At 34.8% G+C, this 254,601-nt stretch overlaps 14 protein-coding genes and 3 pseudogenes across 16 annotated transcripts; 6 read left to right on the forward strand and 11 right to left on the reverse strand.

Annotated features, from left to right (window-relative positions):
• Nucleotides 1-2,664: 2,664 nt before the first annotated feature.
• Nucleotides 2,665-11,043, forward strand: LOC142634672 (protein NRT1/ PTR FAMILY 6.2-like; annotated as a pseudogene).
• A 4,818-nt stretch (nt 11,044-15,861) lies between these two features.
• Nucleotides 15,862-25,647, forward strand: LOC142634681 (protein NRT1/ PTR FAMILY 6.2-like). The gene is made up of 7 exons (XM_075808968.1): nt 15,862-15,964; nt 16,119-16,481; nt 19,744-19,848; nt 20,288-20,505; nt 20,674-21,221; nt 24,203-24,528; nt 25,103-25,647. Exons 1-7 carry the CDS (start codon nt 15,862-15,864, stop codon nt 25,645-25,647), a joined length of 2,208 nt encoding a protein of 735 aa, XP_075665083.1.
• Nucleotides 25,648-28,112: 2,465 nt separating this feature from the next.
• On the reverse strand, nt 28,113-34,782 carry LOC142634690 (eukaryotic translation initiation factor 3 subunit B-like). Its single transcript, XM_075808972.1, has 11 exons — nt 34,728-34,782; nt 32,922-33,032; nt 32,326-32,366; nt 32,080-32,211; nt 31,313-31,438; nt 31,152-31,217; nt 30,946-31,070; nt 30,523-30,721; nt 29,814-30,343; nt 29,400-29,529; nt 28,113-28,561 (listed from the first exon to the last, which is right to left on the reverse strand). Exons 1-11 carry the CDS (start codon nt 34,780-34,782, stop codon nt 28,265-28,267), a joined length of 1,812 nt encoding a protein of 603 aa, XP_075665087.1. The 3' UTR covers nt 28,113-28,264.
• A 5,667-nt stretch (nt 34,783-40,449) lies between these two features.
• On the reverse strand, nt 40,450-42,007 carry LOC142621096 (putative sugar phosphate/phosphate translocator At4g32390). The gene has a single exon (XM_075794413.1). It carries the CDS (start codon nt 41,740-41,742, stop codon nt 40,702-40,704), a length of 1,041 nt encoding a protein of 346 aa, XP_075650528.1. The 5' UTR covers nt 41,743-42,007; the 3' UTR covers nt 40,450-40,701.
• A 9,807-nt stretch (nt 42,008-51,814) lies between these two features.
• LOC142622164 (beta-glucuronosyltransferase GlcAT14B-like) lies at nt 51,815-55,185 on the forward strand. The gene is made up of 4 exons (XM_075795595.1): nt 51,815-52,645; nt 53,295-53,370; nt 53,505-53,620; nt 54,394-55,185. The coding sequence occupies exons 1-4, from the start codon at nt 52,093-52,095 to the stop codon at nt 54,909-54,911; spliced, it is 1,263 nt and encodes a 420-aa protein (XP_075651710.1). The 5' UTR covers nt 51,815-52,092; the 3' UTR covers nt 54,912-55,185.
• Nucleotides 55,186-62,094: 6,909 nt separating this feature from the next.
• Nucleotides 62,095-63,946, reverse strand: LOC142622218 (pentatricopeptide repeat-containing protein At5g66520-like). The gene has a single exon (XM_075795665.1). The coding sequence runs from the start codon at nt 63,775-63,777 to the stop codon at nt 62,191-62,193; it is 1,587 nt and encodes a 528-aa protein (XP_075651780.1). The 5' UTR covers nt 63,778-63,946; the 3' UTR covers nt 62,095-62,190.
• A 3,074-nt stretch (nt 63,947-67,020) lies between these two features.
• LOC142627103 (2-alkenal reductase (NADP(+)-dependent)-like) lies at nt 67,021-68,794 on the forward strand (annotated as a pseudogene).
• A 4,528-nt stretch (nt 68,795-73,322) lies between these two features.
• LOC142634695 (NADPH-dependent oxidoreductase 2-alkenal reductase-like) lies at nt 73,323-77,374 on the reverse strand (annotated as a pseudogene).
• Nucleotides 77,375-78,785: 1,411 nt separating this feature from the next.
• LOC142621544 (nuclear pore complex protein NUP205) lies at nt 78,786-114,653 on the forward strand. Of its 3 annotated transcripts, none has more exons than XM_075794824.1 (45): nt 78,786-79,107; nt 79,277-79,372; nt 79,680-79,754; nt 79,870-79,974; nt 80,069-80,179; nt 83,440-83,599; nt 85,507-85,592; nt 86,223-86,345; nt 86,435-86,662; nt 90,695-90,784; nt 91,766-91,927; nt 92,714-92,830; nt 92,938-93,144; nt 94,899-95,000; nt 95,140-95,271; nt 97,615-97,745; nt 97,844-97,963; nt 98,260-98,383; nt 98,906-99,103; nt 100,483-100,601; nt 100,745-100,895; nt 100,993-101,105; nt 101,195-101,276; nt 101,418-101,504; nt 101,642-101,719; nt 103,346-103,552; nt 105,087-105,176; nt 105,249-105,362; nt 105,488-105,658; nt 105,861-105,916; nt 105,994-106,066; nt 106,161-106,351; nt 106,438-106,564; nt 106,658-106,735; nt 107,495-107,659; nt 109,063-109,227; nt 109,328-109,465; nt 110,151-110,294; nt 110,591-110,698; nt 110,830-110,925; nt 111,053-111,190; nt 111,312-111,412; nt 113,077-113,196; nt 113,303-113,435; nt 114,187-114,653. In XM_075794824.1, exons 1-45 carry the CDS (start codon nt 78,967-78,969, stop codon nt 114,268-114,270), a joined length of 5,637 nt encoding a protein of 1,878 aa, XP_075650939.1. In that variant the 5' UTR covers nt 78,786-78,966; the 3' UTR covers nt 114,271-114,653. The 3 variants fall into 3 exon arrangements, with proteins under 3 accessions (XP_075650939.1, XP_075650941.1, XP_075650940.1); XM_075794826.1 differs by having other exon boundaries at nt 106,263-106,351; XM_075794825.1 differs by having other exon boundaries at nt 92,717-92,830.
• Nucleotides 114,654-118,587: 3,934 nt separating this feature from the next.
• On the reverse strand, nt 118,588-122,802 carry LOC142634706 (polygalacturonase-like). Its single transcript, XM_075808979.1, has 2 exons — nt 122,617-122,802; nt 118,588-118,818 (listed from the first exon to the last, which is right to left on the reverse strand). Exons 1-2 carry the CDS (start codon nt 122,800-122,802, stop codon nt 118,588-118,590), a joined length of 417 nt encoding a protein of 138 aa, XP_075665094.1.
• Nucleotides 122,803-137,441: 14,639 nt separating this feature from the next.
• LOC142634719 (polygalacturonase-like) lies at nt 137,442-159,257 on the reverse strand. Its single transcript, XM_075808991.1, has 14 exons — nt 159,228-159,257; nt 159,051-159,176; nt 156,525-156,687; nt 155,855-155,888; nt 148,204-148,306; nt 147,982-148,107; nt 147,719-147,856; nt 139,514-139,684; nt 139,349-139,375; nt 138,720-138,927; nt 138,499-138,580; nt 137,970-138,078; nt 137,776-137,901; nt 137,442-137,672 (listed from the first exon to the last, which is right to left on the reverse strand). Exons 1-14 carry the CDS (start codon nt 159,255-159,257, stop codon nt 137,442-137,444), a joined length of 1,674 nt encoding a protein of 557 aa, XP_075665106.1.
• Nucleotides 159,258-170,790: 11,533 nt separating this feature from the next.
• On the reverse strand, nt 170,791-177,440 carry LOC142634725 (polygalacturonase-like). The gene is made up of 11 exons (XM_075808998.1): nt 177,295-177,440; nt 174,911-174,974; nt 174,689-174,814; nt 174,426-174,563; nt 172,888-173,058; nt 172,697-172,723; nt 172,033-172,240; nt 171,812-171,893; nt 171,319-171,427; nt 171,125-171,250; nt 170,791-171,021 (listed from the first exon to the last, which is right to left on the reverse strand). The coding sequence occupies exons 1-11, from the start codon at nt 177,438-177,440 to the stop codon at nt 170,791-170,793; spliced, it is 1,428 nt and encodes a 475-aa protein (XP_075665113.1).
• A 7,006-nt stretch (nt 177,441-184,446) lies between these two features.
• LOC142634732 (uncharacterized) lies at nt 184,447-184,935 on the reverse strand. The gene has a single exon (XM_075809003.1). The coding sequence runs from the start codon at nt 184,933-184,935 to the stop codon at nt 184,447-184,449; it is 489 nt and encodes a 162-aa protein (XP_075665118.1).
• Nucleotides 184,936-205,360: 20,425 nt separating this feature from the next.
• On the forward strand, nt 205,361-206,529 carry LOC142622331 (ethylene-responsive transcription factor ERF027-like). Its single transcript, XM_075795780.1, has one exon. It carries the CDS (start codon nt 205,456-205,458, stop codon nt 206,239-206,241), a length of 786 nt encoding a protein of 261 aa, XP_075651895.1. The 5' UTR covers nt 205,361-205,455; the 3' UTR covers nt 206,242-206,529.
• A 7,744-nt stretch (nt 206,530-214,273) lies between these two features.
• LOC142634750 (uncharacterized) lies at nt 214,274-216,468 on the reverse strand. Its single transcript, XM_075809019.1, has 3 exons — nt 216,140-216,468; nt 215,215-215,662; nt 214,274-215,032 (listed from the first exon to the last, which is right to left on the reverse strand). Exons 1-3 carry the CDS (start codon nt 216,466-216,468, stop codon nt 214,274-214,276), a joined length of 1,536 nt encoding a protein of 511 aa, XP_075665134.1.
• Nucleotides 216,469-217,692: 1,224 nt separating this feature from the next.
• Nucleotides 217,693-219,429, reverse strand: LOC142634761 (uncharacterized). Its single transcript, XM_075809030.1, has 2 exons — nt 218,675-219,429; nt 217,693-218,128 (listed from the first exon to the last, which is right to left on the reverse strand). The coding sequence occupies exons 1-2, from the start codon at nt 219,427-219,429 to the stop codon at nt 217,693-217,695; spliced, it is 1,191 nt and encodes a 396-aa protein (XP_075665145.1).
• Nucleotides 219,430-245,092: 25,663 nt separating this feature from the next.
• LOC142634772 (uncharacterized) lies at nt 245,093-245,968 on the reverse strand. Its single transcript, XM_075809040.1, has 2 exons — nt 245,698-245,968; nt 245,093-245,544 (listed from the first exon to the last, which is right to left on the reverse strand). Exons 1-2 carry the CDS (start codon nt 245,966-245,968, stop codon nt 245,093-245,095), a joined length of 723 nt encoding a protein of 240 aa, XP_075665155.1.
• Between the last annotated feature and the right edge of the window lie 8,633 nt (nt 245,969-254,601).

Below are 254,601 nucleotides of genomic sequence, written 5' to 3' on the forward strand. Positions count from 1 at the left end.
CATGTGTTTAGAAAAGAATCTAGTTTATATATATAATTTAGTACATTAATTGGGTTAAGTAACCATATTCATTATATTATTCAATGAATTTGACAAAGCAATACAATATTACTAAAAGAAACACTATCTATGAGATTAAGCAACAAAATACTAGAAATTATTATTGAAAATTTACAAAGGTGAAATTATAATTTAAAAAAACCAAAAAAGAAAAAAGAAAAACAAAAGTGTGGGCTGGATCACATGTATGATATATTACTACTTCTTCCTTTTTCTATAAAACCTATGCTACCCGCCTACTCATCCCCAAATTGTGAATGACCGTCTTGAGTTATGTACAAAATAATTTAATTAAAAAAAGTTGGCCAGAATGTTTTGTTTACCATGTAAAGCTGAAGCAAAGTTCCATAATCCATTTACCTTTGCATAAAAGCATGTTTCTTTCATTTGTGTCCTTTCACTAGCAACTACCAACTGTCATTTGTGGGTATACGTGATGCAGTGTTGAATGTGACTCCAAAATAGTTTCAGATGTGGTATTTGCATTTTTGGTCTTTCCCCTTGGTGAAGAAAAAAAAATTGAACACACTAACGAGTGACACAAAAAACTTTAAAGAGTTTGAATTTAAGGATCCACACTCACTTATTTCGCCAAAGCTGTCGCAAGCCATTAATGTTGATTTGATGCTGATTATTGCAACAAAATGCCGACAAATGTGATGAAAGTGATATAATAAAAACATTAATAGGAATGATGATGATGATGATGATGATAATAATAATAATAATAATAATAATAATAATAATAATAATAATAATAATAATAATAACAATAAATAATTAGAGCAACAACCTAAAAAATTTTAATGTCTATTATCACTGTTAAACCTATTCTAACTGACCTTGGTGAGAATTAATATATAGAATAATTATTAAGAACAAACATATAAAATACAAACTTGCTGTATTTTGAAAGATTCAAAATGATACTATATATAATAAGAAAGAATAAACATATATAATAATTATTATGTATCCATTTGCATACAATTTTGATGATGAACACACAAACATCATTAAAAAGCAAGGTATCACTGCAATTACTATCATAGTAAACAAACATGAATGCAAGAAAAGTTTTAGAGCATGAAAAAGAACACTATGGGGGTGAACTAGTGTTCTATAAGTGGATTTGAGGGGAGATTTTTGTTTGAAGCACTAAAAATGTAACATCCATAGGACAGAATGCTCCAATGCCCACCAAGGGATCTTTGCCAACTCGAAACAAGTGAATCGAAAAGAAAGAGGTATACCTAAAACCCCCAAAATACCACAACACAAACTTACATGCAACAGGCCTTCACTTTTTTTAACACCCCATTCACACAAAAAACATGCCTTCATAGGACAAAGAACACCTTCTCCTTTACTCATCCCTTTCCCTTCCTCCATGGAGTTGTTGCTTACGATTACAGCGATAATTACAGGCATATACTTATCTTTTGTGAATAATGAGTTCTTACCCTTCACTTTAAATTCGTCATGCATTCATTTATTTTTAAATACGACTGTGATCATTTTTATGTTATGTTATATTGTGGAGGCTCCGTTTCAATCGCCAAGTCGTACTCTCAAAACGCGCGTATGAGTCACATGTCAAACTCCACTTTGGGCATCCTACTCAAGACATTAAAATTGAACACACTAACGTGTGACACAAGAAACTTTAAAGAGTTTGAATTTAAGGATCCACACTCACTTATTTGGCCAAAGCTGTCGCAAGCCATTGATGTTGATTCGATGCTAATCATCATTGCAACAAAATGCCGACAAATGTGATGAAAGTGATATAATAATAACAATAATAATAATAATAATAATAATAAAAATAACAATACATAATTAGAACAGCAACCTAAATATTATAATAAATATAAAATTTTAATATCTATTATCACTGTTAAACCTATTCTAATGGACCTTGTTGAGAAATAATATATAGAATAGTTATTAAGAACAAACATATTAGTAATGCTCCATTTTTTTTATTTAAAATATTTTCACATTTTACAGTGTTTATTTTGCAGTAAAATATTTGGTCAAAATTAAACAACCAGGCAAATAACTTGAAATATTGGTAAAACATTTTACATTCTAAATGTAAACCACCCACAGTCCCACACACCCGAATTTGTGGCTTCTTACCTCTTGTCCTAAATTGGTGATTTTAAAAGTCGGACCAAACTAATCGGTCCGACCAGTGGAACCGGGAACAAGCCACCAGTTCGGTTCTCAGAAAACCCCCCAAAAATTGGGTTAAACTAGGAACCAAAAGCAAATCTGGTTTTGCACCGATCCAGTTTTTAAAACCATGCCTAAATCCCCCTCCTCTCTCTTTTCATCTTCTTGGAGGTAACTTTGGGACTTTGACTAACGCTAGTGATAAGGGCGGTCGGCCTTGATGTCTTCGGCGTGTAGATTTTCCTACACTTCCTCTTTTTTCAGGCCATATCTCTTAGATCTAGGTAGTTATTGTTGCGGAAGTCATGGGGGCTAGCTGGGTTTGGTGTTGCTGGTTTTTGTTTTGAGTTTGGTGGCTGGGTATGGTGCTAGGTTTTGGTGGATCGATGGCTGGTGGTGGCAAGGTTTATGGTGGTGACTGTGATGGCTAGCCTTATGGTAGTTAGTGGTGGTGGATGTGTGGCTGGGTTTAAGGTTATTGGTGGTTGTTGGTTTGTACTTGCATTTTCAAGTGCTTAGTCATGCCAAACAATTGAAAATGTCTTATGTTGTAAAAAATTTTGCATGTTAAATATTTTACATTTGAAAATATTTTTGTGGTTGTGGCGGATGAAATTCTAGCCGATTCTAGTGATGCCTTAGCAAACTCTGGACTCTAGATTCAAGCTAATAGAAGTATATATGAATCATCAGATTCAGGAGGAGATTCAAAATCATTAGGACTTGAACCAGATGTATATCTAAGCCCGAAAAATGTGGTGATTGTGATCCCGAGGGGAGGCAATGCTGGTGACCCAAAGCTTCAAGAAGCAATAGTTTGTGAGAGAGATATGGTAGGTAGCTTAGGAATATATAAATGAAGATACGAACAACAAGGGCAATCGCTATTGGAAACAGTGGCGGCTCCAGGAATGTTTCTCAAGGTGTTCCTGGGTGGGTTTGCTCTGTTACAATTTTTTTTTTCTTCAGATTCTTTGTTACAATTTTTTCTTTTTTAGATTTTAGTTCAAATTTTTTTTAGCTTTTTCTTTTTGCTTGAAAGCAATGTTGTGAATAGCATTTTGGACCCTATTTCGGTTTGTTTAGTGGAACGGAATATTTCGGTACCGATCTATTTCGACGTACTGTTTCAGGGTGTTTTGGGGTTTCTAAAAAAATTAAAAATAATATTTATTTATATTTTCTTATACAATATAAAATTATTGATCCAAATAAATAAACCTCAAATAAACAAATCATTTAGTTTTTCTTTTTTGACATTCAAATCATTTAGTTATTACATAACAATTACTGTTTTAGAATATTAAAACATAAATATGTAATTAAATAATGAAAAACAACAATAAAAAATAGTACAATAAGAGTGTATATATGTATATCATATTGGGAAGAGGCAAGACTCAATAAATAAGTTTGAAATCAAAATCTTTTGTTAGCTTTTTGAGTTTTGTCATTTCCAAAGCTTTGTCACGTGGGTGGGGTCAGCAAGCTAAAAGTCTAAAAGGCAAACTAAAGAAAAAACTTGACAAAGCAAAAACTAGAGTAAAAAAAAGAGGCAGACTAGTAGAGGGTTTGAGACGAAGCAAAGAAGAAGAAAAAGAAGAAGGGGCGACATTTGCTATAGCTGGATTTGTTTTTTAGGCGTTCGACGTAGGTAATGACATGCTGTGCTAACAAGTTTATCAGTTCACCCTGACCTGTATGTGGCGCCGCCGCTGATTGGAAATGGAAACCAACTGTAGCAGCTACAAAGTAGTGATGAGTTCTGTTGTGTGGATGCTGCAGATGAATTCTTCTCAGGTTTTGGTTGAGATACAACATCATTAGAACCTGAGCAAAGTGATTCCAAGGAGCCATCCCTCATGGAACTATTGTTGTCATCTCTAATAAGACAAGCCATTTGAAAATATTTTTTTTAGTTGCATGGTGCATTGAGCCGTCCTACTATAGCCAGATCCACTTTTTTGCTTTGTGGATCTTTTATTAATTTATTTTTTACAAGGTGAAGAATTTTATCCAAAAAAAAAAAAAAACAACAACAACAACACTACAGGGCAGCCCGCCTCCCTCTCCCTCCCGATGACATCAACAATGTCAAAAGAACCATAAAAATTAAACTACAAAACAATGACCATTTAGCAAGAGAGTGAGCAACCACATTAGATTCTCTAGGTACCCATCTTAAAGACAGAAAAGGGAACTGGGAGGCCAGAAATTTTTAACTTTGAATGGCATTCTCAATTGTCCAAGGGATGGATATCTCTGCCCTGTTCTGTGATCGATTGGTAGCAGACTTGAGAATCGCCTTCCAAGTTGATTGGTGCTGAGTTTAATGACACAGAAAGTTGTAAAGCCCAAAGAATTGCCTCTGGTTCTGCCGAGAGAGGGAAGGTGTTATTACCTTTCTGGGTCTTTTATGAATCAAAATGAGTACTTCATAAATATATGTATATATATAACCTGCCTGAATTAAATTGGCCGTTCCAGTAACATAAAACACTAGTGATAAATCTCGATCTTAAAGCACAGAGGAAGGGAAAATGAATACCTTTGTCAAAGATGCAGTTGATCACAAGGGTAATACAGCTGATAGGACCAAAACAGGTAGTTGGTTGTCTGCGGCTCAAATCCTAGGTACATTCCACTCTCTCTTATTGTGTGTGTATATATTTATATTTTGTGTATGTTTTTTAGGTACATGAATCTTCCCAAATGTTCTCATTTGAATCTTACGGTAGTTTATATTCTTTGTTCTGGGCCAAAACAGGTGCTTCACATTTCTATTTCCTTTTCTTTCTTTTTTTAATAATTCGATACTCACAGACTCACAATGAGGAGGAGAGATTTGAATCTTAGACGCCTCAACATGCAATGATCTCCATTTCTATTTTTTCTGCACACACACACACACATATATATATATATATAGATTGATTATAACATGTAATTATCATGAAAAAACTGTTAAAGTGATTCAGTTTATTTTCTAATTGGTTTCAGTCTTAACTCTAAACTAAAAATTCAAATATTTTATAATACTTGTATTGATTTCAATCATTTTTCAAGGTATTGAAATGTGCGAGAGACTTTCCTCAATGGCAATAATTGTGAACATGGTGATATATTTAGTTGGCACAATGCATCTTCCTCACGCAAGTGCTTCAAATTTTGCATCAACATCAAGGGGCACATCATATCTTCTATGCTTGGTTGGAGGCATTGTTGCAGATTCTTTCATAGGCCGATATTGGACAATAGCCATTGCTGCTGCAATTCATGCAGGGGTGGGTATTCTTTTAGCATGTCAACTTGCAATCCTATTAGGATATTTATATGCTACAATTTTTCTTCTTTATTTATTTATAAATTTTAATCTAATAAGTATTCTGCTTTCTTGCTTGCCAAGTTCTATATTTGATTATATTTGTACTAATAGATTATTGTCAACCGGGATGATAAACTAGGGAACATGTTTGTAAGCCATATCCACTGCTTTGCCAAATTTAAGCCCACCTCCTTGCAATCTTACTTTATCCAACAAATGTACAGAGGCCAACAGTCTTCAAATGAGCGTTTTCACCATGGATTTGTATTTAACTAATATAGGAATTGGTGGAATAAAGTCAAGTGTAGCAGGGCTTGGAACAGACCAATTTGATCAGAAAGATGACAAGGAAAAGGCTCAAATGGCGCATTTCTTCGATACGTTCTACTTTGTTACCAGCTTGGGTACCTTATTGGCAGTTACAGTATTTGTTTATATACAAGATCAAGTGGGACGAAGCTGGGCATATGGGATTTGCTCTGCCTCAATGACACTTGCTCTCTTGGTCTTTCTGCTGGGACTAAAAGAGTTAGGTACAAGAAACGTTTAGGAACCCCTATACTTCAGATTCTTCAAGTTATAGTGGCCGCTGTAAAGAAAAGGAAGGCAATGTTTCCATCTAATGTTAATGACTAATTCGAGGACCCTTCTCAGGAATCAAGAATATATCATACAAATAAGTTTCGGTATGTGACCATTAGAATTGCTGCTTATTTTTCAAAGTTTGCTGACAATATTGTTTTCTTTCTATAGGAAAATAATCACTTCTCTTAGATTATGCTTTTTCTTTTCTTTTCTTTCTAAACCCCTAGACAAGTTTTCAGAACATTGATCAGAATCGTTATAACTAAAGTATGCATATAGTGCCCTCTCAAAAGGGGAAGAAAAAAAAAAGTATGCAGATAGTGCACTCCTATTAATTTCTAAGTGTAAGTGGTACAAAACATATCCTCTTATGATTTGGAATAGAGGGGCACAATGATTTTGATAAGTTTCTATGATCAAGATTTTCCTATCAAAGATTTTTTTTTTTTTAAGAGGGTAGCAAGTATTTTCCTAAACAATGGATAGAGAATGGGGCTGTAAATTTCTTCTTTCTCTCTATTTAATTAATTGATTCTCTAGTACAATGTGTTTCTAAAAAAAAAAAAAGGTTCTCTACTACACGTCTACACCAATTACATGGATATTTTTTTCAAACATAAATGGTAGCCTTTAAACTTGTTCACCATAACACATATAGTTACATGCAAATAAATTATCCTAATTCCTAAAGAACAGAAGTTTGAAATACATAAGAAACTACCACATGCATAGAAAAAAAAATACAAACTACTTATTTTTACCACCTAAGGGTCTAATTAACAACTATCCTAGAGGATTTGTTAATAAATTATTTTAGAAAAGTTTTGATATCACTTTTATAAAAATGATAAAATATTGTAACAAAAAATTACTTATTGGATCTATTGGTGTACTAAGTGCCATATCATTTAAATTTTAAATGACCATGATAATAAATACATATTTGTTCATCAAAAAATAAAACAAATACATATTTAATTTTGTAACAATAACGTTGCGAGCATAATGATTTCACAACAAAGCATAAGTAGCAAGCTGTAAACGGTAGGTAGAAAATTGACGTTAGTGATAGGCTCAAATGAGGCGAAAATCTTGTATACACCCAACGTATACAACTGCAGGGTCCACATGTCATTTTCACATAGGTTTTAGATGCTGGGCATCAGGAGCAACGCTACATGGCAATGACGGGTTTCAAACGGACCCCCTGACTTTAACCAAAAAACAATTAAAAATATTTTTACATACCCTAACTTAAATCTTGCACACCCTGATCACATTAGCTCAGCCCAAAATCAATCAACAACACATATCACAAATTACAAACCTCTCTCCCTCTTCTCTATTTGACTATCTCAATATCTTTAACTCTAAGAGTAAAGAGCAAATGTTTGTGAGTTGTGAGTGTGTCTCTCTTTATTTTAAATTTATACTATATATGTGTGAGTGTGTGTTGGATACTAATTGTGTGAGTTGTTTATTTTTTACAATGTTATTTGTGTGAATTGTAATGTGTGCATAGTATAAATATAATATAACTTCATATAATTTAATAATTAAGAAATACAGAGAATTTGTTACATTTGTGTGTATTGTTATCATGTTATAATAATTTTTGTTATAAAGTTAGTGATTTAAGAAAAAATAATAATAAAGTTTGTGATTGTTCATGCATTTGATTGGCTAAGTAGAAACTCAATATATTATTTATATATGGATGAGTGTGGTTTATGGTCAATAATTAATATAGTGCTAAGTTTTTGTTATATAGTTTAAAATATTTTTATATAAATTAATAACAAATAGAAAATGACAATTGCATAAAAATAAAAATATTATACAAACTTAACAAAATAAAATGATCACATCTATCTACATTGCACAATAGATAATGATAACAGATAACGAACTAACATATAACTATATAAGGATTTTGAAATATGAAAACTCGTAAAAAGAAATTATAAAACTTCATCTATTTGTGTTCTATGTGTTTTTTCAATTTTTGAACCAATAACTCAATATATTTTTTTGAGTAAACAATAATACTTATTAGAACACACACGATAATAGTATTTTAAACCAAGTTTATGATACATTACATAACCAGAGTACAATTACAAAATGATCTAACCTTTGTAGTTGCAGATTGGGGTTATAAATAGCGGACACTAAACACACACAACCAATGTGGGATAAACATCCTTATTCTTTTTTTTCTTTTTTTTTTTGAGTAAATAGTAATACTTATTAGAACACACACAAAAATAATAATAGTGTTTTAAATTGGGCTTATAATACATTACATAACCAGAGTACAATATATTTAAGTTCTCTTTTTATTAAATCTTATTTAACCTAAGTTTCTTAATAACCTCCCTACAAAAATTCCTAGAGCCACCATAGTCAAGCATATATTGTTAAGTTTTACATTCCTTAAAACTAGATTGTTTAACCTAATTAATTAACCAATTGAATACTTAGGTTTATTATTTAGATCTAGGTTAACACAATAAAGTTATATCATGTAAAACAATGGAATATAAAGAACACAAAGATCTGATGACCCAGGAAAACCAAATCGGTAAAAAACCTGGAGAAGATTTAACCTAGCTATCCTCAAGATAAAAAAACAGATCCACTATGAAAGAATTGAAGTTTGTACAATAAGACTTAGACCACTAACATCCTATTACTACCTCGAGTAGAAAACTTAGCTCCGAGTTCACGAACTACTTCTTTTCTTGATCTACAGCAACCACAAGTTCACCTACTTGTGACTTTGAGACTCCACTCAAAGGTTTAAAATCTTCTTTAAAGTTCTTTATGTAGCAACTGAAACAACCATGAAGTTCTTAACGTGAATCTTGATCTTGATAACTCAATGTGTGTATATGAAAGTAAACACCTCTAGATCTCACAAAAGATTCAACACACAACTCAACAAAGACTCTAAAGAACTTTTGGGTACAAAACCCAAGATCTACAAAAGATGCACACTCTTCTCTCTCTAAAAAACCTTTTAAAAATGTGCTTAAAGTTTTCTTTATATACTACAAGAAGTAGATTTAAATCTTAATCCTTAATGGACTTGAACTGCTGTTTGGGCTGAACTTAAAATTCTGTAGACCCGTATATCGATTGATCTAGCCTTTTTGACCGATCGAACCAGGCAAATTTCGAATTCTTCTTTCTATAGCTTACTTGTTCTTGAATCTTGACTTGAATCACCTTAAGTATTGTCTAATAATAGCTATAGATTCTAGGAATCTATATCTAGACAAATTTGTGTCCACGATTTGTCGATTGTTCTAAATTTTAGAACCTACCATATATCATACTTTCTCTCAAATGAGAGCTTGTAACAATTTGCCACCAACAAATTATTGTAAAATTATTGTAAAAATGCTATGTCCATGGCATTAATTACTTAACTTTTAATTTTAATAGGAACTTTCGGATAGAATACTCCAACTAAAAAGCTGACAATAAAGATTATCAGAATTAGTCGTGTCAAATAGATATTTCACGGTCGATCATTTCAAAAAGCTAACAAGTGATACTTCCATGGCAGTTGCTTGGATAAGGCGGCAATCATAACCAGCAAAGACTTTGAAACTCCAAATCCATGGAGATCGACTTTGCACAGTTACAAAGGTGGAAGAGGTTAAAATGTTAATCAAATTATTGCCAATTTGGGCGACAGCAATTATCTTCTGGACAATACATGCACAGTTAGCTAGCTTCTCAGTGCAGCAAGCTGCTACCATGGATAGATCAATAAGAAATTTCCAAATTCCTGCGGCATCACTCTACGCCTTCTTCGTTGTCGCCATAATGATCACTCTTGCTATATATGACCGCCTGATTATGCCTCTCATGAAAAAATCTAGAAATTGTCAAGGTACGTAAACAGTGAACTCAAAAGATTGATGTTCTTGCATTCCTAAATGAAAAAATTGTATCAATTTGTAATAAAAGTAGTAATAAATAATTAAATATACTTCAGGGTTTAAGAGAAGAGTGACAGAGATACGAGTCTGCCGGTATCTATGAGAAGAGAGATAGAAATATGGGTCCATCAGGATCTGAGAGAAGCGAGCTAGACAGAGAAATATTTTTTTGAATGGGTTTTAATAGGGGTAAAAAAGAAAACGGATAGTGTTAATGACATTTGCTATGTTAAGTAGTTAGACAAGTCACTGAATTTGAAAATGGTACTATATCTAAGTAACTTACTCAATTAAAAATGTAATTCAAAGTCATAAATTACAATTTTTTTTTTTTTTACTGTCAAAATAACAATATTTCGATAATTGAAAATATTTATTTATTTAACTCCTTTTTTTTTTTTTTTTCCTTTTTCAGGTTTAACAAATTTGCAAAAAGTAGGGCTAGGAATGGCAGCGGCAGCACTTGTGGAAAAGAGAAGATTGTCAGTTGTTGGAGCCAATAATAGAGGCACCATCACAAGGTCGATAACCCTACCAATAAGTGCTTTCTTTTTGCTTCCACAGTTCATCTTAGTTGGTATTGGAGAGGCCTTTATATTATCTGGAGAATTGGATTTCTTCACAAACAATGCACCTAATGGGATGAAAGCAATTACCACTGGTCTCTGCCTCACAACCACCTCTTTTGGTATGTTTTTTAGTACAATTCTGGTCACAATAATAACTAATTTTACTGGACGCAATGGTGGGCACAATTGGCTTCCTCCTAGTATTAATGACGGCAGATTGGATTATTTTTATTGGCTTCTAGCACTATTAACTTTGATCGACTTTGGATTTTATATTGTGTGCGCCATAAGGTTTAGACCAATTTCTACTGAAATTGTTCCAGAGATGAATGGTGCTATTGATACTCATCTTGAAGAAGAAAATGTGTAACAGCAGAATTTTTGGTGCATGGTGATAAAATTGCTGCATAGGTTTTTCGTGTGAATTATGAATTATTCACATATGAATTATCAATTTCTCCTTCCCAATTTTTCTGTTTGATCTTCAACGAGAAGCAGCCCTCTTTTGCTTTTCACCTTCCATGAAGTCTAGGTTTATTTTTTTTTTTTTTGAGAAACTGTCTAGGTTTTTTTTTTTTTTTTATACAAGATAGAATTTCTACTCTAGCCTAATCTAAATATATATATATGTGTGAAGCTCCCTCCTGGATACTTGAACCCCGGCTCTTGCCCCCCACACCCCACAAATATTTATACTTGTTGAGTGACCACCACAACAAGGGAAAGCGGTGGTGTCTAAGTCTAATTTTAAATCCTCCATTTACCTCATGAAATATTATTCATATTTATTACGGTTTATTTTTTTATCAGAATATTTATTATAGTTTAGTGTCAATATCATCCATCTTAATCGGATTTTCAGTTTCAGCAAGTGAAAGTATCACTCTATGTTACAAAAATTGTTTAAAAATTGAGATTTAAACATATACACTCTACAATGCATGAGAAATTAATGTTAAAAATGAAAATGTCTAATAGATGAAGTTGATGAACCGTTAAAATTATATAGCGCAAGATACAAACCAAGATAGTGACAAATAAGTCCAAGGGAAGTAGATAGAAATGTTGAAGACTGAAAGATTCAAAAATAAAATAAAATCTATGCTCGGGCATCCAACTTCCAAGTTCCAAGTAACATTTTTTTCGTTTGACCAAAAATAAAAAATCTATGCTAATACATCTCAGTATGTTCCATTTTTATTCATTTTTCTTTTCTATTGTTTATACTCTTGCATATATTAAAAAAAAGATTAAATTATGTAAGGATATGGTGTAAAACTCATGCCCAATCAATTCTAATACTCATATATAAATCCAACCATATTGGGAGTTTATTGAGATGTTATTAAGTATGGTAGGATGTATTGAATCTTAAGTAAAATATTGATGTGACAATCTCTTATTGGATAGTGTAAAACATAAGTTCTACACTCTATCCTTATCAAATTCGGACTCATTAAAAAAATCATCAATATCCAAATCAATATCTATTTAACATTAACAAATATCAATAAAAATGGAAAAGTTGACGAATGTCCTAAGAATACTAGTTTAGAAAATCATTTTAAAATTTTTTTATGGAAAAATAAAAAAGTAATTGATATTTTTATAGCATTTCATCACTACAAAAAACATGACTTGTTTCAACCCATTTTTTCCAAGGGTTCACTGAAAATAGTTGAAACAAATGCTAAAAACTGGCGCGCCTAATTAAAATCTGACTAATCTTCTTACAATGGTCATTAAAACCCTTGAAATAAACTAAAACACTAAAATGGCGCGTAATTGTTTCCTCCAAATTTTTACATTCTTCAACGGAATTCTAACACAACCCTCGGAATAAAGTCTCTCTCTCACACAAGCTCAGAATTCAAAAAACTAATTTTCGAATAAAGTCTTTGCTCACTCTCTTAGAAAACCCATTTTCATTTTGTTCAATGGAGAGAATGAGAACTCTTAGAAAATTCTCTCTCTTGGAGCTCATCTCATCTCCGACAATAGGTTGAGGCGCGGTGGTCGGCGATCCTATCTCCGACGATAGTCAGGGCCCTCCCCTCCGCCCCTTTGTCCGATTACAGGTCTCTCTCTCTCCGTTTGTTTCCCGAGAAAAAAAAAATTGAATTTGGAAATTACCTAGTAGAACTTTGCAAAGAATTTTTGGTATTCTCTCTTGTTTTCTCTCTCTCATTCTCTCCATTGATGTTTCTCGGAAAAGACGATTCTGGTTACCAAAGGAGCCGGTTTCATTGGCTATCACACTGTGGTTCAGCTTCTGAATGAAGGCTTTAGGGTTTCGATCATCGACGATCTTGATAATTCCGTCACCAAAGTTGTTGATAGGGTTAGTGATTTGTTCGGCCCTAAGCGTTCTCAGAATCTTAAATTCCACCTGGTAAATTTCTATTTTGTTTGGTTACCGAGAAAATGAGGGAAAAGAAGGTTAGAAATTAGAGATTTTTTTATTTTAGGGAGATTTGTATTTTCTTTAAAAAAAATTTAACAGTTTCTTGGCAACTAAACGGTGGCGTTTTGAGGTTTTTGGCTTTTGGTTACATTACGTGTTGGTTTTATTGCAGGGTGATCTTAGGAATAAGGACTTGGAGAAGCTCTTTTCTCAAACACAGTATGTTTAATTTCAATTACGTGTTGGTTTTACTGTACTAGACTAATTTCAATTCACGAACAATGAAGTAAAATACAATTAAATGGGAAATTTTTTCATATTTCATTTTAGTCCTGTTATTTTTCTTTTTGTTTGCTTAGACTTATAAGTTTCCTGTGAAACATGGTGATTGAGCTTCTAGAAGATGAGTGGAACAAATAATTAGATCACTTGCACTTGAATTTCAAACAAAGTTTGCACGAAGATCTCCTTTTCATTGGAATTTCACAAACTTGTTACAATTTCCTTTCCTAAATTGGTCTGTAGTAATTTTGTTTTGAGCTGCTGTGGAATTTTATTCTTACAATTGTTTCCATCACATTGTATTCTGAAAATAATGCCATGCAGCTAAGAATATAGGGACTTAAAATCTCAGATTCTTGTGTTAATTTTCTTTGGTTGGCAGGACTGCAGATCGCCCTCAATGGGTTGGCGCATTTCACAAGAAGCAGGATTTTATTGATGTTGTAGAGGTATATGTAGCTCCTCAGAAACTGAATGATTTTAAGGCCGTCAGTTATATAAATTGGTAGTCTTTCCATTGGAGTGAAAAATCATTTTCATTTTTTATGCTTGTGTGAAACTAGTCTGTCTTGTTACTGAAACAATTTTAAGCTGCTTCCAATCTCCTTTAGCACATGCATAAATGTAATTCTTCATAGGTTTTGTTGTGAGTTAGCTTGCCTTGCACTGACATCAATATCTAGAAGACCTTTTCTTTTCACCAATCCTTTGTAGAGTTAATCGCAAGACTAAGTCCTCTGTTCTGAATCATGATTTTGCAGCAAAGTTCATTGAAATAATTTTCTTCTAAGCAGTAGAGGTGGAGTACTTGAAAATTTAAACTACAACTATGATCTTTGAGAAGTACCAAGAGAAGGAAAAATCCTTATTCCTGGATTACTAGCTAGAGGCCCAAAGGACTATTCTTTAGAAAGGTTTCCTACGTTATACACACGCATTTGTTTTGATTCTTGTTTGAAGTGATTTTTGTAAAGTTGATTTGAAGCTAATATATGGGTCCATAATGTAATTATTTCGATTGGATCTTTAAACTCCTTTTTGTGATACTTGTTTGCAAAATAATTCAGAATTACTTGTTATCAGAATTGAAGAAAGAAAGTAGCATATGAAAGATGATATGAATGTTGTCATGTTATATAAACTACTAGTAATCTAATTTCTGTTTTTAAAATTTGTTCTCTTAGTGTGAGTGCATTCGCTCGTGTGTTCTATGATTGTGGGAATTCCACTTATGTCCTGCAATCACAGCTTATACTGTTTTATTGCTATTATTTCCATAATATTGTTGACTTGATTTTTTATGTTTTCAAATGAGTAAGAATCTTAGTATTGATAATGTATTTGTTCATTGCAGCCACCATTATCTGATAAAGTCAAAGAGACTGATGATGACTTTGCAATAGTTCTTGAGCTATCTGAAGATGACCCGCATTTTGATAAAAAGAAGGTAAGAAATGGCATAATTGATTGCCTTCAAGCTCTCTAATTCTTCGCTAATTTTTATTGAATAGTTGGTTAATGTTCAGAAATGTGAGGATGAATATTATGTAATTGAAGGAAATATATAACTTTAGTAAGTCACTATTTATTATTTACTCTATTCTATATACTGAAGTGCAGGGGATTGATACTGGACTCCTGTTGCATACCAACTACTAAATTAAAAAAAAAAATTACATTTATAATTTTTTACATATGATTGTGTCAAATTCTTTTTAATTAAGATATATACAAAAGAAAACGTGACTGTAAATACTGACAATAATTGTTCCATTTTTGTTAGCATGAAAATTATGTTCATAAATTTTCATTAGTACTTTCAGTTTATTACAGTTATGCTTTAATACTATCTAGTTCTTGGTAAGGAAACCTAATTTCTCCTAATTTAATTGAGTTGTTATGTTGCTACCATTATTCTTATTATTTTCACATCTCATTGGCAGAAATTACTTCAGAATAAGGGTTTTAACCCCAAGGAACAGGTTTATCTTATGAGCTCTTCAGGTCCAGATTGGATAAGTACTACCTTGAAAGTAATGCTTCAGATAGCAAGAATCATACAATTAGATGAGGTAAAAATTCCAATTCTTCTCTTTAAACTACTTGGTATTTCAGTGTAGGTACATGCTTGGAGGAAAATGAGAGAGAGATAAATTGATTTCCTGTATTAACAATAGGAAACAAAATAGTTTTTCCACATAGGTTTGATCCCTTTTAGGTTCTTGCAAATTGTAGCTTCAGTGTCTTCCTAGTTTGTTTTGGCACAAAATTCAAAAGTGGAGCATGAATAGCATGATAGCCTGATCCCTGGCATTTTATGGATTATTAACTCATGATGATGTTTATTATAAGGGTTTCATTGGGATGCAGATAGAACTTTATTTTGGCGAGGATGATGCTTGTTCATCAGTGGAATATTACAGCCCCAGGAATGAGGTAAAGGTTCTTAATTCAATCCTTTTGCTTCTTGACATTTCAGTCTCAAGTGGTATATGCATGCAAATGAATGTCCTCCAAGAACTTCCGGAAGCAATTATTGGTATGATCCGTGATTTTGGGGACAAAAACAGCGTGAAGACTACAATTTTAGAAAACCACAGCTGTGGTAAAGAAGAATGTTTGTTGCAATGGGGTGAAAACAATGGCATAAGGACAAGGTTGCAGATAGCTTGTAAGTCTTCACAATTATGACTGCTGTTGTTCTTTTTTTCCTTGCTTATTAGGCATGTAAAGATTTTGCCCCCTTTTCTTGGTGTCAGAGGATTTTTTTTCCTTTTTCTTTGAGCGTCATGGACGAGTTCGTGGCTATGGGGCTGGAGTCACCCCTACCAAGTTATGGGGTTCCTCCTCATCTAGAATGTATGATCTTGAGAAGCGACTCCAAGAATTTGAACAAAAACGCTTAGAATCTGAACACAAACGAATAGAGGCTGATGCAGAATTGAAAGGAGAAGTAAAGCACCTCAAAAGCATGCTCGAACAACAAGCTATTCAAATGGTAGAACAAAGAAGACATTTTGAGGAACAACAAGCTAGTCAAATGGCTGAACAAAGAGCACATTATGACAATATGATGATGCAAATGTTCAGTTATATCACCTCGCAATCAGCCCAATCTAGAAGTGATCACTAAGGTATGAAGATTAACTCAAGCTAGTGACTATTTTAGTACTATTGGATAAATTTGGAATGACTTGCTGAGTTGTTTACATATACAATTTTCCCCCATGAGATGTCGATGCACATGCTTGTGGATATTCTGGGTATTGATTTTCAGCTGGGTTTTGTGTGAAAAAGCTGAGATTTTTGGTTTTGATGTGTGTAGTTGTATGTGTATATAGAATTAGTTGTTTTAAGCTCAGCTGAGTGTTCATATATATATATTAATGGGGATGGTGGAGATTGAGATTTGGGATATGAATTTGTTGTCTTTTGATTGTTGACATTTTCTTGTGTGAACAATTGAAGTTTGTGTAATTTGGGAGTCTGTTTCAATACTGAGAAAATAAAAAGTATTAGTGATCTCAATTTTGCAGTTCTTAGATCTTTTAGGTTTTTCCTGGAAGTAAAGGCCTTGAATTTCAGCTGAGCTTAGTGCAACTAATTGGGTTTCTTTTTTAGTGTCTCAGGAAGCACTAAATCAAGATATATTTTCAGTAAATGGGTAATTTATTTAAATAGGATTTTGCACAGATGCTAAACTTAATGGTGTTGGTGTGTTCTTTTTTTTTTTCTTTTTTTTTTGTACTGTAACTGACAATTTATGGAAAATTTACTCATATTTTTTGGTTGGGGAGGGGGTGCTATAAAGGCTGAAGCTCCAAATTGATAATCACCTTCCTTAAATCTTTTTGTTTTTAAAATATTGTTCATGACCTATCAAGGTGTTTTAGCAGATGCCATGTTAAACTAACTAAAACCTGTTCTGCTTTCTCATTGTGCAGCGAATGTAGCAAAATCTACTGGGAAGGAACAAATAGATGCACAGCCAACCAAGAAGGGAAGGGGAAGAAAATAATAAATTTGTTTACTACTAGACATATAGGTTTTGGACAAATTTTAGTTGATATCATGGATGATATGCAAAATCTACTGTGCAGTCATTAATTTCTTGTGCAAAATCTACTTTGCATATTTGGGTTCTTGTGCAGTCATTTAATTTCTTGTTTTAAGCTTTTCGGTAAGTTTTGGTTCTTACAAACCAACTTGATTCTCACAAGTAATATTAGGATCAAGATATCTTTGTGTAATTCAGGAAATACTAGTTCAAATTGCACTAATATGCTTCTTCAATATGGTAGTTTCAACATGAATATATATATATATATATATATATATATATATATATATATATTTATTGTGTATGATTGTGGTTTTTTTTTTTTAAATAAAATAAAATCTTATTTTGAGGGTCAAGAGATCCCTTAAATAACCTTATTTATCAAGGGTTGTAAATATAAATCTTTTAAACCTTGGTAAAAGGTTATTTAAGGGTCTCTTGACCCTCAAAATAAGATTAGAGCACTTGTTTTGAGGGTCACGAAGGCCCTAAAAATTTCCTTTTCGACGGTATATGTTTCGAAGGTTATCAAGGGTCAATTGGACTCTTAAAATAAATTTTTTCAAGGTTTTTTAATACTTTTTTTAAGGGTTTTGACCCTTGAAAAAAGTCAGATTTGTTGTAGTGCATATTCCCCATAAAGTGTTATAAATTTTTTTTTTCTAAAATAATACATTAGCAAATGCCATAAAGGCACATGCTAACTAGACCCTTAAAATAAAAATAAAAATAAAAAACATTTTGAATTTGTTTTCTTGTAATAGTCAGATATTATAGTTGACTTGTCTATAATCTATTGATCAAATACCTCACAAAGATATTTGGGTGACGACCTCAATTATCAGTTCATATTGTTTCTGTTGTGTCTCATGGACGAGTAATTCTTAAGTACTCCCGGAGCACGGAGAATGGTGCTCCCTCCTCTCACATTCATGGTAGAGTCCGCTCATTAAATTCATAGTGGGGTCCACAATGAATGTGAGAAGAAGGAGCACCATTTCACTATATTCCGAGACTACCTAAGAATTTTCCCTCATGGACAAAGTAAAATAATCTAATAAAAGGCTTGAATATCACTTCCTCTTATTTATATATATATATATATACATATATATATATATATATATATATATATAAAAAACAAACAAACAAACAAAATTTATGAATCAAATAAAAGCCATATTTTTTATTTGACTGTCATGTTGAAACCAAAGATTTAGATGGTTCTTAATTAAATTTGTTGTATTTTATAGATTAGATTCATTTCTACCATTGCCAACTTTCTATGAGGTACTTTCTATGAGGTGTCTTGCATTTGTATTGTATACACGTAAGTGTACGGATACATAGCATGATACTGGAGTAACTAATATAAAACGCAGCAATTAATTAAGCTTCCTTTTTCATGTATAGAGGGAAAATTTAATTAGCAGCCTCATTAATCAGTTACCCGATTTAGAGCATTACCTAGGTTACAGATGCATTTCTAAGAACATAGCTTTTACGAGAAAGGAAAAATCCAAAGATCAAACAGTACCTTATCATTTTCCATTTCCTTTCTTAGGAAACCTCTCAGCCACTTATCTTCTTTTATGGCACGTACCTTCAATCCAGACCGATTCATCAAAAATTGGGTCTTGCCTAAAATGGAGAAATTGCCATGGGTGATTTATTTAACAACATATTAAACCAACAACGATTTTAATTACAAACAGTGTATTCTTTTTTCTTTTCGTTTTTTTTTTATTATTTTTGTTATGGGAAGATTGAGAACTCTTAGTGTAAAGAAAACAGTTCTACATCATGAGAGAGACCAGTAAAATGAATGTGAGGATACTGTTCGATCCAGGTGACAAAATCCTGGATATTCCTTCTTCGTGTTTTTTTAACCCATAATTGTTTGCTTTCTGTGTCTTTATGAGTCAAAATAATTACTATATTATTTAGGGTTGTGTTAATGAGCACTGTAAGGTACCCGTTAACAACAGTTTTTTGTACATCTTTTTTATTTTTGGCAACTTTTTATCTTTTTTGGCAATTTTTTAACTTTTTTTTTATCCTTTTTGTTAATCTTTTTAATAATTTTTTGTCTTTTATTAACACAACATTAAGGAAAATCTTAACAAGCAGCACACGTGCTGTTAACATGTCCTATTATGTATATCGGCAAAAATTGACCCGTTGAAATGTAGCAGGTACAGTGCATTAGACCCAACTGAACCCAAGCCAAACGCCAAGTATATTATAACCTGCCTGAATTATATATAGTGGTCGTGCAAGTAACAAAAAACACTCTAGTGAGAAATCTTCACCTTAAAGCACAGAGGAAGGGAAAATGAATTCCTTCGTCCCAGATGCAGTTGATCACAAGGGTAATCATGCTGATAGGACCAAAACAGGTGGTTGGTTGTCTGCAATTCAAATCCTCGGTAAATTCCATTTTCTTATTGTGCATAATTTTTATTTTTTATGTATGTTTTTTTAAAAATTTTAGCTACTCCAATTTTTCTCAAATTTTCTTAATCGTAAAATATATTCTTTGGCTGGGAACAAAACAAGTGATTCCCTTTATTAAAAAAAAAAATGAAATAAAATAATTTAATAGTTATAATAAGGGAGATGTGAACTCTGAATATCTCTTTTAAAAACCAAGTGATTTATATTTCTCTTTCTTTTTTTCTTTTGGAAAAGGGTCCTATTTCTTTTATTAATGCATATATAAAGATTGATTACAGCCTTTAATTATCATGAAAAAACTAATAACGTGATTCAGTTCATTTTCTAATTGGTTTTAGACTTGACTCTAATCAAAACTGAAATTTTAATTAATTTATATTATACTCGTACTGATTTTGATAATTTTCACAGGAATTGAAATATGCGAGAGATTTGCCACAATGGCAATAATTGTGAACCTCGTGACATATTTAGTTGGCACAATGCATCTTCCTAGCGCAAGTGCTTCCAATTTTGCATCAACATCAGGGGGCACAGCATATCTTCTAAGCTTGTTTGGAGGCATTGTTGCAGATTCTTTCTTAGGCCGATATTGGATGATAGCCATTGCTGCTACAATTCATGCAGGGGTGAGTATACTTTTAGCATGTTAACATGCAATTGTAATGTGATATTTATATGCTACACCTTTTTCTTTTTCCTTTTTAAATTTTAATCCAAGTATTCTGCTTCCTTGCTTGCTAAGTTCTATATTTGATAATTGTACTAATAGATTGTCAACCGGGATAATAAATTAGGGAACGTGTTTGTTAGCCATATCCACTTCTCTTCCAAATTTACGCCCGCCTCCTTGCAATCCTACTTTATCCAACAAATGCGTAGAGGCCAATAGTCTTCAAATGGGCATTTTCACCATGGCTCTGTATTTAACTAATATAGGAGTTGGTGGAATAAAGTCAAGTGTTGCAGGGCTTGGAACAGACCAATTTGATCAAAATGATGATAAGGAAAAGGCTCAAATGGCACATTTCTTCAGTAGGTTCTACTTCGTTATCAGCTCAGGTACCTTATTGGCAGTTACAGTACTTGTGTACTTACAAGATCAAGTTGGAAGAAGCTGGGCATATGGAATTTGCTCGGCCTCAATGACACTTGCTCTCTTGGTCTTTCTACTGGGTACTAAAAGATATAGGTACAAGCAACGTTTAGGAACTCCTATAGTTCAAATTCTTCAAGTTATAGTGGCTGCTGTAAAGAAAAGGAAGGTAGCGTATCCATCTAATGATAGTGCCTTATATGAAGACCTTTCTCAAGAATCAAGAATATATCATACAGATAAGTTTCGGTATGTGACCGTTTAGAATTGCTGCTTAATATTTTAGAAGTTTGCTGTCAATATTGTTTTCTTTCTCTTGGAAAATAATCTGTTCTCTTAGATTATGCTTTTCTTAATTTTTTTTCTAAGCCCATTAACAAGTTTTCTAAACATTGATCAGAATTGTTATAACTAAAGTATGCATATAGTGCCTTTTCAAAATAAAGGGGAGAAAAGTGTGCACATAGTGCGTTCTTATTAATTACTAAGCATATGTGGTAAAAAACATGATCCTTTTGTACGTTGGCTTTTGAATAGAGCACAATGATTTTGATAAGTTTCTCATAAGATGTTGAGTCCATGGTTTTTCCTGTTAATGTTGGCTTAATTCAATGACAAAGTTTTATATATTTTCCTATCATTTTAATGTATTTTCTTTTGGGCAATATTGTATTTGGGGTAGAAAGTACTTAAGCCGCCAATCACCAGCCTTAATGTGACTGACCTAGCCCACGAGTAACACATGCATGGCAGGAGATTCCAGTAGGCAGCTGTCTGGATAGGCCTGTTGCGTTCACTTTGCGACCTGACAAGTCGAGAACCACATGCACACAAAATGTTCTATTTTATCCTGATCTGCATTTTCTGCTTTTCTCCATATAGTCCAACACACACATGCTGTGCATGTTGGATGTGGCTTGTGATTGAATCTGAGTATACACACTTTGAAGCTCTCATTTCACTTAAGCCATCCATCCCACTTTGTAGAGAAAGAGAGAGCCTTTATCTTAGAGCTAAAAAACTCCTAACCTCTCATCTCCATTTCTCTCACCATTGATATACCCTTGAGAGATATTTTTGCCGCCTTCACCATCTACACATTCCATAAGTGTTATAAGAAAGCGTTGAAGCTTAGGAAACCGTAGAAGTCATTACAAAATTCATATTCATCGGTGGCTTTCCATTGGTGACTGAATAGTGGTATCTCCAGCAAGTAGTTGAAGAAAGGATTCGCAAGCATGAGCTTGAAGAGCTCAAGTAAATAGGAGAATATGGGCTTGCAAGTTCATTGTTTTACTTGTACTACAACTATTCATCTAGTGTAAATTTTCCGATAATATGGTAGGTAGAGAGTTTTTTTCGTCTGGGTGCTCTAGTTTTCCTATTCCTAAACACTTTTTGATGTTTGGCTTTGGTTTGATTTATTTATTTTTTTGCATTTTTATATTGCTATTTATGTACTTTGGCTTATATTTGTTTATGTTGGCAATGTGAAACTTGGGTAATAACTTACATTAGATAAATTGTTACTTTTGGTTAAAAGTGATTAAGCCATTAAAATTAATTTGATAATGGGGTTCAACATACATGCTAGGGTATTATTAGCATTTCTCATAAGATTTTGCTATCAAATTTTTTTTTTCTAAGAAGACAAGGGTATTTTCTGAATAAAGGTGAGAGAATGGGGTTGTAAATTTCTTCTTCTCTATTCAATTAATTGATTCTCTACTATACCAATTACATGGATATCTTTTAAAAACATAAATAACAGCACTTATACTTGTCCACCATGCACATACCTGTTAAGCAGATAAATTGAATAAATCAATGCCACCAAAAAAAAATGCAATCAAATACATGATGTATTACAATTTATTTCTACTAACAAAGAGAAAAAGAAATAAAGGACTAATAAGAGATAAAGTGAGAATTGATAATGTTGAAATGAGAGTAAAAATAAAATGAAAGAGAGTTGAAATGATAATACAAAATAGAAAAATTGGGGGATGAGGGAGAGAGAGAAATAAATAATATTTGCTATAACTGTGAGTCGAGCCGCTAAGGAGAGCAAAATTATTGCAACGATAAAGCTAAAGAGAGTATAACTGCTGACACTACCAAGAAGAACTCATGATTACTGTATTTCTTTTGATACTTTTTTAAAGGAACAATGAAATTGGGGATTATATTTATTTTATGGGTTGAATGAAAGAGTTACAAATTTGAATTATTAGGGATTTTTATTTTTTTTGAATAGGTTTTTTGTTGAATAATTTGTTCACTTGTTGTTCTTTGGTCTAGTCTTGTTTTTGTTTGGATTATTTTTTTTTATTGGACTAATTTTTATTGTTGTTATTAATTTAAGGCTTTTTTTAAGGGATTAAGGATTATGTTTGAGGGTTAAAATTATTTTTGGAGTTATGTTACGTCCACAACATTTTCAAAACAAATTTTGTGCAAAAATCTGTTATTAGTGGATTAAAAAGTAATGTTAATATTGAGCTCAAATTAGAATTAGTAACAACTTATCACATAGAATTTGTTATGAAATTATTATGAAAATGTTGTGAATGTAGTATTACTCTTATTTTGTTAAACCTAACTTCTTGTGATTCTCAAGTTAGGGTGTTCAACATTTTATTAGGATGTTCAAAATAGGTTGGTTTAGTTTTTTTTTTTTTCCTTTTTTTTTTTTACAAGTATATATAAACATTTTTTTAGCAAGTCCGGGTGGTCAAGTGACCACCCTGAGTTACACATGGAGCTACCCCTATACATGCAAGTAAATGATCATAAAGAGCATGAGTTTAACATACATAGGAAACTACTACATGCATAGAAAAACTTCAAAGTATTAATTTTTAACACCTCTTAATTTCATACAATGGAGAGAACTTATTTCATGGTTCAAATTTTATTTTTTGGATCTAATGGTGTACAAAGTGTCACATTATTTAAAATTTTAAATGATATGGTAGTATATATATTTTTAAATTTGTAACAATAAAGCTATGTGTATTACTTTTTCACAACAAAGCCTAAGTAACAAGCTGATAATGGTAGGTAAAAAATTAATATCAATGTTGGGCTCATATAAGAGCCAGTACGTAATAGCTTATCAACTAATCTTTGTTGTGAAAGCATTATGGCCATAGTACTGCTTAATTTGTAATTTTAATAGGAACCTTTAAGGATCTTTTCAAAGCTAACAAGTGATACTTCCATGACAGTTGCTTGGACAAAGCGGCAATCATAACCAGCAAAGACTCTGGAATTCCAAACCCATGGAAACTTTGCACAGTTACAAAGGTGGAAAAAGTTAAAATGTTAGTCAAATTATTGCCAATTTGGGCGACAACAATTATCTTCTGGACGATACATACACAATTAGCTGGCTTCTCAGTGCAGCAAGCTGCTACCATGGATAGATCAATTGGAAAATTCCAAATTCCTCCGGCATCACTCTACGCCTTCTTTGTTGTGTCCATAATGACCACTCTTGCTATTTATGACCGCCTGATTATGCCTCTCATGAAAAAATATAAAAGAAGCCAAGGTACGTAAACTTCAAAGTATTAGTTCATAAGATATAAAATTATTACTTGTAAATTATTTATAATATAATTAGGCTAGTTTTTAGTAAAAATTATTTAAAACTTTTAACAATATGATGTTGGTGAATCTAATTTCTATATGTTCATAAATAGAAATCATTCTATCTAATTATTTCAAATAATATAATTTCAACTATAATTTAGCTATCAACTATTAGAATAGATTTGTGAAAGGATAAAATAATTTAGTTCTAATATGTACTAAATATGTATGGGAAGAATAAGTTAATCGAGCAACTTGTGAACAAGTTTAAGCTTGTTCGACAAGAAAATAAATCAAACCTAAACATATAATTTAGTTTGGTGATGAAATCAAACTTTCTTGTGTTCAAAATAAAAATTAAAAGAACAATTTTAAACTTTTAATACAACTCATTCACAACCTTATGTCTATTGTCCTTTCTTGTGAGGTATTAAGAATCCAGATTCAAATTAGTTAATAATATTTTTTTTTTTTAAATGAAAACGTTGCTACTTTTATTTATTTACTTATATTCCTTTTTTTTTCTTTTTCAGGTTTAACAAATTTGCAAAAAGTAGGGCTAGGCCTATTGTTCTCCATATTAGGAATGACAGCGGCAGCACTTGTAGAAAAGAGAAGATTGTCAGTTGTTAGAGCCAATAGAGGCACCATGACAAGGTCAACAACCCTACCAATAAGTGCTTTCTTTTTGCTTCCACAGTTCATCTTGGTTGGTATTGGAGAGGCCTTTATATTATCTGGAGAATTGGCTTTCTTCACAAACAATGCACCCAAAGGAATGAAAGCAATTGCCACTGGTCTCTACCTCACAACCACCTCGTTTGGTATGTATCTGAGTACAATTTTGGTCACCATAATAAGGAATGTTACTGGACGCAATGGTGGGCACGATTGGCTTTCTCCTAGGATTAATGATGGCAGATTGGATTATTTTTATTGGTTTCTAGCACTATTGAGTTTGATCAACTTGGGATTTTATATTGTGTGCGCCATAAGGTTTAGACCAAATTCTATTGAAAATTCTCCAAAAATGAATGGTGTTGTTGTTGATACTCCTCCTAAAGAAGAAACTGTGTAACAGCAGAATCTTTGTTGTATAGTGGTAAAATTGCAGCACAGGTCTTTCATCTGGGTTCTAGTATGAATTATGAACTTTTGCTTTCCAATTTTTCTGTTTGATCTTCAATGGGATTATGGGAAGCAGCCCTTTTCTGCTTTTAGCCTTCCAAGAGGTCTAGGTCTTTTTCAAGAAATATTATTCATTGACTTTCATTATAGTTTAGTGTCAATATCATTCATCTTAATCTGATTTTCAGTTTCAGCAAGTGAAAGTATCACACTACGTTACAAAAATGAGTTAAAATTTGAGATTTAAACCTATGCACTCTACATGAGAAATGAATGTTAAAAACAGAATTACCTAAGATATGAAAATGTCTATTAGATGGACCGTTAAAATTATATAGCGCAAGAAACAAACCAAGACGCTGACAAAAACTTTCTATAAATCCAAGCGAAGTAGATATAAAAGTTGAAGACTAAAGTATTTCAAAAATCAAAAGATAAGAAAAATCTATTCTCAGACATTCAAAATCCAACTTCCAATTAACGGTCTTTGTTTGACCCAAAAATAAAAAATCTATGCTAGTACATCTACTCTGATCCATTTCATTCCTTTTTTTTATATTCTTTATACTCATTTCATTCCTTTAAAATTTATTCTCTCCATACAGACTTTCCTACACAATTTCAGAGTTTTCGCTAAGGCTGCCATCTCCTCCATGTTAAAGAACATGTCAGATATCAAAAATAGGTCAAACTCATCCAACTTGCCACGTTGATTTGATGAATCTTTTAATCCCCAAAAAAGTTTCCTTACTTTTGAGTTTCATTGGGGATATACCCATTTGTTAACGGATCAGTTCAAACTGAATTGGCTCCTAATGGGTTGATTTTTTTTTTTTCTTAATGAGTCAAATTTGATGCCACATCACTCAAAATATGTCAAGTTGTACCTTTGTTAGTTATGTAGGTATTGAGACAAGGTTGTTAACAGAAAAATCAATTGAACTCCCTTTTGAAACTTTGCAGACTAATAGCACTTATTTCAAATTTGAGGGACTAATAACAATAGGCAAACTTGGGAGGGAGGGAGGACACACTGGACATTGTTGACAAGGTCCTCTCGATGGATTAATGATTTCTCCAAAAACACATACCCAATCATCATACAAAATTCAATTTGCTACATCATTTGTCTTATGGCATTGTACGAACAATGTGACTGTCGGTCATTCAGTGCAAGAGGGACCTATCAATTCCCAAAAAGTGCTGCCCCTAAATGTGCAAGTATGTTTAAGTAAGACTGAAAGCATTGAAAGTTTTGAAGAAACACGGTGGAAAACCAAAAAAAAAAGACTGAAAGCATTAGTACGCACAAAAGTAAAAGGAATCCAGACTTCGGTGGAAACTTAGTAATTTCTAGTTACATGGGTCCTAGTAGACTGGGATTCATTGGTATATTTAGTCAGGCAACGGCCGTTAGATCACCTATTCTAAATTATGGACTCACAAGGCCAAAACATATCTGTGGGGTGTGCAAACCATCAACAAGAAAGCAAGAAATTAAATATAAAAAAAATAAAAAGCAAGAAAATATTTTTTAATATTAATCTTATGGTGTTCTACCTTTGCATAATCTCGGCCCACAGTGGAAGGCTCTGCACTCGAGCCTCCTGGGCAATCTTACCAACACTTCCTCTGCTTCATCCTCTTGATACCCTTCTCCACATTCATACTAGATTATCTCAAATTCTGATTTTTGGGTATACTTATGAGAGGTGATTGAATTTGGAGAAATTTTGAGAGAGAGAGAGAGACTTGATTTTAGTGAAATTGGTTTGATTGAAATTTGAAATTTTAGGATGTCAGGCTTTTTTTTAAATTCAAATAGTTGCTCACAATGTTCATGTTGGGTTTACACATGTAAGTGAAGTTCACATTGAATAATGATGAAGAGAATAAGTAGTTAATATAATATAGTTAAGCTCATATCCATTGTGCTTAGGCTTTTTGGCTTAAGTGCTGGTGATCAAAGTGCTTATTCCTAAAGAACAAGAGTTTTCTGTACTTGTTTATGTGTTTGTTTTGTGTTTCTGATGGATTAGTTTCGTGTACTTGTTTTCTGTGTTTTTGATAGATTTGAAGGTTTTAAAGTTTGAGGAAAATGATGTAGATTTTTTCTTAGGTGCCATGGGAAAAGAATCTTTAACAAATAACAAGAGAGAAGATGAAAAGGAACTTATAAGTTCTGCTTCTGATGAACAAGTGACATGATGGAAAATAATGATTGAAATGACAGACAATGTAACAAAGAAAAAATAGGACTTGTTTTTCAAGATTTGGATCCTTGTACAAAGCCTTGTGTCTGAATTCATTGATACAACTAAGATTTTTCTTTTATTTCTTTTTTTTATTAATCTTAATCGTGAATTTCTTTACTTGTGAAATTGTAATCACTGTTACATTACTAAGTCCTCTTAATTGAGACAATTTTGAACCCACTTGGAATAAAAATGATAAATTTGCGCAACATGCTCTTACACTTTCTTTACGATCACTTTAACCAATTCAATCAAAAATCTTGAAAGAAACCAATCATACTGAATGTTTATATATTAGTTGTCAATCAACATCTATCCGTCCAGCTCCTCTTCCTTCCTCTCAAGCTCCTTCAATGCTGCATTCCGTTTTTTATTCATCATACGTCCAATCTCTGTCCACCACTGATCCCAGCCCTCTGGTGCTTTCCAACTGGAAAGCTGCTCTGTAGATAATGTGAAAACTTCTTTGTCCTCGTTGTCAACGTCATCAAAATGGATAAGGTTATCGAGGTCGTTATCAAGGTCAATATCAAGTTCGTTCACAACCTCTAGCACATCTTGCATTTCTTGGGTACTAGAGGAGTGAGAGGGCCTCGGACGCCACCAAAACTGCAAAGTAACATGAGAATGAGGAACAATCATTAGAATTAGAACATTTGCTAGAACTTTAGAAGGGAACTTCTGTTATGCCATTTTATATTGTCTTGCTAGGAGCTTAGGACACAGACTCACAAAGCAACTGTTCAAAAAATATATACAAGTATTGCAGTTTTATTCTCTTTTAACCTCAATAAATTGATTTCTAAAATTATTATAGGGATAATTGGTTTCAATAAATAATTTAACATCACTTAAATTATAACAAAGCATTTGGAAATAAGAGTGTGATGAGTAATTATAGAGTCAGTCTCTCAGTGCAAATGCTAATACTATAAAGCCCTGCACATATTACTTTCATGAGCTTCATGCTATGATAATATTAAGGAAGGGTCACATACAGCAAAGTATAGCAACATAGAAAGGATCAAGGTTTAAAAAAACTACTCAAATTCTAAGTCAAACAAATCATCCAGCTATCTCTGTCTGTAGGGACTGGAACAGTACCATGCCTATACAAACTTTGCTCCCTTTTATAGTAATAAATGCGGGTAGAGCTGTGCTAACTAAGTTGCAACCTCAACCCCAGCCCTACCACATTCCCTCAAAGAAACATTTATCTTAATGATCAAACAAAACTGAATAAAGGATGTTAAATAGCCAGATACAACAGACAACGGTCAATCAATGTTAAACCTAAAAAACATTCAAAAAATTATGGTATCAATAATTTTCATGGACTAAACAATGGAAGAGTTTAACTAAACAGATTATATCTGTATTTGGACTTTTAACTGAAATATGCCTTTTTAATAATTTGGTTCCACTCACATGATATCACTAGCTATACCTGTGTAAAGTGCCTCCTTGGAATCTGATACAATAGCACCCCAAAGAAGGACCAAATCATGACCCCTTCTTGAAATTCCTCTTGCCTGACATCCAATTCATCAGATAAAGTCCTGATAGTTGCAACATACCTGCAGAAAGGGTTGACATGATTAGAACAGTCAAATTAATTGTATATTCATCAATTTTAGCTTACTACCAACCAATAAAAGTCAATTACAGCAAACAAGAATAGGATAAATGAGAAATAACTTACACCCAAATTCGTTAGAAAATAGAGGTGGATAATGTATCCAAGAAAAGAACTATAATGGTGGATAGTAAGGATGCCTTAAGTGAGAAATAACTTACTAGATTGCTAACCATTTAATAACAAACAATATAAAATATTGCTATTGAAATATTTATCACTTACCTTCCAGTAGGAGACCACTCAATGTTTGTTGCCACAAAACGTTCGATAGCTAAGGTTCCCAGAGCATCAACATCATAAAATATCAAGTCTCCACCACAACCTCTCATTGCTGCTAGTAGAATGAAACGCCCAGCAGGTGACCAGTGAAGAGAACCTGCCTGCTCAACTTCCAGAGTTACAAGCTTTGAGAATTGGAATCTGTTGTTAGCTTTTATAACCAAGTAAAAACTCACATTCTGCCTTTGATCTAAAGCATGGATGACTGCAAATCTTTGGCCTTTTGGCTCCCAAGAAAATGCAATAATCATGTCATTCTCATTCTCAAGTTCAAAGTCCTCAACAGGGATACCTGGATCTTTGATACCAAAGATCACAAAACGTTGATAAGTAGTACTCCTTGTTCCATTGAACTGGTTGAACAGAACAGCAAGATATTCCCCATTGCTTTGCCAGAACATTTTGCAATCTCTAACACCATTGAGATTCTTCTTCTTTAATTCCTCTTTATTGGGAACATGTATTAGACTGACCTAAAATAGAAAGGGAAATAAAACATTATATGGTTTTTGTGTGTATACAATTTGTTGAGGCATTATTTTAAGCTTCCCAAAAATATGATTTTTTGAGGGATTGGGATTCTCCATGACTGAATGCATCTAGAGAAGTTGGGGGAGGATTTTTGATATCCATAAGAAAGGTACATACTTACTCTGGCAGGCTGCATCTCATCAGCATCTGTAGGAACAAATAGAGCTATTACAGGATCGGTAGGTGACCAACAGAAATCCATAACATTTTCAGCCTTTAAGGGTTCATTGTCAATGAGACCAAAGGTCTTGGTTTCATATATGTATATTGCATTTTTTTTTATTCTGGCGAAGTACTTGTCATCATTTCTTCCACTCCATCTACAAGAACAGCAACATAATTTATGAAAAAAAAAAAAAAGCTAGCCAACACTGCTTAGTTTTTTTTCTTTAACATAAATTTAACTAAATTTATACATAAAATAGGCCAGGCTACTTGAGATTTGCCTGCAATCCCCCGGTCACATGAATTTATGAAAACAAAAGCTTACCAACAATGCTTAAGAACATAGTTTTTTTAAACATAAATTTAACTAAATTTAAACCTGAAAATAGGCCAGGCTACATGAGATATGCCTCCAATTTCCCCAGTCGCATTCTCACCCTGACTTCTTTCAATAGCCATCTTTACTTCTCCACTTTTTACATCAAAAATTTTAAGCGCAGCCCCCTAATAATGAGTTAACGTTAGAATTGGCTTGTTCATGCTGCTAACATACAACCAAAATAATAAGAGAATAAAGAAACTCACTTTTCTATCATACTCGCTGTAGCTGACCAAATACTTCTCCCCAACTGAGAAATCAATTAGCTTAACCTGCAATTACTTGATTAATGACAAATCATTACAAAAGGTAAGTAAAAAGTTAAAGACAAAATATGAAATTGACTAATTGAGCCCAAGAAGAAAACCATGTTGTGATCACAAAACATTAAGGGTTTGAAAAAAGTTGCGCCTCCCCAAATGACAGTACCCGTCTTGAGAGTGGTGGCCAAGAAAGTCCCAGAAGGGGACCACATAGCAGATTCTAGAAAAATCTGCATTGCAAAAGAAAACTTTGATCACTCTTTAACCATTAGAAAGATTTTTATGTTTCCATTTCCTTTCAAGAGAAAATTTAACTGGAATAAAAAGGAAAAGGATCCAAGGAATAAAATTACTTAAAATTAATAAAAATTATAAGACATTCTGGTTCCAATAGATATTTGAGTTGCTTTTCACCATAAGTTTGCAAATAACAAGGTTCTTTTCTCGTGTTCCTTCTCTTACAGTTATTACTTGTTTATCTATGTATTTATTTATATTTAAAGTGGAAGAGAACCAGTCAGGATATATGATAAAGTAATCAATCCCCACGCCTTTTCCCCTAGTTTGCATCACAAAGTTTGAACTGTAATTTGAAGATCAAGTATGAGGGTGGGGATGGTGAAGAGAATGGGCATGGCAAGCCATACATACTAGTTTTCCCCAAGAAAATTCCTTTACTTTTAGAAACTTCCTTAAATGTCTTTTAAATCTAATCATCATAATACATCAAAAGGTTTACTACTAGAAACAATATATGTATATATGACAAACAAACAGAGAGGATGTAGATTGATAGCTAGAGTTTGAAACTTTCAAGCAAGAGGAATTGGGAGGTGAGAGGTTTCTCCCTTAGATTATGTCTAAAACTTACCGTACGATGATCAAAAAGCTCGGGCTTCAAATGTCCTGCTCCAACATTCCAATAAATCTCAAGGTCCACAGAACATTGAATGAGAAACTGATCTCGAGCTCTTTTGTCAGTAAGCCAATGTTGAAGATGCACCTATGTGATACATGCATGTAAAGAACCACATAAAGCATCATCTTGTGTGTCAATTCGTATATAAGAAAGATAGAGGAAGGATGTAATTATGAAGGGGAAAGGACAAGCCTATACCATCACTATCAATCTATCAAGCATAGCATACATGCCAAAATCTGTAATTCACATTTTCTCAAATTAATAACGCAATACATACTAATAGAAAGATGATTATCAGACTTTACAAATCAATGACAATCAGTCCATGTTGGATAAAAATTCCTTCTCTCTAAAACTCTGTATGAGCAAACGCATACACCAAGCTCCAAAACTACATATTTCTGATAGGAATAAATATTTTTAAATTATCTCGTGCATTTACATAGAGTATGTACTTTCTTTTGGGTATAAAAGATTGTGCTCATTGAGCTCATGATCATACATCAATATCCAACAACGAAGAAGTACTTTTAGTTTGTCTCATGCATATACATGGGTTGTACATTGTTGGATTGTAAAAGATTATGCTCATTAAGCGTGACTATAATCATACATCCATATCCAACAAATAGAAGCAGTCAATGAATGAAAATTTTTAAGCTATCTACATCTAGATTCATATTGAAGGAACTTGAATTGGGGGTAGTTAAAAATTGAATATTTTGCATCCTCTTCTTTCATTATTTTCTTCTCTTTTCTTTTCCCTTCTCTTTAACTATCAGAAGTAATACAATCACTCAAATCCCACATAGCCAATGCTGTAGATGATATCACCCGGGTAACTCTTATGACTGCTTCACCAATAGCACTAGTGACGAAATTAACAGAAAAAAAGTGAAGAACTGTGACATAATTCACAGAACAGAACCAATCCAACTTTCAAATAAACCATTGAATTGAAGTAAGCACACGCTACCATGAGTATTATCATCTAGGACAAGATGAGCTTGGTACACTTATCATCACCATGTGGTGAGTGATATAATTTATCGATTTCAATAGGTGTGGTGACTTATGTTGTAAAAATTGGAAGGCAAATAATATGAAAGTATAGGGAAGAAAATTACCCCAAAAGAGGATGAACTAGAGCCAGTAACAACTTCCATGGTAATCCTGTATTACTCTGCCGAAAAAGAATAAACACTTTATATACGTGTGCGTAAGGCGGGACACTTTATACATACATATGTTAGTGTGTGTTTGGATTTTTTTTTTTTTTTTTTTTTTTTTAAGAAGGGAAGTCAAGGAACGAAATCAAATTAAGTAATATTATTTTGTTTCAATCAAAAAACTAATCTTATTTTGATTTTTTTAAATAAAGAAATTGAAAGTAAGTAATATTATTTAACAGTAACATAAAAGGACATGAATGATATCATTTTACAACAATATTATTATTAAACACTTATTTTAAAATAAATAATTGAATATATATGAGTATTTTTGAAGTTTTAGTAAAAAATAATCATTAAACCTAATTTTATTCTCTTCAATTCCTTCCAATTTTAGGAGGAATGAATATTTGAAGTTTTGAGGGAATAAAGAGGAATGTGTATCCCTTCCATTTAAACTCTCAAACAAATAAATGAATTTTCCATTCTCTATGTTAGAACTCTCAAACAAGGAAAGAGAATGAATATTCTAAAAATATTCTTTCTATTTTATTCATTTTCCTCCTCCCAGATGAACCGTTAAAATCCACAGTATCAGTTTGTTTGAAATTGGGAATATCTTCTCTCATAAGTTGCTCTCAAAAAAATATTTAAAATTATACTTCAACTAAAGTTCTATTTATTTATTAATTACTCTAAATTTAATTTAAGTAAAACTTGATTATGTAAAATTGAAAATTCTACTCCAACTAAAATTCTATTACAAAAATTTTCAAAAATAAAAGCTGAGTCTTATATTCTCCTTTTTTTTTATGAATAATTATTTGTTTAAAGAGATGAAATGACATAATGTCCCATCTACCTCCCACATGGGTTTGGAGAATGGCTATATAGAAGGGCCAAGTACAAGGACAAGGACAAGGACAAAAGAGGGCTCATGTGACAATTTTTAAATAAGCCCACCACTACACTAATAATATTTGTAATTTTTTTTCCCTGTTAAATATAATTTTTAATTAATTTGTGAATCACACAACCAGGCTACAAGCCTACAAGTGTGTGAGTGTGTCTATATGTTTTTTAAAGTTTTGTCAATTTGCGCATTTCTTTAAAAGGAAAGTGATTTTATTCATTTAGCATTCCACTAGCCAAGAATTTGTATTTATGTCAAAGTACAAGTTTAATTACCATTTTGGTCCCTCACCTCTGCCCCTGTTTCAAAATCTTTAATAGTTTGACATTTTGTCAAAATAGTCCCCATCATCTAAGAGTCCAAATCTTCTGTCTCATTTTGTCTGTCTCACTCTATACTCCACCAATAAACACACAACATGTGTCCACCTAGTTAATTAAATTTGATTTTTCTTATTTTAATTATCTAAAATAAAATAATACTCACACCGGCCATCACCACCCACCATCAACCTTCGCCGGCACCTTGACCTGTCCTCCTACCGCCGGCCTTTGACGTCATCATCATTGCCGGGCACCGACGTCGTCAGCATCGCCGGCCACAACCCACCTATTTGATTAAATCCAACTCCATCCCCACTGTTGCTTTCAAACCCACCAACCAGAAACCCATGTTTCAAATCCAAGCCAATATCATCAAATCCTAATAACCAAACTCCAAAGAGAAACTAAATCATTGAATCAACCAAAGACAGCAAAACAAATCAAAGAGAACTAACACATAATGGGTTCGGTAATAGTATAAAAATCAGGAAATAAAAGAGAATGAAAATGATAATTAAAGAGCAAAAACAGAAAGGTAATCCAGGAGGCTAGGAAGAGGAAAAAAAAAAGAGAATGAGGAATGGGTTTGAAACATGGGTTTTAGCTATGGTGATGAAACACGGGTTGGCTTGGATATGAAACATGGGTTTCAGCTATGGCAGTTGGTGGCTTTGAGATTGACGGTGCGGACCAGAGATAATGTTTGGTAGTGACCAGAGATGTTGGTCGCGCCGCTGACCGGTACCGATGAAGGTTGATGGTGGCGGTGGTGGGTTGAAGGTGATGATATTGGCTTGGATTTGAACTTTGAAACATGGGTTTCCCCTGGTTTTGAAACATGGGTTTCTGGTTGGTGGGTTTGAAAGCAACAGTGGGGATGGGGTTGGATTTAATCAAATAGTTGGGTTGGCTGTGGTCGGCGATGTTGACGACGTCGGAGGCCGGCTGTAAGAGGACAGGTCACAGTGCCGGCAAAGGTTGATGGTGAGGGTGGTGATCGCTGGTGTGAGTGTTATTTTATTTTAGATAATTAAAATAAGAAAAGTCAAATTTAATTAACTAGGTGGACACATGTCATGTGTTTATTGGTGGAGTATAGAGTAAGACAGACAAAATGAGACAGAAGATTTGGACTCCATCATCTAATAGTCGATATAAAATCTAAAATGGAACATCAAAAAATATATATATCAAATATGGTAAAAGTAAAAATAAAATTATAATTTTTATGTTGGCTTGATGTCACCTATATTTAAAAAAAATTAAGTGAAAAAAAAATCATGTAATCTCTAATCCAGCCATTCCGTCGAGAAAATGAAGAGGGTTAAGGGTGGGGGAGATCAAAATTGAAGAATAAAGCATGCGATGGTGGAGATCAAAGACAACTTTATGAGGTTTTAAAAAGTAACAAATAAAACTTAGCTCATTTAAGGGAATAACATTGTCTTTGGGGTTTAATTAATATAGGATTAAGGTTTAATTTGTTACTTTTTGAAATTTTGGGATACATTTTGTTACTTTTGACACTATAAGTATAAATATTTGTTACTTTTTGAAACCTTGGTATTTAATTTATTACTTTTAAAATTACAATAGAATTTAATCTGTTACACACCTTCAAATACAAGATTTAAAATCTAATTTTTCCCTAGATTTTTTGAAAGTAGAATAATTTTTACAAATTAAAAACTCATCCTTCTTATTATGTCTCAAAATTTAATACTTATGATTTTGTTTTTCATAAATATACAAATTAAGAAAATGTATCAAACTAAAATGGAAATTGAAAATTCTCATTTTTGGGAAAATATTATTGGAAAAGATCAAAGTCTTTGACCTTATTAACTCATTTAAAAATTATATATAGTAAAATGAGTATTCTTTTGCTAAGAGCCTACAATGTCAATGGCATAGCCTACTTTTCCTTTGCCAATACCCTTGCAGTTTCGTGGCATAGGAGAACTATGGTTCAATTATCTCATCCAACATTATTGTAATCTGGTTTTCTTAGATTTTATCAAATAGATATAGCGTCTATTTTCGGGTTGAACTAACTAGTCTAATCCAGTTTTTAAAATAGTGATTGTAATTATCAAATTATCAACAACAAAAAAACTTCATTTTTTTTTTCTTAATAATGAAAGCCTCTCCAATGTTCTCTTCATGTTATTATCCTTTACCATCATATTTTTCCCTTTAATAGATGTTACTAAAATTAAGATTATATAGGTTTTTTTTTTTTAATGAATGAAAAAGGGAGCTCATGCAACCACTCATGCAATGGCATTGTTCCCTTTAACATGTGTGGTCATTGTTTTCCTTTAACATGTGTGGTCCTTATATAGTTTACTATCATATTGTTCCCTTTAACATGTGTAGTCATTGTTTTCTCCCCACTTAAACCTTACTTATGAATAGTGTGAAATCACTCCTGCAATGGTAGAATAAGAATTTGATGTTAGTGGTAGGGGGGGGGGTGGATTTATAAGCCACAGAAACATTATCAAGAACCGATTTAAATCATAAAATTTTTGATCACTTGGTGATTTAATGTTCTTTTCCAATTGAGAAGTTACTATTAAGAGAGGTAAAATAAATAAATAAAAAACCACTTTACCCGTTAATCCTATTAAAAAAATCAATAACTTGCATTTTCTATATTACCAAATACCATTTATCAAAAAAAAAAACCATGAATATAATAAAATAAAATAAAAAAGAAGAGAAAAGATTATTCAAATTTTTTAAGTTTTAGGTTCGCTAATCGTATTAATATCAGGAATTCAACGCTTTGTTTTACTTATACATTTATACTCGTTTTGATATTGTTTCATTTATTCATGTTTAACTAGCCTATAAGAGGCAAGAAGACAATGATACAAGTGTCACCTACATACAAACTATGCATCTTATGCAAATTTCATAGCTCAACGATAATCGATTTCATTTTGAATCATACTTATACCAAAACATTAACTAGTGTTTTGGCTTGATAATTAAGAGCAATTATCATGAAATGAGCATCAGATGTTCAAATTTTTTTTAATACAACATAACATAATGTAACAGATGCCATTGTTTTTTTTGTTTTTTTTTTTAAATGCATTGTAAATTATGTTTGCATCAGCAACATATAGTATAATTGGTATTTACTTTTTTCTAAATTACAGTCTAATCTAATGATGATAATACCTGGAACATGTATGGTAACCTTCAGTTCAAACTAAAGGTGCCCAACAAACTCACTCTTGGGGACAAGGTCATTGCCCTACAACACACGCAGCCCAAGACTTCAGAGAGATATCGCCGGTCTTGTAAGAGTCAATTGGTTTACAAGTCTCGCCGTAGTGATTATTGCAGTGAAAGCCAACACAGCGTTGTAGATAAGAAAGCTGCATTATTCCAATCCAATTAAAGAATTTATAATTAATTATCAAAAAATTTCAACAGGTTGATACTTTATATATTTTCAATGAAACACTTTTAGGATTCAAATCCCCCACTATTGTAATTATTGAATTAAAAAGAATTAAAAATTATACATATGAAAGACTTGTAACTCCGTGTAACTGCACTTTTTTGGTAATATAACTCCGTGTAACTGCACTTTTTTTAGTTATTACCTTGTATGGTCAATTAGTAATTAAACATGATCTTGTTGCTGGGTTTTTTTTTTTTTTTTTTTTTTTCAACTTGTTTCAATGAAAGCTTCTTGATTATCAAAAAAATAAAACTCATTAGTCATTAACAAGGCTAATCCACACGGCTATACCAAATGACCTCCCAATTGTTGTGCACAAGCTTAACTCCTTATTGGTATGTTTAGTTGGGATGATTTCGGAGATGATGGAAAAAAATGAGAGGGAAAAATATGAGAGAAAATGGTTGGGAGGGGGGAGAGAGAAAATTGGTGGGGACCCGAATGTTTTTCTCCAGCCCGCCAAAACTCAATCCTCCCCCCCCCCCTCCCCAATTGAAGAGATGGAGGGGGGAAAATAGTTGCAATCAAATGATTGAACTACCCTCTCCTCTCTTACGAGAGGAATGTAATTGCTATGTTACTTTTTTTTTCTTTTTTGGGCTTGTGATACAATTAAGTGGGTGCTTCTTCCATTTTGCTCTTCTTCTTTTTCTTTTCTCTTCTTTATTTAAGGTTTAATTGGATATAAAAAAAAATAAATACTTTGTTTTCCTAGACATGATTTTTCTTTTTTAATAAGTTTGAGCAATTACTTATTTCTTGTTTGCCACTTTTTTTTTAAAATGTGCATCATTTTTTAATGAGGCCATATGAGTAAATTTATACAAACAAATTTTTTTTCATTCCTACACTTTTTCACCCTTAACCAAATACAAATAAAGCTAATTAAAATCTCTTCTATCCTCCCACCTTTTTATCCCTCCCTATCTTTTATCCACTCATTTTTCCATCTCCTCAACCAATCGGACCTAAAATAGACTGATAATTCAATCTCTAATCAATGCACACAATTCACATATGGGAAAGATTTCCAACTTTTTCCCAACATGCTCAAGTTGCAGATTGTGACACCCACATTTATATAGATCCACAACTAATATTACTTTTATTTCTTTGGCAAAAAAAAAACCACTTTTATTTGCACCATTCACAAGTTGCTAAGGACCAGCTCCCTCATAACCATATTTTGCGAAGACCAACAAGACTAAAGATACAGGACGTGGGGACAAATAGTCATATAATGAAAACGTATGAGCCTTATGAAAGGAACAAGATCCTCTCCATTTTAAGATTTCTACCAATGTACAAAGTGCCACATCAATTTAAAAAATTTAAATGACCTAACACTAAATAAACCTCTAAATTTGTAATATATAGCCTACACAAAAAAATGAATCCATTTGAGAATGAGAAAATAGAACGTATATAAGGAGAAGAAAATGCAAACACAATGCAATATTTCGAAGTAACAATATAAAGCACATTGCCAATTGACCTTGAAATCAAAATAAACATACAACGGAAAATTCATGGGGAGGGGCAGAGACCAAATCTCCAAAAACAAAACTTGCCACAAATATGACAAAAAGAAAAATGACGTAGTAGGCTTTATGAATCCTTTTTTCCTTCACAAACAAAGCAACATAGCATGGATGAACAGGAAAACGAATAAGAAGAATCCTAAGAGAGGTAACTTAGGTTCTAACCCAAAGACAACAGCATGCAAGGCAGGATTAAAAACAAATTAAAAATCTCTATTAGCTGCAATGAATGTGACTCATTAAAAGCCCCAATATAAAAGCAAGAACAAGATTGAATTGACAGAACTTAGGATGAGAAAATTTTCAACAGAGAAAAGCATTGCCCTTTTCTTATCAAAAAAAAAAAAGCAAACAAAAGAAAACAAAAGCATTGCCCTTTTTACATTACAAACAGTGAATAAATTCTCACTGCGTTGCCATAGAATATATAAAGTAACAAATTCCTTGAAGATGGAAATTGATCACAGCCTAAAGCTGCTAGTTAAACATATATCATACGTGTCCCTGCTAATTCTTTCCTAGTGAAACTAAGAAAGAGAAATCAAGTCTCAATTCTATATCAAAGCATACAGAGCAACTGACTCTCCTTTTGAATGTAAATTGACATAAGATATCACATTCTATCATCACTAGCTTCCTACATATCAGATTATATCTTATTAATAATGCATTTCCTCTCAGAATATGGCACATTGATAAATTTGGAGTATTGCACATTGCTTAGCAAAACAAGCTACAGAATCCACCTAGTTTCTTCAAAAGAATGTATCCGTAAGGCAGTGTAGGTGACATTATCCATGGAATTCTAAGCGATCAAACAACAAGAAGACATTATAAAACTCTCAAAAGTGAATGAAAGGAGTTCAAAGTATCCATAAGCAGTTCAAAGTATCCATAAGGCACTGTAGGTAACATAAATTAACTCTGAAATCCCAATAACACGTAGTAACCCCTACTAAAACTAAAATGAGTGCAAAAAGAAATAGACATAGAACATAAATAAATAGTTCAGAATAAGCCTAATAACACATATCCAATAAACAAAAACCGCCTCTCAAGTCTCATATTTCTCAATCTCTTTGATCCCAATCTGCCTTTTCCTTTCCTTCCTTCTAAGCAAACAAAATAAAACAAATAAGAATCAATCGTGTGTTTCAGTCTTCTTTCCAGTTCCTTCCCCTTCTTTCTCCTCCAACAATCTGCCGGCCTCCTCATCCGCCTGTTGCACCTTTTTCTGCGCCTCGGCCGCCTTAAGAGCCTGCAACTTGGAATGATTGTAATACGCCACACCCAGAAATGCCAATCCATACCCAAACAAATTAATAGGGGTCACAGTGTCCTTAATCACCGACCAAGAGAAAGCGATCAACAGCCAGTCCTTAACAACACCGGCCACATTCATTGTCAAAGCCGAAGTCTTCCCCACCAGCAAAAACACAGCCAAATTGAGAGCAAAAGCGCAAAGCGAATTTGTCCCGAAGATAACAAAATCGAGATGGAAACTCGAGGTGTCTCTCAACAGAGGGTACTCCATGACCAACCAAGGGAAACACAAGAAAACAAGACAACAAGGCGCAACATAGTAAAGCGAAGTGATGGGGTTCAAACTAATACCTCTGGAATTCAACAAAATCTGGATCATCACCAATCGGGTGGCCTCAAAAGCCACGGCCAATAGCTGCAACATAACCCCAAAAGAATCGAACTTGGCCTCCCCATAAGCCGCGATTGCGACACCGAAACTGATTGAGAGCATGTTGACCATGGTGTCTGATTTGAAAGAGTCCTTTTTGAACAAAACCCCGATGGAGTAAACGGCGACGGGCATGAGAGCCTTGAGCATTTGGATGAAGGAGACGGAGAGGTAGATGTAGGTGGAGTTGGAGAACCAGAGGGAAAGGGAGTAGAGAGCTCCAATGGGTACCACAGATTTGAGGTAAAGGTCACGAGTCATGGTGGATGGGAGTTCCACGACCTTGAAAACTTTGACGAGAAGGTAAGCGAGGAAGGAGCAGAAGGACATGTGGATCATGGTGAGTGAGATCGGGAATGGCCAGTTGTAGAGCTTGCGGTCGAGGATGTACTTGTTGTACACGATGACGGAGAAGCTGAGGAAGATCCAGATTGCAACGTAGGTGTAGGAGAGAAGCACCTTTTTCACAACACTTTCGGAAAGTGCCATTTTCTGGGATTTGGGGAAAAATGGGAAGCCCTCCTCACCTTAAAATTGAGATAAAAATTTTGAGGTTTGGGGATATATGGGTTGAGGCTTGCTATTTAAGATGGTTGGTTTGCGGAGATTTGAGAGATTTGGGTTAGGTTTGTGTCTTTGTATGGAAGGGGTGAAGAAGACTTTGAACGAGATGAGATTAGAGAAGAGAAGACTAGTTGGGAGAAGAAAGAGGTGTGAAGGAGAGAAGAGTAAGGAGTAACAGTTTGAGTAGAATATGGGCTTAAAATTTAATGGGCTTTTACTAGGTATTTAAATTTTAGAAAATCTACGTATTTTGTTTTTAATGAATAATAAGACAAATTTAGAAGGAAAAAAAAAATCTATTTAATTGGAAATAACCCTTTTTTTGGGTATGCCATCAAGCGACTGATTTCTTGATAAAAATAATCACTAAGATATAGCTAAGCATGAAGACACATTAAGAAAGAGAAAATCTAGGTGGAATAAAAATATCACAATATCTTTATTTTTAATTATGATAAATTTTAATCTTTTTTCTTTTTAAATGAGAAATTTACACCTTAATTATTGTAAAAATATACCTTATCACTTTCTTTACCGGTTGAATTCATTTGGATCCCAAGTTACAAACAGCAAAGACATTTAGTGGTTTATGACTTTTCTTCGATTACTTTTTATGTGCTTTCAAACTTCTTTTAATGCAAAACGGTGTCGCAATTAAGAAGAAAAGTCGTTTAAGAAGTAGTCACAGACTTAACTGCAAATTGTTTGTGTAATATAATACCATATTTAATAAAGAAGACTAATTTTATTACTACTATAATAGAGAAACAAACATAAAATTAGATGTAAATGCACGAACCAGAAAGTAATTAACAAAACGTATTGGATCTTGCAAATAAAGTCAAAGAAGCGGGCAACTCGATCGTACCAGATTTTTTTGCAAGCCCAATCCAAAATAGCCACCTAAGAGCATCCACACCAGCTCCTCTATTTTACACATTCACTTTTACACTAAAAACCCACTTTTTCTATTTTACACATTTAATTTTACAAAACCTCCACATCAGTTCATCTATCTTACCATCATTTTTAATTAAATAATTAATTTTCTTTAATATTTTATTATTTTACACTAACTAACTCTTAAATTACTGCTCTCTCTCTCCCAGCTCATTTCTCACTTTTGCTCTCTCTCTCCAAACCCATCTCTCAGACTCTCCCTCTCCCTCTCCCTCTCCATCAACTACCTCTCGGATCACCACCTCAGATCAGCGTCCGCGAGTCCGATCGGCGAGCTCCGATCGGCGATTCGAGAGCGATCGGAGCTCGCGGATCGGCGATCGGAGCTCTCGGATCAGCGATCCGCGCTCCGCGATCGGGGCTCTCGGATCGGGGATCCGCGCTCCGCGATCGGGGCTCTCGGATCGGGGATCCGCGCTCCGCGAGCTCCGATCGCGATCCGCGAGCTCCGATCGCCGATCCGCGAGCGGCGATCGCGATCCGCGAGCTCCGATCGGCGATCCGCAAGCTCCGATCGCGATCCACGAGCTCCGATCGCCGATCCTCAAGCTCCGATCGCCGATCCTCAAGCTCCGATCGCCGATCCTCAAGCTCCGATCGCGATCCGCGAGCTCCGATCGCCTGTTCACCAGCTCCGATCGCCGATCCGCCAGCTCCGATCCAGCGTCCGCCAGCTCCGATCCACGGCAAGACCCACGAGCTCCGACCAGTCAAGCACCGATCCATGTTTGTTTGTGTATGTCTGTGTTTTTTTTTTTTTGAGCAAAGTTTATATCTGTATATTCTGTGTTGTGAAAAAGATGAGAGGATGAGTCTGTTGCAAACGGATCAGAGAGAGAAAAAAAGGAGCGAAGGAAAATCATAAAATATTGTATAACCGAGCTACAGTAACCGTGTATATTTACACGGTACTGTAGCTCGTGGTTGGGTTTACACTATTTTAGCCAATTTTAGCTTTACTGATGTAGCTCAAAATGTGTAAAATTGAAAAAAATTTGTATTATACATGATTTTAGATACACTGATGTGGATGCTCTAAGACGTTGACAGATCAACAAAATGGAGGTGAAAAATGGACCACATGTGATAAAAAAAAACCTTTCTGCTGAGAAATGTTATGTCTACCAAATTTTCATAATAATTTCACACCAAATTTTATAAAAACATATTATAACTATATACGTTATTATTTACTGTTATTAGTGAGCATCAAAATGGAGGTGAAAAATGGATCACATATGATAATAAAACCCTTCTGCCGAGAAATGTTATGTCCACAAAATTTTCATAATAATTTCAAAATAAATTTTATAAAAACATGTAATAACTATATATGTTTTTATTTGTTGTTACTAGTGAGTAAGAAAGTGATTTCAATAGTAAATTTAAATTAAAAACATGTAACAACCCGCCAATTAAAATTTGTTGTAAAAATAGTATAGACATAGAACTTCTCTTGTTTTTTTGATGAACAGAAACTTCTCTTGTTATATAGTAAGGAGTGCTATTTTATATTGGGTCCGATAAAGATGCCGGATATTTATTAACGAACAATTTTAGGAAAATCTTGATCTCATTTTTATAGAAAATCTAAAAAAATAATTTAAAAAATCAATTACTTTTTTCATTTTTAATAAAAAGTTTCAAAAAATATATTTTAAAGTAATAAAATCATTTCTTCCTTGCATTTGGCCTCAGGAAAATCCGGGAGTACCATAAATACGTATTTTCCCTCTCATATGAATTGTAAGTCCCACCATAAATTTAATTAATAAGACTCACATTTATGTGAGAGAAAGGAACACACATTTATGATACCCTCAAAGTACCTAATAATTACCTCGAAGTTATTGACAATAAGCCTTTTTTTTAAAGACAAGCCCTTGATAGAACTACACCTGTCCCATATTTTTGTTTGGGGGCCTCAATTAGGGCAAATTAAGACTTTTTTTTCTTTTTCTTTTTTATTTTTTCTTTTTTAGATGAATAAGTTAGGAATGATTGAAAGTGTAAACAAAGCCCGCTTGAAATCTTGCGCGGAGAAAGGTGACAGTTTCATTGCGTGATTGACAGTGTTTCTTCTCACATGAGACTTGCTTTGAATTTCTCGAGTGCAATGTTAATGCCCCTTTGCATATTTTTGCTAAAGTAGTAAATTGCAATTGCTGAAACTGTACATGGAAGAAAATAAAAATTAATTGAAGAAGATCACATATGTTTTGTTTGTGATGACTACAACGTAACGAGTCTTCCTTAGTTTAGTGCGTGTTTAGCGCGCACAGAGGTGTGTCCCACAAGTTCATCTAGCCAATGGTTAAACAATGTGTATATATATCTTGAACTCCACAAATGCATTGACATTTTGCCACACCCAGAACGGGGTGGAAGAGTCTCTCTTTTACCTAAAACGATCTCACTACTTTTCAACTCATCCAATGGCTGTGGATGGGATGCTCATGCCCACCAAAATGGACAACTAAAAATAGTGTGAGAAGCAAGTGTATAAGAAACAAGTAACATGTAGCTTTCTTAGCCAAACTTGTACCAAAAAAATAAAATAAAATAATTGTGGCACTTGTAGCAAATATGTGACCACATAATTAAGAGTCCTAATGGGCGTCTAGGATGTATGGATTGGGGATTTAGATAGGAGGAATTACCATAAGGACTCAATCGGACGAGAATAATAAAGTGTTTGGTCATGACTTACCTACAAGAAATGAAGAACCTACTTTCTAGATTGAGGATCAACTTGTGGGGGTTGGTCTCAGTTCCTCTAAATGCTAAGTTAGAATGTTTTAAATGAAGAAGAAACTAGCTTAGTGATTTTAAGTATTGAGAACATATTGTTTAAAGATTGAGTATATATTTTATAAGCAATTGCGGTGAGGTTCATCTACACTTTCCCACAAAGTGGGGAAGTTTTGACAATCTATCATCCCCGCAAGTTGGGGATGTGAATGTAGGTTAGGCTATTCAATGCTACAAGTGAAAGTTCCCTATCTTATATTTCTAAATTTGAAATTACTAGTAGGTATGTAGAAGTAAAAAGTACATGTGATAGGTTTTCACATTAAAATGTCATTTTGACCAACTTAATATTGAATAAAATATTACATTCAAACACGTTGTAGTCGTAGGGTTGTGCATTAAACTCACGAATCAAATGAAACCGACCCGACCCAACTTGATGTCTCGAGTTGGTTTTCGTGAGTTGATGGATTAAGTTAGGTTGAAATTGTATTTTAAGTCTTGGGTCAAGTCGGATTTGGGTTTATAGTTTTTTTAACACTTGACCCACCATGTAAATTAGTTTATATGAATTATACAGGTGTTTAAATAGTTGATGAAAACCAAGTTTTTACAATGTATAAAACATGTATGCACAATCCTCCAACCTATATGGGTTTGGTTCGATTGGTTTCTATACATGTGATAAGTTTGATTGGATAAAAAATTTCTCAAGACAATGGTAGGTAGGGTTGAAAAAATTTACCAACCAAATCCAACCCATGCACGCCCCTAATTGTGGGTAGCTGTATCCTAATTAGCTCTCGACGATTCATTTATTCATTTGCTACCAATCTCCAAATTTCAGCCCTCATTCTAGGAAGATCTAACTGCTCCTAGCTTCCACTTTCTTGGGCAAAAGAAGGGGAACTGTAAACTTCTTAACCAAATCGGACTATTTGACCATTTTGATAGGATGCTACCTCAATTTTAGCACAAAAAGTTACGATGAAGCAACTGTTCAATTTGTTAGATTTGCATTGCTATAAGAGAAATACATTTGCCACAACCAATTTGGATTGCAAGGGCCTGTAAGTCGTCCTTCCTCCTTGAACTCTCAATATTCTGTCTTTCCTCTTCCACACAATTGATAATGTTATCAGCATGCTAGGAAGTGTGAGATTTGCAAGTAATGAGATGACTAGAGAAGCAAAAATGACTTTATTATACATTTTACTATATAAACCTTAGAAATTAATATATCACCAATCACTAAAAAAAAGACAAATCACGCACACAAAAAAAGAAATAATCATAAAACCAACTACATTCATTGTTATGTCAATTTGTAAGTTGTTTTTATGAATTTTGTATTAGTTTTAGCAATTTCTTATGTAATTTAATTTCTTGCTCATAGAAAAATATTTAGACTATCAATTACCTTGTAATCCATTGGTATAAGCTTGCAATTTAGAGACATAGATTGGAATAGGTGAAGGGTTTTAACAATCTTTTTTTTTTTCTCGCATTTACCCCCCATTTTGTTAGAAATTGAAATGCTCATGTTTTATCTACGAGTTTTGTCACTTTTGTGGCCATTCAGCGGAGCAGCCTGGCCTGGCCCAAAAGCCCCAAATCAAACATGGGGTGGGCTTTGATTAACTTATTGGATCTCTTATTCTATTTTAAGCTCAAAGCCTCAATTGTATGCTCAGACCCTTAAGGCCCAGCTTGGAAGTTGCAACCCCACTTCTTCCCCCTCATTGTTGCTTTTGAGTTTTGACTTGCTTTTGCTACTTTTTTGTAGCCCGTTGAGACTACAAAGGCTAGAAAATAACATTGTTAACAAGAATATTTTACTTTCTTTATTGGAGAGCTTTAATCTGAGTGAGTAAGTGATAGACAGACAGGTGGTTTGGAAGCAAGAAAAAAATGCTGAACATTTAACTTTATGTCATATTTCTGTACAAAACATCTTTGTGACAGTTGCATTAGAATAGCTTATCTTATGCAACCTTTTTCTTTTGTTTTAGTTGTGCCATGTTATTCAACATATTAAAATCTTTTAGTTTATTTGTTTGATGTCACAATTGAATAGAATTGGTGTTTTATCAATTTTCATGCCAAAGTATTGGTAGACTACAATGAAGCCTCAACCATATCACACCAAATTAAGGGTCATACTTCTATCTCAAGCCCCCCCCCCCCCCAAAAAAAATGATTCCTTGCTGTTGGATTCCAAAGTCACTTTTGACAATTTTGGAATCTCAGGCCTAAAAGAATTGAAAAGACCAGGAATGTGCCCAACTCTTTCTCATCATCATCAGGCAGGAAAGAAAAAACAGCGAAACGTTTATAAAATAATTGGTCATATGAAATGTTATATAATATCACCACCCCACTAAGGCACTAACACACATATGAAATGTTATATAATATCACCACCCCACTAAGGCACTAACACAAAGACAAAGACCAATAGCGATTAAAAAAATTACCAATAAGGAAGGAGGCATAATTCACTAATTCAGAAACCAAGACACAAACAACGCGCTTCTCACCTAACAGAGATTGCCATATGCATAAAGTTGACGTCATTTCACGCTAACGTTTTACGTGGTGCACACCTTCTTTATTTGCTCCGTACAGGTGTGTGAGTGTGAGCTAACTTTTGCATTTCCTGTGCGCCGCACCCACCATTTTTTTTTCTTTTTTTAACTTCAGTCCCTCCCTGTAATATTTTGCATATCGTAAAAATGAGTGTAGAATAATTTATGGTCCTCTATTTTTTTTTTTTTTCTTTCTAGAAGAGTGGGTTTATAATTATTGAATTATTGGATAAAAAAATTGTTAGCAAGGAGTACTTGTTTAGGAAACACTTTTAGGTACATTTAATAGACTGCAACAGTAATTATATAGGAATAGGAATGTATATTACAATGAATATAAGATATAACGTAATAATTATTACTATTAATTTGTTTGGTGACAATACAATAATAGAATCCTGAAGAAAATGGAATGAAAGTATTTTAAAACAAACTTAAGATATGTTTTAGGAAATATCTTACTCATATAATTATATTTCATAAAAATAATATTTTTTAAATTTGAAAGAGAGATTAGTTTTTTTTTAAAAAAATTATAATTGTTATGTGCATATGAAAAATTTGTTTATTTGAAAATATATTAATTTTAGAAATTAATATATTACATCCCTTTTAGAGATGAATAGTTATTTTAAAAAATAGCTATTCATAAGGAATGATTATTTCTTATAATAAAAACATAATTAAACTACTAAATAGCTAAACAATAGAAATAACTATTACATTATAATGTCTATTATAATCTATCAAATTTACCCTTAATGATTTTTGAAAAAAATGATTAATTTTCTTAAAATTTCTTTTTTAGATTTTTCATAAAATTAGTATAAAAAATTTATTAAAAAAATATTTTAAGGACACTCATTAACCAGGCTCAAAAAATAAAATAAAATTTCTGCTAGTGAAAAACAAGTCTAATTTACTAGTTATATCTAGGGGCGATTGCACTTGTAATTCAGGAGGTTCAAATTATATATATATATAATATTTTTGAACCCCCTCACTTCAAATATATATATATATATATATAATATTTTTTTTTATCTTCGACTTTAAAGAGTAAAATGTGAATGTTTGTAAGTTTTGAATATCTCTCTTTATTATGAATTTATATTATATTATAGTGTGTTTGTGTGTGTGTGTGAATGTGTGTGTGTTTGTTACATGTGTATATTGATATCATGTTGTAATAACTTTTGTTATAAAACCAGTGATTCAAGAAAAAAAAACGGTAAAGACATTGATTGTTAAATGTATTATTTATGTATGGATGAGTATGGTTATATGGGTCAATAATTTAGAAAAAAAACAGTAACAAATAAATAATGACAATTACATAAAAATAAAAATGTTATAAAAATTTAACAAAATAAAATGGTCAAATCTACATTGACAATAGATAATGACAATTGATAATAAACTATCATGTGACGATTTCAGAATATGAAAATTCATAGAAAGAAATTGTAAAATTTCATGTATTTGTGTTTTTTTTTCAATAACGCAATATATTCAAGTTCTCTTTTTATTAAAATTTGTTTAATTTAAGTTTCTTAATGATCCCCTCAAGAAAATTCCTAATGCTATATCCAACTTTTTTTTTTGAATTATTGTTATCTTTGCTATGTAAATATTAAATTGCATTTTAAGTTTCTAACTCACCGCGGAGCAAGGGGGGAGAAGCATTCAAAATTCAAAGAAGGCGTGGCTAAATTATTTTTGTAATAACGTTAGAATAAAAGAAAAAATTTATAAAAATTTCATAAGACCTTCCCATCACCTACTCATATCTCACTTGAAGCCAGACTACTATCTACAATATATAAATTTGAAATTATTTTAGAATTAATATGAACTTTTTTGTAATCCTATCTTTATTAATGTTTTTTAAACAAAATGACCGGTTGTAATTTAATTATGAATTTAACTTTGAACAATAGATAATTTACTCTTATGTGAAATATTTGTAAAAAAAAAATTAAAGAAAAGTAATATGTCCACAATATTTTCACAATATTTAACATATCATATGTGGTATGTTGTTATTGATTCTAATTTAAATTCACAATTTAAATTTTTTTTTTTCCCACCCGTAACAATAAAAAACAATCTATCATTTAGGATTTTTTTTTATTTTAAAAATGAGCTATCATTTAGGATATTTTTTTTTTAATAAGCTACCACTTAGAATTTATTGTGAAAGTATTGTGAAAATGTTATACATATAATATTTCTCAAGATTAAAAGAATAAAATAAAGCATTTTATTTACTTTACTCTATATCTTATTATAGTTCAAATGGAGTAAAAGAGAGGATGGAGTTAAGTTAATTGTACACCTTCTATAAATAAATAAAAAATTCTTAAAAAATTCTAAATTGTAAATATAGTGCGACTAAAACTGCAAAAATTGATTGGGTTGGTATGGGTTTTGGGCCACTGATTTGATCGCTATATTCAATTAAAATTTAAATAATATTTAAGAATATCAAAAATTAAGATATCAAAAATCAATAACTTAAAACAACTAACGAGCTACCAAACATCAAACATATTTTTTTGGTTTGAATAATCAAACATGTTATATTATTAATTATTAATAATTTAAACGAGATACCAATTACCAAACATGTTAGATTATTTTTTGATAAAGATATGTTAGATACATTGATTCAATCCCCCTTTTTTTTCTATAAATTTCTAGGATGGATTCAAAGAATGGATAATCTTTGAAACAATCTGATATTTTAAGTATCTAATTTAACAAAACAAAGATAATCGTTCCAAATTCAGAAACAATCCTAATTCTTTTTTACTATTCTTTATTACTGTAATTGTACAGCTTCATCAAGAGATAAGTTGATACTTTCAAAACAACCTTCAAGTCAACCAAATTCCACCATAGATTTAGTAAAAGTAATAATAAAAAAATTTATAAAAAAAAAATTCCACCAGCCAAAATATTCCATCAACAAACAAAAATTAATCTCCACGAGCACAAGAACAAAATAATATAAAGTTTTTTTTTCTTATTATAAAGTTAACTCTGGACCCACCAAATAGAATGCTAATAAATAAATAAATAAGAAAAGAGGATGAGGAAAGGGACACCAATATCTGCTTTACAGCTAGTCTAGCACCCCAAGTGGCCACAGATTTATTGGCACCTATACGTACAAAAGATCAATAACATTAAAACAATAAAAGATCAAAACTTTACTTTCTCAAAAAAAAAAAAAATCAAAACTTTAATATATATATTTTTTCATTATTAACTCAAAAAGAAATCAAACTTGACGACCCTCCCTAAACCCAAGCAATAAAATAAAGTTACCTTACAGCAAAAATTCAAAAATGAGTTATTAAATAAATAAATAAAAAGAATTTATGACATTTATTAATAAATTTTTTAAAGAAATTTTTTATACAATTTTTATGAAAAATATAAAAAAATTATTTATTTTTTTAAAATAATTTTTTTAACAATATTTTCCAAACCAAAGTCTATAAGGTATTTATTAATTTTTTTTCTAAAAAAGAATTTAAAATTACAAATAAGGTGGGTCTACTCTAATATGAGGTACTAAATAGATGGAGGGATTATAAAATTATAATTATAAAATTATTTTATTTTATTGTACCAATATCTTTATTGAAACCCAAAAATCTCCAATGAACCTTAAAGTCTTTATAGGAATAGTCACTCAACTTTCACAGTCTCTTTCTCTCTTTTGTTTTCTCCTCTGCACTCTCACCCACTAACACAAATAATTACAGAACTCATTAATTTTGCAATTCAACCCAGATCCACCGTCTCACATTTTCATGCTCTCAACCCCAAACCCCAAACCCCAAACCCAAAAATCTCTCTCTCTCTCTCTCTTTTTCTAAAGCTCAATCATCTTCTTCTTCTACTAGACCTCTACTACTACTACTACTACTACTAGTACTTACAGCCATCACTACTTCTTCTTGGGATGGACACAAATTCTAAGCCACAGAAAAAGAAAAAATGGTTTCTTGCATTGGGTTTCACTCTTCTAGTCTCCACCATCCTCATATACCTCACTGTTTTCACTTCCTCAAACCCCTCCACACAGTTCTACCGCCGAACCCATGTGAAAAAACAGGTTCCACACTTTGTGGAATCGAAGTTAGAGGTGTCAGAGACATCCAAGGATTCAGTCCCAAGATTGGCTTACTTAATCTCAGGCTCAATGGGTGATGGTGAGAGCTTGAAGAGGACGCTAAAGGCTCTGTATCATCCAAGGAATCAGTACGCTGTGCACTTGGACTTGGAGGCCTCAGCAGAGGAGAGGATGGACTTGGCGAGTTTTGTGAGGAACGAGCCGATGTTCAGGGAAGTGGGAAATGTGAGAATGGTTTTGAGAGCCAATTTGGTTACTTATAGAGGCCCTACTATGGTGACTAACACGCTTCACGCGGCGGCGATATTGTTGAAGGAAGGTGGGGATTGGGATTGGTTTATCAACTTGAGTGCTTCGGATTATCCCTTGGTTACACAAGATGGTATGGGAACTTGAACCCCCTGGTGATAACATTTTGGATTTTTGCTTCTTGGTGTTATCAACAAGGTCTTTTTTTTAAAAAAAAATTAAATTATGTTGCTTTGCTTTGGTATTGATGTTTTTAATTTGCGAAATGGGTATTTGAGACTTTGAGTATTTTGGTCTTATTTTTTTGTGGGTCATTCATCGTTGTCTACGTTTTTTTTGTTTTTTTTTTTATTAATGTTTATGGGAGTGGGAGCTGGTGCTTGATTTCATTGGTGTATATAATTTTTCTGGTTCTTCTTCGATTGGTTTGATGAATTCCAAATTTGAGACCATTTATAGCAACTATTGTTACCATTTGTGCTTTTAACTTAACTGCATTAATGCATTCAATTTGGTGTTATATAAGGTGAAAAAGCTGATCCGAATCCTTATCTAAGTATGTTTCACTAGATATGGTACCGTAATTGGGCATGTTATTTCTAATTTGTCGTTTTTTAATTAATATTTCCAAAAAGTAAGCTGATTCTAGTAATTGCATCTCCTCCTTTTTTTTGTACTATTTTTCATTACTTCTATTGATGCATGTGGAATTATAAAAATGTGACACTGATGTATTGCTTTCTGATGCATTCAATTTTGCAAATTTCTTTTCTGTGTCGCAGATCTGCTTCATACATTGTCAGCTATTCCAAGAAACCTTAATTTTATTGAGCATACAAGTGACATTGGCTGGAAGGAGTATTTGGCTATTCCTTTCTCTTTTGTTAGTTATTTTTAGTTTTGCTGGAATTAGTTTGAAAGCAGCACACGAATTGTCTGCAAAATTTGTATACAACTCTGCCTAAAAGGTGCAAATTCTTTAAAATCCACAGGTATCAGAGAGCCAAGCCTGTTATAATTGATCCAGGTCTATATAGCTTGCATAAATCAGATGTATTTTGGGTCTCAGAGCAAAGGAGTGTACCATCTGCATATAGGCTATTTACAGGTGAGGATTTTTGTTTATTGCCTTTCATTACTAAATTTTCATGCCTCCACAACCACCCTCCCACCCCCTCTTTTTCCTGTGGTGGCACCTACCTACCTACCTAATACTTTTATGCTTTTCACATGCTAGAATGTTAAGATAGAACTTCACAAGTGACTGAATAATTAGGACAACGGAAAGGAAAAAGGGGAATCCCATGACATTGATATCAATAAAAGCTAGTTTTGGCTTAAGTCTAAATGATGCTATGATAATGTATGAATCAAAATAATTATCTGCATTTCAAGAGGTTTAAGGACCCATCCACTAGACAATTTAGAGCACCATGTCTTACATTCAAGGCATTTCTAATTTGTTGATAATTTAAATTGAAGATCCCTAGCCACTGTTTATCTCCATAGCCAGTTTTCTTGCATGGGGGGAGATCCCCTCCCATTTAAATCCTTTGATCTCCTCAAAATTTTAGCCAAATTTGTGACACATGGTGTCTATTTAATTTTGTGTGGTTTACATGGGGTTTTTGAGACCACTGGATTTTTAAAATGTCACATTTCTCTCATCTGGTTAAAAAATGGAGGGAACGGGAGGATTAAAGTAGGAGGGGATTCTTAATATTTGTTGCAACTCTCTAGTAGGTTTAGATATACCCTCTTCAAATGTCATTTTTATGTGAAATATTTGAATATTTGTCAGCTGGATTTTAAATATTAATTCTAACATATTACCTTATATCTAATGATGGAAAATGGTCAATTGGTCATTAATTTCCTCAGGTTCTGCTTGGATGATGCTCTCTCGCCCTTTTATAGAATATTGTTTATGGGGCTGGGACAACCTCCCAAGGATAGTCCTTATGTATTATGCCAACTTTCTTTCTTCACCTGAAGGTTATTTCCACACAGTCATCTGCAATGCCCCAGAGTTCCGGAACACTACTGTAAACCATGACCTCCACTTTATATCATGGGACAACCCTCCAAAACAACACCCTCATTTTCTAACTGTTGATGACTATCAGAGGATGGTAGAGAGCAATGCCCCCTTTGCGAGGAAGTTTGGCAGGAATGAGTCAGTACTTGAGAAGATTGATTCTGAGCTGTTGGGCCGCAATGCTGATGGATATGTACCTGGTGGATGGTTTAATTCTCAAGGAAATGCAAACGTAACTGTGCTACCTCAGGTGATAGCGAACACCACTGAACTTAAGCCAGGTCCAGGTGCTGCAAGGCTCGGACGCCTCATCACTGGTTTGTTAAATGCAGAGGATTTTCATGAGACGCATTGCCCTTGACATTTAAAATTCCTGCAAGGCAACTACTGAAAGATGCCTTCTGATACCTTGTAACCACTGGTGGATCATTGCTCCTCATTTTAAATAATAATGGAGGACTTCTAAAAGGACGGATAGCAATGCATTAGGAACCAAGTGGAGAAGGGAAATCATGGCCTTTCCTGAATACACCATTCAGCTTTACCTTCTGTATTTAATACAATATTTTTGTAGGTCAATAGTCCACAGTGTAGGTTCGGATATTAATTCAATGTGACTAAATCATCTTTCTCAATTTGTTGATGAACTATGCTGTATGCATCCATCGATTTCTTGAATATTTCGCATGAGAACCAGCAGTAGTGTAGCCATGGTTGTCAAAATTGTTGCACGATTTTACGTTCCCACTTCACTAAAATGTCTATTTGGTATGCAAGCTCAAATAATTTTTTTTCAGTATTTAAACACTGAAAACTGTGGGTCCCAAAAAGAAAATTATGTAAGAGTTTTTTATCTAGAGTATTTGAGTTACAATTCTCAATTTAGGGTGTTTAAAACATGTATTTTGAAAACTTACCAGTTTTTAATTTTCAAATAACGTTGCTGAGTGGTCCTTCTCTCTTAATTTTTTTTTTCTTTCTTTTTCTCTCTCCTTAAATACAATAGCATTCTTTTCATTATTTTTTTAAAAAAAACACACACATACCAAACACACAATTATATTTTTTTCATATTTTAAAATATGTTATTTAAAACATGTTACCAAACACATTTTTGCATTATGAGTACTTTAAACACATATTTTCACAATACTTCTTAAACTACAGTTTTCACATCATTTTGAACAACAATACTTGGCTACCACTACCAAACAGGCCCTTAGAATCACATAAGGATTGTAAAAATTGTAGAATTATGTAGGATCATATAGGATCGTATGGGATCTTACGGATCTTACCAAAACGTAAAAATCATTTTAAACACATTTTCACAACACTTTTTAAACTACAGTTTTCACATCATTTTGAACAATAATACTTGAGTACTACTACCAAACAGGCCCTTAGAATCACACAAGGATTGTAAAAATTGTAGAATTGTGTAGGATCATATAGGATCGTATGGGATCCTACCGATCTTACCAAAACGTAAAAATAAAAAAATTATGTTCATCTTTATTAGTTGTAAATTGTAATATCAAGACTAAGATATTGTACTTCATAAATGTATCAACTATGTGGTGGAACTCATATGGAGATGACTTAGAATTCTTTATCAAAATTGGTACAACTTTAAGTACACTAAAATAAGGAGAAAATCGTTTAAACCAAAAAAAAATGAACGAGTTGGTATATATTACGTAAAACTTGAAGATAAAAGAAAAAATACATAAAGCAAGTGCAAAAGAAGAAATTGGTTTAAAAAACTTATCTTCGGATAATGAGTGGTTAGTAATGGGTGTCGAACAAAAGATAATGGTACAAATTTTGATAAAGATAATGAAGTTACAATTCTAAAGCCTTCCTTTATAAATTAAAAAAAAAAAAAAAATCACATGTCTATCATGTGAATGTGTGATCATTATTGTATCATTTGGTTATCTATTGACATTTGACAGCATATCTTTAAACTTAAGAATAACCCAGCATAATGAATTTTACAAGTGACGGGATTTTTTCATGTTACATAAACGGCCACCACTTCAGTATTATTGAAACAAGCAAGAAAATGGCGTGTACTTAAAATTATAGACGGTATGTTAAATATCTGAATTTGTTATAAATCTCTATTTAATTGTTGCAAAATTTGAATCGCTCTGCTTTGTTATTCCATTTTCGCTACTTTTTTTTAAAGAAGAAAAGAACATACTTACAAACAAACAACGCTCAACACACCACTTTGTTAAAACCACTGGTAAATTACTTACAAAGAATCAAGAATCAAGCATCTTATATATTTCTTGTGCTTGCCATCCACCTCTACACTGCAACCCGGAATAAGAGATCGTTTTTCTGACTTCTACCTTCATTTCTCTGCCAGCTTCCTTATATATATTACATGAAAGAACATGAGTACCTTGGGTAAAAGAGTGCACAACTTCAATGGAAAGCGTTATAAACATGACAAAATACAATTAGCGGATCTAAAAATTACAAAATGACAAAGTTTGGTTACAATTCTCATTAAAAAATTAACATGGCTACATATTTAGAAAATCTAACTGTTAGATTACATGTTCTTTATGCTATTAACATGCACGTCGTTTCTCTATAAAAAAAAAAAAAAAACATGCATGTCAAATTTTGTGCTAATCGGATGTTATTTACTATTCGATCCATAAACTTTTTTTTATGCCTAATTTTAAACTGCAAAAACTTGAAATTTTAATATTTAATTAATGACATAACTATTAATCTTTGATAAACATGAAGGTCTAAGAAGAAAATATAATTCAATGGTGGATTTTGCAAAATTTACATTCAATAAAAAAAAAAATCAAGTGGAGTTGTAACTATTGTTACAAGCAAGTTTATCTATTACAAAATAATATTTTCTTCATTTTAAATAATGTTTTTCTTTTTCGATAATGTTACATTTCTTTTTTAATATAAGATAGAATTTTTACTCTAACATAATTTAAATGTATGTGTGTGTGAAGTTTCTTCCTGAAGACTTAAACCCCAGCCTTTACCCCTCGCATCCCACAAGCACTAGTGCTTGTGGAGTGACCATCTCACCAAAGATATGCGGTGGTATAATGTTACATTTCTTAATAGTTAATAGATTATTGTAAACATTAATAAAATACCCAATCTACGGGAAGATTATAACTCATTAAATTGTGACTGAAAATTCTCTAATTCACTAGAGCTCTCCCTAAATAGAAATGAACCTGAAAAATCTCTAATTCACTAAAACAATCTCTCTAACTAGAAAGTTTCTTGTCATGTACAATTAAATTACGATTAGTCCTATGTTATGTATACAGTCTAGTAGAGGAGAAAGAGGGAAGTGAGAATGAAATATCTATAACTGCCAAAAAAAAAAAAAACTTAACAAACCTATGTTGACCGGTTACAATGGATTATGGCTATTGACATGGGAATGTAGTGTACTGATATTAATTTCATGTGATGACTGGTTACAATGAATATGGCTATTGATAATTTGATATGTGAATGTAGTGTACTGATATCTTGGTTACAATAAATTAATATAGTGTACTATATTAATTTCACGTGATGATCATGTGCTTAATTTAAGTGACATACTTTTCAATAAAAATGAGACAACATCACATGTATATCCTGAGATGAAAAGACAGTATCTCCATCCGTATATTCAAATATGGTAGAAATTTCATTAACCTATTATTAATTTCCTCAAATACCTCAATAATCTTGCTTGTGCAAATTCAAAAGCATGGTGGGTAGATCCTAACACAAAAAAGCAATCTCTATTTGTATAGACATGTCATTAACAACCTTGTTCTTTTTTATAAAAAAATAAATAAATGAAAAGGCAATAAGAGTGGTGCATTTGATCATATTGTATGTGTATTCAAATTTGAAAATTAGATGACTTGGAAATGCAAATATCTCATAAAAAATGCAAAATAAAAAAAGAAAAATAAAGAAAAAACAAATGCAAATGCAAATATCTTTGTTATCAATTTCACTTTTCTTTTTCTTTTTTTTTGCTCTTTCCCCCATGTATAGTGTGTTTTACTTTGAAAACTCATTATTGGCAACTTTATTTTGGTATGTCATTCATAATTAAACCCCACAGAAATAAAATATGATCTACTTCATTTTTTGCATAAACCACAAACAAGCATGAATCTTATATTTGTAAGAAGAACGCATAACTTGATGCATCCAACTTGAAAACCAAAAAGAATCTTACCAATAACTTGAATCAAACTTTGTACTACTTAATCTTCACCTCAATGACTATATATATGGCCAAGAGTGTGGGTTGTTCCTTTGTTGATGAATTCCTTGAATCCGTGTAGACGCAAGATGGAGAGAGAGAGGAAAAGACTAAAGGTATGTTTGGTAACTGTTTTTTCCCTTTATTTTTTATTTTTAAAAACAATTTTCTATTTTTGAAACTAAAAAACTTGTTTGGCAACCCAAAATGGACAAAAAACAAAAACTGTTTTCAAAACTCAATTTGTGAAAGAAACTGAAAACATGCAAAATGTTGTTTTCAGTTTCTAATTTTCAAAAATCAATGAAAAACGCATTTAATTTAATGAATCTGTCTCATTTAATGAGTTAACATTAAAGTTCAAATCCTAGTAACAACATATTTTAGTATTTTCTATTTTTTTTTCTTCAAAAAACTATTTTTTTTTATTTCAACTAACCAAACATGTTTTTTATTTCAAAAATACAAGAAATTTGTTTTTTCTTTATATTCTTTAAACCAAGTTTTTGAAAATATAAAACAAATACTGTTACCAAATATAATCTAATTTTCTTCTCTCTAGTAGCCACCACTCTATATAAGGTGTCTCCTCTCAACAAACGTGTATTAAGTACTAACAATCAGTTTGTGTTGTTGTAAAATGTTTTAAAACAAAACATTATATTGCAAAACATTTTCAGGTCTTTGGTAATTTTGGTGTGACAAAAAATAGTTCCATGCACAAACAATCAAAATTAGTGCCTCCCAACCAACCTTGGCGGCTCTAGCAGGCTCTAGCAGTGCCTCCCAATTTTTTTTCAAAAAATATTATTATATATATGTGTTATATTTTTAGCAATTTTATTCTTTAAAATTGCATTTTGTTTCTCTTAAACAATATCATTGATTATTTTAAGCATAATGCTATACTCACAAACTTTTTTACAAATTGTATTGGTAGCAAATTCTTATTGGTTCGCATAATGGGCCTACCACTCACCATTTTTTTACTTACTAATAACCACTTATTGTATCAGTAATTTTTTTTTTTTTAAACCTATAGCTCTAGCAAAATTAGAAGCTCAATTAACCAATTTTATTCAAAATAAACAACTATACCCTTAAAAAAAATTATAAACAAAAATACTTTTGTTCTTACCCCCAAAAAAAAAAAATCTCAACAGCTAATTAAGTAATAGCAAAATCAAAGGTTGAAATTGCCGCACATAACAAACAATAAAGTTGCCCCCTAACTTAAAGTTCTAATTCCGTCCCTGCGCTCTAACCATCGAACACAGCCAACCCGACAGATTTGTAGGCCCAAGGTGATAACTTCAAATGGGCCTTCTTATTATCACTTACAATAATATTTAACTATTATTTTACATCATAATTTTTTTATAAAATAAAAATAAAAATCCATTATTCTTACTTTTTAATTTGACTTTTTTTGTTTTTATTTTTTATTTTAAGGAACATGCTAAAGGTATAACAATTTTTAATACAAAAAACTTACAAATAGTTGTAGTAATGGATGTGACTGGTGACATTTCAAGAAATTATTAAACGAGTATTTGAATGGATGATGCTAGGGATCAATACTATAAATTTTACAATATAAGACTTACAAAAATGTATCACCAATCACAAAAAGTAATTCAAATATGCATTTATTAGATTGTTGAAATCTACGAATCATATTCATTGTCATATCAATTTGTAAAGGCTATGTAATGAAATTTATAGATTTCACAACATAGCCTAGGGTCGACCCTACCACTAGATTGGCAACCCAAGCCACTAGATAGGCATACAAGCAGCCCAAGCCACCAAAGGAGGAGAGGAGGAGGGGGGGGGAGTCTGGTTATGTGTTTTTATAAAATATTTTACCAAAAATATTTTCAATTTAAACGAAATTTTAAAATCTGAAAATATTTTCTAGGCATTCTAACCATTTTAGGCTTATATGGCCAGCCCCTATGGGCTATATGTATATAACTTGTAGTTGTAATGGAATCAAAAGAAAAAATAAAAAGCCTAGCTCCAATGGGCCTTGGGCTCTTGTTATCTCATAATTTCACTAGATTTTATTTAATTACACTAAGTATAGTTTGAATATTTAAATTTGCATTCAACAACTCCATGAAATCATTCTTAGTGAAATAAAGTCATAAGGTTATTGTCGCTTTATTAATGCTATATCTTAAGTCTTTGATTCCCCAATTTAATCTCTTGATTATTCTTATATTCTTAGAATTTCCAAGTCTGAAATGCTGAATATGTGCCTGGTGGATGGTTTAATTCTCAAGGAAATGAAAACTTGACTGTGCTACCTCAGGTCATGGCCAACATCACTGAAGGTAAGCCAGGTCTAGGTGCTGAAAGGCTCAAAGCCTCAAACGCCTCATCACTGGTTTTTCATCAGCAGAGGATTTTCATGAGCAGCATTGTGCTTGATATCCAAAAGAAACTTATCTGAAAGATGCCTTCTGATACCTAGTAATCAATGGTGGATCATTGCTCCTCGTTTCATATAATAATGGACTCCTAAAATGGCGGATAACAATAAATTAGGAACTAAGAGGGGAAGTGAAATCACTGCCTTTCCCTGAATACACTATCCAGCTTCGCCTTCTATTCCCAATACAATATTTTAGTAGCTCAATAACCCAGTGTAGGTTCACATATTAATTAAATGTTACTAAATCTGTGAATCATCCTTTCTCAATTTGTTGATGCATTATGCATGCCTTCTATTTCTTGAATATTTCGTAAGTACGTGAACCAGCAATGAACCTAAACCAATACACGCAACGGCCCTGAATTTAGTCCATACTACATAGTAATCAGCTTGTCACTAATCAATTGAGCATATCTTTTAAACTTATGAACAACCCATCGTAATAAATTTAACAAGATGTGATTTTTTTTCATGGCCACCATTTCAGTGATTTTTGAAACAAGCAAGAAAATGGTACATACTTAGAGTCCGTTTGGATAGAACTTATTGCTGAAAACTGAAAACTGAAAACTGAAAATACTGTACAAAAATAATTTTTTAATGTGTAAAAATTACTGTTCATCCCAAAAAGTACTGTTCATTGGCCTAAAATCACTGTTCATGGCCAATGAACAGTGACACATGCGCGTGGAAAAAAAAAAAAAAAAAAAAAAACTGGCCAAACGTGGACGCAGCCTCCTATCCAAACGCATTCTTAAATTCTACACAGCATGTTAAATATTTGAATATGTTATAAATCTCGGTAATAGCTGCAAAAGTGAATTTCTCTGCTTCATTATTCCATTTTTGTTACATCTTGAGAAGAAAAGAATAAACAAACAACATACAAAATGGGTAGCCACTTTGTTAAAACCACCGATAAATTAATTAAAAGAATTCCCTTAACCTCATGATTTTGGAAAATGAATCAAGCATCTTATATATTTCTTGTGCATGAGGATGGCAAAGATCACCTGCAAGGAACTCTTGAACCTTGCCATCCACCTCTATCACACTGCAACCTGGTTTCTTCTTCATTCCCACCTTTGAGATAGTTTTCCTGACTTTCTTTGCCTCCATGTCCCAGCCAGCCTCCTTATATATATTATATGAAAGAACACGAGTACCAAAATCAGCTACCCCCATATCAGTCAGCTTTTTCCATACTCTGTTCCCAATTTCAATGTTCCCATAAATTCTACATGCACCCAGTAGCGCTCCCCAGACATTTGCATCTCCTCTACCAAAGCCCCCCATTTTCTTCTCTATAAACTTCTCAGCCTCCTCTAACATACCAGATCTAGCCAAGAGATCAACAACACATGCATAATGCTCAAGCCGGGGGTCAACCCTATAAATAGTACCCATTTGTTCAAACAATTTAAGACCCTCATCAACCATCTTTGCATGTGTACAAGCTGTAAGCACAGCAACAAACGTTGTGTCAGTAGGTTGAGTTCCAGTTGAAGCCATTTGGTTGAACAATTCAAGCGACTTCCCTGCATCTCCATTCATTGCAACACCAGAAATCATAGCATTCCATGCCCCAGCATCTTTATTAAGAATACTCTCAAAAACTGATAGAGCTGATTCCACACAACCGCATTTTGAGTACATGTCCACTAATGCGGTCGCCAAAATTGGATTCGAGTCAAGTTTATACCGCTTAGCATACGAGTGGACCCACAACCCTTGTGTGACTGCGCCAAGATGAGCACATGCAGTAAGAACACTAACAAGAACCGACTCATTAGGCTTCAAACCTGCTTCTTGCATTTTCCTAAACAAACTAAGAACCTCTTTGAAGTCACTAACCCGAGAATAAGCAGCCATTATCGCACTCCAAGATATCACATTCCTCTGAGGCATTTCATCAAACAATGTCCTCGCATTTTCCAAATCCCCCATCTTGCCATAACCATCAATCATCGCTGTCCACATAACCACATCCTTATTTGGAGTTTTATCAAACAACAATCTTGCAGTCCCCATGTCATGTTTTACGGAGTAAAACTCAATAAGCGCACTAACGACAAAAGGGTCATCACGGAATCCGAATTTAACAACATGGGCATGAACTAAACTACCTAATACGTTCGAAGAAGAAACTAAAATCGTACAAGCTTTAATCAATGGTGGAAACGTATAGTTATTAGCCAAAAGGTCATAATTCAACATGTCAAGATAGCACAAAATGGCGGGTATCGGTGAATTTAATTGAACATGGCCTCTGATCATAGTATTGTACATGAATGTGTTGCGGTGACAAAGATGGTCAAAAATTGAGCTAGCGTAAGAAAGGAAAGAAGGGTTTTTGGAAGTTGCGGCAATGGATAGGAACGGAGCTATGGCGTACGGGTTTTCGGGTAGTTGGGATTTGAGGAGGTGGGCATGGATTTGCTTGAGTTGGTTCAAAGTTTTGCATTTCTGTGCGAGGGAAATGAGGGTGTTTTTTGTAGCGGTTTTTTGAATCATTTGAAATGGCGGGACATTTGTTTGGGGTCCCACAAAGGGCTTATGACTTCAGGGTTTGCCTATATGAATATGATGATAATAGTGTTGAGATTTTGCTTTGTTTGGGAGTCACTGAAAGTCTGTATATTTTCAAGGGCGAAAATTTGTGAGAGCCAAATGGTTGGGATGAACAAAATATCGTTGGTTTAGGGACTCCTATTACCAAATATCACATATATTGGCTTTCTTGACTGAGTTGCAAGTTTCACCTTTAGCAATTTCAAAACACCTCTCCTAAAATTCCTCTATATTAAGGCACTAGGAATATGGTTTTAAAAACTGGTACAGTGAAAGAATCAAAAAAGAGACTGATTATCAATTTTCTGGTCGGATCAGGGTCCAACTAATGGTCGAACCGGTAACGTCATAAATAATTTAATTAATAATTATAAAAATAAATAATTTTATACTTGGTCATTTTAACTTACCAACTTTTAGACACCACTTAACTCAATTCGACCAAAACAAAAACAAAAAAATATATACTAATATACAAGCACCCACAACCCACTATAAAATATTTTAGTTATTTTTTAACCTTTCAAATAACAAAAAGTAAGTGCACCAATGGGTAGTAATATCATTGTCTACTTGATATTTTTTTTCCCTCCACACATTCTACACGTTAATACTTAATATCCCAACTACCACAAATTGATGTTCCTACTTCTTTAATAATAATAATAATAACAACAACAACAATAATATCACAGTCAATAAAGTTTGATAGTAAAAAAACTTTTTTCACTTATTAAAAGTTAAAATGCCGTTTGAAACTTCTTTGGATTAGAAAAAAAAAAACCAATTTGAAATCTCAAAATTTTGTAACAATTCAGGTGGGTGTGTCAGAGGGCACACTTTACTATTAAAAGTCACAACAAAACAAACAAGTGAACAACTAAAGCCTTCAGAAATAAAAACTTAAAAATAAAGAGAGGCAGATGGATGGAGGGATGGGCGTGAAGAAGAAGAAGAATGGCTGGTCACTTTTGGAACAGTGTTGACGATGGCGGTATTATGGGTTACATGGTATTTTCTTTTACTGTTAATCACTTTTTTCTTGTTTTTCTTTTACCATCCGGTATTCTTTTTTTGGCCAGTATCTGATTCTTTTTCTTAGGCTTCACCACTTCATACTTGAGTGAGCATTTTCAAATTCAAAACCTCTCTTCTTAAATCTGAAACAAGATCTCTCTTTTTATTTTATTTTTTTTGGGTTATAAAACACAACAACTGAAGTATTTATTAAGAAGTGCTAAAATTGGTTTAACCGTACCAGTTTTCGGTTATGCCGGTTGAACCGGTGGTTTGTACTGTTTGTCCGGTTTTTCCTTCATTTTTGGTTTTAACCAATAACCGGACCGGATTAAGGTCCGGTTCTTGGTTGAACCGGTCGGTCCGGTCCCTTTTTAAAACCTTGCTAGGGAACACTCAAATTTTTTAGCTTACTTTTTGGCATTCAATAATTTTTTGGTATCTGTGTGTAATTTTGGGAACAAATCACCTCTATAGTTTATTTCATGATTAGATATATGTTTGGATATTACTTATTTTGCTGAAAACAGAAAACTTATTGTTGAAAATACTGTAGCAAAATAATTTTTAAAGCTGAAAACACTGTATAACACTTATTGCTGCGTTTTTCCCTAGGTGGCTGGTCCATACACAGTGTATTAGGGTATATGTGGGCTTTAGGCTCACCTTGTTTACTTGTATAGTACACTTATTTATACTGCACACTCTGCCTCGTATATAAAATTACTCATGTATATTCTATGATAGAGAAATACAAAATAATCATTCAGTATTTCTAACATGGTATCAGAGCCATTGCTCTAACTTTTTTGTGTTTTGCAGTCTTGTCTTTGTTGGTACTTTCTGCTGTCTCGACTTCTTATGTCAGTAAACCTTTTATATGCCCTCTCTTAACTGCTCCACCGCCATCAAAGGTGCCCAAGGTTGAATTTTTACCGCCAGAAGCTCGATAACCGCCACCAAGATCACAACCTCCATTGGATCTTCCACATCGGACCTCCGATCAGGACATAAGACATATTAGAGTGTAGATTTCCAACTGATCTACACAAAGCCACTGGAATCATCATCATCTGACCCTTCACGCGCCGGTCAAAGATTCGGCAGTTTCTTCCACGCACCTTGGCTATTGCTTCGATCATCTCACTGCCACCGCTATCGAGATCAATTGTCATTTTATCCATTATCATCTTGTCCATGGTGCTCTCAAGCTGATCTCCGTCTCCTCTAAAGATCAACTTGCAGATATCTTCACCAAGTCACATCCTAAGGGATGCCTTCGTACTTTGGTTGACAACCTCAAGTTGGTCTCACATCCACCTTGAGTTTGAGGGGGGCTGTTATCGTGTATTAGGGTATATGTGGCCTTTAGGCCCACTTTGTTTACTTGTATAGCACACTTACTTGTAGTGCACACTCTGCCTCCTATATAAAGACACTCATGTATATTCTATGATAGAGAAATACAAAACAATCATTCAGTATTTCTAACAACTGCGTTTTTTCCTAGGCGGCTAGTCCATGAACAGTGTCGTGGGACTCGAGCTCTAAAACGCAAAACGCAGATAATAATCTGCGCAAACGCACACTTAATATTTGATGAAGTTGTACAGTACCAACCACCACTCACCGTTACCAACTTAACATTTTCCACTTTGAAGCTGGTTCTAAAATTGAAAAATAAAATGAAATAAAATTGGCCAATAGTATTAGCACCTGACCGAACGAATCTTTCTTTATAATGAACAAGGTCTTAATTGAGAATCGCCCCTTCTCGCTGGAGAGTTGAAACATTTGATTCCACATTTGTCATATACCGTTTTCCTTAGAGAACTCCTTCCTTTGTCTGTGGTGTTGTACCTATATACCTATATTAATGGTTTGATTTCTCCTACTTTTTTATTCTATTATTGGAAGTAACAATTTCTTTTTATCACGTTGTTATGAGGCCCAACGAGAGATTTTTTTTTTCTTTTTTTGGGATAAAATATTATCCACAAGCTCACACCTATGTATATTTTATCGTAGTTGTACTATGGTCAAGTCCTTTTGTAATTGTATTCTAATTATGTAATGTATTATAAATCCAGTTTAAAATGCTAGTATTATTATTTTCATGTGAAAAAAGCAAGCCACAAAAAAGTTTATAAGTGCTCAATGTCCACCTAGCTAGTACCACATATAGTTGGGCTTTCTTATCTATTATAGTTGGATCTTTAGAACAATCCAAGCAAGTTAGCTTAGGTTGCTGGTTTACTTCTATATAGACCTGAATCACTGAGTTTCTACCACACAAAGAGGGCAAGTTACAATGGAAGTGACCAACAGGTACATAACAACTAAGACTGACATTGATGGTGCACCTAAAGAGTCCCACTTTGAGCTAAAGACTGAAGCTCTTGCTTTATCAGTTGAGCCTGGATCCAATGTTGTCATAGTGAATAATCTCTATGTTTCAATTGATCCATACCAGATAAACCGCATGAAGAGTCAGAGCTCCTCTAAAAAATCCATAGGTTTTGCTTCTGGCATAGCTCCTAGCGACGTAAGCCACCATTTAATTCTTCTTTACCAAGTTAGATGATGGTTAGTTATTAGGCCTGTGATGTTTGAGATGTTTTGTATATGGATAGGTTATTGATACTTATGGGGTGGCAAAAGTTGTGGCTTCTGGGAATCCAAAATTTGAGAAGGATGACTTGGTTGTTGGTCTTATCACTTGGGGATAGTATAGCGTTCTAAAAGAAGGAACCATTTTAAATAAATTGGATCCAATGGGATTTCCACTGACTTACCATGTCGGGATTCTAGGTAATTATTCACAACTTATCATCATCAACTTATGTACTATCAAATTTGGGCTTCTGGGCTCAATTAAGGAACATTTAATCCTTCCATGATAAAATTTGCTGCCACTTTAATTAATAACTCATTACTTGTTTGTTAAAGGGTTTAGTGGGCTAGCAGCCTATGGTGGATTTTTTGAAGTATGCAAGCCCAAGAAGGGGGAGAAAGTGTTTGTATCTGCAGCATCTGGATCGGTAGGAAACATGGTTGGACAGTATGCCAAACAGTTAGGTTGCTATGTCGTTGGTTGTGCTAGAACCAAACAAAAGGTCACACTCATTAATTACACTTTGTTAATAATTTGAAGTAAATTGGATGGTTTGAACCTTACAAAAGGAAAAAAAAAAATGATTTTGATTCTTTCTTGAAAACGTAATTTTCATAATGAACTTGTTATAGGTAGAATTGCTTAAAGAGAAGCTTGGATTTGATGATGCATTCAACTACAGAGAAGAAACAGATTTGCAGTCAGCATTGAAAAGGTTAGAAGTTTCAGATAAATCAGGATTGTAGTCAGAAGTTGATTAACACATCATAAATGAATTAATTTAGTTGATTGTAAGCGCATGCATTTGATTCTACAGGTACTTCCCAGATGGAATTGACATATATTTTGACAATGTGGGGGGTGAGATGCTGGAAGCAACAGTTGATAATGTGAATACTTTTGGTAGAATTGCTGTTTGTGGGGTAATCGCGGAGTACACGGATGCTGGAAAGTGAGCTGCTCTAGATATGCTAAATGCTGTTTACAAGAGAATCAGAATCCAAGGATATTTAGCCACTGATTATTTGAATGTGTACGCAGATTTTATATCAACAACTTCAGATCACCTTCGTACTAGAAATATGCAGGCACTGGAAGACATCACATCTGGTGTGGAGAACATCCCCTCTGCTTTTATTGGACTCTTTCCTGGTGACAATATTGGGAAGAAGATTGTAAAGCTTGCAGATGAGTGAATTAGAAGGAAACCCAAAAGGGAAAAAAGAAAATAAAAGAAACCCTGATTCTGCTTGATTAATAAACTGTAATGAGCAATCCATTAACTCTTAGTTGCTGTTGTGGGCATGGAAATTGTTGTTGCTAGCAATAATTTCAGAAACAATTTAAGAGACAATAATCAAGTAGAGCATTAAAATAAAATAAGAAAAAAAAAAAAAAACCCCAACCGCTTCTTTAGTTGCTTTGTGATAATTTTTATTTTTCATAGTTTGATAGTTACAAGGGAGAGGGAGGATTTCAATTCACCGTTGGAAATATTAAGAAGCGTCAGTTGAGCTACAAAGCTCATGACAATTGCTTTGTGATAAATAAGAACAATAGATAAGATGAAATCCTTTGTCTTTTAACTTGCTCTTGATTAAGCAATAGTATTCCTATTTTTTGGGCAAAACAAGTTACTCAATGGCAAAATATGGAGTTCATTGAGAAGGCAATGGCAAGCTAAGGGTCTGTTTGGATAGAATTTATTGCTGAAAACTGAAAACTAAAAACACTGTAGTAGAATAATTTTTAAATGTATAAATAGTGCCGTGGGACCCATTTTTAATGAAAAAGTTATTGAAAAGTGAAGTTTGTGGGTCCATGAACAGTGCACGAATGCATTGTTCACAGGAGAATTGGTCAACAACTGCGGCTGAAAAAAAAAAAAAACTGAAAATGCGCAAAGAAGAGAAACACAGACTTGAACGCGGATCCAAACACCACCTAAGGCTATTATCATAAGTTTGGTATTCGAAATTTCTTATGGAAAATTATGTATCAAAGAGGGTTGTAACAAGTATGCTTATGTAAAGTTAAAAACAAAATAAAGAGTTGCTTGAAGATGTGCAAGACTAGGAGTTTTGCTCAAGCGAAACTTGGATTTGCTCTATCGACCATTAAAGTAAGGTAGAGAGTTTGCTCGACTCTCACTCAAACGAGATTATAGAAAACAAAATTTGACTCCAACCAGAAAAATAATTCATGTTGAATTTGAATTTTGAATTTGTTTTTGCTTTTGAGATTCAATTAGGGCTCAAAATGAGGTCTCTCAACCCAGTCATGTCACTCTTGATGGAGACAAGTACTCTCTTTGGGCTTAAGTTATGTGTACTTTTCTCAATGTTCATTTGTGATGTGCTAAAATTTTCAGTTATTTGCAATTTTAGCTTCTTTTTGCTAGTATTCACAGGGTCCTAAAAGCTCGGATTTGTGTGATACACAAGAGCTTGTTTAGATCCCAAAAAAAAATTATGGCTAAATCAAGGGAGTCAATTTCATACCGGAGGCTGTATCGGTTTAGCCAATAGAACGATATATTTCGGTATCAGTCAGTACCAGTGTACTGTTTCGGGATTATCGCTAATTATATAATAATTATAATGTCAATAATAAGTATACAATTTATACATTAAAAAAAAACATTACTATTGTACGATTTACATAGTTAGTTAGTTAGTTTTTTTTTTTTTTTGATAGGCATAATTTATAACTAATATATATATATATACACACACAATAATGTAAGTACTTTTTTTGGAGTTAAAGATTGGGATTGTTCTCATATTGTACATATATACACACACACACACACACACACACACACAATAATGTAAGTACTTTTTTTAGAGTTAAAGATTGGAATTGTTCTCATATTGTACAGAGGGCAAACAAGTACTCCCCAAGCCAAGTGTCCATTTGGATGGGTAAAAAGTGAATAAAAAAACTAGTCTCTTTCACTTCCCATCAGACCATAAGTTTCAAAATGTGCATAGATATTCACAGAGGAAAAAACAAGGAAAAGAGGGGGAAGAGCAAAAAGTGAAATAGAAAAACAAAAGAAGAAAGAAGTAAAAGAAGCAGAAGTAGGTGATAAGGCTACAAACTTGAAATTGAGAACTGAGAAACAGCAACAACTTGGTCGATCTGCAATGACTAGTGAGCAAAATTTTCAAAGATTTTAATAAGCGTCAACTGCTTCTTCTCTTGTTATTCTTTTTCTAAGCCCTCCCTTAAAGGTTTTGGTTTCGGCCCATATCAAATTACCGGCCGAAATCCGGAATTTACTCCAGTATGGCTAGAACAACTCCAGTACAGTTGGTATTTTAGTCTGAATGAAATAATAGGTTTTTTGTATTGGCCAAGGTTCCAGCATGGTAAATACCAGCCGTACCGGCCGGTATGTACGAAATTAATTCCACTGAGCTAGATTACTTTTACTTTAACTTATCTAAGTGCGGAACAAAAGTAAATGAGGCGCAATAAACCGATAATTACTCTAGTGTATAAACATGAACAACAAACAATAAAAGTAAAGCACAAGAGTAAGGGAAGAAAGATGCAAACACAAGATAAAACACTAATGTGTTATCGAAGAGGAAACCGAAGAACTCGGTGAAAAATCTCTCCGCCGCCCTCCAAACGGTAAATCAATCCACTAGATAATAAGTTGGGATACATGAATAGCAAGAGACCCTCCAAGCCCAATCTACCCAATGCACCTAAGCTCTCCAAGCTCCTACTCCAACAAGGCTTCTCAGAACCGTGTCTTGTCTAGCTTTCTTGATCCTGCAATACGTCTGATTGCATCCGCTAAGCCTCACCGGCTTCTTTTGACAAATCCCCAAAGCTTCCCAAGCTCGAAAACATTCTCTACACTCTGAAAATGTGTGGGTTGTATTTGGGTACAAATCTCCTTTCAAGGTATGATAATGAGAGAAGGAAGGAGAATAGGCTAAAATGATTTCTCACTAAGGATGGGTAGCTCTCTCTCTAAGAAATGAGTGTATGTGTTGTAAAAAACCTATCTAGGGTTTTTTCTCTCTGAATGGTCTCTCATACTTTTATGGATAATGAGGGTATATATAGTGTGGGTGAAGGGTAAGAAATTCACATTTAAAAATCATTTAGCAAGAATGTTTCACGAGTATTTCGCGGGAAGGCCTTACCCGCAAGACACTCGTGAAATCGACAACCTGACATGACTCTTCAGCTTCTGGCATGTGCTCCTCATGTGACTTTTAGCTGTCTTGATCAAATCACCACCACTTGATACTATACCCATTACAAATAAATCCCACAAAAATACAAGGACATAAAATTAAAACAATTACAACACTTTTTATTGTAGAATAAGCCAACACTAATGTAATGAGCAAAATCATAACTTAACAATATTTGATAGCTGATTTAAATGATTTCTTCACAAAATGCTATATATTTTTGGACTTTTTTATTATTATTTTTATTAATGGTAGTTTACTAATTTATGTGGTAAGAATTTTCTTTTGGCGATTCATAAAATGATCCTTAACAAATTTTTATTACAAATTTTTTTCTTTCAAATAATTAAGCTTAACCACAAAATAACCATTAATAATATTCTCACACATTGCGTGGGTCTGTGACTAGTTAACATAATTTTTCAAACAATTTCATTAGTTAGCAACATTTCAAAACTATTTAGGAAACTAATATCTCGAGTCTTTTAAACTCAAGTTCATTGTGGCAACTCGAGTCTTAGAGACTCGAGTTCCATGTGCTGGAAGAATGGAACTCAAGTTTTATAGGCTCGAGTTATTGGCAAAGTGGAACTCGAGTTTTATAGACTCGAGTTCTCTAAAGTATGATTCACCATTTCAACTTCAACCCAAAGAGAAACGAAACTCACCTTCAACCCAAAGAGAAACGAAATCACTTCAACTTCAACAAACCTAGAGAGAAACGAAATCAATAAACCCAAGCAAACTCAAAGACCCACAACGAAACAAACAAACCCATTTCAACTTCAACTCCAACAACAGAGTTTAGATATACACAGAAACCATGAACCATAAAGATCAAACCCACGAAGGAACGATGATCAAACCCAAATGACGAAGAAGAAACAATAAAGATCAAACCCAAACAACGAAGATCAAACCACGACGGTGAAGGCCACTAAGAAGGCTCCAGGCGGCGAAGACTCCAGCAGCGGCAGCAAAGACTTCATTTTCTTTTATTCTCTAGGTCTTTAGGTTTGTTGATGTTCCTTTGTTTGCTTCTCTAGTCTTAGGGTTTGTTTGAGTTTCGTTGCTTCTCTTTGGGTTTAGGGAACTTGAATCTTAAAGACTTGAGTTCTACAGGGATAATTTTCATGGAACTTGAGTCTCTAAGACTCGAGTTGCTACAATGAACTCGAGTCTAAAAGACTCGAGCTATTAGTTTCCTAAATAGTTTAGAAATCATGCTAATTAACAAAATTGTTTGAAAATTTGTGTTATTTTGCAAATTCGTCCCTTGTTGAAGGGCCATTTGGTTTTTTTTTATTTTTTATAATGAGGGTCATTGAACCTTGTAATTCAGTGGCATAACCTAATGTTTCTAAGTTCTAACAACGGCAAAGAGTTCAATTCTTTCTCCTCCACCACTTGATTCTTGTAAGTTAAATTGCCAAAAGTACCTAGATTCAAAACAAATAAATTGCCAGAAGTATCTTGTACGCATAGGTAAGATGCCCACGTGAAAGGGTATTATATAACAACAATATCCATTACCGCAACAACAAATAACGATAAACGGGGAATTTTCATTCCCATTTATTAATCAAACATAATGAGTTTTATTTATTTTATATATTTTATTTTATTTTTATTCTCATTCACTCGTTTGCAATCTTAACAATCTTCTTTCCAATGTTGTCACCACGACACAGTCCAACAAAAGCTGAGGGAATGTCCTCCAAACCAAGTGTGATGTCTTCAAGTGCCTGCATATTTCTAGTACGAAGGTGTTTTAAAGTTGTAGATACAAAATCCGCACACCCATTCATACAATCAGTGGCTAAACATCCTTGGATTTTGATCCTCGTGTTAACAACATCCAGCATTTTTAAACTTGTTTGCTTTCCAACATCCTTGTACTCGGAGATTGCGCCACAAGCAATAATTATACCAAAAGCATTCATGTTAGCAACTACTGCTTCTAGCGTCTCACCCCCAACGTTGTCGAAATACGTGTCAATTCCACACGGGAAGTGCCTATCGAATCAAATTCAACCACATACAATCAGCTACATTAATTCATATTTAATCAGATTCCAACTATAACCTTTAGCGTAAACTTGATTTTCTAACCTTTTCAAAGCTAACTTCAAATCTTTTTCTTAATTTCTTGGAGTTGAAGGCATCATCAAATCTAAGCTTTTCCTTAAGAAATCCCACCTATATATAACAAGTTCATTATAAAAATTAAGTTTTTATGTAAGATTAAAACCATGCAATTACTACTACAGATAGCCAACAAAGTCAAAAAGTAATGCATGAGTGTGACCTTTTTTGGTCGCTTCCAGCACAACAAACAACATAGTAACCAAACAGTTTGGCATACTGTCCAATAATGATCCAGAAAATGTAGATACAAAGACTTTCTCCCCCTTCTTGGGTTTGTAGACTTCAAAAAACCCACCATATATAGGTTGTCAGTCCATTAAAACCTATAAAAACAAACAAACAAGCAATACCAATTGAAGAAAAGAAGAAGAAGAAGAAGAAAGGGAAACAAATTCCAAGTGCAACACAATGAGATTTCTTAAATTTTTGTGAAGAATTCAGGTGCAACTGTGAAATTGAAAGCAATCACCAGCTTATTTTGTCAGGAGTAAAATTGGATTTTTGAGAAAAAGCTGAGGGTAAATTAAGTAGAAGGCAAAACTTTTTTAACGGTAATATTTTTGCATTTGTTGCATTTTGCAACTGCAGCTCAAAGATGACACATGAAAATGCAAGATTCTTCGTATTGGAAAAAACACTTTTTGATAGCGCATGCTTGTAATAATTTACCAAAAATGAGTTTTGAGCTAGAAAATGTGCATGTTGAGCTCCTTAAAGTGGAACCAAACGTGCACTTAGGAAATTTTAAATATGAATCAATTTTAAATAGAAATGCAATTTAACTGTGCTTGCCAGCCAAAGAGAATTAAATTATGTGGTTGAAACTTCCTGTGTGGCAACCGCACTAGTCATACATTTTGATAAACATAGAAACCCAACCATCAAAGGATTCTCTTCTATTAGAGTAATATTTCTCATTTGGTTGGTGATGTGACTTGACTAACAAGTTCTTTGGTAGAGAAGATGAAAAAATGGGATGATAGAAAATGTTGAGACGATAGAAAAATATATTTGTTTGTCATCATATGTGCTTGGTAGAGGGGATGAAAAAGTGAATAAATAAAGAGTAAATTACTATTATACCCTTAACATTAAAGAATAATGAAAAAGTATGAGTAGTTTTGTAGTTTTTTCCCTCAATGCAGTGTTTTCTCATCTTTGTTCCCTATTTTGGAGAAAAAAATGGTGGGCTCAGGTGAAAAGCTCAATACACTCCATTTTATTTCCTCTCACTTTCATTTCAACCAAAGTAATGGAAAATCGTATTTTCCTCTCTCTTTTCTTTCCCTAATCTTCCATTCTCTCATTTTTTACCTCAAATAAACATAATGTTTATTGAGCTTCAGTTTCATGTGGATTAGCAACTCATTAACTCTAATTTAGTTTAACCACAATTAAAGTTTAAATGAGTTGGTGTAATTAGACTCTAGATTTATTCTACTTTGAATTATGACTTTTAACGGACACTTCCCATTTCCTTTGAAATGAAGAAAATCAAATTTTGTGTACCATACAACTTAACAATATTTTTCTTCAACTCAACAAGGAAGAAGATTTATAAGCCATATTCTTCAATTAAACTTGGTAAACTTCATTGTGTATTGAATGGGCCAGAATTGGTTAAAATTAAATTTGTTAAGATTTATAAGCCATTTGTGTGTACCAAACACCATTTGTTAATAGTGCATTGAACAGGTTACTCACTAGTTTGTAGATGTATAACCCTCCAATATTGGTTTAAAGCAGCCTCTCAAATATTTGAAAATCCACTATATTGCTTGCTAGTGATCTTTGTTAGGATTTGTGAGAAACTTGCCTGACTACTCCAACTGCATGAACAATGTTTAGCCATGACATGCATTACACTTTTAGATAATAGGGTAAATAATTAATGGGTTATACAAATTGTACCGTCTAAGTTTGATTAAAATTCATTTCAATTCTCTAACTTTACTTTCGTTCAATTGAATCCTCTAAGCTTCAACTTTATTCAGTTACGACCTTTTGTCCAATTCCATTAAAACTTGCCGTAAAGTTTGCAATTAAATAATGAGAAAAATGGGAAAAAAAAATTCTCACATAAATAATCTTTAAAATATTTTTATTAACAAAATTGAACAAAAGAACTGAATTAAATAAATTTGAAACTTAAAAGACTCAATTGAATGAAAATAAAGTTAAAATATTGAAAATAATTTCAGTCAAACTTAGGCCTCGTTTGGGAGGAGGGAATAGAATGGAAATGGATGAAAATAATAATTTTAGAATACTCTTCCATTCCCTTGTTTGAGAGTTTTAATGGAGGGAATGGAAAGTCCATTCCCTTATTTGGGAGTTTAAGTGGGAGGAATAGAATGGGTAGGAGGGAACATTCATTACTCTCAATTCCCTTAAAACCTCAAATTTTGATTCCCCCCAAAATTGGGAGGAATGAGAGGGAATAAAATTAAATTTAATGAATTTTTTACTAAAACTCCTAATATACCCCTATATATTCAACATTTTATTTTAAAATAGGGGTCTAATAGTAATATTGTCATAAAATGATTCCATTTCATTCCCTCCATATTACTCCCAAACAAGTTTACTTACATTCCATTTATTTTCATTCATTTCCATTCATTTATTTTAAAACATCCAATCAAGCTTACTTAATTCCATTCCATTTTCCATTCTTTTTCATTCATTTCCTTTACTTAAATACATTTCATTTCATTAAATTCTATTCATTTCCATTCTCTTATGAACTCTCAAATGGAGCCTCAGAGAATGCAATTTGCATTTTACTCTATTCTACTCTACTCCTCTCCACTCCCTCCCTTAACCCAAATGAGCCCTAAACTCTACTTTCAGATGTTGTGAGGGGCTATCTTGTAGATAGGGTACTTCGTTATTGTCAATAAGAACTACTCTAGTATAAGAGTTGTAATATTCACTTAGTTCACTACCATATATGCAACTTAATATATAATATATAGAAATATAATAAATATTTTTTATAAATTCACTTTTTGTCTCATTTATCTTATTAAATATTTCCTTTTTAATTCATCCTCAGAGTAAGGTTTGAATGGCTTACAAATTTGCATCATCATGCTAAATTAACAACTTCTGGAAGTCCTGTTAGGTAAAACACCTAGGGGCGTTCACTAAACCACAAAAATCGCACAAAACGCAAAAATTGCACCAAAATTGCTCGCAAAATGGCATAACCGCACCGCACCACATGGTGCAGTGCAATTTGTAGTTTTATAATAAGAAAACCACACTGCACCACACCCTCACTCTATATTAATATATTTATTTTTTTAAATATTAAATATATTATTAATAGTTTAATACCCTAATTTTTTTTAAAAAAAGTTTAATAACCCTAACAAGTGTTGATTAAAAAAGCCAGCCCAAAATAAAGAAAAATAGCTCAATATTTTAAACTTGGCCCAAAATAATGGGAAAAATCATTTTTGGGTTGGGCAGGAAAAACCCAAATTTTGAAAAATATACCGGCTTCAAATTGTATCTTATACGCCGCACTGTACATGTGATCACAAAAATGAGGTGTGGTGCGGTTATGGTTTTGGTTAAATTCTAAACCTCACCGCACATGTGATCACAAAAATGAAGTGCGGTACGACTATAATTTTGGCTAAACCATACTGCAAAACGCGGTACTAACAATGACCCAAAACAAAACACCCATTAGAAGATGAAAATGTGGATGATCGTTTGGTAAGGTTTGATAATCTTGCAAATAGAGTTTTAATTACATAGCATTAATAATTGAATGTACTCTTCCATCCTAAGAGAATCAATAAGTCTAGATCTATAACATATTTTACTATTTTTATTTTTATAATTACTAAGGCCCTGTTTGGTAGCTTAGTTCTAACACACATTTTTATATTTTAAATAACATTACACACATTTCCACACACATTTTCACCCACACGTATATCAAAAACACCCAAACAACATTACTTAAACTCCTCTACCAAACGGGCCCTAAGTGTCCATTTGAGAATAACTTATTTAGTTGAAACTAATAATTTTTTGCTGAAAATACTATAAATAAAAGTAAAAGTTAGCAGAATAGTACGTTAAGACCCATGAATAGTAGCAAAAATAAATTAAAATTGTAAATAAGCTGAAATTTTCAACTTGTCCCAAACGGACACTAAGTGATTAGTTGTAACTAAAGTATAATAAAGGTAATGTCAATAAGGGACCTGTGTGAAAGTTTTTTTTTAGAAAGTTTCAACCTATAACGTTCGCTCCATGTATGTTAAAGTGATGTTGCACTAATCACAATCTTGCACCTTAGATGTGAAAAAAGTTGTGAAATTTATAGTATTTACAACTTTAATTGTTGTAAGAGAATTACCTCCACCACCATTTGTGATCTCGCTTGTCCATATACTTTCAAATTGTACAAGCTTGCATAAATTTAAACTTATTTATTTATGAAAGTAGAAAAATTTGAAATGCAAATTATATTTTTCTACCTTAAACTATCATCTCGGTTACACCTAACTTTTTAAACTATTGAAATGCACAATTAACCTTAACTTTAAAAATGTATTACACTTAACTCCATATAATTTGTTCTGTGATTAATTTTGACAGAATTTGGTATTTCAATGACAAACTCCATCAAACTTAACACTAAAATAGATGCTCAAGAAAACATTGAAACAAAATTATAATTTTTGGTCAAGCTGATAATTTAGAATAGAAAAATGTAAAAATTTGCCCAAATTTAAACTTGATACAACGACGAGATGCCTTGCAAGCTCTCATTCAGCCAAAAAAAAAAAAAAAAACGGTTCAGACTTAAAAATAATATATAAACTCACACCTTTTTCATTTTGAGAAAAAAAAAAAAAATTTTCATTTTTCACTAATTTGAAATTTCTCAGGGCTTATGTAGGGTTTACTGAAACTCTCTCACTGTCTCTCTCTCTCTCTCTCTCTCGCAATTTTCTCATCTTCAACCTATTTCCCGCCCTTTGGGCCCCCAAAATTTCCATTCTGCACAATTCCAATACACTTCTCCACACTTTTCTCTTTCTCTCTCCTAGGGTTTCGACCTTTTCTCACACTACTACTACTGCTACTACTGCTGCTGCAAACACCATGGTGACGCCGAAGCAACTCCTATCCACAATCGAATCGGCCCTCCTCGGCCCTTCGCCTCCGACTCCCGCTCAGCGCATCGAGCTCATGCACGCCATTCGCAACTCCGTCTCGTCCCTCCAATCCCTCCTCTCATTCCCGGTAACCCTCTCAGTATAATTGAATTTGGTTATTTTGCCATTTCTGCCTTTCTTTTCTTTTACTCTGATTCTTTGTGAAAATTGAAATGTAAACTGCAGCTTATTTACTTACTGGTGTTGCTCTTCTGATTCATTATTTGGTTGTTGTTGTTAATTTTTGTTGTTGTAAGCCTCCGAAACCCTCGGACCGGGCACAAGTGCAGTCAAGGGAAGTTAGGCTTCCGGATTCGCCGCCTATTTCGCTCGATGATCAGGACGTCCGTATTGTAAGTTTGTCTCCTACTCAGTTTCCATTGTGAGAACGTAGGGAAGGAAGAATTATCTCTGGATTTTGGTGCGATTTTCGTGTTCAGTACATGTTTTAGCGTGAATGCTTGTAGTATGACCGATTAATGGATTGTTTTATTTTCCTATATTGATGGAAGTTTTGATTAGCAGTGTTAATCGTTTATGCATTGTAGCAGTTATGAACTTTTATATTTTTTATGGAAGCAGTAATGATTATGGTCCTACAACGCATTTTTTATATTACATAATTTCTATATTTATTTTTGATATCGTGATGGATTACAGGCTCTGAAATTGAGTGATGACCTTCATCTCAATGAAATAGATTGCGTACGTTTGCTTGTTTCAGCGAATCAAGAGGTGAATTTGGGCTTTCATTTTTTTGTATAAACTTTTCGTTTTTGGCACTACTGTCTTGTATCTGTTTTATTGCTTGATTTTTCTTGATGATTTTTATTTTGTTTTGTGTTTCTAGTGGAGTTTAATGGGACGAGACCCATCGGAGATTTTACGCCTTGCTGCAGGACTTTATTATACTGAGAGAAGAGATCTAATAACAGCCCTTTATACGCTATTTAGGGTATGTGTTCCCCTTGTCCATCCCATTCTCCTAGCGCCTTTGGTTGTAAGTTGGCCCTTGTTCTTTGTAATGAATTCTTTAACTGTTGCTGCAGGCTGTTGTGCTGGATCAGGGTCTTGACGCTGATATAGTATCGGATGTTCAGAAATATCTAGAAGATCTTATCAATTCTGGGCTCAGACAGCGTTTAATTTCTCTTATAAAGGTTTGAACCTTAACAATGTTTTCTTTCACATCATGCCTACTCAAATGTGTAGTTATGCCTTTCAATGCAAGCTTGTTCCCTTAGTATTGTTAGTGTTTTAGTCTTAGTTCAGTCAATTGAAAGAAGATTTAATGATCAGAGCATAATTCTTGTAATTCCAGAGAGATGTTGATTATGTTTTTTGGCAGTTAATTTAATCTGACCTGTTCTCTTGATTTTCTTATTCCAATGAATTATTATTAGATATAATTCCTTTTACTTTGACTACTAACCTTGTGGATATAAGAAATGTACTACTTACCAATTTATGTGTGTACAACCTTTTATTAATTTATTTTGATAATGAAGCAGAGATTTTATTATCAAAGAAAACACACAGTACAAAAATCAGAGGGTACAGAACCTCAGGGAGGAACACCCAAAACAAGAACCAAAAATAAGACTCCCTAAGAAATCTGCAACTCAAAAAAAGAAAAAAGTAAAGAGCAGAAAAATCACAGATTTCTCAGAGAGAAGATAGATATTAGTTTTATTGTTCTTCTACTGCACCAGGGTCCTTGTTGCTTGCTTCCAAAGGTTGTGTACCCTAGGAATTGTACTGGATTTTTTTTTTTTTTGGGGGGGGGGGGGTGGGGGAGGAGAATTCGTAATTTCTTCTAGATTACAATCTAGTTGGGTTAACTTAATGTTATCTGGGAGACCCCGTCCAACCAGAGACTAATTGATGTAGGAGTCTAATGCCTTCCAAGGGTGAAGATGATGTGGCATGAGAGACTGACCTGGCACATGGCCACCCAAGCCAAATGGTCCATTTAACATTGGCCATATTTGTTATCCATATGTACCAAGTTTGTTGTAGTACCTGAAAATTGGCGGGAAAATTAGATAAGAGGCACATGCACATGCTAGATTTAATAAAGCGCATGGCTTCTACTTCTAACAACTTCTTGAAATGAATCAAAATCTTTGTGCCACTTTATGTTCTACCAATAAAAACTTGCCTCATGTTTTTTTATTTAATTAAATCCTTCCGTTATACCTTTTAAAAAAATTAATTTCCCAAAATAAATTAAGAAACCAAACACACCACCACCACCAACCTTGGTCAGCGCCGGCCACCGCTGCCCTTGACATCACTGGCCAAGGCAACCATCGTTGCACTTGACATCACTGGTCACGGCAACCAACGTTGCCATGTCTACACCACCTCCTGACGTCCAAGCAAATCCCATAGCCCCTCTCAATCCCACCAATTAACATCACTCCACCAACAAAAAAACTCAACAATGCGAACGCTCTTTGCTGGAGATTAAGTCATTTTTCTTACACACTCTCTTTGAGTGGAGTGTGGTTTTTTCTCATTTTTCTTGTTCTTCCTTTTCTATTTTTCTTGACCGTTGTTCTTTTGTTTCTTGATTTGTGCCCCCATAGTACATCCCCAATGTACTCGGCTTGGCAATTTTTTCTTTATTATTATTAATAATATCCTTACGTTATTTATCAAAAAAAAAAAACAAAAAAACTCAACAAATCTGGAACCACCATCACACAGTGGTTGTTTGCAAATGATATTATGAATTCTGTTTATTATTAATTATAATCCCCTTTTACTGGAGCAATTTTAGTCATTTAAATGGCTTAACAGCCACTTGCAAAAGTTACGTTCAAAGAACTGACCTCCTCAAGCAAATTGGTCTTGAACTGAGTAAATGGGTTTCCTCAAGCAAACTTGAACAAACTTGCTTGAATGTGTGTCAATCTATTTAAACCCAACTAATGAATTATTACCCATCTCGTAGAAGGTTAAAGAAATCAATAATGGATGGTGGTTCTGGATATGTTGGGATTTTTTGGTGGAGTGACGGTGGTTGGTGGGATTGGCTTGGATGTCTGGCAGTGTAGATAGGGCGGAAGTGGTTGCCGTGTTAAGTAACATCAAGGGCAGTGGTGGCCGGTGCTGGAGCCAACCTAGGTTGATGGTGATGGTGTGTTTGGTTTCTTAATTTATTTTGCTTAATTAAATTAAGAAAAGGTACAATGGGAGGATTTAATTAAATAAGGAAACCTGTGGCAAATATTTATTGGTGGAACATAGAGCAGTAGAGGGAAAGTTGGACATAAGATTTCGATTCTTTTGAAATGTAACATGTGCACTTGTCATTAACTATGTTTCCTTTCAATTTTCAAATGCTACAATCAAAGTAGTCTAAAGCGAAAGGCGACCTTAAGGCACCAAGGCCTTGTATCGCCTGAGGTGTGAGGTGACAAAAAGGCGCTAGCCTGAGTAAAGCGAGACGCCAAATTCTTAATATATTTATTATACATATAGAATTTAAATCATATGTACCTAGTGTATATTATAATTAGTTTTTTTTTTTTTTTTTTCTTTCAATGTGGTGCATGAATAAATTAGGTCTATCAAATTATTTCAAAATATGATTACTATGCATTAGGATCTATTAGTTATTCTAACAAGTAGGTTTTACAACAAGCTTCTATATAACAATAATTTTTACAACAAATTTCTGTAAATTAATTTGACTGATTATAGGTTTAAAACATGCCTTTTTAAATCAATAATCTAATAATAGGTTTCGCAACAAAATTATATAGAATCAAATTATATATGTATAATAAATATATACACATATATTTAAATCAAATTATATATAAAAAAAAACCTTGAGGCTCTTGCCTTAGCGCCTTTTTCATGGCTTAAGGCGGTCGCATTGCTCGCCTAGGCTTTGAAGGCGAGTGCCTCACTAAACGCGTCTCTTCTTAGAGCCTTTAAGGCGCCTTAGTGGTGCCTTGCCTTGCCTTGCCTGAGTCTAGGCGAGCTCCTAGCTTGCCTTTGACTACAATGCTACAATAAACTTGGCACATTTGGATTTAGCAACAATAACCATATGGTACATGTGAAATGAACTCTTAGGCTTGATTGGCCTTGTGCCCTGTCACTCAATCATGCCTTGTCATTATTATCCTTGTAATACATCAGACTGTCCTACAACTTAGATAGATATTGGATTCAATAACAAAATCTTAAATCTGAATTTGGTTTGAATTGGTTGGATACTCCGGTTCTGATATTAAAAATCTAGTCAGCTTAGACTCTCTCTTAATTAAGGAAGTTTAGGCATATCCACTCATTGATTACTATATCTTTGATGTTCACTAAGGAAAACTTCTGTTGGATCCTACTTTTTGTGTAGCCACTTTCGTTAATTTTTTGAGCATAATATCTGTCTGTTTAATTACAGGAACTGAATCGGGAAGAACCAGCGGGTTTGGGTGGGCCCCACTGTGAGCACTATGTTCTTGATTCTAGAGGTGCTCTTGTTGAGCGGCAAGCAGTGGTTTGTAGGGAAAGACTCATACTTGGCCATTGCCTTGTCCTTTCTGTTCTGGTTGTGCGGACAAGTAAGATTCAAACCAATTTCAAGTTGAATACACTATTTTATTACTTGCATGTTGAACATTTATTATTATAAGTGACCTACACAAGTGTTGCAGTCACAAAATGGGTTTCTGATGGCAACTTACAGCACATCTTGAGACAAAGTTGGTTAACTTATATTTTATATACCTATTGAAATATTGAAAAAAGAAAACGAAAAGAGGTTATGTATTTGTAACTTTATGTGACTCCCTTTACCCCATGTGCCGGGGAAAGCAAATAAAAAATAAGACTAAAGTACACTTTTGGCAACATTCAAAATTTTGATTCTGGCCTTCCATGTTTGATTCCATTTTCATACTGCCCTTGTCGTCCATTTTCATTAGTAATTTGACCATTCATAATATGTTTTTTTTTTTTTTTGGTCTATAACGATGAAATTCCTAGATTGCATAACATTTAAAGCTAGTATTTTGTGAAATAGTTAAACACGAAGGGAATTGAATGGTTAGATTACTAATGAAATGGATGGCAGGGTCAATATGAAAATGAAATCAAACATGAACCTCTAAAATGAAAACAACCCCAAACTTTAAGGGCCAAAAGTGTACTTTAGTAAAAAAATAAAATCTTTGAACTGCACTTTGTTTGGTTTGTTTGATTCTTAAAGTTAGCCGCTTGAAGTTTTTACCCCACAAGTTTTGTCATGAGCTTGTGATTGGTATCTTATCATTCATGATGTATCCTCTATGGAATTCAATTATGGCAATCTAGCTCTCCATATTCCAATATTCTCATGATTTGTGCTGCCTACCAGTAGGAAAAACACTAAGATAAAATAATTGGAAGATATTAACCATGCACCTTCTTGAGGGTTATCTGTCACATTAAGATAAAATTTGAAGAATTTGATCTTAGAATTCTTTAGAACGTAAAAAAAGTTGTTCTTATACAGAAATCTTCTGATTTCTGTCTCCTGGTATTTGAAATTCTACAAATTCAGAGATACTTAGAATACCTCCATCTACCATGGCTTTTGTGAAGTTAACTGTTGTTTGATTGCATGGGATTTAACTTGTTGAATAGAGTTGTAGGTATACCTCAATTAAATATGCAACTGGGTGCGCATATATCCATAGTTTCTGACTCATTGTAACCATAGTATGTTTGGGTTGGAATTTCCTTATTTTAGCTAGGTTTGACAGTGAGTTGAGAGGCGAGTATTGATTCTTTGAGCTTGACTGCGCTCAGTAGTTCAGCTTGGTTAAGTTGATTTTGTAGTAGCTGAAACTTAATGATCAGGAAAAGTTCCTGAGCCATGCAAGTATTGTTCGATTTTTATGTTGTACTATCAATGCCTAGCAGAAGGATAAGAGATTGATTGAATATATCTTATAAAAAGAAAGAAAGATTGATTGAATATATGCATCAGAATATAAGTCCATTTCCATGAGAATAAGCAATGGCCATGAAGCTGGAGATATGGCATAATGAGGTCAAATCTATTCCTTTTTAAGTGTATGAACATGTGTGATAGATCCCAAGCTAGGTCTTGTGTTTTGGTCCTGGAACCTAGGTTCTTTAGTATATGTTGACATTGCAATGCCCTAATTTTAAAAAATAAATATGACAATTCAGTGTCACTCCCTGTTGGCACATCTAGAAAAAGTTTGTATTTTGCATAATTTTTCTTGCTATATTTTTTTTCATTAATGAATTTCTGTTCTTACTGATCATAAAAAATAGGTTTTTTCCTGAACACATCTACATTTTAGAGCCCATGCTCAATTTTTTTTAAATAAATATATTTTGTTTCTTTGTCCAGTAAAAGCCAAATAAGGATAATCCAAATGTGATGCAATCAATTGTTTGTACTTTTCTCTTAGAAGAGTATTCATATTGCTAGTGCTGTATCATGTCTTGTTTGCAGGCCCAAAGAATGTAAAAGATATTTTTTCCACTTTAAAAGATAGTGCTGCTGAACTTAGTCAGGGTAACACAACCTTAAAACATCAGGTATGTGTTTATATTCTTACGGACTGAAGATTTTTTAGCTTATTGCATTTAGGTTTGGGTTTGAAAATTATTGAGTGTTTGACAAACTTAAGACACACATGGAGTCATGGATAAGAATCCAGTCAGGGCTGAATTGGATGGCTTGAGAAGTTTGAGCTAGTGGAATTGTGGGAAGATTGATATAGAAAATATGGAATTCGTTGTTGCCGTCTATCAGGAAAGTACAGAGATCCCATTATAGGTGGAGGTTTTTCTTGGTGGTGGCAGTAGTCTTTGATTTCTAAATGTGCAAAGCTGTTTAGACTTTGGAGAATGTTTGTTGTGCTCCCATGGATAAAATCTTCATTAGCAACGTGGCAGATTTTATGCCTTTGATTTTTTTGAATTGTTTTAGCCATAAACTGGAGAGAATTCCCCCCCTCCCTGCGAATACAAAAAAAAAAAAAGAAAAAAAAATTCTCCTCAACACAAACGCATTGTATGTATTATTCATGAATTTATTTTACTTATCAATATATATATATATATATATATATATATATATTAATGAAGGTAATTTGATTTACATGTTCTCATTCATTTATATACTTTTACTGTTTTATCACATATTACTATTTGTTGTTGATGCAGATTACGTTTAGCCTTCTTTTTTCTCTTGTCATCGCTTTCGTATCTGATGCTCTGAGTGCAGCACCTGATAAAACATCTGTTCTCTCCCGTGATGCATCTTTTAGGCATGAATTCCATGAAATTGTAAGATGAGAAATCTTGGTGGTTTGTTTTTTACTCAATCTCTATAATTGCAATGATTCAGAAATTACTCATGTTCATGCATGGTTTAGGTGATGGCTGTTGGAAATGATTTAAATGTCGAGGGCTTTGTTGACGGTGTAAGGCTTGCTTGGGCCGTACACTTGATGTTAATCTTAGACGTGATTGCTGCAAGGGAGTCTGTTTCAAATGCTTCATCAAATGATTTAGGTTACCTGCATTCGTGCTTGGAAGTTCTTTTCTCAAACAATGTCTTCCAGTCATTATTGGAAAAAGTTCTTCGAACTGCGGCTTTCCAGGTTTATTTGTAATGTCACTTTGTTCCTTGCTGAATTTTAACAAATTTGACATTTTCTTAAGTGTGGAACTGGTAATATTAAGGCTCTATGTTTCAGAGTTAGTTGTGTTTTCCGAATGAAAACATTTTCAAGGAAAACTGCTTGTGTTTTGGTGTTTGATTGTGTTCTTGAAAATGCTCTAGAAAACGTTTTCCAACATTTGACTCATACAAAAATCACAAATTTTCCTATATTATTTTATATGAATATTAAATAACAACTTTAATTCACCACTATAAGATATTAATACAGAACTACTAAAATCAACCTAAAAAATAAGAAGAATCAAAATAAAATAGCTATATTATTTTATATGGATATAAAATAACAACTTTAACTCACCACTATAAATTATTAGTACAGAACTACTAAAATCAACCTAAAAAATAAGAACAATCTAAATAAAATAGCTGAAAGTTAGACTTATAAATTATTGAAAATTCTACTTATAAGCACAATCAAAATAAGAGTGTGACAACAAAAAGCAAAATACAAAACAAAAAAATTTAATAAAAGTATCAACTAAACAAAAATTATCCATTGTCCATCCAATCCATTAATTTTGGGCAGGATCGAACTTGCCCATGTACCCAATACACATTAATATGCACTTACAAAGTTGTTTTTGTCTGACTTTTAAAAGTTTGGGGCTGATTCTTGAAGTTTTGAGGCATATTGTGATCATTTTCTATGTTTTGGGAGGTATTTTCTTAATTTCAATGGTTTGGGGGTATTTTTATCATTTTGGTAGTTTTAGGGATTATTAAGTCTTGTTGGTGGTTTGGAGGTATTTTGGTGGTTTTGGAGGTTTCAAGATTAGTTTGGTCATTCCAAAGGTTTCCCGAGGTAGGGGTATTTTGTCATTTTTGAGGTTCTGAGGATGTTTCAATCATTTTGAAGGTTTTGAGGGACATTTTTGAGATTTTAAAGGTATTTTGGTCATTTAAGAGATCCAACTGTATTTTATCACTGTAGAGGTTTTTGTGGTATTTTGGAGAGGGAGAGAGAAGGCAAGGTTTTGTTCCTCAAGGCTTAAAACATTTTACGCTCCTTTGATGAGCATCAAAAGGATTAACATCAGGCTCTTATCTCTTGGCACTGGTGATGGATGAGCTCACTAAGCGCATGCTTGGCATTCTGTTAAAACATACCTTTTCAAAATACAACAGTCATACCATTTTTAAAAATTGAAGAATAAGCTGTATCATATCAATTGGACATTGGGGTAATGGAGCTGTTTGGAGTACAGTTACTTTGCGTCTATTGTGGATGGTTTGAAGGTTTAGAGAGGCCTTTTATGGAGCTGAAGCTAGTGTTTTTGTGTGTTCTATATGAGTGGATGGCTGTGTTGTCCACCTTCTGTTCTCCCTCTTAACTTTCACTAATAGTTGTTCTATGGCTTGATTTCTTTCTCTCTTAGTATATTCCTTGGATGCTGGGTTTCAACAATAAATATTATTATTCATTAAAAAAAGGCACTAAATTGATTTAAGAAGAAGTCTCTTGGCTTTGCTTTTTGCAGATTTAGTTTTAGTGGATGAAATTAAAGGTGGATATTAAATTAAAAAATTATTGAGACACTCTAGAATCTAAGGCCTCGTTTGGGAGGAGAAAATTGAATGGAATGAAAAAGAATGAAAAGAATAATTTTAGAATATTCTTTCCTTCCCTTGTTTGGGAGTTTTAATGGAGGGAATGGAAAGTTCATTACTTTGTTTGGGAGTTTAAGTGGGAGGGAATGAAATGAGTAGCAAGGAACACTCATTCCTCTCTATTCTCTTAAAACCTCAAATTTTCATTCCTCTCGAAATTGGGAGGAATGAGAGGAAATAAAATTAGATTTAATGAATTTTTTACTAAAACTCCCAAAATGCTCCTATATATTTAACCTTTTATTTTAAAATAGGGGTCGAATAGTAATATTGTCATAAAATGATTCCATTCAATTCCTTCCACATTGCTCTCAAACAAGATTACTTACATTCTATTCATTTTCATTCTTTTCCATTCCTTTATTTTAAAACATCTAATGAAGGTTACTTAATTCTATTCTATTCCATTCTTTTCCATTTCTTTCCCTTACATAAATACATTCCATTCCCTTCCTTTCCATTTTTTTATGATCTTTCCATTTTATTCCATTCCCTTATGAACTCTCAAATGAAGCCTAAAGGTTCATGTCTCAACTAAGGTATCTTTTTTTACTTGGACTTTTGTGTTGGGTAAGATTCTTACATTGAATAACTTTCGCTGTCGAAGGGTTATCATGATTGATTGATGTTACATGTGCAAGAACGATTGGGAGAGTGTGGATCATTTGTTGCTTCATTGTAAGTTTGCTAAGGAATTGTGGTCTTTTGTATTCTGTTTGTTTGGGGTGCAATGGGTGATGCCAAGGAGCGTGCGTGAAGTGTTGGAGTGTTGGGGGTGGGTGGCATTTGGTGGGCTATTTCATAATGCCTTATGTGGACCGCGTTTAGGAGGAGCGTAATAAGAGAGCTTTTGAAGGTTTAGAAAGGAGCACAACAGAGCTGAAGTCTATTTTTTAGGGGGTTGTGCTTGAGTGGATGGCTGTTCTTCCAGGCCATTTTTTCTCTTCTTTTTTAGAGTTTACTGATTGTTGTAAAGTAGCTTGAGAATGTCCTGTAGAACACAGCTTGTGTATTGCTAGGCATCCCTTTTTTGATATATAATAGACTTTTATTTACTTATCCCTGAGATAGAGATATATGAAATGTCAGTCTAGTAAAAAACGAAACAGAGATGAAGGGGCCGTAACTCATAAGGCTGATATTGAACAGATACAAAAGAGAGAGAGAGCCCATATCTTTATTTATTTTTTGATAAGTAATGAATATTTATTGAGAACCAAGAAAAGCCTTATGTTCATGATGATGAACACAGAGGGAAAGAATTACAAAAGTCTAAAAGGAAAATCTAAGGTAAACTTGAAAATCTAAAATAGAAATACATTGTGTAAAACCCCAAATCCAGGGCCAATCAAAGTGAGTACGAGCAAAAAAAGCTTTTAATTGATTCGATGAGCTTTCTGTGTCTACAAAAGTATGACCATTCCTCTCCTTCCAAGCAAGCCACATCAAACAAGCTGGCACCATTTCCCATATCTCTGAACCAAACTTACCAAGCTAGTTTCTCAAGCTGGCACATTCCCCAGCAAAACCCTCTGAATCCCAAAGATTTGAAGTGCAACTCCCCACAAAGATGGAGAGATTGAAGAGGATGTGAATCTAGGATAAGAACAAGGTGTAAGTATGAAGTGGAGAAACACATGAGGAGCATTGTGTGATCGTAGGATATTTATTTTATAAGACTACTATAAAACAAGTTATGCACTATACCTATCCAAAAAAGAAAAAAAATAAAAAGATGACAAGCTGTGCTCTGTGGTACTAGATGTTGGACTGTTAAGCACCAACATATTCATAAAATGAGTGTAGCTGAACTGCAAATGTTAAGATGAATAAGTGTAAATATATGGAAAGATAAGATTCATCATGATGAAATTTTCTTAAAGATACGGGTGACCTCTATTGATGAAAAGAGTCACTTGGGATGGTTTGGTCATGTTCAGGGTAAAGTGATTAATGCACTGGTTCTTATGCAGCATTTCTTTGGGGGTTACTGTTTGATCTGGTTTCATGTTATATCATAGTTTCCATTATATAGTTGGTCAAAGTTTACAATCATTGTAGCATGCATAGAATGCCATGTTGCAGGTTTATATCTTTTTACCTATCAAAAAAATAATCTTGTTTCTTGTCTTTACTTTGTTCTGATGTTGCACCCATTAATAACTCATATTTTTCCTTCCAGAAAATTGATTGTTATGTTATTTCATGTCCAGATTGCTGTAACATTTTAATTTAACTTGATCTGAAATAAGTAATCAATTGTAAGATTGTACCTTTGTTATTTGTCTTTCATTGGCATGTCATTAAGTCTGCTGTGTTGTTTGCTTTGTAATTTATACAGAATGATGACGAGGATATGATATTTGTGTACAATGGTTATCTGCACAAGCTAATTACCTGCTTCTTGTCTCAGCCACCTGCCAGAGACAAGGTGAGTTTGATATATATATGTGTGTGTGTGTGTATTCTTCTCTCTTAAATATATGGCATTATGATGGAGTGAAAATTGATTGGTTGAGATGTCATTTCTCTACCAAATGATGATTTCAGTGACTAATTTGCCTTCTATATATGTCAGTTCATCTGAATAGTGTAATAGAGTCTATAGAGATTGCAACTTTAGTATGTCCAACTTTTGCTGATTGGAATAGCTTGTGGATGATGATGACGACGACGATGACCAGATCTTTATTGCATGATTGGCTTTATATCGTTTGATGGCTCCCGTTGTTATTATTAGATTCCATGAAGCAGGGTTTTGAGTTGTGCTTGAACTGCAGGTGTTTAGACTATGAAGAACCAATTTTATACATTGGTTTGAAATAGAGAACTGTGAGCTAGGAATAATGTTTTTAATTTTTGTTGTTTACTTGTTTCTTTAATAAGAATTTGTGTATGCAGAAAAAAAGCTTAAAGAGGTGTATGAATCGCATGATTTTTTTTACTGGAAACAGATTAATTTCCATTTCTGGGGAATTGGTGAGACTGGTGGGCAAGCATTATCACTAATTCTTTCAGGACAGCTTGTAGGTTTTGTTGCTTTTGGTCATGGATTTCTTTCTTTTAGTGGTGGGGGTTGCAGTAAATTCCTTTTGAACTTGAGATGATAATCGTTTGCTCCTTGCTTTCTGGCTCTTTTCTCTATCTATTTTAATGGCTGATAGACTTGAATAATTTTAGCCAGGTTTCCTTTGGAATAGAATAATTTTAGGGGGGGTTTAAAAAGATTTAGTCTTTTGCACGAAATAGACCTAAACAAGGGACCTAAATTGTCTTTGTTCAAAATTAACTTGTTGCTGTATCACTCTTTCTTCCTTATAACATGTATTTGATTCCCTAGTTACCATTGGTCTTTCTCTGGCTTCAAGCATGTGTTCTTTCTGTACTTACGGTTCTGTATACTTTTTCACAGGTGAAAGAATCAAAAGAGAAAGCCATGAGCGTGCTTAGTCATTACCGGATGGCTAGCTCACATGATTTTTCACATGATAGCAACTTGAATTCTCAACAAGCCATTGAAACTGGCTCTTTAACATTTGTCTCCCTCTTGGAGTTTGTGAGCCAAATTTATCAGGTTAGTTTGAACTAAATTAAATCACTTTGAATCTTCCAAAATAATTGCTTGTTTAATATACCAAAGTAAATTATATAAATGTGAAATGAATCTCAAGAATCCCAAGTGACATGTTCTAATTGAAAATTGTGGGTTCCAGTTAGCTCAATTGGTAAAGTTTCTGGTTGTCAAATAAGAGAATCATCATGGAGCGGATGCCATAAGTTAAAATTCTATTGTATCTATATTAAAAGGAAAGGGTTCTAATTGGAAATTAAACATTTATAGTTATCTTCTGTGTAGGCAAATATTATTTTGAAAAGGCTGTCTAGATCAAATTTTCTGTGTAGGTAAATCTGTTGTTTTTTTTTTTTCAAATCGCTATTTAGATCAAACCAAATGATATTGCTTGTTAATCAGAATATATAGATGAATAATGTACTCCCTCTGCCTCATTCTGTTCTAGTCTATAACTTTTTGGGATATTCCAAAATTTGTGTCCACTTTCTAAAAAAAGAGTGTGCAGTGTTTTTGACTTTACTCTTTTACCCTTGAATTAAAAAACGGCCATAGTTCATAGACATGAAAAAGAAAGGGAAATCTGGGAAATAGTTCTATTTGAAAGTAAAATCATTAAATGTATCGTCCCCTTAAAAATTTGGAGTTATGAAGGACCAACAAACTGGGATGAAGTGTGTGATTTCATTTTTTGCCCACCTTTGCTAGAAATAAGAATGATATACTTTTTTGCTATGCATTTTTCTGTCGTATAGCTTCTTATGCTTATGTTAATTATATTATTATCAGAAGGAACCAGAGCTGTTGTCTGGCAATGATGTTCTGTGGACATTTGTAAATTTTGCTGGAGAGGATCATACAAATTTTCAAACACTTGTGGGTTTCTTGAATATGCTGAGTACCTTGGTATGTGAAATGAATTTCTTTATTCTTTATAATCCTGTACTTGGAGAATTTTGCACCCTCATTATGGTATATCTGTACTGATTTTCACGTTCTGATGTTACCTCTAGGCTTGTAGTCAGGAAGGAGCTTCAAAGGTTTTTGAGTTACTTCAGGGGAAGGCATTCCGGTCTGTTGGGTGGAGCACTTTGTTTGATTGCTTATCAATCTATGATGAGAAGTTTAAACAGTCCATTCAAACTGCCGGTGCAATGCTACCAGAGTTCCCTGAGGGGGATGCAAAAGCACTAGTTGCATACCTGAATGTTCTTCAAAAGGTTCTTGCTTGTTCGATATTATGATTTTATCACACTTTTGATTTTTTTGCTTTTCTTTGGATGTTTCTTTAAAAGATGTTCCAAAATTTCCAAGCAATTTAACTCTGTAAAGCCATCTTGTGACTAAACTTGGTTTTCTCTACATGAGAATTGGCATTGGAGGTTTGGTGATAAATTCCACTTGAGAAGGTTTGGCCATGTTTAGAGGAGAGAAATTAATGCATTGGTAAGGAGTGAGTTAACCCGCGTTGAGGGAATTAAAAAAGGTGGAGGAAGACCCAAAATAACATTACGCTCTGTTTGTTTCAACAAGGATGTTTTCTAAAAAATGAGTCACTTTCCATAAAACTCTCATTTTCCCATGTTTGTTAGTAACCTTAAATGAGTTGAAAATCAATATCATAACTTCCTTTATTTAGCATGTTGTGAGATAGAGTTGTTTTCTAAAAAATTTAGTGGAAAACAATCTCTTAAAATAAACTACTTTTTATATTGACCAAAGATAGTTTTACTTTGACTCATTTATTTTAATACTACCAAACATTGAAAAATATGGAAAACTATCTTTACACAATTTTTTCTATTGAAACAAATAGAGCTTTAGTAGAAGTAATAAACAAATGGACTTACCGATTAAGGGAAGAACATAGAATATAAGTTTAGATAAAATAGAGTGGAGGAAAAGATACATGTGACTGACTCTATCTAATCTGTTGAGGATTCATAACTGACCCCAAAAATTTGGGGTTGAGGTTGCTTGTTGTGGGGGCTCAATTCCATGTTCTCTTGTTTTTCTTGCTACTTTTGCAGATACTTGAAAAAGTATCTGTTGATGCATTGAAGCTTTTTAATTGCTTGTTTGTGTTTTTATAAAATAATTTTCCATCCACATAAGGTGCGTGATTGCCTCCATTTTGGTGATTTCCTTAGATATTTTACATTACTCTATAAATTTCGTTGTATTGTCTAACATTATCTATATTTTTTGATACATCGATAGTTATTTGTATGGGGATTTGAATTCTGGATGTCTTTGTTAACACCAAGAGGTGTCAATTGAGCTAGGTAGCTCTTAGGAGCATTATGCATATTTATAATCATTAGTTTTCAAGAGAGAAAATTACACTTACCTCCCTAAACTATGACCCCTTTTACACTTACCCCTAAACTATAAAAATGCACACTTACCCCCCTAAACTATACCCCCTTTTACACTTACTTACCCCCTTAAACTATGAGATTGCTCACTTTGCCCCCCTAAAGTATAACCCCTTTTACACTTACCTCCCTAAAGTATGACCCCTTTTACACTTACTCCCCTAGACTATGATGCACACTTCCCTAAACTATTATCCATGGGATGGGGTGCAAAGTATTACATGAGTAATAGTTTAGGGGGGATAAGTGTTACGTGGGTAATAGTTTAGGGGGGGTAAATTGTGCTTTCCCATAGTTTAGGGGGGTAAGTGTAAAAGGGGTATAGTTTAGGGGGTAAAATGTATTTTGAAGAAAAGCACCCAGACCCTGCAAAAGCAGGGGCATTGTACATTGGGTATGGGCTTTTTATTGTTGAGAAAAGCAGTGGAATGGGTAAATGAATCTGAAATATAAGATGAAGAGGTTCTTAAAAATGTTTTACAATATGTTAGGTTCTCAAATGTTAGCCTGTTGGTTAATGAGTCATTACCTTTATCTTCTCCCTTCCAATAGAAAGGAATAACTGCATTTTGATGCTAACTTGTTATGTGATACAGGTTATGGAGAATGGGAGCCCCATTGAAAGGAAGAATTGGTTTCCTGATATTGAACCATTATTCAAGCTGCTTAGTTATGAAAATGTGCCTCCATATCTGAAGGTTGACATCTGTAGTTTTATTTTGCCTTGGTGAAGAGTATCATGGTATTAAATTTGCAGCTTCTTGTCTCTGGAGGTTAGAAGCTGCAAGCGAAATTTTATTCACTGTTTTTGACCCAGAATATCACATGCTATTACAGGGTGCTTTGCGGAATGCAATAGCTACTTTTGTTCGAGTCTCTCCTGTTCTAAAGGATACGATTTGGAGCTATCTTGAGCAGTATGATCTACCAGTGGTGGTTGGGAAGAGTGCACAGCCGATGTCAACACAGGTTAGTATGTTTGAATGGTGTCCATTCTTAAATTTTCATATAGCTAATTGACCACTATGAAACCTAGTGCATTCGGATTGAGAAACTGAGATATTATTCTTAACAGAGGTTTTTATTTGTAAAAGAATTTTATTGAGAATGAAGACTTACCTCGTGTGCACTGTGTCTATATCATTAGGTATCCTAAAGAATTAGAACAGAAGTGAATTACATACGCAATGACAGGGAGTTGATGAAATCTACAAAAGAATGAGTTGCACTAGGACCAATGCATGATACCACACAAACAATGATCTATTGAAAAAATTCTTTGAATGAACCGCCCAATTTTTCACATTATCAAAAGTGCGATAATTACTCTCCCTCCATAAAGTCTGTAACAAGCATAGAGTGGCTAAGGAAGGCAATGGGATGTTCAGTATTCAGTCTTATTATGGGGTGTTGAGAGGTTTAAGGGAGATTTCTTTTCCTTGGAGAGGGATTTGGCGTGCTAAAGCACTGAAGAGGGTAGCTTTGTTTGTGTGGACTGCAACCTGGGGAAGATTCTGATGAATGACAACCTTAGAAAAAGGGGCATCATGTTAGTGTATTGGTGCTGTATGTGTAGGCATAGTGGGGAGTCAGGGGACTATGTCTTACTGCATTTTGATTTTGCTAATGCACTTTGGGGCTATGTCTTTGGTCTCTTTGGAGTTAACTAGGTGATGCCGAGTAGAGTAATAGATCTTCTAGTGGGTTGGTGGAACTGGTTTGGGAAACGCTCCTCTGTTGTGTTTGATATGGCTCTTGTGGTGGGAGCAAACCTTCCACATGTTTGAAAATTTGGAAGCGTTGGAGATGAAGCTGAAGCTTTCATTTCTTAGATTACTCTTTTGAGTGCGCCAGTCATGGGTCTCAATGACAGTGGTACCCCAACAGAATTTACCAATCCAATCCCTTTTTCAGCATAATTTGTTTTTTATAGAAAAATTTTAAGCTATCTCTTCTTTTGTAACTTTTTCAAGGCTGTTCTTTGCAATAAAACTTACTACTTACATATAAACAAAAAAAAAAAGGGGTTGAATTCCACACAAAAGAATTGTCTTTGTCAAACTAATTCCTCCAACCAAATAAAAGATCACCAACACTTCTTGGTATGATCCACTGGATTCCAAATATGGAGAAAACATAAATTCCCATACCATTTGCTATATCACAATCTAGCAATAAGTAGTTCATAGACTCATTGCTGCACCTACACATGCAGCTCCAATTTATTAATGTAATCCCTGTCCTGATGAAATTATCATATGTCAAGATATTACGAATGCAGCTCCAATCTGTTTTTTATAGCAATTCATTAAGCTATCTCGTCTTTTGTAACGTTTTTGAGGCAATTTCTTATAAAATTTATTACTAATAGAAAAAGAAAAATAATAGAGGGGCTGAATTCCACACAAAATAATTGTTTTTGCCAAACCATTCCAACCAAACAAAAGATCATCAACGCTTCTTGGTAGGGCCCACTGGATTTCAGATACGGATAAAACATAAGTTCCCATTATTGTTTCCTATATCACAATGTGACAAGAAGTGGTTCATAGACTGACCTACACTTGCAGCTCCAATTTACTAGTGTGAGCCCTGTTCTGATGAGATTATCATATATCAAGATCTCACCCCAAGCTACTTTCCAATCGAAGAAAGCGACCCTTCTTGGTTTCTTGGAATGTCAAACACTCTTCCATGGGAAACTTACAACACTTGGGCTTCTGAATGTCTCATAATAGGAGCAAAAAGTCATCTTCCTTTCCATACTACATGGCAATGACCTGCCTCCACAAAAAGTCATCTTCCCCTCCAAAGCGCCATGGCCATTTGGCCGAAAGGGCTTAGTTGGCGGTGCCCACTTTTCTTACCCCCGAAGCCTCCACTTGTTGAAATGCATACAATATTCCAATCCACAAGATGGAATTTAACTTCATCACCCTGCTCTCTCTGCAAGTTTCATTGTAAACTTTCTTAGTCTATTCGATAGAGATAAGTAGTACATTGAGGGACGCAATAGCATATTTTTTACATTAACTACGGCCATGGACATGTGTGAGCTATTTTACAAGGAAAAGTTGTGTTGTGATGTTAATTTAAGGGTTTTTAAGACACCTCTTATCTGCTAAAGGCCTTTTAATGTTAAGTTGTATAAGGTTTTTTAAGATATTAAAAGAAGTTAACTTAAGTGGTTTTAAGATGTTATTTACATTGTGCTGTAGAATCCAGTTGGAAGTACATCAACTACTGCCATAGACATGAACTATTTTACAAGGAAATGTGTGTTTGAATTTTTATTTATTTAAGTTTTTACAGGTTTATGATATGCAATTTGAGTTGAACGAAATAGAGGCAAGGAGAGAACAATATCCTTCAACAATATCTTTCCTCAACCTGTTAAATGCTCTTATTGCTGAAGAACGAGATGTAAGCGATAGAGGGCGTAGGTACTGATCGTTGGTTGCTTTTTGTTCTTTCGTATTCTAATATCTTGATCCTTCATATCCACTCTAATATTTGATGATTTCATTTCTTTTTCTGGCAGATTCATTGGCATCTTTAGGTTCATATATGATCATGTCTTTGGGCCATTTCCTCACAGAGCCTATGCAGATCCTTGTGAGAAATGGCAATTGGTTGTCGCGTGCCTTCAGCATTTTCATATGTGAGTATATCTTGTAGTTTCATTTTCAAGTGTTGGCATCTGATTGGGTTTCTCTGTTTCTTATGTATTAGATACTTAAAAAAAAAAAAAAATTTAAAACGCATTCAACCTATTGACCCCATTTTTGTTTTGTAATTGACATTATCTGATTTGTATTTAAGGCCTGTCCTGGTGTTAAATGTGAAGGGTTTATTTTGATTGACCATCTTCATTCAAATTTTGAACTTCATGGGGTATGATCTTGGAGTTGTTTAGATGGTAGAGAAATTTAAATATCAAGCTGAAATTCAATGCAGGATACTGAGTATGTACGATATCAAGGATGAGGATATTGACATTGTTGCTGACCTATCTCAGTTTTCGACGCCAACCCAACAGTCTCCACTTCAGATGCAGCTTCCTGTCTTGGAGTTGCTGAAAGTATGTGTAATATTGTTGTTTGTTTGTAAGCTGGCACTATAGATTGAATTTCAAAGCCACAGTTGCATGAGAAAGGATCAGTGCGTTATATGACAAAGAATGCGTTGATTACATGCTGGAATAAAAATCTGGGATTTGATTCACTTAAAGTAATATTTAATAATGCCTTAATCAACTTGATTATTTTGTCATTACTTGTTTAGAATTTTTAAGATTTAGATTTTTTTAAAGAAATATTTTCAAATATAAGTTATTAGCTTTGCCTTTGTTCTTAATACATACATACATACATACATATATATATATATATGTATGTATGTATGTGTATATGTATTATATATATATATATATATATATATATGTTAGGTATTTAATTCAGTTTCCATCTATTTAAACAATTTAAAAAAAATAAAAATTTATTCTCACTTTGCAATTACATCATCAAATTTTTTGTTGTTGTACATTCGATTGTTGACTTAAATCATACTACAATTTTCATATATATGCACATACACCGTGTAGGATTTCATGAGTGGCAAAACTGTTTTCCGCAACATCATGGGCGTTCTTCTGCCAGGAGTCAATTCCATCATCACTGAGCGGACTAGTCAAATCTATGGGCCACTCTTAGAGAAAGCTGTGCAACTGTCTTTGGAAATTATAACCCTTGTCTTGGAAAAGGATTTATTTCTTTCTGATTACTGGCGCCCTCTATACCAGGTAAAGATTTTTAGTATGCTGGAAAGTTCGCTTTGCTTCTTCATAGTAGTTAGGTTCATTGTATTTTTACTTCCCCCACATTTTAATCCAAGCTGGCCAAACTTCATATTTTCTTGTTCTTGGCTTTCTTTTTTGATACAAGATAGAATTTCTACTCTAACCTAATGTAAGTGTATATGTGTGTGAAGCTCCCTCTTGGAGACTTGAACCTCAGCCCTTGCCCCCCACACCCTACAAACATTTATATTTGTGGAGTGACCACCGCACCAAAGCTGCGCGGTGGTGTTCTTGACTTTCATTTGCCTGTAAGATTGGAAGGTTTCCCTTTTGGGTTAGCAGTTTCATAATGGTCTTTGGTGTGTGTTAAACCTAGTCATCTAGTGTAGGCATGCATGTTTTCATATATGTATTGACAAAACTTGGGTCTTACACGCCATGTGGTTCAATATAAATGTTACATGTTGTATGACGTGCCTTTTCCATACGGTTTACTATAAGTGCGTCATATATTATATAACAAAATTTGTGTTCGAGGCTGTAGTTGTGTTAAGTGGATGCCCACTCCAACTTATCCAAAAAAAAAAGTGGATGCCCTCTCCTTCTGCCATGTGGACAGTTATTTTGTCCTTTTTATTTAACTCACTTAAGATTGTCGTATAACGTGCTTTTACAATTTGGCTTGCTGCAAGTATAGTAAAATTATTAAGATAATTTGCTTCAGCAGAAAATCTATTACTAAAGTTTCAAAAAGCTTAAAATATAACCCCAATTAAAATTGAATTCACATGTTTCAAAAAATTTAAAATAAGTTTGATTATATATTTAAATTATTTTAATGATCTCCAATAATGCTTGTGTGTTTGTTAGTTCTTATTCATATTGTAAAATGCATATCCTCTTACTTCTGTTGTTTTTTGTCTCCAATATTATGTTCTTATTCCTTGTTTGTGTTTCTCATTAAATATTTAATGCGTGAGTGTGCCCCATTTCTAGCATTCATGTCCATGCAACTTTGAGGTGTTTTGTGTGTATAATATCTTGTAACTGAGTTAAATTTTTTTAACTGATGTAGATGGACTTTGGCATGCATTTCTGATGCAGGTTTATGTTTCTTTAGATATTCATGAACTATTATCAACTTCTTAAAGAGTTACAATTTGAACCTGTAATTAGTTACGTACCCTAGCTAGCCTTAATTTTGCTTTGAACTAGTAAACTCCAATAAGTTGCATGAATCTATTCCTCTCCAAGAAGAAGGGCTTAAGCTGAAGCTGGTAGTTGTAATTCTGGCCATCACACTTGTTCTTAGTATGTCTCTGATTACATGGCTAAGCTCCTTTGTTGTTGCCATTCTCATACCTAGTTCATTTTTGCTGCAGCCTTTGGATGTTATACTTGCACAAGATCATAATCAAATTGTAGCTTTGTTGGAGTATGTCAGATATGATTTTCAACTGCAAATTCAACAGAGCTCTATCAAGATCATGAGTATATTGAGGCATTCCTTTTCGCCCTTTTTTACATTTATTGTCTTTAGTACAGCTTAGAGCTTATTGCTTGAAATATTTTGTAGCTATGCCATGTGTTTAAGCAAAAGCTGTTTGCAACTAGCTTAATTATTATGATTATTTTGGGTGACAGTTCTCGCATGGTTGGGCTTGTACAGTTGCTGCTAAAATCCAATGCTGCCAGCAGTTTGATTGAGGATTATGCTGCCTGCCTTGAATTACGATCGGAAGAGTGTCAGATTATTGAGAACAGCAGTGATGATCCAGGTGTTCTTATAATGCAGGTTCGTACTTGTAGTTTGTGTGGGGATCATTCCTGCCCAATTCTGTAGCTAGAGTTTTCTACAACTTTCATGTGTACCCGCTTTACATGTTTTGCAGCTTCTAATTGACAATGTCAGTCGGCCAGCTCCAAATGTTACACATTTGCTACTTAAGTTTGATCTCGACACCACTGTTGAACGGACTGTTTTACAGCCAAAATATCATTACAGGTTTTTCTGTTTATTAATGTATTAAACACGATCATAATTATATGTCTTTGTTTTTGCCACTAATCGTCCCTTTATTATCTGTTTTGCAGTTGCTTGAAGGTTATTCTTGAAATCCTGGATAAGCTTGTCAAGCCTGATGTGAATGCATTAATTCATGAATTTGGATTTCAGGTTAGATAGTTCTCTATCCAGTGTTTCTGGTATAAAAAAATTCCAACTGTGGAGAAAATTTCTTCTTATTTTCAAATTTCTGTTATTTGTTTAGGTTTTTCTCACTTGCTTTATATAATTTTAACTGTTTGTCTTGTGCAGCTTCTTTATGAGTTGTGCGTGGATCCTGTTACATGTGATCCTACCATGGATCTTTTGAGTAATAAAAAGTATCAGTTCTTCATAAAGGTAACAAGTAGTGCTCGCTCCTTTTTAAACATTTAAAGCTTCTTGAGAATTCTCTTTGTCCCATATGTAGTTTTCATTTTCAATTTCCATCCGTGTTCTCACATGTGATTGTCCAAAATTTATCTTTACCGTGACAGCACCTGGACACCATTGGTGTTGCTCCACTTCCTAGACGAAACACCAACCAGGCACTTCGTATTAGTTCCCTTCATCAGGTCTCTTTTTGCTCTAATTCAATTCTAATGGTTTTTTGTTGCATCATGGGTACCTGGTTTGATGGTTTTGGAATGCTGTACCTTTTCGAGTTGTCATCTACAAGGGGCCAGCTAACCATGCGTGGTCATTGTGATTTACAAATAACATTTCTTATTTTCCTTATTTTATTAATTTGAAGTGATACACACACTTCAAACACATTGGCAATGCGAAGATAAAATGCTACTGGGCACTGTTTATTGGACTTTAGGCTAAGCTTTACCTATCACCATAATAGTTGTTAGTATCATATAATACGGAATATGTATTAAATTGGATAAAAAAAAAATACTGTATCGTAAATGCATATTTACCATGCTCATGAATTGTGTAAATCATATTGTATCGTATGTATTGGACAATACATACACACACGTGGTTTGAAATTGGGTTTCTTGTTAAAATTTGTGTTATGAATTGACTTAAACAAGTTGTACTCGTTTTTAACTCAAAATTATTTGGTTACTTGGTTGAGCCCAATAAATAACATGTCCATTTGTTTTTTTTCCCATTCTCTACCCTACAAAATTTATAATGTAGGGAACCTTTTTCAAGAAAAGCCCTTTGGACTACACTCATTGACACTTGCACATTTGTAGATATTTTTTTGTGTGTGTGAATAATGTGTATCAAATAACAATATAAAGATATATATTTTCTTATTATTGTTTTTACTCCAAGAAACATGAGTGCCTAGAAGAAATATATATAAAAAGTTTTTGAAATATAAGAAAAAGAAATATTAAATATTGGAGATGATGAAGATGTCAATGATGAAATTATTTTGCAAGATGATGGTAACATTGACTTGGATTACGGAGAGGAAGGTGATTAGGCAAGATGATCAATATGATGAGAGAAAATATTATTTTAGCTTATACATCATGTATTATCATGTATCATCACTTTCGTGTTTGACTGGTTTGAATGTAAATGTTATATATATGTATTTTAATTTGATTTATTTAGTTAGCTTTGTTAATATTATTGCACTGATTAAATTAGTCATTAGTTCAATATGTTCCAAATGTATAATAATCATACAAGTTTTTCTCAAAATTTAATATAGTTTTTGTATATATTTTCATACATAAAATGGTATGATACAATTCACAGTACAAAATGAAATATCGATATGATTTATGTTTTGACAAATATGATTGCCTTGTTTTCAAACCAATGCATATTATGGTTTTTTAAAATATTTTTTTATGATAGAACATTGTGACTGAGCTGCCTGTTCTCTGTTTTCTGGTTTGCGCTTTAATTCTCTATCCTAATAGATTGAAACACATTAGTTCGTGCTTGTCATATTTTTCACAAGTTAATCTGGAATAGAACATCGTACTGTTGGGCTCTTAAAGCCTCAATTATGTTTGTCCATTAGCAATTACATTTTCAGAACATTTACAGTATAATGGAATTTACGTATATTATCTTTTTCTATGATTCCTGTATTTCTGTCTGATTCAGAAACTAACTATAAACTCCTGAATTGCCAGTCAATGTTATCTATATGGTAAATTTCTGTTAGACAGTTGTTAGACTTCGTTTGCATTGAAGTCTTTCCTTGATTTTTCTTATAGAGAGCGTGGTTGTTGAAACTTTTAGCAATTGAGTTGCATATTGGTGATATGAATAGCTCTAATCACCGTGAGGCATGTCAGAGTATTCTTGCTCATCTTTTGGGGGGAAAAGTTGTTGGAATTGGTACTGATGGTGGCGTATCTCATTCCCCCTCTCTTAAAAATGGTGCAGAATACACTGGAACCAGAACTATCAGTAAGAGTAAGGTATGGTTTGTTACTTCAATGTTTTATGTTTCTTCTAAACGTACTATTAATCTGCCATAGATTTTTGCCTATCATTGGTTTTACATAGCAATATTTTCCATTTTATCATTTTAATCTTGATACAGTTGTTTCTTTGAGGAAGCAAAATGAAACTGAGACTGTTTCATTTCCTTGATATCCTAATAGCACTTTTGAGAGGAGGGTTGGGGGGGGGGGGGGGGCAGGGGCCGGGGGGCTGATTCTATGAGATGGGTTTTAAAAGGTAATTGAAAATTAAGTGCTTGCTCTTGTTATGAATGTTTGAGAGGTTCTACTACAAATCAGTTCCTTTGGAATAATTGTGTGTGGTCATTTGGTGCTGTATGTGCAAGGGTAGCTGCAAATCTGTGGATCACTTATTATTATGTTGTTCTTTTCCTTATGATATGAGGGTTTTTTTTTTAAAAAAAATTTTAATAAAAAAAAAAATTCTATGGGTAATGCCAGGAAGTTGATAGATTTATACTCTTAATGGAAAGGGTGTTTGGTTGGCATAATAATAGGCATAATTTTGGCATGCTGCTCCTCATCACATTATGTGGACAATTTGGAGATAGTGGAGTAACAGAACATTCGAAGGCATTGAGAGTGTTGTTGAGATTAAATATACTTTCTAGCATTTTTTGTTTGAATTTTGAACTATAATTTGGGGCAGGGGGGTTATGTTGTAATTCTTTAGTTGAGTGAATGGATCTCTAAAATCTCTGATTGTAATTCTTTAAGAGACTTACTCTTTTGAGTTCTCCTTTATAATATCAATTTTAGTACTTCTCAAAAATCCTTTTTAGCGTTTTATTTTATATTATTACTTTTTGGTTTATGTCTATTGACACCCTATCACAGTTCTTAAATGGTTGAGATTCTTGTAGGACATTATAGTATTTTACAGACAGGGATCTATGTATCAAATAATAGTATATCACAGGGGTCCAAATTAAGTTTTTCAATTTATTGTTGTCTTGTTTAGTAGCTGATATAAAAAATTGCTATATACTACTAATAATAAGTATATACAATTGGAACATCCCATTGTTTCCAATGGAGACATTCAGGGTTCAAATTCCCCCACCCCCATTGGGACTTATCTATCAAAAAAAGAAGTTTATAGTTATTTTTTTATTGATATTTAATATATACCTTAAAAAAAAGTATATACAATTGGGAGCAAACTAAAATTTGCATGTCTTGAGATCCTCCTCTGTTTGTTTACTGCTTCTTTGATAAGTTTATTTCTTGCATTGTCCAATTACTAAAATTTATTCATTGATGATCACATTAAAGGGCTGAGTGAATGATTTGATAACATTATTAAAATTGTTGTGTTGATCTTGACTTTGTCATATTAGTCTTTTTACTATGTTAAAAGGATTGAGTGAATGATTTGAAAACTGCGCTGTGTGAAACCTGTGTTCTCATTCCTTTTTTTTTTTTTTTTTTGATAAGAGACGTGGGTTCTCATTCTTTTGCTGTTATATCTTTCTTGGATCAACATCAGGTTTTGGAGTTGCTTGAAGTTCTCCAATTTAAATCTCCTGATACCACTATGAAACTTTCTCAGATTGTGTCTAATTTAAAATTGGAGCTGGTAAGATTCTAGTGCTTCATGATTTTCATTATTTTTTTTTATAAGGTGCATTGAATAGTATGTTTTTTACAGGCAGAGGACATACTTGGGAATCCAGCAACTTCTGGAAAGGGTGGTATTTACTATTATTCAGAGCGTGGGGATCGTTTAATTGACCTTGCTTCACTCCGTGACAAGTTTTGGCAGGTTGGTGTCCTATATTAAGTGCCAATGGGTTTCTTTTCTCTTTTAGTGTATTCCTGGTTTGCATATATTCTTTTTTGGAACTTCCTACACAGAATTCTGGTGCTGATTCTAGTTTGCTGTTTCAGAAATTCAATTCTTTTTATCCCCAGTTGAGTAACTTTGGCAGTGAAGTTGAGCTAAATGATGTAAGAGAGACGATTCAACAGTTGTTGAGATGGGGATGGAAGTACAATAAGAACCTTGAGGAACAAGCTGCCCAGCTCCATATGTTAACTGGCTGGTCACAAATTGTTGAGGTCCATTGATTTATTTATTTTATATTTTTCATTATTTTTAGACAAAGATACCCATTTAATATTGTTGATTTATCAACAAAATAATATTGAATATCATTTGAGAACTCTTTAAAGTGAGATTTTAGGTTGTATTGCATTATGATGTACTCAACTTTATATGCTCTTATTATGCTTCATTTGCCTCCACTATATGCTTGTACAGGTCTCTGCTTCTAGGAGAATTTCATCGCTTGAAAATCGATCCGAAATTCTATTTCAGTGGGTTCTCTTATCATCACTGATTCTTTCATTACTCTCTCAGGCTCTCTGTAACTATTTAATCTGGTCAATTACAGAGTTCTTGATGCTACTCTGAGCGCTTCTGCTTCTCCAGACTGTTCGCTGAAGATGGCTTCCATATTATGCCAGGTACATTGATCTCTTTGCCTTGAGCCTATTGTTCCTGCTGTTGCACCTTCATGCCGCTTATCATTTTTTTTTGTCTGATTTGAAATATCCTTAGGTAGCTCTAACATGCATGGCAAAACTACGAGATGAAAGATTTTTATTCCCTGGTGGTTTAAATTCTGATAGTGTTAGTTGTCTTGACATTATCATGGTGAAGCAAATCTCAAATGGTGCCTGTCAATCCATATTATTTAAGCTTGTCATGGCAATTCTTAGACATGAATCTTCTGAAACCTTGAGGAGACGGTATGGTTTCAAATAAGAAATTGGTGCAGTTTCCGTGCTTGTTTACACTTCAATTGGCATCTGACCATTTATCTTTCTTTGTTCAGCCAATATGCCTTGCTTCTAAGCTATTTCCAATACTGTCGGCATATGCTTGACCCAGATGTTCCAACAACAGTTCTGCAAAACGTGATTCTTGATGAGCAAGAGGGTGAAGATCTGGATCTCCAGAAGGTGTGTAGTTTCTAGAAGGCAGAAGGTCTTGAATTGGCATTAGTTATCACTTGCTGGAAGAGTTATTGATGTTGATTTTGTTCTTCTTTATAGATGGACAAAGAAAAGGCTGAATTGGCACGAGCTAATTTTTCAATTTTAAGGAAAGAGGCGCAGTCTATTTTGGAATTGGTGGGTCTCTTATTCCTGCTCTGATTTTTTGGTGTGCAATGTGTGAACTAAATTCATGAATTCTGAAAACATTCATTACTGTGCTATGTCTTAATATGGAAGAACTAGAAGTTATTCAAGGTTTTGTTCGCCAATAGCAGTGGTTCTCTACTGATTGCTAGCTAAGATTGAATATTTGGTCTAAATGTCTGGGTAAGGGGAAAGAGGAAAAGGTTTTCTAATTGAGAATATAAGTTTGGTGTAGACTGTTTTATATTGCTATTGGCTAGAAATAGTGGTGTGCCTTTATTAATAATGCATGCACAAATTTATGCCTTTAGTCTGTTTTCTTTCTTAGATGTGTGTGCGGCTGATTTATCAACTGTTATGTATGTTTGTGTGTAGTGATTGACCACTGCATGCATATATCTTCTTTTGAAGTATATTCATACAAATCAAGAAATGCTTAACTGTTCATGACACACTGATCTTGTATTACTGTTGGCATTATTCTTTTTTGGTATTAAACTTAGCTGTGCCTCTTATTAATTAAAACAGTTGGTGCTTTTGGTATCTCTTTTCATTTTTTTGTCTGGTCTGCTTCAATTACCTTTTCTTTTGGGGTGTGTGTGTTTTAGATTGTGACTGTGTTCTTCAATAGTTTTAACTATTTTTATATATCAGCATTACAATTTTGAATTTTATGTGATTTTAACATTTGATTTTTCCTTTTTCTTTGCTTTTTTTGTATTTTTTTTTCTTTTAAATGTAAATCTTCAGGTATTAAAGGATGCAACTCAAGGCAGTGAACCTGGGAAGACAATCTCACTTTATGTTTTAGATGCGTTGATTTGTATTGATCATGAAAGATTTTTCTTAAGCCAACTTCAAAGCAGGGGATTTTTAAGGTCCTGCTTCATGAGCATCAGCAATGTTTCCTATCAGGTGTTTTTTCTATCCGCTATATTCTCACAATTGATTCATGACATTTTACCATATCATGCATTATAGTGGTGATGTAATTGAGATATTTGGATGCCAAGGCATGATAATATATATATTTTTATATTAAAAACGTAAAATTTACCCACCTGAACATCTCTCTTCAGCATTAGCAGTTGGAACGCCACTTGTGCTGTCTTCTTGCGAAGTACCCTGTCAAAACTATCCATTTGAATATCTGAATCTACATGCTTCGCTTTAGTTCACAGCATCTTTTTATTCCGTAATTCAAAGCATTAATGTTGAAACACTTTGTTAAATAAAATCAAAATTTCCATTCCTGGATGGTCCAATCTTCTGGCTAGATAGATGTTATAGTATAAATAGGATGCCAACAATAGTGTTGGTATTGGACTTCTTTTCGTTTTTCTGAAGCAATTATTTTATATGAGTAATTTTGTTTTTGGAATTGCCCAATTATGATCTGCTGCACTTTAAATTTTTATTGAATTCTTCAATTTTGATAATAATAAAAAAAAAAAAAAATTTCCTTGCGTTTGGAGTAAGTTGGGTTATGCCAAAGTCAATTGTGGGGCTCCTAGCTTGTTGGCAATGCCGGTTTGGTTGTCATTGAAATGGTCATGTATGGATAATTGTTCCCTACTGTTTATTGTGGTGTCTTTGGAGGAAAAGAAATTGTAGGTGTTTTGAAGATAATGAGAGATCCATACCAGACCTAGAGTTATTTTTCTTCAGAAATTTATTGGATTGGTTGTTTGCTTTATGAAACCAATCATTCTTTTTTTTTTTATTTTCTTGATTCTTGTAATTTTTGTACCTGATTTGTTGACCCCTAGACACTCCCTTTTTTGATATCAATAAAACTATTATCTTATCCAAAAAAAAAAAATCTTTGCGTTTGGGAACTTGCTATTGTCTTTCAAAAAACTGCTGATTTATCTCATGTGCTCTGCCTTTTTACCTGTAAATATGTTTCTATTGAATTGAAAGGTTTTATGCATTAAGCATTTCAATTTCCTTTTTCAGAAGTTATAGTTTCACTTAATTGAAAGTTATCAAGATTTATTTGTTAAATTTTACTTTATTTCGTACTTGTTATAAAGCTCTAACTCGATTGAATATCATTTAAATTTCTGAAGAATTACGTACCTTCAAAACCTGCTAAATTCAACCATAAATAGTAAAAAAGAAAGAACTTTTTGACATATTTTTATGGCATTCTAGATCCTTTGAGGGAGTAATACATACGAGTCCTCTCCTAGGTTTACTATGAATATGTATTTGTTTTCCTTTGAAGTTCAGATCAATATTTTAAGTATTTTTTTCAGGGTAGTATTCATTTTTAAGTTTTGATATGATAAATTGATCTGAACTTTTTGTTTTAGGATGGTAGGCATTCACTCAACTCGTTGCAGCGAGCTTGTACGCTTGAGGCTGAGCTTGCATTACTATTAAGAATTAGTCACAAGTATGGGAAATCTGGAGCTCAGGTTCTATATTCTATGGGTGCTTTAGAGCACATTGCTTCTTGCAGGGCTTTCAATTTTCAGGTGAATTGTCACTTTATGTTCTCGTTGGTAATACAGCACCTGTTAGTCATTAGGATTATTTCTTTCAGTTTACTAATATTGAAAATGAACTACCTGCCAGGGAAGTTTGAGGCGGGTTGACATGAAGCTTCAAAGACATGTGGCTCTGGATTTTGACAAACAACGAATGATCATAACGCCAATGTTGAGATTGGTCTTTTCTTTAACGTCATTGATTAATACATCTGAGTTTTTTGAGGTCAGGCTTAATTAATTTGATTTCTTTTCAAAGAGTTGAGTTTATTCCTGGATACATTGGAAATAGGAACTTTGCTGCCAAATTCCTTTAAAATTAGATGATGCATGATGCATCTTCTTTGGAGCCACAATACCATGCTTCACAGTAGAAACTTTTGCAAATTCTGGTTCTCTTTTGACAGAATCCTGATTCTATCCCACCAGGGACCTCATTAACCAATGACAGCTTTTTACTGTCAAGGAATTAAGTTTGTCATTAGATCTGCCTTTATTCAAACTGAACCTGAATCATTCTATTGAGTTTACCATGCAATCTGTTGTGTCTCAGTGGTGTAATTGTAATAGTTCTATCATCCAACTCTACCTTTTTTTAGCCCCATTTCATGAATAGAAAAGTTAGAACAGATCTGAGATCACAATCCAGTCTTGTCTTAAAATAATTATAGTGAGCTTGGTGTGACCTCAAGCTCATGTGAGCTGGTATGTTTGATCAAAATTTACATCTTCACTCAAACTAATAATGATTGAGAAAAAAACTTTCAGTTTATTCTAAACTTCATAACAGGTTGTGACTTTGCCTTTTTTTAATTGAAATATATTTACTAATGTATTTGTGAACAATCAGTGAATGTTTCATTTTACTTAGGATTTTCATGCTATATTTTATCAATTTGTTTGTATAATAGGTGAAGAATAAAATTGTTCGTGAAGTCATAGATTTTGTCAAAGGACATCAACTGCTTATTGATCAAGTTCTTCGGGAAGATGTTTATGAAGCTGATGAATTGACGATGGAGCAGATCAATCTTGTTGTTGGTATACTTAGCAAGGTGAGGGTCTTTGAAGTTGTGTTCTGGACTAGTAAAATTATTTCTCTGGCTTTAAGCTAGCTTTCTTACTTTCAGTAAAGTAAATACTTCCACATAATTTGGGTGATTGGACAGCTTATGAGCACTATGAGACATATAAATCTTTGCTACTTGCATCCTAATGGGCATCCAAATTGCTCCTAAATATCCGTCCCTGCTGTACCTTGTATTTTCCTTGCTATTTCTCTAACAGTTTGTTTGTCTTGATAAGACAAACTCTTGATAATTTGTTAAGGCAAACTCTTGATAATTTGCAGGTTTGGCCTTATGAAGAGAATGATGAATATGGTTTTGTTCAAGGGCTTTTCGGTATGATGCGTGCTCTATTCTCTCATGAGCCGGAGAATCATAGTTTTGCCCAATCAGTACGATCTTTTGAGCTCTGCTCAATGCTCATCTTCTTTCCAGCATAGTTGAGGAATTGGCTCACTGTTTAATGCTTTTCTATTTATACATTATTTTGTCTCATTTTCCCTTTTTTATGGTAAATGATCAGAATAAGAGGAAATCAGAACTAAACTCATTTCGATTATGCTTCAGCCTGAGCACTTATCTGTATTTTCTGGTCACAAAGAAATCCCTGCGACTGGAGGTATGTGTTCAAAGATTTAAGCTAATTAATGTATTGGTTTTATTTTCGTACATGTGTCAATTTGGGGAAAGGTTCTGCCCAATAAATGGGTGGATATTTCTTTGCTTACCAACTTGCCTTTTCACAGGTTTCAGATGCCCCCTCTGATTACCATGCTCCTGTTGGACTTCAACAGCCCACATTAAATTCACTTGGTTCTCTTCTTAATTCTCTGACAACTGCTCTTCAAAGAGCAGCTGAGGAAAAATCATTAATACTTAATAAGGTGCAAGAGGATCCCAGACTAGAATTAATATTTTCTGTGTTTTCCAATGTTTCCTTGTCTTTATCAGTCAGTGTGTTTACTTTGCTAAATTACTGGTAAGATTATGCTTATGCTTCTGCAGATTCGAGACATGAATGAACTATCAAGACAGGAGGTGGATGAAATTATCAATATGTATTCTCGGAAAGATTATGTTTCACCATCTGACGATATACAGAAAAGGTAATTGTCAGTCTTTTTTCCATCACTTTTTTCATTAATCTTTTGAAGTGATAGTTTAGTTTGTAAAATATTTTTATTTACTATTTATATTCTCTGAAGATTTAGTAAAAATGTCCTCAATAAACCTAAATTTTTTATATATTTATTTTTACATTTGTTGGCAACCACCAATATGACATGTATTAGGTATTCAATCCTTAATTAATGTGTAGGGTTGGTTTTTTATAACTCATCATTGTACAAGAATTATCTCTAGTACATATTGTGCCTACTGTCCTTGTGACAGCAAGATAGAGGGTGAGGTTGTTGATTCAAAATTCACTGCATGTGTGTGTAATTTCAATTAATAAATAAATAAAAATTTATCCTTGTGATTGCAGCAAATTGGCTTTTGATGATCCTTTATACGATAGAACTTATTGTAGAGTTTTCAATAATTTTCTTTAAAATGCACACTTTGTTCAACATTTAGGTGTGCACACACGCACACATATATATTTATATTGTTTTGTTTTGTTTTGTTTTTTTGGGTTGAAACTTAAGGTCTAATATATTATCAGTGACCCTCCATAGTTTTTTTTTTTTTTTTGGGGTGGGTGATTAGGGGGTTGCGGTGCTTGATCCCTGTATGGTTTTTGACGATATCAAACTCAGCCACGATCTGTAGGAATTCTTTCTTGCACCACACTTAATTGTGTAACCGTGTACAATCTGCTTGAACAAAGTTGTTTCATTTCCATGTGCTGGAACTTGAAGCATACTTTTGTAGAAAGACAGAACAAGGTATATTGGTCTATGATTTGCAAGTATGCAAGCTTTAGTTACCAATTATTTGTTTAAAGTTAATGCCATATTTTTATTTCAAACTGATAATATATTATGGATAATTAATTTCCCTTGTTCACTTGCTGGTTGTTTAATTTTACTAGTTGTAAAATACAAAGACCATTTAATAGTCTCATACTGTTTCATGATAACTAGAAGAATTTCTTTGAGCATGAAGTGGAAAAAGTAATAATTAGGCTGGGGATGTTCATAGCTAGAGACAGTGGTACAGTCTCCGCCCTTCTTCCAATGGCAATGTACTGATGGCACGCGTTAGTCCTTTTGGTTTATGTTTCATAATTAAATCGTTTCAATAAGTGGGGTAGGGGAATTCAAACACTAGTTCTCCTCATAAGGGATACTAGGTAATTCCATTGAGCTACAAGGCTCTTTGTTTTTTGGCCTATTCTTATGTTAATTTCTTTTAAATGGACAATCTTAATTATAGAACTAATGTGTAATGATTATATTCAGTTGGATGCAGTTAGACATGAATTCGTTTAAGTAATGCAGAAATTTGTTACTTGAACTCAAATGTTCCTAATGCAAGTTACAAATATGCTTCCAGTAATTTCTGTTGGCTACTTGGCTAACCACTTATGCTTTCTAAATGGTATCACATGCGAGCTAGATCATTTGCAATCACATATAACATGCTTGCCAAAAGAAACCTATGTTGTGTAAGTGCTAAAGGTCCATCTGGACCTTCCTTGATTGCTGACCTTAATAAGTGTATCTTGGTGAACTTTTGAATTTTCTAGTCACATTTATTCTTTGTATTCTCCTAGGGCATGTAATGTGTTCTTGTTGATTTTGAAATTGCTTCTTGTACTGTACAGGCGGTATATTGCGATGGTGGAAATGTGTCAGGTTATTGGCAGCAGAGATCGGCTAATTGGTCTATTAGTTCCACTTGCAGAACAAGTGCTAAATGTCATCCTCATCCATTTCCAGGATAGGTGGACCTCAAAGCAAAAATCCATTCTTGTCTTCATTTTTACTTGATGTCATTTTGAGATTGAATGTTGTTTTTTTTCCTCAGTTAATTTTGTATTTTGTTGGCAGTTCTGTCGAATCAGATGCTAGTGGAACCATGAAAACAATTACTTATGGTGACAAGTCTGACTCTGGGGACGACATATCTTTGTTATGTGAAGAGCTAATTCCAACATTAGAACGGCTTGAATTACTAAGTGAGGTATGCTTCTTTTACTGGTTACAACTTAGTAGCCTCAAAACTTCAAGTCATTCCCACTTGAATGAAATCTGTTATGGTCCTCATTGTGGACCTGCCATTCCAGATGCAGGGTAGGTGATTAATAGGATTCAAGTTCTCTTTACTGCTTCTCAAAAAAAGAAAAAAACTCTTCACTCTTAACAAAATTTCAAATCAAGAAAATGAATTTGCAGATAATTTTATATAGTGGTCATCCAATATGTCTGGTTCATTCCTTCCATTACTGTTTGTTTAGTTTTATGAATTAAGATCTCTACAGTGAAGGAAAAAGAATCCTTACCTTCAATGGATTGAGGATCTGATATTGAAAGAGTATCAAGTCTATCACTAGGAACAAAATGTTGGTAGGACTGGAAGCCAGAAGCAAGACTGGTCTTTTCAGTCCAAGATAATAAGATCTTCAGTCTGGTTTTCCTCGGTATGTCAGGATCATCTGTGAGATCCATCCCCCCCTTTTTGGTGACTATTTATTTTTTGTGAAGAAAGCATTTCTGAATCCTTACTCTTTCATTTTAATAGAGGTTTGGTTGTAGCAAGGCCCAAAGGGCCTTGCTGTGGTTTTAGTTTGAGATCATTCTTCAAAAATTAAATGCCAATGCGAAAATCTTTTGGTTTGGTTGTAGTTGTCAGGGTTCACGTCATATAAGTCATTAGTATATGCATTCATGGATTTTAGAATTGGATATTTACATGGTGGTGGTTGTCTTCTCAGGATAAAGTAGGTCACAATCTTAAGGTGTTTCGAAGATTAGTGACTTCACTCAAGGAAATGACAATTCAAAGGTTGGCTTTATGAGAATGTTTCATGAAATAGAGGGAAGATTTATATTGACTCGAGGGAATCACGTCATTGTTGATCTATTCAATATGTTGTATATTTGAATGTATCAAGTATCTGTATTTTGTATCCATTTACTATTTAGTAAAATCTGTAAATTGCCAGTTGATTTTGTTTATATGAATGTAATTCTTAAACATCTCAAAATTTGTTTCGGGCTAGAGCTTGTTTACCTGGTTTGAGCCTAGTGAAAACAAAATCTGGAAAATCAGTTTTTGGATTGTTGTTACTTCTGTTAGGGATTGAGAAGTTGATTCATTTTTTGATTAATTACAGCTATCCACACTAAACTGTAGGGAATGCAAACATCTTAATTTGAGATTATTTTGCATTATTCAATTCACTGTCTAAATTAATTGCTTAGTTCTCAATTATCGTTCCTAAACTGTAAGCGTATTAATAATGTGCACCTTAAATTAATTAATTAATTAATTAATTGAGCTATCCATTAATTTGAGATTGAGCTATTCAAATTTGATAATTTGGATACTAAGTTAGGGATCCTGTTAATCAATCTCAAATTAAGTTATTGGTTGTGAAATTTTGAAATATAAGGCTTTACCTTGTGTCATAATTTATAGCGCTAGCCTCCCGTGATTGTTTTGTAGTTTGTTAAATTATGGACCTTTACATTATCCGGAGAATTGGATTTTCTTCACAATCAATGCATGCACCCAATGAGATGAAAGCAATTACCGCTGGTCCAGGTAACTTTCGTAGGCCCCCTTTATTCTTTCTTCCTCCATTACTTTTTGATAAGCTCCCTTTCGGTGACCCAACTAACATTAAAACTATCTACCTTCGAATCCGCATGCGACAAGGCCACCGCAGAAAGATGGTTATGTATGTTATGATGCACCACAAAAACGATATATATAAAACCTGCCTGAATTAAAGTGGTCGTTCTTCATCTTAATTCTTCTCGTCATCTTTTGGATCAAACTGGTCTGTTCCAAACCTGGAACACTCGACTTTATTCCATCAATTTCTATATTAGTTAAATACACAACCATGGTGAAAGACTATTGGCCTTTAGGCGGATGTAAGTTTGGCAAAGCAGCGGATATTACTAATAAGCATGCTCCCTAATTTGTAACAAGCATGTTCCCTAATTTGTTTGTCGATCTGGATGACAAATTAGGGACATGCTTGTTAGCCATATTCGCTACCTTAAACTTCATTGTTTGAAATGGAGAGATTGGTACCAGAAAGAGATTGATCAGGTTTGAGATTATTTTTTTTTTAAATTTTATTTTATTTTTTTTGTGTTTTTTAATTTCAGAGAGAGATGGAGTGATTTTCGTAACGTTAATTTTTTTTAAAGATTTGGTAAATATTAATTATTTTATGTTAATGGTTTCTATTCATTATTTGGTATTTAATGATCAACATATTATTGGATATAAATGGAAGGATTGGTGTTATAATATTAAATAATGTTAGGGGTATGAATTTGAATTATTAAATACTAGGGGTAATCACATTGTTTAAGAGTGTGATATGTATAGTATAATTTGTCTCAGATCTCATCTTACCTTAAAAGTTATCATAACTTTTGTGTGGAGTTTGTGACGTGTCTTTGTATTAAAACTTCCTTCTTTTTCCCTTGTGTGTGTGTGTGTGTGTGTTTGTTTCTCAAAAAAAAAAAAAAAAAAATACTAGGGGGTAAAATCAAAATGACTCCGAACTTTGGAGTGTTTAGTCTTATGTATATATAATGTAATTGTGATTATGGAAAGAACAATGTTTCTATTGACCAAAAGGCTAATAAGGAATATGTGGCATGATGTGAATATTTCCAAATTGTTTGGCAACAAATTTTAGCTTTTAGCTTTTTATCACACATTTGGTGTAAAATCTACCAGAAGCTATTTGGTGTAAAATCTACCAAAAGCTATATTATTTGTATCATATTTAGCAAATAAGATATATAAAACTACGGAATACCCAAATGGATAATCTAGTATATAGCAGCTGAAGAAATGAACTTGGTAGAGAATAACAATGGGAACTAAATCAGGGATCCTGTCAATACTCAATAGCTTCGGCTCATCGTGGGCCCATAGAGAGACTTCCTCTTCCACATTCCTAGATCACTTAGACTATTGTTTTTCTTTTTCTTTTTCATTGTATTTATTATTATTTTCAATAGTATCACTTTAAATCACCGAAGGAATTCATTTCAAATGAAAGAATTTTTTTTTGGTGTAAATGCACTTTTAGTCCCTACATTTTGACCCGATTTTTATTTTGGTTCCTACATTTTATTTTTACCACTTTTAGTTCCTAAATCAATTAACGTGTGACATTTAAGTCCTTACCATCACCCAATTAACAGAAAATGCTAACGTGGCTGACGGCACAGTAAAATAATAATTAAAAAAATATATTTTTGCATTAAAAAATTCCCACGTCAGCGTTTAAATTAATTTTAATTAAATAAAAAAATTAAAAACAAAAAATTGAACATGAACATGAACATGAACAACAACAAAACCAAAATCAAGAACATGAACATCAAATTCAGAATCAAGAACATGAACAAGAACATCAACATCAACAACAACAAAATAGATCAAACCGAACCACACCCAAACCAACAACAACAAACCACACCCAAACCAACAACAACAAACCCACACCGATCAGACCAACAACAACAACAAACCTTGCAATCCCAACCAATGAACCCAGTCGAACAGAGCTTCAACAATCCCAATCCCAAACGGAGTGACCGGCGGCGAGATCTGGCGGAGGCACACGTCGGCTGTCGGCGCCGAAAACCTCAAGGTGGTGCCGGTGAGAGTGTGAGACGGAGACAGAGACGAGGTGGAACACGACGACGATTTCGATGAAGACGTCGAGTAATTAGGGATTGGAGGAGGAAGAGGAGAAGAGATTGATTTTCTAGTAGGTTTCGGCGGCGAGAGAAACGCTCTGATCTTCAGAGATGAAGGCGGCGACGTGGCCTTGTCGTACTCCTTGATGAGATTCACGAGGTCCTCATTGGAGGTGATCGACACCAGGGCGTCTAGATCCTCCGACGGCAACTGGCAACGAAGGCTCATAGTTGTACCACACAACTCTCCGAGCTTCAACAATAGCTCTGTACCATAAATCGAATTCAATTTCTAGCTAGAAAAAAAAATTTAATTTAAAGAAAAATTAAATTAAAACGGAGTTGGACTAACCGGAAAAGGAAATGGAGCGGTCAACGGTGAGGACATGGGTTTCGCCGTCGAGTTAACGGAGTTTCCTGTCGGGAAAACGGGGGAGGATTTTGCCGCCGTAGCTGCAGAGGAATTTGATGGTAGTAGTGGTGGGTTTGATGGCAGTGTTGAGTGAAGGCCCGACCATGCTTTTTTTGTGTTTGGGTAAATGGGAAGTGGAGTCCAGTTTTTTTTTTTTTTTTTGATTCTGGGTTTGTTGGTTTAGGTGTGGTTCTCTGATCTATTTTGTTGTTGTTGTTTATGTTCTTGATTCTGGGTTTGATGTTCATGTTCTTGATTCTAGGTTTGTTGTTGTTGATGTTCATGTTCAATTTTTTGTTTTTAATTTTGTTTATTTAATTAAAATTAATTTAAACGCTGACGTGACAATTTTTTAATACCAAAATAGAATTTTTAATTATTATTTTACTGTGCCGTCAGCCACGTCAGCATTTTCTGTTAGTTGGGTGACGGTAAGGACTTAAATGTCACGCGTTAATTGGTTTAGGGACTAAAAGTAATAAAAATAAAATGTAGGGACCAAAATAGAAATCGGGTCAAAATGTAGGGACTAAAAGTGCATTTACGCCTTCTTTTTTTTCCTTCACGTAACTTGTATAAGTCATCCTTAAAATTCTTTGCAACTTAGAAATACATTTTCTTTTAGTTCTTTTGTTTTGTAATGACTTCCCTCCCAGTTGCCATTTGGGATATTCATGGCCTTCTGTAAGAGGCAGCAGTGCCCTTTTGTAATGCACGTCTGAATTACTAAGCATTATCCTAGAATCATCTCATATAATTATAGACATTAATTGCCTTTGCATTTCGATGTGAATGTACCGATGGGCAATTGCTTCACTAGGTTTTAATTCACAAAAAAGTACTGAATCTGGCTCAATTACATTGAAATAAAAGTTACAATTCTGCTTCTTTGCTACTTTTTATTTACATTTTCGGCACTTGAGAAATATATCATAGACCGTGCGCCTTGATGTCCCAAATCTATAGTAATAATAATAAAAAACTAATAAGTCATTAATGGAAAATACATAGCCTGATTATCTGGTTAAGATTCTAGACAAGACTTAGGTTGAACCACTCCAGAATTGGTGCCATGGGCATTAGTACACTTAGAGACGACTTGCTGTCCAGATTTATCTGATTTAATCTGTATGCTACTCAAAATTATTCCAGTGCAAGCAATAGATTTACTGCAATTGAGGTTAATTGCTACATATGTGCTTGATGTTCCAACTATGTCATTGTAGGTCATTTGGCTTATCTTAACTCCAGTTGACTGTACGTAGTTAGAAAAGTTAAATTTAATTTGTATTAAATATATAAGATTTACTTACAAGAAATTAATTACCATTATATATATATATATATATATATATATATAAACAAGGTTTTGTTTGATTTACCTTTTGTCCACAGTTACCTCTAGGGCCTTTGATATCGCAGTAATTTTGATCGATATATATTGGGTTTTGTACTAATTTTAAGGTGATGTGCTCGAATGAAATCTTTCGAGCGTAACCCAGTCCAACTTTTTTACAAATATTGTAAAAGTATTAGATATAAGTAATAGAACATTATAATTACCTATAATTATTTCTCTAAAAAAGAAAAGTTAGTCTAGATTTACTACCTGCCATGTCTTGATCTGAGCTCCATTTGTGGTTCCCTTGAAATTAACTCTCTTCACACGAATGTTTTCAACTTTAACAGAATTTCCACTCTTTCCTAAGCTTCCAATGTTGTTTTGAAAAAAAAAAAAAGTGAATATAAGAAATTAATCACTTGTTACAAACATACATGCCTAAGGTGATAAATATGGTAACCAACATGAAGTTAAGAAATTGCATTCTAGCTAGCCTTTTGTTTTATAGTAGCCAAGAAGTTTCAACAAAAAATCTTGGATCCTTTTTCATTCTTAATTTGAATGATTAGCTTATCTAATTAAATGTTAAAAAACATATAATTAGTCCTTGATGCAAAATTGCTTTTTTTATCAGTTTATTTTTTAAATCCTAATTATTAGTAATTAAATTTTCTACATTAAAGTGTGGAGTGAATGTGTCGACAAAGCAGTATTTTATTCTTCTTTTTTCCAAAATCAAAAGAGGATTGGGTTATAGAAATAAAGGATTTCTAGCATTGAAAAAAAACGTTGTAGGTAGATGACCCACACCTTACTAGCTTGTATATGTTGAATGTATCGAGTATCTGTATTTTGTATCCATTTACTATATAGTAACATCTGTAAATTGTCAATTGATTTTTTTTTGATGAATGTAATTCTTTCCAAAGAATCTTGTGTCGATTGAACTTCTCAAAATTTTGTATTGTGCTAGAGCTTGTTTACCTGGTTTGAGCCTAGTGAAAACAAAATCTTCAAATTTAGTTTTTGAATTGTCAATTTGGTCCCTGACTTTTTAATTGTGTCCATTTAATCTCTAACTTTTCGTTGTTTTGACAACTTGATCCTTACTATTAAGTGTTATATGAAAATTGTTAATGTGACTAACGTATCAAATAATAATAATTTTTTTATTTAAATATGGGGCAGATTCAGTAACTCGCGCACGAGTGTCTATTGGGATTAAAGTCCCTCAATCTCTAGATTAGATCTCAAACTGCCAAAACTCCCTTAATATTCTCTTCACATAGCTCATCAGCGGCGACTTCAAGCTCTCTCAGAGTGTACCATCTTCCCCTACCCAAGTGTGAAACTCCGGGTCCCACCATACTCCTCAATTCCCCAACGACTAACAACTAATTAATAATGTCTAAGGTCAAGAAAAATATAAGGGATAAACAAATAGAAGGTAATAGATTATTAATAGGAATACGGCAAATTTTATCCCGCAAAAACTGATTTGTCTATTTGTAATTTGTAAAGATAAGACCCAAAAGAAAAATAATGAAAATAGAACTAATTAAAATGGAACTTACTAATCAAAGAAAATAATTCAGAGTGGTGATGCAAATGTTTAGCTTACGTACAGATTCATTATCTAATTTTCTGGGAAAAGTGGATAACTTGCAAAGTTGATTGAACATGATATCAATATTGAGAACTATTCCATGTGATTGTTATTTTGTATAACAAATAAGTTTGTTAGGCATAAATTTAATTGTTATACAAAACATTGATTTTAATTCGTTGCGGGTTTGATTGACACTTTCTATGTTCGCTATTTTGTTAGAGTGCTTATAAATCATAAACTTGAGTAACCCTTCACTAGTTACAACTCTATATGTTGATAACAAATCTACATATAAGAATGTTAGAAAAGTAGTTTGATTAATATTTAAAAGCGAATAGTTACTACAAAAAAGAAAAAAGAAAAAAAGAAAAAAGAAAAAAAAATGTACACCCTAAGGTGGCATTAGTTCAACTAGTCATTAGTGGAAAATAAATAGTTTGATTATCATGATCAAATTTGGAGAAATGATTCTGGTTGTGTAAGAAATAGAGACTTGTAGCGGAATATAAACAATCGGTTTTTTGCATATCTCTTTTGGCCTAAACCGACGATCACACAGGAGCTTTGAAATTGTTCTACGCTGTCTAGATCCAGCCTCCAAGCAGACCAGCTATTCAAACATGTTCTAAATTCCAATTTGTATAACCCACGAACTAAAAACGTTTCTTCGATGGTGTTGCACACTACTAGAGTGATGCAAACATAACCTACAACCTAAGAGCCTTACAACACTCTGTAAACACTATGAGAAATGCAAAATTCGTTCACTGTTCAATGGGTACCACTCTTGGTGTTTATATACACACCACTCCATTAATATTGAGTGGGATAGTGGACTTAATGGGGTAGTGTAACGGTCCAAACCATTACTCCATAACTCTTGGATGTTACAATTATCCTGAGGTATACAGAAGAACATGCCCACTTTGGGTGTCCATTCATATTCTTTTCAGTTTCTAACATCTCCCACTCATCCATTGTGGGCATGGCCCTATTGTCCATATCTCAATGTGTTTCTCAGTTCATTCATATTGGCAAATAGGTTGTGCAACCGCCAAGCACACTTGAAAAACATATTTGGGAGCACTATACTAAATCTTATACTAAGACCAGCATAGCAACATCCCTAAAGTGTCTTGTTATGCCCTAGACATATATTAACACATCGAATCAAGCATCTCTAACCCTTCTTGAGTTTAATACTTAGACTTATGCTTGATCCATCATAACTATCTAGATGTACTCACGATTATTTCGCTACCATAAGCGTTATAACTTGTCGACAGTGAGTACAAATATAAGGATGTGTTACAAAAATAGTCTTCCCTTTGCACTCATGTCCTTTAACTTTGGTCCAATTGCTTTCCTAGTAATGTCCCTTTAGATCGAATCCAACATGGCCATAGATAACATGCCAAAGTAGCAGACATCAAAACCTCAGCTTCATGACTTAGTCAAAAGTAACAAGGGCATAAGTAGGATCTTAATGAAAGATCCATGGGACTCACACGGTGAAGAAGCAGAGATTTATTCTCTCACCTCCGCTTTAGGTCGAGGAAGCACATGTAGTATGCTATGGTGGAGTTCTCTTAAGTAAGAGAGAATGTCTTAATTTAATACACTGTACAAATCTTAGTCTAGTCGCTACTCAAGCGCCTAACTCGAGTCCATTATTAGCTTGCCACCTCAGGCATCAAATAAGGTCTCGCATCTGGCTAACCACAGGCTACATGGATCATGGGTTATCCATGTACAGTCTAATTAAGATAAATATATTATAGACCTCATCTTAGTTCTAACTAAGGCGACATCTGTTTGTGTCAACCATCTATATATGCTACATAAGCATTGAATGACACAATGTCTCATCTCTGCTCACTACTCAAGCGCCAGAGGCGATTGCTCGTGTGAGTGAGCAGACTTAAGCCTGTCGACATACCTTTCATACCACATAATTCATCATATGGTATATGTGTGTGTAAACATACATATTATTAACTGAATAACATCATATGCATTAAAAAATATATCCCAAAAGAGCAAAATAAATGATAACTAAAAACAACATATCATCATATTCTACGTAGCCTCAAACTCCTAACCTGAGCCTGAAAGGCATCCCTTCCTATAAGCTTTGCAAAAGGATCAACAATCATGAGGCTTTTAGAAATGTGTTTTAGAACCACTTCATTGTGAGCAACCATGTCTCGAATGTAGTAATATTGTATATCAATGTGTTTGGTTTTACCGTGATACTTAGAGTTTTTAGCATAGGCAAGTGCTGCCATGCTATCACAATGTACCGTAATGGGATCTGAGGCATCCTTGACAACCTCAAGATTCTAAAAGAACCTCCTTAACCAAACTGCTTCCTGAATAGCTGCCGAACATGCTACATACTCAGCTTCCATAGTTGATAATGCTATACAGGGTTGTTTCTTGCTACTCCAAGCGATGGCGCCATTATTTAGCAAGAAAGCATATCCAGATGTAGATTTGCATTCATCTAGGTCACTACCCCAATCAGCATCACTATAGCTAATTATACGCAAATATGAACCCTTATAACAAAGGCTGTAGTCTGTTGTCCCTTTAAGATACCTTAATATCCTCTTGACAGCTTTCTAATGAGCAAGTCCTGAATTAGACTGAAATCTACTGACTAATCCAATAGCATTACATATATCAGGCCGAGTACAAATCATTGCATACATCAAGTTTCCAACTGCATTAGCATAGGGAACACGAGCCATCTTTTCTTTTTCATCTTTAGTCTTAGGACACATATCTAGGCTTAAGCTTTCATTTTTGGCAACTAGAGTATCTATGGGCTTGCAATTATTCATTTGGAAACGCTCAAGAACTTTCTTATTGTAGGTTTGTTGTGATAAACATAAAAGTTTCTTTGAGTGATCCTTGAGGATTTTAACCCCCACAATATAATCTGCCTCACCCATGTCCTTCATCTCAAAGTTAGAGGACAACCACCCTTTTGTGGCGATAATCATCTCCATGTCATTACTGGCCAGTAATATGTCATCGACATACAATGACAAAATAATGAAACTTCCTTTGGATCGTTTTACGTAGACACAGTGATCTTCTTCAATTATCGTAAACCCATTCAATAGAACGGCTCGATGAAATCTCAGATACCACTGTTTAGATGACTGCTTTAAACCACATATGGATCGCTTAAGTTTGCACACTTTGTGCTCTTGACCTTTGGTCACAAAGCCAATAGGATGATCCATATAGATTTCTTCATCTAGTTCTCCATTGAAAAAAGCTGTCTTAACGTCCATTTGGTATAATTCCAAATTCAAGTTTGCAACAATGGCTAGAATGAGTCAATTAGAGGCAAACCTCACAACCAGAGAAAAAGTTTCCTCGTAGTCAACACTCTCCTTTTAAGTGTATCCTTTTGCCACTAATTGAGCTTTATACCTTTCTATTGGCCCATCTACCTTGTGTTTTATTTTAAGAACCCATTTGTTCCCAATTGCTTTTCGCCCTAACGGTAAGTCTACCAGATCCCAGACCTGATTAGTCCTTATAGACTCCATTTCATCACTCATTGCTTTCATATACTCATCAGTAACAGAAGATGAGAGAGCCTCTTGCACAGTTTTTGGCTCATCATCATCCTGTGAAGCAATCATGAAAGCTTCCCCTCAATCTCGAAACGACGACAAGGAACATTACCATGATTGCTTCTACGTGGCTGAGGTTGTTGTGGATCAACTTCTAGTGGTGTGCTCCCACTAGGTTATGAGTCGCTTCCATTGTCTCTAGGAGTTTCAGGAATTTTTTCCTTGTCCTTTACTAGTCTACTTAGGGTGCCTACCTCTTGATCCATCATTTCATAAAGAGTCAAGTTCTTTTCAACCTCACCTATGTTAGGGAATTCACTTTCTATGAAATCAACATCATGTGACTCCAATTCAATCACACTTCCATTAGGTTGTTCACCTATCAACACATAGCTTTTGGAATGCCCGGAATATCTTATAAAGATACACTTCTTTCCTCTAAGCCCTAACTTCCCATATCTATGAGAAGTATTGTGAACATAACCTATTGAACCCCATGGCCGCAAGTTATTCAAGTCAGGTTTCTTGTTGGTCCATAGTTCATAAGGTGTGGAAGATACCGATTTAGAGGGCACTCAGTTAAGTATATAGGATGCAGTCAAAAGTGCATCCCTCCAATATGAAATCAGTAGGTTTACTTGCGTCATCATTGACCTAACCATCTCTAGCAGTGTTCGATTTCTCCTTTCTACCACACCATTTTGTTGCGGTGTATAAGACATCGTTAACTGCCTTGCAATTCCATTTTCATCACATAGCTCCTTAAATTGCTCAAGTAGATACTCACGCCCACGATCAGTTCTGAGAGCCTTAATGCTCTTGTCTAATTGATTCTCAACCAATCTCATGTATTGTCTAAAGCAATCTAAAGCCTCAAACTTATAAGAAATCAAATAGACATAACCGTAACATGTATAGTCATCTATAAATGTGATGAGGTAGAAACCTCCATTCCTTGCCCTCACATTCATTGGACCACATATATCAGAGTGGATTGGTTGCACTGGAAAAGATGCCTATGTGGCTTTTCCAAACGGTTTTTTTTTTGACTTTCCCACTAGACAATGTTCACATGTGGATAAAGTGACTTTAGCGAGATTGCCCATAAGGCCTTCTCTAGCTAACCTAGTCATCCTCTCTTGCCCTATATGGTCAAGCCCTAGCATGCCATATAATTGAATTATCGGAAGCATTATCAGATGAAGTCAAAAAAACTGAACTATCATTATTATAATATTCAATATCCAAAATTTTAAAAACCATTTGAAATAAAACCACAACCATAATAAACTGTTCCCAAATGCAATAAAACATAATTATTCTAAAAAATAAACCGGAAACCAAGTCTTAACAAAGTAACTACGGAAAGTAAGTTCCTCCGGATCTCTGGAGCATACAATACGTCATGGAGTAACAGAGTGCGACCGCCTCGCAACTCTAGCTTGTAGGTACCAATTCCAAGTACCTCCACACTAGCTCTGTTTCCCACCTTGATGTCTCTACTCCCAACAGGAATCTGACGGTACTTCACAAATCCCACTCTATCTCTTGCTACATGTTCTGTTGCTGCTGAGTCTACAATCCACATAGGAGCAGAATTAGCAACAAAGACATGACTAGTTACAAAAACATGGTGAGATGTAGGATTAGGTGTTACCTTTTTTGGCTCAGTGCAATCACGAGCAAAATGTCCTTTTTTTCCGCAATTATAACAAGTCAACTTAGACTTGTCCTTCTTTGCGCGCTTTCCTCTAGTATTGCGCCTGACAAAATTAGCCATCTTAGGCGGTGGCCTATTAGGTCTCTCTTGTCCAGGAGCGTAATCAGGTTGCTTGAGTTTAGGCCTAGATGTCTTACGCAAGCTAGTCTCAGCCATGTGCACAGAACTAATTGGCTTGGCTGCTTCAAGGTGCTCAGCTTCAAGTTCCAAGTGACGAGCCACATCATCAAATGTTTTGATGTTCTCATTATGTGTCAAGTTTTGACACATCGTCTCCCATGAACTTGGTAGTGAACGAATCACTGCCTGGACTTGCAGTTCGTCAGTAAGATTGTTTCTAGCTGATTTCTAGCTAATTTGAGCTCTTGAATCATGGAGGACATCGCCCTAAGATGCTGCTTCATCGTATGTTCAGAGCCCATCTTATATGAATCAAATTTCATTGATAAGCCACGCAGTTTAGTGGCTGATGTCCCTCCATATCTTAGCTTTAGAGCTTTCCACATGTTTTGTGCAGTTGTATACTGCTCAAATTCACCAATCAAGTCATTGTGCATGTTACTCAACATTGTAAAGCACGCACACAAATCCTTCTTACGCCAACTTTCATAGGCAGCAAAATCACGTTGGCGTTGCTTAGTGCTTCCCTCATCGGGTTTACTCAACGAATGAGTTAGAGTCTCTAGGACTTCTTGCTCATTCAGCACATATTGGATTTTGCGGTGCCAAATATTGTAATTTTTACCATCTAGTTTCTCTCCTTTATTGAGATCAGTAACTATACCTTTAGAAACCATTTCGCTACAAAATTTCACAAATGGGACATTACACACACATTAAAAAAATTTTGATATGTGATCTAAAATAAACTTAGATAATCAACACACATCGCAAGATCAAAAATTCACTAAGCTTCTTAATCATCTCTTGCGCCACTAGTGTTTATTACTCAGCTTAATTTTAATCTTTGTACAAAATTATGTATGGGAGATAACACAACTCAACCATACTCCCACTATTCCATATTTTAATTCTAAACATATTTACAAAAAATATGTATTAAAAAAAAATTCACCAATTTTATCAATTAACTATTAAGTCAAACATGCTATCACAATTTAAACTCATGAGAACAAATCATATAGACATGTCGTCATTTTACTAACAAATAATTATTGCTTTGTCTTTGTGTAAATATTTTTAATATCATATTTCACTAAAAAATAATATCGGAATTAAATAATTTAAAGAATCAATTAATTCCATATCATTAAATATTTCTTAAAAATATATACACTACCAATAAAGAACCGCATCATCATTAGTAAATTGCAGCAGCCCTTTAAATCTAAGAATAATGAATCGTCACCATATATATTTAAACTAGAAAAACTATTCACGTGTCATGCTACAGGTTTAAGGGCAATTCCCAAAAAAACAAAAAACTTTTAAGCCACAAGAAAATTTATGGCCCCACCATCTTATTTTCAAATGCTTTATAATAAACATACATTCATGTAGGCTGAATGATAGCCAAACAACGTATCTGTTTCTGGCTTTGTGTTTACTGTCCTCAAAAGTTTATTTATTTATTTATTACATTAGACGCGTATATTTCACTCTGCATTTTTGTGTGTTTAACTGTAATACTAACAGTCCGTGTAAACTGTACTAGGCGAGTGGGACTCTATGTAGTGCCTTATGTAGAGGTCAAAACTCTGTAAAGCTAACATGCGCTGTACATTGTTCTAGAGAGAGTGGGTTTTTCTGGAATTGGTTGTCTTCAACCTCCAGCCTTCAAAAATCTTTAGCAAAAAATGGGTTTAAAACAAAAACTTCAAGTGCTTATATCTTTTTCATTTCAAATCCATTTTTGACGTACCATATACTGATTTAAAGCTTATAACATATAAATATATAATATGAAATTATAGTTTGCAAATAGAAATCATATAAGAACAGTTTTGTCCTTAAAGTTTCGGTGTTCTAAATTTTATTAAACTATATCTCATGGCACACTTAGAGATTTGCTACGAAACTTAAGGTAGATATTAATACATATAATATAAACAACATATATTAATTTCAAGGTACGAAATGCTCAGAATCAAGACTTGCCATTGAAGGCCATGTGAGGTGCATAGAAATTCATAGCATATCATAGAAGCATAAAATGCATTAAGAACTAATCATATATACCTATGACATTAAGAACAACTTATAAACACTCTGATACTAATGTAAGAAATAGAGATTTGCAGTAGAATATAAACAATCGGTTTTTTGGCATACTTCTCTTGGTCTAAACCAACGATCACACAAGAGCTTTGAGATTGTTTTACACTGTCTAGAGCCAGCCTCCATGCAGACGAGCTATTCAAACATGTTTTGAATTCCAGTTTGTATAACCCACGAACTAAAAACGTTTCTTTGATGGTGTTGCACACTACTAGAGTGATGCAAACATAACCTACAACTCAAGAGCCTCACAACACTTTGTAAACATTATAAAAAATGCAGAACTCGTTTACTGTTCAATAGGTACCACTCTTGGTATTTATATACACATTTCTCCATTAATATTGAGTGGGATAGTGGATTTAGTAGGGTAGAATAACGGTCCAAATCATTACTCCGTAACTCTTGGATGTTACAATTATCTTGAGGTATATAGAAGGACATGCCCACTTTGGGTGTCCATCCATATTCTTTTCAGTTTCTAACAAGTTGAACCAACTCCAAAAGTATAGCCATGGCCATTACAACTAGAGGGACCTTCCTGTGTCCATCTCTTGCTGATTTAATTACTATAGTCTTCAAAAGAATATTCCAATGCAAGCAACAGAATGACTAAATGCAGTTGAAGTTAATTGCTACATCGATGCTGGATGTTCCAAACATGTTGTTGAAGGCCACTTTATTTATTTGAACTCCAGTTTGCTTTAGCCAGTAAGTTTAGTTTGTGTTATATAACATTTATCAGACAAGTAATTAACAAGGTAATCTGGTTTATCAGGTCTAATTACTAAAAGTTCCGTTTTTGTTCCTAAACTTTAAAAGATTTGTTTTTCATCACTTAACTTTTTGTAAATGTTTTACTTTGTCTTTATGTTTTTTTTCCCTTAAGTTTATATCATTTGTAGCCTAAAGAATGCTAATGCGGTAAATTTTTTTTAGCGTTATTTGATCTAACTTGAATCAAACCATTTCCTATTTAAGAAGCTTGGACACATGGCTTGCTATTATTGATCACATGTAGAAAGAAAATTAGACAAAGAACAAATTACCTTTAGCTCTTGATCAATTTTAGTTGTATTAGGGTTGACTTAGTGCCTCTTGAGACAAAACCCAAATGCCCCATATGTCAAATCAATTTTTGTCTTTCTTTTATGAAATAAGTTCGTTCATCCCTAACCTAGGCAATTCACATACCTGCCCAAGCAAATGAGTCTGATGACAAATTGATTTTAGACATAAGGAATGAATATTTGTATGATGAAAAGATAAGCTTAATGAGGGGAATAAAAAGAACACCAATCTCCTTATCAACCAGAAATAGACATACCCACACAATCATTTCGACAGTTATGGAGCAATAGTTTTGTACCCAACACCATCGATTGGCCACTTCAGCCCCATGGTAGAGCTAGGCAAACTAACAGTCATATAAAAATGAAGTAAATTAATTCGACTCACGAGGCACGTGTGTTTAGTCTCAAGCAGGAAGCACTAACTCAACTCTAATTCAATCAAATTGGGGATTTGGGTTCTATCAAGAGACATAGGGGGTAATTTTGTCTTTGTCTAATGTTATTTCCTGGCCAAAATGGGCATTTGCCCCCTTTAGCCCAAAAGATGTAACAAAATGCACACGTTCTAAAACTATCTAGTAAAATGCCCCTGTTTTGAAACTTGATTTTAAAAAAATCGAGTTTCAATGTAAAACTCGATTTGATGAAAATTGAGTTATTTGGAAAAATTCATATAGAACTCGAGTTCCATAATTTTTTTTTATAAGTTTGATTGCCTATAGCTCGATTTTCTAAAAATCGAGTTTCAATGTAAAACTTGATTTTTAGAGAATCGATTTTCAAAACAGTGGTATTTTGCTAAATAATTTTAGAACAGGGGCATTTTGCTACATCTTTTGAGCGAAAGGGGCAAAAGCCCATTTTTGCCGTTATTTCCATGTGTGATCAATAATTGCATGCCACATGTCCAACATTTTAAAAAGAAAGTGGTTTGGTGCAAATCACATCATATAATGCTAAAAACATTATCACATAAGCATTTTGTTAGGCCAAATAGGATATAGACTAATGCACATAAACAGAAAGATATAAAGTAAAACTTTTATGAAATTAATTTAGGGACAAAAAATGTGTAACAAAATATTTTGGGATGAAAACCAAAATTTTGGTAAAAATTTTAGGAACGAAAATAATATTTTACCTAAAAAATTAGTTGAACAAAAGTATAGTTTTACTAAAAAAATATTAATTTTTAAGAAGTTATATATAGGTCACATAAGCTGAATAAGTTTAAAATCAATTATCCTAGCTAAATGAGAACTTAGAAAAAAAAAATCAATCCAAAAGGTGTGGAACATGAAAATATAACTGAAAATGTTACTAAACTATATTCAATTCCACTATTTTTTGAAGACTAGTTAATCATTTTAATGTGGGATGAGAGATATTTGATTGTTAGTAAATTCATGGACGCTCCTCATTTTGTTCACTATGTTGTCATTTTTTTGGATTCACTGATACATCATGGCACACTTTATCAAGATCTTCACTATTCCTCTCATCCTTCGAGCTTAATGCTTATTCAGATGTAGATTGGGTAGGTGATCCTATTGACCGATACTCCATCACAGGTTTTTGCTTCTTGTTAGGTACTTCTCTTGTCTCATGGCATAGTTAAAAGTAGGACGTTGTTTCTCATTCTAGTATTGAGGCTGAGTATTGTGCTTTTGCTAACACCACTATCAAGCTCGTCTAGCTTCAATGGCTCTTGGTTGACATAAATGCTCCACAACCCACTAGAACTTATCTTTATTGTGATAATCGCAGTGCTATTTACATTGCTGATAATGATGCCTTTCATGGATGCACCAAGTACATTGAAATTGATTGCCACATCACTCATCAATATCTGAGGAATGGGAATCTCCAGTTGTACTACATCTCCTCTGCTGACCAACTTGCTGATATCTTCACCAAGAATCACTAGCTCGGTTGTCTTCAAAATCTTATATACAAACTCCAATTGGGGCTTCCTCCTTGCCACCTTGAGCTTGGCCCAGTGTACTGTGTTTGTAGTACACTCATATTACTTGTACCTCTCACATGCAATGCTTATATAAAGCACTTTATTGTACAGTGTTACACACATCATATATACAGTTTAGTGTCTCTGTATTTATATTATTAACATGTATCCTGGTGAACTTTTGAATTTTCAAGTCACATTTATTCTTTGCATTTTCTCCTAGGTTCTGTAATGTGTTATTGATTTTGAAATTGCTTCTTGTACTGTACAGGCGGTAAATTGCAATGGTGGAAGTGTTTCAGGTTATTGGCAGTAGAGATCAGCTAATTGGTCTATTAGTTCCACTTGCAGAACAAGTGCTAAATGTCATCCTCATCCATTTCCAGGATAGGTGGACCTGAAAGCAATGATCCATTCTTGTCTTCATTTTTTCTTAATGTCATTTTGAGATTGAATGTTGTTTTCCTCGGTCAATCCTTACCTTCAATGGATTGAAGATCTGATATTGACAGAATATTGAGTCTTCCACTAGGACCAAAATGTTGGTAGGGCAAGAAGCCAGAAGCAGGAGGCTGGTCTTTTCAGTCCAAGATAATAAGATCTTCAGTCTGGTTGTCCTCTCCTAATATGTCAAGGATCATCTGTGAGATCCATCCTCACCCCCCCCCCCCCTCCCCCCTTTTTTTTTTCCTTTATTACCCCCTTTTTTGTAGACATTTTTTTTGGTGTGTGTGAAGAGAGCATTTCTGAATACTTAGGCCACTCTTTCATTTTAATGGAGGTTTGGTTGTAGCAAGGATTGGGCCTTGCTGTGGTTTTTAGTTTGAGATCATTCTTCAAAAATTAAATGCCAATGCTAAAATCTTTTGGTTTGGTTGTTGTGTTGTCAGGGTTCATGTCATATAAATCATTAGTATTTGCGCTCATGGATTTTAGAATTGGATATTTACACGGTGGTGGTTGTCTTCTCAGGATAAAGTAAGCCACAATCTTAAGGTGTTTAGAAGATTAGTGACTTGACAATTCAAAAGTTGGCTTTATGAGAATGTTTCATGAAATAGATGGAAGATTTTCATTGACCTGAGTGTATCACGTCATTGTTGATCTATTCAATATTTTGTATAGTTTGAATGTATCAAGTATCTGTATTTTGTATCCATTTACTATTTAGTAAAATCTGCTAATTGTCAGTTGATTTTTTTTATATGAATGTAATTCTTCTCACAGTATCTTGTGTCGGTTAAACATCTCAAAATTTTGTATCGTGCTAGTGCTTGTTTACCTGGTTTTAGCCTAGTGCAAACAAAATCTTCGAATTCAGTTTTTGGGTTGGTATTACTTTCGTTAGGGATTATAAAGTTCATTCATTTTTTGATTAATTACAGCTATCCACACTAAACTATAGGGAATTCAAACATCTTAGTTTGAGACTAATTTGCTTTATTCAATTCACGGTCTTATCCTTCATAAACTGTGAGCGTATTAATAATGTGCAATTTAAATTATATATATGTATTTTTTTTAACATCTAACTTTGAGATTAAGCTATCCATTAATTTAGAGGTAATTGATATTTAGTAGGCAACCCTCACCCATAATTCTTTTTTAGAAAGGTAGATTTTGGGACTAGAACACATGACCAATCGTTTGTGTGGAATACACTTATATCTAATCAATTAGGAGCCAACAAGAAGAAACTATCCCTATCACTCTCAAGTTAAGGAAATCTATCCTCCATATTTGCTTTTGACTTTTCGATCATTGTGCAAGCTGTTTGTAGATTTGGGAACTTGGGCAACTCAGTTGGTAATTATCTTTATCACCAACAAAGTTTCTCTCTAAATTAGGGGTGACAAAATTAGACATGACCTGTGAGTTTGACATAAAATTAGTGGGTTATGGGTTGATACTTAATGAGTTCGTGTCATATTCGAGTTGATATGACTGACCCGTTTAATAAATGGGTTGAGTTAGTGTTCATCACATGAAACCCGTTTAACATGTCTGACCCGTTTAATTAAATGACATTTTACCAATATACTCTTTAAACTCTAGGTATATAAACTTATTAGTTTTTGTGGTTTATTTTCTTTGATATATTATGATTAATTATTTGTAATATTGAGATATACTTTATTTTTTAATTATTATTTTTAATGTAGTTATTTGTTAATTCTGAATTTTATATTAAAAATATTTATTTGTGTGGTTTTTCCTAATTCATATAAATTTGGTTAATACTAAAATTTGTTTTTTTTTGTTTTGTTTTGTTTTGTTTTTGTTTTGTTTTGTTTTTGTTTTTTTGTTTTGATAAAATAAAATAAGCAGGTCAACATGACTGATCTGTTTAATAAATGGGTTGTGTTAGGGTTGAGGAATCCTAACCCGTTTAATAAACATGTCGGGTTAGAATTAACCCATATAGTCGAATATTCATGAGTCGAAACAACACAAATTCGACAAGCGAACATGAATTGCCACCCCTATTCTTTAGGTGTGAATTTTGAAAATCTAACTATTGAATTTTATGTTCCTTATATTCTTAACATGCATATCAAATTTTGTTCAAATTGGATATTATTTATAATTTGATTAATAAACTTATTTTTCATATACAATTTTAAATTACAAAAACTTCAAATTTTAAGATTTTTTTGATAACATAGCAATTGATCTTTAATTTTCTTGAAATTTTACAAGCATGAATGATATAATAAGAATATGTAATTCAATGGTTAGATTTTCAAAATTCATACTAAATATATAGATATATGAGGATCTTAAGGGGTTTTTCTCCAAACTAGTTTGAAGAGAAACTATAATAATCCTACCTTGACTCTCTGCTATGAGAGAGAGAGAGAGAGAGAGAGAGAGAGAGAGAGAGAGATTTTTTCCAGTAAAGCTAATTTTTTTTTAAAATTTTTGATAAATATTAATTATTTTATTAATGGCTTGTATTTTTTAAATGATGTGGCATGTTTTAATTAAATTAACAATAAAGATTATGCAATATTTGGTATTTAATAATCACCTTATTATTGGATATAAATGGAAGGGCTGGTAATATAACTTTAAATATTGTTAGGTGTGTAAATTTGAATTATTGAATATTGGGGAGTAGAGAAATCTACTGAGTTTTTGCAATAGCTATGGAGGGTAGGAGCAGATTGGTTAAATTTTTGATGGAGGTGGCTTGGCAGAAGCCTCCTCAGGGCTGGGTGAAATTGATATTCAATGGTTCTTCTTTGTGGTATCTAAGTAGTGTGATGGGTGAGCTGCGGGTACTTAGAGATGGGCTTGTGTTAACTAGAAACAAAAATGTTTCTGATTTTTCTGTGGAATTGGATGCCATAGCTATTGTTCATCTTGAAAAAATTCTCATGCCAATTACTCATTAGAGCCTTTACTCACTAATTGCAGGTTCAGTTGAAGTCTATCCCCAACCTTCGGATTGAGCACGTTTATAGGGAAGCAAACCGGTGTGCTAATGCTTTTGTAGGATTATGCAATTCTAGCAATGAGGTCTTTGTTATGTTTCATAGCTCACCGCCAGAGGAGGAGCAGTTATGCTCCCTTGATAGAGAGGGAGCCTTTTGTAATAGTCTTATTTCTAGTTAATTGCTTATTATCAATTTTCACAAAAAAATGGAAAAAGAATATTAGGGGGTAACCACATTGCTTAAGAGAGTGTGTTGTATGTACTACAACTTACTTTACCCTCTCTGAAAAGTTATCATGGCTTTTGAATAGAGTTTATGACGAGCATTTGTATTAGAACTCGTTTCTCTCTCCTTTGTGTGTGTGTGTGTTTGGTTTTCCAAAAAAAAAAAAAAAAAAATTTCTAGGTGGTAAAATCAAAATGACTTTGAACATTAGGTGTTTAGTCTTTTATATACATAATGCAATTGTGGTTATGGAAAGAACAATGTATCTAGGGGTGGCAAAATTTGACACTACCTGCGAACCCGACACTACACGACACGAAATTAGCAGGTTATGGGTTGAGGCTTAACGGGTTCGTGTCATATTCGGGTTGACACGGCTAACCCGTTTAATAAATGGTTGAGTTAGTGTTGAACACATAGAACCCGTTTGACCCGTTTAATTAAATGATATTTTACCAATATACCCTTCAAACTCTAGGTATATGAACTTATTAGTTGTTGTGGTTTATATTCTTTGACATATTGTGATTGATTATTTGTGATATTGGGATATGCTTTAATTTTGAATGATTATTTGTGATGCTGTTACTCGTTAGTTCTGAATTTATATTAAAAATATTTATTTGTTTGTTTTTTCATTAATTTTTATTTTTCATTTTGATAAAATCTGATAAACAGGTCGACACAACTGACCCATTTAATAAATGGGTCGTGTTAGGGTTGAGGAATCTTGACCCGTTTAATAAACATGTTGAGTTAATGTTGACCTATGTAGTCAAATACTCATGACTTAACACGACACGAACCCGACACGCGAACATGAATTGCTACCCCTAAATGTATCTATTGACCAAATGGTTAACAAGGAATATGCGGCATGATATGAATTTTTTTTAGCTTTAAGCTTTTTATCACACATTCAGTGTAAAATCTATCAAAAGGTATTTTATTTGTATCATATTTAGCAAATAAGCTATCAAAAACTATAAAATACCCAAATGGATAATCTAGTATAGAGTAGTTGAAGAAGTGAACGAGGATCAGAATAACAACGAGAACTAAATTAGGAAACGTGTCAATAGCTTCAGCTCATCATGGGCCTGTAGGCAGTGGTGTCGTCACCTTATGGCCAGGGTGGTCCCAGGACCACCTTGACCTGAAAAAAATATTTATATATAATAATTTAAAATTTATATTTATTTACCTTTAAAATTTTTTTTAGGACTATCCTGAATTTTTTTTATGCTAATAAAATTAAATTTTGATCCATAATTTGAGTAACTTAACAATATATTGGGGTCTTTCAAGTAAAAAAGAAAAACTAAAAAAAGAAATTGAACTAAAATCTGAAAAAAAAAATTATAATTAAACTACTACAAGCTGGGCAGTGGCTCGATTCCTTCGACTAACTTTGCCCAATACAACACAATTTTCAACTTTTTATTATTTTTTATTACAGTATTATTTTTCCTCACCAGACATATATTACTTACTTTTCATTTTTAATTATTTTTCTTATTTATTCTTAACTATACACGTCTTTTGTCTCCTCGATTTTTACGCTTCATACTTTTAAATTTTATCACATCTTCATCTACACTTTTACATCTACGTTTTGCCTTCCTCCTTATTCATAACTTCTGTGTCTTCTACCAGTACCAGTGCGGTAGTGCCTCTTTTCAACTTCTGTGTTTTCTACCAGTATCTTTGTTTTGGTTTTAAGAACAATTTTTTTTATGCGCAAACTTCATGCCGGCCGAATCTTGAATTTCGGCCGGTATTTACTGAAACACCCCAAAGCATCCAAAATAGTCTGGAATGACTCGAAATTTTTTCTAAAGTGGAATAGAGTGGGTTACTGTTCCGGTTTGTTTATTGGCACGATATTTTCCAGCCGTTACGGCCAGAATGAAATGGAATTAATAACATTGAATCAAATCTAATTACCTAAAGACTAAAAAGAAATAAGATTATGTAATTTATGCTTTCTAAGTAACACCTTGAACAAAATTCCTGGAGCTGTCGCTGCCTATAGGGTGACTTCCTCTTCCACATTCCTAGGCCACTTAGACTATTGTTTTTCTTTTTCTTTGTATTTAATATTTTTTTCGATAGTATCACTTTAAATCACCGAAGGAATTCATTTCAAATGAAAGGATCTTCTTCCTTCACGTTACTTGTATAAGTCACCCTTAAAAATCTTTGGAACTTAGAAATATGTTTTCTTTTTGTTCTTTTAGTTGGGTTAGGGCCAAATGTTCCTTTGATACCAATACTCTTTTGTGTTGTAATAACTCTTCCCTCCCAGTTGCCATTTGGGATGTTCTTGGAGACTTTTGTAAGAGGCAGCAGACAGCAGTGACCTTTTGTAATGCATATATGAGTTACTGAGCATTATCGTAGAATCATCACATACGATTATAAACATTGCCTTTGCATTTCGATATGAATGTGACAATTGCTCCACTTGGTTTTTATTCACGAAAAATTATTGAATATTCTGGCTCAATTACAATGAACTAAAGGTTACAATTCTGCTTCTTTGCTGCTTTTTCTTTACATTTTCGGCACATGAGATATATCATGTACTGCGCGCCTTGATATCCCAAATCCATAATCACAAAAAAAAACTAATAAGTCATTACTGGAAGATACATAGCTGGATTATCTGGTCAAGGTTGTAGACAGGACTTAGGTTGAACCACTCCAGAATTGGTGCCTTGGGCATTAGTACACTTAGAGATGACTTGCTGTCCAGATTTATCTGATTGAATCTTTATGCTACTCAAAGTTATTCCAGTGCAAGCAACAGATTGACTGCAATTGAGGTTAATTGCTACATATGTGCTTGATGTTCCAACTATGTCATTGTAGGTCACTTCACTTATGTGAACTCCAGTTGACTGTGGTTATGAAAGCTAAATTTAATTTGAATTACATATATAACATTTACCTTACAAGAAATTAACTACCATTCTATATATAACAATGTTTTGTTTGATTTACCTTTTGTGCACAGTTACCTCTAGCACCTTTAATATCGCAGTAATATTGATCGATATATATTGGATTTTGTACCGATTGTAAGGTGATGTGCTCAAATGAAATCTTTCGAGCGTAACCCAGTCCAACCTTTTTACAAATATAGTAAAAGCATTAGATATAAATAACAAAACATTGTAATTACTTATAATTATTACCTGCCATGTCTTGATCCGAGCTCCATTTGTGCTTCCCCTGAAATTAACTCTCCTCACATGAATGTTTTCGACTTTAACAGAATTTCCATTCTTGCCTAAGCTTCCAATGCTGTTTTGAAACAAACGTGAATATAAGAAATTAATCATTTGTTACAAATGTACATGCTCAAGGTGATAAATATGGTAACCAACACGAAGTTAAGAAATTGCATTGTAGCTAGCCCTTTTGTTTTATAGTAGCCAAGAAGTTTCAAGAATAATCTTGGACCCTTTTTTGTTCTTAATTTGAATGAATATCTTATTTAATTAAATGTAAAAAAAATTATATTAATCCTTGATGTGGAACTGCTTTTTTATCACATTATTTATTAAATCCTAATTATTAGTATATTTTTTACATTAAGCGTGGAGTGAATGGGTAGACAAAGCAGTATTTTATTATTCTTTTTTCCAAAATCAAGAGGATTGTGTTGAAAAAAATGAAAGGATTTCTAGATTGGAAAAAAAATGTCATAGGTGGATGACCCACCTTACTCCATGACCTGGTCCACAATTAACGAATGATACGTTAATATTAGATGTCATATCTCCAATGGAAACACAATCGTCACCTGTTGATTATGCAATGTTGAGTCAGTTCATATATCCATTATGTTAGTTTATAAATCTTTTATAATAAAATTGAATTATTACTACATATTGGTCTCATATTAATTAGTTTGATTGAACAAAAGTGACAAAATTTCTTACCAGTAGCTATGATAGAGTTGTTGACAAGGACATTTTGAGAGGCTTCAATGTGAATACCATCAGTGTTAGGGCTATTTCCTGGAGCTGTTATATGCATATTCTTAATCAAAATATCATTACTCTGATATATCACTAAATGCTCTTGGGCGCTGTTAATGAAGTAAATGCCGCTAATAGTGCTTTGCTTGCAAGATATGAGAGACAATGACTGCAATTAATACACCGTACAGACAAGTATTATATATAGTAATAATGTTTTAAAGAAACCGCACTTATTTAATTAATCATAAAAACACCATGCATATAACAAAGAGTAATCAAAATATAGCAAAAGTTATAGATTTGAATTCTATCATATTTGTGAGTTTCAATTAGTTCAACTGGTAAAATATTTGATGGTTGAATCAGAGATCTGTGACTCAATTCCTAATTACATCAAAAATCGATTGGTGTCTTAATCTAATGATGGAGCTATCATTATGAACGGACGTCATAGGTTGAAAATATTTCTATAAAAAAAAAAACGATGCATATAGTACAAAAACAAAAGTAAACAATATAGTACAAGAATGTGATATAATCTCAAAAACTCATGTAAAAAATAGACCTCAATGTATACTGATACATACCGTTGGCGCCAATGAAGTGCATCCCTTCTGTGGGGAAGGAAAAAAAAAAAAAAGGAATTAGACACTGAAAGAAAGACATGTGAGATACTGAATTGTAAAAATTAATTATGATTGAACTTTAAAGTTGATATATTATGTTTGTATACCCATATATATATTACGTACCAGGTTAGGGTGATCACTGCAAGACTGGTTCCACCAATTCATGCCATGGCCATTAATGGTCCCAGTGCCAGTGATTCGGAGACCGGTCACACCATTAAATGTTAGCCACTTGCTTGTGTCACGCCCCGACCACACACTTGGTGAGGATGGCGAACTAATTGTCCCCATTAACTGTACAAATTTCAATCAGTATATAATATCACTACAACAAATTAGACTTTTTTCAAGGGTCAAAACCCCTAAAAAAAGTATTAAAAAACCTTGAAAGAAGTTATTTTAAGAGTCCAACCGACCCTTGATAACCTTTGAAACATATACCGTCGAAAAAGAAATTTTGAGAGCCTTCGTGCCCCTCAAAACAAGTGCTCTAATCTTATTTTGAGGGTCAAGAGACCCTTAAATAACCTTTTACCAAGGTTTAAAAGATTTATACTTACAACCCTTGATAAATAAGGTTATTTAAGGGGTCTCTTGACCCTCAAAATAAGATTTTATTTTATTTTTAAAAAAAAAAACCACAATCATGCACTATATATATATATATATATATATATACATTCATGTTGAAACTACCATATTGAAAAAGCATAAATCATAGTAAAAGATAATAGAACAACGGGAAAAAAAGTTAGACATGGTAGCAAGTGGTGGTGAATTATCAGTTTAGCAAACACACAGGTCTAGAACTATCACTTATCAGTTTAGCAAAATAAAAAACAACACAAATCCCTCAATGATTGGAAAGTCCACTATGCAGCAACAATGGAGAACCACAAGAAATCATCACTGGGAACTGAACTCGGGAACTCCGAAAGGCGGATACAATATCATAAGTATGGCCTTGAAAATGAGACCCCTAAATTGTCCCTCATGCAAATTTTGTGGCATAATGCATGGTACAGCATATAAGTGCAAAGAGGAAGCCTTGATGATGCCAGGTCACTACATGCATATGCAAATCGATTCACAATCCTAAAGCATTTGGTAAAGTTGCTAAAAAGCGGATATATTTGCGTACAACTCTATAAAGTAGGAAAACAATGAGAATTTAAAAATACACCATGATTTTGAAACTCTTGTTCAACAAATTCCAAACAGGGAGAACTTTATCAACATAGTCGATAAAAAGTGGAGTAAAATCGCCCACATCTCGCAGAAGATTATAAATGCATCTATGTCAATCAAAGTAAAAAGTCATCCCAAAAAACAAAATTGAAATGAAAAGCTATTCTTCTTCGATTCTATCAACTACGTATGATTAGTTGAAAATACTCGATATCTAATTAGCATCCTATAAGATTATTAAGAAAGCTTTAACGTGCGTAAAGCGGGAATCACATGTGACAAGGAGAACTCACGGTGCACAATTACTTTATCGTGAGCTTCTTTACAACCGCTCTCCCGCATATCTCCAATCCGAGGCAATCGAAAACACCAAAAAAAAAAAAAAAGTTGTATTAGAGTATGTACAAGGTAACTCTTTTGTGGAGCAACTATTATCTAACAACATAATGATCACTTATATGAAAATAAAATCCGAGATGGAAGATTGAGAAGGCCAGGAAAGACAAAAAGATCTCGACTAAGGGCAAGTTAAGTACATTAATGTGTCAAAGATACTTATTAAACAAAGAAGACACAAAAGATGAGATATATGACACAATGACCTTGTAACAAGTAACTCGAGCAATACACATCTCTCGTAAGATAAGATTGCAAAATGGTCAGTCACACATCCCAAACAACACAAGGAAAGCTTCAAGCTTCAAGCTTCAAACTTCAAACTAATCAAAATCTTCTCTCGCCAAGTCTAGTGAGTAATACCGCACCATTTTATTTTAATTCATTTTTCACTGCCACATGTCTGTCTAATGCATTAATGAGACGTGTCAATTCTTTGGAATTTATCTTCCACAGAAATCATTAAATAAATAAATTAATTTATTTTTTTTTTTTTTTTTTCAAAAAAAAATATAATGTATTAATAAAAAATGAAAATTCTCAAATTTGGCCTCTTTCTTTCTTTCTTTTTTTTTTTTTTTTTTTTAATTATTAGATATCAAGTAATGGTACAAGAGATTCAGCAATATGAAAAAACAAAAATACTACAAGAACAGATATAAAACAAGTTAATGAACTATTAAGCCTACCCCCCCCTCCCTCCCAATCGCACTACCCAAACCTCGGAGCCCGGCCAAATTTCAAATTTCAAATCCATAACTAACAATATCCATTTTATGATTCCACAATCCAAATTTATGATTTCAAGGAGCAGCAATAAATAATTTTGCAAAACAGAACTCTTCCTTCTTTTTGGCTTGTTGGTTGCTTAGCATGCTAGCCAGAGAGATCATAACAACTACAAAAGTGAATGGCCAAGTTAATGAGTGGACTTTGGACCCAGCAGCCTCTTGTTACGACGCTTTTCGTCCGACTCACCAACAAATGTCAACTACCGAATAAAGGAAAGCAACAAATGTCAACTAATGTATAGTGGAAAGCTAGCCTATATGTATAAAAATGTCAACAAATGTCAACAAATGTCAATTTCTTTTTTGTTTCTTCTTTGATCGAGCAAGCACCTCCTATTTGTCTATAGTAAAACAAAGTAGCCCACTAACCGACGCTATTGGACCTTAATAGGATTAAGATTATCATAACCGAACCCCACCTCGACGTAGCTAATGTGGCTTCCCATGAATCCCATATATCCTCCCCATCTCTCATTCCCTCTAAACATTTCTCTATGCATAACTATTGCTGTAACTTCTTTTGGCTTCCCCACACCAAACTCTTTGTTTATAGGTAAGATAAAGTTTCATTAGAAAAAAAGACTACTACATGGAAAAAGAACATGAGGTAGCCAAGAAAGTAGGTATCATAACCCGCCACATGGTGTCAAAGTTTTTCATTGGTTCCAAAGCACTTTTGGTGTGAAATAAGTTATCATTGGTTCATTATAAGAACTGATTAGAATGAAAGAAACGAACTTGACTATTCCAATAAGCTATGCTGATCGTACCATTTCATTAGAAATGCCATAGCCTTTTAGTTCGGGACCTCGAATCTCACTATCGCATTTGAATTTATTGAATCAAATTCCATTAATAATTGGGTCTCGCTTGATGGAGAGATCCTACACGTATGCTTGCTTTTTTTCTTATGCCCAATATATCATTTTAGCATTTTACAAATCCAATTCCACCAAAAGGGTATCGAAATGAAAAAAAAAAATTACCTGAATTAGACACGTATTAAAAAACTCAGATTTGGCGTCCGATCGAGTGAGAGTTGAGAAGAAGGTAACAATGGAAGACCTACGAATTAGACAAATTGGAAACAAAAACAAAAAAAACAAAAACAAAACTAGAGCGCAAGAAACTAACAAATCAGCTCAGAAACAAAAACCCTAGTACAGATAAAAACCATAGTGGGAAGTCATCTGATTAGTTTACAAGTCTTTTTTCTTTGTCAAATGAAAGTCGTTTTGGATCGCCAATTTCAAGAATAAGCATGAATTTCAAGTATTGCCCAATAGGACAAGAAGTGAGGGATCAGAACCTCTCTATTTGATTTGAAATGGAGAGGATCCATTTCATGGTATAGATTTAATTTTTCATGCATCTAATGGTGTACATCAGCCCATCATTCAAAATCAATTCCACCAAAAACGGAATGATAATTGGTTTTAAAATGATATGGCACCACATTCACCAATAGATTATGAAAACGAAATCTTCACCTTAAAATGGACTATATCCATTTCAGAATAAAAATGGGAGGATCATTTTCTAGTAGTGAGAATGTTAAACATTGCTCAACAAGACAAGAGTGCAGAAAGGTAAACAAGAGAACTAAGAAGGTAATACATGATACCTATAAAATAAAGAACAGTAGACTTAATTTTATTTGACATGTAACGGGAATACAAATTTTCTTTAGAATAAAAACTTTACATTACACCGAGACACCTTTGTCACTTGAAGTGAGTTCTCATGTGATTACCAATTGACAATTAAGTTAATGAGACAAGCTTGACAGAAAAATAAACATCAGCGAGAGGCTAAATGGCGTATTCTACCTTACAAAGGTAATGCAGTAGTCGTCTTGTTGTTCCGGGCCTGTGTATCACTGAGTTTGAGGAGACTATCCAAACGAAATCCAATTGCAGAACCTAAATCAATAATGTCATAAAATTATTGCAAGAAGAAAGAAAGAGGTATTGGTACTTCAAAAAAATTTGTACCGCAAAGCTAAAGGCAAATTTTGATAGCTCGGTGCATCTAGATAAAAGGTAATACATTAAAGATATAAGACAAATGTTAATGCACAAACACATACACATTAATTTAAAGCAACTTAGAAAGTCTTTAATAAAATAGATAATTCATTCCATATTTAAGCACCCAAATATGAACTTGTTAGTTCAAGCACAAAGCAAGATATCTTGGAATGACCCAAATGGCATCCTTGAGCTTGCACCGATAAAAGCAACATAGCAAGGTTCATCTCAGTATGCGTAGTTTGCCAAAAACACTGATAATTTAGCATAACTTCTTATTTCAAATATCAATTAAGCATGTGAAATAGCAAGGAATATGATATACTGCATTGCTAACCAAAAGCATGCTAAGAAATAATGCTAAAAATGCCAATTATACCTGTGAAGTGAGAAAACTTATCTAAAGGCATTGACATGTTAATAATGATGAATTTCGATGACGTATTTAATCAACATGACACCACAAGGGCCGAAGACTTCCTCAAATCTAAGATGCTTTTGAGAATTCTTGGCGCAGTCGGCATGACCCCTAATATGAGGCTCAGGGGCAGTCAATTGTTTGTTTATGACCGCATGATTTATAACAACGTGAATAGTCATGCCATTGTTGCTTATTACTTTTTAGCCAACCTACTAGAAGATATTGATATTTTAAGCTCCTTTGATTTCACTATCTGTGGTAAGATTGGGAAAAGATTACTTACTGTTTATATTGAACTCACACTTGATTTCTTACACGTGGTGATCCCTATATACAGTTAGAAAAATTTTACATGCCAGACCTAGTGTGAGAGGGGTTTTTCAAGACTAATGTAGCCCAAACTATTAGACAATAAACAGAAAAAAGACAACCATAGGCCAAATGCTTATTCTTGAAATGAGCTGTTTTAAAGAGAGTAAAAAACCATAGTGGGAAGTCATCTGATTAGTTTACAAGTCTTTTTTCTTCTTGTCTTGGCTACTGCTGTATTTTGCCTATGAATAGTCAGAATGTTTAATTGGCTGACGAGCAGTTATTTTTGCATTGGTTTTCCACATTTGTGGTCTGGTATAGCCTTACCAATTAAGTGGATGTCAACTTGCGTAAGTTTTATGTATGACAACCGACAATTATCATAGTGATAATTTTCTCCAGTTGGACTCCTACCACTCTAGACTCTGGCATTGAACATATGGGCAAAGTTGAAAAGGTAACTAGCTAATGTAGTACAAGAAAGGGATTTGAATTTTGAATCTAAGAATTTTTGTTTTTGTTTATGAAACAGAGAAACCCTGTGACCTAAAATTTACTTTCCCCACATTTATCTCAATTTTCTCTGTGTCCAAACAAGTTTTTACACAAGAAATCAAACCATACTTTGTAGAGAAAACATGAAAAACAATAAAATTATCATTTCCGTTTCCATTTTAATTTTCCCTAACTTTCTCACCAACCAAACACCAAAAAAGCCAAAACGTCTACCAAAATGTGTTTGCCGAGTGAGAAACAGCTTTCAATAAACGAAAATATACATTTTCCTTAAATTTTTCCAACGGTTTCGACCTACCAAACACGAAATCACAAAGAACACATTCAAAACGAACAGAGAAAGAACTATACGCCATTATTTAAACAGATTAAGCATTACACATCATCACACTCAAAAAGTTTTAGTGAGAAATGAAACCCTATATAAATCGCATTACTAGTAAAACACTGATTGTATAGAAATGACTTTCGAAAAGCAAAAGCGGCAGTGAGAAACGATTACGTGTACAAGGAGTTTGCCGGAATATCATTACTCCGATGGTGCCGCACAAACTTTCTATAGGGAAATCGATGATGAGCTCCGTTTCCGAGAAATGTGAAACGAAATCATGGGGAAATTGATGAAAAAGTGTGGGTAAACCAAAAAAACAAAAAAATCAAAGACGAAATTAGGGTTTGTGATTCGTACCTAATCGGAAATGCTGAGAAACGGTGATCGTCGAGCAAAATCGATGGAGATGAACTCGGCAAAGAGATGAAGAGTCACAAAATGGAGATGAACTCGTACAAAATCGATGATCGTCGAGCTCTATGAGATCTCCATGATCGACGAGCTATGCTCTGAGAACTTAGCCATTGGAATATCTGCGATTTCTATGCTCTGAGAGCTAAGCTCTTTGTTTTGTTTATTTAATTTGTTTTAAATTTATATAATACGGGTATAGTTTTAAATTTAGTTGTGGGCTTTTTGCAAGGGTTGAAAATTTTGTTGTGGGCTTTTTTTAAGGGCTGAAAAATTTGTAATATTTTACTAAGGGTTGTTGGCTGAAAAAATTGGTGAGTTTTTTTTTTTCCATTTATTTCAAGGGTGCTTTAACTTATTTTGAGGGACCAAATAACATTTGAAATAAAGTTTAGTAATAAAGCTCTCTACATTTTTATTTATAGGTTGTATCGACAGATTTTAGTAAACCCTCGATAAAAAAGGGTTGAAATAACTACACTTTGTTGTAGTGTATTGCTTATCATCTTTTCTTTTCTTTTCTTCTTTACCACTCGTAAATGAAATTTATATTATTTTCTTTAGTGTTTAATTCTTTAAATTATTTTGTGTGCCCAAAACATGTTTCTCTCATTTTGACAATATGATTCTTTCCCATCTCTCCCCCATATTTAAGCAGTGGGTTGAGTTTGAAGCAAAAAACAAAACCCTTTCAAACCAAACATTCTAAATATATATATATATATATATATATATACACACACACACATACCAAATCCTATTAAATTTAGGAATTCTATACCAATTAACTCATCCTTTCATTTATATTTTAAATATTCAAACTCATTTGTTTATGTTACGATGAATTGGAACTGTTAAACATATAACATTTGTTAGAATTAACTTAAAAATGAATATCCGAAATATTGTTTAGCAAAATTTAATTATTAATCAATTAATATGTTTTGATTAAGATTTGAATACATACATACATACATACATACATACATACATACATACATACATACATACATACATACATACATACATACATACATACATACATACATACATACATACATACATACATACATATATATATATATATATATATAGTATAAAAGTCAAACCCTTCAGCCCGAAATCTTAAGAGCATTTACATTAGTCCGTATAAAATAAAAATTGTGTAGAATTTTCACAATTTCGCTTTAAAATGACCCACATTAGTGTGTATAATTGTGTAAATTTATATTGACATTATTTATTTTGCATTTAGTTGTTTATTCTTTTTTTTAAATGTATTCTGAGGATGAAGAAAAAGAGTGAATGATAGTAGTTGTGTGTGAAAAAAGAGAAATAATAGAAAAACTCTAGAAAAATTGGCATTTTAATGAAATGTAGTGTAAAATAGAAAATTTGATATGTGATGTTTTGAAAATTGAATATGTAAAATAAAAAAAGTACAGATTCTTATACTAAAATAGACATAAATTTTTATACGAGTTGATGCAGATGTTTTAAAAATGTGAATTTGTACTCATCTCATACCTATTTAAAAAAAAAAAAACGACAAATTCTTCCTATTTGGGTTGGAAACTCCACTATATATAGCCGATTGCCATCACTATATTTAGACATGTGATTAAAAAAAAAAATTGGAATCAAAATATGAGATTTATTATGGTAAAATGTAAACTTTTTTTGTAAAATATATATAAAAGAAATGAGAAAATTGAAATTCAATATTTTTGGTGCAGTACATTAGATTATTCAATTGAATTTAAGTACTAGATTGTATTAATTTTCTTTTTTAAAAAAAAAAGATAACATTAATTATATTATTGGTCAATATAAATGGTATTTAAATTTAATTAAGAAATATGTATCTAAGTAATTGTATCTAAATTTTATCATAAAGTAATATATATTTGCATTATACATCTTTCTCGTTACCTGAAATGAAATTTGGCTAGATTTGCATGGACCATTAAAAATAAGAGGATAAACCAAAAAATCCCTGCTACTTGGCACCACGACCGTAGGATTTTGAGTTGTTGCACTACATGCAGCCTTCCATGCTGCCGAAAATGCCTATACGTAGTACATAATTTTTAGTAATTAATATATACTAGCCTTACTAGGCTTTACATTTACTAGAAAAGAGAAGGAAAAGAAAAGAAAAATTAAATTCACGAGGGAATTAATAAAAAATGTACATTGGTATCATCTGTTTTCCCATCTGCCTTAGCACCATAATTTAACACACTAAAAATTGTTGCGGCACTTGAGAAAGGCAAATCAGCAGAATACAGCCCAAAAATGAGCATCAAAGCAAAGAAACCCTGCATATAGAAAAGTAAATATTAATGTTTATAGTTTTAACCAAACCTAGTATTATTATCAAAAACCCAAAGAGTACAAGCTTTCTCAGTTCTCACCATGGCATTCATCATCGATTCAGAGCCGTACAGCTCGATTAAAGTTGTAGAATTAGTGGGTGATCTATAAGGAAAAACAAGGAAAGTTGAAGAATAGTCATAACTGGATAAGTTGAAAAAGAAGTATTAGGAGTTAGAAAGTTGCATGCATGCTGTGAAATTACAATCAAAATGTGTATACCAAAGAGATGAAACCTGTACAAAGAAATGAAAGAGGGTTCTGATTTCATTCCTAACTCTCCATTTAAAGAAATGTATCTCTCATCTTGAATGAATAAAATTTTATCATCTTTGAATTGAATTGAATTTAAAAAAAAAAAAATTCATTTATCTTCTTTATATATTTATTTATTAGTATCAGTACTGCATTAAAATTTTAGACGTTGCAATTAAAGAGCTAATAAGGTTTTCATGTCTGATAAGTAAATATAGTCCAATAAATTCAAATTTCCAAATGGCCCAGACTAAAAAGTTTAAGGGGGACAAAAAACAAATGAAATTAGACATAAAAAGAGGGGGGTGGGTTAGACAAAAATAAAATTTGACAAAAAAAAAAGAGAGAAGAGAATTTATAAATAGATATTTCAAATGGATGAAATAATCACTAGAAAAGCAAAGCCATTGAGGTAGCTAGCATTTGGTATGAGAGAATCCACATTATTATAAACATCTAGATTTCAGAAAATGTGAAGTCTAGAATATAATTATTTCTATGTTTACTTGTATTTGGATTCAAATAAAAATCTTGAGAATATAAAATGCTTATATTTGGTTTATTTCAAATAATCTTACAAGACTTTTTTTTTTCCAAAATAACATTTGATTCATAAATACATGACATCAAGTCTTTAAAAAAAACATTTCCCTCCAAATAATTTTGAAGAAACAATTTATAAATATAAATCATGAAATATTCAATGCAACTATAGTATAACATATTTTAAATGACATGTATAATACAAAAAATAACTATTTTAAATGACATGTATAATTTTATTTGTGGGTATCCATATTCTCACAAAAAGGGCATTAAGTGGAAATCTATATTTCTTTGATTACTAATTTGATTGTGTAATTTGAGACCAAATACAAGAGCGTTCAACATTCTCAAAAATCCTAAAGCATTATTGAGGTTTGCATTTTATTTGTTAGAAACTCCCTTGTTACGTTGAGGGGTTTACATTTTATTTTTTATACACTCTCAACAAAAAAGAAAGAGAGAGAGAGAGAGAGAGAGAGAGAGAGAGAGAGAGAGAGAGAGAGAGAGAGAGAGAGAGAGAGAAAGAGAGATGCTTACAACTAAGCTGCCCAAGTTTGGGACTGTATGTGTAGCAAGGAAGATAATCTTCATTGAAACTATTTATACATGAAGGATATCTAAGATACGCAAGTGCTATTTTTTGTAACAAGAAAAAAATAGGTCGAGATAGGTATTATTTTGAGATTAACAGCAAACTAATAACGTCTTAAGGTCTAGAAAAATTTAAGGGAGAACCAAGTAGGAAGTAACAGATTATTACTAGAAATATAGCTAATTTTATCCCGCAAAAACTGATTTGTCTATTTATAATTTGTTAAGATAAGACAAAAAAGGAAAATGATGAAAATAGAACAAACTAAAAAGGAACTTACTAAATAAAGAAAATACTTCATAGTGGTGATGCAAATGTTTAGCTTACAAATTCTTTATCTAATTTTCTGGGATAATTAAATGGATAAGTTGGAAAGTTGACTGAACATGATATCAATATTGAGAACTATTCTGATCCACATGATCATTCTTTTGTATAACAAATAAGTTTATTAGGTATAAATTTAATTGTTATTCAAAATATAATCTACTTCTACATTGATATTAATTCGTTTAGGATTTGACTGACACTCTCTATGTTCTCTATTTCGTTAGAGTGCCTATGTATCATAAACTTGAGTAACCCTTCACTAGTTACAACTTTATTAATGTTGATAACAAATAAAAACCAACATTCGATCTACATATAAGAATGTCAGAGAAGTAGTTTGATCAGTATTTAAAAGCGAAAAGTTTCTACAAAAAAAAAAAAAAAAATGTATACACCCTAATTATATGGTGGCGTTAGTTCAACAAGTCATTAGTGGAAAATAAATAGTTTGATTATCATGATCAAATTAGGAGATAATTCTAGTTGAACCACTCCAAAAGTATAGCCTTGGTCATTACAACAACTAGAGGTAACTTCCTTTGTCCATCTCTTGCTGATTTAATCTGTGTAGTCTTCAAAGAATATTCCAATGCAAGCAACAGAATGACTACATACAGTTGAAGTTAATTTCTACATCGATGCTGGATGTTCCAAGCATGTTTTTGAAGGCCACTTTTCTTATTTGAACTCCAGTTTGCTCTAGCCAATAAGTTTAGTTTGTGTTATATAACATTCATTCGACAAGTAATTAGTACAAGTTAATTTGATTTATCAATTGATCTAATTATAAGAATTTTAAACAAGCAATTTGGTTTATCAAATTTGAAAAATGGATTAAATATTTTTTTTTTCTTTCTTAAACTTTACTAAAAGTTCTGTTTTCATCCTTAAACTTTAAAAGAATTTTTTTTCATCCCTTAACTTTTGTAAAGGTTTTCCTGCGTCTTTATGTAGTTTGCCCTTAGTTTATATCATTTGTAACTTGGATCAAACCATTTTCTTTTTAAAAAGGTTGGACACATGGCTTGTTATTATTGACTACATGTAGAAAGAAAATTAGACAAAGAACAAATTACCCTTTATCTCTTGATTAATTTAGTTGTATTAGGGTTGAGTTAGTGCCTCATGAGACAAAACCCAAATGCCTCGTATGTCAAATCAATTTTTGTCTTTCTATTATGAAATAAGTTCGTTCATCCCTAACCTATGCAATTCACATTCCTGCCCAAGCAAATGAGTCGATGACAAATTGATAACCAGACATAACGATTGAATATTTGTATGATGAAAAGATAAGCATCATGAGTGGCAATAAAAAGAACACCAATGCCCTTATCAACCAGAAACAAACATTCCCACACAAACATTTCAACTGTTATGGAGAGATAGTTTCGTACTCAACACCATCTAATGGCCACTTGAGCCCATTGGTAAAGCTAGGCAAATTAACATTCATAAAAAACTGAAGTAAATTAATTTGACTCACGAGGCACATGTGTATAGTCTCGGGAGACACTAACTCAACTCTAATTCAATCAAATTGGGGATTTGGGTTCTATCAAGACATAGGGCGTAATTTTGTCTTTGTCTAATGTTATTTCCATGTGTGATCAATAATTGCATGCCACATGTTCAACATTATAAAAAGAAAGTGGTTTGGTCCAAATCACATCATATAATGCTAAAAAAAATTAGCACATTAGCATTTTGTTAGGCCAAGTAGGATATAAACTAATGGATATAAACAAAAAGATATAAGATAAAACTCTTACGAAAGTTTAGGGACAAAAAAAGTGTAACTTAAACTTTTGGGATAAAAACCAAAATTTTGGTAAAAAGTTTAGGAACAAAAATAATATTTTACCCTTAAAAATTAGTTGAACAAAAGTATGGTTTTACTAATATATATATATATATATATATATATATATATATATATATATATATATAAATCACTGTAAACACAAAATTTCTCAATTGCAGAAAATCAAATAAATTGAAAAATGTGTCACAAATATATTTTTGTATTAATCAAGTAATGAGTACAATCTCTCTTTCGATTCTTTTACAAAATAAATACTCATCTGATTCTATTTTCTTTGAACTTGATTTGAACAAAAAATCCTCTTGGCTTTGGTTGGAAGATGGATTGAACACTTGAACAAGAAATCCTTTTGGCTTAGTTAGAAGATGGATTGAACGGTCTTTACAACAAATCTCTGGTTTTGAGTTTGTTAGAGATTTGTTGTTCTTCAAGTCCTTTGAATATTCTTCAAGTTCTTCGAAAATTTTTGAATTTTAAGTTGAAATTCTTTGGTGCTTTAGAGGCAAAAATTTTCCAGAACTTTGGCTTCTTGAAAACTTCATGTTGAAAATGAGAGGGAATGTATTCTGTTTATAAGGGTTTCGAGGATAAGCTCAATCTTGAATTGATATGCTTGAAAATATGTAGTAAACTCTAATTAGTCCAAATTTTTCTTAGAGATAATTATCTCTATTTATCTTATTTTGATAAATATCATATTTTGATAAAGATAATAATCAATAAAGATAAGTAATTATCTCTTATTTATTTATTTATTTATTTTAATAAAGATAATTATCCATCAATTTTGAATAAAAAATTTATCTTTATCTTGTGGGCCAAATGACATGTGACAAGTTTCAATATGGCAATGTGATGTCAATTTAGATTACACATGTCATCATTTGACTTAATTATTTTTATGACATATTAATTTGGAATTTGTCACTTAATTTTTGATGTGGCATTTTGTAACTGGCTTGACAAATTTTTGCCTCCTACAGTCACATAAGCTGAATAAGTTTAAAATCAATTATCCTAGCTATATGAGAACTTAGAAAATAAAAAATCAATCCAAAAGGCGTGGAACATGACAATATAACTGAAAATGTTACTGTACTTAACTATATTCAATTCCACTATTTTTTGAAGTCTAACTAATCATTTTAATGTGGGACGAGAGAGAGCTGGTTATTTTTTGGAGAGACCATAAGGTGTCAACTTCCTTAATGAAACTTCAACCCTATTGGAGAGACCATAAGGTGTCAACTTCCTTAATGATCCTTGTTGGTTCTTCAAATTTTCACTGGATTCTTCAATCTTGATATCTAAAAAAAAAAAAAAAACTATTTCCTTGCGTTTCGGTATTGCATGATGCATCTTCTTTGGAGCCACAATTCCATGCTTCACAGTAGAAACTTTTGCAAATTCTGGTTCTCTTTTGACAGAATCCTGATTCTTTCCCCCCATGGACCTCATCTACCAATGACTGCTCTTTTACTGTCAAGGAACTGAGTTCGTCAATTACATCTGCCTTTATTAACTTAACCTGAATGATTCTATGGAGTTTACTAGCCAATCTGTTGTGTCTTAGTGGTGTAATAGTAATAGTTCTATCATCCAACTCTACCTTTTTTTAGCCCCATTTTACGAATAGAAAAGTTAGAACAGATCTAATATTGTCCAGTGTTGTCTTTAAATAATTACAGTGAGCTTGGTGTGATCTTAAGCTCATGTGAGCAGGTGTGTTTGATCAAATTTTATATCTTCACTCAATTTAATAATGCTAGATTGGGAAGAAATAACAACTTTTTATTCTAAACTTCATGACTGGTTGTGACTTTGCAACAATTTTTTTTTTAAACTGAAATATATTTACTAATGTATTTGTGAACAATCAGTGAAGGATTCATTTTACTTTGGATTTTCATGCTCTATTTCTATGAAATTTGAAAAATGCTATATTTTCAATTTTTTTGTATAAATAGGTGAAGAATAAAGGTGTTCTTGAAGTCATATAGCAGTGATGGTGCAAAATAAATCTTTGCTACTTGCATCCTAATGGGTATCCAAATTGCTCCCAAATATCCGTCCCTGCTATACAAGCCTTGCTATTTCTCTATCAGTTTGTTTGTCTTGTGATATATTCTAAGGGTTTCCTATAGTTAAGACAAACTCTTGATAATTTGTAGGTTTCGCCTCATGAAAAGAGTGATGAATATGGTTTTGTTCGAGGGCTTTTGGGTATGATACTCTGTTCTCTCCTGAGTCGGAGAATCATAATTTTGCCCAATCAGTACGATCTCTTGAGGTCTGCTCATTTTCTATTTACGTTCTCTGAAGATTTGTAAAAATGTTCTTAATAAACCTAAAATGTTTCTTTGTTATTTTACTTTTACATTTGTTGGCAACCACTATCAAAATACGACATGTATTAGATATTCACTCCTTAATCACTGTGAAGGGTTTGTTTTTATAACTTATCATTGTACATGAATTATCTCTGGTCCATATTTCACCTACTGTCCTTGTGAGAGCATGGTAGAGGGTGAGGTTGTCGGTTCAAATTCCATAGCATGTGTGTAATTTCAATTGTCGGACTATGAGTTATGCCACTTCATCTCAAAACCAATTGGTGGTGAGAAAGAAACATTCAAATCTTTTATGGTATTTGACATTGTGCACCACGGGCTTGTTTTTAGAGCAGTTGTAGGGAGTTGAATTGTAGTCCTCCCAACAATACCTCCCTCACAATGACACTCTTGCAACATGAATATGTGATGATGATTCTGATACCATTTTTCGGACTGTGAGCTGTGCCACTCTATCTCAAACCCAATTGGTGATTAGAAAAACACACTCAAATCTTTTAAGGCATTTGACATTGTGTTCCGTGAACTTGTTTTTAGAGTAGTTGTAGAGAGTCGACTTGTGATTCCCCTAACATCCATTAATAAATAAATAGAAATTCATCCTATTGACAACACCAAATTGTATTTTGATGACCTGTAGTGAATATACACGAGATTCTCAGATTTGTGAGATGCAAAAATAGAGAAAAAAATATACGTCAAAGAAAATAATCACACAAGACAATATTTATGTGGTTCAATATTTGCCTACATCCCTAGAGTTGTAGTGATATCATTATTCACAGGGGAAAAATACAAGATGTAGCAGTGCAATTTTCTCTCTCAACATAATACACCAAAACCCTAATCTTTAAACAATCGTAGCACTTTTATATCGGATCGGGTCATAATCTATAGCAAACACAACTAGACTCCACAAAATCCAACAAATCTCCCACTTGGAGACTAGTTTATTAATCACCAACATCAGGCGCATACCTCCAAACACAATCCATTATCCCTACAACTCATCCTCTTGTCCTCAAGCTAGAAGACCAACTAAAGCTACGCATAACTTCAACTTTTCAAAGGTGACACCCTTAGTCAACATATCTGCCAGATTCTTCGATCCATAAATCTTCTCAAGTATTAGCAATTCATCTTCAACAAGATAATGGATAAAGTGGTATCTCATTTGTATATGCTTCGACTTTAAATGAAAAATTGAATTTTTAGCAAGAAAAATTGCACTTTGACTATCACTATGTAGAATGCTTATCTCTTACTTTGTACCCAATTCATCCAAGAAACTATGTAACCAAATCATCTCCTATGCAGCTTCAATTGCAGCAACATACTCAGCTTCTATAGATTTGAAGCCTAAGATATAGCTGTACCACCCAGAGTAAATATAAATCAAGTAGTACTCTTCCTACTGTCGATATCACCTATTAAATTAGAATATACATGACCCTGCAATTTTGAACGTGCACATGTGAAGCAATGACATGTATCTGATGAACGTCTCAAATATCTCAGAATCCACTTGACTGCCTCTCAATGCAGCTTTCTTGGCCTACTCATATATCTATTCGCAAGTCTCACATCATTTTAGTTAATCTAAAATAACTACCCAAATGTGTGCACACATCTTCATTCATGTTAAACCCACTAAGAACCTTTTTCACATACTCTATCTATGAAAGCTTCAATGTACCATTAGCCTTGTCTCTAGTGATTCTCATGCCAAGGTTTTTTTTTTTTTTGTTTTTGTAACTTCTAAATCCTTCATTACAAACTGTTTTGACAACTACTCTTTCAAATCATTAATCTCCTCAGTGCTGGACCCTGCAATTAGCATATTGTCCACATATAGTAGTAAAATGATATAGGAGTTGTCAAAGAACTTAACATAGCAACAATGATCAACTTCTAATCTCTTGAACCCAGTTCAACACACGAAACTGTCAAATTTCTTGTACCATTTTCTTGGAGCTTGTTTTAAGCCATATATGCTCTTTCTCAATTTGCAAACTAGATTTTCCTATCCCTGAAAAGTGAACCCCTGTGGCTAACACGTGTAAATGTTGTCCTCCAAATCATCATGAAGGAATACCATCTTCACATCTAATTGCCCAAGATGTAGATTCTTTGCAGCCACCATTCCCAGTACCAGTCTAATTGTTGACATCTTCACAATTGAAGAAAAAATTTCTAAGTAGTCACTGCCTTTCTTCTTATGGAAACCTTTGACAACTAATCTAACACGAAATTCTCATATCTGTGAAATGCAAAACTAGAGAAAAATATATGTGCCAAAGAAAACATTCACACAAAATAATATTTACATGGTTCAGCAATTTGCCTACATCCACGGAGTTGCAGTGATTTCACTATTCACAGGGAAAAAAAAATACAAGATGTGGCATTACAGTTCCCTCAACACAATACACCAAAACCCTAATCTCCAAACAACCATAGTACCTTTACCACGTGCTCTCAAGCCCCAACACCTTCCACTCTGCCACATCAACCCTAATGATGTCAGTATTATGTCATCCCGTGACTTTAGCATATTGACATCAGCATATGCTAACTTTCGTGTTGACTTTGATCGCCGTTGTTGACCATTGACTGCCACCATTGACTTTAGCCAGGATCAAAAATTGTCATCATGATCTATCTTGCTCAGTTTTTCACATAAATTCCAATTTTGAATTTTGTTTCTTCGTTTAATGTCTCTAAATCCCTCTTTGTGGTCATTTTCTTCATTATGGCTCAACAAAATGAGTGAGACATTATACTTCCTATTACTATCATTTTGGATGGTCCTACTAGCTACCATGCATGGTCTCAAAATATAATAGTCTTTCTCAAGGGTCGCAAACTATGGAAGTATGTAACTACTACGATTCCTAAGCCTATGCCAACACTATAGTCCAAGACCGTAGATGTTGTTGATGCCTTAAAGTCTATAGCTGTAATAGAGGATGATTATAAAACATGCCTAGAAGAAAGAGAGAATATTCAGAGTAAGATCTTGTCTTGGTTAATCAATACCTCTATGCCTTCCATCTATAGTCTTCTTCCTCATCTTGGTACTACTTAGGTTACTTGGATATTTCTATCCAATGGCTACAATTGCACTAATGATTCAAACCTAGAGTTTCATATTGAATCGAATCTTTTTATTAGATGCACCAAGAGATAGGCCAGTCAATTTCTGATTATTATACTTTGAATTCTTTTATGTGGGAACAACTCTCTACTATAAATCCTCCACTAAAGTATCCTGAAGACATTGAGCTCTTTGCCAAATATTAGGACCACCATCAATTTATGCATTTCATGATAGATTTACATGAGGATTTTGAGCTTACTAGGAGTTGATGCAAATGTTCTAAAAATATGAATTTGTACTCATCTCATATCTATTAAAAAAAGAAGAAGCCAAATTCTTCCTCTTTGGGTTGGAAACTCCCCTAAATACAACTGATTTCCATCACTGTATTTAGACATGTGATTTTTTTTTTAAAAAAATTTGGAACTAAAGTATGTGATTTATTATGGTAAGAAGTAAACTTTTTTGTAGAATATATGTTAAATTCTAAGACCTTAGGGACTAATGTATTAAAACTTCAATGTGTATTGTGTTGGAAAATCATGATCAAAATATTTAGTTTAGGTTTAGACTTGCTCAAAGTTTGGTTTAATGTAATTTTGGAATCGAGTAATTGTTGGAAATTACTGTTCTATTTCTGCAAGGCTTGATCGATCGATTGAGATTGAAGAATAGACTCGATCGATCGAGAGTCGTATTTGCAGAATTATAATTAAGCTCAAACAGCAGTTCAAGCCCATTAATGATTAGGGTTTCAGGTTTACTTCTTCTAGTACATAAAGGAAACCCTAAGCACGTTTTTAAAAGACTTTCTAAGAGAGAGAAGAGTATTGTGCCTCTTTTTGTACCTAGGGTTTGTACTCAAAAGCTCTCTAGAGTTTTTTTGGTGCTTTTTATGCTGTGTGTGTGAATCCTTTGTGAGATCTAGAGGTGTTTGTCTTCACATACACTTAGGGTTATCAAGATCTAGATTGATGTCAAGAGCTTGGTGATCAATTTAGTTGTAGATTCAAGAGCTTAAAGATATACAAGCGAGAGTGCTTGTGCTTGCTGGGAATCCAAGAAAGAAGTAGTCCGTGGACTCGGAGCTGTCACGTGGTCGTGGTAGTAAGTTTCTTGCTCGAGGTAGCAATAGGATGTTAGTGGTCTAAGTCGCTATTGTGTAAATTTTAATTCTTTCATAGTGGATTCAGTTTTACCTTGAGGATAGCTAGGTTAAATCATCCCTAAGTTTTTTACCGATTTGGTTTTCCTGGGTTATCATATCATTGTGTTCTTTATATTTCCGCTGCTTTGTATGATATGATTTATATGTATTAACTTAGATCTGCATAATTTACCTAAGTTAATCACTTGGCTAAATAACTAGATTAAACTGGTTGTGTTTAAGAGGGTCTAAAAACTTCACAATATATATATAAAGAAATGAGAAATATTGAAGTACAATATTTTAGGTTCAGTACATTAGATTATTCAATTGAATTTAAACATCTGACTGTATTAAATTTAACTGTTTTTTAAAAAGATAACATTACATATATTATTGGTTAATACAAATAATATTTAAATTTAATTAAAGAATATGTATCTAAGTAGTTTTATCTAAATTTTATCGTAAAGTAATATATTCTGCACTATACATCTTTCTCGTTACCTGAAATGAAATTTTGGTAGATTTGCATGGTCCATTAAAAATGAGAGGATAAACCAAAAAATTCCTGTTACTTGGGACCACGACTGTAGGATTTTGAGTTGTTGCGCTCCATGCCGCCGAAAATGCCTGTACGTAATTCATATATACTTGGCTTTACATTTACTAGAAAAGAGAAGGAAAAGAAAAAAAGAAAAGAAAAAACTAAAATTCACAAGGGAATTAATAAAAAATTTACTTTGGAATCATCTGTTTTCCCATCTGCCTTGGCACCATAATTTAACACACTGAAAATCGTTGCGGCACTCGAGAAACGCAAATCAGCACAACACAGGCCAAAAATGAGCATCAAAGCAAAGAAATCCTGCAAATAGAAAAGTAAATATTAATGTTTATAGTTTTAACCAAAGAGTACAAGCTTCTCAGCTCTCACCATGGCATTCATTGTTGATTCAGAGAAAGTACAACTCGACTAAAGTTGTAGAATTAGTGGGTGATCTACAAGGAAAAATAAGGAAAGTTGAAGAATAGTCATAACTGGATAAGTTGAAAAAGAAGTATTAAGAGTTAAAAAGTTGCATGCATGCTGTGAAAATACAATCAAAATGTGTATACCAAAGAGATGGAACCTGTACAAAGAAATGAAAGAGGGTTCTGATTTCATTCTTAACTCTCCATTTAGAGAAATGTATCTCTCATCTTGAATGAATAAAATTGTATCATCTTTGAATTGAGATGAATTTAACCCAAAAAAAAACTTCATTTATCTTCTTTTATTTATTTATTAATTAGTATCAGTACTGCATTACAATTTTTAGACGTTACAATTAAAGAGCTAATTAATAAGGTTTGCATGTCTAATAAGTAAATATAATCAAATAAATTCATTTTAGGTCATGTTCATGCTTTTCAAATTTCCTTATGGGCCAGACCAAAAACTTTAAGGGGGACAAAAAAAGGACATTAAGTGGAAATCCATATTTCTTTCATATTTGATTCCCTTGTGTAATTTGAAATCAAACGTTAGAACTTTTCAATGTTTTCAAAAATCACAAAACATTACTGAGGTTTGGCTTTTATTTGTTAGAAACTCTCTTGTTACGTTGAGGGGTTTACATTTTATTTTTTATCTCAACTAAAAAGAAAGAGAAGCAAAACCCGAGAGAGAGAGAGAGAGAGAGAGAGAGAGAGAGAGAGAGATGCTTACAGCTAAGGTGCTCAAGTTTGGGATTGTATATGTAGGGAGACAATCTTCATTGAAACTATTTATACATGAAGGGTATCTAAGATAAGCAAGTGCTATTTTTTGCAACAAGAAAAAAAAAAAAAAAAAGGTCAAGACGGCTAGACGGGTATTATATATTGTTAGACTAATAACAAATTAATAACGTCTAAAGTCTAGAAAAATTTAAGGGAGAAACAAGTATACTTTAGACTTTATTAACAGATTATTACTAGAAATATAGCAAATTTTATCAAAAACTGATTTGTCTATTTGTAATTTGTAAAGATAAGTCAAAAAAGGAAAATGATGAAAATAGAACAAATTAAAATGGAACTTACTAATCAAAGAAAATAATTCATAGTGGTAATGCAAATCTTTAGCTTACAGATTCATTATCTAATTTTATGGGATACGTGGATAAGTTGCGAAGTATTGAACATAATATTTTTAATTGTTATACAAAATATAATCTACTTCCACATTGATATTAATTCATTTAGGGTTTGATTGACACTTTCTATGTTCTCTATCTTGTTAGAATGTCTATGAATCAAACCCTTTACTAATTACAACTTTATTAATGTTGATAACAAATTAATATTACAACTTTATTAATGTTATTTTTTTTTAGAGGAGCTTTATTAATGTTGATAACAAATAAAAATCAACATTCGATCTACTTATAAAAATGTTAGAAAAGTGGGTTGATTAGTATTTAAAAGTGAATAGTTTCTTAAAAAAAAAATGTACACCCTAAGGTGGCATTAGTTTAACAAGTCATTAGTGAAAATAAATAGCTTGATTATCATGATCAAATCTGGAGAGATGATTCTGGTTGAACCACTCCAAAAGTATAGTCATGGTCATTACAACAACTAGATGTAACTTCCTATGTCCATCTCTTTCTGATTTAATCTGTATAGTCTTCAAAGAATATTCCAATGCAAGCAACAGAATGACTGCATGCAGTTGAAGTTAATTGCTACATAGATGCTGGATGTTCCAAACATGTTGTTGAAGGCCATTTTACTTATTTGAACTCCAGTTTGCTTTAGTCAGTAAAGTTAGTTTGTGGTATATAACATTTATCTGACAAGTAATTAACAACGAATTTCGGTTTGTCATTTGATCTAACTAGCTATTAGAACTTTAAACAAGTAATTTGGTTTATCAGATTTGAAAAATAGACTAAAATATTGTTTTCTTCCTTAACATTTACTAAAAGTTCGACTTTAAAAAATTTGTTTTTCATCACTTTTTGTAAATGTTGGTAGGACTAGAAGCCAGAAGCAAGAGTACTGTGGTCTTTGCAGTCCAAGATAATAAGATCTTCAGTCTTGTTTTCCTCTCTTAGTATGTCAGGATCATCTGTGAGACCATCCTCACCCAGCCCCCCTCCCCCCATTTTTATGGTGACATTTTTTTTTTTTGGTGGGTGTGTGTGTGAAGAAAGCATTTCTGAATTCTTAAACCACTCTTTCATTTTAATGGAGGTTTGGTTGTAGCAAGGCTTGGGTCTTGCTGTGGTTTTTAGCTAGGTTGCACCGACACGCCATTTTTGGCGACGTACCGGTGTCCGACACGTGTCGGACACGGATACCGGCACGACTCGCCGGACTCCGGTGTCCGAGCGGTGTCTCTTTTTTTTTTTTTTTTTTCTCTTCTCCGACACGGCTCCGACACGGTAGACACGCCAGGTGGAAAAAAAAAAACAGAAAATCACAAATTTTGTAACAGTCGCCGGTGAAAGTTGAAACCCAGACAGTCGCCGGTGCTAGATCGGGCCGATCGGCGAGTCGGCGAGCTCCATAGACAGTCGCCGTCGACGCCGTGCCCTCTGTCCCTTCCGATCTCTCTCTCTCTCTCTTTCTCTCTCTCGGCGTGGACAGGGCTGAGTCCGATCTCTTCTCCTTTCTCCCTCTGTTTGTTTTTTTTTTTTTTTTTCTTTCTTTCAGATAACGCGTTTTCTATAGTGTATATATGGTGGCTTTTTTGGGCTAAGTCACTGCTAGCCCAAAAAAAACAGTGACTTAGCCCATATTAGCCCATGATATAAAAAGAAAGTGGCTTAGTAGTGTACTGTTAGTGACTTAGCCCATATTAGTGACTTAGTTTATTGTTAGTGACTTAATAAAATTATATCACTTAAGTTATAATTTTTTTTTTTAAATCCCTCTCACACTACATATATATATATATATATATATATATATATATATATATAATTTTTTTTTTTAATCCCAAAAGTTTAAAGCTTGTTTTCCTTTTATGTTTTTAGTTTTGTGTTGAAGGTAAACTATTTAAACTTTTGGTTTGTACTTTAAACATTTTATGTGTATTATTGTACTACTTTGGATATTAGTTTACTTATTTTTAGTTCTTACATAATTTAAATTCTAGATATAAACGTATTTTATGTCTAAAAATATTTAAAAATATGCCTAAATATAAAATTTAATTAATTATTTAATTGCCGTGTCCACGCCGTGTCGTGTCCTTGTTTTTCTAAAATTGTCGTATCGCCGTGTCCGTGTCCGTGTCGTGTCCGTGTCCGTGTCCGTGTCCGTGCATCATAGGTTTTTAGTTTGAGACCATTCTTCAAAAATTAAATGCCAATGCTAAAATATTTTGGTTTGGCTGTAGTTGTCAGGGTTCATGTCATATAAGTCATTTGTATTTGCGCTCATGGATTTTAGAACTGGATATTTACACGGTGGTGGTTGTCTTCTAAGTATAAAGTAGGCCACAATCTTAATGTGTTTGAAGATTAGTGACTTCACTCAAGGAAGTGACAATTCAAAGGTTGGCTTTATGAGAATGCTTCATCAAATAGAGGGAAGATTTTCATTGGCTCGAGGGAATCAGGTCGTTGTTGATCTATTCAATATCTTGTATATATTGAATGTATCGAGTATCTGTATTTTGTATCCATTTACTATGTAGTAACGTCTGTAAATTGTCAATTGATTTTTTTTTTTATGAATGTAATTCTTCCCAAAGAATCTTGTGTCGATTAAACTTCTCAAAATTTTGTATCGTGCTAGAGCTTGTTTACCTGGTTTGAGCCTAGTGAAAACAAAATCTTCAAATTCAGTTTTTGAATTGTCAATTTGGTCCCTGACTTTTTAATTGTGTTCATTTAATCTCTAATTTTTCGTTGTTTTGTCAACTTGATCCCTACTGTTAATTGTTGGATGAAAATTGTTAATGTGACTATATCAAATAAACTATTTTTTTCTTGCCATATGGGCAGACATCTGAATGCCAGTCATTAATTATTATTATTTTTATTTTAAATATGGGGCAGATTCAGTAACTCGCGCACGAGTGTCTATTGGGATTAAAGTCCCACAATCTCTAGATTAGATCTCAAACTGCCAAAACTCCCTTAATATTCTCTTCACATAGCTCATCAGCGGCGACTTCAAGCTCTCTCAGAGTGTACCATCTTCCCCTACCCAAGTGTGAAACTCCGGGTCCCACCATACTCCCTCAATTCCCCAACGACTAACAACTAATTAATAATGTCTAAGGTCTAGAAAAATTTAAGGGAGAAACAAATAGAAGGTAACAGATTATTAATAGGAATATCGCAAATTTTATCTCGCAAAAACTGATTTGTCTATTTGTAATTTGTAAAGATAAGACAAAAAAGAAAAATAATGAAAATAGAACAAATTAGAATGGAACTTACTAATCAAAGAAAATAATTCATAGTGGTGATGCAAATGTTTAGTCTCAGGCAGGAAGCACTAACTCAACTCTAATTCAATCAAATTGGGGATTTGGGTTCTATCAAGAGACATAGGGGGTAATTTTGGATTTGTCTAATGTTATTTCCAGGCCAAAATGGGCATTTGCCCATTTCGCCCAAAAGATGTAGCAAAGTGCCACTGTTCTGAAACTATCTAGCAAAATGCCCCTGTTTTGAAACTTGATTTTTAGAAAATCGAGTTTTAATGTAAAACTTGATTTGATGAAAATCGAGTTATTTAGAAAAATTCACATGGAACTCGAGTTCCATAATTTTTTTTTTTTTAAAGTTTGATTGCTTATAACTCGATTTTCTAAAAATTGAGTTTCAATGTAAAACTTGATTTTTAGAAAATCGAGTTTCAAAACAGGGGTATTTTCCTAGATAGTTTCTGAACAGTGGCATTTTGCAACATCTTTTGGGCGAGAGGGGCAAAAGCCCATTTTTGCCGTTATTTCCTGTGTGATCAATAATTGCATGCCACATGTCCAAGATTTTAAAAAGAAAGTGGTTTGTTCCAAATCACATCATATAATGCTAAAAACATTATCACACTAGCATTTTGTTAGGCCAAATAGGATATAGACTAATGGACATATACTGAAAGATATAAAGTAAAACTTTTATGAAATTGGTTTAGGGACAAAAAATATGTAACTTAAATTTTGGGATGAAAACCAAAATTTTGGTAAAAATTTTAGGAACAAAAATAATATTTTACCTAAAAAATTAGTTGAACAAAAGTATAGTTTTACTAAAAAAAATATAAAGTTTTAAGAAGTTATATATAATTCACATAAGCTGAGTAAGTTTAAAATCAATTATCCTAGCTAAATGAGAACTTAGAAAAAAAAAATCAATCCAAAAGGTATGGAACATGACAATATAATTGAAAATGTTACTAAACTATATTCAATTCCACTATTTTTGAAGTCTAACTAATCATTTTAACGTGGGACGAGAGATATTTGATTGTTAGCAAATTCATGGATGCTCCTCGTTCTGTTCACTATGTTGCCATTTTTTTGGATTCACTGATACGTCACGCCACACTTTATCAAGATCTTCACTATTCCTCTCAGCCTTCTTTCGAGCTTAATGCTTATTCAGATGTAGATTGGGTAGGTGATCCTACTGATCGATACTCCATCACAGGTTTTTGCTTCTTGTTGGATACTTCTCTTGTCTCATGGCGCAGTAAAAAGTAGGACGTTGTTTCTCGTTCTAGTATTGAGGCTGAGTATTGTGCTCTTGCTAACACCACTATCGAGCTCATCTAGCTTCAATGGCTCTTGGTTGACATAAATGCTTCACAACCCATTGAAACTCATCTTTATTGTGATAATCGCAGTGCTATTTACATTGCTGATAATGATGCCTTTCATGAACGCATCAAGTACATTGAAATCGACTGTCACATCACTCATCAATATTTGAAGAATGTGAATCTCCAGTTGTACTACATCTCCTCTGCTGATATCTTCACCAAGAATCACTTGCCTGGTTGTCTTCAAAATCTTATATACAAACTCCAGCTAGCTTCCCCCTTGCCACTTGGAGCTTGGCCCAGTGTATTGTGCTTTGTAGTATACTCATATTACTTGTACTTCTCACATGCAACGCTTATATAAAGCTCTCTATTGTACAGTGTTACATACATCATATATACAGTTTAGTGTCTCTGTATTTATATTATTAACATGTATCCTGGTGAACTTTTGAATTTTCAAGTCACATTTATTCTTTGCATTTTCTCCTAGGTTCTGTAATGTGTCATTGATTTTGAAATTGCTTCTTGTACTGTACAGGCGGTAAATTGCAATGGTGGAAGTGTTTCAGGTTATTTGCAGTAGAGATCAGCTAATTGGTCTATTAGTTCCACTTGCAGAACAAGTGCTAAATGTCATCCTCATCCATTTCCAGGATAGGTGGACCTGAAAGCAATGATCCATTCTTGTCTTCATTTTTTCTTAATGTCATTTTGAGATTGAATGTTGTTTTCCTCGGTTAATTTTTTATTTTGTTGGCAGTTCCATCAAATCAGATGCGAGTGGAACCATGAAACAATTACTTATGGTGACAAGTCTGACTTAGGGGACGACGTATCTGTGTTATGTGGAGAGCTAATCCCAACCTTAGAACGGCTTGAATTACTAAGTGAAGTATGCTTCTTTTTACTGGTTACAACTTAGTAGCCTCAAATCAAATCAAGGAAATTAATGTGCAGATAATTTTATATAGTGGTCATCTAATATGTTTGTTTAGTTTTATGAATTAGCAATTGTGAAGGAAAAAAGAATCCTTACCTTCAATGGATTGAGGATCTGATATTGAAAGAATATCGAGTCTTCCACTAGGAACAAAATGTTGGTAGGACAAGAAGCCAGAAGCAGGAGGCTGGTCTTTTCAGTCCAAGATAATAAGATCTTCAGTCTGGTTTTCCTCTCCTAGTATGTCAAGGATCATCTGTGAGATCCATCCTCACCCCCCCCCCCCCTCCCCTTTTTTTTTTCCTTTATTACCCCTTTTTTGGAGACATTTTTTTTTGGTGTGTGTGAAGAAAGCATTTCTGAATACTTAAGCCACTCTTTCATTTTAATGGAGGTTTGGTTGTAGCAAGGCTTGGGCCTTGCTGTGGTTTTTAGTTTGAGATCATTCTTCAAAAATTAAATGCCAATGCTAAAATCTTTTGGTTTGGTTGTAGTGTTGTCAGGGTTCATGTCATATAAGTCATTAGTATTTGCGCTCATGGATTTTAGAATTGGATATTTACACGGTGGTGGTTGTCTTCTCAGGATAAAGTAGGCCACAATCTTAAGGTGTTTCGAAGATTAGTGACTTGACAATTCAAAAGTTGGCTTTATGAGAATGTTTCATGAAATAGATGGAAGATTTTCATCTATGAAACACGGGTGCGTTTCGGAATTCGGGTGCGGGTGCGGGAGTGAGTGCAGGACTCGGCAATTTTTGAAAAAGTAGGGTGCGGGTGCGGCGATTAAAAAATTATTAAAAATATTTTTATTTATATTTTTAATATATTGCTAAACATAATTTTTTCACATTATATAAATATATACCAAATTTAAGAACAATAGGATATGGAAGTGGAAAATTGCTCAAATTTAAGATTGACCAAATTTAAGATTGCAAGTTGAAGAAACACTTCCCGCCAATCCAAGTCCAACAACATGGTCTAGAGACATTCAACAGCACCTATTTTCTCTACTACACTTTTTTTTTTTTGAATTTCGGCCGGTACCGGCATATTTCGGCCGGTATCAGCCGATTTCGTCCGATATCGGCATATTTCAGCCGATATCGGCATATTTCGGCCGGTATCGGTTTGCGCCCGATACGGACCGATTCGGGACGAATCGGCGCGCGTCGGCCCGATTTCGCGCGCGTTGGCCCGAATCAGCGCCGTATCGGCACGAATCGGTGCGAATCGCGCCGAAAAAATGATTTTTTTTAATACCCGACGCGGCACGGACGCGCAGGCAGCGGCGTCGCCTGCGCGTCCCCGCTTCGGGCCGCGTCGGACGCGGGTGCGGCGGCCCAAACGCCGCACCCATGCTTCCCAGATTTTCATTGACTTGAGGGAAACGTCATTGTTGATCTATTCAATATCATGTATAGTTTGAATGTATCAAGTATCTGTTAGCCTAGTGCAAACAAAATCTTCAATTTCAGTTTTTGGGTTGGTATTACTTTCGTTAGGGATTGAAAAGTTGATTCATTTTTTGATTAATTACAGCTATCCACACTAAACTATAGGGAATGCAAACACCTTAGTTTGAGACTAATTTACTCTATTCAATTTACGGTCTTATCCTTCGTAAACTGTGAGCGTATTAATAATGTGCAATTTAAATTATATATATATATATATGTATTTTTTTTAACATCTAACTTTGAGATTAAGCTATCCATTAATTTAGAGGTAATTGGTATTTAGTAGGCAACCCTCACCCATAATTCTTTTTTAGAAAGGTAGATTTTGGGACTAGAACGCATGACCTATCGTTTGTGTGGAATACACTTATATCTAATCAATTAGGAGCCAACAAGAAGAAACTATCCCTATCACTCTCAAGTTAAGGTAATCTATCCTCCGTATTTGCTTTTGACTTTTCAATCATTGTGCAAGCTGTTTGTAGATTTGGGAACTTGGGCAATCCAATCTTTGTCGCGGACAAAGTTTCTTTCTAAATTAGGGGTGGTAAAATTAGACACGATCCGTGAGTTCGACAAGAAATTAGTAGGTTATGGGTTGATGCTGAATGAGTTTGTGTCATATTCAGGTTGACATGACTGACTCGTTTAATAAATGAGTTGGGTTAGTGTTCATCACATGGAACCCGTTTGACATGTCTGACCCGTTTAATTAAATGACATTTTACCAATATACTCTTTAAACTCTAGTTATATAAACTTATTAGTTTTTGTGGTTTATTTTCTTTGACATATTATGATTGATTATTTGTGATATTGAGTTATGCTTTATTTTTGAATTATTATTTTTAATGCAGTTACTCGTTAGTTCTGAATTTTATATTAAAAATATTTCTTTGTTTGGTTTTTCATAATTCATATCAATTTGGTTGATACTAAAATTAGTTTTTTTTTCTTCGATTTGATATATATATATATATATATATATATATATATATATTCTTTAGGTGTGAATTTTGAAAATCTAACTATTAAATTTTATGTTCTTTATGTTCTTAATATGCATATCAAATTTTGTTTAAATCGTATATTATTTACAATTTGATCAATAAACTTATTTTTCATATACAATTTTAGATTACAAAAACTTCAAATTTTAAGATTTTTTTTTTATAACATAGCAATTGATCTTTGATTTTCTTGAAATTTTACAAGTATGAATGATATAATAAAAACATGTAATTCAACGGTTAGATTTTCAAAAATTCACACTCAATATATAGATATATGAGGATCTTAAGGGGTTTTTCTCCAAACTAGTTTGAAGAAAAACTATAATCCTACCTTGGCTGTCTGCTATGAGAGAGAGAGAGATTTTTTCTAGTAAAGTTAATTTTTTTAAGTTTTGGTAAATATTAATTATTTTATTTAATGACTTGTATTTTTTAAATGATGTGGCATGTTTTAATTAAATTAACAATAAAGATTATGCAATATTTGGTATTTAATGATCACCTTATTATTGGATTTAAATGGAAAGGCTGGTATTATAACATTAAATATTGTTAGGGGTGTAAATTTGAATTATTGAATATTGGGGAGTAGAGAAATCTGTTGAGTTTTTGCAATAGCTATGGAGGGTAGGAGCAGATTGGTTAAATTTTGGATGGAGGTGGCTTGACAGAAGCCTCCTCAGAGATGGGTGAAACTGATATCAATGGTTCTTTGTGGTATCTAAGTAGTGTGATGGGTGAGCTGTGGGTACTTAGAGATGGGCTTGTGTTAACTAGAAACAAAAATGTTTCTAATTTTTCTGAGGAATTGGATGCCATAGCTATTGTTCATCTTTAAAAAATTCTCATGCCCATTACTCATTAGAGCCTTTACTCACTAATTGCAGGATCAGTTGAAGTCTATCCCCAACCTTCGGATTGATCGCATTTATTGGGAAGCAAACTGGTGTGCTAATGCTTTTGTAGGATTAGGCAATTCTAGCAATGAGGTCTTTGTTATGTTTCATAGCTCACCGCCAGTGGTGGAGCAGTTATGCTCCCTTGATAGAGAGGGAGCCTTTTGTAACAGTCTTATTTCTAGTTAATTGCTTATTATCATTTTTCACAAAAAAAAAAAGAAAAGAAAAAGAATATTAGGGGGTAACTACATTGCTTAAGAGAATGTGTTGTATGTAGTACAATTTACTTTACTTTATCTGAAAAGTTATCATAACTTTTGAGTGGAGTTTACGAAGAGTATTTGAGTTAGAACTCATTTACCTCTCCTTTGTATGTGTATGTGTATGTGTGTTTGGTTTTCCAAAGAAAAAAAAAATACTAGGAGGTAAAATCAAAATGACTCTGAACATTAGGTGTTTAGTCTTTTATATACATAATGTAATTGTGGTTATGGAAAGAACAATGTATCTATTGACCAAATGGTTAACAAGGAATATGCAGCACAATGTGAATTTTTTTAGCTTTTAGCTTTTTATCACACATTTAGTGTAAAATCTATCAAAAGGTATATTGTTTGTATCATATTTAGCAAATAAGCTACCAAAAACTATAGAATACCCAAATAGATAATCTAGTATAGAGTAGTTGAAGAAGTTAACTAGGATGAGAATAACAATGGGAACTGAAGTAGGAAACGTGTCAATAGCTTCGGCTCATCGTGGGCCTGTAGGGTGGCTTCCTCTTCCACTTTCCTAGGCCACTTAGACTATTGTTTTTCTTTTTCTTTGTATTTAATATTTTTTTCGATTGTTCACTTTAAATCACCGAAGGAATTCAGTTCAAATGAAAGGATCTTTTTCCTTCACGTTACTTGTATAAGTCACCCTTAAAAATCATCGGAACTTAGAAATATGTTTTCTTTTTGTTCTTTTAGTTGGGTTAGGGCCAAATGTTCCTTTGATACCAACACTCTTTTGTGTTGTAATAACTCTTCCCTCCCAGTTGCCATTTGGGATGTTCTTGGACTTTTGTAAGAGGCAGCAGACAGCAGTGACCTTTTTTAATGCATATATGAGTTACTGAGCATTATCGTAGAATCATCACATACGACTATAAACATTGCCTTTGCATTTCGATGTGAATGTGACAATTGCTCCACTAGGTTTTTATTCACAAAAAATTATTGAATCTGGCTTAATTACAATGAACTGAAGGTTACAATTCTGCTTCTTTGCTGCTTTTTCTTTACATTTTCGGCACATGAGATATATCATGTACTGCGCACCTTGATATCCCAAATCCATAATCACAAAAATAAATAAATAAATAAAAACTAACAAGTCATTAATGGAAAATATATAGCCGGATTATCTGGTCAAGGTTGTAGACAGGACTTAGGTTGAACCACTCCAGAATTGGTGCCATGGGCATTAGTACACTTAGAGATGACTTGCTGTCCAGATTTATCTGATTGAATCTTTATGCTACTCAAAGTTATTCCAGTGCAAGCAACAGATTGACTGCAATTGAGGTTAATTGCTACATATGTGCTTGATGTTCCAACTATGTCATTGTAGGTCACTTCACTTATGTGAACTCCAGTTGACTGTAGTTAGGAAAGCTAAATTTAATATGTATTACATATATAACATTTACCTTACAAGAAATTAACTAACATTCTATATATAACAAGGTTTTGTTTGCTTTACCTTTTGTGCACAGTTACCTCTAGCACCTTTAATATCGCAGTAATATTGATCGATATATATTGGATTTTGTACTGATTGTAAGGTAATGTGCTCAAATGAAATCTTTCGAGCGTAACCCAGTCCAACCTTTTTACAAATATTGTAAAAGCATTAGATATAAATAACAAAACATTGTAATTACTTATAATTATTACCTGCCATGTCTTGATTCGAGCTCCATTTGTGCTTCCCTTGAAATTGACTCTCTTCACATGAATGTTTTCGACTTTAACAGAATTTCCATTCTTGCCTAAGCTTCCAATGCTGTTTTGAAACAAACGTGAATATAAGAAATTAATCATTTGTTACAAATGTACATGCGTAAGGTGATAAATATGGTAACCAACACGGAGTTAAGAAATTGCACTGTAGCCCTTTTGTCTTACAGTAGCCAAGAAGTTTCAACAATAATCTTGGACCCTTTTTTGTTCTTAATTCGAATGATTATCTTATTTAATTAAACGTAAAAAATTATATTAATCCTTGATGTGGAACTGCTTTTTTATCACATTATTTATTAAATCCTAATTATTAGTAAATTTTTTTACATTAAGCAGGAGTAAATGGGTAGACAAAGCAGTATTTTATTATTCTTTTTTCCAAAATCAGGAGGATTGGGTAAAAAAATGTCATAGGTGGATGACCCACCTTACTCCATGACCTGGTCCACAATTAACGAATGATACGTTAATATTAGATGTCATATCTCCAATGGAAACACAATCGTCACCTGTTGATTATGCAATGTTGAGTCAGTTCATATATCCATTATGTTAGTTTATAAATCTTTTATAATAAAATTGAATTATTACTGCATATTGGTCTCATATTAATTAGTTTGATTGAACAAAAGTGACAAAATTTCTTACCAGTAGCTATGATAGAGTTGTTGACAAGGACATTTTGAGAGGCTTCAATGTGAATGCCATCAGTGTTAGGGCTATTTCCTGGAGCTGTTATATGCATATTCTTAATCAAAATATCATTACTCTGATATATCACTAAATGCTCTTGGGCGCTGTTAATGAAGTAAATGCCGCTAATAGTGCTTTGCTTGCAAGATATGAGCGACAATGACTGCAATTAATACACCGTACAGATAAGTATTAGTAAAAATGTTTTTAAGAAACCGCACTTATTTAATTAATCATCAAAACACCATGCATATAACAAATTAATCAAAATATAGCGAATGTTATAGATTTGAATTCTATTATATCTGTAAGTTCCAACTAGGTTAACTGATAAAATCTTTGAAGGTTGAATAAGAGATCTGTGGCTCAATCTCCACTTACACCAAAAACCGATTGGTGTCTTGGTCTAACGATAAAGCTATAATCCAAAGCGAACGTCATAGGTTGAAAATATTTCTCAAAAAAATAAAAAAGAATTCTATCATATCTAAAAAAAAAAAAAAAAAAAAAAAAACTATGCATATAGTACAAAAATATAAGTAAACAATATAGTACAAAAATATGATATAATCTCAAAAACTCATGTAAAAAATAGACCTCAATGTATGCTGATACTTACCGTTGGCGCCAATGAAGTGCATCCCTTCTGGGGAAGGAAAAAAAAAAAGAAAAAAGTAATTAGACACTGAAAGAAAGACCTGTGAGATACTGAATTGTAAAGATTAATTATGATTGAACTTTAAAGTTGATTAATTATGTTTGTGTATATATATATATATATATATATATATATATATATATATATCGTACCAGGTTAGGGTGATCTCTGCAAGACTGGTTCCACCAATTCATGCCATGGCCATTAATGGTCCCAGTGCCAGTGATTAAGAGACCGGTCACACCATTAAATGTTAGCCACTTGCTTGTGTCACGCCCCGACCATACACTTGGTGAGGATGGCGAACTAATTGTCCCTATCAACTGTACAAATTTCAATCAGTATATAATATTGCTTATCATCTTTTCTTTTCTTTTCTTCTTTACCACTCGTAAATGAAATTTATGTTATTTTCTTTGGTGTTTAATTCTTTAAATTATTTTGTATGCCCAAAACATGTTTCTCTCATTTTGACAATATGATTCTCTCCTATCTCTCCCCTATATTCAAGCAGTGGGTTGAGTTTGAAGCAAAAAACAAAACCCTTTCAAACCAAACACTCTAAATATATATATATATATACATACCAAATCCTATTAAATTTAGGAATTCTATACCAATTAACTCATCCTTTCATTTATATTTTAAAGATGCATTTGTTTATGTTACGATGAATTGGAACTGTTAAACATATAATATTTGTTAGAATTAACTTAAAAGTGAATATCCGAAATATTGTTTAGCAAAATTTAATTATTAATCAATTAATATGTTTTGAATAAGATTTGAATACATACATACATATACATATATATAAATATATATATATATATATATATATATATATATAGTATAAAAGTCAAACCCTTCAGCCCTAAATCTTAAGAGCATTTACATTAGTCCGTATAAAATAAAAATTGTGTAAAATTTTCACAATTTTGCTTTAAAATGATCCACATTAGTGTGTATCATTGTGTAAATTTATATTGACACTATTTATTTTGCATTTAGTTGTTTATTCTTTTTTTTTTTAATGTATTCTGAGGATCAAGAAAAAGAGTGAATGATAGTAGTTGTGTGTGAAAAAAGAGAAACAATAAAAAAACTCTAGAAAAATTGGCATTTTAATGAAATGTAGTGTGAAATAGAAAATTTGATATGTGGTGTTTCAAAAATTGAGTATGTAAAATAAAAAAAGTACAGATTCTTATACTAAAATAGACATAAATTTTTATACGAGTTGATGCAGATGTTCTAAAAATGTGAATTTGCACTCATCTCATACATATTTTTTTTTTTAAAATGACAAATTCTTCCTATTTGGGTTGGAAACTCCACTATATATAGCTGATTGCCATCACTATATTTAGACATGTGATTTAAAAAAAAAAAATTTGGAATCAAAACATGAGATTTATTATGGTAAAATGTAAACTTTTTTTGTAGAATATATATAAAAGAAATGAGAAAATTGAAATTCAATATTTTTGGTGCAGTACATTAGATTATTCAATTGAATTTAAGCACTAGATTGTATTAAATTTTTTTTTTTTTAAAAAGATAACATTAATTATATTATTGGTCAATATAAATGGTATTTAAATTTAATTAAAAAATATGTATCTAAGTAATTGTATCTAAATTTTATCATAAAGTAATATATATTTGCATTTTACATCTTTCTCGTTACCTGAAATGAAATTTGGCTAGATTTGCATGGACCATTAAAAATAAGAGGATAAACCAAAAAATCCCTGCTACTTGGCACCACGACCGTAGGATTTTGAGTTGTTGCACTACATGCAGCCTTCCATGCTGCCGAAAATGCCTATACGTAGTACATAATTTTTAGTAATTAATATATACTAGCCTTACTAGGCTTTACATTTACTAGAAAAGAGAAGGAAAAGAAAAGAATAATTAAATTCACAAGGGAATTAATAAAAAATGTACATTGGTATCATCTGTTTTCCCATCTCCCTTAGCACCATAATTTAACACACTAAAAATTGTTGCGGCACTTGAGAAAGGCAAATCAGCAGAATACAGCCCAAAAATGAGCATCAAAGCAAAGAAACCCTGCAAATAGAAAAGTAAATATTAATGTTTATAGTTTTAACCAAACCTAGTATTATTATCAAAAACCCAAAGAGTACAAGCTTTCTCAGTTCTCACCATGGCATTCATCATCGATTCAGAGCCGTACAGCTCGATTAAAGTTGTAGAATTAGTGGGTGATCTACAAGGAAAAACAAGGAAAGTTGAAGAATAGTCATAACTGGATAAGTTGAAAAAGAAGTATTAGGAGTTAAAAAGTTGCATGCATGCTGTGAAATTACAATCAAAATGTGTATACCAAAGAGATGAAACCTGTACAAAGAAATGAAAGAGGGTTCTGATTTCATTCTTAACTCTCCCTTTAAAGAAATGTATCTCTCATCTTGAATGAATAAAATTTTATCATCTTTGAATTGAATTGAATTTAAAAAAAAAAAAACAATTTCATTTATCTTCTTTATGTATTTATTTATTAGTATCAGTACTGCATTAAAATTTTAGACGTTGCAATTAAAGAGCTAATAAGGTTTTTATGTCTGATAAGTAAATATAGTCCAATAAATTCAAATTTCCAAATGGCCCAGACTAAAAAGTTTAAGGGGGACAAAAAACAAATGAAATTAGACATAAAAAGAGGGGGGTGGGTTAGACAAAAATAAAATTTGACAAAAAAAAAGAGAGAAGAGAATTTAGAAATAGATATTTCAAATGGATGAAATAATCACTAGAAAAGCAAAGCCATTGAGGTAGCTAGCATTTGGTATGAGAGAATCCACATTATTATAAACATCTAGATTTCAGAAAATGTGAAGTCTAGAATGTAATTATATCTATGTTTACTTGTATTTGGATTCAAATAAAAATCTTGAGAATATAAAATGCTTATATTTGGTTTATTTCAAATAATCTTACAAGACTTTTTTTTTTTTCCAAAATAACATTTGATTCATAAATACATGACATCAAGTCTTTAAAAAAAACATTTCCCTCCAAATAATTTTTAAGAAACAATTTATAAATATAAATCATGAAATATTCAATGCAACTATAGTATAACATATTTTAAATGACATGTATAATACAAAAAATAACTATTTTAAATGACATGTATAATTTTATCTGTGGGTATCCATATTCTCACAAAAAGGGACAAAAAGGGCATTAAGTGGAAATCTATATTTCTTTGATTTCTAATTTGATTGTGCAATTTGATTGTATAATTTGAGACCAAATACAAGAACGTTTCAACATTTTCAAAAATCCTAAAGCATTATTGAGGTTGCATTTTATTTGTTAGAAACTCCCTTGTTACGTTGAGGGGTCATGTTGAGGGGTTTACATTTTATTTTTTATACACTCTCAACTAAAAAGAAAGAGAAGCAAAACCCCAGAGAGAGAGAGAGAGAGAGAGAGAGAGAGAGAGAGAGAGAGAGAGAGAGAGAGAGAGAGAGAGAGAGAGAGAGAGAGAGAGAGAGAGAGAGAGAGAGAGAGAGAGAGAGAGAGAGAGGATGCTTACAACTAAGGTGCCCAAGTTTGGGACTGTATGTGTAGCAAGGAAGATAATCTTCATTGAAACTATTTATACACGAAAAATATCTAAGATAAGCAAGTGCTATTTTTTGTAACAAGAAAAAAATAGGTCGAGATAGGTATTATTTTTAGATTAACAGCAAACTAATAACGTCTTAAGGTCTAGAAAAATTTAAGGGAGAAACAAGTAGGAAGTAACAGATTATTACTAGAAATATAGCTAATTTTATCCCGCAAAAATTGATTTGTCTATTTATAATTTGTTAAGATAAGGCAAAAAAGGAAAATGATGAAAATAGAACAAACTAAAAAGGAACTTACTAAATTAAGAAAATAATTCATAGTGGTGATGTAAATGTTTAGCTTACTGATTCATTATATAATTTTCTGGGATAATTAAGTGGATAAGTTGGAAAGTTGACTGAACATGATATATATTGAGAACTATTTTGATCCACATGATTATTCTTTTGTATAACAAATAAGTTTATTAGGTTTAAATTTAATTATAAGAATTTTAAACAAGTAATTTGGTTTATCAAATTTGAAAAATAGATTAAATATTTTTTTTCTTTCTTAAACTTTACTAAAAGTTCTGTATTCATCCCTAAACTTTGGAAGAATTTTTTTTCGTCCCTTAACTTTTGTAAAGGTTTTCCTTGCATCATTTGTATCATTTGTAATAATACTAGGTCGTTATGTAGTTTGCCCTTAGTTTATATCATTTGTAACTTGGATCAAACCATTTTCTTTTTACAAAGGTTGGACACATGGCTTGTTATTATTGATCACATGTAGAAAGAAAATTAGACAAAGAACAAGTTACCCTTTATCTCTTGATTAATTTAGTTGTATTAGGGTTATATTAGTGCCTCATGAGACAAAACCCTAATGCCTCGTATGTCAAATCAATTTTTGTCTTTCTTTTATGAAATAAGTTCGTTCATCCCTAACCTAGGCAATTCACATACCTGCCCAAGCAAATGAGTAGACGACAAATTGATAACCAGACATAACGAATGAATATTTGTCTGATGAAAAGATATGCTTCATGAGTGGCAATAAAAAGAACACCAATCTCCTTATCAACCAGAAACAAACATTCCCACACAAACATTTCAACAGTTATGGAGAGATAGTTTTGTACCCAACACCATCTAATGACCACTTGAGCCCAATATTAAAGCTAGGCAAACTAACATTCATAAAGAAAATGAAGTAAATATATTCGACTCACGAGGCACATGTGTATAGTCTCAGGAGACACTAACTCAACTCTAATTCAATTAAATTGGGGATTTGGGTTCTATCAAGACATAGGGGGTAATTTTGTCTTTGTCTAATGTTATTTTTGCATGGCACGTGTTCAACATTTTAATAGGAAAGTGGTTTGGTCCAAATCACATCATATAATGCAAAAAAAAAAAAAAAAAAAAATTACATTAGCATTTTGTTAGGCCAAGTAGGATATAAACTAATGGACATAAACAAAAAGATATAAACTAAAACTTCTATGAAAGTTCAGGACAAAAAAGTAACTTAAACTTTTGGGATAAAAACTAAAATTTTGGTAAAAAGTTTAAGAACAAAAATAATATTTTATCCTTAAAAATTAGTTGAACAAAAGTAATTTGGTTTCTTGAAAACTTCATGTTGAAAATGAGAGGGGATGTCTTCTGTTTATAGTGGTTTCGAGGATAAGCACAATTTTGAATTGATATGCTTGAAAATATGTAATAAACTCTAATTGGCCCAAATTTTTCTTAGGGATAGTTATTTCTATTTATCTATTTTGATAAATATCATATTTTGATAAAGATAATAATCAACAAAGATAAGTAATTATCTCAATTCTATTTATTTCTTTTAATAAAGATAATTATCCATCAATTTTGAATAAAAAATTTATCTTTATCTTGTGAGCTAAATGACACGTGACAAATTTCAATATGCTTTGGATTGCACATGTCATCATTTGACTTAATTATTTTAATGACATAGTAATTTGGAATTTGTCACTAAAATTTTGATGTGCCATTTTGTAATTGGCTTGACAAATTTTTGCCTCCTATAGTCACATAAGTTGAATAAGTTTAAAATCAATTACCCTAGCTATATGAGAACTTAGAAAATAAAAAATCAATCCAAAAGGTGTGGAACATGACAATATAACTGAAAATGTTACTGTACTTAACTATATTCAATTCCACTATTTTTTGAAGTCTAACTAATCATTTTAATGTGGGACGAGAGATAGCTGATTATTTTTTGGAGAGACCATAGGGTGTCAACTTCCTTAATGAAACTTCAACCCTATTGGAGAGACCATAAGGTGTCAACTTCCTTAATGATCCTTGTTGGTCCTTCAAATTTTCACTGGATTCTTCAATCTTGATATTTAAAAAAAAAAAAAAAAAATTTCCTTGCGTTTCGGTATTGCATGATGCATCTTCTTTGGAGCCACAATTCCATGCTTCACAGTAGAAACTTTTGCAAATTCAGGTTCTCTTTTGACAGAATCCTGATTCTTAATTTCCCCCCCATGGACCTCATCTACCAATGACTGCTTTTTTACTGTCAAGGAACTGAGTTCGTCAATTAGATCTGCCTTTATTCTAACTGAACCTGCATGATTCTATGGAATTTACTAGCCAATCAGTTGTGTCTTAGTGGTGTAATTGTAATAGTTCTATCATCCAACTCTACCTTTTTTTTAGCCCCATTTTACGAATAGAAAAGTTAGAACAGATCTAATATTGTCCAGTGTTGTCTTTAAATAATTACAGTGAGCTTGGTGTGACCTTAAGCTCATGTGAGCAGATGTGTTTGATCAAAATTTATCACTCTGTTTGTTTCAGTAATAACATTTTCATGAAAATGGTTTATTTTTTAGAGAGCATTTTCTGAAAAACTATCTCATTTTTCGGTGTTTGGTAACAACCTTGAAAATGGGCTTGAGAACGTTTTCTGGTGTTTGGTATCCACAAGTTTTAAAGCATTTCTTGTATAATTCAAAACATGTATGTACATTTTTAGACCCCTTAAAACACAAATTGTTTAACCTAGTTATTTAGCCAAGTGATTATTTAGATAAATTATTCAGATTTAGGTTAACACAATCAAATCATATCATATAAAGTAGTGCGGAAAAGTAAATAACACACAATATGATAACCCAAGAAAACCAAACCAGTAAAAGACCTGGAGAGGATTTAATCTAGTTATCCTCAAGGTAAATAAGATCCACTATGAAAGAATTGAAATTTTACAAAAGGACTTAGACCACTAACATCCTAATGCTACCTCGAGTAGAAAACTTACTACCACGACCACGTGACAGCTTTGAGTTCACGGATTACTTCTTTCTTAGATCCACAGCAGTCATAAGTTCTCCTACTTGTGTTTTTCTTTAAGCTCTTGAAAACAGCAACTGAAGAGATCACCAAGTTCTCGACATCAATCTTGATTTTGATAATCCTAAGTGTGTATGAAAATAAACACATCTAGATCTCACAGAAGATTCACATACACAACATATCAACAACCTCTAAAACGTGGTTAGGGTTTTTCTATTTATATGAGACATAAAACATAAAACCCTACACGTCAAACGGGCTTGAGCTGAGTTGGAAAATCTGCAGAAAAATCAATCTGCACGAGGTTCGATCGATTGAGTCTAATTTTCGATCGATCGAGCCTTGCAGATTTAGTCCAATAAATCTTGCAGTACACTCGATTCCAACATTACACATAAACACACTTTGAGCAGCTTAAATCTAGACTCTAAGTTTTGATCATGGTTTGCCAACATTACACATTGAAATTCTAATACATTTAGTTCCTAAAGTCTTAAAACCTAACAATGTATAATATGCGTATTGTGTAAACCCACCTAATGTAATCAATATAAATAAATAATAAAAAAACCAAGAATGAATTTGATTTTCAAACTAAAATTTCGATAACGGATACAATCAAAATTAGCTGTCCAATTTTCACAATCTCAAATACTCATCTTGTTCATGTATATTGATGATGCCGAAAATCGTCAGTAAGCTGCACAACCCTTACGTGCTGAAACAACACCTGCACAACATCGAAAAAGAAGACCTCAAGAGAGTATCGGTGTGGTACCGGCCAAATACCCTCTGAAGGTTAAGTCAGGAAATTATCACAACTCTAGAGTGCCAGAACTAGGATGAATTATACGTACCTCGTTTTCTGAAAGTTTTGGCCTTTTTATAGTAGTGGGGAACTGACATTGGTGCCTTGGCAAAGAGGAATATTTTCTTGTTGCGAAAATCCTCATAAATGTGCGTAATTTAAGGGACCCTTTCCATTTAAAGGTTCTACTGACTAGGGTTAATCGTGGAGCACAAGTTATTGTCGTTTAAAGTTTCTTGGGAACCAAATAAGCCACGTCATTACCACGTGGCTTTTTGCCACTGTCAACCTTAATATCCGTCCGGACCGTTATCCGTCCACTGAAGGTGATCCGTTCTCCCCAGATCATCCGTCCACCTTTGATGCGTCATAGCCGCCTCATCTTTTTTGTCCGTCAAGCCAGTGAAGCTACCCAGGGTAGGTTTTAGTAAATTCTGGCCATCTATTTCAATTTCACCCTCTTTAGTTGCCCCCTCACTCCATGGACCCCTTGCCTTTGTTTGTATGGATCCATGGAGTGATGGTTTGACCCTATCCTTGAGAAGCGTGTGGTGATTGACAGGGTAGCCTAGGGTCTTTAATGCGGTGGGGACACGTGACAAGCTTCTAGTGGTCGATTGCCTGAATTGAAGTGTCCATTCATCTTCCGTGTCGTTCCCTTTATATATACGTTGCTCGTCCCTTTCATTTTTACATTTCAAAAAATTTTTGTTGATCAAAGCACTACCGTCCACTCTTTTTAGGCCGTCGCTCTATTAACTTGGTGCCACCGTTCTCTACACTCTTCCCATCGCCTTTCTTACGCCGTCAAATTGTAAGTATCCTTCCTTTTATCCCTAGTTTTTTTTTTTTTTTTCGCCTACCCATCATCTATGTAGACCTAGAGTCTTAGGGTTTTCACCTATCACGTGTAGGTGTCAAATGTCTAGTGAGGCGTCAAGTGGTCAATCATGTGTTCGCTATGGAGCGGGCTACGATGAGGTGTTTCTGTCAGGTCAGGCAGACCTCGGCACCTCTAGTGAGGAAAGGGTTTTGTCAGCCAACTCACCTTCCATAATGGAGGATGAGGTACAAGATGGGGAAGGGTCAGAGTATGATTCAAATGATGATCTAAACGATGTCGACCCTCCTATTCAATCCATCATAGGTCTTGATGGACTTAGGGAATTTATCTTACTCCCTTTGTGGACGGTTAACGACTTTGTATCCTCCATAAAAAAAATCACTTTAATACACTTAGGGAGAAGTATCAAATACCCGTCCACATACCCATCCGTCTACCCTTCAAGTCCAAAAAATGTTACTATAGGGGCCTTGAAGACGTCGGGGTGTACGAGCAGATGCTGAAAGCAGGCTTTCGATTTCCCTTGAGCATCGTCGTCTTCTCCAATACTTAGGACTGGCCGTCACCCAGATTTCCCCAAATGCCTGGAGGGTCTTCTTGGGTGTAGAAGTTTTATATGGAGTTACGTCCGACGGGGCGCGCCGATTGACAGTGGAGTTCTTCCATTACTACCATCCATCCGAGATCGTCCAATCCAGGGGTATGTATAGTTTCCTACCAAGGAGTCCATTGCTTAGGTTAGTATGCGAGACCCTGGACTCTAACAGGATCTGGAAGAGTCGATACTTCTTCCTCCAAAGGGATGACTGGATGTGTCACCCCGACGACCAGGAATATATGCCTATAGATAAGACTTGGGATATCATGCCCCCGTCTGGTAGGTGTCCATCCTCCTTAGGTTCAATTATGTAATTTGTTTAATCATTCTAACTATCGCTTTTTGCAACTTGGGACCGTCCACAAGTCACCACTGAGCAGTTTGGTTACTTGGAGAAAATCTTCAGGACCACAAAGCTTTCGAAAAGAACATGGGTTAAGTTGGTTACTTTAGGTACTCTCTATTGGTACTGCGATGGCCCCGAACCCACTACTACTGCCCGTCGGTACAACGCATGAATTCGCCAATGTAAGTCCATTGTCTAATATATATCTTTGTGTTCTTAACAGCTCCCTTGACTCTTACCCGTCGAATTATATGCAGAAATGGAAGATAGCAGGAGAAGAGCTTACATCAAGCAGCAGACTGCTGCTAAGAAAAAGCAGGAGGGGGGCTTTCCTCTTAAGACGGGATTGGCTCACCCGTCCACTAAAAGGTAACCGTTCGAGAAGTTGGACCGTCATGCAAAGAAGTAAAAGGTGGTGACAGGGCTAGCTGCCGGGCAAGCTTCCAGCGTGTTCAAGTTGCCCCCCAAAGCTTGGCATAGGGAAGGGTAAGGGCTTGATGGTTAGCCCAAACCCCATCAAGGAGAAACCTCATGTCCTTCTTTGTGAGAATTCTCAGTATGCCCTTAAGCAAATCACTTCCATTATCAAGGACGAGGACTACGAGGACCTGGGCAACCACGCCACTGAAGCTATGGGGAGACGGGTCTATTCAACCTTACACAGGTTTGTATCCATCCCAATATGTTTCCATCATGTTTGTCTATCATTTTCCTTAACTCTTTTTTGTGGTTGGTGCAAGGGGTCCTGTTGATGAAGGGGTTGATGGAGCGCTGCCTTTCTCACGAGAAGACATTAGTGCATATCCGTGCGAAGGTGAACACGACGGAGAAAGAGCTGACGAAGCTGAAAGCCTGAGGGGTTCGTCAAGAGGAGAAGCTCAAGGCGTCAGAGCAACGCAAGGAAAAGCCCTTGAAGACAAAGAGTATAGCCTTCGTCAAGCGAAGATTGACGCTATACGAGAGTATCTAGACTCCAATGCTCTTCTAAGTGAACTGGGCATATCTTTCACTGACGGTTTCGATAATTGCCTCCGTCAAGTCAATGCTTCCTTCCTAGACTTGAACCTTTCGCAGATCACCATAGATCCTAAGGGCCAGACTCCTGCTCACCCCGTTGACTCTAAAGAAATGGATGAGCTCTTTGGTGACAACCCTATTAACGGCGATACTCAAAAAGCTGACACAAAAAATGCTAAGAAGGAGGAGGAGACCCCCGTTGCCCCACAATAGTTATTTTTGTTTTTTATTTTATTATTGTTTAGATTAAAAATGCTTAGGTGAACGCTATCTCTGTCAATTTTAACCGTTGCCTTATCGTTTTGTAGGCTTTTATGTAGACATTCCTATATAATGTTTTGATTGTGTTTTATAATATACACCCGTCTACATTGTGCTTGCCATTCCTATATATGTAGTGGATCCATTTACATCTTTTTATGTTACCCGTCCATTTTGTGAACGAACTATCCTTTTTGAGATGATTCGTCTACTTTATGGATCTAATGGATTTCATCCTCCTTAGGATGACCCGTCTAGTTTATGGACGTACTGAATGAATTTCATCCTTCTTAAAACGACCCGTCCAGTTTATGGACTGCTGAATAAATTTCTTAGGATGACCCGTCAAGTTTATGGACTTACTGAATGAATTTCATCCTTTTTAGGATTATCCGTCCAGCTTATGAATTTCATCCTTCTTATGATGATCCGTTCGTTTTATGGACTTTGTAAATAAAACTCATCCATTTAGGATGAACCCGTCTACTCTTGTGGACTTTATAAAACTCATCTGTTTAGGATGACCCCGTCCACTCTTGTGGACTTAGTACATAAAACTCATCCATTTAGGATGACCCGTCCACTTATGGACTTTGTAAACAAAACTTATCTATTTAGGATGAACCCATCCACTCTTGTGGACTTTGTAAATAAAACTCATCCATTTAGGATGACCTGCCCACTTTATGGACTTAGTAAAATATACACTTCATTTCTGAATAACTCATCTTATTGTGATAGATATAAAGGTGAAAGTTGTTCTTAAAAATTGTCCTTAAAAATGGGGAAATTGCCCCATAGGCTTAAAGAGTACTATAGATAGTAAAAACTAAAAAAGGAATACACTAAAAATAAATTGGAGAACGAGGAGTGTCATTGCTTGCAATCTTTGTCTATTGGTAGTACTTCTTCAGGTGCTCTGCGTTCCATGGGTGGCGTAGCTTTTTTCCGTCCAGTGTCTCAAGGTGGTAGGTGCCTTTCTTATGCCATGATGTTATTCTGTATGGTCCTTCCCAAGTAGGTCCCAACTTCCCTTGAGAGGGATCTTTGGTTGCGCTTGTTACTTTTCCCAAGACGAGGTCTCCTATTTGGAAGTCCCTGCATTTCACTCGGGAGTTGTAGTGTCTAGCCATAAGGTTCTGGTACAGTGCTAACCTTTGTTCAGCCGTTGCTCTCACTTCATCTACCATATCAAGCTGCAGGCGCATTGCCTCATCGTTTTTCCCTTCATCATGGTTCATTACTCTGTAGCTTGTGAGTCCTACCTTAGCTGGGATGACCGCCTCGCTTCCATACGCGAGCTGAAACGATGTCTCTCCTATAGGTGTCCTTGCTGTCATCCTGTACGTCCACAGTACGCTTGGCAATTCTTCCGGCCACATGTCGTTTGCCCCATTGAGCCGAGTCTTGATGATTTTCAGTAAGGATCGGTTTGTGACCTCAACTTGTCCGTTGGCCTACGGGTGTGTAGGCGATGAATAGTGGTTCTTAATACCAAGCTGTGAGCAAAAGTCTCTGAATGCGTTGTTGTCAAACTGCTTCTTGTTATCTAAGATTAGGACTCTAGGTATACCATACCTGCAAATGATGTTCCTCTATATGAAGTTGCGTACGTTTTTCTCCATAATGGTAGCTAGGGCTTCGCCTCTACCTATTTGGTAAAGTAGTCTATACCGACTACTAGAAATTTCAGCTATCGGACTGCTATAAGAAATGGTCCCATGATATCCAGCCCCTATTGGGCAAAAGGCCACTGGGCCGTCATTGGGGTGAGCTCCTCCGTTGGTTGCCTTATTAGGTTACCAAACCTTTGACACTTGTCGCAAGTTCTGACGTACGCTTGAGCATCCTTCTGCATGGTGGGCCAGTAGTATTCGGCCATAATCAGTTTTGAACTAAGGATCGTAACCCTGAGTGGTTCCCACATACTCCTTCGTGGACTTCTCTCATGACATAGTCCGCTTCCTCGGGGATAAGACACCTCAGGTATGGGCGGGAGAAACCCCTTTTGTATAAGACACCTTTGATCAGTACAAATCGTGCAGCGTAGATCTTCAACTTCCTCGCAGCTTCCTTATCATTAGGCAACATGCCGTCCTTCAGGTTGGAGGCAATTGATGTCGTCCAGTTATTCTCAATACCAATTTCCTACACACTGACTGTGTTTATCATAGGTGAGTCTTGAACAAAGAAAAGTACCTGACTGGGAAAAGACATGTGTTCGGCTCACGCTGCCTTGGCAAGACGGTCGGCTTGCTCATTCTCTTCCCTTGGGATTTGAACGAACTTGGTATTGAGGTTGTGCATCTGATTCTTTACTTGTTCGAGGTACTCCTTCATCTGCTCTCCTCTACATTCATATCCACCGTTAATCTGATTGGTAACCGCTTGGGAGTCGCAATGCACAATCACATTCATGGCTCCTGTTGCTTGTGAGAGAACCAGTCCTGTTATCAGTGCTTTGTATTCAGCCTCGTTATTTGTTGTGGGGAAATCAAGTTGGATCATGCACTCGACCTCATCTCCCTCCGGGCTGCGGAGTACCACACCAGCTCCACCTGCATGCTTATTTGACTATCAGTCCGTCCGTGTGGATCATCCATTGAGGATTCTCTCCTGCCCCCTACTGGTCCGTGGGTGTGAACTCTGCAATGAAATCAACAAGAACCTGCCCTTTTATGGCTGTGTGCGGGCGATACTGTACGTCAAACTCACTCAACTCAATTGCCCATAAAGCCATCCGTCCAGCTACGCCTGGACTGCTCATTGCTCTCCGAAGGGGTTTAACAGTTAAGACAACAATAGTGTGAGACTGGAAATATGGTTTTAGCTTTTGTGCTGCAGTTATCAACGCAAAAACGAGCTTCTCTATAGGGGGTACCTTTCTTCTACTCCTTGGAGCGCTTGGCTAGTGAAGTATACCGTCTTCTATACCTCGTCCTCTTCCATAACTAAGGCTGTGCTGACAGCGACTGAAGAGACGACTAGGTAGAGAAATAACTCTTCTCCGGGCTCAAATGGACTAAGCAATGGTGGGAAGAAAGGTAAGCCTTCAGGTCCTCGAATGGGCGCTGACACTCGGTCGTCCGTTCAAAGGCCTTTTTTAGTGTGCGGAAGAAGGGTAAGCACTTATCCGTGGCCTTCAAGATGAACCTGTTCAATGCATCGACCTTACCGGTCAGACTCTATACCTCCTTAACGGTCTTTGGCGTAGCCAATTCCATGATGGCAAGTATCTTGTCTGGGTTGACCTCAAAACCTCTTTGGGATACCATGAATCCCAGGAACTTTCCTGCCGTTACTCCGAAAGCACACTTGTTCGAATTTAACTTCATGTTATAGTGCCAAAAGGCCTCGAAAGTCTCCTTAAGGTCGTCCAGGTGCCCGTCCTCTCATACGCTTTTAATTAGGATGTCGTCCATGTATACTTGGACGTTCCTCCCAATCTGGTGCGCAAACATCTTGTCCATCAACCTCTGGTACATGGCACTTGCGTTCTTAAGTCCGAATGGCATGACTTGATAGCAAAATAGACCCTGGCTAGTGACGAAAGAGGTCTTCTCTTGGTCAGCTTCGCCTAACTTGATCTGGTTGTAACCAGAAAACGCATCAATGAAACTCAACAATTGATGTCTTGCCGTCAAGTCCACCAAGATAACTATGCGGGGGAGCGGGTAGCTGTCTTCAGGGCACGCCCTGTTCAGATCTGTAAAATCTACGCACATCCTCCACTTCCCGTTGGCCTTTTTGACCATCACTATGTTAGCAAGCCAGTCGGGATAGTACACTTCCTGTATAAATTTTGCCTCCTGCAACTTGCAGACCTCCTCCGCTATAGCCCGATCTCGTTCTTGAGCGAATACCCGCTTTTCCAGACGGATGAGAGGGAAAGAGGGTGATACGTTCAGCTTATGGACTATGACCGATGGGTCGATCCCGGGCATGTCTTCGTGGCTCCAGGCGAATACATCCTGGTTCTCCCTTAAGAATGATACTAGGGCTTGACGGACTGGCAGGCTAGCAAGAGTACCAATTTTTGTCGTCCATTCGGGTTTTGAGTCGTCGAGGAGCACTTCTTCCAACCTCTTTAATGGCTCTGCTACCGTTCGACATTTTCCAATGCACATTGTGGATACATGGTCGTTCATTTCTAGCATAGCGATGTAACATTCGCGGACCGCTACTTGATCTCCTCGCACTTCTCCTACCCCATACTCAGTGGGAAACTTCATCATTAAGTGGTAAATTGATGTTACGACCTTCCATGAATTAAAGGTTGGGCAGCCCAGGATGGCGTTGTAAGCTGATGAACAGTCCACAACCAAGAATGTAACGAACCTAGTGATCTGTTGAGGATAATTGCCAATGGTTACAAATAACGTGACTACGCCGAGCGGGTACACTCTCGTCCCCCCAAATCCAACGAGAGGTGCGTTAGTTGGATCCAATCATTCTCTCCCAATACTCATCTACTAGAAAGTCGGGTAGTATAGTATATCGACCGAGCTTTTGTTGTCTACCAAGACCCTGTGAGTGTTTTAGTCCTTGATCTGTATGCTTACGACAGGAGTGTCGTCGTGTGGATGGTGGAGGTGTCGAGTGTCTTCCTCTGAGAGCCCGATTATTAGGTTTTCTATTCGCGCCATCTTCAGGACCAAACCTATCAACTGGATGTGCTGAACCATCCAAAGGTAGGTCTTTGTGCGCCTTCTGTGTTGAAAAAGACATCGTTGTGCCCCCCACGATCTTCCTTATGTCCTTAATGTGTGGTTTAGGACGCTTATTTTCCCTCCGGGGGACCGGCTCTTGAGGTTGGTTCGTCTTCTCCTTACTTACAAACCTTTGCAACTTTCCCTATATGATCAGGGCTTCGATCTGTTGCTTCAATTCATAGCATTCGGACATATCGTGGCCATAGACTCGATGGAAGCGACAATACTTGTCTCTAAACCTCTTGTTAGGGTCACCCTTCAGCTTGCCAGGGAACGTCAGGGATCCTTCGTCTTTGATCAGCATGAGCACTTAATCGATGGGGACGTTAAGTGGGGTGAAGTTTGCAAATCTTCCTGTAGGGGGCTTGGAGCGTCTATCCTCTCGCCTGTCTTCCATCCTCGTGGCCTTTCGTCCCCTTTCCTGTCGTGTTTCTTCTGGCCTCTCTCTCTTCCTAGGCTTCTCCTCCTGTGCAAGCAGCGCGTCTTCCGCATTCATGTATTTCATAGCCCTGTAAAGTACATCCAACATTGTCTTCAGGTCATTCTTATAAAGGGAAAACAAAAACTTCCCCTTCCATAACCCATTGGTGAACGTGGCCACGAGTATTTTGTCGTCAGCTTCATCAATTGAGAGTGCCTCTCTGTTGAAACGGGTGATGTAAGATCTGAGCGTCTCATCCTCCCATTGCTTGATGTTCATCAGGCATGCGATCAACTTCTTGTACCTATGTCCCCTGATAAATTGCGAGGTGAATTGGGCGCTCAATTCCTTGAAGGTACTGATGGAGTTCGACATCAATCTGCTGAACCAAACTCTTGCAAGTCCCCTCAATGTAGTGGGAAAAGCCCTGCACATGATCTCATCCGCCACACCTTACAAGTGCATTAAGGTTTTGAAGTTCTCCAAGTGGTCCAAAGGGTCCCTTGACCTATCGTAGGCTTCTACTTGCGGCATGCGAAATTTCAGTAGGAGAGGGAATGAAGTAACAGGCGCAGTGAAGGGCAAATCTGTCCGGTGCACCAGTTCGTCGAGATCACTTGATACTCGTCCCCTAAGGGCGTTCATCATGAGGTCTATCTATTCCCTCATCATCTGCATATCCGCGACCAAGTTTGGTGGGGCGATATCTGTGGTCGTCGGCCTACTCATAGCATTGCTGCCTTTTGGTCCTTCCCTATCTTGTCTACCATTGGCACACGGAAGGCTGTCGCCCTCTTGCTCTTCTTCTTGATTACGTGCCTATCGTCCCTTTGGCGTAGCTACTCTGCTTGGTGAGACGTTCAACCACCGCAAAGAGTGTCTGAACCTATCTCTCAAGGGTCACGGTACGTGGTTCGTCTCCTTGGTTGTTATTGGTTGCCATCAAGTGAGTAAGCACCATGCAACTCTTTGTCTGGGAAGCAGCAACATGGCTCTCTTACGTTCGCCTTCCTATAGACAACATTAACTGATGATGCCAAAAATCGTCAGTAAGCTGCACAGCCCTTACGTGCCGAAACAACACATGCACAACACCGAAAAAGAAGATCTCAAGAGAGTACCGGTGTGGTACCGGCCAAATACCCTCCGAATGTTAAGTCAAAAAATTTTCACAACTCTAGAGTGCCAGAGCTGGGATGAATTATGCGTACCTCGTTTTCTAAAGGTTTTGGCCTTTTATAGTAGTGGGGAACCGACCTTGGTACCTTGGTGAAGAGGAATATTTCCTTGTAGAGAAAATCCTCATAAATGTGCGTAATTTAAGGGACCATTTCCATATAAAGGTTCTACTAACTAGGGTTAATTGTAGAGCACAAGTTATTGCCGTTTGAAGTTTCTTGGGAGCCAAATAAGCCATGTCATTACCAAGTGGCTTTTTGCCACCGTCAACCTCAATAGCCGTCCGAACCATTATCCATTCACTGAAGGTGATCCGTTCTCCCCAGATCATCCGTCCACCTTCGATGCGTCATTGTCGCCGCATCTTTTTTGTCCGTAAACTAGGTAGGTCTTCGTAAATTCTGGCCGTCTACTTCAATTTCACTCTCTTCATATATGAACAATATTTTTGATAAGTAACGTAAGAAATTTTATTAGAAAAAAAAAAAAAAAAAGTACACTAGAAGTACACTGTAGTGGTACAAATCAAGAGAAAAATAACCATTATACCCATAAGTTCCATTTTAAATAGTTCAAAATGCCACATAGGCCAAATAGTTTTATTGGCAAACTAATCATGTACAAATAGTTTGATAAATACCAAAAATTGTTATAGAACTGTTGACGGATCTGTGAGGAGAAAAACAAAAAAGACTTATTAAAGAACAATGTTATAGAGGGGAGAAGAAATAGGGAGAAAAAAGAAAAGAAAAGAGAGGTAGATAGAGAGAGAAATCTGTGGGAAGAGAAGAGGACAGAGGGGGTGATAGTGAGGGTGTAAGAAGAGAGAAAAAAAAAAAAAGGGAATAGAAGAAATGAGAGATTTTATTGTGAGAAAGGCTGAATAAGCGAAAGAAAATATTGTTTCTTGAGTCAAAAGAAGATAATATTTATAGGAGTTATGTGCCAAGTGAGAGACAGATTGTTTTCCAATTTTTTTTAGAAAACAACCTATAGAAAATAAGCCTTATTTTTAAAAGAGTTTTCCGTTGACTAAAGATAGTTTTCCGTTGACCAATTTTTTTTTTTATGTTACCAAACATTGGAAAACGTAAAAAACTATTTTTATTGAAGGTTTTTCAGCGAAACAAACAGAGCGGGAATTCTTCTCCAACATGGTTATTTCAGCAAAATAAAACTTTCACTAGCTTCTTGGATCTGATCATGATAGTTATATTAAGAAGGATGGAGAAGATCTATGCTAGTTTGATCTATCTAGTACCATAGAACCCAACTTAGGACAAGCTCAAAGGATTAACCGATATCTCAAGTTATTCCTTTACCTACCCAAATTCTAGAAAGTTTTTAATGTAACTCCCACAAGGCATCGATTCATGCTTCTACCCAATCTCCTAATCAGACTTGATAAACCCTAAACCCTAAACTCCTCCAGCCCCCTTATTTAAAGTTAATTTTGATGGAGCAGTGTTCAAAGCTTCAAAATAGATAGGCTTGGGTGTTGTACTTTGGGACAACCAAGGGTTAATTCATGCATCCCTCTTCAAGAAAGTCCCTCTCCCTTGCACATCTGATGATGTTGAAGCTATGGCGAAAGTTTAAGGCATCTTCTTTTTTTTTTTTTCATGACCTTGGTCTCTCTTCCTTAATTCTTGAGGGAGATCCTATGGTGGTTATTAATGCTCTCAACAGCGAAGAGGAGTCTCTGGCATCCTTTATACATCTTGCAGCAATGCAACCTACCATATCGGCTTTCAATCGTACTTCTTTTTTCATACTAGTAAAGTAGGTAATACTATAGCTCACAACTTAGCTAAATATGCTAAACATGTTAGATTTCTATCGGTATGGATGGAGCATATTCTCTCCCACCTTCATGATGTTCTTGCAGCCGATTATGGCTAACTTTTCTTTCAATAAAGTTTCGAGGTCATTCTTCTAAAAAAAAAAAAATTGTTTTTCATTTCTTTTGTTAGAAACATATTTGATGTAATTGACTAATCCTTTGACAAAATGCACTTTACTTGTAATTAGGTAGATCTAAGATGGTTTAAGACTTCAAGAAACATGTTATTTAAGTCAAGTATTAAAGTCATGCAAGTCTGACCAAGAAACAAGTGAAGAAGTTCTGTTCATTAAATCTCGATAGATGTCTCAATAGAATCATTTCTATCGAGGATTAATGTTGAAGCTCGACAAAAGCTGTATCTGTCAAGAATTACGAAATCCGAATTTTTAGATTTGATTACACGCATATCCTTGAATATTTGTGTAGGGTTTCTTTTCTCACAACCCTAGACATATATAAAGATTAAATTTAAGGCCCGTCTCAAGGTTGTTGCACTGGTTGTTGCACGCATATTGTGATCGAAGACAGAAATTACTCTAGTTCATCATTTTCTTTATAGAAGTTACTGCATCTTTGCGCCAAGGGTTTTGTGACCAAGGAGTTTCTTGATCTTCATGTTGATGAACGGAAGAACTTTGCAGCTAACATCTTCTTCAAGTTGGTGTGTTAGTCACGTACTGGGATCCGTGCATCATTAATTAGTCACGTATTGGCGTTATAATACAAGTCCAATTGGGTATTGAAATAAGGGTTCAACTGTAAGTTGGTATTAGGTACTAGGATTCATTTTACTTGTAACCGCTTGTGATTGATAATAGTGAATTTTCGGAAGTAGTGACCTTAAATTCACCCGGTGGGGTTTTGCCTCGGAGGTTTTCTCCATTCGTAAACAAATCTCCGTGTCAAATTTATTTTCCGCTGCATTTAGTTTATTTGGTGATTTGTTTATGCTACCACGCTATTGCAAATTAAATTAACTTAGGTAATTAATTAATTAATTTACCAAATAGGTCAATACATTTTTGGCCTATCATCTTTCTTGACCGTAAAGATAGAAGTATACTCATACGAGGAAAAAAGTTTACAAAAAAATGACTAGTTTGAATACAATGGCCAATTCAGTAGCTGCCAAACACCATAAACCAAAAGAAAAGAAAGAGTAAAAGGCAAAAACAACTATAATTTCACTCTCATTTCAATTAGAACTTACCCAAAGTTGTACTTGGTCAGAACTTATCCAAAGTAAAATGAATCCTTCACTGATTGTTCACAAATACATTAGTAAATATATTTCAATTTAAAAAAAAAAAAAAATTGTTGCAAAGTCACAACCAATCATGAAGTTTAGAATAAAAAGTTGTTTTTTCTTCCCAATTTAGCATTATTAATTTGAGTGAAGCTATATCCAAAATCTAAATAGGCGTGAGGTCTGGGCAAGGCCAAATTGAATGTAAAACAACCTCCGAAGATTATTTACAGTTGTCACACATGTCCTCAAAAGAACTCTACACCGACCCAAATTCTTTTTTACTGAAATAGGTTCCTTACATGCTCTCCATAGAAACTTTTAATGGAAAAATGATTTGTAAATCAGCAACTTGAAGAATGTTTAAAAAAAAAAAAAAACCTATTGCATTTTTTTTTCTTTTTCGTTTCTCGGGATAAAAACCAATAGCATTGATATATAACTTAGTAGGTAAAAAAAAAAAAAAACAAGGAACATATTTGCCTTTTTTGGACGAGTAAAAACGTTGCTGCTTCTTTATTCACTTAAGGTCCTCATACAATACATTTGGTAGAGAGGGTTCAACAACAAAAATCCCCTCTCTATAGTGTCCCGACTCTTATTTATACTATTTGCTCCTTTCATCATGGCCCTACACCTCACAATCTACTATGTTTTTCCCTCTGACACCTGTCCGTCGGTAATGGAGCAGAGTTCTAACTTTGCGTTCAACACTGTTCAGGTCATATCCGTCGGTAATGGAGCAGAGTTCTAACTTTGCGTTCAACACTGTTCAGGTCATATCCACATTAATGCAACGGATTGAACTGGTATCTTCCAATTAATGCGGCCAGAATGGTTGTTGCTGGGCATTTAATGCATCCCTCTAAATTAGCCTACCACCTTCGGATAGGTGTAACCCTTATGTCAGCAATGCCCATGCCACATCATCTTCGGGTATTTTCAGGTAACTTCCCTTACTCCTTTGCTCTATCTTACCTACTGCATGTCGACCTTCCCTTCTTCGGGTCTTCGGGTTCTTGGGTCCTCGGAACCTCACAATAGCCCCTTTAACACTTGAGTTATTAATGATTAATTAATAACCAAGTTTTAACACCTTACACACGCTTTTTACCTTCCCTTTGTTTTCACACGTATAGCCGTCTTTTCGCTGCCCCATGACCCGCGTCTGGCGCCTCGTATCCCACGATGGAGCATTTATGGAACCTGGCGTTTCTTTTTCCCGCGCACGTTCTACGGCTGGATGGGTAATGTACGGTTCAGATCCCGCTTTCAATTATGAGCGGGAAAGTTACCGCTCTTATTTCTTTTACCCCTCCCCTATAAAAGCATACCCTTTGGCTGGATGTGGCTCATTTTGGCATTTTGAAGGATTGAAAGAAGAGTGAGCTCCCGAGGACCATCTTTAAGCGATCTTCAGAGGTGTGTTCCTTTTCCTTTCATTTCTCTCTATTTGCTTGCTTCTTTTCTCTTACCGCGGGGATTAATGGGTAGGTACGCTAAGCTAGTAAACACGGATGAGGCAAAGGCTGCCTTTAAAAGCGTATAGGATCCCCGGATGACGTAAACATCACGTATTGTGAGGAAGAAGAAATTCCACTCGCAACTCGCCCCCCTGAGTCCTTTTTAAGTCCAATGATTGCTTTCATCAAGGGGGGCATTGAAATTCCTATGGGTAGGGTAACCAGAGATTTTTTAATAAACTACAGGCTTACCCCCTCACAATGTTCCCCAAACGTCCTTAGAATCTTAGGATGCGTAGACGCGCTTAACCGAAAGATGGGGACCAATTTGACATGGCAAGATGTAAGCGGGTGTACAAGCACCAAAAAGGGGATAGGACTAAATACTACATGAAATGTAGATTTCCTTCCGTTAGGTTGATCTCCTTTTACGATTCGAGTAAAGGGATGGACGAAGATTACCTTGTCGTCTTGGGCAACGGCATGATGGCTTACATACACCCGAGAAGGGACGCCGGGTAGTACTCCCGAAGAGCCTCGGCACTTAGGAATGACCAAAATTTTCATATGTTCTGCTTTGCTTAACTTATTCATTCTAACCCGTTCATTCCTTATTGCAGACGATGTCCATACTGCTCCGAATTTCTCTGCTGTAAATCAGTGATCTATAAACCGGATTCTTCGGTCGAGATGTTGTCCACGGGACGGACAACTCCGAGCAGCCCACATTATCCTCGGGTACACACCATCCACTAAACGTTTCCAAAGCCCGAAGAACGTAATCAAAGCAAGAGATCTACGCTTAGCTCGGATTGACGTTGCGGCCCCTGGATTCCTACTGCTCGCACCTCCTCCTGCAGGAACTCAAGACGCACAGCTTCCAGCCCCTCTTGCGGCCCAGTTACTTTGTCCTCCCTTGGACCAGGCTACTAACCTTGTGGCCAGGAAAGAGTTGATACGCCGAGCCAAATCCTCCCGAGGTGACCGAGAAGGATTTTGAGGTGTTCTACCGTCCGGACGCTCCTTCCGGCTCAATCCGTCAACCGGCGAAATGGGTTTTCAAGAGAAGGAGCCCGACTTGTTGGCCTTCTTTGCGGCGGCGCACGCGGCCGACTCTTCACCGGCGGTTCCGGTCCCACCTCGTCCGATCACTCCAGCCACTACCCGTGCACTTTCCTCGGAGGCGACGGATAAGAAACGGAAAAGGGGCCAAAGTAGCAAGCATGTGATAGAAATCGAAGAAGGGGAGAATCTCGACCCTTCCGTTAAAGATACCAGGGCTGCGAAAGCCCTTTCCAAGAAAATTGCTCCTACTGGTTCGTCTAAGGACCCCAGTGAGCCTACAAAGAAGGCGTCAGCCTGGCGACCCAACTTCACTCTCAGTTCGGGCAGCCCTGTTATGGATGACGCGAACCTGAGGGACCCCAAGAAGGGAAGCTCGAGCCTGGTGGCCGAGTGTCTAGAGAAGGCTCTATGCCTTCCAGAGGATATGGCAGAATTACGATCCTTCCGTAAGAGGGAGGTTTTCTTGTCTTTGAAGCAGGACTTAGCCAAGGTATTTTTTTTTAAGCCTTTGCACAGTTTATACATGAGTTTAACTCTTCATTATGACTAACTCTTTCTTTTTGTTTTACTCGAATACATCATAGGCGGTCCAAGCTTCATTTATGGCTGAGGAATGGGTAGATCACTCACTGGATCTTGCCCGAAAAGCTGATCAGAATGCCGAGGCGGCAGTGAGGGCACAAAAAGAAGCTGAGTTGAACTTGAAAGAGACCCTCACTCACCTGTCCGAGGTAGAAAAGGCTCACAAGAATGCTGAGTCGGCACGAAAAGCTACGAGTCACAAGCAAACCTTGCTCTTGAGGCTCAAAAACAAGCTCAAAGTAGACTCGCTCTTACGTCGTTGAGCTTAAGCAAACGCAAGAAATCGGCCGCCAAGGAGCAGGAACAGGCCGTAGCGGAACAAGCAGCATACGATGCAGGAATGAAAAAGGCTTCGGATAGCTTGGCCGCCCAACTCAAAGGTGTTGCTAGGGCGTTTTGCTTGGAGGTATGGGGTCATGCCTTGGACGCTGCTGGGGTAGCTGCCGATGCTGAACTTCGAACTCCAGATAGTGTTTACTATCCTACAGCATTACGGCTTGCCCCTGATCCCCCCATGCCACCAAGTGAACCAGCTGAGCACATTCCGTTCCGATCCTTCGATGCGGCAGCCTCGAAAAGGCCCCTTCTCCCCCAGCTCAATCCGTGGAAGGGGTAGTTGAGGGTGATGTGGCTGAAGAGCCAAAAAAGAAGAAAAAAGATAAAGAACCAGAGAAAAGGAAGGACAAGCAGCCTGTTGCCTAGTCATTCTATCATCCTCCTTTTGTTGTTTCCTTACTTCTTTTTTTTTTTTAACGGATGTAAGGGGCTACATGATTGCCCCAATTTTGTAACGGGTATTTGTTAAGAAATTAATATTTAGTTCTTCTCTTTTGTTTCATACATAAGTCTTATTTTAATACGCTACCATCCCCCTGTCACTTATACGCATTCAGAAACTTAAAAAAAAAAAATAATATTACTTTAATTTGTTCGTTATACTTGTGATTTTAAGAAACGCGAAAAGCTTAACCTAAGTTCCATACCTTCATTACTCAACCTTTTGATGTTTGAGCGAGAAGGCATGAAATCCAATATGATAACGAGCCACGAGACTTAATGATTTATTTATGCTACTGCTTTAGATGTTTGAGATTCTTTAGCCGTGATCTTGTTGGATTTATAATTCCTGTGTTATGATCCGAGTAACCAAAAAAGAACGAGAGTCAGTTTAGCACTTATGTTTTCGCAAGCGCTTAATTTTTTAGACTGGTGGTCCGAGAAGCCGAACAAGAGCTAAGGACAGCTTAACACTTGTGTCTTTGCAAGTGATTAATTTCTCTTAGACTTGTGGCCCGAGGAGCCGAACAAGCACTAAGGTCAGTTTAACACTTAGGTTTTTTGCAAGTGATTAATTTCTCTTAGACTTGTGGCCCGAGGAGCCGAACAAGCACTAAGGTCAGTTTAACACTTGTATTTTTTGCAAGTGATTAATTTCTCTTAGACTTGTGGCCCGAGGAGCCGAACAAGCACTAAGGTCAGTTTAACACTTAGGTTTTTTGCAAGTGATTAATTTCTCTTAGACTTGTGGCCCGAGGAGCCGAACAAGCACTAAGGTCAGTTTAACACTTATATTTTTTGCAAGTGATTAATTTCTCTTAGACTTGTGGCCCGAGGAGCCGAACAAGCACTAAGGTCAGTTTAACACTTAGGTTTTTTGCAAGTGATTAATTTCTCTTAGACTTGTGGCCCGAGGAGTCGAACAAGCACTAAGGTCAGTTTAACACTTGTATTTTTGCAAGTGATTAATTTCTCTTAGACTTGTGGCCCGAGGAGCCGAACAAGCACTAAGGTCAGTTTAACACTTGTATTTTTGTTGATGCAGAATTGATACAAATGGGAACCATGCACACACATCTTTAGCACAAAAGGAAACTCTTTTCTTAATAATAATAACGTCGTAAGTTATTTACATTCCAAGGGCGAGGAACCACCCCTCCATCCAGATCTTCCAAACGGTAAGCCCCTATTCCTGCTACTGAGGTGATTCTATATGGCCCCTCCCAATTAGGACCCAACTTTCCCCAAGCCGGATTTCTTGCTACCCCCACTACTTTTCTTAGCACCAAATCACCTGGTACCAAGGGTCTGGATCTAACTCCCTCGTCGTACGCCCGCTTGAGCTTTTGCTGATAACTGCCCATTTTCACACTGGCCACTTCTCTCCTTTCCTCAATAGTATTCAAACAATCATATATCTTCTCATGATTGCTCACTTCGTTATACTGGTCGGACTTCAGAGTGGGAAAGCCCGACTCTAATGGTATTACAGCTTCCATTCCATACGTCATTGAAAAGGGAGTCTCGCCTGTCGATCTTCGGGGTGTAGTGTGATAAGCCCATAGCACATGAGGCAATTCTTCTACCCAGCCTCCTTTGGCATCGTCCAAACGTTTCTTCAAACCTGCCAAGATGACTTTATTTGTTGCTTCGGCCTGACCATTTCCTTGAGGATAGGACGGTGTTGAATATCCATTTCTTATTCCCATTTCTGCGCGATGCCTTCGGAAAGCCTTGCTATCAAATTGGAGCCCATTATCGAAATCAAAGTATGAGGGACTCAAGCGAGTTATGATATTTTTCCAGATGAATTTCCTCGCATCCACATCCCTAATATTGGCTAATGGCTCGGCCTCCACCCACTTCGTAAAATAATCTGTGCCGACAATGAGCCATCTCCTATTACCTGGTGCCCGAGGAAATGGTCCGACGATATCTAAACCCCACTTAGCAAAGGGCCACGGGCTGGATAACGGGTTTAAGTTACCTCCTGGTTGATGTATGCTAGGCGCAAACCTTTGACACTGATCACATTTCTTGGCATAATCTTGAGAGGTTCTCTGCATGCTTGGCCACCAATACCCTTGGGTCATGGCTCTATGAGCTAGTGATCTTCCTCCAGTATGACTCCCACACACACCTTCATGCAACTCCTCCAGCAGAGGTTCCACGGCTTCAGGATGTACGCAGAGCAGATACGGCCCTGTGTAGGAACGTCTATAGAGTTTTTTCTCCTCTGATAGCCAATAACGGGGAGCGCTTCTTCGTACCTTCTCGGCAACTGTTCTATCTTCAGGTAGTATTCCGTGCTGCAAGAAAGTTACAATTGGGTCCATCCAACTTGGACCAACATGAACGCTGTGAACCCGTACTGCCGAAACGTTGGTCAAGCTAGAAGTCAGTAAATCCTCCACCATGACCATACGTGGTAACTCCGAACCCAGTGAAGTGGCCAACATTGCTAATGAGTCAGCATGAGAGTTATGTCCCCTTGGGACTTGTTGTACCTTGAAACTTTCAAACAAACCCAACACCCCTTGAACTCGCTTGAGATATCTTTTCATTCGCTCATCTTTTGCTTCAAATTCCCCATTAACTTGCCCTACTACTAATCGGGAATCACAATACAACCTTACTACTTTTCCTCCCAAGTGTTTAACCATTTGGGAGCCCACCAGGAGAGCTTCGTACTCGGCCTCATTATTAGTGGCTGGGAATCCCAACCTCAATGACTTTTCAATAACTAGTTTCTCGGGAGATATTAACACAACTCCAACCCCGGCTCCCTTTCGATTTGACGCCCCATCCGTGTAGACTTCCCATGGAGTGACATTTTCCAGCCCAATGGACATTACTGTCATCATGATACCTTCATGGTTAATCTGACCTTCCGTGAACTCGGCCACGAAGTCGGCAAGGATTTTCCCTTTGATAGCAGTCCGAGGCATATACTTGATGTCATAAGCTCCCAGTTTGGTTCCCCACTTTGCTACACGACCCGTGTAATCCGACTTCCTCATGATAGCTTGCAAAGGCAACTGTGTGAGTACTACAACGGTGTGAGCTTGGAAGTAATGGGGCAATTTCCTTGTCGTATGCACCACAGCTAGAAGTGCTTTTTCCAAAAGTAGGTATCGCTGTTCTACTTCCTGTAAGGACTTGCTGACATAATATATCGGTTTCTGAACCCCATCATCATTCCGTATTAAGACGAGACTTACGGAGTGATTTGTGATGGCTAGGTAAGCATATAACACTTCTTCCTTCTCGGGCGTTGATAATATCGGTGGTCTAGATAGGTATTGCTTTAAGTCCTCAAAGGCCAAGTTGCATTCATTAGTCCACCGGAAATCCTTCCACTTGTGCAAAAGGCGATAGAATGGGCGGCACCTATCTGCGGACCGAGATATAAACATGTTCAAGGCTGCAATCATACCAGCTAACTTCTGCACTTCTTTCGGATTCTGAGGGGGATGCAAGTCTAAGACAGCTTTAATTTGATCAGGATTAACTTCAATTCCCCGATGAGTAATCATGTACCCCAAAAACTTTCCCGATCCCACGCCGAAGGAACACTTTGATGCATTCAAGCGTAACTTATACTTTCTTAACACCGAGAAGGTTTCCTGCAAATCTATCAAATGATCTCCTGTCCTCTTACTCTTAATGACCATGTCATCGATATAAGCTTCCATATTACGCCCCAACTGCGCATCAAACATTCTGGTCACCATTCGTTGATAAGTAGACCCTGCATTCTTTAGACCAAAGGGCATCACTCGGTAATGGTAGTTACCCTTAGGGGCACGAAAAGCCGTCCTCTCCTAATCATTCAATGACAAAGGGATTTGATGATACCCTTGGAATGCATCCAAGAAGCTCATTCGGGGGTGCCCCACAGTTGCATCCATCAATTGATCAATTCGGGGTATAGGGAAAGGATCCTTGGGACATGCCTTATTCAGATCTGTAAAGTCAACACAGACTCTCCATTTCCCATTCTTCTTTTTTACCACGACAGTATTGGCCAGCCACTCAGGATAGAAGATCTCCTTGATCGCACCAGCTTGCTTTAGCTTACCAACCTCCTCTTTAACTGCCTCGGCGTGTTCTTGAGATGCTCGCCAGGGGAGCATTTCTTGTCTAGGCGTCGCATGGGGGTTAATATTCAAATGGTGGCAGATAACTTCTGGATCAATTCCTGGTACGTCATAAGTCGTCCATGCAAAAACATCCATATTGTCCCGCAAGAATTGAATCAACTCTTCTCTTTCCTGTACCGGCAGCTTGGACCCGACTTGAAAATATTTCTCTTCATCTTCCCCAATAATTACCTTGGTTAGCTGCTCGGCAGAGCCTTCACCCTCACCTAGGCCGACTTCCCAAGCAACCTCCTTTAATTGCTATGATATCCCAAGAACTTCACCTTCCAACAAACCTCGGCCTGTATGAATAGTGGCAGACGTTAGACACTGCCTGGCTACCATTTGACTACCATGTAATACTCCCACGCTTCCTCGTACAGGGTACTTCACCATTACATGTAAAGTAGATGAAACTGCCTCCATTGCATGCAGCCATGGTCTAGCCAAAATGGCCATGTACGGAGAATATGCCATAACAACTATGAAGTTTGCCTGTACTTCGGAACCCTTCACCTGCACGGGCAGCCTAATCATTCCTCGCGGGATCACCTGGTTTCCATCAAAACCGACCAACGGATGGTTGTATTTTTCCAAGTCCTCCTCTTTCAACTTTAATCCATTGAATAGGTCCGGATACATAATCTCGGCACCACTTCCATCATCCACCAAGACTCGTTTCACATCATATCCCCCGATACGAACGGTGACGACCAAGGCATCATCGTGGGGTTGAAACGTTCCCTCTTTATCCTTATCAGAAAAACCCAAAATAGGCGTCGCCGAGGATCTCATTCTTATGTTTGTTTGATGATTTTCTTCCACGTTCTCATTCCCACACTTGTTTTGAACGGTCATGACCCGAGAAGGTTTCCCATAGTCTCCTCTTGGCTGGGTCAAGATGACGTTAATAGTGCCTAGAGATGGTTGAGGGGCCTGACCCCAATATTTCCGAGTATCGAGTTGTTCTTGATTCCCATTCGGCTTTGCCAGTAAGTGATTGATCTTCCCGACCCTAATCAATTGATTCAAATGGTCGCGCAGTGTCCTGCACTTCTCCGTGGTGTGTCCCTTATCCTGATGGTAATGACAGTGAAGGTTTTGGTTTCTCGTGGATGCATCTCCACTCATTTTGTTTGGTGGCCTAAAATATGGCTCATGCCAAATTTTCTCCAGTATGTGATGCACGGGGTCCTTAAATAATGAGTTAACTAGAGGAGACTCGGCGGTCCTCGGATGGCTTGTAAAGTCGCGTCTGGGCCGAATACCTTGAAACCCCCCTACCCGAAGATCCTTCCTCTCCAGATACCCTTTCATTTTGCCTTTGCTTTGCATCTGATCTTCTTCTACCCGTTTATATTTATCTATCCGGTCCATAAGCTGACGCATGTCTATCGTTGTCTTCATTGTCAAAGACTTCCTTAACCCATGCTCCGTGGGAAGACCCACCTTGAAAGTTCTCACGGCTACACTTTCCACATCCCCATCAATCTCATTATACGTTTCCCAGTATCGGTCAGAATAGGTTTTGAGTGTTTCACCTTCCCTCATAGACATAGACAGTAGAGCATCCAAAGGTTTTGGAATCCTAGTACAAGTTATGAACCTTGCTCCAAATGCCCTAGTCAATTCCTCAAAAGACCTCAGGGAACCTTCTGCCAAAGCATTCAAACCACCTCGTAGCCACGGGCCCCAAACTGGAGGGAAAAACTCTACACATCAATGCCTCATTATTCGAATAAACGGCCATCTTCTGACTAAAATGACTAACGTGCTCTACAGGGTCAGTCCTCCCGTTATACATAGTAAAGGTGGGTTGAGAAAACCTACGAGGTAGCTTTGCCCTGTTTATCTTTGCCACAAAAGGGGATTTGGCAATTTGTCTCAGGGCTTTACCCATTGCATCACTCCCGTCATCGCGATATATCCCATCAATATCGGGCATCCTCGTCTCCCTCTGCTGTTTTGCCCTAACGCCCGAAGACACACTGGCATGGGTCACACTTCGAGTAGGCTCAAACATTGGGGGATGAATTCCTCCTGGGTTTTCTTCCGAACTATCACTGGAAGAGCTAGCATTACCCTTACGTCTTCGCTTCTTACTAGTCACGCACTTGCGTAAGTACGCTATCTCAGATTGCATCTGTCGCAATACATCGTCGTGAGACATATGCCCTTCAGTTAACGATCGTTGCTCAGCCCCCTGACCGCCATCATATGCTTTCACCACCCCCGAAGTATGTCCCTTCCCCTTGTCACGCTGGAGACTCACAGCTACGTCCCTGCTTCTTGAACTTACTGATTCCTCCCCTTCTAGATACACCTCCGCCATACACGTCTAAATGGAATGTGTTACGTTGTTGTTGTTCCCACAGACGGCGCCAATTGTAAGGACCAAAAACTCATAAAACTAGCGTAAAAACGTTGCTGCTTCTTTATTCACTTAAGGTCCTCATACAATACATTTGGTAGAGAGGGTTCAACAACAAAAATCCCCTATCTACAGTGTCCCGACTCTTATTTATACTATTTGCTCCTTTCATCATGGCCCTACACCTCACAATCTACTTATGTTTTCCTCTATGACACGTCATTCGGTAATGGAGCGAGTTCTAACTTGCGTTCGATCGTTGTTCGTCATATCCACATTAATGCGACGATTGACCCAGTATCTTCCAATTAATGCGGCCGAGAATGGTTGTTCATTTAATGCATCCCTCTAAATTAGCCTACCACCTTCGGATAGGTGTAACCCTTATGTCAGCAATGCCCATGCCACATCATCTTCGGGTATTTTCAGGTAACTTCCCTTACTCCTTTGCTCTATCTTACCTACTGCATGTCGACCTTCCCTTCTTCGGGTCTTCGGCTTCTTGGGTCCTCGGAACCTCACAGCACCTGCTCTTCCATTCAAAAAAAAAAATTTAAAAAGTAAAGCACTACTGCACTAGAGCTCCGTAAAATGTCACAATGAGTATTCGTACAATCTGCCAAAAAATACAAATAATGGAAAGCGTGACCAAAGATTAATTATTGGTAATTCTTTTTATAAAATTCGATATTATCCTTGATCAACGTCGTTAAGCATAAGTAAAACCAAGATATTTTCAATGCAAGAGAGAGGAATTCAGGAATTGATATGATGGTGGACCCAGTAGATCACGATCACAGCTAATCCCGTCATCGAGTCCACTACGTGTACCCACTTTGAGCCACACAACTTGATGTCGGACCAATAGCTTCAGCCACAAGTTTCCCACCCTTCTGTCCCACCGTTTGATTCCTCTAAAAAAATTTCTTTACCGTATAAAAATTCTACACAGGCTCAATCTAACTCTATATTTAGTTTGAGGAGAGCAAAGAAAAAAAAAAAAAAAGAGAAATTAAGAGAGTATTTAGTACACTATTTCAAACAATAATTTTCAGTTTTTAAACAATATTATACGTATTTTTACACATTTTTTCACACACATATATTTCCACACATGTTTTTCAAACAACAAAACACATGTTTTTAAGTACATGTACCAAACACTCCTAAAGGGCCGTTTGGTACATGTGTTTAAATACATATTTTTCAGTTTTTAAATAATATTATACGTATTTTCACATACTTTTCACCCACACATATTTTCAAAAAATACAAATATTGTTACTAGAACAATATTACCAAACCGCTCTTAAGTTTTTTTGGTTGTTTGATAAGCATGAGAGAAAATAAAATGAGCTAAATTTAATGAAAAACCTATCATTTGGGCCTACAATTTTCTCTCATTCCCTATATATTCTTTTTATCTTCTCTTTCATTTTCCTCCCTCTAATCAAATATAGCAAAGTGTATATATGTGTAAAGTTTTCTTTTTGAAAACTTGAACCTCACCATACCTCCATCACAAGAACTTTGTACTTTTATAATTTATAAACCCTAAAAATTAAAATGAAACACATAATAATGAAATTAATAAATGAAAAATAGTTTTAAAAATTACAAAATTTTTAAGAGTTTTAAAACTTAATTGGTTCACATATTTTGGTATTTTTAACTAAGACATTCACCATATAAAATCACTCCTCCCTAACTATGGAATTATCAACATAAAGATTTTATTATATAAAATTTACAAATTAATATAACAATAATTATAATTGGTGAAATTACTATTATTATTACTATTTTTGGTTGATATTTTGATTGGTAAACTCCAAGAAAATATTTAAACTATTTTTTTGACATTGATTGTACGATAGTTTGACTTAATAAGTAAATATTTGAATTATTTATTGGAGTTGATGGCCCAGTAATTTCTGAACTCTATATAAGAAAAATTGGTGGTATAACCTATCACACATTTTAGTCACTTTTTTTCTAGAATAAAACTTTAGTGAGACATCAATAAACTTTATTTTTGTAATTATTCCTGCGTCCGTACGAAACCCCAAAAATTATATGTAGGCAAGTAAATGGCCAAATGAGCCCAAAAAAGAGAAAAAACCAAACCAAACCAAAAAACGAAGGGGGGTCAATAGTGCAAGGCAAAATGGCCAAGAATCCTTCTAACGTGCACCGAAATAACCCATATAGACTAGCTAATGTGCGCCGGGAGGAAACAACCCTGAACAGTCATACCACAGCAACAATAGCTACTTCAAGTTCTACAATCACCACCGCCACGTCACCGATATCTGTGTCGGAAGTGTTTTCGGGGCAACCCGGATCGTCGTCCAGTACTAGTAGTACTGCTAAGCACAAGAAGTTTCGGGGCGCTCGGAGTCGGAGCGGCAAATGGGTATCAGAGATACGCCAGCCACGTAAAGCCACGCGCATTTGGCTCGGCACGTATCCGACGCGGGACATGGCGGCGACGGCGTATGACGTTGCGGCTTTGGCTTTGAGGGGGCCCGATACGGCGTTGAACTTCCCGGACTTGATTCTTTGGTATCCGATACCGCTTTCAAAGTCGCCTGTTGACATACGCGCCGCGGCGGTGTGTGCGGCTGAGGCGAGGATGGAAAGATCGTCGGAGAGTAGTAGTAGTAGTAGTAGTAGTAGTACTGATCATCAGGAGATGACGTATCTTAAAAGAACTGAGGAAGAGCACTTCACTGACGAAGAAGAGTTACTGAATATGCCGAGTTTGTTGGTGAATATGGCGGAAGGGATGCTCTTAACTCCGCCTAGGATTCAGTCAAAGTCCTCTTCGGATGAATCTGGCGGCGATGGAAATGGAGATGGGTTATGGAGTTATTCATATTAACCAAACCCTATAGTCTATGAAAAGTCGCCGTATTGTGTATTGTATATGTGTTGTTTGTTTTGCTTTGTTTGTTCTTGTTCTTGTTCTTGTTTTTCTTTTTCTTTTTAATACTTACTAGCTATCGGACGAGCTTCCTCCATGTGCTGGGCTTGTAACTATGAACCAGTACAACATTGTCCGTGGCTTTAGCTAGCTAGAAGAATTAGATTGCTGGTTGTGTTGTGTATACTGTGTACTTTGTATCATATGTGAAGGCACTACTTTAATTCTATGTTTTGTTTTGGTAAAGTCCAAAGAGACTTTGGTTTCCAATGTTTTTTGCCCTCTTTGTTTACACGAGGTACCATATTTTCTTTACAGAAGGGTATGGCACTTCAAAGAATTTTCGTTAAGAAAGATAATTTACTAGTATTTTTCATGATTTTCTTTTTTAAGGCCATGGATTCTCAAAGACTTGTCTTGAGATCTGTACCTCGGTGTTTTCTTTGTCTACTTCTGATCATACATTGGCAGTAAGCCTTGCACTCAAAGACCTAAATATTTTAGCAAAGAGCATAAAGATAATCAAAATGGCCTAGTTAACTGAAACACATAAGCGTCTGAATCCTTGAGTTATTATAATCAAAATGTGTTTTGTTGTAGATTGTGGGAGAGAAGAGGGAAAAAAAGAGGGGAGGGGGAGAAACATGCAAAACTTCTGAGAAAAAATTTAAACCATACAAAACGCGGGAGAAATTACTCTGTTAGCTATTTTTTCTTACGTAAGAAGAATGTTCTACAAGTAGGGTCCATCTTACGTCAGATAAAAAGTAGTGCATTGAATGAAAATTTGCACGTCAGAAGAATGAATTTTTTTTTTTTTTTTTTTTTTAAGCTCAAAGGTTGGATTCATAACAAGTATCCAATATCCATTGTAGACACCTATAGAGCCTTGCCAAACTAATTGTTTCATTAGACCTTATAGATTTATCAGAACTGTGCTAAACAAGAAAAGTTAGCTTCTTTAAGCTAAACCAACGCAGAGTAATTGTGTAAAACTGCAAATATAAAGAACTCCATTGCTGAAAAAATAAAGTGTGCTCGATCGTTTTATGAAAAGCTCCAATTGCTAAGTATGAAAATATATGTAACTAGGATTACACCTTCCTATAGTTGTTCATGCGTATATCCTATCATATGCATCCACTTAAACACCACTCCGGGCCCAAAAAAAATAAACCCAGCAGACTTTCTTGTAGTTAGTCAAGCAAATGGGTCCAAAAAAAAAAAGATCCAAAAAAAAAGATCCAGCGTTCACATCTACCCCACATAAAAGAAGGAGGTTGGGGGAGTAGTTAAAAAAAAAGAAATACAAAAACAAAAAAACAAAAAATTTTCCCCTTAAAAAGTTCTTAACTTCTTATCCCAAAAACCAAAAAAAAAAAAAAAATCTTAATCTGTGAATGGTTAAATACCTGAACCTTTCGGCCTTCAGTGGTCAAAATTCCCAGACACAAGGCAAAAATTGTGCCAAATATCAAGGACCAGCATTTTGAGCAAAATTTGTGCCAAATCTGAGTGACTTTTCTTCTTCTTCTTCTTTTAGGACAAGACTGATTTTTCCAAGTTACTCTATGGCGGGGATTTATATATGACTATCTATCAAAGATATTTTGTAAAAGTGGGCACTATTTTAAGTGTTTTTTGGATTAAAGTAAGATTATTTTATGTTACACAGCGGTAATCTCTATAGAAATTAGTAGAAAGTAGTGTTGTTTTATTATTATTATTATTTTTGGTCACATATTTGTATATAGTATTTTAATGGAGATAGGAATATTGAGGCGGAGGAGGTCGGTCCGCCGTGGATAATGACTCAGTCTTAGTTTTGCGGTGGTACCGAGAACGGAGGTGGGTTTGTGTGGTGGCATGGTTCACTCCGGTGGCGGTGGAGTGTCAGGGTGGTTATTGGGGAGTACTTTGTGAGTGGGTTTGGGTTTGGTTTTTCTTTTTCTTTTTTTTTAAAGAAAGGTTTTACTTCTTTTTTTTTGAGAAAAAGAAAGATTTTACTCGGTTGAGATTATTTGCAACTTTTTTCTTTTTCTTTGTAATATTTAAAAGCTACCTACCTGTCTAAGGTTAGAGCAGTTGTAGTGCTCTTGGCTATATTCTCACCATCTTTCTCTCTATTTTTTTTTTTTTTTTTTTCAGAAAAACTCTCTATTAATTTTTGTTTCTTCTTTAAAGATTAAAGATTAAAATAAGACATTGATCAAATTTCATAGATCAAACATATATATTTTTTAATTTAATAAACTCATTTCTTATTTGATACTTATAATAATATATTATAGCTAGTAAGATTAAAAAAAAAAAACTATCCATACATCATTTATCCTCACTTTCTAACACATAATTTAGATGAAAGAAAAAAAAAAAGTTTAGATCAAAATTAAATTTTCCCATGTACTTCGTGTATAATTTTCTTACTTTTAACTTTTTCTTTTATAAAGTTTAGTTACAAAATTGATTGTAACATAAAATTATAACCTTATTTAATAACTTTTTATCGAAGGTGAATTTTAACAAATCTACTATTGGATTACATTTTCTTCTTATATTCTCCAATCTTTCAAAATTTCTAAAAAAATTAAAGATCAATAGCTTTATCATCAATAATTTGTTTATTCTGCAAGTTTTTGTAATTTAAAATTATACATAAAATATAATCTTATAGATTATATAGTAAATAATATCTGATTGGTACAAAATTTGACATGTGAATTAAGAACGTAACAAACATATAATCCAACAGTTAGGTTTTCAAAATATATAGTAATGTTAATGATACTGAGTGTGGTTGTAGTTTTAGGTTACAATCAATTTTGTAGTTAAGATTTGTCTCTCTTTTTTTTTCTTCCTTTTTTATCAAAATGTTGAAGAGGAAAAAAGAAACAAAAAGAAACTTCTAAATTATTATAAACTTGTAATGGTTTTCATGACTTTACTAAGATAATAAACTATTATTATCATGGTTTTAAAAATAGAACTAGTTAAAGAACCGAAAAAGGGACTGGTTCCCGGTTTAACCCGATTCTTGGCCAATTTTTCAGTTTCGATTTTAGGTCTAATTCAACCGGTTGAACTAGCCAATTTGGTTTTTTTTTTTTTTTTTTTAATATGGATTATTATTGACTATTAATTATATAAAAAAGAAGAAGATATTACTGATTTTCATATGAACTTACCTTTAACACATTTTTATTGTTTTCCAATGACACCATTTTTTTTTGTCATCAGCTTTGTGAGAAGTTGTGTATGCCATAATTATGTCAGGGTTTCTATTTCTATTTACCCTAACTAGGGTCAAGTTACGTCTTTTCTACAACATTATATTTAAATAAATCTAAAGGTTAAAAATAAAGTAGTCAATGTTGATTACCAAATCATTTATTGTCCATCATTTACAAATTTCCATATTTGTCTCCACTCCCAAAATGTGCTTAGATTCTCTCTCTTCTCTCTTTGATTTGTATCTTTGAATTGCTTGGCTGGCTCCCAGGTACCATCTAAATGTGCGTTTGGGATAAGCTAAAAATTTCAACTTATTTACAATTTTAATTTATTTTTTCTACTATTTTTAGGTCTTATTATACTTTTTGATACTATTCATGGATCTCATTATACTATTTAATTAACTTTTACCTTTATGTACAGTACTTTCAGCAAAAAGTTTCAATTTTTATTAAATAAACTGTTTTGAAAAGAATACTAAATTAGTAAAAAACTAAGGACAATGGCAGGATTTTTATTTATTTTTATTCTTTTATCAAACAGTTGCAAGATATTATCCAATACTATCAAGTATCAAGCATCTCTGTGGAAATATATTTTTCAACCGTTTGGGACTTTGATATGACCTAATACCATCAAATATCAAGGATATTATCCAATAAAATCATAGTGGTGATTGGCGGCCGAATTTGGGAACTTTGGGTATGATCAACGTCAAAGATGCTCAATATTTGCCAATCAACTAGGGAATAATCACTCCCACCTTCACCAAATCACTAGAATCACCACTATGATTTTATTTATTTCAATAAACACAGAAATTCAAAACAGAAAATGAAAAATTTTCCATATCTTCATAAAAAGAAATTAAAATTGAGTCACTTGATTTACTTCGCCTCTCTCTCTCAGTATGATTGAGTCATTTAAATGAAAATCTATCCAAATCTACAAATCTGCATAAAATTAAAAAAATTTGGTATACGTTTTGCAGAAACAGGAGGATTGGTTATGGTGGGCTGCTCTTTAGTAGAGATGAATATGATTTGCAAGTTATTGAAAAAATGGCAGTGTACCCTTTAATAAAGTGGAAAGTGAACTTTCTCAAAAGAAAAAAAAGTGAAAAGTGAAAAGTGAAAACTAATTAAATAAGGAAATAGTAAAAAAAATATGCTAGTATTAATTAGGTAATAAGTGAAAAATAATGATAACATTTAATGATATTTTTTTTAACCATTAGATTTTTTAGAAATCTACCATATAAAAAAGAGAAATGATATGTCCACAACATTTTTACAACATTTTTACAACAAATCCTAAGTGGCAGGATGTTACTGGTTGTTATTGTTGGGGCAAAAAAGTAATCTTAGTATTAGGTTCAAATTTGAACCAATAACAATTAACCACCTATGATTTGTTGTAAAAATGTTGTGGACGTAGCACGTCTTTAAAAAAAGTATAATTTTGTAAAAATTACATCAGGTGTAACTTGACAGTGTAAAAAAAAGTATATATATATTATCAAGTTGTTAATAATATAACCAGCCATTACTCCTAATATGAAAATTCGTGTAAAAAAAATATTCATGTAGATTTATTGTTATATTAACGTCAGTATGTCAACTGTTCTATTACCCCTAAGGCCCTAACTCTAAAAAGAGACATTTTTTTAAAAATTATTATTATTATTATTATTATTATTATTATTATATATATATATATATATATTCATTTCAAAAGGACCACATTCTTGTTTATATTTGTTTATTTCACAAACAATTCAAATTCAAGCTCATGCTTAGGTTTGACTATTAAAAAGTCAAGGTAAATCATAATATTGTGTTCATAAACAAACTCGTGAAAATGAGACTTAATTTCAATATATATATATATATATATATATATATATATGTATGTATGTATGTATGTATGTATGTATGTATGTATGTATGTATGTGTGTGTGTACGTATGGCCACGATTTTGCACCTAAGCTCAAAATAGGAAGGGGATAGGCTTAAAGAGCTCAATACAATGAATTTATAGAGAGTAGGTTAGAAATTTAAATTTTAATGAGTTTAGATCACCATGATAGTGGGCCAAGGTCACAGTATCATGAAATGGAATGGTATATATAGTGAAACTTGTCCTCGGACTCAGTCCAAGGAGGTTGATTCTTATATTCCTTTCTCTTAAGGACAGGTTACAGATATTGTTTTTGAGTCTACAGTATTTTCTTTCTTCTTTCTTCGATTTCCTTTTCTCAGGGACCTTCCTTTATTTTATACTTCCTCCTCGTGCAGGTCTAGGCCGCTAGTCTTGATACTTGTCCCATCCCCCTCTTCCTGAAGTCTTTGGATACTAGCTGTAAGGCTGAAAATCACTGTTCAGACATCACTTCCTCATTGATACGGCCAAAGATTTGGATACAGAATATTAAATGTGGTGGTAGCAGCTTTCTCTCACCCTTCGCTCTGTGCACCCATGAAGCATATCATCATCAGTAGGACCTCTTGGAAGATTATTCTAGACAACATGACATACCATCTGACCCTTGCCTTACTTAGCCGATGAGACACCCATCCTCGGACTACCTCCCCTAGCTTCTTAGTTCACAATTTGCTTATGGACCTCTTCATTACTATTAATCTGCTCTCGGACACATGAACACCCTCGGACAAAGCCCATGGCCCAATATGCGTTTTTGGACCTTTCATCTCTACAATAGTCCCTCAAAACTCTATTTTTTCATCCTATCGAGGAGGAAAACGGGGTTTTGACTCCGAGTAGTGGCTTTCACACGCTTACTTAACCTCCACACGTGAAAATGTTGCTTTGTGTGCTTTGTAACTGTTTCTAATGCTTCAAAGCCCGTGATGTCTCATTAAATGCTCCAGGCGGCGTTTTGTTCTCCGTTTTCTACAGTGGGATGTAGATCCTATGGTTGGCATTTCTCAAATTTTGAGCGGGATAACTCTCATTTAATCCCGCCTCCTATATAAGGTGTCTGGGGGGTCATAATTTTCTTTACTTTACAAATTTGTTAGCCCCTTATAAATCTTGAACTCTCCAGCTTCCAAGAATTCCTCAATCTCCTAACTCTCCAGAATTTCCTAAAGTGTCACCTGTTCTTATTCTCGTAAGTTTTCATGCTCCTAGGTTCTTTTCTCCTCGGCCACTCTTCTCGGCCTCCTAATTTTCACTCCTTTTTCAAAATCATTCTCTTTTAATTTGCTTAAATGGGTAGATTCAAAGGCCTGGTAGATACTCCCGCTGGTATGGAGGGCTTTAGAGCCAAACATCACATTCCACAAGGAGTTGCCTTGCGGTATTGTGCTCTAGATCAGGTGGTTACTGATAGGAAAGAAGGAGAGGTTGTTATTCCTATGATCGCTTTCATAGAAGAAGGAATGACACTTCCCATGGGTAGTGTAACTCGAGACTACCTGTTCAACCAAAGATGATCTTGCCTCTCAGCTGTGCAAGAAAGAAGACCCTCCTCCTCCAACCAAAAACTAGCTCTTATGGTTTTATTTACTTCGCATTATTATTACAATTTTTTTTCTTTGTTTTTTTTTTAGTTGTACAAGTAGACCTTTGTAAGTAAACTGTCTTTTCCCAAGGCTTAGATTAATGAAGATGACAAGTTTTTGTTTCATGCTTATGATGTTTATATCTTTTCATTATACAGTTTTTGTCTTATTTAGTAATTACTTAGTAGGACAATGAGATATACCCCACTTTGATATCTACATAAGTGGTAACACCTTCCTAATTAGTCAATAGAATAAAAAATTACTCAATCAACAACATTAGTAAAACACATTTTTAACTACATAATCCGTACATCACAACAGAGCAACCACCCACATCATTCCCCATAAGCCTAATGATTAAGGAAGTAATCAGATACTGACCAGACAACAAATATGTTTGATATACTTACAAATGCTTTAAGTGATGCTCATGAACTTCCATTTTTCCAGATCACTGTTGTAGGAATCTCCAAGGTATGTAGTCTGAGGATCCAGACATAGCCAAGATTCTGTTTGATATTTAGAAAAGTTAACCTAAAGTATTAATTTACCCAAAGTAGGTGGTCCAGGGAACCAGAAATAACTAAGGTTCTGTTTAATACTTAGAGAAATGATGGAAGATATCAATTTTCCCAAGGTATGTGATCCAAGGAGCCAGGCATAGTCAAGGTTCTGTTTGATACTTAGAAAAGTGAACCTGAAGTATTAATTATCCAAAGTAGGTGGTCTAGGGAACCAGACATAACTAAGATTCTGTTTAATACTTAGAGAAATTATGGAAGATATCAATTTTTCCAAGGTATGTGGTCCGAGGAGCTAGACCAAGATTTTGTTTGATACTTAGAAAAGTTAACCTAAAGTATTAATTTACCCAAAATATGTAGTCCAAGGAACCAGACATAACTAAGGTTCTGTTTAACACTTAGAGAAATTATGGAAAATATCAATTTTTCCAAGGTATGTGGTCCAAGGAGCTAGATATAGGCAAGGTTCTGTTTAATATTTAGAAAAGTAAACCTGATGTATTAATTTACCCAAAGTAGGTGGTCTAGAGAACCTGACATAACTAAGGTTTTGTTTAACACTTAGAGAAATGATGAAAGATATCAATTTTCCCAAGGTATGTGGTCTAAGGAGTCAGGCATAGCCAATGTTCTGTTTGATACTTAGAAAAGTAATGACTGTAACGCATGAAGTAATAAGCGATATATAACAGAAAATACTTTCATTAATAATAATACTTTCGTAAATTATTTACATTCCAGGAACATGGTACAACACTTTCATCTAGGTCTTCAAGATAATAAGCACATATTCCAGCTACCGAGGTGATGCAGTATGGCCCTTCCCAATTGGGTCCTAACTTTCCCCATGCTGGGTTCTTCGCAGTACCCAAAACCTTTCTTAATACCAAATCTCCCGGTGTTAGTGGCCTCAACTTCACATTTGAGTCATACTCTTGTTTGAGCTTGTGTTGATAATATGCTAATTGAACCATGGCATTCTTCCTTCGGTCTTCAATAAAATCTAAGCTCATTTGTAGTAGTCTATCATTGTTGTTTGGAGCAAAAGAACTTGTCCTCATTGTTGGGAATCCGGTCTCAAGAGGGATTACAGCCTCAGCCCCATAAGTCATTGAGAAGGGTGTTTTTCCTATGGATCTGTAAGGGGTAGTCCGATATGTCCAAAGGACATGTGACAATTCTTTCACCCATTTCCCCTTCACATCGTCTAACCTCTTCTCGAGCCTGTTTACTATTACCTTATTGACAGCCTCAGCCTGTCCACTCCCCTGTAGGTAAGCCGGGGTGGAATACCTATTTGTGATGCCCAAGTCATAGCAATATCTTTCGAAAGCTTTGCAATCAAACTGAAGTCCATTGTCCGAAATGAGAGTATAGGGAATCCCTAAATGGGTGACAATGTTCTTCCAGACAAATCTCTTTGTATCTAGGTCTCTGATATTTGACAATAGCTCAGCTTCCACCTATTTGGTGAAATCGTTTATACCGACCAGCAGCTATCTCCTATTCCCTGCTGCCTTAGGGAAAGACCCAAAATATCTAAGCCTCATTAAGAAAAAGGCCAAGGGCTGGAAAGAGGGTTGAGGAAACCTCTTGGTTGGTGAATGTTTGGGGAAAATATTTGATATTGGTCGTATTTCTTCACATATTCTTGAGCTCCTTTTTGCATATTTGGCCACCAATATCCCTGAGTAAGGGCCTTGTGGGACAAAGACCTGCCTCCTGTGTGGCTCTCGCAAATTCCTTCATGTAACTCCTCCAAGAGTAGCTTAATTGCTTCAGGGTGTATACAAAGCAGATATAGGTCAGAGAAAGAACGCTTGTACAACTTTTGATCTTCGGACAGCCAAAACTGAAAAGCTTTTCTGTGTACCTTGTCAGCCTCGGACTTCTCCTTAGGTAAGGTATTCTCTTTAAGGAACAACACAATGGAGTCCATCCAACTAATTCCCACTCTAATCTGATGACTATGGACTGTATCCACACTTGTCTTAGTAGGCTTACATAAATCTTTCACCAAGATGACCCGAGGTAAGCTCTGTGCCAAGGACGTTGCCAAGGTGGCTAGAGAATCAGCATGAGTGTTTCTACTTCTGGGGATTTGTACTAAGGTGAAAAACTCAAACTTTGATTGTAAATGTCTAACCTGATTTAAATATTCCTGTATCCTCGGATCTCTGGCTTCCAACTTTCCTTCCACTTAGCCTACAACTAGTCTTGAATCCGAGAACGTCTTCATTGTCTTCTCTCCCAACTTCTGAACCATAGTCATTCCTACTAATAGAGTTTTATACTCGGCTTCATTATTCGTGGCCGAGAAATTTATCCTTAAAGATTTCTCAGTAACGATCTTTTCTGGAGATATCACAACTAATCCCACTCTTGATCCTATTTGATTTGCCACGCCATTCACGTACACTTTTTATGACTGAGGTTCGTTCAGGGAGATCGTGCCAATTAATTTTTCATCCATATTTGGCCTCTTAGTATTTTCTTCTAACGAGGGCTTAGCAAACTTAGCCACCAAGTCGGCGAGAACTTGGCCTTTTATAGAGGTGTGTGGCATATACTTGATATCAAAATCCCCCAGAATTGTACCCCATTTGGCAATCATTCCCGTATAATCAGCACTCCGAAGTAAAGACCTAAGCGAAAATTGGGTCAAAACCACAACTGTGTGGGATTGGAAGTAATGGGGAAGCTTACGTGTAGCGTGCACCACTGCTAAAATAACCTTTTCCAATGGTAAGTAACGAATCTCAACTTCATGCAATGATTTACTCAGATAATAAACTAGTCTTTGTACATCATTGTTAACCCGTATCAGCACCAAAGTAACGGCATGGGAAGCCACAGCAATATAAGCAAACAAAATCTCGTCCTCCTCGGGCCTGGACATAACGGGTGGCCGAGAAAGGTATTCTTTAAGCTACTGAAAAGCCAAAGCACACTTAGTCCATTCGAATCCCTTCCACTTATGTAACAGCTAAAAGAAGGGCTTAAATCTGTCCATAGACCAAGAGATGAATTAGTTTAAGGTAGTAGTCATTCCTGTCAATTTCTAAACTTCTTTAGGATACCGAGGTGGCTGCAAATTGTTAATTACCTTAACCTGATCAAGATTGACCTCAATTCCACGATGAGTGACCATGTACCCCAGAAATTTACCTGATCCTAAGCCAAAGGAGCATTTGGAAGCATTGAGGCGTAGCTTGTGTTTCCTTAGTATCTCAAAGATATTCTCAAGGTCCTTCACATGCTTGGACACCACCTTACTTTTCACTACCATGTCATCTACGTAAACCTCAATGCTTTTACCTACTTGTAGCTCAAACACCCTGGTCATCATCCTTTAATAGGTAGCCCCTGTATTCGTCAAACCAGAAGGCATCACTTTGTAGTGATAATTTCCTATGGGAATGACAAAGGCTGTTTTTTCCTGATCATACAAGGCCAAGGGTATTTGATGATATCCTTGGAAAGCATCTAGAAAACTCATCCGAGGATGCCCCATAGTGGCATCCACTAGTTGATCTATATGAGGCATTGGGAAGGGGTCTTTAGGGTAGGCTTTGTTCAAATCTGTGAAGTCTACACATACTCACCATTTCTCATTCTTCTTTTTCACTACTACTGTATTAGCCAACCATTCTGGATAAAAGACTTCCTTGATAGCGCCTGCTTGCTTGAGTTTGATCACTTCCACTTTAACGGCATCAGAATGCTCTTTGGATGAACACCGAGGTGGCTGCTTCTTAGGGAGGACAGCCGGGTTGACATTTAAGTGATGACAAATAAAATTTGGGTTTACCCCGGGAGCTTCATAAGCGTTCCATGCGAACACATCAATATTCTTCTTCAAAAATATGACCAACTCTTCCTTCTCTTAAGGAGGCAATTGAGCTCCGATTTGAAAGAATTTCTCTGGATCATCGTCAATAACAATTTTCTCTAACTTCTTACACGCGGGCTCTTCTAACACTATCTCCATGGGCATGATCGAGGTCTTTGATTGCTATGAGCCTCCCTTAGCAGAGGCCGAGGATTCAGCTTCAGGCTGATGCATAATTGCAACCGCCATGCACTGCCTAGCCACGGATTGGCTCCCAACCAGCTCTTCAATCTAGTCACTTGACGGATATTTCACTTTCAAATGCAGAGTTGAGGACACAGCTCCCAGGGTATGAAACCAAGGTCTTGCCACAATGGCCGTGTAGGGAGAGTAGGCATCTACCATGATGAAATCCACTTCCACCACTTCTAAACCTACTTGCACAGGTAATCTAATTTGACCCTTTGGAATGACAACTTTCCCATTAAAGCTTATCAATGGTGAATTATAGGCTGTCAAGTCCTTTAGTTTCAAATTTAGCCCTTTGTATAAGTCAGGGTACATAATCTCTACACCACTGCCCTGGTCTACCATTACCCTCTTCACATCATACCCTCCTATCCTGAGCGTGACCACCAAAGTATCATCGTGTGGCTGTGTGGTCCCAATCTTGTCCTCTTCTGAAAAACTCAATGCCGGTCGGATATTCGTTTTGGCCCTCTTCAGCCTATAATTAGAGTCATCGGTGAGTGTTCATGCTACAGACATCACTCTGGAGGGACGGGAACCAGTTCTCCCAGGAGCATCCAAGATTACATTAGTCATGCCCAAAGGAGGCCTTGAGGAAGTATTTCCCTGAGCTTCTAGCCCTATATGGTCTCCTTGCCCGTCAAGTCGATATAAAAACTGTTTTAATCTTCCATCCCTGACTAGTTACTCCAAATGATTTCACAGAGTCTTGCATTCCTCGGTGGTGTGTCCCTGCTCCCAGTGGTATTGGCAATGAAGACTTTGATTGCGCCTCATGGGGTTTCCTGCTATCTTGTTTGGCCATTTGAAGTATGACTTGTTCTTAATTTTCTCCAAGACTTGATGTACCGGTTCTCGGAACACCGTGCTAACAACCTGAGGAGTCGTAGATCCAGATTGCCAAGCAAAATCTCTTCGAGGTCTGTTATTGTTGTATCTGTCCGACCTAAAATCCCTCCTTTCCTAAGGGATAACCTTCACTTTCCCCTTCCCCTGCTGTTAGTCCTCTTCAACCCGCTTGTACTCGACAATACGGTCCATGAGCCGACGCACACTCCTCACAGGCTTTTTGGTCAGTGATTTTCTCAAATCATGCTCGGCAAGTAGGCCGACCTTAAAAGTCCTTATTGCTACATTGTCAAAGTCTTCGTCAATCTCATTAAACATCTCCCAATATCTATCTGAGTACGTTTTCAAGGTTTCCCCTTCCTGCATGGTCATAGACAGCAATGAATCTAAAGGCCGAGGAACTCTACTACTTGTAATAAAGCGAGATCCAAACGCTCGAGTGAGTTCTTTAAAGGAATCAATAGAACCTGCCCCCAGCTTGTTAGACCATCTCATCGCCATAGGTCCCAAGCTAGATGGGAAAATCTTGCACATCAAAGCTTCATTTCTGGAGTGCACAACCATCCTCTGGTTGAAGTGGATAACATGTTCCACAAGGTCTGTTCGGCCACTATACATGGTGAGCGTTGGCTGAGTAAATCGCCGAGGAAGTTTTCCTCCTTCAATTCTACATGTGAAGGGTGACCTGGAAATTTGATTCAATGCTCTACTCATAGCGTCATTTCCCAGGCCTTTGCAAGATGAGTTCTTACTTCTGCGGCTATGAGGGCTATCCTTCTCATATGAGAAAGACTCACTAGGGGGAGTCCTTAATCTGGGCCTATAATTGCTGTCTCCACCATCATTAGAAGAAGGGTCAGAAAAGGATAGAGTTCGACTCTGCCATTCATGGCGTAACTTCCTCTTTAAACGATCAATCTCTAACTGCATGGCTCTAGCATTTTCTCATGAGAGACTTTGCTCCCACCTCGTGACTGACTCTTGCTAGTGTGGGTGATGTGTACACTTCCCTCTCAGTCCCTACCTCTTTCAAGATTCAGAAAGTGATCGTGACGTTAGGATCCCATCAACTCTGCTTGGTGCGGACTTGATCCTACCATAACGTTAAACTTACTAAAATACAAGATTTTCCACAGACAGCGCCAATTGTAGGGCCATGATTTTGCACCTAAGCCTAAAATAGGAAGGGGATAAGCTTAAAGAGCCCAATACAATGAATTTATAGAGAGTGGGCTAGAAATCTAGGTTTTAATGAGTTTAGATCACCATGATAATGGGCCAAGGTCACAGTATCATGAATATGGAATTGTCTATATGGTGAAACTTGTCCTCGGACTCAAGTTGAGGAGATTGATTCTTATATTCCTTTCTCTTAAGGACAGGTTACAGATATTGTTCTTGAGTCTACAGTGTTTTCTTTCTTCTTTCTTCGATCCCCTTTTCTCAAGGACCTTCCTCTATTTTATACTTCCTCCCCATGCAGGTCTAGGCCACTAGTCTTGATACTTGTCCCATCCCCTTGTTCCTAAAGTCTTTGGATACTAGTTGTAAGACTGAAAATCATTGTTCAGACATCACTTCCTCATTAATGCGGCCAGAGATTTGGATACAGAACATTAAATGCAGTGGTATCAGCTTTCTCTCAGATAGTTTCTAGCCGTCCCTTCGCTCTGTGCCCCTATGAAACATATCATCATCAGTAGGACATCCTAGAAGATTATTCTGGACAATAGGACGTACCATCTGACCCTTGCCTTACTTAGCCAAGGAGACACCCATCCTCAGACTACCTCCCCTAGGTTCTTAGTTCACAATTTGCTTGTGGACCTCTAGGTCTAACATCTTCATTACTGTTAATCTACCCTCGGACACATGAACACCCTCGGACAATGCCCATGGCCCAATATGCATTTTGGGTCTTTCATCCCTACAATGTATATGAATATATACTTATATAAATTGAAAATTTAATTGTGTAGTTTTGTAAATAAGTTCATAAGGTAGCAAATTATTTTCGTAATTTTTATAATACTTTTTTCATATAGAATTAATTTTTGATAACATTAATATTCCATTTCATAAAACAATATAAGTTTGGTGAATCTAGTTTTATAAATTTATTGACAAAATTAAATCTTCCTAACTCAAATACTTTAAAATCAACTATAATTTAATTATTAATTATTAGCATAGACTTGTGAATGGATAAAATTTGTAGTTGTGATGTTTACTATATATGTAGAAATAATAATTTAATGAAGTAGCTCGTGAGCATATTCGAGCTTGTTTTATAAGAAAGCGAGGCAAGCTTGAACATATGATTATGGGTGTGCATGGAACCCACCAATTCAATTCAACTTGATGCCTCAAGTTGGTTTTCGTGGGTTAGGTTGTGTTAAAATTTTATTTTAAATCTTGAGTTTGGGTTCTTTGTTTTTTCAACTCATCTAACCCAACATAATCTACCATATATATATATATATATATATATATATATATATATATATATATATATAAGTTTATTGTATTACCCTTATTTTTAAGGTTTCAACTTGATTTGTTTTATTATTTTGAGAAATATTTTTGGAAATATACGAAAATTATATACAATTTATGCCTTTTATGTGAATTGTAATTTTTTTTTTTATTGAAAATGGGTCATTGAATAAGTGATTAAAACCTAACTTTTTACTAGGATGAAACATGTAAGTACAACTTAACGACTAGACCCGACACATGTGGACTGGATTTGGGAGGTTGGATTGAAAAAACTCTCCAACCCAACCCATGAACATGCCTACACATAATCTAGCTTAGGAATAAACTTGAACTCGATTGATATTCTAAATAAAATAAAATGAATTAATATTGAACTTTCAAAACTTGACTTAACTAACAAGAGTCTTGCATCTAAGTAGTATTTTTTGTTCTTCTTTACAAAAAAAAAAAAATCAAGGTTCAAATCTCCTTCCTATTGTAGAAACTTTTGAATTATTAAAGAGAAGAATAAAAACCTCAACTCTACTTGATTCAATCTTTACAGTCCTATTGAGTTGATTGAGTTAGAATTATGTAAACTACAACCTTTAGGTTCATCAATTCAAAATCCTCTTGGCCTACTAGTAGTGGCGGAGCCACACACTGGCCTCCCCAAAATTTTAAGAAATTCCTTTATGGCCTGTTTGGGAGTTTAGAGAAGGAGGAGAGTAGAGGGGAGTAGAGGGGAGGGGAGTAGCGGGGAGGAGAGTAGAAGAGAATGATTACCCTCCACCTTGTTTGGATATTTTTATAATTAGTAAGGGGGAAGGGAGTAATTAGCCCTTCCCCTTGTTTTTAACATTGTAATTTTATAAATATAATAAGGGTAAATTAGGTAATTTACTTTATCAATAATTTTATGTGCTCTACTCTCCCTCCAAATCTCTCCAATTTGGGGGAATTAAAAATGAGGGGGTTGGAAGTAGTTGAAACCCCTTCAAACCCCTCCAAACCCCTCCCACTCCTTCCTTAAAAAACTCTCAAACAAGGTAATTGAATTACTCCCCTTCCATCTACTCTACTCCCCCTCCTTTTTTAAACATCCAAACAGGCCATTAAAGTATGTAAATTATTTACATTTTAAGAAATGTAGCTTGTAAAAGTTGTAGTTATCCACACACACCCCCCCCCCCCCCCAAAATTTTTTTGAGGCATTTCAATGCAGGGACGAAGCTAGAACTTAGAGTTTAGGGGGGCGACTTTGTTGTTGGTTGTGTGTAGTGATTTTGGCTTCTGACTTTGTTGCTACTTAGTCACTTAATTGTTAGTTATTTAAATTTTTTCAAATGGTCAAATTGTTTGTTTTAGGTAAAATTGGTTGACTAGGCTAAATTATTATTTTTTTTCTTTTTAGTTTTACTATTGGTAATTTTTGTTGTTGTACTAATTTTTTTGGGTTTCTATATTTCTTTTTTAGATTTTAGATTTATAAATATTTTTTAATAATCTTTGAAATGAGGAAAATGTTTGAACTACAAACTTTTTTACAAATTACTGATAATGTAAGTGATGGGCTCAAATGCAAATCAATAAGAATTTGCTACCTTAACAATTTGTAAAAATGTTATAAAAATATTTGTGACTATAACAATACTCTTAAAGGAATCAATGATATTTTCAAGGGGGAAAAAGTGTAATTTTCTAAAACATAATTGCTAAAATTAGTACCCATATATATAATGATATTTTTTAAAAAAATTTGGGGGGGGGGGGGGATTTGCCCCCCTAAGTCATCAACTGATGGCTCCGTCCATGTTTCATTGGTGCTATTAAAAGAAAGAGAAATTATATTTAAAATCATATAATTTAAGAGGTTTAACAAATTAAACTATATAGTTTCAAATGTAACAAATTTAGCCTTGATGTTTTAGAATGTAACAAATTAAACTTCAACCTAGTGTGTTTGAGATTTAATATAAGTTGAGGGTTTAATTTATTACTTTTGAAGTTAAATTTTTCACTTTTAAACTATAGGGTTTAATTTGTTACATGCTTAACAGAAAAAAATAAAAATAAAAAGGCCAATCAGTCTAGTAGTTATAGAGACAAGATACATTATATCTTACTTTCATTTTTTTTTTGCATTATTCTTGAACTTAAAGACTTTGTTGGTTCCATTGAAATTTTGTTATTCACTTTGGTAAACAATTTAGTAATTTACATTAAAAATGATAGTCTTCAAAATTTTATTATGAAAATGCTAAAAGATGAATTTTATCATATGAAAGACCATCTTCAAGCATAATTTTGATATGAGATACTATATTTTATTATTATATATTTCTGGACATGTGAAATATAAAAGTACACGACTTTTTTATATTCATTAAAGTTTAGAAGATCATAAATTCCTATAGGTTCGTGTAAAAGTTTGTCTAAACTAATATATTCACAGTCGGCCCTCAATCTAAATTTTTTGGCTCCACCCCTACTTACTAGCCTGAGTGGAACAAAAAAGTCCGACAAAGCTGTTAGACTGTTCAAATTGTTTAGACTTGTTAATTAATAATGAAAATATATTATTATTATTATTATTGACTGAAAAAATTCAAATTTATAGTCGTTGTGCTGTTGTGCATGTCCGCTAGCCACAAAATGAACTGTACTACACTGCAGTAGGATATTAATCAAATTTTTTTTTTGAGAATTAGGATATTAATTAATTTGATGATAATGATTAAAGACACAAAAATAAATTAGAAAGAATTTTTGGCAATTAAGAGTTTATTGATGTTTTAACTTTTATGCGTGTGAAGCAAGCAATATATTAATGTTCTGCTTTGCTAGCTGTTAACACAAAGCACATGATGAGAGAATAGTATAGGATGATGGAAGCAATGATGTTAATTTGGCAAGACAGTTGACTGTCTTCTCACCGAACAGAACGACTGCTGAAGATATTTTAGGACAAAATTGAAAATACGAAGAAAATTAATTGACTGTTCTTGATCCGAAAGAGGTCGAAAAGATAAAGAAAATATTAGTAGTAATCTATTTTTAGCAAAACAAAAAAGAACAAATTTAAAAAGGAAAAAGAAAAAGCCATATGTAGACCATGATGATTATATTATAGATAATTCTTTAAAAGTATTGGTGGGATTATTAGCAAAAGTTAAAAATGTTTTTAAAATACTGCAACTGTCGTGTCCATGATAACAAGTGACAATGGATAAGCGAAAAAGAAAGCATACCTACCTTTTCTTTTCAACGTGGATTTCACACATTTAAGAGTGTTTACGATAAGGTTGCTAAAATGACTGAATGGTCAGTCGTTTTAGCAACCCAAACAATAAAAGCGCACGCTACATCAAAGTTGTTAAAATCAAAATATTTTATCTTATTGCTACAATGGGCTGTTATTTCTAATAGCTCATTATAGTTGAGAGTTACTTGCTAAAAACAATTTTTTATTCACACATGCTCACCGATTCTCCCATACGTGTGACTTCTTTCTATCCTATCTCACTATCTCTCTCTTTCACCAGCATCTCTTTTTTCCTCAATTCTCTTCTCTCTCCTCTCTCCTCTCTCACTTCTCACTTCTCTCTCTCTCTCTCATGACTTTGTTTGTTCTTGGTGGTTCGGTGGTTGTGGTCCGGCGGTTTGTGGGTCTAATTTGGCAAGTGAGGTTATAAGGCACAGTGGTGATGTGGGTTTGATTTGGTGGGTCTTGATGCTAGTAGGTCTTGGTTGTTTTCTATTGGTGGTGCCGGTTTTGTCTTGGTTGTTTTTGTCTTAGTGGTGTTTCTCAATGGCGGTGGGTTGTTGGGTTGATCAATGGGTCTCAGTTGTGTCTCGATGGTGGTTTTGTCTCGATGGTGTCTCGGAGGTTTGGGTTTATTTTAGTGGGTCTCAGTGGGTCTTGAGCACAGAAATTGACAGTGATTGTAATTGTAGATTTCTTGGTGGATTGTTTAAGTTTTTTGGGAGGTGACTTGTGATTATAATGGTGGTTGTTGTGGCTAGTTGTGTTGTCCTATTTTAATGGGATTTGTGGTGGGTACTTGATCACGGTGGTTGTCGCTATGGTTGTAGCGGTGGTTTTGTTTTGGGTTTTTTGTTTTGTGGTAGGTTGTGGTTGCCACGGTGGTAGTGGTGGCTGATTGCTATGAATTTTTGTGGGGAAGTTTATTTTATTTTAATAAGTTGTTTATTTATATTATTTTAATAGGATGAACGTCAAGACAGAACCTTTGACATTGGGTGTGAATTGTTAAAATAGATAAAGATGTTTTTTAAATTGCTAAAAGCTATTCCCTCTGTCCTAGTTTGTTTGTTATTTATTTCATTTTGAGATGTCTCAAAATATTATCCTGTTTCTAAAAATAAAAGTCATTAATTTACTAATATTTTTATTATACTCTTATTTTATTTTCAAAACTACTTTTCGATAAAATTTTTTAAGGGTAGTTTTGAAAACTTATACATTTTTATAAGGCAGACAAAATAATAAATAATGTTTCTTTAAAAAGTTTGACTTTTTAAACCGGACAAATAAATTTGAACAGATGAAGTTTTATTTATTTATTATCTTTAATGTGCTACGTTAAGATTCCCACTATCAGCTTTTAAGAACGTTTTGCGTTAATTTTTTTTCCCCTTTTTTTGGTATTTGTATTAGTTTTATTCCTTGTCAATTTAATTGTAATTTCATGCTTAATTCTTTGTATTTTCGAGCTACTTTTATAAGAGCATTCACATTCCAAAATTCTATCTCATCTTATTTTACCATCCTAAAAAGTTACTTTATCAATTATATCATATAATTTTATAATACTCTCAGCATCCTAACTTTTATTTTACAATACAACACATTAAAATAAATTTTTACACAATAAAATAATATATCTCAAAACTCAAATAAAAAAAAAAACCTAGTGAGGGAGAGAGAGAGGAATTGATAAAGTAAGTGAATAAAATAATAGTTTTTTATTTAGAATTGAGTTACAGTGCAATTCTACCTTTAGAATTGCACTATAGCATTATTGTAATTTTTTTTGTAATAGTTGATTTTTACAAGTCCGGATGTGTGGGGGTTTTAGGCTTTTATGCTAAATTTTTCCTACATATGGCATATTTCATTCCCAATATGAATGCTCTAATCAGGTTGGGTATGAGTGTCCAATATATAGTTGCCAGAGCTGAGAATTTATAGGACATTAGCGCCTGCGAAATAGACAAGTGACACTTTTAAAAATTTGTTCTACTTTTATCGAGATACTCACCGATTCGCACTCGCAAATTTTTCGACCATCATAAAATTTTTTTTTCATATCATTTACTACCAGCCCCTTCCTATGAGAAAATGAGCTTGATGTGTAACAACAATGGCGGAATGAAGACAGAGAGAAAAATTGGGATTGAAACCACTGAATTATATTTCAAGCTCACAAGTCTAATACATTACACAAAATAGTGGTGGATCTAGGATTTTTTTTTTTTTTGGGGGTCAATAGTGTGTGTAATTTTTGTGTGCTAAAAGTTGTGTAATTTTTTGCTAATGAAGAAGAAAAGTGCATGAAAAAAAATTCATTCCGCAGCCAATGGCAAAGGAAGCCAATGTCCAGATAGAAGATTTATTTATTTATTTATTTTTAAAAATGAAGCAATAGTTTTAAGAGTAGAGTTACTGACACAACACTTTCACAACAAAATTTAGGTGACAAGCTGTTACAGATATGTAAAATAGTGATGATATTTGTGGGTCTAGATAAAAACCAATTAAAACTTGCCACTTAACCTTTATTGTAAAATTATTGTGAAAAATGGCACTAAAATGATCATATTCAAGCTTATTTTAATTAAGATTAAACAAAATTTAGAGTTAGGGTGTTCAAAATTTAATTCAAGGGTCAAAACAAATAAATAAATAAAATTATATATAATTTTTGGTTTTTAGCGAGGTCAGGGGTTCATTTGAACCCTGGGCTGGCTGTAGAACCGTCTCTAACACAAAAGGCTCTATTTATATAAATATGGAAAAAATATATTTTATAAACCTAAAATTTAGAAAAATGTAGTTTCAAAAGAACAATATAAACCTTGAGATATCAAAGATTAATATATTAAATTGCAATTCATTTAAGTATAAAGGAATTGTGTTTGGACTTTAAAAATAAATAGGAAAAAACTATGGAGTTTTATTTGTCATTTTTGAAACCATATGGTTTAATATGTTACACTACTAAATTATATAGTTTATTTGAAATACATTTTTTTTTTAACTGTGTCATTACAAATATGAGATAATGTAATTTGTCGTAGATTCTAGTTAGCTTAACTGGTAAAATATTTTATTGTTGAATATGAGATTTTGGGTTCGATTTTTGCTTATAATAAAAATTAGTTGATATTTTAGTCAAATGACAAAATCAATCATTATAGAATGAACATCATAAGTTGAAATCCTATACTATAATGTATATAAAAAAGAAAAAAAGAAAAAAAAGAAAAATATGTAATTTGTCAAGGACCGACAAGTAAATCAAAGTTTGTCTCCTCATTCCACACAACCCCACCCAACGAAGTGCCTTTTACTGCTTTTACTTAGTTTTATTATAGGTAAACAATAGTCCTCGAATGAGTCCTATCAATCATGTATCATCCGCGTAACAGTGAATTCATAAGCTTAGATTTAAATAGTTTACATATTGATCTCCAGTTTTGTATAAGAGAGGAGAAAGATATGATTTAATCTGGAGATTTTGTTGAAGAATTTGACAAGAGAACTAGAGGTCCCAGATTTATTTTTTCATTTATTACTTGCAAATTCATTTCAAACAGTAGATATATATTCTCAAATCTCAACAATTGAGATTCAAATCATGTGTGTTGAGGATTCATTTCTATTCTTGTGGGTTTTTGTACCTTTGGATATTTGGACTTTGGATATTTCAAAGTCATGCTTTTCGGCGGGTGAGGCATATTTGTTCTGGATTTGATTCTTGTTGTAATTATTGAAATTATAATATTATTATATTATATAACTAGGTGGCAGGTCTATCATTTTTTGTCTTCATCTACTTTGGTCTGAGGGTAAGAGGAAGACTTAAGTGTCCATTTGAGAACAACTTATCTAGTTTTTTTGTTGAAAATATACTAATATATATTTGCACATTAAAGAGTTAATTAATATTCTTTAATTATTTTAAATAAATGATTTTTTTTGTTAAATAAATTTTATACATTAGAGCATAATAATAGTTTTAAAATATAAAATGTATACAAATCAATCAATTTCATACATATATGCCTTAACATATATTTTGTAATATAAGAGAAATATAATAATAACAATACTAAATAAAAACTTTTCTTTTTGTTATGGATGACAAGGTATAACATATCCCAAACTTTTATTAACCATAAAAAATATTGTATCTTTTCTTCTAATGGAAAAAGAAAAAAAAAACCCATACTTTTTTTTTAATTGCCATCCATGGATTCTTATATCCCTATTCCTAATTCTCTGTACTCAGAATGAAAAAATAGTTTCTTTTTAAAAAATAAATAGATTTTATTAAAGTGATTTACTAATATATCTTTGGAAGCATGTATTTTCAATGATCCTAAAGTTACTCTACTCTTCTCAGAGTTTAGAAAGCATGGGTGCACCAATTGGGCCACGCACCCAAGTCGGATACGCACGGACGCCCGTGTGGCCATGGATGTGGCTGCTTCTGTGTCCATGGTTGAACTTTTTTATTTTTATTTTTTGGTTTCCGATTTGGCTCAATACAGTCCAATTTGGTTCGAAATAGGCCCTGAATTGGTCCGATTCTGTCTGAAACAGGCCAAAACAGGTCCCGAATCGGTTAAATTCTTTTTTAACCTTGAAACGCATCAGAGGAAGAAGAGAACAAAAGAAAAAGAAAAATAAGAATAGAAATAATGACGGATTGGGCATGTGAGAAAGAGTGGATGTGGTTGAGTGGTTCACGTGGGTAGGTTTGGCCTGTTTGGGAATTTGGAAATGTTAACTTCAAGAAGTTTCCTAGTTTCTAATTACTCAAATTGTTGACTTTATTTACAAAAATGCCATTAATGATTTTTTTAATTAAAAAAAACCCTATAATCTCCTTTATTATGATTTTCTTTTTAAACCATATTAAACTCATTAATTTACTTGACTTTATAATAGCAATTAGTAAAAATATTATTCTATTAATTACTAAATAATAATACTAATATAGTAATATGTATTCACTTTATTATCTACTATTACTCTTAAGTTGATATATATTTACCATTATATGAAAAAATGCTTAGCAATATATAGAAAATAAAAATAAAAATAATTGTAATAATTAATTAATAAATGTATCCTGTCACACCCATGTCCTATTTTTTCAAAACTTGTCGTGTCACTGCATCTCACCCGCACCTGCACTTGAACCCGAATCTGCACCCGTGCTTCCTAGCTCAAGAGTTCTATCCTAACTTTGCCATTGGAGTATGTTACAGGTTGACATGGTATTGCGTGGGACAATCCAAAGTGGCAACAATTGTATAAGATTAAAATTGTCTCTAAACAAACATGGAGGTTGGTTCACCATACACACTCTTTGTTCTATAGGGTCTACAAATCAAGGTATTTCTCCAATTGTTCTTTTATGGATGCAGAGCTTGGTAATAACCTATCATATGTTTGGAGGAGTTTGTTGGTAGCAAGAGATATCATTACTAAAGGGTCATTGTGGAGGGTGGGGGATGGTCGGTATATTGAAGTATCGACCCAGAAGTGGCTACCACATAAACCTATTTTCTTAGGGGAGAATTGGCCTAGCCTGCATGTGAGTGATCTGATTGATGGTACTACAATGCAGTGGGACAGAGAAAAGGTTTTTGACCTCTTTGCTCATCAGACTAAAATGGAAATATTAGCAATTCCATTGTCCAGGACTAATTCAGGAGACACTTTAGTGTGGAAGGAAAATTCTACAAACATTTTTACAATGAAGGCTGCATACCGGGTTGCTCTACGCTTAAAGGAGAGACCACAAATCAAGAACTCAAGACCAGTATCAAACCTTTCTTTTTTTTTTTTTTTAATTGGCAATATGGACAATCTTTTAAGTTTGTGACTATTGACTGCAATGTAAGATATTTGGGAAATATAAGAAGACCCAGACCCGAATTTGGGTTAGTGGTGGAGTTTGATTGGAGTGTGGTGGAAGGACATCGAAGATTGGTAGCAAGAGGGGAGAGTGGAGCGGTAAGTAAGTTTGAGTTTTTTTATAAAAATATTTATTTTTTCAGTGATTGATGAGGTGGCATGATCTCAGCCTTTTATTTTAAAAGTGTTGAAAAATTGCCTCAAATTCTAATGGAGACTTAGAAAGTCAATTAGGTTTCCTAGTTGAAAAATGAAAAATTGATTTGGCTTTCCTTTGTATGGAAGGAAAGACTATTTCTTGGTGTGGAAAGAAAGTCTATTCCTTGGTGTGAAAGGAATGACTATTCCTTGGTGTGGAAGGAAAACTTATTCCCTGTTAAAGAAATAATATATTCCTAATTTAAGAGGAAATAGAAAAAGAGTCTTAGAAATAGACAAAGATTCAAAACAATTGATGGCTTTGGCCCAAGGGTCATCTATATGGGGAGAGGGAAAATAGAGCGTGAAACCAAGAAAAAAAAATTGGATTTTCGCTTAGGAGTAACCAAGGAGGAGAGAGTAAAGGGTTACCTTCTTCGAGAAGATAGCCAAGGAGGAGAAAGCAAGGTATTGCCGCCTTCAAGAAGATAGCCAAAGAGAGCTACGTGGAAAAGAGAAAGAATAAGAAAATAAAGCTAGAGAGGAGACACCAAAGTATTGCCGCCTTCTAGGTAAATAATTAGTGTGTGTGAGAGTAAAGAAAAACAAGATATATTTTTCTTTAGCAATCAGACATACACAAGAAATATTATAATTGATTTGTGAATAGTGAAATTGATTCAAAGTTTGTCATGTGATTTTTCCCTTTAAGGAGAAATGGTTTTCCACATAAATACTTGTGTTCTTATGTGATTGTTATTTGGAATTGATAATATTGGTGATAATATTATTCAGAACCCAACAGTGGTATCAGAGCTAAGTTGATTTAGTGGATGAGTTTTTTTGTGTGAATTAAGATGGAAGATAAGGGATTACATTGATTAAGGTGAAGCTATTCTAAGAGGAAAAGAAGACTACTTGATTAAGGTGGAGCTATCTTAAGAGGAAAGAAGACAATTGATGGAATTTGAGTCAAGGTAGAGATTGTTGGGAAATCGTCTCAAATTCCAATTATGACTTTGAAAGTTAATTAGCTTTCCTAGTTGAAGAATGAAAAATTAATTTGGGTTTCCTCTATGTGGAAAGAAAGATTATTCCTTGGTGTGGAAGGAAAGTCTATTTCTTGTTAAAGAAGTAATGTATTTATAATTCAAGAGGAAAAAAAAAAGAGCCTTATAAATAGACACTAATACAAAGGATTTGATGGCTTTAGCCCAAGGGCCCTCCCTATAGGGAAAGGGAAAATAGAGCGTAAACCAAAAGAGAAACAACAGATTTTTGCTTGAGAGTAACCAAGGAGAAGAGAGCAAGGGGTTGCCGCCTTCAAGAAGATAGCCAAGGAGGAGAGAGCAAAAGGTTGCCTCATTCGAGGAGATAGCTAAGGAGGAGAGAGCTAAGGGGTGCCGCCTTCGAGAAGATAGCCAAGGAGAAGAGAATAAGGTATAGCCGCCTTCGAGAAGATATCTAAAGAGAGCTATGTGGAAAAGAGAAAGAATAAGAAAAGAAAGCTAAAAATGAGAGAGCAAAGATTTGCCCTCTTCTAAGTAAATAATTAGTGTGTGTGAGAGTAAAGAAAAACAAGAAGAGTTTTTTCTTTAGTCGTGAGACACAAAGAAAGTGTGTGTGCGAAAGAAAAACAAGAAGACTTTTCTTTAGCTGTGAGACACAAAGAAAGTGTATGTGAGAGCAAAGAAAAACAAGATAAGTTTTTCTTTAGCCATAAGACATACACAAGAAATATTGTAATTGATTTGAGAATAGTGAAATTGATTTGGAGTTTGTCCTATGGTTTTCCCCTTCAAGGAGAAAGAGTTTTCCACATGAATATGTGTGTTCTTGTGTGATTGTTATTTGGGATTGATAATATTGGTGATAATATTATTTAGGACCCAACAAAAAGGAAGGTGGAGATTAAATGAATTCTATTTGATAAAGTACCCTAAAAACTCTAGAGTATCTTGATCCTTAAAACACCATAAGAGTTCTAAAAAACAGAAGAATAAACAAGTGTGAACATTGTACATATTGTTTCCACTACCTAGAAATCAAAGTTTTCTTCCAATGTTGTTTCTGGTTGAAAATTCCACTATCTAGACCTAGAATATTTATAAGTTTTCGTTACTCACCACCTGATACCTTGTGAAACACATGGTTTTTTGTTAAATATTTTTTGTAGCTTACACTTTAAAATTTGGTTGATTAATTAAATTTTTGTTAAAAAGACTTTTTTGTTGATTGTTCATGCTCACCTCTTCTGATTGGTTAAATGAGGGGTAATTTGTATTATTAAATTTAGATTCAGCCAATAGCATAGTTTATGAGAATAATTAAACAGTCCCTCTGATAAGAAGCTGTTAATGCAATTTTTTTCTTTGAGGGAAACTTGGCCTGCAAGAACTAGAGAAAACAGACTTAAGGGAAGGAAGAAGAAGAAAAGAAGAGTTAAGGGAGAATTAAGGAAAAGAGAAGTGCAAGTTCATTTACTTCTAATATATCCATACAATCCTTTCCCTAGTCTTTATATACAATTGGTTTCTCAAGACCTCTCACCAACTAACTAACTAATTCAGTAACTAACTCAACAATTGACCTCAATAACTACCCTATCTGACTCCAGCTCAGCACAGCTCAGCATTTGCACAGCTTTAGCACTCAACCTCTTCATCACTTGCACACCTTGGCAGCACTTGCACACCTCTGCAACACTTGCACACACCACAGAACTTACACCAGCACATCACCTATCACTCTCACCCTTCATCATGTGTGTGTCATGATTTAGGGATTTGAGATCCAAATTCAGTATCTCAGATTTAGATGGACTGAGTTTGCTTTTATTTTTTATTAAAATATGCTATAATATTTCAAATTTATGACTTTTGCTTATATTGATTGTTATTTATTATTATGCCAAGAAATACTAATTGATTTTTTGTATGAACAGAAATTGAATTTCAGATTTCTCATATGATAATGAAAGACTTAATATATTCTTTATAAAATAAAGGCCATGTGGCAATCCACATGACATCAATATTAATATTTACATATCATTGTTAGATTGTTAGTCACATTAGTATTTTTCATCCAACTTAATGATAGAGACAATTTTAATACAATATTAAAAGATTATGAACTAAATTAACACATTTTAAATATAAAAAATTGAATTGACATAATAAAGCATTAGCATCAAGTGGCAAGTTGACTGCACACCTCTAGATATATTCGTATAATAGTGATTCTAGCAAGTTTATCATTTCTAAAGAAAGGGTTTTACTAATTAGTAAACCATTTTAGAAAAAATTTTATGAGAAAATGAAAATGTAATAAACAATTTTAGAAATTTTTTTAAAGAAAATGTATGCTTTTGGCCCCTCAATCTCGGCTAAACTTTTATATATATATATATATATATATATATATATATATGTGTATGTGTGTATAATTAGTATTTAATTATTCTAAAAGAAAGTCTAAAATAACATTTTACCTTAATTAAATAGGATTGCAATAATTATTTTAGAGATAATTATAATGTACTACTAATCTCGCAGCTCGGTCACTTCCCCCTAAACTCCAAGCACTTTGTGAATAAAGATGTGCCAATTTAATATGATTACAAACCTATAAAAGATAATAGTATATATCATTAACTTTTTTTTTTTTGAGAAGAGCATATATCCTTAACTTTAATTAGCTGATCATTCATAGATTATGATGAACACATTGTTATTGTAACAACTTTTACAAAGAAAATAAAAGGAAATCCAAAATCCAAAAAAAAAAAAAGAAGTAATTTTTGCTCCTTCCTCATTAAAAAAATTTCTTTAGCTTACTTTGGAGTCTGGAATTAATGGCAGAGGGTTTCTTCTTCATCCTCACAAAATTTGAGCATTACACAGTCACAAACAGCACCACAAATCTCCATTGATCTACATTTAGGATTTTGGGCAAAAAATAGAGCACAACCACAGTCACAGAGGGTTTCTTTCATCTTCTCTCTCTCTCTCTCTCTCATTTCTAAATCTCCAACGATTAGACTCACTTGCTAGTCAGTTTGCTTTGCTTTTTATTTTTTCTTCATGTGTCCGCATCTTAATGCATCCAATTGAATTGGACACTAAATAGAAGTCGTATCCCTCTTTACTTCTTCGTCCAGTCCGCCGATTTATTCAGATAAGATGTTTTTTAACTGATTTGAGACTACAATACGCTTTAAGTCACGCGGTGGGTTGGCAGAGTTGCACTTCAAGGTGTCTTCTAAAGCAAAGATATACTCCCCAACTTACACTTCAATTTAGATTATATTTTGCTACATGTCCTACACGTGGGACCCTAGGTACGACTTTTGTTACCTTCGTTATTAGTCATTAAATTAATTAATTTATTATATGATATGTAAATTTAATAAACTATTATTAGAATTGATATAAGAGTGAATCATGGGTGTAAAAATCATATATTTATATCATCTAATAAGAGATTACTATATCAGCATTTTACTTAAAATTTAGTATTAATGCTCTCTTAAAGAATACTAATTACAGTTTTGAATAAAAATATTTGACTTTTAATATTATTATTTGTTTTTTATATATCTAGTGATAGTTTTTTTATTTTCTTGATGGGATATTTAGTGATAGTTGATTACACGTAAGTTTGAAATATTACTCCCATTGGTTTCAAAGAAAAAAAATTACTCCAATCTTTTTGTCAATCTTATCTCAATCTTAGGGATAGTTGATTACACATAAGTTTAAAATATTAACTCTTTTGTGGGTTCTAATTAGTTCAACTAGTAAAATTTCTAATGGTTAAATAAGATGTCTATGATTCAATTCCTCTTATACCAAAAACCAATTGATGTTTTGGTCTAATGATAAAGAGCTAACATCAGGAACAAATGTCATAGATTAAAACTCTCTCAAAAAAAAAAAAAAAAAACTTTTTGTCAACTTGTCACATGATTGTTTATTTTTAATAAATACACCTTTATTCCATAAAATAAAATAATAATAAAACACTTTTTGTAACACATGTTTACAATACTATTTTAATTATTATACTAAGCATGGATGTAGTAGTATAATTTTTTTTTTTTGATTCTCTCATTTTTTTATTTATTCGGCCACCTAAAGACAAATTTTTGGTTTTGCCATTGCCTAGATGTCACGACCCAAACCTGTACTTCAGAATTTAAAGCATGACCGACATGTTAATATCAAGTTTACCTCAATACTAACACGAACCAACCAAAACTGAAGGTACTTAACAAAAATTGTTTCCTGAATACCTGCTTATTTTCTTGCATAAAAGCCATAATATACAAAAATGATGAAAATCTTGAAAATTCATTTCATTTGAACTTTGCAAGATTACCATTTGGTTGAAACTTTAGGTATTCATGTAAATATTACATAACTAAATATTTAGCAAAAGTTCTTATTTACAAACCTAACCCCAAAGACATATAACTGGAGTTCAAAACAAACTAAGGTTCCGAATTACGTCTGTGCTCAAAAGATCAAGTACATTTTGATTCCTCCTATACAACAAAAGAGCTAAATTGCTATACAACAAAAAAAGACTATACAATCTAACAAAAGAGAATCACAAAATCTTGCCACCTCTAATACTCTCTTTGCTTCCAGGAAGAACCTGTGCACTGAAATATAATAGGGTGAGCTGCGAAGGCCAGTAAGGTTTTAAGCTCCATGGGCCTTTGGTAAGAATGCATGTAAATCAAATATTTTATGGATATGCCAGTTTTGATAAAATAGTCTTCATATTATTCATATTGCTCTTAAATTAACTTATGAACTTTCAAATAAAAATACTTCATTTTCCTTTCATATAATAATAAAAGGACTTAAACATATTTCAATGTACTTTTCTTATCATCATACTTTTCTTATAACTTTCAAATAGCTTAATAGCTCATTTTTAATACATATTAGTCAGTCCAATTGTAAGTCTGTCACAACTTTAGGAGGCTTTCGGCACTTAGTGCCAGGCATCCAGCATTCCCCACAATGCTAGGTTATTTCGGAATCATATCATAATACATACTTTCAACCATTGGGGTAGGTTGACATCCTCCACAAGTTAGCGGTTACCAACAAGGGTGGGTATAGCAGAGCCAGTCCCACTTTTAATGGCCAAACAGAATCTCCATGAAAATACCAGTACTATAACCCCTACTAGCTGAGTTCAGATCATGACAATGGAATAACTAAAACTATAGTTTTCAGATATCATACTTTTACATAACTATTTCATAACAGTAGCATATCCAATTCTTTCTTTAAATATTATGTTCGTGATATAAGTAATAATATCAATATGCTAAAATTATTGTATATATATAGGATTCAATAAGTCACGAACATAAATCTTTACTTAAATCATGCTTATATGTAATATCTCTAATTAAAAGGTTTTAATCCATTATAATTTTCTAAATAGTCCTTATACTTATCAAACGCACAAGTCACAAATCCCTTACCTGAAAACAGAAGACGCGAGAGATTTGTACCAGAGGAGCTCAAGTGTCCGTGTTCTCGTTCTCGTCACCTAAATGAAAGACCAAAAATTATTACTAACAACTCTTCCTAAAAATATAAACTTATACCTCAAACACAACCTAACTCTCAAACTTAGTAAAATCTTAATTTACATCACAAAGAGTTTCCCCAAAACAAGGTACAATCATCAAATGTGTTACATGCCAAAACATAGAGAAATCAAGGCATGGAAATTCATCTATGATATAAACATACCAAAAGATAAGCACATTAAATTATAGCTCAAAACACTCACCCTAACTTCAAAATTAAATCCACAAAGTCAGAGTTATCCTACACTGTTTACTGTTCATTTTAGCAGCAAAATCCCCATTTGTAAAATACGAATGGGCTGTCCAAATACATCCAAATGTCATGAAATTTTACAGAGATACTCCTCTGGATGTCTAGTATATACCATAAAAATTTTAGAGTCAAAGAATAAAAATATAATTTATTAAAAATCGTACAAGGAAACGTGCTCAAATCTGTCCTGACAGAAAATCATGCAAATTAGAAATTAAACCATTATTTTTGTATTAATCCAAATGCAGTGAAACCACTTCCATTAAAACTATATGTGTCTTAGGGTTCATAGAAACTACTCCTAGCATCCTAATTCACAGAAAATGATTTAATACATATTTTTCTTGTTGTAAACCCCAAATCTGTCACAGTAACAGCTTCAGTGCATGTTCTTACAAAATCCTCAATTAAATGCAATTGGTCTTCATTTCATTTAGGTATTTGCATACCACCTATTAATCAATTATAAGTGGCAAAATGTCCATTTTGGAAAATTAAAGGCGGTTTGTAACACTGGTTTAGTGCTTAGTTCGAGTTAGGGTTTTTAAAAGGGGGAGGTCTCAATATATATAGGGCTTGATGGTGGAGACAACACTGCGACAATGTCCTTTCAATTGGGGAAGGAGATGGATACAACTGTTCAAGTGAATCTGTAGGGTTGTGAATCTGAAGTTAGCAGTTGATTGCTTAATGCTTATAAGGAAAAAATAAAAATAAAATTGAGCACCTATGAGTGGTACTTCCCACAATCATTTGCTATTAAAATTAGCACCAAAAATATTGTGATAATTTTCAACGTCACAAACTCCTTACGAAGAAGAAAATGATAGATTATGTTAAATAGAAAAGCAATGGGATGCAACAATTTTTGTGGCTACCTCAAATTTTACAATTATTTTACGGTGTGAGTTTCAGGACTTTTGAATTTTTTTTGTTGATATCTTTTTCTCTTTTTTTTTTTTTTTTGTTTTTTTTGTTTTTGTTTTTTTTGTTTTTGTTTTTGTATTTGATTAGGAATGCTTCTTCTTTCTATTTTACAGTATTGATAAAATAAAAATTTATCTTTAAAGTCTTTTCAAGCTTTCTTTTTTGGGGAATTTTTCAGTATTTTTTAGCACATTTTTGTAATTTACTTATTTGTGTATTCAACTGGTATATATGTGATATATGAGCTTGACTCTTATATATATAAGGACTGGATTTGACTCCTAAGCCCAAACGACTGAAGGACCCAGGCCCAAATAACCCAACACAATAAATTTGTTAGAGAGTAGGCTCCAAGACTAGACTTTTATGGGTGAGATAGTACTTACCATTGGCCAAGAATAACAAAGAAACAAAGAAAAACAGAAGGCAATCATAGTATTGAGAATGACAATTCTCCTCGGACTTATCCGAGGAGGTTTGTTCCTGGATATATCACTATGGGGTTTTTATGCAGTTTTAGTTCTTTGTGCTACAATGTTTTCCTCTACTATTTCTCCGATCCCCTCTCTCCAAGAGACCTTCTATCTTAGATAGACCCTTTTAGATGATCCTGACCTTCCATTTATTGATCACACAGGCTACCACTCAAGTGCTAGTCCCATCAAGCACATTCCCTGAACCCTTGTGAGATACAACAACCAAGGCAGCACTGTTCAAGGATCTTCTCCACGTAAATGTGGCCAGGAGGTTTGGTGGGATGCATTAATTGGGGTGGCAGCCACCAGTGCCTCAATCACGTCAACACTAGTCCCCTTCCCAAAACCCTTTCTGTACCATAAGGCTTCCTTTGATAACGTATTGATGACGTGATCATAGAATCCGAGGACGCAGACTCCTTGGCACAGCAACTGCCCTTCTCGGCCATGTTATGACATGTGGCGTAATTGCCTTACTCAGAATTCTAGTACCCCATAATAGCCCTTCAAAATTCCCATTGTTTCCTCCCATCTAAGGAAAGAAATGGGGTTTTGACTTTAGGCAGTTAAATCAACACATGTCTCTGACTCCCATGCATGCGAATGTCATTTCGTGTGTCCCGTAACTGTACTTGACACTTCGAAGTCTGCAACACTTCATTAAATGCTCCAGGCAGCGTCTTGTTCCCCGCATCTAATGGTGAGATAGAGATCCAACGGTTTTCATTTCTCCTCTAATTTTAGGCGAGATAACTCCCACCAAAAGCCCGCCTCCTATATAAGGCGTCTGGAGGGTTCATTTCACTTACTTTTACAAATCTTTGAACTCTCCAAGCTTCCTACAATCCCAAGCTTCCAAGATTTCTCAACTCTTCCTATTCTCAAGAAGTTCCTGAGGCGTACCTCCCTCTTATCTTTGTATGTTCTTCATCTCTAGGCTATTTTCTCCACAGCCAGTCTTCTCAGTCTTTTATTTTCTACCTCCTTTTCTTAGACACCTCCTTCGCCTCTCTCTCTAGTTTGTTTAGATGGATAGATTCAAACACCTCGTAGATTCCCCTATTGGTATAAAGGGATTTAAGAATAAATACCACCTAGGAGTTTCCCTGTGATATTGCGCTCCGGGGTAGTGGCATATAAATAGGCACGAGGGGGAGGTCGTCATTCCCATGATCGCCTTGGGTAGCGTCACTAGGGGTTACCTACTTGCCCATAGGCTGTGCCCTCACCAGTGCGTGCCCAACCTTTTTAGGGTTCTAAGCAGTGTAGACGCCCTTAATGTGCACATGGGTTTGAACCTCACCTGGCACGACGTCTTCTAGATGTACAAGTGCCATTTACTTGGTGACTCTAGGTATTACCTCACATCCAAGTCCTCAGCCGTTAAACTCATATCGTGTCTTCCCAAGTCCAACAAAGACATGAAGGACGATTCCTTAATCTCGTCTGGGAAATGGCATGATGGTCTTCACTACCCAACTCAGGAGAGGGAGCTAGGTGTGGTGCCTTAGGTTTAGGTCCTTCGTCGTGAGACTTAGTTTTGTGGTTTCCCCCCCATCCCCCCTTTTGACTAAGTGTTCATCTTTCTGATTGTGATTTCTCTTCTCGGCTGTGTTTGTAGATAAGAAATATATGGCTCCTAACATCCATTTTGTCAACGTCAATGATCTTAATAGGGTGCTCAGATCCGAGGTGTTCATGAGCGAAGATAAACAATTCAGGGTTGTCCACCTCATCCTTAACTTCGAGCCCTTGTCCGATATCTTTCAAGATGTTGGCAATGCGATCTGAGCGGGTGATCCTCGGTTCAACTGCATAGATGTCACTGCACCCGGTTTTCTAGCTAGAGAAGACGTGGTGCAAGTTGTTCGACCTCCTCCACATGCTCCCCTAGGAACAACGATTCCAATAGAAGAGATTGCCTCTTCTCGACTGTCACTCTAGGAGGAAATCGACCAGTTCCGTCTCGAGGAAGAAAAGGAGGAGGCGGGAGACCCTGTCATCTGTCTCTCGGACGAGGAGTTCGCGCCCCCAGCTTAATAGTTGTGCGCATCGACAGTAGTATAGAAGAGGAGGAAGGGATGGCCCTAAACAGAAAGAAGGGTCTAAAGGAGCTCCTGGCAGATAGGACTAAAGGAAAACTTCCAAAGACGCTGTGGCACCTCAGCCTCTTCCTATTCTTCTCCCTCCCCCTCCTCCTCCAGTCAGCTTGCTCCCCATACCCAACCTGAAGAAGAAAAGAAAGGAGAAATACGAGACCGAGGAGGGGGTGGTTTGGCAAAAGGAGCTGAAGCAGCAAAAAATGGCCAAGGGCCAGACGCAGGCTTCCTCTGTTGACAGTAGGGAAGAGTGTGAAGTGGTGGAAGTGCACCACTGAAACCCCCTTTGGGCTCCTCAACTGGAGTAAGATAGGGTTGCCATCCATCGAAACTTATCCATTAAGGAGTTTTAGAAAAATGCACGCCTACTACCTAGTCAAAGCCCTGGAGCAACCTGTCTTTCTGCCTAAGGATATGACTGCCCTAAAGAAAATAAGGAAGCATGAGCTATTCTTGTCCCTGAAGAGGGATCTTGCCTTGGTAAGTTCCTTGGCTTTTTCCACTTTTGGTTATCTTTTTCCACTTTTTCTTTCTTTTGAGTAACGTGCTTATTTTTTGCCTTTGTGCAGGCCATCCAAAAGGTGTTTACCAGCGAAGATTGGGTAAACGATGCTCGGAATGAGGCTAAGGCCGAGACCAACCTTCGGGCCAATGCTGACAAGGCCCTGGGAGCGGTTGAGCAGAAAATCTAGGACCTTAACACGAAGCTGATAGAGGAAGAGAAGGGGAGACGAAGTGCTGAGGCCGGGCTTAAAACAACTGAAAACCAGGTTGAGTAGTAATGCAAGAAGCTCCATTACACTAAAATAGAGCATTCGGCCTAGCAGGAAGTCCTAGATCTGAAGGCGGAGATGGCCAAGGCCAAAGAAGCAACCTAGACCATTAAGGAAACCGCGGAGGCCTCAACGCAAGCCTCCTACAACCTCGAGATAGAAGAGCTCGAGATCTGCTTTGTAGAGGAGCTTGCCAAGGTCTGCAGGGACTACTGCTAGATGGTCTGGACAAAAGCCCTTAATGTGGCAAGAGTCCCAGCTACCTCAGAGTGGAGGAAGGCTGAGAACTTGTGGTATCCACCAGATATCCGTGTAGTTCTAGCTGCCCTTCCACCTCCAATTGCCCTTGAGTCTACTCCCCTCAAGCAGCTCTACCACCTAGAGCTTTCTCCTTTCTCCCAAGGTCTCCACAGGGCCCGAACAGGCTGGTGACCAAGGCCAAGGGGTTGAAGGGGCCTAGAGTAAAGGGGCTAGCCAGTGTGGTCCTTGGCCAAGAGAGAAGGGCAAGGGCAAGGAGGTTAAGTCCCTGTTCAGGGTCAAGGGTCCAGAAGCTGCCCTCAAGCTCAAGGATGCTGAGGCTACATCCAAGGAAGATCCCCCTCCTAAAGCCAAGGATGCTGAGGCTAAGTCTAAGGAAGATCCCCCTTCCAAGGCCAAGACATAGTTTTAGGATCCTTTTCTTTCCTTCCTTATTGTAATTAAGATTATTTTGTTCTACTTTTCTTTTCTTTTTTGTAATTTTCTTTCTTCTTGGCAATTTGCCTCTAGCTGTAATGTAGCTATTCCTTTATCTAATGAAAAGACTTTAACTTTTATTCTGTGTATGTCCCTTTTCGTCTGCCATATTTATATTTGGCTAGTTATATCCCTTACTTTACTCTTTGCTGAGGTTTTTAGGTAAATAATGCCTCTGCAAGTGAACATCCTTGTTTTAATAATAATAAACGCCGAGGGACTTTGTAGTTTACTCAGACAAGATAGAACCATGTAAGTGATGAGAAAAAATGACTAAGTATTAGTACTGGAAGCTGTGTAATTAACAGGAGAGGCCTAAGTCCTCAAAAGCAAGCAGAATACTTAGTAGGGAATGGGTGTTTTACCTTAAAAGCACCTTAGTGTACCTTCAAAGTAGCTTTGCTAAGGTCCAAGGTGGGCCCTTGCTTTTATGAGATGATGCACATGCTGGGGTTCCGCCTTTGGTAGATTCACTAAGTATTAATTTCCTTAAGGCAGGTAATCCGAGGGTTCACATAAGTAATGGAGAGTGTTAATTTACCCATGGCACGGGGTGTAAGGGGTCAGGCATAACCAAACTCTGTTTGACAATTAAGTAGACAGTAAGAAGTATTAATTTACCCGAGGTATGTGGTTCAAGGAGTCAGGCATGACCAAGGTTCTGTTTAACACTTAGAAAATTTAGTTAAGGTGTTAATTTACCCAAGGCATGGTCGAGGTTCCGTTTAACACTTAGAATATGTAACTAAGGTGTTAATTTACCCAAGGCATGGCTGAGGTTCCGTTTAACACTTAGAATATGAAACTAAGGTGTTAATTTACCCAAGGCATGGCCAAGGTTCAATTTAAAACTTAGAATATGTAACTAGGGTGTTAATTTACCTAAGGCATGACTGAGGTTCTGTTTAACACTTAGAATATGTAACTAGGGTGTTAATTTACCCAAGGCATGATCGAGATTCTGTTTAACACTTAGAACCTAAGGCATGGCCGAGGTTTTGTTTAACACTTAGAATATGTAACTAGGGTGTTAATTTACCCAAGGCATGGCCAATGTTCTATTTAACACTTAGAATATGTAAGTAAGGTGTTAATTTACTCAAGGCATGACCAAGATTCTGTTTAACACTTAGAATATGTAACTAGGGTGTGGCACGACCGAGGTTTTGTTTAACACTTAGAACATGTAACTAAGGTGTTAATTTACCCAAGGCATGACCGATGTTCTGTTTAACATTTAGGGAAATTACGGAGAGTATCAATTTGCCCAAGGTATGCTATCGAGGAGCCAGGCATGACCAAGGTTTTATTTGATACTCGAGTAAAACGACACAAAGCATTAATTTGCCCAAAATAGGTGGTCCAAGCGTAACTAAAGTTCTGTTTAATGCTTAAGTAAGAAGCGTAACACATAATGTAATAGACAATATAGGACAACAAAGGCTTTCATTAATAATAATACCTTCACAGGTTATTTACCTTCCAGGGGCGTGGTACAACATTTTCATTTAGATTTTCAAGATAATAAGCCTATATTCCAACTACCGAGGTGATGCAGTATGACCTTTCCCAGTTAGGCCCTAACTTTCCCCATGCTGGGTTCTTCACAGTTCCAGAACCTTTCTTAGTACCAAATCCCCAGGTGCTAGTGGCCTCAACTTCACATTTGAGTCATACCCTTACTTGAGCTTGTGTTGATAGTAGGCCAATTGAACCATGACATTTTCCCTTTGTTCTTCAATCAAATCTAAACTCTTCTCTAACAACCCGTCATTGTTGCTCGAAGTGAAAGAGCTTGTTCTCAATGTTGGGAATCCAATCTCGAGAGGAATTACGGCCTTGGCTCTGTTAGTCATCGAAAAGGGTGTTTCCCCCATAGATCTGCGAGGCGTAGTCCAATATGTCCAAAGGACATGTGGCAACTCTTCCACCCACTTTCCCTTTGCATCAATCAACCTCTTCTTGAGTCCATTCACTATGACCTTATTGACAGCCTCGGCCTATCTATTCCCCTATGGATAAGCCGAGGTGGAATATCTATTTGTAATGCCCAGGTCACAACAATACCTCCTAAAGGCTTTGCTATCAAATTGAAGACCGTTGTTCGAGATGAGGGTATGAGGAATCCCATATCGAGTAACAATGTTTTTCCACACAAATCTCTTGGAGTCCATATCCTGATGTTTGACGGGAGTTTGACTTCAACCCACTTAATGAAATAATATGTGCCGACTAGAAGCCACCTCATGTTCCTTGCTGCTTTAGGTAAAGGTCCCACAATATCCAAAACTCATTGTGCAAAAGGCCAAAAACTAGAGAGAGGATTGAGAACACCTCCAGGTTGGTGAATGTTTGGGGTGAATCTTTGGCACTAATCACACTTCTTCACATATTCCTGTGCTTCCCTTTGCATACCCAGCCACCAGTATGCTTGAGTGAGAGCCCTGAGAGATAGAGATCTGCCACCTGTGTGACTCCCACAAATTTCTTCGTGCAGTTCTTCCAGGAGAGGTTCTACCGCCTCAGGATGTACGCACAACAAGTAAGGCCTAGAGAAAGAGCATTTATACAATTTTTGGTCCTCGGATAACCAAAAATGGGGAGCCTTTCTTCGCACCTTATCAACCTCCCCCTTTTCCTCAGGCAGGATGTCGTCTTTAAGAAATAGTACAATAAGATCCATCTAGTTGGGCCCTACCCTAATTTAGTGAAGGAGGACCTTCTCCCCTTCCCTCTCAACAGGCTTGCATAGATCTTTGACCAAGATCACACGAGACAAACCTTGCGCCGAGGAGGTTGCAAGAGTGGTAAGGGAGTCTGCATGCGTGTTTTTGCTCCTCGGGCCTTATTGTAGGGAGAAAGACTCAAACTTCGCCTGCAAGCACCTGACTCGGTTCATGTAATCATGCATCCTTAGGTCTTATGCTTCCAGCTCTCCCTTTACTTGGCCTACAACCAATCTCGAGTTTGAAAACATCTCCATTGCTTGCCCTCCCATCTTTCGTACCATATCCATTCCTGCCAAACAAGCCTCATACTCAGCCTTATTGTTTATGGCCGAGAAGCCCAACCTTAAGGACTTTTCAATGGTGATCCACTCAAGGGACATAATAACTAGCCCCACTCCTGATCCCTTCTGATTAGCTGCACCATCTACGTACTCCTTCCATGGAAGAAGATCCTGTACGGCAACCATCCCAACTAATTTTTCATCCATGTTTGGCCTCTCCTTGTTTTCTACTAGCGAAGGTTTAGCAAACTCAACCACCAAGTCTGCTAGGATTTGGTCCTTCATGGAAGTGCGTGGCATATATTTGTAGTCGAAATCTCCTAAAATTGTCCCCCACTTTACAATCCTCCCCGTGTAGTCCGCTGCCCGAAGTAGTGATCAAAGGGGGAGTTGGGTTAGAAACACAACCGTGTATACCTGGAAGTAATGCGGGAGCTTTCGCGTAGCGTGTACTACTACCAAGATGACCTTCTACAGGGGTAGATAATGGACTTCTGCCTCATGTAGTGATTTACTCACATAGTAGACTAGTTTCTGCTCCCCATTGTCAGCTTGCACCAATACTAGACTCACCGCGTGCGATGCTACTGTGATGTAGGCAAATAGAACCTCCTCCTTCTCGAGTTTGGACATAATAGGTGGTCGAGAGAGATATTCCTTCAACTGCTGGAAGGCCGAGGAGCATTTCTCTATCCATTCAAATCTCTTCCACTTGTGCAGCAGCTGGAAGAAAGGCCGGCACCTATCTACTGATCGGGAGATGAATCGGTTCAAGGCAGCAGTCATTCCTGTCCATTTTTGGACTTCTTTGGGGTTCCAAGGGGGCTACAGGTTACAGATTACCTTGATCTAATTAGGGTCGACCTCAATTTCCCGATGGGTGACCATGTAGCCTAGAAACTTTCCAAAGCCGACATCGAAAGAACTCTTTGAAGCATTAAGGCGCAGCTTGTATTTTCTTAATATACCAAAAATACTTCTGAGGTCGTTTACGTGCTCAGATTCCACTTTTCTCTTTACAACATGTCGTCTATGTAGACTTCGATACATTTGCCCAACTGTGGTTCGAACATCCTAGTCATTATTCTCTAATAAGTAGACCCTGCGTTCTTTAGTCCAAATGACATTACCTTGTAATAATAATTCCCCGTAGGTGTGACAAAGGAAGTCTTCTCCTGATCCTCTAGGGCCAACGGTATCTAGTGATATCCCTGGAAGGCATCTAGGAAGCTTATTCGAGGATGGCCCATGGTTACATCTATTAACTGGTCTATCCAATGCAAGGGGAAAGAGTCTTTTGGGCAAGCCTTGTTCAAATCCGTGAAGTCCATACATACCTGCCATTTCCCACTTTTCTTCTTTACCACCACTGTATTGGCCTGCCACTTGGGGTAGAACACTTCTTTTATAGCTCCAGCTCGTTTAAATTTTAGTACTTTTTCCTTGACGGCATTGGAGTGTTCCTTGGATGAGCGCCGAGGTAGTTGCTTTTTTAGGGCGATAGATGGATTAACATTTAAATGGTGGTAGATAAAGTCCAGATCCACCCCTAAAACCTCGTAAGGGTTCCATGCAAATACATCAACATTTCTTCTAAGAAAATCTATTAGCTCCTCTTTCTCCCGAGGAGGGAGTTGAATGTTGACTTGAAAGAACTTCTCCTCATCATCCCCAACGATAATCTTTTCCAGATTCTCCCACTCTACCTCACTTCCCACCACACCCACAAATAACACTGGTGCCTTTAATTGCTATAAACTCTGCCCTCTAAGGGTCGAGGGCTCTCTTCCGACTTGATGTCTGATTGCAGCCACCAAGTATTGTCTAGTCATAGATTAGCTCCCACAAACTATTCGATCCGATCCCTAGAGTGATACTTTACTTTCATGTGTAGGGTGGAGGGGACGACCCCTATGACATGGAGCCAGGGCCTCACCGTAATGGCGATATAAGGGAAGTAGGCATCCACCACAATGAAATCCACCTCCACTACTTTTGATCCCGTTTGCACTGGCAGTTTAATTTGCCCCTTTGGGATAATAACCTTTCCATCAAAACCCACCAGAGGAGAGTTGTAGCTATTTAGGTCCTCTGGCCTTAGTCTCAGCCCCTTGTACAAGTCAGTGTACATGATTTTTGTGCTGCTGCCCTGATCTACCAACACCCTCTTAACGTTATGCCTCCCAATTCTTAGGATAACCACTAGGCCGTCATCATATGGTTGTGAGGTTCCTACTTTATCTTCTTCGAAAAAGCTCAAGGCTGGTTGGACTCCCACTCTGCTCCTCTTTGGACCAAGAATAAAGTCCTCGGTGAGTGGCTAATCTATGGACATTACCCAGGATGGAAGGGAGCTGGTTCCCCCCGGAGCAACGAAGATTACGCTAATTGTACCTAGTGGGGGTTTTGAAGAAGCATTTCTAAGTGCTCTTGGCTTAGGCTGGCTGCCTTGTTCATTAGGTTGATGCAGGAATTGCCTAAACTTTCCCGCCTGCACCAGCTACTCCCAATGGTTCCACAAAGTCCCGTAGTCCTCAGTGGTATGCCCACGCTCCTGGTAGTATTGGCAATGGAGACTCTGGTTGCGTTTCGTGGGGTCTTCCCCCATCTTATTCGGCCACTTGAAGTATGGCTCATTCTTAATCTTTTCTAAGACCTAGTGCACGGGCTCTCAGAACACAGTGCTAACTGCTTGGGTAACAACTGGACTCGAAGGCCCAGTGAAATCCCTCTGAGGACTGTTGTTATTATATCGGTCCGACTTGAAATCCCTCCTCTCTTGGAGGATCACCTTAGTCTTTCCTTTTCCTTGCTGATGGTCCTCTTCGACCCGTTTATGCTCATCAATGTGGTTCATGAGCTGGCGCACAGTCCCCACAGGCTTTCTTGTCAAGGACTTCCTTAAGTCATGCTTGGTAGGCAGGCCGACCTTAAAGGTGCTTATGGCCACGTCATTGAAGTTTCCCTCAATCTTGTTGAACATCTACCAGTACTTGTCGGAATACATTTTCAAGGTCTCCCCTTTGCGCATCGCCATGGACAACAGTGAGTCCAGAGGCCGAGGAACCCTGCGGCAAGTGATAAAACGAGCCCCAAATGCCTGAGTAAGCTCCCTAAAAGAGCTGATGTAGGATTCCTTCAGGTTACTAAACCATCTCATATCCACGGGCCCCAAACTGGAGGGGAACACCCTGCACATTAGGGCCTTTTGGAATGTACAACCATTCTCTGGTTGAAGTTGCTCACATGCTCCACGGCGTCCGTCCTTTTGTTGTACATGGTAAACGTAGGCTGAGTAAACCGGTAAGGAAGTCATCCTTCCTTGATTCTACGTGTGAAGGGAGACTTGGAGATCTAGTTCTTATGGTGTCATTCCCTAGGCCTTCGCGGGATGAGCCCCTGTTTTTGTGCCTACGATGGCGCTTCTCCTCCTTTGAAAAAACCTCATCGAAGGGACTCCTTGATTTGGGCTTGTAGCTACCATCTTAGTTGTCTTTGGAAAAGTGGTCGAAGTGTAAGGGAGTCCTTTTTCTCCTCTCACTTCGCAGCCTCCTACGGAGGCAGTCTATTTCTCGCTGCATGCTTCTGGTGTTTTCCTCGTAAGAGATGTAGCTCCTTCCTCGAGATTGGCTCCTGCTAGTATGTGTAGTATGCACACTAACCTCCCTATCCCCTCTTCGTTCAAGGTTGAGGAAGCGATCTTGGCGTTGAGAGCCAACAGACTCCTCTTGGTTTGGCCCTGGCCCTGAGCCTACCATAGCTAAACGCTAAACGTCCTAAAGCTTAAGTATCCCCACTGACGGTGCCAATTGTGAGGACTGTATTTAACTCCTAAGCCCAAAGGACTGAAGGACCCAAGCCCAAATAGCCTAACACAAATGAATTTGTTAGAGAGTGGGCTCCAAGACTAGGCTTTTATGGGTGAAATAGCGCTTACCATGGGCCAAGAATAACAAAGAGACAAGGAAAAACAGAAGGCAACAGTATTGAGAATGATAATTCTCCTCGAATAAGTTTGAGGAGGTTTGTTCTTGGGTATATCACTATGGGGTTTTTATGCAGTTTTAGTTCTTTGTGCTCAGTGTGTTTCTCTGCTATTTCTCTGATCCCCTCTCTTCGAGGGATCTTCTATCTTACATAGACTCTTTTAGATGATCCAAATCTTCCATTTGTTAATCACGCAGGCCACCACTCAAGTGCTAGTCCCATCAGACACTTTTCCTGAACCCTTGTGAGATATGGCAACCAAGGCAGCACAGTTCAAAGGTCTTCTCCATATAAATGGGCCAAGAGGTTTGGTGGGATGCATTAAATGGGGTGGCAGCCACCAGTTCCTCAATCACGTCAGCATTGGTCCCCTTCCCAAAGTCCTTTCTGTATCGTAAGGCTTCCTCTGATGACGTATTGATGACGTGGTCATAGAATCTGAGGACGCAGACTCCTCGGCACAACAACTGCCCTTTTCGGCTGTGTTATGACATGTGGTGTAATTGCCTTACTTGAAATTCTAGTAACCCACAATATATATATATATATATATATATGTAAAAGAGGACTCCCTTGTTTCAACTAGACTTTTATGTGGTTTAAAAATACCCTCATTAATGAAGGATAACTTCATTTAGAAATAGGGTCATAAATGTCAAATAATAAATTTCATTTTGAATTAAAAAAAATAACTCCTAAAATTTAGAAATTTTCCCCTTCGTGTTCAAAAAAGTTACTGCTTATTTCTAAATTTTATCATTTTTATTTGTTTGAAAAAAAAATATTTATAAATTATAATAGATGCAAATTATTAACCTTTATTCAAAAAAGTAGAAGTGCCTCTAAGATCGCTTAACGTGCGTGCTTAGAAGCTAGTACTATATATAAGAGGATTTCCCACTTTTAACTGAACTTTTATATGGTTCAAAAATACTCTCATTAATGAAGGGCAACTTTATTTAGAAATAAAATCATAAATGTCAAACTAGCCTCATCACACGTGCAAAGTGCATGCCACGAGGTTATTTTTTTAGTGGTCCTATTTTGTAGAAAAAAAACTTTGTTTTTTAAAAAAAAAAAAAAATTTATATATATAATTTTTAGTTTGAAAATCTAATTTACAAGTGAATAAAGTAATTTGAAAATCAATAGAAGATGAAGCTTTTTTTTTAGTGGTCCTATTTTGTAGAAAAAAATTGTGTTTTTTTAATTTTATATATATAATTTTTATTTTGAAATTTTAATTTAAAAGTGGATAAAGTAATTTAAAAATTAATAGGAAAGTGATCCTATTTTTTAGGCAATATTTTAGTGGAAGTTAGAGTTGTACTTTCACTAAATTGTCCAGTAGTTTTATCTTTACTTCAACATAAGAGTATATGGGCATTTTTGAACTAAAAAAATAAGGAATCTAAATAGGAGAGGCCCCTTAAATAATAGTATAGATAACAAGTTTCATTTTGAATTCAAAAATAGAACTCCTAAAATTTAGGATTTTTTTTCCTTCACATTAAAAAAAAATTAAAAAAATTACAATTACTACTTATCTCTAAAATTTGTTATTTTTATTTGTATGAAAAAAATATTTTTTAAAATTATAATAGATACAAATTATTAACCTTTACTCAAAAAAAAAAAAAAAAAAAAAAAAAAAAAGCCTCTAAAGACGATAGCTTTCATCTCTATAGTGGTGAAGAAGTAATGTTTGACGTTTCAGAAAGATGGTCTGGAAGAGTATGGGGTAGACAAGGTTGTTGCTTTGATGAAGAAACTGGCAAAGGTTCATGCCAAACTGGTGACTGTGCTGGCCTTTTGCATTGCCAACGCATTGGTGGAGTCCCTCCAGTCACAGTTGTTGAAATGACATTTGAAACCTCTAAATCAAACTTACATTACTATGATGTGAGTTTGGTTGATGGGTTCAACTTGCCTGTGTCAGTGGTTTCCCATGGGTGGTGAGTATTATCCGTGCAGGTTATAGGTGGTGAGTATTAGGAATGCACGTGAAATAAGTTTTCATCACTAGTTTGTTTGTTTTTTTTTTTTTTTAATTTAAATTTTACAATTAGAAGATATAGTAATTCCAAATTATACTTTTTCTTTTCCTCTAGCACTACGTCTTTTCTTTTCTTTTCTTTTTTTTTTTTGCTAAGTGACACTACTTTTTCAGCATTAGGATCCGAGGAAACCTATAGAATATCAAACATGTGATTATTATGTGAATATGCAAATACATTCAACTATCTCTAAGGACCAAGTTTGTCACAAAACTTAGACACATACCATGTCGAGATAAAACAAACACTGCAATCCTGAAAACAATTATTAGCAATCCACTAAGCAACCAAGTTAGCCTGCAAATAAAACTAAACCAAAATCAATGTAAACTAGCCTTTGAGCACAAGTCAGCCTGCAAACAAAACTAAACCAAAATCAATGTAAACTAGCCTCTGAGCACGTGTTGAGAGGCTCTTCTATTTTTTTTTTGTGTAAATGTTAATAATTTAAATCCATTATAATTTTGGATTACTACATTTTTCAATCACACCCTTAGCTATTTTATAATTGAAAAATGTAATAATCCTAAATTATAATGGATTCAAATTGTTAACATTTACAAAAAAAAAAAAAAAAAAAAAAATTAGAAGACCCTTTGAGCACGCGTAGAAGCTAGTAAACACTTATGGGCTTAAAAAAAATACTGTGATAAGCCAAAAATATATTGACCCTTTGTGATGAATTAATTGATTAATTAGCCAAGTTTATTAATTAATCAAATTAACATGCAAATGCGTGGTAGCACAAACAAATCACCAATTAATTAAAGTATGTAGCATAAAATAAATTGACACGAAAATTTGTTTATGAATGGGAAAAACCTACATGGCAAAAATCCCACCGGGTGATTTTAAGGTCACCACTCCTGAAAATTCACTATTATCACAACAAGCGGTTACAAGTAAAAGAATTCTAGTACCTTATACCAACCTATAGTTGAACCCTTACCCCAATACCCAATTGGACTTGTTCTGCAATGACAATCTCTCATTTTAATGCACGGCTCCCAGTACGTGACTAACCAATTGCGTGGATTCTAGTACACGACTTTAATCACCAACTAGAGAAGATTGTTGGCTGCAAAGTTTTTCAGTTCATCACACGATGAAGATCGAGAAGCTCATTGGTCACAAAACCCTACGATGCACAAACACAGCAACTTTTTCACAAGAAAGATGAACTAGGGCAAATTCTGTCTCCAGTCATAATTTGCATGAACAAACTTTGCTCAACACTTGTGCGATTTGTGTCACCTTTGACGACCCTTAAAATAATCCTTTTATATGTCTAGGGTTGTGAGAAAATAAAGTCCAAACATACAATCACGGATTGGATGAAAAACAAACCAGAAATTCTGAGTTTCATAAACCTTGACAGATACCCTAGCTGTAGAGCCACGGGCTGAAACAGTTCTTTTAATCTTTGATAGATACTAGCTGTCGAGTTTTAATGAACAACACCTTTCACACTTGAATCTTGGACAGACTTGTGTGGCTTCAATACTTGGACTTGAAACAAGGTTTCTTGAAGTATTAAACACATCCTAGAACTACCCTATTACAAGTAAAGTACCTTTTGTCAAAGGATTAGTCAATTACATAATATAGTGACATATGTTACTAACATGAATCACATATGTCCTAACAATCTCCCCCTTTGGCAATTCATGACAAAACCATAACAAACAAATGAACATATGAGAGAAGTCATAAATCATTCAACTCATACTCACTTCTTAAGTAAAATAAAATCTATCCTAACACAAACTCTTGAAAAACTTTACAAGAAGAGAGTTCATGGCAAGGAAGACTTTAACAACCTATATTTCTAAAACACTTAAACAAAACTTATCAAGGCATCATTGTGTGAAACAGAAATAAAAGATTGCATATAATATATATGAAGCATGTGCATAAAGATAGAAAAGAAACAACACATAGAGAGATAGGTGAAAGAACTGTAATAGCAACCATACAATGTGTATATATTAACAAGTACAAGGTTTGCTATCACAATATGATCAAAAGATCCAGGGTACATGAACAATGTATTTAAAAATAAAGAGAAAGAAAAAGATACATGAAATCCTCACTACATCCGAAGCCACCTATGATCGCCTGCCATCGTGCAATACAACCAACACGAGTGTTCACCTGACACAGCTCATCACTGAGAGTGTCAAGGCGAGCATCCATACACTAAAGCTGCGCCATGATGTCCTCGAAAGTCACACCGCTCAAAGAAGAAGAGGAAGCGGATGTGGATGAAGCTAAAGGAGTTGGAAGAACCATCAATCCGGGTTGCGTCGAACGTAGCTGCGCCTCACTCCGTTTAACGGTAGCGGCGTCTATGGCACATATAACATGGAAGTGGTCGGACGCGGGAAAGGGAACAGAGAAATGGCGTAAAATCCTCTTGATAGCAGAAAGGAAGATGAGCTTATTACGAGTCGACGTATCTCTATACACATCTATGATAGAGAGAAGGAAGTGAGAAGGAAAATCTATACTAAGATGCTCAAGAAGGGAAAGAAAAAACCGAGCACGGGGCTCTGTGATAAAGTTATAGTGAAATAAGGGATGAAGAACAAAAGTCATAACCATGTTCAAATATCGAAGGCCTTTAGCAAAGCCTGAACAGAAAGTGAACTGATGCTCTCCCCAGTCAAAAGGACGCTTACAAAAAGCTGATATAAACTCGTCTTTAGACACAGTCTCAAGACGCTCACAACCAGGGTAGTCAGTATGCGCTACCCTAGGGACATGGAGCACGTCAGATACAATATCCAAGGTAACCACGATATGCGTACCTCGAATGCAAGTGGAAAATTGAGGTACAGAATAATCAAATCCATGCATGTTGGAGTAGAACTCCTGGATTAGCACTCCTGGATTAGCACGGATGGACATGTGACCGGGACGTCACATAGTGACACCTAACCCCTACTATGAATGACAATGGATAGGTCAATGTTAGAGAAGTCTGACAGAATAACTTGGCGTTCTAAATGAATGCCTCATCTAGAAAAGTTCTCTGAAAAGTCCTTGCGGGCTTTTTCATCATGGAACCGAATATGAAAGGGAGTAGGGTTAGAAGAAGTGGATGCCTCGGAATGTAGAAGGTTTCGGGACAGAATAGATTTACGTTTAAGTGCCATAGAAGCAGACTAACGCAAATAGAAGAGAGAGAGGGAAAAAGAGACAATCAGAAAAGTCCCAAGCAGTTCAAATATATCCAAATATATTGAAAAGAAAGAACGTATGCATGGGAATGCATAAAAATGTGACATGTAACAGAGAAAGTATCATGGGCTCAGCCCAATCCAATCCTACCAGCACACAATTAGATAACATATATAACACATATCTAAATGC

This window comes from Castanea sativa, chromosome 1, assembly GCF_040712315.1.
Source record: "Castanea sativa cultivar Marrone di Chiusa Pesio chromosome 1, ASM4071231v1".
NCBI classification, from domain to species: Eukaryota; Viridiplantae; Streptophyta; class Magnoliopsida; order Fagales; family Fagaceae; genus Castanea; species Castanea sativa.

Bases quoted from the DNA above. Each gene is read 5' to 3' on its own strand.
- LOC142634681 (XM_075808968.1), top strand. From the start codon at position 15,862: ATGAATGTCCTCCAAGAACTTCCGGAAGCAATTATTGGTATGATCCGT. The intron at 16,482-19,743 runs GTGATCACTAAG...CTTAAAGCACAG, and splicing joins GCAATCAGCCCAATCTAGAA to AGGAAGGGAAAATGAATTCC. The intron at 20,506-20,673 runs GTGAGTATACTT...ATAATAAATTAG, and splicing joins CTGCTACAATTCATGCAGGG to GGAACGTGTTTGTTAGCCAT.
- LOC142634690 (XM_075808972.1), bottom strand. From the start codon at position 34,782: ATGATGATGACGTCAAAGGCCGGCGGTAGGAGGACAGGTCAAGGTGCC. The intron at 31,218-31,312 runs GTTTTCTTCTTG...AAGTAATTGCAG, and splicing joins TGTTTTGTGATCACAACATG to GTTAAGCTAATTGATTTCTC. The intron at 30,344-30,522 runs GTAAGTATGTAC...TTTCTATTTTAG, and splicing joins ATGAGATGCAGCCTGCCAGA to GTCAGTCTAATACATGTTCC.
- LOC142621096 (XM_075794413.1), bottom strand. From the start codon at position 41,742: ATGGCACTTTCCGAAAGTGTTGTGAAAAAGGTGCTTCTCTCCTACACC.
- LOC142622164 (XM_075795595.1), top strand. From the start codon at position 52,093: ATGGACACAAATTCTAAGCCACAGAAAAAGAAAAAATGGTTTCTTGCA. The intron at 52,646-53,294 runs GTATGGGAACTT...TCTGTGTCGCAG, and splicing joins TCCCTTGGTTACACAAGATG to ATCTGCTTCATACATTGTCA. The intron at 53,371-53,504 runs GTATTTGGCTAT...TAAAATCCACAG, and splicing joins AGTGACATTGGCTGGAAGGA to GTATCAGAGAGCCAAGCCTG.
- LOC142622218 (XM_075795665.1), bottom strand. From the start codon at position 63,777: ATGATTCAAAAAACCGCTACAAAAAACACCCTCATTTCCCTCGCACAG.
- LOC142621544 (XM_075794824.1), top strand. From the start codon at position 78,967: ATGGTGACGCCGAAGCAACTCCTATCCACAATCGAATCGGCCCTCCTC. The intron at 95,272-97,614 runs GTTAGTATGTTT...AAGTTTTTACAG, and splicing joins CACAGCCGATGTCAACACAG to GTTTATGATATGCAATTTGA. The intron at 105,363-105,487 runs GTTGGTGTCCTA...TTGCTGTTTCAG, and splicing joins TCCGTGACAAGTTTTGGCAG to AAATTCAATTCTTTTTATCC.
- LOC142634706 (XM_075808979.1), bottom strand. From the start codon at position 122,802: ATGGCAGCACTTGCCTATGCTAAAAACTCTAAGTATCACGGTAAAACC. The intron at 118,819-122,616 runs GTTAGGAGTTTG...AACTACGTACAG, and splicing joins GGGATGCCTTTCAGGCTCAG to TCAACTGGAGTTAAGATAAG.
- LOC142634719 (XM_075808991.1), bottom strand. From the start codon at position 159,257: ATGAATGCCATGGTGAGAGCTGAGAAGCTT. The intron at 156,688-159,050 runs GTAAATTTTTTA...TCCTGGCTAAAG, and splicing joins GGAAAACAGATGATTCCAAA to TCAATGGTGGCAGTCAATGG. The intron at 147,857-147,981 runs GTACATTTTTTA...TACTACGTATAG, and splicing joins GGAAAACAGATGATACCAAT to GCATTTTCGGCAGCATGGAA.
- LOC142634725 (XM_075808998.1), bottom strand. From the start codon at position 177,440: ATGTTTGTGTGGGAATGTTTGTTTCTGGTTGATAAGGAGATTGGTGTT. The intron at 172,241-172,696 runs GTAAGTATCAGC...TATTAATTGCAG, and splicing joins GCACTTCATTGGCGCCAACG to TCATTGTCGCTCATATCTTG. The intron at 171,251-171,318 runs GTAATAATTATA...ATTTGTAAAAAG, and splicing joins CTCGAATCAAGACATGGCAG to GTTGGACTGGGTTACGCTCG.
- LOC142634732 (XM_075809003.1), bottom strand. From the start codon at position 184,935: ATGTGGCCGGAAGAATTGCCAAGCGTACTGTGGACGTACAGGATGACA.
- LOC142622331 (XM_075795780.1), top strand. From the start codon at position 205,456: ATGAGCCCAAAAAAGAGAAAAAACCAAACCAAACCAAAAAACGAAGGG.
- LOC142634750 (XM_075809019.1), bottom strand. From the start codon at position 216,468: ATGTCCAGGCCCGAGGAGGACGAGATTTTGTTTGCTTATATTGCTGTG. The intron at 215,663-216,139 runs GTATATGCCACA...ACAAATCCCCAG, and splicing joins CTGGGGGATTTTGATATCAA to AAGTAGAAACACTCATGCTG. The intron at 215,033-215,214 runs GTGAAGAAATAC...TTCACCAAATAG, and splicing joins AAAAAGGAGCTCAAGAATAT to GTGGAAGCTGAGCTATTGTC.
- LOC142634761 (XM_075809030.1), bottom strand. From the start codon at position 219,429: ATGCAGTTAGAGATTGATCGTTTAAAGAGGAAGTTACGCCATGAATGG. The intron at 218,129-218,674 runs GTACAAGCGGGT...CTCTAATTATAG, and splicing joins CTCATGGACCGTATTGTCGA to GCTGAAGAGGGCCAAAACGA.
- LOC142634772 (XM_075809040.1), bottom strand. From the start codon at position 245,968: ATGACTGCTGCCTTGAACCGATTCATCTCCCGATCAGTAGATAGGTGC. The intron at 245,545-245,697 runs GTAAATCACTAC...TACTTCGGGCAG, and splicing joins GAAACTAGTCTACTATGTGA to CGGACTACACGGGGAGGATT.